Source organism: Nerophis lumbriciformis, linkage group LG08, assembly GCF_033978685.3.
Source record: "Nerophis lumbriciformis linkage group LG08, RoL_Nlum_v2.1, whole genome shotgun sequence".
NCBI lineage: Eukaryota > Metazoa > Chordata > Actinopteri > Syngnathiformes > Syngnathidae > Nerophis > Nerophis lumbriciformis.
In genome coordinates this window covers 53,112,501-53,360,000 of record NC_084555.2, presented here as the reverse complement: position 1 = coordinate 53,360,000, position 247,500 = coordinate 53,112,501, and the positions used below count along the sequence as shown (strand labels likewise).

The 247,500-nt window shown below is 36.6% G+C and overlaps 1 protein-coding gene across 1 annotated transcript; it reads right to left on the bottom strand.

Moving 5' to 3' along the window:
• Positions 1-28,975: 28,975 nt before the first annotated feature.
• On the bottom strand, positions 28,976-147,975 carry crip2 (cysteine-rich protein 2). The gene is made up of 8 exons (XM_061969192.1): positions 147,789-147,975; positions 77,674-77,768; positions 53,060-53,117; positions 52,849-52,983; positions 48,814-48,882; positions 48,634-48,728; positions 29,866-29,923; positions 28,976-29,716 (listed from the first exon to the last, which is right to left on the bottom strand). Exons 1-8 carry the CDS (start codon positions 147,829-147,831, stop codon positions 29,667-29,669), a joined length of 603 nt encoding a protein of 200 aa, XP_061825176.1. The 5' UTR covers positions 147,832-147,975; the 3' UTR covers positions 28,976-29,666.
• Positions 147,976-247,500: the final 99,525 nt, after the last annotated feature.

Sequence of the window (247,500 nt, the reverse complement as noted above, 5' to 3'; positions counted from 1 at the left end):
ATAAACCAATAAAATACACGGAAAAATCCTCAAACTATGCGTTAATTAAAATGATATAAATGTGTAAATTGTTCTTGTTCATATGTTTGTTTGTAAATGTTGAACTTTATAAAAAAAAGTATATGAAAAAAAAAAAAAGGGTTGTGTCGCCATCTAGCGGCCACTTTGGCGAGTAACACGGGACATTTATTTGTACTTTTTGCTAACACCCGCAAATTATATGGCGATATTTGTTCCAAAATACAATATAAACCAATCAACTACACGGAAAAATCCTCAAACTATGCGTTAATTAAAATGATATAAATGTGTAAATTGTCCTTGTTCATATGTTTGTTTGTAAATGTTGAACTTTATAAAAAAAAGTATATGAAAAAAAAAAAAAGTTGTGTCGCCATCTAGCGGCCATCTTGGAGAATAACACGTGACATTTATTTTTACTTTTTACTAACTCGCAAATCATATGGCGTTTTTTGTTCCAAAATAAAATATAAACCAATTAAATCTATTAATAAAATTTGGTTTATTCAACTACATGGAAACATCCTCAAAGTAAGCGTTAATTAAAATTATATATGCGTAAATTGTCCTTGTTCATATGTTTGTTTGTAAATGTTGAACTTTATAAAAAAAAGTATATGAAAAAAAAAAGTTTGTCGCCATCTAGCGGCCACTTTGGCGAGTAACACGGGACATTTATTTGTACTTTTTAATAACACACGCAAATCAGATGGAAAAATTTGTTCCAAAATAAAATATTAACCAATCAACTACACGGAAAAATCTTCAAACTATGCGTTAATTAAAATGATATAAATGTGTAAATTGTCCTTGTTCATATGTTTGTTTGTAAATGTTGAACTTTATAAAAAACATATATGAAAAAAAAAAAAAAAAGTTGTGTCGCCACCTAGCGGCTGTCTTGGGGAATAACACGTGACATTTATTTTGACTTTTTAATAACACGCGCAAATCATATGGAAATATTTGTTCCAAAATAAAAATATGAACCAATTAATAATGTTCATATAATTTCATAATAAGACGTCTAAGATCAAACACATTTTTTTTTTACTGGAAATAGTCTGTTTTTGTACTTGTTTTAATTGTCCTTGTTCATATGTTTGTTTGTAAATGTTGAACTTTATAAAAAAAAGTATATGAAAAAAAAAGTTTGTTTTGCCATCTAGCGGCCACCTTGGCGAATAACACGGGACATTTATTTTTACTTTTTACTAACGCGCAAATCATATGGCGTTTTTTGTTCCAAAATAAAATATAAACCAATTAAATCTATTAATAAAATTTGGTTTATTCAACTACATGGAAACATCCTCAAAGTAAGCGTTAATTAAAATTATATATGCGTAAATTGTCCTTGTTCATGTTTGTTTGTAAATGTTGAACTTTATAAAAAAAGTATATAAAAAAAAAAGGTTGTGCGCCATCTAGCGGCCACCTTGGCGAATAACACGTGTCATTTATTTTTACTTTTTACTAACTCGCAAATTATGTGGCGTTTTTTGTTCCAAAATAAAATATAAACCAATCTATTAATAAATTTTGATTTAATCAACTACATGGAAACATCCTCAAACTAAGTGTTAATTAAAAATATATATGCGTAAATTGTCCTTGTTCATGTTTGTTTGTAAATGTTGAACTTTATAAAAAAAGTATATAAAAAAAAGGTTGTGCGCCATCTAGCGGCTATCTTGGCGAATAACACGTGTCATTTATTTTTACTTTTTACTAACTCGCAAATTATGTGGCGTTTTTTGTTCCAAAATAAAATATGAACCAATAAATCGATTAATAAAATTTGATTTAATCAACTACATGGAAAAATCCTCAAACTATGCGTTAATTGAAATTAAATATGCGTAAATTGTCCTTGTTCATATGTTTGTTTGTAAATGTTGAACTTTATAAAAAAAGTATATGAAAAAGAAAAAAGTTTGTCGCCATCTAGCGGCCACTTTGGTGAATAACACGGGACATTTATTTTTACTTTTTAATAACACACGCAAATCATATGGAAATATTTGTTCCAAAATAAAATATTAACCAATCAACTACACGGAAAAATCTTCAAACTATGCGTTAATTAAAATTACACATGCATTAATTCTCCTTGTTCATATGTTTGTTTGTAAATGTTGAACTTTATAAAAAACATATATGAAAAAAAAAAAAGTTGTGTCGCCATCTAGTGGCCACCTTGGGGAATAACACGGGACATTTATTTTAACTTTTCAATAACACGCGCAAATCATATGGCAATATTTGTTCCAAAATAAAAATATGAACCAATTAATAATATTCATATAAATTCATAATAAGACGTCCAAGATCAAACACAACTTTTTTTTTTTTACTGGAAATAGTCTGTTTTTGTACTTGTTTTAATTGTCCTCGTTCATATGTTTGTTTGTAAATGTTGAACTTTACAAATAAAGGTTTATGAACATTTAAAAAAAAAGAAAAAAATTGCTGCTCCACGCGGGTTGTGTCGCCATCTAGTGGCCACTTTGGCGAGTAACACGGGACGTTTATTTTTACTTTTTACTAACATGCGCAAATTATATGGCGATATTTGTTTCAAAATACAATATAAACTAATCAACTACACGGAAAAATCCTCAAACTATGCGTTAATTAAAATTATATAAATGTGTAAATTGTCCTTGTTCATATGTTTGTTTGTAAATGTTGAACTTTATAAAAAAAAGTATATGAAAAAAAAAAAAAGGTTGTGTCGCCATCTAGCGGCCACTTTGGAGAATAACACGGGACATTTATTTTTACTTTTCAATAACACGAGCAAATCATATGGCGATATTTGTTCCAAAATAAAAATATGAACCAATTAATAATATTCATATACATTCATAATAAGACGTCCAAGATCAAACACAACTTTTTTTTTTTTTTACTGGAAATAGTCTGTTTTTGTACTTTTTTAATTGTCCTCGTTCATATGTTTGTTTGTAAATGTTGAACTTTATAAATAAAGGTTTATGAACATTTAAAAAAAAGAAAGAAATTGCTGCTCCACGCGGGTTGTGTCGCCATCTAGCGGCCACTTTGGCGAGTAACAAGGGACATTTATTTGTACTTTTTACTAACACGCGCAAATTATATCGCGATATTTGTTCCAAAATAAAATATGAACCAATCAACTACACGGAAAAATCCTCAAACCGTGCGTTAATTAAAATTATACATGCATAAATTCTCCTTGTTCATATGTTTGTTTGTAAATGTTGAACTTTATAAAAAACATATATGAAAAAAAAAAAAAAGTTGTGTCGCCATCTAGCGGCCATCTTGGAGAATAACACGTGACATTTATTTTGACTTTTTAATAACGCGCGCAAATCATATGGAAATATTTGTTCCAAAATAAAAATATGAACCAATTAATAATGTTCATATAATTTCATAATAAGACGTCTAAGATCAAACACATTTTTTTTTTTACTGGAAATAGTCTGTTTTTGTACTTGTTTTAATTGTCCTTGTTCATATGTTTGTTTGTAAATGTTGAACTTTATAAAAAAAGTATATGAAAAAAAAAAAGTTTGTCGCCATCTAGCGGCTATCTTGACGAATAACACGTGACATTTATTTTTACTTTTTACTAACTCGCAAATTATGTGGCGTTTTTTGTTCCAAAATAAAATATAAACCAATCTATTAATAAAATTTGATTTAATCAACTACATGGAAACATCCTCAAACTAAGTGTTGATTAAAAATATATATGCGTAAATTGTCCTTGTTCATATGTGTGTTTGTAAATGTTGAACTTTATAAAAAAAGTATATAAAAAAAGGTTGTGCGCCATCTAGCGGCTATCTTGGCGAATAACACGTGTCATTTATTTTTACTTTTTACTAACTCGCAAATTATGTGGCGTTTTTTGTTCCAAAATAAAATATGAACCAATAAATCGATTAATAAAATTTGATTTAATCAACTACATGGAAAAATCCTCAAACTATGCGTTAATTGAAATTATATATGCGTAAATTGTCCTTGTTCATATGTATGTTTGTAAATGTTGAACTTTATAAAAAAAGTATATGAAAAAAAAAGTTTGTTTTGCCATCTAGCGGCCACTTTGGCGAATAACACGGGACATTTATTTTTACTTAACGCGCAAATCATATGGCGTTTTTTGTTCCAAAATAAAATATAAACCAATCTATTAATACAATTTGATTTAATCAACTACATGGAAACATCCTCAAACTAAGTGTTGATTGAAATTATATATGCGTAAATTGTCCTTGTTCATATGTTTGTTTGTAAATGTTGAACTTTATAAAAAAAGTATATGAAGAAAAAAAGGTTGTGTCGCCATCTAGCGGCCACTTTGGCGAGTAACACGGGACATTTATTTTTACTTTTTACTAACGCGCAAATTATCTGGAGTTTTTTGTTCCAAAATAAAATAAAATAAAATATGAACCAATCTATTAATAAAATTTGATTTAATCAACTACACGGAAAAATCCTCAAACTATGCGTTAATTAAAATTATATAAATGCGTACATTGTCCTTGTTCATATGTTTGTTTGTAAATGTTGAACTTTATAAAAAAAGTATATGAAAAAAAAAAAGTTGTGTTGCCATCTAGCGGCCACCTTGGAGAATAACACGGGACATTTATTTTTACTTTTTAATAACACGCAAATCATATGGAAATATTTGTTCCAAAATAAAATATTAACCAATCAACTACACGGAAAAATCTTCAAATTATGCGTTAATTAAAATGATATAAGCGTCAATTGTCCTTGTTCATATGTTTGTTTGTAAATGTTGAACTTTATAAAAAAAGTATATGAAAAAAAAAAGTTGTGTCGCCATCTAGCGGCCATCTTGGAGAATAACACGTGACATTTATTTTTTACTTTTTAATAACGCGCGCAAATCATATGGCAATATTTGTTCCAAAATAAAAATATGAACCAATTAATAATGTTCATATAATTTCATAATAAGACGTCTAAGATCAAACACATTTTTTTTTTTTTTACTGGAAATAGTCTGTTTTTGTATTTGTTTTAATTGTCCTCGTTCATACGTTTGTTTGTAAATGTTGAACTTTATAAAAAAAAGTATATGTAAAAAAAAGTTTGTGTCGCCATCTAGCGGCCACTTTGGCGAATAACACGGGACATTTATTTTTACTTTTTACTAACGCGCAAATCATATGGCGTTTTTTTGTTCCAAAATAAAATATAAACCAATCTATTAATAAAATTAGATTTAATCAACTACATGGAAAAATCCTCAAACTATGTGTTGATTAAAAATATATATGCGTAAATTGTCCTTGTTCATATGTTTGTTTGTAAATGTTGAACTTTATAAAAAAAGTATATGGAAAAAAAAAGTTTGTCGCCATCTAGCGGCCATCTTGGTGAATAACACGTGTCATTTATTTTTACTTTTTACTAACTCGCAAATTATGTGGCGTTTTTTGTTCCAAAATAAAATATAAACCAATCTATTAATAAATTTTGATTTAATCAACTACATGGAAACATCCTCAAACTAAGTGTTGATTAAAAATATATATGCATAAATTGTCCTTGTTCATATGTTTGTTTGTAAATGTTGAACTTTATAAAAAAAGTATATAAAAAAAGGTTGTGCGCCATCCAGCGGCTATCTTGGCAAATAACACGTGTCATTTATTTTTACTTTTTACTAACTCGCAAATTATGTGGCGTTTTTTGTTCCAAAATAAAATATGAACCAATAAATCGATTAATAAAATTTAATTTAATCAACTACATGGAAAAATCCTCAAACTATGCGTTAATTGAAATTATATATGCGTAAATTGTCCTTGTTCATATGTATGTTTGTAAATGTTGAACTTTATAAAAAAACATATATGAAAAAAAAAAGAAGTTGTGTCGCCATCTAGCGGCCATCTTGGAGAATAACACGTGACATTTATTTTTACTTTTTAATAACACGCGCAAATCATATGGCAATATTTGTTCCAAAATAAACATATGAACCAATTAATAATATTCATATAATTTCATAATAAGACGTCTGAGATCAAACACTTTTTTTTTTTTTACTGGAAATAGTCTGTTTTTGTACTTGTTTGAATTGTCATTGTTCATATGTTTGTTTGTAAATGTTGAACTTTATAAATAAAAGTTTATGAACATTTAAAAAAAAGAAAAAAAATTGCTGCTCCACGCGGGTTGTGTCGCCATCTAGCGGCCACTTTGGCGAGTAACACGGGACTTTTATTTGTACTTTTTACTAACATGCGCAAATTATATGGCGATATTTGTTCCAAAATAAAATATAAACCAATCAACTACACGGAAAAATCCTCAAACTATGCGTTAATTAAAATTATATAAATGTGTAAATTGTCCTTGTTCATATGTTTGTTTGTAAATTGAACTTTATAAAAAAAAGTATATGAAAAAAAAAAAAAGGTTGTGTCGCCATCTAGCGGCTACTTTGGCGAGTAACACGGGACATTTATTTTTACTTTTTAATAACATGCGCAAATTATATGGCGATATTTGTTCCAAAATACAATATAAACCAGTCAACTACACGGAAAAATCCTCAAACTATGCGTTAATTAAAATTATATAAATGTGTAAATTGTCCTTGTTCATATGTTTGTTTGTAAATGTTGAACTTTATAAAAAAAAAAGTATATGAAAAAAAAAAAGGGTTGTGTCGCCATCTAGCGGCCACTTTGGCGAGTAACACGGGACATTTATTTTTACTTTTTACTAACGCGCAAATTATCTGGCGTTTTTTGTTCCAAAATAAAATAAAATATGAACCAATCTATTAATAAAATTTTATTTAATCAACTACACGGAAAAATCCTCAAACTGTGCGTTAATTAAAATTACACATGCATAAATTGTCCTTGTTCATATGTTTGTTTGTAAATGTTGAACTTTATAAAAAACATATATGAAAAAAAAAAAAGTTGTGTCGCCATCTAGCGGCCATCTTGGCGAATAACACGTGACATTTATTTTTACTTTTTAATAACACGCGCAAATCATATGGAAATATTTGTTCCAAAATAAAAAATATGAACCAATTAATAATGTTCATATAATTTCATAATAAGACATCTAAGATCAAACACATTTTTTTTTTTTACTGGAAATAGTCTGTTTTTGTATTTGTTTTAATTGTCATTGTTCATATGTTTGTTTGTAAATGTTGAACTTTATAAAAAAAAAAAGTATATGAAAAAAAAAGGTTGTGTCACCATCTAGCGGCCACCTTGGCGAATAACACGGGACATTTATTTTTACTTTTTACTAACGCGCAAATCATATGGCGTTTTTTTGTTCCAAAATAAAATATAAACCAATCTATTAATAACATTTGATTTAATCAACTACATGGAAACATCCTCAAACTAAGTGTTGATTAAAAATATATATGCGTAAATTGTCCTTGTTCATATGTTTGTTTGTAAATGTTGAACTTTATAAAAAAAAGCATATAAAAAAAAGGTTGTGCGCCATCTAGCGGCTATCTTGGCGGATAACACGTGTCATTTATTTTTACTTTTTACTAACTCGCAAATTATGTGGCGTTTTTTGTTCCAAAATAAAATATGAACCAATAAATCTATTAATAAAATTTGATTTAATCAACTACATGGAAACATCCTCAAACTATGTGTTAATTGAAATTATATATGCGTAAATTGTCCTTGTTCATATGTTTGTTTGTAAATGTTGAACTTTATAAAAAAAGTATATGAAAAAAAAAAGTTTGTCGCCATCTAGCGGCCACCTTGGTGAATAACACGTGACATTTATTTTTACTTTTTACTAACGCGCAAATCATATGGCGTTTTTTGTTCCAAAATAAAATATAAACCAATCTATTAATAAAATTTGATTTAATCAACTACATGGAAACATCCTCAAACTAAGTGTTGATTAAAAATATATATGCGTAAATTGTCCTTGTTCATATGTGTGTTTGTAAATGTTGAACTTTATAAAAAAAGTATATAAAAAAAGGTTGTGCGCCATCTAGCGGCTATCTTGGCGAATAACACGTGTCATTTATTTTTACTTTTTACTAACTCGCAAATTATGTGGCGTTTTTTGTTCCAAAATAAAATATGAACCAATAAATCGATTAATAAAATTTGATTTAATCAACTACATGGAAAAATCCTCAAACTATGCGTTAATTGAAATTATATATGCGTAAATTGTCCTTGTTCATATGTATGTTTGTAAATGTTGAACTTTATAAAAAAAGTATATGAAAAAAAAAGTTTGTTTTGCCATCTAGCGGCCACTTTGGCGAATAACACGGGACATTTATTTTTACTTAACGCGCAAATCATATGGCGTTTTTTGTTCCAAAATAAAATATAAACCAATCTATTAATACAATTTGATTTAATCAACTACATGGAAACATCCTCAAACTAAGTGTTGATTGAAATTATATATGCGTAAATTGTCCTTGTTCATATGTTTGTTTGTAAATGTTGAACTTTATAAAAAAAGTATATGAAGAAAAAAAGGTTGTGTCGCCATCTAGCGGCCACTTTGGCGAGTAACACGGGACATTTATTTTTACTTTTTACTAACGCGCAAATTATCTGGAGTTTTTTGTTCCAAAATAAAATAAAATAAAATATGAACCAATCTATTAATAAAATTTGATTTAATCAACTACACGGAAAAATCCTCAAACTATGCGTTAATTAAAATTATATAAATGCGTACATTGTCCTTGTTCATATGTTTGTTTGTAAATGTTGAACTTTATAAAAAAAGTATATGAAAAAAAAAAAGTTGTGTTGCCATCTAGCGGCCACCTTGGAGAATAACACGGGACATTTATTTTTACTTTTTAATAACACGCAAATCATATGGAAATATTTGTTCCAAAATAAAATATTAACCAATCAACTACACGGAAAAATCTTCAAATTATGCGTTAATTAAAATGATATAAGCGTCAATTGTCCTTGTTCATATGTTTGTTTGTAAATGTTGAACTTTATAAAAAAAGTATATGAAAAAAAAAAGTTGTGTCGCCATCTAGCGGCCATCTTGGAGAATAACACGTGACATTTATTTTTTACTTTTTAATAACGCGCGCAAATCATATGGCAATATTTGTTCCAAAATAAAAATATGAACCAATTAATAATGTTCATATAATTTCATAATAAGACGTCTAAGATCAAACACATTTTTTTTTTTTTTACTGGAAATAGTCTGTTTTTGTATTTGTTTTAATTGTCCTCGTTCATACGTTTGTTTGTAAATGTTGAACTTTATAAAAAAAAGTATATGTAAAAAAAAGTTTGTGTCGCCATCTAGCGGCCACTTTGGCGAATAACACGGGACATTTATTTTTACTTTTTACTAACGCGCAAATCATATGGCGTTTTTTTGTTCCAAAATAAAATATAAACCAATCTATTAATAAAATTAGATTTAATCAACTACATGGAAAAATCCTCAAACTATGTGTTGATTAAAAATATATATGCGTAAATTGTCCTTGTTCATATGTTTGTTTGTAAATGTTGAACTTTATAAAAAAAGTATATGGAAAAAAAAAGTTTGTCGCCATCTAGCGGCCATCTTGGTGAATAACACGTGTCATTTATTTTTACTTTTTACTAACTCGCAAATTATGTGGCGTTTTTTGTTCCAAAATAAAATATAAACCAATCTATTAATAAATTTTGATTTAATCAACTACATGGAAACATCCTCAAACTAAGTGTTGATTAAAAATATATATGCATAAATTGTCCTTGTTCATATGTTTGTTTGTAAATGTTGAACTTTATAAAAAAAGTATATAAAAAAAGGTTGTGCGCCATCCAGCGGCTATCTTGGCAAATAACACGTGTCATTTATTTTTACTTTTTACTAACTCGCAAATTATGTGGCGTTTTTTGTTCCAAAATAAAATATGAACCAATAAATCGATTAATAAAATTTAATTTAATCAACTACATGGAAAAATCCTCAAACTATGCGTTAATTGAAATTATATATGCGTAAATTGTCCTTGTTCATATGTATGTTTGTAAATGTTGAACTTTATAAAAAAACATATATGAAAAAAAAAAGAAGTTGTGTCGCCATCTAGCGGCCATCTTGGAGAATAACACGTGACATTTATTTTTACTTTTTAATAACACGCGCAAATCATATGGCAATATTTGTTCCAAAATAAACATATGAACCAATTAATAATATTCATATAATTTCATAATAAGACGTCTGAGATCAAACACTTTTTTTTTTTTTACTGGAAATAGTCTGTTTTTGTACTTGTTTGAATTGTCATTGTTCATATGTTTGTTTGTAAATGTTGAACTTTATAAATAAAAGTTTATGAACATTTAAAAAAAAGAAAAAAAATTGCTGCTCCACGCGGGTTGTGTCGCCATCTAGCGGCCACTTTGGCGAGTAACACGGGACTTTTATTTGTACTTTTTACTAACATGCGCAAATTATATGGCGATATTTGTTCCAAAATAAAATATAAACCAATCAACTACACGGAAAAATCCTCAAACTATGCGTTAATTAAAATTATATAAATGTGTAAATTGTCCTTGTTCATATGTTTGTTTGTAAATTGAACTTTATAAAAAAAAGTATATGAAAAAAAAAAAAAGGTTGTGTCGCCATCTAGCGGCTACTTTGGCGAGTAACACGGGACATTTATTTTTACTTTTTAATAACATGCGCAAATTATATGGCGATATTTGTTCCAAAATACAATATAAACCAGTCAACTACACGGAAAAATCCTCAAACTATGCGTTAATTAAAATTATATAAATGTGTAAATTGTCCTTGTTCATATGTTTGTTTGTAAATGTTGAACTTTATAAAAAAAAAAGTATATGAAAAAAAAAAAGGGTTGTGTCGCCATCTAGCGGCCACTTTGGCGAGTAACACGGGACATTTATTTTTACTTTTTACTAACGCGCAAATTATCTGGCGTTTTTTGTTCCAAAATAAAATAAAATATGAACCAATCTATTAATAAAATTTTATTTAATCAACTACACGGAAAAATCCTCAAACTGTGCGTTAATTAAAATTACACATGCATAAATTGTCCTTGTTCATATGTTTGTTTGTAAATGTTGAACTTTATAAAAAACATATATGAAAAAAAAAAAAGTTGTGTCGCCATCTAGCGGCCATCTTGGCGAATAACACGTGACATTTATTTTTACTTTTTAATAACACGCGCAAATCATATGGAAATATTTGTTCCAAAATAAAAAATATGAACCAATTAATAATGTTCATATAATTTCATAATAAGACATCTAAGATCAAACACATTTTTTTTTTTTACTGGAAATAGTCTGTTTTTGTATTTGTTTTAATTGTCATTGTTCATATGTTTGTTTGTAAATGTTGAACTTTATAAAAAAAAAAAGTATATGAAAAAAAAAGGTTGTGTCACCATCTAGCGGCCACCTTGGCGAATAACACGGGACATTTATTTTTACTTTTTACTAACGCGCAAATCATATGGCGTTTTTTTGTTCCAAAATAAAATATAAACCAATCTATTAATAACATTTGATTTAATCAACTACATGGAAACATCCTCAAACTAAGTGTTGATTAAAAATATATATGCGTAAATTGTCCTTGTTCATATGTTTGTTTGTAAATGTTGAACTTTATAAAAAAAAGCATATAAAAAAAAGGTTGTGCGCCATCTAGCGGCTATCTTGGCGGATAACACGTGTCATTTATTTTTACTTTTTACTAACTCGCAAATTATGTGGCGTTTTTTGTTCCAAAATAAAATATGAACCAATAAATCTATTAATAAAATTTGATTTAATCAACTACATGGAAACATCCTCAAACTATGTGTTAATTGAAATTATATATGCGTAAATTGTCCTTGTTCATATGTTTGTTTGTAAATGTTGAACTTTATAAAAAAAGTATATGAAAAAAAAAAGTTTGTCGCCATCTAGCGGCCACCTTGGTGAATAACACGTGACATTTATTTTTACTTTTTACTAACGCGCAAATCATATGGCGTTTTTTGTTCCAAAATAAAATATAAACCAATCTATTAATAAAATTTGATTTAATCAACTACATGGAAACATCCTCAAACTAAGTGTTGATTAAAAATATATATGCGTAAATTGTCCTTGTTCATATGTGTGTTTGTAAATGTTGAACTTTATAAAAAAAGTATATAAAAAAAGGTTGTGCGCCATCTAGCGGCTATCTTGGCGAATAACACGTGTCATTTATTTTTACTTTTTACTAACTCGCAAATTATGTGGCGTTTTTTGTTCCAAAATAAAATATGAACCAATAAATCGATTAATAAAATTTGATTTAATCAACTACATGGAAAAATCCTCAAACTATGCGTTAATTGAAATTATATATGCGTAAATTGTCCTTGTTCATATGTATGTTTGTAAATGTTGAACTTTATAAAAAAAGTATATGAAAAAAAAAGTTTGTTTTGCCATCTAGCGGCCACTTTGGCGAATAACACGGGACATTTATTTTTACTTAACGCGCAAATCATATGGCGTTTTTTGTTCCAAAATAAAATATAAACCAATCTATTAATACAATTTGATTTAATCAACTACATGGAAACATCCTCAAACTAAGTGTTGATTGAAATTATATATGCGTAAATTGTCCTTGTTCATATGTTTGTTTGTAAATGTTGAACTTTATAAAAAAAGTATATGAAGAAAAAAAGGTTGTGTCGCCATCTAGCGGCCACTTTGGCGAGTAACACGGGACATTTATTTTTACTTTTTACTAACGCGCAAATTATCTGGAGTTTTTTGTTCCAAAATAAAATAAAATAAAATATGAACCAATCTATTAATAAAATTTGATTTAATCAACTACACGGAAAAATCCTCAAACTATGCGTTAATTAAAATTATATAAATGCGTACATTGTCCTTGTTCATATGTTTGTTTGTAAATGTTGAACTTTATAAAAAAAGTATATGAAAAAAAAAAAGTTGTGTTGCCATCTAGCGGCCACCTTGGAGAATAACACGGGACATTTATTTTTACTTTTTAATAACACGCAAATCATATGGAAATATTTGTTCCAAAATAAAATATTAACCAATCAACTACACGGAAAAATCTTCAAATTATGCGTTAATTAAAATGATATAAGCGTCAATTGTCCTTGTTCATATGTTTGTTTGTAAATGTTGAACTTTATAAAAAAAGTATATGAAAAAAAAAAGTTGTGTCGCCATCTAGCGGCCATCTTGGAGAATAACACGTGACATTTATTTTTTACTTTTTAATAACGCGCGCAAATCATATGGCAATATTTGTTCCAAAATAAAAATATGAACCAATTAATAATGTTCATATAATTTCATAATAAGACGTCTAAGATCAAACACATTTTTTTTTTTTTTACTGGAAATAGTCTGTTTTTGTATTTGTTTTAATTGTCCTCGTTCATACGTTTGTTTGTAAATGTTGAACTTTATAAAAAAAAGTATATGTAAAAAAAAGTTTGTGTCGCCATCTAGCGGCCACTTTGGCGAATAACACGGGACATTTATTTTTACTTTTTACTAACGCGCAAATCATATGGCGTTTTTTTGTTCCAAAATAAAATATAAACCAATCTATTAATAAAATTAGATTTAATCAACTACATGGAAAAATCCTCAAACTATGTGTTGATTAAAAATATATATGCGTAAATTGTCCTTGTTCATATGTTTGTTTGTAAATGTTGAACTTTATAAAAAAAGTATATGGAAAAAAAAAGTTTGTCGCCATCTAGCGGCCATCTTGGTGAATAACACGTGTCATTTATTTTTACTTTTTACTAACTCGCAAATTATGTGGCGTTTTTTGTTCCAAAATAAAATATAAACCAATCTATTAATAAATTTTGATTTAATCAACTACATGGAAACATCCTCAAACTAAGTGTTGATTAAAAATATATATGCATAAATTGTCCTTGTTCATATGTTTGTTTGTAAATGTTGAACTTTATAAAAAAAGTATATAAAAAAAGGTTGTGCGCCATCCAGCGGCTATCTTGGCAAATAACACGTGTCATTTATTTTTACTTTTTACTAACTCGCAAATTATGTGGCGTTTTTTGTTCCAAAATAAAATATGAACCAATAAATCGATTAATAAAATTTAATTTAATCAACTACATGGAAAAATCCTCAAACTATGCGTTAATTGAAATTATATATGCGTAAATTGTCCTTGTTCATATGTATGTTTGTAAATGTTGAACTTTATAAAAAAACATATATGAAAAAAAAAAGAAGTTGTGTCGCCATCTAGCGGCCATCTTGGAGAATAACACGTGACATTTATTTTTACTTTTTAATAACACGCGCAAATCATATGGCAATATTTGTTCCAAAATAAACATATGAACCAATTAATAATATTCATATAATTTCATAATAAGACGTCTGAGATCAAACACTTTTTTTTTTTTTACTGGAAATAGTCTGTTTTTGTACTTGTTTGAATTGTCATTGTTCATATGTTTGTTTGTAAATGTTGAACTTTATAAATAAAAGTTTATGAACATTTAAAAAAAAGAAAAAAAATTGCTGCTCCACGCGGGTTGTGTCGCCATCTAGCGGCCACTTTGGCGAGTAACACGGGACTTTTATTTGTACTTTTTACTAACATGCGCAAATTATATGGCGATATTTGTTCCAAAATAAAATATAAACCAATCAACTACACGGAAAAATCCTCAAACTATGCGTTAATTAAAATTATATAAATGTGTAAATTGTCCTTGTTCATATGTTTGTTTGTAAATTGAACTTTATAAAAAAAAGTATATGAAAAAAAAAAAAAGGTTGTGTCGCCATCTAGCGGCTACTTTGGCGAGTAACACGGGACATTTATTTTTACTTTTTAATAACATGCGCAAATTATATGGCGATATTTGTTCCAAAATACAATATAAACCAGTCAACTACACGGAAAAATCCTCAAACTATGCGTTAATTAAAATTATATAAATGTGTAAATTGTCCTTGTTCATATGTTTGTTTGTAAATGTTGAACTTTATAAAAAAAAAAGTATATGAAAAAAAAAAAGGGTTGTGTCGCCATCTAGCGGCCACTTTGGCGAGTAACACGGGACATTTATTTTTACTTTTTACTAACGCGCAAATTATCTGGCGTTTTTTGTTCCAAAATAAAATAAAATATGAACCAATCTATTAATAAAATTTTATTTAATCAACTACACGGAAAAATCCTCAAACTGTGCGTTAATTAAAATTACACATGCATAAATTGTCCTTGTTCATATGTTTGTTTGTAAATGTTGAACTTTATAAAAAACATATATGAAAAAAAAAAAAGTTGTGTCGCCATCTAGCGGCCATCTTGGCGAATAACACGTGACATTTATTTTTACTTTTTAATAACACGCGCAAATCATATGGAAATATTTGTTCCAAAATAAAAAATATGAACCAATTAATAATGTTCATATAATTTCATAATAAGACATCTAAGATCAAACACATTTTTTTTTTTTACTGGAAATAGTCTGTTTTTGTATTTGTTTTAATTGTCATTGTTCATATGTTTGTTTGTAAATGTTGAACTTTATAAAAAAAAAAAGTATATGAAAAAAAAAGGTTGTGTCACCATCTAGCGGCCACCTTGGCGAATAACACGGGACATTTATTTTTACTTTTTACTAACGCGCAAATCATATGGCGTTTTTTTGTTCCAAAATAAAATATAAACCAATCTATTAATAACATTTGATTTAATCAACTACATGGAAACATCCTCAAACTAAGTGTTGATTAAAAATATATATGCGTAAATTGTCCTTGTTCATATGTTTGTTTGTAAATGTTGAACTTTATAAAAAAAAGCATATAAAAAAAAGGTTGTGCGCCATCTAGCGGCTATCTTGGCGGATAACACGTGTCATTTATTTTTACTTTTTACTAACTCGCAAATTATGTGGCGTTTTTTGTTCCAAAATAAAATATGAACCAATAAATCTATTAATAAAATTTGATTTAATCAACTACATGGAAACATCCTCAAACTATGTGTTAATTGAAATTATATATGCGTAAATTGTCCTTGTTCATATGTTTGTTTGTAAATGTTGAACTTTATAAAAAAAGTATATGAAAAAAAAAAGTTTGTCGCCATCTAGCGGCCACTTTGGCGAGTAACACGGGACATTTATTTTTACTTTTTACTAACGCGCAAATTATCTGGCGTTTTTTGTTCCAAAATAAAATAAAATATGAACCAATCTATTAATACAATTTGATTTAATCAACTACACGGAAAAATCCTCAAACTATGCGTTAATTAAAATTATATAAATGTGTAAATTGTCCTTGTTCATATGTTTGTTTGTAAATGTTGAGCTTTATAAAAAAATTATATAAAAAAAAAAAAAGTTGTGTCGCCATCTAGCGGCCATCTTGGCGAATAACACGGGACATTTATTTTTACTTTTTAATAACACACGCAAATCATATGGAAAAATTTGTTCCAAAATAAAATATGAACCAATCAACTACACGGAAAAATCCTCAAACTATGCGTTAATTAAAATTATACATGCATAAATTCTCCTTGTTCATATGTTTGTTTGTAAATGTTGAACTTTATAAAAAAACATATATGAAAAAAAAAAAAAGTTGTGTCGCCATCTACTGGCCATCTTGGAGAATAACACGTGACATTTATTTTTACTTTTTAATAACACGCGCAAATCATATGGAAATATTTGTTCCAAAATAAAAATATGAACCAATTAATAATATTCATATAATTTCATAATAAGACGTCTAAGATCAAACACATTTTTTTTTTTACTGGAAATAGTCTGTTTTTGTACTTGTTTTAATTGTCCTTGTTCATATGTTTGTTTGTAAATGTTGAACTTTATAAATAAAGTATATGACAAAAAAAAGTTTGTTTCGCCATCTAGCGGCCACCTTGGCGAGTAACACGGGACATTTATTTTTACTTTTTAATAACAAACGCAAATTATATGGAAATATTTGTTCCAAAATAAAATATAAACCAATCAACTACACGGAAAAATCCTCAAACTATGCGTTAATTAAAATGATATAAATGTGTAAATTGTCCTTGTTCATATGTTTGTTTGTAAATGTTGAACTTTATAAAAAAAAGTATATGAAAAAAAAAAAAAGGTTGTGTCGCCATCTAGCGGCCACTTTGGCGAGTAACACGGGACTTTTATTTGTACTTTTTACTAACATGCGCAAATTATATGGCGATATTTGTTCCAAAATAAAATATAAACCAATCAACAACACGGAAAAATCCTCAAACTATGCGTTAATTAAAATTATACATGCATAAATTCTCCTTGTTCATATGTTTGTTTGTAAATGTTGAATTTTATAAAAAAAGTATATGAAAAAAAAAAGTTTGTCGCCATCTAGCGGCCACTTTGGCGAGTAACACGGGACATTTATTTTTACTTTTTACTAACGCGCAAATTATCTGGCATTTTTTGTTCCAAAATAAAATAAAATAAAATATGAACCAATCTATTAATAAAATTTGATTTAATCAACTACACGGAAAAATCCTCAAATTATGCGTTAATTGAAATTATATATGCGTAAATTGTCCTTGTTCATATGTTTGTTTGTAAATGTTGAACTTTATAAAAAAAGTATATGAAAAAAAAAAATAAGTTTGTGTCGCCATCTAGCGGCCATCTTGGAGAATAACACGGGACATTTATTTTAACTTTTTAATAACACGCGCAAATCATATGGCGATATTTGTTCCAAAATAAAAATATGAACCAATTAATAATATTCATATAATTTCATAATAAGACGTCTAAGATCAAACACATTTTTTTTACTGGAAATAGTCCGTTTTTGTACTTGTTTTAATTGTCCTTGTTCATATGTTTGTTTGTAAATGTTGAACTTTATAAAAAAAGTATATGAAAAAAAAAGTTTGTTTTGCCATCTAGCGGCCACCTTGGCGAATAACACGTGACATTTATTTTTACTTTTTACCAACTCGCAAATTATGTGGCGTTTTTTGTTTCAATATAAAATATGAACCAATAAATCGATTAATAAAATTTGATTTAATCAACTACATGGAAAAATCTTCAAACTATGCGTTAATTAAAATTATACATGCATAAATTCTCCTTGTTCATATGTTTGTTTGTAAATGTTGAACTTTATAAAAAACATATGAAAAAAAAAAAAAAGTTGTGTCGCCATCTAGCGGCCATCTTGGAGCATAACACGTGACATTTATTTTAACTTTTTAATAACACGCGCAAATCATATGGAAATATTTGTTCCAAAATAAAATATTAACCAATTAATAATATTCATATAATTTCATAATAAGACGTCTAAGATCAAACACATTTTTTTTACTGGAAATAGTCCGTTTTTGTACTTGTTTTAATTGTCCTTGTTCATATGTTTGTTTGTAAATGTTGAACTTTATAAAAAAAGTATATGAAAAAAAAAGTTTGTTTTGCCATCTAGCGGCCACTTTGGCGAATAACACGGGACATTTATTTTTACTTTTTACTAACGCGCAAATCATATGGCGTTTTTTGTTCCAAAATAAAATATAAACCAATCTATTAATAAAATTTGATTTAATCAACTACACGGAAAAATCCTCAAACTATGCGTTAATTAAAATTATATATGCGTATATTGTCCTTGTTCATATGTTTGTTTGTAAATGTTGAACTTTATAAAAAAAGTATATGAAAAAAAAAAGTTTGTCGCCATCTAGCGGCCACCTTGGAGAATAACACGTGACATTTATTTTTACTTTTTAATAACAGACGCAAATCATATGGAAATATTTGTTCCAAAATAAAATATTAACCAATCAACTACACGGAAAAATCTTCAAACTATGCGTTAATTAAAATGATACATGCGTCAATTGTCCTTGTTCATATGTTTGTTTGTAAATGTTGAACTTTATAAAAAAATTATATGAAAAAAAAAAAAAGTTGTGTCGCCATCTAGCGGCCATCTTGGCGAATAACACGGGACATTTATTTTTACTTTTTACTAACGCGCAAATTATCTGGTAATATTTGTTCCAAAATAAAATAAAATAAAATATGAACCAATCTATTAATAAAATTTGATTTAATCAACTACACGAACAAATCCTCAAACTATGCGTTAATTAAAATTAAATATGCGTAAATTGTCCTTGTTCATATGTTTGTTTGTAAATGTTGAGCTTTATAAAAAAATTATATGAAAAAAAAAAAAAGAAGTTGTGTCGCCATCTAGCGGCCACCTTGGAGAGTAACACGGGACATTTATTTTTACTTTTTAATAACACACGCAAATCATATGGCAATATTTGTTCCAAAATAAAAATATGAACCAATTAATAATATTCATATAATTTCATAATAAGACGTCTAAGATCAAACACATTTTTTTTTTTACTGGAAATAGTCTGTTTTTGTACTTGTTTTAATTGTCCTTGTTCATATGTTTGTTTGTAAATGTTGAACTTTATAAAAAAAAAGTATATGAAAAAAAAAGTTTGTTTTGCCATCTAGCGGCCACCTTGGCGAATAACACGGGACATTTATTTTTACTTTTTACTAACGCGCAAATCATATGGCGTTTTTTGTTCCAAAATAAAATATAAACCAATCTATTAATAAAATTTGATTTAATCAACTACACGGAAAAATCCTCAAACTATGCGTTAATTAAAATTATATATGCGTATATTGTCCTTGTTCATATGTTTGTTTGTAAATGTTGAACTTTATAAAAAAAGTATATGAAAAAAAAAAGTTTGTCGCCATCTAGCGGCCACCTTGGAGAATAACACGTGACATTTATTTTTACTTTTTAATAACACACGCAAATCATATGGAAATATTTGTTCCAAAATAAAATATTAACCAATCAACTACACGGAAAAATCTTCAAACTATGCGTTAATTAAAATGATACATGCGTACATTGTCCTTGTTCATATGTTTGTTTGTAAATGTTGAACTTTATAAAAAAATTATATGAAAAAAAAAAAAAGTTGTGTCGCCATCTAGCGGCTACCTTGGAGAGTAACACGGGACATTTATTTTTACTTTTTAATAACACACGCAAATCATATGGCAATATTTGTTCCAAAATAGAAATATGAACCAATTAATAATATTCATATAATTTCATAATAAGACGTCTAAGATCAAACACTTTTTTTTTTACTGGAAATAGTCTGTTTTTGTACTTGTTTTAATTGTCCTTGTTCATATGTTTGTTTGTAAATGTTGAACTTTATAAAAAACAAGTATATGAAAAAAAAGTTTGTTTTGCCATCTAGCGGCCACCTTGGCGAATAACACGTGTCATTTATTTTTACTTTTTACTAACTCGCAAATTATGTGGCGTTTTTTGTTCCAAAATAAAATATGAACCAATAAATCGATTAATAAAATTTGATTTAATCAACTACACGGAAAAATCCTCAAACTATGTGTTAATTGAAATTATATATGCGTAAATTGTCCTTGTTCATATGTTTGTTTGTAAATGTTGAACTTTATAAAAAAAGTATATGACAAAAAAAGTTTGTCGCCATCTAGCGGCCATTTTGGTGAATAACACTGGACATTTATTTTTACTTTTTAATAACACACGCAAATCATATGGAAATATTTGTTCCAAAATAAAATATTAACCAATCAACTACATGGAAACATCCTCAAACTAAGTGTTGATTAAAAATATATATGCGTAAATTGTCCTTGTTCATATGTTTGTTTGTAAATGTTGAACTTTATAAAAAATAAGTATATGAAAAAAAAAGTTTGTTTTGCCATCTAGCGGCCACTTTGGCGAGTAACACGGGACATTTATTTTTTACTTTTTACTAACGCGCAAATCATATGGCGTTTTTTTGTTCCAAAATAAAATATAAACCAATCTATTAATAAAATTTGATTTAATCAACTACATGGAAACATCCTCAAACTAAGTGTTGATTAAAAATATATATGCGTAAATTGTCCTTGTTCATATGTTTGTTTGTAAATGTTGAACTTTATAAAAAAAAAAGTATATGAAAAAAAAAAAGGTTGTGTCGCCATCTAGCGGCCACTTTGGCGAGTAACACGGGACATTTATTTTTACTTTTTTCTAACATGCGCAAATTATATGGCGATATTTGTTCCAAAATAAAATATAAACCAATCAACTACACGGAAAAATCCTCAAACTATGCGTTAATAAAAATTATATAAATGTGTAAATTGTCTTTGTTCATATGTTTGTTTGTAAATGTTAAACTTTATAAAAAAAAGTATATGAAAAAAAAAAGAGGTTGTGTCGCCATCTAGCGGCCACTTTGGCGAGTAACACGGGACATTTATTTTTACTTTTTACTAACGCGCAAATTATCTGGCGTTTTTTGTTCCAAAATAAAATATGAACCAATAAATCGATTAATAAAATTTGATTTATTCAACTACATGGAAAAATCCTCAAACTATGTGTTAATTGAAATTATATATGCGTAAATTGTCCTTGTTCATATGTTTGTTTGTAAATGTTGAACTTTATAAAAAAAGTATATGAAAAAAAAAGTTTGTCGCCATCTAGCGGCCGTTTTGGTGAATAACACCGGACATTTATTTTTACTTTTTAATAACACACGCAAATCATATGGAAATATTTGTTCCAAAATAAAATATTAACCAATCAACTACACGGAAAAATCTTCAAACTATGCGTTAATTAAAATGATATATGCGTCAATTGTCCTTGTTCATATGTTTGTTTGTAAATGTTGAACTTTATAAAAAAAGTATATGAAAAAAAAAAAAAGTTTGTCGCCATCTAGCGGCCACCTTGGTGAATAACACGTGACATTTATTTTTACTTTTTACTAACGCGCAAATCATATGGCGTTTTTTGTTCCAAAATAAAATATAAACCAATCTATTAATAAAATTTGATTTAATCAACTACATGGAAACATCCTCAAACTAAGTGTTGATTAAAAATATATATGCGTAAATTGTCCTTGTTCATATGTTTGTTTGTAAATGTTGAACTTTATAAAAAAAGGATATAAAAAAAGGTTGTGCGCCATCTAGCGGCTATCTTGGTGAATAACACGGGACATTTATTTTTACTTTTTACTAACGCGCAAATCATATGGCGTTTTGTGTTCCAAAATTAAATATGAACCAATGAATCGATTAATAAAATTTGATTTAATCAACTACATGGAAAAATCCTCAAACTATGCGTTAATTGAAATTATATATGCGTAAATTGTCCTTGTTCATATGTTTGTTTGTAAATGTTGAACTTTATAAAAAAAGTATATAAAAAAAAGGTTGTGCGCCATCTAGCGGCTATCTTGGCGAATAATACGTGTCATTTATTTTTACTTTTTACTAACGCGCAAATTATCTGGCGTTTTTTGTTCCAAAATAAAATAAAATAAAATATGAACCAATCTATTAATAAAATTTGATTTAATCAACTACACGGAAAAATCCTCAAACTATGCGTTAATTGAAAATATATATGTGTACATTGTCCTTGTTCATATGTTTGTTTGTAAATGTTGAACTTTATAAAAAAAGTATATGAAAAAAAAAAGGTTGTGTCGCCATCTAGCGGCCATCTTGGAGAATAACACTGGACATGTATTTTTACTTTTTAATAACACACGCAAATCATATGGAAATATTTGTTCCAAAATAAAATATGAACCAATCAACTACACGGAAAAATCCTCAAACTATGCGTTAATTAAAATGATATATGTGTCAATTGTCCTTGTTCATATGTTTGTTTGTAAATGTTGAACTTTATAAAAAACATATATGAAAAAAAAAAAAGTTGTGTCGCCATCTAGCGGCCATCTTGGAGAATAACACGGGACATTTATTTTTACTTTTTAATAACACGCGCAAATCATATGGCAATATTTGTTCCAAAATAAAAATATGAACCAATTAATAATATTCATATAATTTCGTAATAAGACGTCTAAGATCAAACACATTTTTTTTTACTGGAAATAGTCTGTTTTTGTACTTGTTTTAATTGTCCTTGTTCATATGTTTGTTTGTAAATGTTGAACTTTATAAAAAAAAAGTATATGAAAAAAACCAAAAAGGTTGTGTCGCCATCTAGCGGCCACTTTGGCGAATAACACGGGACATTTATTTTTTACTTTTTACTAACGCGCAAATCATATGGCGTTTTTTTGTTCCAAAATAAAATATAAACCAATCTATTAATAAAATTTGATTTAATCAACTACATGGAAACATCCTCAAACTAAGTGTTGATTAAAAATATATATGCGTAAATTGTCCTTGTTCATATGTTTGTTTGTAAATGTTGAACTTTATAAAAAAAGTATATAAAAAATGGTTGTGCGCCATCTAGCGGCTATCTTGGCGAATAACACGTGTCATTTATTTTTACTTTTTACTAACTCGCAAATTATGTGGCGTTTTTTGTTCCAAAATAAAATATGAACCAATAAATCGATTAATAAAATTTAATTTAATCAACTACATGGAAAAATCCTCAAACTATGCGTTAATTGAAATTATATATGCGTAAATTGTCCTTGTTCATATGTTTGTTTGTAAATGTTGAACTTTATAAAAAAAGTATATGAAAAAAAAAGTTTGTCGCCATCTAGCGGCCAACTTGGTGAATAACACTGGACATTTATTTTTACTTTTTAATAACACACGCAAATCATATGGAAATATTTGTTCCAAAATAAAATATTAACCAATCAACTACACGGAAAAATCCTCAAACTATGCGTTAATTAAAATGATATATGCGTCAATTGTCCTTGTTCATATGTTTGTTTGTAAATGTTGAACTTTATAAAAAAAGTATATGAAAAAAAAAAAAGAAGTTTGTGTCGCCATCTAGCGGCCATCTTGGTGAATAACACGGGACATTTATTTTTACTTTTTAATAACACGCGCAAATCATATGGAAATATTTGTTCCAAAATAAAAATATGAACCAATCAACTACACGGAAAAATCTTCAAACTATGCGTTAATTAAAATTATACATGCATAAATTGTCCTTGTTCATATGTTTGTTTGTAAATGTTGAACTTTATAAAAAACATATATGAAAAAAAAAAAAAGTTGTGTCGCCATCTAGCGGCCATCTTGGCGAATAACACGTGACATTTATTTTTACTTTTTAATAACACGCGCAAATCATATGGCAATATTTTTTCCAAAATAAAAATATGAACCAATTGATAATATTCATATAATTTCATAATAAGACGTCTAAGATCAAACACTTTTTTTTTTTACTGGAAATAGTCTGTTTTTGTACTTGTTTTAATTGTCCTTGTTCATATGTTTGTTTGTAAATGTTGAACTTTATAAAAAAGTATATGAAAAAAAAAAGTTTGTCGCCATCTAGCGGCCACTTTGGTGAATAACATATGTCATTTATTTTTACTTTTTACTAACTCGCAAATTATGTGGCGTTTTTGTTCCAAAATAAAATATGAACCAATAAATCTATTGATAAAATTTAATTTAATCAACTACATGGAAAAATCCTCAAACTATGCGTTAATTGAAATTATATATGCGTAAATTGTCCTTGTTCATATGTTTGTTTGTAAATGTTGAACTTTATAAAAAACATAAATGAAAAAAAAAAAAAAAAGGTTGTGTCGCCATCTAGCGGCCATCTTGGCGAACAACACGTGACATTTATTTTTACTTTTTAATAACACACGCAAATTATATGGCGATATTTGTTCCAAAATAAAAATATGAACCAATTAATAATGTTCATATAATTTCATAATAAGACATCTAAGATCAAACACATTTTTTTTTACTGGAAATAGTCTGTTTTTGTACTTGTTTTAATTGTCCTTGTTCATATGTTTGTTTGTAAATGTTGAACTTTATAAAAAAGTATATGAAAAAAAAAGTTTGTCGCCATCTAGCGGCCACCTTGGCGAATAACACGGGACATTTATTTTTACTTTTTACTAACGCGCAAATTATATGGCGTTTTTTGTTCCAAAATAAAATATAAACCAATCTATTAATAAAATTTTATTTAATCAACTACATGGAAACATCCTCAAACTAAGTGTTAATTAAAATTAAATATGCGTAAATTGTCCTTGTTCATATGTTTGTTTGTAAATGTTGAACTTTATAAAAAAAGTATATGAAAAAAAAGTTGTGTCGCCATCTAGCGGCCATCTTGGAGAATAACACGTGACATTTATTTTTACTTTTTAATAACACACGCAAATCATATGGAAATATTTGTTCCAAAATAAAATATTAACCAATCAACTACACGGAAAAATCTTCAAACTGTGCGTTAATTAAAATTATATAAATGTGTAAATTGTCCTTGTTCATATGTTTGTTTGTAAATGTTGAACTTTATAAAAAACATATATGAAAAAAAAAAAAAAGTTGTGTTGCCATCTAGCGGCCATCTTGGAGAATAACACGTGACATTTATTTTTACTTTTTAATAACGCGCGCAAATCATATGGCAATATTCGTTCCAAAATAAAAATATGAACCAATTAATAATGTTCATATAATTTCATAATAAGACGTCTAAGATCAAACACTTTTTTTTTTTTTTACTGGAAATAGTCTGTTTTTGTATTTGTTTTAATTGTCCTCGTTCATATGTTTGTTTGTAAATGTTGAACTTTATAAAAAAAGTATATGAAAAAAAAAAAGTTTGTTTCGCCATCTCGCGGCCACCTTGGCGAATAACACGGGACATTTATTTTTACTTTTTACTAACTCGCAAATTATATGGCGTTTTTTGTTCCAAAATAAAATATAAACCAATCTATTAATAAAATTTGATTTAATCAACTACATGGAAACATCCTCAAACTAAGTGTTGATTAAAAATATATATGCGTAAATTGTCCTTGTTCATATGTTTGTTTGTAAATGTTGAACTTTATAAAAAAAGGATATAAAAAAAGGTTGTGCGCCATCTAGCGGCTATCTTGGCGAATAACACGTGTCATTTATTTTTACTTTTTACTAACGCGCAAATTATCTGGCGTTTTTTGTTCCAAAATAAAATATAAACCAATTAAATCTATTAATAAAATTTGATTTAATCAACTACATGGAAAAATCCTCAAACTATGCGTTAATTGAAATTATACATGCGTAAATTGTCCTTGTTCATATGTTTGTTTGTAAATGTTGAACTTTATAAAAAAAGTATATGACAAAAAAAAGTTTGTCGCCATCTAGCGGCCACCTTGGCGAGTAACACGGGACAATTATTTTTACTTTTTACTAACGCGCAAATCATATGGCGTTTTTTGTTCCAAAATAAAATAAAATAAAATATGAACCAATCTATTAATAAAATTTGATTTAATCAACTACACGGAAAAATCCTCAAACTATGCGTTAATTAAAATTAAATATGCGTTAATTGTCCTTGTTCATATGTTTGTTTGTAAATGTTGAACTTTATAAAAAAAGTATATGAAAAAAAAAAAAGTTGTGTCGCCATCTAGCGGCCACCTTGGAGAGTAACACGTGACATTTATTTTTACTTTTTAATAACACACGCAAATCATATGGAAATATTTGTTCCAAAATAAAATATGAACCAATCAACTACACGGAAAAATCCTCAAACCGTGCGTTAATTAAAATTATACATGCATAAATTGTCCTTGTTCATATGTTTGTTTGTAAATGTTGAACTTTATAAAAAACATATATGAAAAAAAAAAAAAAGTTGTGTCGCCATCTAGCGGTCATCTTGGCGAATAACACGGGACATTTATTTTTACTTTTTAATAACACGCGCAAATCATATGGCAATATTTGTTCCAAAATAAAAATATGAACCAATTAATAATATTCATATAATTTCATAATAAGACGTCTAAGATCAAACACTTTTTTTTTTTTACTGGAAATAGTCTGTTTTTGTACTTGTTTTAATTGTCCTCGTTCATATGTTTGTTTGTAAATGTTGAACTTTATAAAAAACAAGTATATGAAAAAAAAAGTTTGTTTTGCCATCTAGCGGCCACTTTGGCGAATAACACGGGACATTTATTTTTACTTAACGCGCAAATCATATGGCGTTTTTTTGTTCCAAAATAAAATATAAACCAATCTATTAATAAAATTTGATTTAATCAACTACATGGAAACATCCTCAAACTAAGTGTTGATTAAAAATATATATGCGTAAATTGTCCTTGTTCATATGTTTGTTTGTAAATGTTGAACTTTATAAAAAAAGTATATAAAAAAAGGTTGTGCGCCATCTAGCGGCTATCTTGGCGAATAACACGTGTCATTTATTTTTACTTTTTACTAACTCGCAAATTATGTGGCGTTTTTTGTTCCAAAATAAAATATGAACCAATAAATCGATTAATAAAATTTAATTTAATCAACTACATGGAAAAATCCTCAAACTATGCGTTAATTGAAATTATATATGCGTAAATTGTCCTTGTTCATATGTTTGTTTGTAAATGTTGAACTTTATAAAAAAAGTATATGACAAAAAAGTTTGTCGCCATCTAGCGGCCATCTTGGTGAATAACACTGGACATTTATTTTTACTTTTTACTAACTCGCAAATTATGTGGCGTTTTGTGTTCCAAAATAAAATATGAACCAATAAATCTATTAATAAAATTTAATTTAATCAACTACATGGAAAAATCCTCAAACTATGCGTTAATTAAAATTATACATGCGTAAATTGTCCTTGTTCATATGTTTGTTTGTAAATGTTGAACTTTATAAAAAAAGTATATGACAAAAAAAGTTTGTCGCCATCTAGCGGCCATCTTGGAGAATAACACTGGACATTTATTTTTACTTTTTACTAACTCGCAAATTATGTGGCGTTTTGTGTTCCAAAATAAAATATGAACCAATAAATCTATTAATAAAATTTAATTTAATCAACTACATGGAAAAATCCTCAAACTATGCGTTAATTAAAATGATATATGCGTACATTGTCCTTGTTCATATGTTTGTTTGTAAATGTTGAACTTTATAAAAAAAGTATATGAAAAAAAAAAAATTGTCGCCATCTAGCGGAAACTTGGCGAGTAACACGGGACATTTATTTTTACTTTTTACTAACGCGCAAAATATCTGGCGTTTTTTGTTCCAAAATAAAATAAAATATGAACCAATCTATTAATAAAATTTGATTTAATCAACTACACGGAAAAATCCTCAAACCATGCGTTAATTAAAATTATATATATTCGTACATTGTCCTTGTTCATATGTTTGTTTGTAAATGTTGAACTTTATAAAAAAAAGCATATAAAAAAAAGGTTGTGCGCCATCTAGCGGCTATCTTGGCGGATAACACGTGTCATTTATTTTTACTTTTTACTAACTCGCAAATTATGTGGCGTTTTTTGTTCCAAAATAAAATATGAACCAATTAAATCTATTAATAACATTTGATTTAATCAACTACACGGAAAAATCCTCAAACTATGTGTTGATTGAAATTATATATGCGTAATTTGTCCTTGTTCATATGTTTGTTTGTAAATGTTGAACTTTATAAAAAAGTATATGGAAAAAAAACGTTTGTCGCCATCTAGCGGCCACTTTGGAGAATAACACGGGACATTTATTTTTACTTTTTACTAACGCGCAAATTATCTGGCGTTTTTTGTTCCAAAATAAAATATGAACCAATCAACTACTTGCGTTAATTGAAATGATGCGTGTAAATTGTGTAATTGTTCTTCCAGTTTCATACAGCTCTTACTAAGCTTCACAAGAATATGATTTGGAATGTAAAAGACGACACAAGTAGACTGTAATGATGTATTTATTGTTTATACAAGATCAATCTGTTGGGCACAGAAACCTACTAAAATGAATATTATTATGAATAATAACAACAGGTGTTCCAAGATGCAACAACAGATGATATTAATAGCAATAAACAAAAGACAGTAACAGTCGTTAGGCAGTGTGTCGAGCAGCTAAGCTAACGGAACACTTTGTCGGTACAAACAAGGGGATTGTTACGACTAATAATAATAATAATAATAATAATAATGTTACAGCTTATTTTCAAGGTGTTGAAATGACAGGAATCATAAATAAGTTTGCACACCACAGCTAATAATACTCGCCACATTTTGGGACGTAAACAAAGAAAATAAACACTTTCGTCTTTGCACGCTAAAAGCGATCGTTCTTGTGTCATCAAATGTAAATACGGCATTAAAAGGAAACTTTATTGGCAAACATTTTTCGTCCTACTGTAAACATGACAAGAACATTTGTGATAATATGAACTTTGGCCACTAGAGGCGCACGTGAGCGCAGCCAGAAAACTACTGCTCGCTTCTCAACTTTTAATGGACGACGTGCGACTGCAACACGTGAAGTGAGAAGGTGGGGGGGGGAGGAGGGGGGGTCAAAATGGTCACCGAGGAGAAGGTAGCAGGAGGAGGATGAGGATGGGGGGGGGTCAGGGGATGCGGGAGGAGGGCGATCACTGCGCAGGCTCGTAGATGTAGCTGCCCACGCCGCCCGTGTTGACGCCTGCAAGAAGAAGGAAGAAGAAGCAGAGGGAAAGTGTTGAGCAAAAAGAGGCGGGGCAGGTGGGCGGAGCCTAACAGCAGCGACCGTTGGAACAAAACACAGTTTAAAGGTTGCCGTGCGGCTGATATTTGGCGCCCCCTAGCGGTTACCTTTGGGCCCGAAGAGCACGGCGTAGCAGGGCTTGTGGCAGTAGGGCTGGCCGTCGTGCTGCAGGGAAACAAACATCGCAAATGATACTCCTTCTTGTTGGAAACAAACATCTAAATGACAGAAATACTCCTTCTAGTTGGAAACAAACATCGCAAATAATACTCCTTCTTGGAAACAAACATCTAAATGACAGAAATACTCCTAGTTGGAAACAAACATCTCAAATAATACTCCTTGTTGGAAACAAACATCTCAAATAATACTCCTTGTTGGAAACAAACATCTCAAATAATATTCCTTGTTGGAAACAAACATCTAAATGACAGAAATACTCGTTGTTGGAAACAAACATCTAAATGACAGAAATACTCCTTCTTATTGGAAACAAACATCTCAAATAATACTCCTTGTTGGAAACAAACATCTCAAATAATACTCCTTCTTGTTGGAAACAAACATCTAAATGACAGAAATACTCCTTGTTGGAAACAAACATCTAAATGACAGAAATACTCCTTCTTATTGGAAACAAACATCTCAAATAATACTCCTTCTTGTTGGAAACAAACATCTCAAATAATACTCCTTCTTGTTGGAAACAAACATCTAAATGACAGAAATACTCCTTTTGTTGGAAACAAACATCTAAATGACAGAAATACTCCTTGTTGGAAACAAACATCTAAATGACAGAAATACTCCTTCTTATTGGAAACAAACATCTCAAATAATACTCCTTCTTGTTGGAAACAAACATCTAAATGACAGAAATACTCCTAGTTGGAAACAAACATCTCAAATAATACTCCTTGTTGGAAACAAACATCTCAAATAATACTCCGTCTAGTTGGAAACAAACATCTAAATGACAGAAATACTCCTAGTTGGAAACAAACATCTCAAATAATACTCCTTGTTGGAAACAAACATCTCAAATAATACTCCTCCTTGTTGGAAACAAACATCTCAAATAATACTCCTTCTTGTTGGAAACAAACATCTAAATGACAGAAATACTCCTAGTTGGAAACAAACATCTCAAATAATACTCCTTGTTGGAAACAAACATCTCAAATAATACTCCGTCTAGTTGGAAACAAACATCTAAATGACAGAAATACTCCTAGTTGGAAACAAACATCTCAAATAATACTCCTTCTTGTTGGAAACAAACATCTCAAATAATACTCCTCCTTGTTGGAAACAAACATCGCAAATAATACTCCTTCTTGGAAACAAACATCTAAATGACAGAAATACTCCTAGTTGGAAACAAACATCTCAAATAATACTCCTTCTAGTTGGAAACAAACATCTCAAATAATACTCCTTGTTGGAAACAAACATCTAAATGACAGAAATACTCCTTGTTGGAAACAAACATCTAAATGACAGAAATACTCCTTCTTATTGGAAACAAACATCTCAAATAATACTCCTTGTTGGAAACAAACATCTCAAATAATACTCCTTCTTGTTGGAAACAAACATCTAAATGACAGAAATACTCCTTTTGTTGGAAACAAACATCTAAATGACAGAAATACTCCTTGTTGGAAACAAACATCTAAATGACAGAAATACTCCTTCTTATTGGAAACAAACATCTCAAATAATACTCCTTCTTGTTGGAAACAAACATCTAAATGACAGAAATACTCCTTCTAGTTGGAAACAAACATCTCAAATAATACTCCTTCTTGTTGGAAACAAACATCTAAATGACAGAAATACTCCTTCTTATTGGAAACAAACATCTCAAATAATACTCCTTCTTGTTGGAAACAAACATCTAAATGACAGAAATACTCCTTCTAGTTGGAAACAAACATCTCAAATAATACTCCTTCTTGTTGGAAACAAACATCTCAAATAATACTCCTCCTTGTTGGAAACAAACATCGCAAATAATACTCCTTCTTGGAAACAAACATCTAAATGACAGAAATACTCCTAGTTGGAAACAAACATCAAATAATACTCCTTCTAGTTGGAAACAAACATCTCAAATAATACTCCTTGTTGGAAACAAACATCTAAATGACAGAAATACTCCTTGTTGGAAACAAACATCTAAATGACAGAAATACTCCTTCTTATTGGAAACAAACATCTCAAATAATACTCCTTGTTGGAAACAAACATCTCAAATAATACTCCTTCTTGTTGGAAACAAACATCTAAATGACAGAAATACTCCTTGTTGGAAACAAACATCTAAATGACAGAAATACTCCTTCTTATTGGAAACAAACATCTCAAATAATACTCCTTGTTGGAAACAAACATCTCAAATAATACTCCTTCTTGTTGGAAACAAACATCTAAATGACAGAAATACTCCTTTTGTTGGAAACAAACATCTAAATGACAGAAATACTCCTTGTTGGAAACAAACATCTAAATGACAGAAATACTCCTTCTTATTGGAAACAAACATCTCAAATAATACTCCTTCTTGTTGGAAACAAACATCTAAATGACAGAAATACTCCTTCTAGTTGGAAACAAACATCTCAAATAATACTCCTTCTTGTTGGAAACAAACATCTAAATGACAGAAATACTCCTTCTTATTGGAAACAAACATCTCAAATAATACTCCTTGTTGGAAACAAACATCTAAATGACAGAAATACTCCTTCTAGTTGGAAACAAACATCTCAAATAATACTCCTTCTTGTTGGAAACAAACATCTCAAATAATACTCCGTCTAGTTGGAAACAAACATCTAAATGACAGAAATACTCCTAGTTGGAAACAAACATCTCAAATAATACTCCTTCTTGTTGGAAACAAACATCTCAAATAATACTCCTCCTTGTTGGAAACAAACATCTAAATGACAGAAATACTCCTTCTTGTTGGAAACAAACATCTAAATGACAGAAATACTCCTTGTTGGAAACAAACATCTCAAATAATACTCCTTCTTGTTGGAAACAAACATCTAAATGACAGAAATACTCCTTCTAGTTGGAAACAAACATCTCAAATAATACTCCTTCTTGTTGGAAACAAACATCTAAATGACAGAAATACTCCTTGTTGGAAACAAACATCTAAATGACAGAAATACTCCTTCTTGTTGGAAACAAACATCTAAATGACAGAAATACTCCTTGTTGGAAACAAACATCTCAAATAATACTCCTTCTTGTTGGAAACAAACATCTAAATGACAGAAATACTCCTTCTTGTTGGAAACAAACATCTAAATGACAGAAATACTCCTTGTTGGAAACAAACATCTCAAATAATACTCCTTCTTGTTGGAAACAAACATCTAAATGACAGAAATACTCCTTGTTGGAAACAAACATCTAAATGACAGAAATACTCCTTGTTGGAAACAAACATCTCAAATAATACTCCTTGTTGGAAACAAACATCTAAATGACAGAAATACTCCTTGTTGGAAACAAACATCTCAAATAATACTCCTTGTTGGAAACAAACATCTAAATGACAGAAATACTCCTTTTTGTTGGAAACAAACATCTCAAATAATACTCCTTCTGGTTGGAAACAAACATCTAAATGACAGAAATACTCCTTCTTGTTGGAAACAAACATCTAAATGACAGAAATACTCCTTGTTGGAAACAAACATCTCAAATAATACTCCTTCTTGTTGGAAACAAACATCTAAATGACAGAAATACTCCTTGTTGGAAACAAACATCTAAATGACAGAAATACTCCTTGTTGGAAACAAACATCTCAAATAATACTCCTTCTTGTTGGAAACAAACATCTAAATGACAGAAATACTCCTTCTTGTTGGAAACAAACATCTAAATGACAGAAATACTCCTTCTTGTTGGAAACAAACATCTAAATGACAGAAATACTCCTTGTTGGAAACAAACATCTAAATGACAGAAATACTCCTTCTTGTTGGAAACAAACATCTCAAATAATACTCCTTGTTGGAAACAAACATCTAAATGACAGAAATACTCCTTTTTGTTGGAAACAAACATCTCAAATAATACTCCTTCTGGTTGGAAACAAACATCTAAATGACAGAAATACTCCTTCTTGTTGGAAACAAACATCTAAATGACAGAAATACTCCTAGTTGGAAACAAACATCTCAAATAATACTCCTTGTTGGAAACAAACATCTAAATGACAGAAATACTCCTTCTTGTTGGAAACAAACATCTCAAATAATACTCCTTGTTGGAAACAAACATCTAAATGACAGAAATACTCCTTTTTGTTGGAAACAAACATCTCAAATAATACTCCTTCTGGTTGGAAACAAACATCTAAATGACAGAAATACTCCTTCTTGTTGGAAACAAACATCTAAATGACAGAAATACTCCTTCTAGTTGGAAACAAACATCTCAAATAATACTCCTTGTTGGAAACAAACATCTAAATGACAGAAATACTCCTTTTTGTTGGAAACAAACATCTCAAATAATACTCCTTCTGGTTGGAAACAAACATCTAAATGACAGAAATACTCCTTCTTGTTGGAAACAAACATCTAAATGACAGAAATACTCCTTCTAGTTGGAAACAAACATCTCAAATAATACTCCTTGTTGGAAACAAACATCTAAATGACAGAAATACTCCTTTTTGTTGGAAACAAACATCTCAAATAATACTCCTTGTTGGAAACAAACATCTAAATGACAGAAATACTCCTAGTTGGAAACAAACATCTCAAATAATACTCCTTCTGGTTGGAAACAAACATCTAAATGACAGAAATACTCCTAGTTGGAAACAAACATCTCAAATAATACTCCTTCTGGTTGGAAACAAACATCTAAATGACAGAAATACTCCTTCTTGTTGGAAACAAACATCTAAATGACAGAAATACTCCTTCTAATTGGAAACAAACATCTCAAATAATACTCCTTGTTGGAAACAAACATCTAAATGACAGAAATACTCCTTCTTGTTGGAAACAAACATCTAAATGACAGAAATACTCCTTCTAATTGGAAACAAACATCTCAAATAATACTCCTTGTTGGAAACAAACATCTAAATGACAGAAATACTCCTTCTTGTTGGAAACAAACATCTCAAATAATACTCCTTGTTGGAAACAAACATCTAAATGACAGAAATACTCCTAGTTGGAAACAAACATCTCAAATAATACTCCTTCTGGTTGGAAACAAACATCTAAATGACAGAAATACTCCTTGTTGGAAACAAACATCTCAAATAATACTCCTTGTTGGAAACAAACATCTAAATGACAGAAATACTCCTTGTAGTTGGAAACAAACATCTAAATGACAGAAATACTCCTTGTTGGAAACAAACATCTCAAATAATACTCCTTGTTGGAAACAAACATCTAAATGACAGAAATACTCCTAGTTGGAAACAAACATCTCAAATAATACTCCTTCTAGTTGGAAACAAACATCTAAATGACAGAAATACTCCTTGTTGGAAACAAACATCTCAAATAATACTCCTTGTTGGAAACAAACATCTAAATGACAGAAATACTCCTTGTTGGAAACAAACATCTAAATGACAGAAATACTCCTTCTTATTGGAAACAAACATCTCAAATAATACTCCTTCTTGTTGGAAACAAACATCTAAATGACAGAAATACTCCTAGTTGGAAACAAACATCTCAAATAATACTCCTTGTTGGAAACAAACATCTCAAATAATACTCCGTCTAGTTGGAAACAAACATCTAAATGACAGAAATACTCCTAGTTGGAAACAAACATCTCAAATAATACTCCTTGTTGGAAACAAACATCTCAAATAATACTCCTCCTTGTTGGAAACAAACATCTCAAATAATACTCCTTCTTGTTGGAAACAAACATCTAAATGACAGAAATACTCCTAGTTGGAAACAAACATCTCAAATAATACTCCTTGTTGGAAACAAACATCTCAAATAATACTCCGTCTAGTTGGAAACAAACATCTAAATGACAGAAATACTCCTAGTTGGAAACAAACATCTCAAATAATACTCCTTCTTGTTGGAAACAAACATCTCAAATAATACTCCTCCTTGTTGGAAACAAACATCGCAAATAATACTCCTTCTTGGAAACAAACATCTAAATGACAGAAATACTCCTAGTTGGAAACAAACATCTCAAATAATACTCCTTCTAGTTGGAAACAAACATCTCAAATAATACTCCTTGTTGGAAACAAACATCTAAATGACAGAAATACTCCTTGTTGGAAACAAACATCTAAATGACAGAAATACTCCTTCTTATTGGAAACAAACATCTCAAATAATACTCCTTGTTGGAAACAAACATCTCAAATAATACTCCTTCTTGTTGGAAACAAACATCTAAATGACAGAAATACTCCTTTTGTTGGAAACAAACATCTAAATGACAGAAATACTCCTTGTTGGAAACAAACATCTAAATGACAGAAATACTCCTTCTTATTGGAAACAAACATCTCAAATAATACTCCTTCTTGTTGGAAACAAACATCTAAATGACAGAAATACTCCTTCTAGTTGGAAACAAACATCTCAAATAATACTCCTTCTTGTTGGAAACAAACATCTAAATGACAGAAATACTCCTTCTTATTGGAAACAAACATCTCAAATAATACTCCTTCTTGTTGGAAACAAACATCTAAATGACAGAAATACTCCTTCTAGTTGGAAACAAACATCTCAAATAATACTCCTTCTTGTTGGAAACAAACATCTCAAATAATACTCCTCCTTGTTGGAAACAAACATCGCAAATAATACTCCTTCTTGGAAACAAACATCTAAATGACAGAAATACTCCTAGTTGGAAACAAACATCTCAAATAATACTCCTTCTAGTTGGAAACAAACATCTCAAATAATACTCCTTGTTGGAAACAAACATCTAAATGACAGAAATACTCCTTGTTGGAAACAAACATCTAAATGACAGAAATACTCCTTCTTATTGGAAACAAACATCTCAAATAATACTCCTTGTTGGAAACAAACATCTCAAATAATACTCCTTCTTGTTGGAAACAAACATCTAAATGACAGAAATACTCCTTGTTGGAAACAAACATCTAAATGACAGAAATACTCCTTCTTATTGGAAACAAACATCTCAAATAATACTCCTTGTTGGAAACAAACATCTCAAATAATACTCCTTCTTGTTGGAAACAAACATCTAAATGACAGAAATACTCCTTTTGTTGGAAACAAACATCTAAATGACAGAAATACTCCTTGTTGGAAACAAACATCTAAATGACAGAAATACTCCTTCTTATTGGAAACAAACATCTCAAATAATACTCCTTCTTGTTGGAAACAAACATCTAAATGACAGAAATACTCCTTCTAGTTGGAAACAAACATCTCAAATAATACTCCTTCTTGTTGGAAACAAACATCTAAATGACAGAAATACTCCTTCTTATTGGAAACAAACATCTCAAATAATACTCCTTGTTGGAAACAAACATCTAAATGACAGAAATACTCCTTCTAGTTGGAAACAAACATCTCAAATAATACTCCTTCTTGTTGGAAACAAACATCTCAAATAATACTCCGTCTAGTTGGAAACAAACATCTAAATGACAGAAATACTCCTAGTTGGAAACAAACATCTCAAATAATACTCCTTCTTGTTGGAAACAAACATCTCAAATAATACTCCTCCTTGTTGGAAACAAACATCTAAATGACAGAAATACTCCTTCTTGTTGGAAACAAACATCTAAATGACAGAAATACTCCTTGTTGGAAACAAACATCTCAAATAATACTCCTTCTTGTTGGAAACAAACATCTAAATGACAGAAATACTCCTTCTAGTTGGAAACAAACATCTCAAATAATACTCCTTCTTGTTGGAAACAAACATCTAAATGACAGAAATACTCCTTGTTGGAAACAAACATCTAAATGACAGAAATACTCCTTCTTGTTGGAAACAAACATCTAAATGACAGAAATACTCCTTGTTGGAAACAAACATCTCAAATAATACTCCTTCTTGTTGGAAACAAACATCTAAATGACAGAAATACTCCTTCTTGTTGGAAACAAACATCTAAATGACAGAAATACTCCTTGTTGGAAACAAACATCTCAAATAATACTCCTTCTTGTTGGAAACAAACATCTAAATGACAGAAATACTCCTTGTTGGAAACAAACATCTAAATGACAGAAATACTCCTTGTTGGAAACAAACATCTCAAATAATACTCCTTGTTGGAAACAAACATCTAAATGACAGAAATACTCCTTGTTGGAAACAAACATCTCAAATAATACTCCTTGTTGGAAACAAACATCTAAATGACAGAAATACTCCTTTTTGTTGGAAACAAACATCTCAAATAATACTCCTTCTGGTTGGAAACAAACATCTAAATGACAGAAATACTCCTTCTTGTTGGAAACAAACATCTAAATGACAGAAATACTCCTTGTTGGAAACAAACATCTCAAATAATACTCCTTCTTGTTGGAAACAAACATCTAAATGACAGAAATACTCCTTGTTGGAAACAAACATCTAAATGACAGAAATACTCCTTGTTGGAAACAAACATCTCAAATAATACTCCTTCTTGTTGGAAACAAACATCTAAATGACAGAAATACTCCTTCTTGTTGGAAACAAACATCTAAATGACAGAAATACTCCTTCTTGTTGGAAACAAACATCTAAATGACAGAAATACTCCTTGTTGGAAACAAACATCTAAATGACAGAAATACTCCTTCTTGTTGGAAACAAACATCTCAAATAATACTCCTTGTTGGAAACAAACATCTAAATGACAGAAATACTCCTTTTTGTTGGAAACAAACATCTCAAATAATACTCCTTCTGGTTGGAAACAAACATCTAAATGACAGAAATACTCCTTCTTGTTGGAAACAAACATCTAAATGACAGAAATACTCCTAGTTGGAAACAAACATCTCAAATAATACTCCTTGTTGGAAACAAACATCTAAATGACAGAAATACTCCTTCTTGTTGGAAACAAACATCTCAAATAATACTCCTTGTTGGAAACAAACATCTAAATGACAGAAATACTCCTTTTTGTTGGAAACAAACATCTCAAATAATACTCCTTCTGGTTGGAAACAAACATCTAAATGACAGAAATACTCCTTCTTGTTGGAAACAAACATCTAAATGACAGAAATACTCCTTCTAGTTGGAAACAAACATCTCAAATAATACTCCTTGTTGGAAACAAACATCTAAATGACAGAAATACTCCTTTTTGTTGGAAACAAACATCTCAAATAATACTCCTTCTGGTTGGAAACAAACATCTAAATGACAGAAATACTCCTTCTTGTTGGAAACAAACATCTAAATGACAGAAATACTCCTTCTAGTTGGAAACAAACATCTCAAATAATACTCCTTGTTGGAAACAAACATCTAAATGACAGAAATACTCCTTTTTGTTGGAAACAAACATCTCAAATAATACTCCTTGTTGGAAACAAACATCTAAATGACAGAAATACTCCTAGTTGGAAACAAACATCTCAAATAATACTCCTTCTGGTTGGAAACAAACATCTAAATGACAGAAATACTCCTAGTTGGAAACAAACATCTCAAATAATACTCCTTCTGGTTGGAAACAAACATCTAAATGACAGAAATACTCCTTCTTGTTGGAAACAAACATCTAAATGACAGAAATACTCCTTCTAATTGGAAACAAACATCTCAAATAATACTCCTTGTTGGAAACAAACATCTAAATGACAGAAATACTCCTTCTTGTTGGAAACAAACATCTAAATGACAGAAATACTCCTTCTAATTGGAAACAAACATCTCAAATAATACTCCTTGTTGGAAACAAACATCTAAATGACAGAAATACTCCTTCTTGTTGGAAACAAACATCTCAAATAATACTCCTTGTTGGAAACAAACATCTAAATGACAGAAATACTCCTAGTTGGAAACAAACATCTCAAATAATACTCCTTCTGGTTGGAAACAAACATCTAAATGACAGAAATACTCCTTGTTGGAAACAAACATCTCAAATAATACTCCTTGTTGGAAACAAACATCTAAATGACAGAAATACTCCTTGTAGTTGGAAACAAACATCTAAATGACAGAAATACTCCTTGTTGGAAACAAACATCTCAAATAATACTCCTTGTTGGAAACAAACATCTAAATGACAGAAATACTCCTAGTTGGAAACAAACATCTCAAATAATACTCCTTCTAGTTGGAAACAAACATCTAAATGACAGAAATACTCCTTGTTGGAAACAAACATCTCAAATAATACTCCTTGTTGGAAACAAACATCTAAATGACAGAAATACTCCTTGTTGGAAACAAACATCTAAATGACAGAAATACTCCTTCTTATTGGAAACAAACATCTCAAATAATACTCCTTCTTGTTGGAAACAAACATCTAAATGACAGAAATACTCCTAGTTGGAAACAAACATCTCAAATAATACTCCTTGTTGGAAACAAACATCTCAAATAATACTCCGTCTAGTTGGAAACAAACATCTAAATGACAGAAATACTCCTAGTTGGAAACAAACATCTCAAATAATACTCCTTGTTGGAAACAAACATCTCAAATAATACTCCTCCTTGTTGGAAACAAACATCTCAAATAATACTCCTTCTTGTTGGAAACAAACATCTAAATGACAGAAATACTCCTAGTTGGAAACAAACATCTCAAATAATACTCCTTGTTGGAAACAAACATCTCAAATAATACTCCGTCTAGTTGGAAACAAACATCTAAATGACAGAAATACTCCTAGTTGGAAACAAACATCTCAAATAATACTCCTTCTTGTTGGAAACAAACATCTCAAATAATACTCCTCCTTGTTGGAAACAAACATCGCAAATAATACTCCTTCTTGGAAACAAACATCTAAATGACAGAAATACTCCTAGTTGGAAACAAACATCTCAAATAATACTCCTTCTAGTTGGAAACAAACATCTCAAATAATACTCCTTGTTGGAAACAAACATCTAAATGACAGAAATACTCCTTGTTGGAAACAAACATCTAAATGACAGAAATACTCCTTCTTATTGGAAACAAACATCTCAAATAATACTCCTTGTTGGAAACAAACATCTCAAATAATACTCCTTCTTGTTGGAAACAAACATCTAAATGACAGAAATACTCCTTTTGTTGGAAACAAACATCTAAATGACAGAAATACTCCTTGTTGGAAACAAACATCTAAATGACAGAAATACTCCTTCTTATTGGAAACAAACATCTCAAATAATACTCCTTCTTGTTGGAAACAAACATCTAAATGACAGAAATACTCCTTCTAGTTGGAAACAAACATCTCAAATAATACTCCTTCTTGTTGGAAACAAACATCTAAATGACAGAAATACTCCTTCTTATTGGAAACAAACATCTCAAATAATACTCCTTCTTGTTGGAAACAAACATCTAAATGACAGAAATACTCCTTCTAGTTGGAAACAAACATCTCAAATAATACTCCTTCTTGTTGGAAACAAACATCTCAAATAATACTCCTCCTTGTTGGAAACAAACATCGCAAATAATACTCCTTCTTGGAAACAAACATCTAAATGACAGAAATACTCCTAGTTGGAAACAAACATCTCAAATAATACTCCTTCTAGTTGGAAACAAACATCTCAAATAATACTCCTTGTTGGAAACAAACATCTAAATGACAGAAATACTCCTTGTTGGAAACAAACATCTAAATGACAGAAATACTCCTTCTTATTGGAAACAAACATCTCAAATAATACTCCTTGTTGGAAACAAACATCTCAAATAATACTCCTTCTTGTTGGAAACAAACATCTAAATGACAGAAATACTCCTTGTTGGAAACAAACATCTAAATGACAGAAATACTCCTTCTTATTGGAAACAAACATCTCAAATAATACTCCTTGTTGGAAACAAACATCTCAAATAATACTCCTTCTTGTTGGAAACAAACATCTAAATGACAGAAATACTCCTTTTGTTGGAAACAAACATCTAAATGACAGAAATACTCCTTGTTGGAAACAAACATCTAAATGACAGAAATACTCCTTCTTATTGGAAACAAACATCTCAAATAATACTCCTTCTTGTTGGAAACAAACATCTAAATGACAGAAATACTCCTTCTAGTTGGAAACAAACATCTCAAATAATACTCCTTCTTGTTGGAAACAAACATCTAAATGACAGAAATACTCCTTCTTATTGGAAACAAACATCTCAAATAATACTCCTTGTTGGAAACAAACATCTAAATGACAGAAATACTCCTTCTAGTTGGAAACAAACATCTCAAATAATACTCCTTCTTGTTGGAAACAAACATCTCAAATAATACTCCGTCTAGTTGGAAACAAACATCTAAATGACAGAAATACTCCTAGTTGGAAACAAACATCTCAAATAATACTCCTTCTTGTTGGAAACAAACATCTCAAATAATACTCCTCCTTGTTGGAAACAAACATCTAAATGACAGAAATACTCCTTCTTGTTGGAAACAAACATCTAAATGACAGAAATACTCCTTGTTGGAAACAAACATCTCAAATAATACTCCTTCTTGTTGGAAACAAACATCTAAATGACAGAAATACTCCTTCTAGTTGGAAACAAACATCTCAAATAATACTCCTTCTTGTTGGAAACAAACATCTAAATGACAGAAATACTCCTTGTTGGAAACAAACATCTAAATGACAGAAATACTCCTTCTTGTTGGAAACAAACATCTAAATGACAGAAATACTCCTTGTTGGAAACAAACATCTCAAATAATACTCCTTCTTGTTGGAAACAAACATCTAAATGACAGAAATACTCCTTCTTGTTGGAAACAAACATCTAAATGACAGAAATACTCCTTGTTGGAAACAAACATCTCAAATAATACTCCTTCTTGTTGGAAACAAACATCTAAATGACAGAAATACTCCTTGTTGGAAACAAACATCTAAATGACAGAAATACTCCTTGTTGGAAACAAACATCTCAAATAATACTCCTTGTTGGAAACAAACATCTAAATGACAGAAATACTCCTTGTTGGAAACAAACATCTCAAATAATACTCCTTGTTGGAAACAAACATCTAAATGACAGAAATACTCCTTTTTGTTGGAAACAAACATCTCAAATAATACTCCTTCTGGTTGGAAACAAACATCTAAATGACAGAAATACTCCTTCTTGTTGGAAACAAACATCTAAATGACAGAAATACTCCTTGTTGGAAACAAACATCTCAAATAATACTCCTTCTTGTTGGAAACAAACATCTAAATGACAGAAATACTCCTTGTTGGAAACAAACATCTAAATGACAGAAATACTCCTTGTTGGAAACAAACATCTCAAATAATACTCCTTCTTGTTGGAAACAAACATCTAAATGACAGAAATACTCCTTCTTGTTGGAAACAAACATCTAAATGACAGAAATACTCCTTCTTGTTGGAAACAAACATCTAAATGACAGAAATACTCCTTGTTGGAAACAAACATCTAAATGACAGAAATACTCCTTCTTGTTGGAAACAAACATCTCAAATAATACTCCTTGTTGGAAACAAACATCTAAATGACAGAAATACTCCTTTTTGTTGGAAACAAACATCTCAAATAATACTCCTTCTGGTTGGAAACAAACATCTAAATGACAGAAATACTCCTTCTTGTTGGAAACAAACATCTAAATGACAGAAATACTCCTAGTTGGAAACAAACATCTCAAATAATACTCCTTGTTGGAAACAAACATCTAAATGACAGAAATACTCCTTCTTGTTGGAAACAAACATCTCAAATAATACTCCTTGTTGGAAACAAACATCTAAATGACAGAAATACTCCTTTTTGTTGGAAACAAACATCTCAAATAATACTCCTTCTGGTTGGAAACAAACATCTAAATGACAGAAATACTCCTTCTTGTTGGAAACAAACATCTAAATGACAGAAATACTCCTTCTAGTTGGAAACAAACATCTCAAATAATACTCCTTGTTGGAAACAAACATCTAAATGACAGAAATACTCCTTTTTGTTGGAAACAAACATCTCAAATAATACTCCTTCTGGTTGGAAACAAACATCTAAATGACAGAAATACTCCTTCTTGTTGGAAACAAACATCTAAATGACAGAAATACTCCTTCTAGTTGGAAACAAACATCTCAAATAATACTCCTTGTTGGAAACAAACATCTAAATGACAGAAATACTCCTTTTTGTTGGAAACAAACATCTCAAATAATACTCCTTGTTGGAAACAAACATCTAAATGACAGAAATACTCCTAGTTGGAAACAAACATCTCAAATAATACTCCTTCTGGTTGGAAACAAACATCTAAATGACAGAAATACTCCTAGTTGGAAACAAACATCTCAAATAATACTCCTTCTGGTTGGAAACAAACATCTAAATGACAGAAATACTCCTTCTTGTTGGAAACAAACATCTAAATGACAGAAATACTCCTTCTAATTGGAAACAAACATCTCAAATAATACTCCTTGTTGGAAACAAACATCTAAATGACAGAAATACTCCTTCTTGTTGGAAACAAACATCTAAATGACAGAAATACTCCTTCTAATTGGAAACAAACATCTCAAATAATACTCCTTGTTGGAAACAAACATCTAAATGACAGAAATACTCCTTCTTGTTGGAAACAAACATCTCAAATAATACTCCTTGTTGGAAACAAACATCTAAATGACAGAAATACTCCTAGTTGGAAACAAACATCTCAAATAATACTCCTTCTGGTTGGAAACAAACATCTAAATGACAGAAATACTCCTTGTTGGAAACAAACATCTCAAATAATACTCCTTGTTGGAAACAAACATCTAAATGACAGAAATACTCCTTGTAGTTGGAAACAAACATCTAAATGACAGAAATACTCCTTGTTGGAAACAAACATCTCAAATAATACTCCTTGTTGGAAACAAACATCTAAATGACAGAAATACTCCTAGTTGGAAACAAACATCTCAAATAATACTCCTTCTAGTTGGAAACAAACATCTAAATGACAGAAATACTCCTTGTTGGAAACAAACATCTCAAATAATACTCCTTGTTGGAAACAAACATCTAAATGACAGAAATACTCCTTCTAGTTGGAAACAAACATCTAAATGACAGAAATACTCCTAGTTGGAAACAAACATCTCAAATAATACTCCTTGTTGGAAACAAACATCTAAATGACAGAAATACTCCTTCTAGTTGGAAACAAACATCTAAATGACAGAAATACTCCTAGTTGGAAACAAACATCTCAAATAATACTCCTTGTTGGAAACAAACATCTAAATGACAGAAATACTCCTAGTTGGAAACAAACATCTAAATGACAGAAATACTCCTTCTTGTTGGAAACAAACATCTCAAATAATACTCCTTCTAGTTGGAAACAAACATTTAAATGACAGAAATACTCCTTGTTGGAAACAAACATCTCAAATAATACTCCTTGTTGGAAACAAACATCTAAATGACAGAAATACTCCTTCTAGTTGGAAACAAACATCTCAAATAATACTCCTTCTAGTTGGAAACAAACATCTAAATGACAGAAATACTCCTTCTAGTTGGAAACAAACATCTCAAATAATACTCCTTCTAGTTGGAAACAAACATCTCAAATAATACTCCTTGTTGGAAACAAACATCTAAATGACAGAAATACTCCTTCTAGTTGGAAACAAACATCTAAATGACAGAAATACTCCTTGTTGGAAACAAACATCTCAAATAATACTCCTTGTTGGAAACAAACATCTAAATGACAGAAATACTCCTTCTTGTTGGAAACAAACATCTAAATGACAGAAATACTCCTTCTGGTTGGAAACAGGAGTTGAGGAAATCCTAAATGACGTCTAAGATCAAACACAAACATTACTGGAAATAGTCTGTTCCAGGGTCAAGCCGTGGCCTTTCGAGTTACATTTGAAGTGTAAAAAGAAGTTGACCGCAGGTGTAATTAGGGCTGCAGCTGTTGATTATTTTAGTAATCGACTAGTTTGTCCAAATAATCCAATAAAATACTTTATAGCCTCAATTATTTTAGGAAAATTAGTTTTAGAATAAATTTTTTTGTTTGCCATAACCTTTAGTATCTTCTTTTACTTTCTATTTACCTTTTGTGAACCTTCTATTTAGCCTGTTTTTTTTAATCTTCAATTGACCTTTTATTGACCTTTTCTAAACCTTAAAATGTACCTTTTATTTATCTTCTATTAAGCGTGTTTTATCTTCAATGTTCCTTCTATTTAAGATGTTTTACCTTTTAGTTACCTTATTTTACTTTGTATTTACCTTCTATATACTTCATCTTCTATTTAGCATGTATCATGATGATAGTATATATCTGTACTATGAATCAATTTAAGTGGACCCCGACTTAAACAAGTGTAAAAACTTATTGGGGTGTTACCATTTAGTGGTCAATTGTACGGAATATGTATTTCACTGTGCAACCTACTAATAAAAGTCTCAATCAATCAATGTTTATATTTTGAATTTTTATTTACCTTCTTATTTACTCTATTTGACCTTCTATTGAACTTATTTTACTTCTACATATTTACCTTCTATGTACCTTAAATCTACCTTTATTTATCCTCTATTTGACTTGTTTACCTTCTATGTATTTACCTTCTGCCTAGTTACCTTTCACATTAACTTTCTATATAACGTTTACTTTTTATTTACGTTTTTACCTTATTTATCTTTAAATTAAATGTTTTACCCTTCTACTTATTTACCTTCTCCAGTTTTTAACCTTTTTTTTTTACCTTGTTTATATATATATATATATATATATATATATTGTAATATTGTACATGGTCATTGGTATATATTGTATATATGTTATAGACATAATATAATATATCTGTATATATATTATTCTGTACACATATGTATATATTCGTATATATGTTATATTTTTTATCGCTATATTAGTCTATTTTTACCTGCATTGTCCTTTCCATCCTTACACTTTCCATCATTGTAACTGAGCTACTGTGTGGAACAATTTCCCTTGTGGATCATTAAAGTTTGTCTAAGTCTAAGTCTTTCCAAGTATTTACCTTCTACATATTTGTTTACCTTTTATCTTTTTTTACCTTATATACTTTTTTATTATGAGAATCAGCACCTCCAAGTCCGAGTCCATGGTTCTCGCCCGGAAAAGGGTGGAGTGCCATCTCCGGGTTGGGGAGGAGATCTTGCCCCAAGTGGAGGAGTTCAAGTACCTCGGAGTCTTGTTCACGAGTGAGGGAAGAGTGGATCGTGAGATCGACAGGCGGATCGGTGCGGCGTCTTCAGTAATGCGGACGCTGTATCGATCCGTTGTGGTGAAGAAGGAGCTGAGCCGGAAGGCAAAGCTCTCAATTTACCGGTTGATCTACGTTCCCATCCTCACCTATGGTCATGAGCTTTGGGTTATGACCGAAAGGACAAGATCACGGGTACAAGCGGCCCAAATGAGTTTCCTCCGCCGGGTGGCGGGGCTCTCCCTTAGAGATAGGGTGAGAAGCTCTGCCATCCGGGAGGAGCTCAAAGTAAAGCCGCTGCTCCTCCACATGGAGAGGAGCCAGATGAGGTGGTTCGGGCATCTGGTCAGGATGCCACCCGAACGCCTCCCTAGGGAGGTGTTTAGGGCACGTCCGACCGGTAGGAGGCCGCGGGGAAGACCCAGGACACGTTGGGAAGACTATGTCTCCCGGCTGGCCTGGGAACGCCTTGGGGTCCCACAGGAAGAGCTGGACGAAGTGGCTGGGGAGAGGGAAGTCTGGGCTTCCCTGCTTAGGCTGCTGCCCCCGCGACCCGACCTCGGATAAGCGGAAGAAGATGGATGGATGGATGGATGGACCTTTTCTCCATATTTATCTTCTATATAACTTTTATTTACCTTCTATTTAGCGTGTTTTACATTCTATGTATTTTCCTTTTTTTTACCTTTTATTGAATGTCTTACTTTTTAATTTACCTTTTACTTTTAATTTACCATATTTTACCTTCCATTTAATTTGGTTTACCTTCCCTCATGTGTGTATTTAATAGTATTTATTAGTTAGATTATTGAACAATCAATAGAAGTAAGAAAATAAAGAATTCAACTAATGGACGTTGCAGGTATAGGTGTAAAGTAATACAAGTAGCTAGTGTTGCGTTTGAAGACCAGTTGTTCCTCCCAGGGAATTCAAGTCACAATTCGCTCCCAAGCTCTTTACGACACTTAAAGCTGAGTTGAAAAACCACCAGAGACAGAATAGGTATTTTGTTGTATATTTTCAAAGCTTTGCCAATATACATTTTGAGACCAGTCTAACCCTAGAACATTCTATTGCGCCTCCCAAAATGGTCTGTCTTCCCAACGCCAAAAACCCCTCTTTCCTTCCCCCTCCCTAGCCATAATACAAGCACAACGTCTCCCTAGCCATAATACATTCCAAAGTACTCAAGGTTAACACACACAGTATACCTGCTGACAGAGCATCAAGAGAAGAAATGGAAAACACGAGCTGTTTTCAAATATGACTAAGAAATGAAAGAAGTACAACTTAAATTCGGATATATGTAAATATCTGCCTCCGACACTAGTAACAGGTGTGTGGAGTTGACTCCCATCTTCTCCTGCTCAAATATTTGCTGCATTAGTTGATAAAAGAGCAGAAGTATTTATTAGTTGTACCTCTGCATGGCTGCCAGCGGACAAAGTCTTGCTGCACCTCTCACAGCGCAGGCAGGGGCGATGCCAGTCTTTGCCCAGCGATGTTACCTTCTCAGCTGCCAGGCAACACACACACACACACACACACACACACATTAAAAAGTGTGTGACATAAGAGACACAAATTCATGCGGGACTTACCAAAGTAGACTTTCTTGTTACATCTGGGACACAGGTTGGCCTCGCCGGAGAAAGTGGTGATGCTGCCAGCTGCCGACACACACACACACACACACACACACACACACACACACACACACACACACACACACACACACACACACACACACACGTATTTATTTTATTTTATTTTTGTCATAAAAAAATACAATCATGTGTGCTTACGGACTGTATCCCTGCAGACTGTATTGATATACAAACCCCGTTTCCATATGAGTTGGGAAATTGTGTTAGATGTAAATATAAACGGAATACAATGATTTGCAAATCCTTTTCAACCCATATTCAATTGAATGCACTACAAAGACAACATATTTGATGTTCAAACTCATAAACATTTTTTATTTTTTTTTTGCAAATAATCATTAACTTTAGAATTTGATGCCAGCAACACGTGACAAAGAAGTTGGGAAAGGTGGCAATAAATACTGATAAAGTTGAGGAATGCTCATCAAAGACTTATTTGGAACATCCCACAGGTGTGCAGGCTAATTGGGAACAGGTGGGTGCCATGATTGGGTATAAAAGTAGATTCCATGAAATGCTCAGTCATTCACAAACAAGGATGGGGCGAGGGTCACCACTTTGTCAACAAATGCGTGAGCAAATTGTTGAACAGTTTAAGAAAAACCTTTCTCAACAAGGAATTTAGGGATTTCACCATCTACGCTCCGTAATAACATCAAAGGGTTCAGAGAATCTGGAGAAATCACTGCACGTAAGCAGCTAAGCCCGTGACCTTCGATCCCTCAGGCTGTGCTGCATCAACAAGCGACATCAGTGTGTAAAGGATATCACCACATGGGCTCAGGAACACTTCAGAAACCCACTGTCAGTAACTACAGTTGGTCGCTACATCTGTAAGTGCAAGTTAAAACTCTCCTATGCAGGGCGAAAACCGTTTATCAACAACACCCAGAAACGCCGTCGGCTTCGCTGGGCCTGAGCTCATCTAAGATGGACTGATGCAAAGTGGAAAAGTGTTCTGTGGTCTGACGAGTCCACATTTCAAATTGTTTTTCCGAAACTGTGGACGTCGTGTCCTCCGGACCAAAGAGGAAAAGAACCATCCGGATTGTTCTAGGCGCAAAGTTCAAAAGCCAGCATGTGTGATGGTATGGGGGTGTATTAGCGGCCAAGACATGGGTAACTTACACATCTGTGAAGGCGCCATTAATGCTGAAAGGTACATACAGGTTTTGGAGCAACATGTTGCCATCCAAGCAACGTTATCATGGACGCCCCTGCTTATTTTAGCAAGACAATGCCAAGACTGGCCTGCCTGTAGTCCAGACCTGTCTCCCATTGAAAATGTGTGAAGGCTAAAATATGAGAAGGGAGACTGTTGAACAACTTAAGCTGTACATCAAGCAAGAATGGGAAAGAATTCCACTTCAAAAATGTGTCTCCTCAGTTCCCAAACCTTTACTGAGTGTTGTTAAAAGGAAAGGCCATGTAACACACTGGTAAAAATGCCCCTCTGACAACTTTTTTGCAATGTGTTGCTGCCATTAAATTCTAAGTTCATGATTATTTGCAAAAAAATGAAGTTTCTCAGTGTGAACATGAACTATCTTGTCTTTGCAGTCTATTCAATTGAATATAAGTGGACGCCCCTGCTTATTTCAGCCAAGCCACGTGTTACATCAACATGGCTTCATAGTAAAAGAGTGCGGGTACTAGACCGGCCTGCCTGTAGTCCAGACCTGTCTCCCATTGAAAATGTGTGGCGCATTATGAAGCCTAAAATAGCACAACGGAGACCCCCGGACTGTTGAACAACTTAAGCTGTACATCAAGCAAGAATGGGAAAGAATTCCACCTGAGAAGCTTCAAAAATGTGTCTCCTCAGTTCCCAAACCTTTACTGAGTGTTGTTAAAAGGAAAGGCCATGTAACACAGTGGTGAACATGCCCTTTCACAACTACTTTGGCACGTGTTGCAGCCATGAAATTCTAAGTTAATTATTATTTGCAAAAAAAAAAAAAAAAAGTTTATGAGTTTGAACATCAAATATGTTGTCTTTGTAGTGCATTCAACTGAATATGGGTTGAAAAGGATTTGCAAATCATTGTATTCCGTAGTCGAACCTCGGATTCAGGAGGAACAGTGTGGTTTTCGTCCTGGTCGTGGAACTGTGGACCAGCTCTATACTCTCGGCAGGGTCCTTGAGGGTGCATGGGAGTTTGCCCAACCAGTCTACATGTGCTTTGTGGACTTGGAGAAGGCATTCGACCGTGTCCCTCGGGAAGTCCTGTGGGGAGTGCTCAGAGAGTATGGGGTATCGGACTGTCTGAATGTGGCAGTCCGCACCCTGTATGCTCAGTGCCAGAGCTTGGTCCGCATTGCCGGCAGTAAGTCGGACACGTTTCCAGTGAGGGTTGGACTCCGCCAAGGCTGCCCTTTGTCACCCATTCTGTTCTGAACTTTTATGGACAGAATTTCTAGGCGCAGTCAAGGCGTTGAGGGGGTCTGGTTTGGTGGCTGCAGGATTAGGTCTCTGCTATTTGCAGATGATGTGGTCCTGATGGCTTCCTCCGGCCAAGATCTTCAGCTCTCACTGGATCGGTTCGCAGCCGAGTGTGAAGCGACTGGGATGAGAATCAGCAACTCCAAGTCCGAGTCCATGGTTCTCTCCCGGAAAAGGGTGGAGTGCCATCTCCGGGTTGGGGAGGAGATCTTGCCCCAAGTGGAGGAGTTCAAGTACCTCGGAGTCTTGTTCACGAGTGGGGGAAGAGTGGATCGTGAGATCGACAGGCGGATCGGTGCGGCGTCTTCAGTAATGCGGACGCTGTATCGATCCGTTGTGGTGAAGAAGGAGCTGAGCCGGAAGGCAAAGCTCTCGATTTACCGGTCGATCTACGTTCCCATCCTCACCTATGGTCATGAGCTTTGGGTCATGACCGAAAGGACAAGATCACGAGTACAAGCGGCCGAAATGAGTTTCCTCCGCCGAGTGGCGGGGCTCTCCCTTAGAGATAGGGTGAGAAGCTCTGTCATTCGGGGGGAGCTCAAAGTAAAGCCGCTGCTCCTCCACATCGAGAGGAGCCAGATGAGGTGGTTCGGGCATCTGGTCAGGATGCCACCCGAACGCCTCCCTAGGAAGGTGTTTCGGGCACATCCGACCGGTAGGAGGCCACGGGGAAGACCCAGGACACGTTGGGAAGACTATCTCTCCCGGCTGGCCTGGGAACGCCTCGGGATCCCCCGGGAGGAGCTGGACGAAGTGGCTGGGGAGAGGGAAGTCTGGGCTTCCCTGCTTAAGCTGCTGCCCCCGCGACCCGACCTCGGATAAGCGGAAGAAGATGGATGGATGGATGGATGGATGTATTCCGTTTATATTTACATCTAACACAATTTCCCAACTCATATGGAAACGGGGTTTGTACATATCAGAGCTGAAAATACCATCACACCGCATCACAATTTGCTGGTCTTAACGTGGACACTAAAACATATTTTTTCAAAGCAATTTAGTCTTTATGTGCAAACAAAGCCATTATCTATGAATACTTTTAATAATAATAATAACAATCAAGGCCCTGCGATGAGTTGGCGACTTGTCCAGGGTGTACCCCGCCTTCCGCCCGATTGTAGCTGAGATAGGCTCCAGCGCCCCCCGCGACCCCGAAGGGAATAAGCGGTAGAAAATGGATGGATAACAATCAAGGGGTATATTGTGGCGTCAACAAATTGATGCAGAACAGATCCTCAGCGTCTGTGTGCCAAGTTGCATGACACTTTATAGTTACAATTCACATCAATGTGTAGAACACAACATTTTGGTTTTGCCTGCAACCAAAGACATTAAAACGCCATCTTTTGGGAGCTCAAAAACTGTAAAATGACCACATACAGACTTTTGGGCCAAGTGTTTTGTCGTGACCTGCAGGTGGCGCCAAAGGAAATGAAAAGCTGCCGTCTAGCGAGAAACACTGGAGGTTTTCATCTTTGAGTGAGCAGCAGAAGAAGACCTCAGAAGGTTCTTCTTCCTACCTTTGGAGGGCGGCTTGGCTGCAAACGTCTTCTTCTCCTCCGCTCTGGAGGACGAGGAGTCCCCGCCAGTTGCCGGGCAGTTGTTGTTGGCGGGGGCGTCGTACACGTAGGAGCCGGCCCCCCCGATGTTCACGCCTGCAGGGAACATAAACCTCTGGTCATATATTTCTACCGTCTATTTGTGCAGGGTGTAACATGCCATGCAGTGCACCTTTTGGCCCAAAGAGGGCGGCGTAGCACGGCTTGTGGCAGTAAGGCCTTCCGTCATGCTGCAGGAGACAAAAACATGCACCATTAATAACTTCTTCTCAAGTAGTGTAAGGCATACTTGCCAACCCTCCCGGATTTTCCGGGAGACTCCCGAAATTCAGCGCCTCTCCCGAAAACCTCCCGGGACAAATTTTCTCCCGAAAATCTCCCAAAATTCAGGCGGACTCAGGTCCATGAGGACCTGAGTCCGCTAACCCACAATATAACCAGCATACCTGCCCAATCACGTTATAACTGTAGAATGATGGAGGGCGAGTTCTTGGTTTCTTATGTGGGTTTATTGTTAGGCAGTTTCATTAACGTCCTCCCAGCGCGGTAACAACACACAACAACAGCAGTCACGTTTTTATATACCGTAAAGCAGTTCGTCTGCCGTAAACAGCAATGTTGTGACATTCTTAAACAGGACAATACTGCCATCTAGTGCATTTGATGAAAGCACTTTTGTGCATGCCACACAGCAATGCATCATCAGAGTTCAGCATGGTTAGAAAAATAGTGACAGAGAATAGAACAAGGATGGACAATTCAACCCTTAACTCAACAATGAGTAGATGAGTGGTATGTGTGTGTATATGTGTAAATAAATGAACACTGAAATTCAAGTATTTATTTTATATATATATATATATATATATATATATATATATATATATATATATATATATATATATATATATTTATTTTATTATATATATATATATATATTATTTTTATTTTTATTATATGTATTAGAGATGCGCGGTTTGCGGGCACAACCGCGGAGTCCGCGGATTATCCGCGGATTATCCGCGGATCGGGCGGATGAAATTAAAAAAAATTACAACAACAGCAGTCATGTTTCTGTCTACCGTAAAGCAGTTCGTCTGCCGTAAACAGCAATGTTGTGACACTCTTAAACAGGACGATACTGCCATCTAGTGCATTTGATGAAAGCACTTTTGTGCGTGCCACACAGCAATGCATCTTCAGAGAGGGTGTTCAGCATGGTTCGAAAAATAGTGACAGAGAATAGAACAAGGATGGACAATTCAACCCTTAACTCAACAATGAGTAGATGAGTGGTATGTGTGTGTATATGTGTAAATAAATGAACACTGAAATTCAAGTATTTATTTTTTATATATATATATATATATATATATATATATATATATATATATATATATATATATATAATAAAATTAATATATATATATACATATAATAAAATAAATATATATATATATATATATATATATATATATATATAGCTAGAATTCACTGAACGTCAAGTATTTGTTATATATATATATATATATTATATATATGAAATACTTGACTTGGTGAATTCTAGCTGTAAATATACTCCTCCCCTTTTAGCCACGCCCCCTCCCACACCGACCACGCCCACCCCCTCCCCCTCCCCCCACCTCCCGAAATCGGAGGTCTCAGAGTTGGCAAGTATGGTGTAAGGAATGCAGTTTTCATATTTAGTTATGTTTACACCCAGGGATGGGTACTGTTCACATTTTAACCTTAGACTTGGGAATCGATACCGGTACTGAACAGTACCGATTTTATCGTTAGATGGTACCATTTTATTTTTTATTGTAACATTTTAAACTGAGCTGATTATCATAACTGTGCTGCCCAGTTGTTGTATTGTCATATAGGAAGTAGCTTTTTTCCATGAAGCCGAATGTGTTATGTTGCGCCCTACAAAGTGTTTACACTGTACATAATGTGCCAGCTGTTTTGATTGTAACATTCATCTCAGAAAAAGTCTGCGGGCTATAGAGCGTTTTCTATTGGGGCTCCAGTACTATGGAATGCCCTCCCGGTAACAATTAGAGATGCTACCTCAGTAGAAGCATTTAAGTCCCATCTTAAAACTCATTTGTATACTCTAGCCTTTAAATAGCCCCCCTGTTAGACCAGTTGATCTGCCGTTTCTTTTCTTTTCTCCTCTGCTCCCCTTTTCATTGTGGGGGTGGGGGGGTGGGGGGGGGGGGGGCACAGGTCCGGTGGCCATGGATGAAGTGCTGGCTGTCCAGAGTCGGGACCCGGGGTGGACCGCTCGCCTGTGCATCGGCTGGGAACATCTCTGCCCTGCTGACCCGTCTCCGCTCGGGATGGTGTCCTGCTGGCCCCACTGTGGACTGGACTCTTACTATTATGTTGGATCCACTATGGACTGGACTCTCACAATATTATGTTAGACCCACTTGACATCCATTGCTTTCGGCCTCCCCTAGAGGGGGGGGGGGGTTACCCACATATGCGGTCCTCTCCAAGGTTTCTCATAGTCATTCACATCGACGTCCCACTGGGGTGAGTTTTTCCTTGCCCTTATGTGGGCTTTGTACCGAGGATGTCGTTGTGGCTTGTGCAGCCCTTTGAGACACTTGTGATTTAGGGCTATATAAATAAACATTGATTGATTGAGTTGTCATTTTTTTCCCCACCATATAATATTGCTAATGGTAATAGTAGCCTGCTTTAGGAGCACTTGCATTCAGAAGAGAGGAGCTACACCTCCACGTTGAGGTAGCAGTTTCACGCATTAGTAACACAAAATGTGGATTGTTCCGATCAAAGATGCTCTGTGATATTTTTTTCTACCAGAATAAATGTTTCTGATATTCTTTACAAGTTATCAATATACATATCTCTGCATGACAATGTTATAACCTTCTCTACCTACTTATTAATAAAATGTAATATTCAGCCTGTTAAACAATCTGTAATTGCAGACTATTCGTCAGAACAGGTTATAAAATAATATGCCATAGCGATGGTAATAATGTGTAGTGAACTGTAATCACCCGATGTGGGCTGCAGAGGGTAGTGGCAGGCATGCCTGCAGTATTACACCCAGTCTCAGTGGTACCGAATAAGAAGACGAGATTGTTCAAAGTCAATCTTCCTCCTTCAGCTCGCCGCTGCCATTACAATACAATCCATTTCAATCTGTGAAAACATTTATTTAGGTAGAAATGTCACAAAATAGAGTAAAAGAACAGCATGATCACGTTGTAAGACGATTTTTCGTTGTTTTGTTAGATCGGATGTGAAGCGTAGCGCTACTATTGTGAAGCCACCAACCGGACGTGTGTGATTGCTTTGAGAAAAGACTTTATAAAAAGGTGTAGGAGTGTAACGGTACGTGTATTTGTATCGAACCGTTTTGGGTCGGTTCGGAGGTGTACCGAACGAGTTTCCACACGGACATATTAAGTAGCGTAACGCATTTTGTTTAAATAATACACACCGAGGCACAACACCCGCATGCTAGCAGCTAACGGACTACGATAGACTGACCATACGTCCTCTTTTCACCGGACATGTCCTCTTTTGCGGAGCTGTCAGGGCGGAATTTCTTAAATGCCTCAAATGTCCGGCATTTTGAGTTAGGGTTGCGTGTATTTTCAATGTACGTTCAGGGTTAAGAAGGGGTTAAAAACAAAACAAACAGCAGCATTGGTGAGCGAGGGGCAGAGACAGAGAGAGAGAGAGAGAGAGAGTTTAGATAAACGCGCATGCGTCGCCAGGCTCTGCTTTTTATCCATAGATTTATCACATTTAATTTTTTATTATCTATAGCAGGGGTGTCAAAAGTGTGCCCCGGAGGCCATTTGCGGCCCACAGCTAATGTTTTAAAGGCCCACGGCACATTTGAAAGAGAAAAAAAACAGCTTTGTTTTATTAGTCAACATTGCAACTTTTTCTAAATGACATTTAAGCTTTTTTATTTCACTTTTGTTATGTTTTTGTTTATTTGAATAGTGTTTTTAGAATGTGCCTCAGACTACGACTCAATCACAGGCAACGAAAGAAACATCATCATCCACGCAAAAAACTCCATTCTCATCCACCTCAGTACACCATGGCAAAAAAAGAACAATGCAACATTTGACGTCACTATGGGAAGTTTTGACGGAGCAGAAACGTGTGAACTCGTTGGGAGTTTCCTCCTCTCCCAGCTCGCTAGCCTCAATCTGAACCTTGGTATTTACCGTGATGACGGACTGGCAGTGTGTCGCGCCTCGCCAAGGAGCAGCGAGAATACCAAGAAGCGCATATGCCAAATTTTCAAAGAGAACAGCCTACGGATCACGATTGAAGCCAACAAGCAAACCGTCAACTTCCTTGACGTCACTTTCAACCTGAGAAATAACAGCTACCAACCATTCACGAAACCCAACACAACACTCCAATACGTGCACCATGACAGCAACCACCCACCCACCACCACGAAAAGAATACCTACCGGAATTAATAAAAGGCTATCGATGCTGTCATCTAGCAAAGCTGAATTTGACCAAGCAACCCCCCCGTACCAAAAAGCCCTTGATGAAAGCGGATACAATTTCACCCTCACCTATGAACCCACGCCAGGAAACCAGCCAAAAAAGAACAGAAAACGAAACGACATCATCTGGTACAACCCCCCATACAGCAAAAACGTCTCAACTAACATTGGACACAAATTCCTCAATCTGATTGACAAACACTTTCCCAAAGACAACATCCTAAGAAAAGTATTCAACAAGAACAACATTAAATTGAGCTACAGCTGTATGAACAATATACGACAAATCATCTCAAACCACAACAAAACAATTGCAAATGAGCCGTCGGCCCCCGGACAGAGCGACTCCAAAACCAACAAAGGCTGTAACTGTCGAAAGAAACCTGATTGCCCTCTCAACGGGGGGTGCTTACAAACATCAGTTGTCTACCAATCTAAGGTAATACGCAAGGACATTAACACATCCGACACATATGTAGGATTAACCGAGGGAGAATTCAAAACCAGATGGAACAATCACAAGGCTTCTTTCAGGAACCAAAACCTGCGGAATACCACAGAACTCAGCAAACACATTTGGGACCTCAAAGACAATAATGTTGAATATTCAATAACATGGCAAATTCTTGCATCCAGCACACCTTACAATAGTGGTAATAAAAGATGCAACCTATGCTTGAAAGAAAAACTGTTTATTATTTACCGTCCAGACCTGTCATCCCTCAACAAGCGCAGCGAAATTGTAACAGCATGCCGCCACAGACGGAAACACCTCCTAGGTAACACATGAGCCAATCACCACGCCCCTACGCCAGCCTGTACCCACCCACTCTGTGCCCTATATAAACCATGGTATGTGAATGCTCCCATTAAAATCTCCTGATGATTGAGGGAACCCCCCCTCATGAAACAGGCCTGTAGAGATGAAATAGTCTTGTGATTTTTTTCCCACACATACATATATATATACATATATATATATATATATATATATATATATATATATATATATATATATATATATATATATATATATATATATATATATATATATATATATATATGTCTTAATAAGGTTATCCAAAAAATAGTGCTCGATACCGTAGTAGAGCGCAATATATGTATGTGTGGGAAAAAAATCACAAGACTATTTCATCTCTACAGGCCTGTTTCATGAGGGGGGGTTCCCTCAATCATCAGGAGATTTTAATGGGAGCATTCACATACCATGGTTTATATAGGGCACAGAGTGGGTGGGTACAGGCTGGCGTAGGGGCGTGGTGATTGGCTCATGATGCAACCTATGCTTGAAAGAGAAACTGTTTATTATTTACCGTCCAGACCTGTCATTCCTCAACAAGCGCAGCGAAATTGTAACAGCATGCCGCCACAGACGGAAACACCTCCTAGGTAACACATGAGCCAATCACCACGCCCCTACGCCAGCCTGTACCCACCCACTCTGTGCCCTATATAAACCATGGTATGTGAATGCTCCCATTAAAATCTCCTGATGATTGAGGGAACCCCCCCTCATGAAACAGGCCTGTAGAGATGAAATAGTCTTGTGATTTTTTTCCCACACATACATACATATATATATATATATATATATATATATATATATATATATATATATATATGTATATGTGTGTGTGTATATATATATATATATATATATATGATACGTGTGTGTGTGTTACTCATCAGTTACTCGGTATTTGAGTAGTTTTTTCACAACATACTTTTTACTTTTACTCAAGTAAATATTTGGGTGACTACTCCTTACTTTTACTTGAGTAATAAATCTCTTATGTAACAGTACTCTTACTTGAGTACCATTTCTGGCTACTCTACCCACCTCTGGTAGTACTGGTTCGGAACTAACAGCTTTCGGATTGTAATCATCCAAATAGGATTAGCAGCAAAGTGGACGGCCAGCAACGTCGTTTCGGGGAGCGAACGGAGGCGTCAACAAGTAAGCTATTTAGCTTGCTATATGGTTCACTTCCTGTATTCAATTCACTGCAATATATGAATGATGTACTTATTTAAACACCAAAAAAATATTTTTTCGGAATGTGTAGAATTTATGTTAGTTGTAAAAGGTACCCTCTAATTGGGGTCCCAATCCTAGTGGTCAAGTATGGTATCATAGTGGTAGAGCGGAGCTAAAGACAATATTTTGTGCTGATTGGTCCTTAAGAACTGTCACTTTAGTAGATTACGACTTAATTGTGAGCGTCTTTCTGACTCTTTCCAAAAAAGGGACACTCGGCAGCCAGACGATGCCATCACCACAGCTTTATGAGACACATAACAGCAACGGCCGCTGTATCCTCGCAACCGTAGTCACACTTCCAGGGGCGCCAGGTGACTACTTTGTGTTTCCACTTGAACCATGGGATGGCCCATTGCATGCTGGGAATGTGGCGGTCACAGGGAGCATGACCACTGGTCCACAGCACAATGACCATAGATGAGGAGGACAGGAGCACTCCTGGCATTTAGGGGCCAAACAAGGCTTGAGACTAAAATACTGTTGCATGAGAAAAAAATAGGACGGACATGTGACTCAATTATGGAAATAGCAAGTAAATGTACACAACAATATTATTTTGATAATGGTTTTAGATTAAAAAAAATAACGAGGAAAGCATTATGTTAAGCGGCTATGAATACACAGTGCCCCTGCTGGTAGGCATGTGACACAATATTGGAAACTGAGGGCAAATATAATATTAACATCCATCCATTGTTATTATTTAGTACTATTTTTATATAGGAAAAAAATTGTAGCAAAAATAATATTTTATTAATAGTTTTCAATGACAAATAATAATGAGGAATGCGTTTCCCCCCCCCCAACATCTGTTTTTCTCCCCAAGAAAAAACATTACGTTAAGCAGCTTGAGTACACAGCGCCCCTTCTGGTGGCATCCAAGTATGACACTTAGTTTCGCCTCAATAGGTTTAAATGTTTATCGTAGGTCTTTTTATTTTTTTTAAATTAGCATGTGACAAAATCATGCAAACTATGAGCAAACATGCGATACATTAACAAAGTGGTTCTCAACCTTTTTTCAGTGATGTACCCCCTGTGAATTTCTTTTAAATTCAAGTACCCCCTAATCAGAGCAAAGCATTTTTGGTTGAAAAAAAGAGATAAAGAAGTAAAATACAGCAATGTGTAATCAGTTTCTGATTTATTAAATTGTATAACAGTGCAAAATATTGCTCATTTGTAGTGGTCTTTCTTGAACTATTTGGAAAAAAAGATAGATTTATATTTATAAAGGATTTTTGAATTGTTGCTATTTTTTAGAATATTTAAAAAAAATCTCACGTACCCCTTGGCATACCTTCAAGTACCCCCATTTGAGAACCACTGCATTAATAGATTCATTTATATTTCTTAAATATTATTCAAGACTATTTGCAGAAGGGAAAATAGGTAGAAAACTATGTATTTTATAAGAATAGGATCAACAGCGCCCCTGCTGGTGGCACCCAAGTATGGCACTCAGTTTTGCCTCAATACATTTTAATTGTTTTATTTTTTCTTTCGGGATGGGCATTTAACAAAATTATGCAAACTATGACCAAAAATACGATAAATTAATACATTCATTTACATTTCTTAAATATTATTTTTTTCTCTATTTGTAGAAAGGAAATTATATGGAAAACTATGTATTTTATAAGAATAGAATAAACAGCGTCCCTGCTGGTGGCACCCAAGTAAGGCACTCAGTTTTGCCTCAATAAATGTTAATTGTTTTATTTTTTCTTTCGGGATGGGCATTTAACAAAATTATGGAAACTATGACCAAAAATACGATAAATTAACACATTCATTTACATTTCTTAAATATTATTTTTTCTCTATTTGTAGAAAGGAAAATATATGGAAAACTATGTATTTTATAAGAATAGAATAAACAGCGTCCCTGCTGGTGGCACACAAGTATGGCAGTCAGATTTGCCTCAATAAGTTTAAACGGTTTTAATTTTTATTTAGGGATGGGCATTTAACAAAATTATGGAAACTATGACCAAAAATAGGATACATTGATCCATCCATTTTCTACCGCTTATTCCCTTCGGGGTCGCTGGAGCCTATCTCAGCTACAATCGGTCCATTCCTTTAAATTGGTTAAATACGATGAGGTGGCGACTTGTCCAAGGTGTACCCCGCCTACCGCCCAAATGCAGCCGAGATAGGCTCCAGCACCCCCCGTGACCTCAAAAGGGACAAGCGGTAGAAAATGGATGGATGGATTATTTAATACTATTGGTAGAATGGAAAATAGATAGAAAACTATGTTTTTTATAAGAATGGAATCAACAGCGCCCCTGCTGGTGTAACCCAAGTATGGCACTCAGTTTTGCCTCAATAAGTTTAAATTGTTTTATTTTTTCTTTAGGGATGGGCATGTGACAAAACTGGAAAAAAACAACTGAAGGCAAAACTTTATTATATTAATATTGACATTTTTAAAATACATTTAGCACTACTTTTGGATGGAAAAAAAAATGGTAAACTATGTATTTTCCCTTTTTGAAAATCTCAAAATAACAGCTCCCCTGCTGGTGGCAGCCAGGTGTTGCACTAAGATTTCAACAATCCGTTGATTATAAATCGAAAACATAATTAATTAAGTAAGTATTTAAATGTGCATTACACTGGCATTATTAAGTGTTCTTTACAGGTGACATCGCCAACTAGTGGCCTGGAATGCATACTTACAGAAATGTTATTGCTGGTTAGGTGAAACATTTAAAAAAATGTTGTTTTTTTTGTTTTTAACTAGAGTATTGCCACAATCCATTCTTTATATAAGACTTCAACTTTCAACTCGTCAATCTTGTCTTTTCTGTGATGAGGGGCACTCTGGACGGCCATTTCACAACCTGATGACTTTCTCAGGATACACACACACACACACACACACACACACACACACACACACACACACACACACACACATGTCTTGCCTACTTTGTGTGGACCCACGTTTGGTTAGTACAGAGGTCGGCAACCCGCGTTTAGCGCCGCCCTAGCGGCTCTCTGGAGCTTTTTCAGAAATGTATGAAAAATGGAAAAAGATGAGGGGAAAACAGTCTATTTTTTGTTTTAATATGGTTTCTGTAGGAGGACAAACATGACACAAACCTCCCTAATTGTTATAAAGCACACTGTTTATATTAAACATGCTTCACTGATTCGAGTATTTGGCGAGCACCGTTTTGTCCTACTAATTTTGGCGGTCCTTGAACTCACCGTAGTTTGTTTACATTTATAACTTTCTAGGACGTGTTTTATGCCACTTCTTTTTCTGTCTCATTTTCTCCACCAAACTTTTAAGGTTGTGCATGAAAGGTGAGTTTTGTTGATGTTATTGACTTGTGTGGAGTGCTAATCAGACATATTTGGTCACTGCATGACTGCAAGCTAATCGATGCTAACATGCTATTTAGGCTACCTATATGTACATATTGCATCATAATGCGCCCTGTGATGAGATGGCGACTTGTCCAGGGTGTACCCCGCCTTCCGCCCGATTGTAGCTAAGATAGGCTCCAGTACCCCCGCAACCCCGAAGGGAATAAGCGGTAGAAAATGGATGGATGGATGGGCATCATAATGCCTCATTTGTAGCTATATTTGAGCTCATTTAGTTTCCTTTAAGTCCTCTTAATTCAATGTATATCTCATGACACACTATCTGTATGTAATATGACTTTTAATTTTTTGCGGCTCCAGACAGATTTTTTTTTTAAATTTTGGTCCACTATGGCTCATTCAACATTTTGGGTTGCCGACCCCTGGGTTAGTAGGTTGTGAGGGCCCCCCTTTCCACTATAGCTAGAATGATGAAAAAAAAAATAAAAAATCTAGCACTAGATGGGAGTAGAGAGTTGCAACCTCACTTCAGAATGCAAAACACACAAAGTAAAACAAATATTTTACTTCTGTAGTTGTGAGGACCAGGCAAAGGTCCTTACAAGTCAAAAGGTTCTCCCAGAAAGGGTGGTTTGTCAAGTGTATGTCCACACAAGGATGGTGAGACAAGTACACACACACACACACACACACACACACACACACACACACACACACACACACACACACACACACACACACACACACACACACACACATACACACACACACGGCTTCTTTGTCGAGGGAGTCTGCTGGCGCTGGCTATATAGATCAAAACACAGCCCACTCGCTTCCCACAGGGTGAAAAATAAATCTTCTCCATCGACGACGCTTCACTTTCTATCAACACGGTGACTCACACAACAGAGCAGAAAGTGGACTACTGCAGGAGCTCTTGAACGCACCCCTAATGGGACAAGCAGTTCAGCAGATGATTGTTGTTGATGAGGTGACCTTTAATGAGGAATGTAAGGGCCTGAGGAGGGTTCAAGTATTCAAGCAGCTGGACCACATCATCCAGTCCTACAAAATAGGGCTGGGCAATGAAACGATGTCAATATACTGTACATCGCAATAGACGCGTAATCGATATCGTTAAAAAATGTGTTTGATAAAACGTTAGATCATTTCATTGGAAGAAAGCGGAAGTTGCCAAGCAAGTTTGGTTGCATGAACGAAGGCAATCTTTCTCTGGTAAAAAAGCAACGCAGGAAGTGATCACTGACACGCTAGCAGCCAATCAGGTAACAGTATCAACTATCTTTTTGGTTGCGCTCTTGTGTCGCGGTTGGTTCTTTGCATGGCGTGAGAAGACCAAGTAAAAATTAAAGCTGCAAGCAGCATTGGTCGGGCCCGCATATTTGGCAGGTGCTAGTCCTAAGTGTCCAAATACTTTTGTCAAGTTTTAGTCCCAAGTGTCCCAATACTTTTGTCTAGTGTACCCACCTTGTCTGCATAGTGTGGGCACGCTGGTGCTTCCTGCTTTTAAGCAGCCATCTTAAAAAAACAGCAGCATCAGCGCAGCGGTTCTTTGAAGGCTCATAAAATCAAAACCGGAGCAGTTATAAAAACGCGCTTCTGTAGTTTTAATCACAAGGGTTCAATCTCTCTCCTGTGTTAGTTTGAAGCCGAAACGACAAACGCGCTCAGAGGAGATAGTTTTTGAAGGAAGGTGACCGGTTTTTACAAAAATGTTGTGTTGAAGGGGGAATAGCAAACTTCCTGTAGATTTTTGCTGGGGGTTGTCAATTTAAGAAATGTAGGTCTAAGTGAGACCTACGGAAAGGTTTTAGTTTCATGTCTCTCCGACCTTCCCAGTGGGAGTTACAGGCAGTTTTGTCATTTTTTTCTTCCGAGGAGCAGTTTTTTCTCGGTTTTATTCAAAAATTGCTCTAGAGCTCAATTTTGAGATTTGGGGTTCGTTTTTTTTTTTTAGATCGCAATGTTTGCCAGTCCTGATGTGTGCGTTCAGTTTGGTGAGTTTTGAAGCATGTTAAGGGGGTCAAATTAAAGCTCAAAAAGGCAAAAGTGACTGATTTTACTAAAATGTAGTGTTGAAGGGGGAATAGCAAAACTTCCTGTAGATTTTTGGCCAAGGAAATAAATTAATAAAATTTAAGTCTAAGTTAGACCTACATAGAGGTTTTTGTTTCATGTCTCTACGACATTCGTACTGGGAGTTATAAAAAGTTTACTTTGTAGGGGGCGCTAGAGCGCAATTTTGAGTTTTGGGGTTTGGTTTTTTTTACCAAAGAGTTTTGTTCGAGTTCATTTATGTGTGCGTCAAATTTGGTGAGTTTTGAAGCATGTTAAGGGGGTCAAAGTACCGCGCAAAGCTGCGGAATAAGAAAGAATAATAATAAAACCTTACAAATTCAATAGGTCCTTATGTCCCATTGCATAAGGACTCCCTGTGGGAGTCCTTATGCAATGGGCCATGCGGGCCCTAATTAAGAAATTGTGAAAAAAAAGAGAGGAAAAGTCACCTCGACGGTATGGCAGTATTTTTTTTCCCCCCAAAAGGGACCATAGTCAGACCAATGTGGTCTGTAAATGATGCAAGGCGCTCGTCCCGACCAAGACAGGTAATACCACACCACTTAGTGGCCTAGTGGTTAGGGTGTCTGCCCTGAGATGGGTAGGTTGTGAGTTCAAATGCCGGCCGAGTCATAGCAAAGACTATAAAAATGGGAGCCATTACCTCCCTGCTTGACACTCAGCATCAAGGGTTGGAATTGGGGGTTAAATCACCAAAAATGATTCCTGGGCGAGGCCACTGCTGCTGCTCACTGCTCCCCTCCCCTCCCCTCACCTCCTAGGGGGTGATCAAGGGTGATGGGCATACTTGCCAACCCCTCCCGGATTTTCCGGGAGACTCCCGAAATTCAGCGCCGCTCCCGAAAACCTCCCGGGACAAATTTTCTCCCGAAAATCTCCCGGAATTCAGGCGGACCTGAGTCCGCTAACCCACAATGTAAACAGCATACCTGCCCAATCACGTTATAACTGTAGAATGATGGAGGGCGAGTTCTTGGTTTCTTATGTGGGTTTATTGTTAGGCAGTTTCATTAACGTCCTCCCAGCGTGGCAACAACACACAACAACAGCAGTCATGTTTCTGTCTACCGTAAAGCAGTTCGTCTGCCGTAAACAGCAATGTTGTGACACTCTTAAACAGGACAATACTGCCATCTAGTGCATTTGATGAAAGCACTTCTGTGCGTGCCACACAGCAATGCATCTTCAGAGAGGGTGTTCAGCATGGTTCGAAAAATAGTGACAGAGAATAGAACAAGGATGGACAATTCAACCCTTAACTCAACAATGAGTAGATGAGTGTTATGTGTGTGTATATGTGTAAATAAATGAACACTGAAATTCAAGTATTTATTTTATATATGTATATATATATATATATATATATATATATATATATATATATATATATATATATAAAATAAAATATATATATGTACCGTATTTTCCGCACTATAGGGCGCACCTAAAAACCACAAATTTTCTCAAAAGCTGACAGTGCGCCTTATAACCCGGTGCGCTTTATATATGGATAAATATTACGATTCATTTTCATAAAGTTTCGGTCTCGCAACTTCGGTAAACAGCCGCCATCTTTTTTCCCGGTAGAACAGGAAGCGCTTCTTCTTCTACGCAAGCAACCGCCAAGGTAAGCACCCGCCCCCATAGAACAGGAAGCGCTTCTTCTTCTACTGTAAGCAACCACCCGCCCGCGTAGAAGAAGAAAAAGCGCGCGGATATACCGTATGTTTCATTTCCTTTGTGTGTTTACATCTGTAAAGACCACAAAATGGCTCCTACCAAGTGACAGGGATCCGGTTCATGAAAAGACGCAATCTCTCCATCCGCACACGGATTACTATTTCACAGCAACTGATATTCCTGTGAACCGCACTGTGGATACAACGGGAGCACGTACGGTGAATATTCGCACCACAGGGAATGAGAAGTCATCCTTCACTGTGGTTCTAGCTTGCCATGCTAATGGCCAGAAACTTCCACCCATGGTGATATTCAAAAGGAAGACCTTGCCAAAAGAGACCTTTCCAGCCGGCGTCATCATAAAAGCTAACTCGAAGGGATGGATGAAGAAAAGATGAGCGAGTGGTTAAGGTAAGTTTAAGTTTACGCGAAGAGGCCGGGTGGCTTTTTTCAGCAGCTCCGTCCATGTTGATATACGATTCCATGACTGTTTTTTTGACATTCCTTTAGCGCAGTTAGATGCGGCTTACAACACGGGGCGGCTTATGGGTGGACAAAGTTTTGAAATATGCCGTTCATTGAAGGCGCGGCTTATAACCCAGGGCGCCTTATGGTGCGGAAAATACGGTATATATATATATATATATATATATATATATATATATATAATAAAATATATATATGTATACATATATATGAAATACTTGACTTGGTGAATTCTAGCTGTAAATATACTCCTCCCCTTTTAGCCACGACCCCCCTCCCACCCCCACCCCCACCCCCCTCCCGAAATCGGAGGTCTCAAGGTTGGCAAGTATGGTGATGGGTCAAATGCAGAGAATAATTTCACCACACCTAGTGTGTGTGTGTGTGACAATCATTGGTACTTTAACTTTAACCTTAGCCGCGCTCACCCTTTAGAGCACAGCTGTAACTTCCTGGTTTTTCTTCATTTACATGTTCACACTTTGCACTATTTTGTTACATTTTATTAAGCATTTCTTACATATTCATTCTTTTTGCACCTTTATTTGAAGAGGTTATTAAGTGTTGTTTACATTCATTGATTGTTTTCCATGCTTCTGTTGACACTTCCTTCAGGCCTTGATAGCTGAGGAGAATATAACCAGAGGAAGGTTAGATTTGAAGTAAAAATGTTTACATTTAACATATTTTTCTCCTGCTCCTTATACTCCATTGGTCTTAAAAAACATCAATAATCATCAATATCGACCGATCTATCGTGATAGCTTTCAGCCCTATTGCGGAGTCTTTTTAAAGATGTATGGATAAGGTCTGACTGCGTTTCTATGACGATGGAGATTGCCCTTATCGTCCTTCAATATCAGTATTAAAATAACTAGAGGATGTTCTGTAATCATGCGGAGATTAAACAGCAGCTTCCTTTTCAAGGTCCGTCGGGGGGGGAAATAGCTTTTAAAGCGGAGATCACAAGAGAGGGAAGTTGTTTAAAGTGATGCACCGAGTGCGATAGATGTATTGTTGTCACGGTTACGGACGCTCGGCATAAAACGGGCCGATGTCTTGTAGTGCTGAGGTCATGCAACCTTATCCACAACATGGCCCAACCTTTGCCATTTGGTGATCAAATTCTAACCAAAACATAGCCTTTATGTCCCTTTTAGGAGGGGGAAGTCCACCCAGACCCTTTAGTTCTAAGGCCGTCTGAAATGATGAGAGGTGACTACAGTACAAGTTTAACAATGTATTCTACAAAACAGGAGTAAGTACAAACAATACAAAACTACCAGCGCTGTGAGAGAGAGCCAAGCTATCTAAAGGTCGGAGCAATCTCTAAAATGGTTGCCCGTCTCTCATGATTTTGTCCACCTAGTTTGCAACTCCTTGGGAGGGCTCGAAACTGAAAGTTAACTTGATGTGCACACATTGTCCTCCACTTCATGACGCTATTAAACTAGAGAACATAATGAGTGTGTGAGAGAGTGCATCGATAACTGATTATGTGTGTATCTCTCTAAGGCTGAAGCTAGTGATTTCTAAGGTGTTCTTATTCTGCCAAAAGGAGGGAAACTATTCCCCCAACAGTAACATCAATAGATACGGTACGTTTTTAGCACTGACCGAATCCCGCTGGTCCTACCAGGCACCGATTCGCATAAAATCATACTTGCCAACCCTCCCGGATTCTCCGGGAGACTCCCGAAATTCAGCGCCTCTCCCGAAAACCTCCCGGGACAAATTTTCTCCCGAAAATCTCCCGAAATTCAGGCGGAGCTGGAGGCCACGCCCCCTCCAGCCCCATGCGGACCTGAGTGACGTGTTGACAGCCTGTTCACAACATTGCCGTAAACAGCAATGTTGTGACACTTTTAAACAGGACAATACTGCCATCTACTGTACATGCATATGTGACCCACCCATAATGTGTCACATTTTTGTGTTGATTTATTTATTTTATTTTGTGGTTTGAATTCGTTTTTGGAGCTGTCATTACACATTTATCAGTATTCACATTGGTCAGTAGGGCGTTTCTTCCCAATTGAATGCTATCACCTGCAGACCGGAAGAGTCTTGTCATTCTGATGAGCGCGACCAGTCTGTGAACAATTGAAACGCTTTTTCCTCCTGTATAACAGGTTAGTTTTGGTGAATCAAATCACTGAATAATATCCATGTGAGCTTTATAAGTTTAAGTACACATTCTGATGGTGGAGCCTAATTCTAAAGTGTTTGTGAGTTGTAGTTTGTATTTGTGAATGAATCCAGTGCACAGCTGCAGTAATCAATACAAAATGGCGACGTGAGTGCGCAATGTTTATATAGGAACTTCTGATCCGAATTCAGACTCCCAAATTAGAGCTCCCGTTTTCTTATTGATTTTATAATGTATATTTGTATAATGTGTGTGTTCTGAAATAGTGACAGAGAATAGAACAAGGATGGACAATTCAACCCTTAACTCAACAATGAGTAGATGAGTGTTATGTGTGTGTATATGTGTAAATAAATGAACACTGAAATTCAAGTACTTCTTTTATTTATATATGTATATGTATATATTATATATATGTAATAAAATATATATATATAGCTAGAATTCAGAATTCACTGAAAGTCAAGTATTTCTTTTATATATATCTTAACCACGCCCCCCCCCCCCCCCCCCACCCCCACCCCCAACCACGCCCCCCACCTCCCGAAATCGGAGGTCTCAAGGTTGGCAAGTATGCATAAAATCCAACGATACCGTGTTGCGGCGCCTGAGTCGTGCGTGACGTCACGCTTGGTTGCCGACTCGGCCAGCCCTTCGAGCTTCGACACTTTCACTCAGTCAAACCACCTCTCGGTAACGTTGCAATTTTCAATGCCAAGAAAGTAATTGACTCAAAAACATTCCAACGCAAGTAAAGCAGGGCTCCACTTTTCAAAAAAAAAAAAAAAATGCTAGCTTGATGCTAACATACATTGGCATACCTGCCAACTTTTGAAATCAGAAAAACCTAGTAGCCAGGGTCCAGGGGCCGTAGGCCCCGGTAGGTCCAGGACAAAGTCCTGTTGGGGGGTTCAGGCTTCGCCCCCCGACGCAAAATGATTGATTGCATTCAGACAGGTTAAAATGTTGCTAAAACCATCACTTTTCTATCAGTCACAGTGACTTTTCAAAACAAAAATATTACAGCAAAAATCATATGGGTTGATTGACATGTTTATTCTGTAAGCTACCTTCAATAGTTTGATATTATTTTGACAGTTAATGCCAGTTATCCTGTCAACCTTTCACAAGACTTCAATTTGTTAATTGAAAGTATAAACAGTATAAACACTTTTTACAGTAAACAAATGGTAAAACAGTACTAAACAATTCCATTAAAAAAAAAATTGGTGTCATTATTAACTTTCTGTCCAAGCTTGTATAATCTACTGCCTTGTTCAATTGTAAAAAATATTCTGTGCCTAAAATTCACATTTCTATCACAATTATCATACTGTAAACATGGTAAGCTAACTTCATTAAAATTAATAGTCCTGTCAATAGCATGGAATTACAATTCAAATGTAGTTTTTTTGTAAGCCTTTCAAAAGAATTCAAAATATGAAAAATGAATGAAAATTAATTTAAGCCATCAGACACTTGAAAAGTGGCACATCACATCTCTAATGTAATCATTTGAACTTTTCAACAGAAATAGCACTGCAAAAATATTAAGGACATACTTCTGTATTTTGGTAGTTATGCTGTCAACATTTAACAAGATTTCTTTAACTTGGACTTGAAAGCATAAATAGTATAAACACTTTTAACAGTATAACAGTACTAAACAATTCCAATAGATAACATTGGTGTCATTACCTTTTTGTGGCTAAAATCCGAAAAACGTTGAAAGTTTTCCACTTGTATCGCTAGCAACGGCATTAGACTTGTGTTTTTTTGTCCCAACGTGGTCTTTTACATCGCTATTTCCTCCGTGTCCGATCGAAAAATCTTGTCTGCACAAGGTGCAATTCGTGTAGTTTTCACCCTTTTTGGAACGGATAATTATTCCCGGATAGGCTTTTGAATATTCTTCACGGAATGACTGCAGTTTTCTTTTCGGTTTAAGACTCGTTTGCGATTTTTCTCCGGCTGATTCCATGATCGTTCGCTCGTTTGGAAACAATGCCTCGTGCTTGGCAGCGATGCTATAAATAGCCTCGCGCATTTAAAAAAAACATTTTTTTCAATTAATGAAAAACCATATTTTTTATCACTGCAACCGTAACCCGGAATAGGTTGATGAAAACCGTACTAATTACGGGAAAACCGGAGTAGTTGGCAGGTATGCATTGGGTATGCCATATACATGCTACTGGTTAGCATTAGCGATTTTACATGGCTGCTTCAACACCACAGCACATTACAATCAAACAGCTGGTGCGTAATAAGTACAATACTTATAGTATTAACTAGGGTTGCAAAATTCCGGGAATATTCAAAGTTGGAATCTTTCCATGGGAATTAATGGGAATAAACATTGAATGCAACATGCTAGATCTTGCAGCATGATTATTAGCTAAAACAACCTGATTTCATGCAAATTCAGTTGAATTTCAACCCTTCACTGTGCATTCCTCCATCACAGGTGCAGTGCATTCTTCCATCACATGCACAGATCATTCCCAGCATGCTACACACTACAGCAGGGCTATTGAGGCCACACTAGTATTTGAGCCCAAGGACTTCATCCAGTCAGGTACCGTATTTTTCGGAGTATAAGTCGCTCCGGAGTATAAGTCACACCGGCCGAAAATGCATAATAAAGAAGGAAAAAAATATATATAAATCGCACTGGAGTATAAGTCGCATTTTTTGGGGAAATGTATTTGATAAAAGCCAACACCAAGAATAGACATTTGAAAGGCAATTTAAAATAAATAAAGAATAGTGAACAACAGGCTGAATAAGTGTACGTTATATGAGGCATAAATAACCAACTGGTATGTTAACGTAACATATTATGGTAAGAGTCATTCAAATAACTATAACATATAGAACATGCTATACGTTTACCAAACAATCTGTCACTCCTAATCGCTAAATCCCATGAAATCTTATACGTCTAGTCTCTTATGTGAATGAGAGCAATAATATTATTTGATATTTTACGCTAATGTGTTAATCATTTCACACATAAGTCGCTCCTGAGTATAAGTCGCACCCCCGGCCAAACTATGAAAAAAACTGCGACTTATAGTCCGAAAAATACGGTAAGTGTTGATGATATTACTGGGGTAAATATATTTGATGTATGGTATTTAAGTGTAATTGCTTGTTACTGTATGACTGTAGACTACTCCAGCAGACTTACACTCAAGCTAGCTAGCTGTTCCTGTACTTGTTCCATGATTTTGGGGCCAATATCTCTAGCTAGCTAGGTTTATGTACCACCACAGTCTCATAATGAACCCAAAATATTTCTCCGTTAGCCGTGATGCTAATTTTCTCAATGTTAAATCCCATTCATTTATGCTAACAACGTTAGCGATCCGAATTTACCTTTTTGTGATGTGTAAAGTTCAAGTAGCAAATAGTAAATCAAAAGGTGTAGTTTCCTCTGCCTTCTGTTCTGCTAGCCATTCTGTTGTCATACAAGAATGTAGCTTATAGTTTGATTTAGCATGCTGATTGACTGTTCATTTATTCATCTAGCCTATTTCTATTCATTTGTCCATCAGTCATCAGCCTTCCCGGTAAGGTCTATTCAGGTGTACTGGAGAGGAGGCTACGCCGGATAGTCGAACCTCGGATTCAGGAGGAACAGTGTGGTTTTCGTCCTGGTCGTGGAACTGTGGACCAGCTCTATACTCTCGGCAGGGTCCTTGAGGGTGCATGGGAGTTTGCCCAACCAGTCTACATGTGCTTTGTGGACTTGGAGAAGGCATTCGACCGTGTACCCCGGCAAGTCCTGTGGGGAGTGCTCAGAGAGTATGGGGAAACGGACTGTCTTATTGTGGCGGTCCGCTCCCTGTATGATCAGTGTCAGAGCTTGGTCCGCATTGCCGGCATTAAGTCGGACCCGTTTCCAGTGAGGGTTGGACTCCGCCAGGGCTGCCCTTTGTCAACGATTCTGTTCAAAACCTTTATGGACAGAATTTCTAGAAGCAGTCATGGCGTTGAGGGTATCTGGTTTGGTGGCTGCAGGATTAGGTCTCTGCTTTTTGCAGATGATGTGGTCCTGATGGCTTCATCTGGCCAAGATCTTCAGCTCTCACTGGATCGGTTCGCAGCCGAGTGTGAAGCGACTGGGATGGGAATCAGCACTTCCAAATCCGAGTCCATGGTTCTGGTCCGGAAAAGGGTGGAGTGCCATCTCCGGGTTGGGGAGGAGATCTTGCCCCAAGTGGAGGAGTTCAAGTACCTCGGAGTCTTATTCACGAGTGAGGGAAGAGTGGATGGTGAGATCGACAGGCGGATCGGTGCGGCGTCTTCAGTAATGCGGACGCTGTATCGATCCATTGTGGTGAAGAAGGAGCTGAGCCAGAAGGCAAAGCTCTCGATTTACCGGTCGATCTACGTTCCCATCCTCACCTATGGTCATGAGCTTTGGGTCATGACCGAAAGGACAAGATCAAGGGTACAAGCGGCCGAAATGAGTTTCCTCCACCGGGTTGCGGGGCTCTCCCTTAGAGATAGGGTGAGAAGCTCTGCCATCCGGGGGGAGCTCAAAGTAAAGCCGCTGCTCCTCCACATCGAGAGGAGCCAGATGAGGTGGTTCGGGCATCTGGTCAGGATGCCACCCGAACGCCTCCCTCGGGAGGTGTTTCGGGCACGTCCGACCGGGAGGAGGCCACGGGGAAGACCCAGGACACGTTGGGAAGACTATGTCTCCCGGCTGGCCTGGGAACGCCTCGGGATCCCCCGGGAGGAGCTGGACGAAGTGGCTGGGGAGAGGGAAGTCTGGGCTTCCCTGCTTAGGCTGCTGCCCCCGCGACCCAACCTCGGATAAGCGGAAGAAGATGGATGGATGGATGGATTGATGGATGTCCATCAGTCAAATATTTTTAAATACTACTCCAATTGTTTAGCTGACAAATAAAGCAAAACATGTTCTAGACCAAAAATCACTTCATATTCTCTACTGCTCGCTAGTGTTACATATCTGAGTTATTGTGTAGAAATATGGGAAACAACTACAAAAGTACACTTCATTCACTAACGGTGTTACAAAAAAGACCAGTTATAATAATACATCATTATGGATATAGAGAACATACAAATCCTTTATTTATTGAATCAAAAATACTGAAATTCCACCACATAGTGCATTTGCAAACAGCTAAAATGATACACAAAGCAAACTATAACCTGCTACCCAAGAATATACAACAATTCTTCTCAACAAAAGAGGAGAAATATTATCTTAGAGAAAAATTTAATTTAAAACATTTGTATGCACGTACAACACTTAAGACTTTCAGTATATCAGTATGTGGAATTAAATTATGGAATGGATTAAAAGCAAAGCAATCAAACAATGTACTAATATGATCCACTTCAAGAAACTCTTCAAACTTAAAGTGTTTACAAAGTACAAAGAAGAAGAACCATGATAAACATTCTGAATTTATTTCATTCATCCATTCATTTTCAAAATAATCTTACTCATCTCACCATATTGAAATATAACTTACTTCACCAATTATTATTTATTTATTTATTTTTATTGACATTACTTACGGAGTATATTGTGAATAAATTGAGAACAGGAAGTGAACAAAAGTTTTAGCAACTGTTATGTAAAAGAAAAGGGGTAGGATTAAAAAAAACTCTGCTTCTTCCTACTCCTTTTCGAACATGTTGAAAAGACAAACTGGAAATTGTGATGTATCATGTTGTATGCATGCATGTTCGAAATAAACTCAAACTAAACTCAACTATTTATATCTGTGTGTGGCATTGCATTCGTGTTTTACAAGCTTCTCATCTTATTATACAGAATAAGATGGACGGTGTTCAACTTTGAATAATCAAAAACTACATTTTTGTTTAGTACAGTAGCATCGCTAACCCAACAAGGGACTCCTTCCAATAGCTCCACCCACTCGGCAGATGACTTTATGAATTTCTTTAATAAGAAAATTGAACTCATTAGAAAGGAGATTAAAGACAACGCATCCCAGCTACAACTGGGTTCTATTAACACAGATACAACTGTATCTACGACGGATACTGCAATACAAAATAGTCTCTCTCTTTTTGATGAAATAACATTAGAGGAACTATTACGGCGTGTAAGTGGGATAAAACAAACATGTTTACTTGACCCACTTCCTGGGAAACTTATCAAGGAGCTTTTTGTATTATTAGGTCCATCAGTGCTAAATATTATAAACTTATCACTTTCCTCTGGCACTGTTCCCCTAGCATTCAAGAAAGCGGTTATTCATCCTCTGCTCAAAAGACCTAACCTTGATCCTGACCTCATGGTAAACTACCGACCGGTGTCCCACCTTCCCTTTATTTCGAAAATCCTCGAAAAAATTGTCGCACAGCAGCTAAATGAACACTTAGTGTCTAACAATCTCTGTGAACCTTTTCAATCCGGTTTCAGGGCAAATCACTCTACGGAGACAGCCCTCGCAAAAATGACTAATGATCTACTGCTAACGATGGATTCTGATGCGTCATCTATGTTGCTGCTTCTTGATCTTAGCGCTGCTTTCGATACCGTCGATCATAATATTTTATTAGAGCGTATCAAAACACGTATTGGTATGTCAGACTTAGCTTTGTCGTGGTTTAACTCTTATCTTACTGACAGGATGCAATGCGTCTCCCATAATAATGTGACCTCGGACTATGTTAAGGTAACGTGCGGAGTTCCTCAGGGTTCAGTTCTTGGCCCTGCACCCAACTCTACATGCCCCTAAAGCTGACCAACACGCCGGATTGTAGTCAGCTGGAGGCGTGTCTTAATGAAATTAAACAATGGATGTCCGCTAACTTCTTGCAACTCAACGCCAAGAAAACGGAAATGCTGATTATCGGTCCTGCTAAACACCGACATTTATTTAATAATACCACCTTAACATTTGACAACCAAACAATTACACAAGGCGAATCAGTAAAGAATCTGGGTATTATCTTCCACCCAACTCTCTCCTTTGAATCACACATTAAGAGTATTACTAAAACGGCCTTCTTTCATCTCCGTAATATCGCTAAAATTTGTTCTATTTTATCCACTAGCGACGCTGAGATCATTATTCATGCATTCGTTACGTCTCGTCTCAACTACTGTAACGTATTATTTTCGGGTCTCCCTATGTCTAGCATTAAAAGACTACAATTGGTACAAAATGCGGCTGCTAGACTTTTGACAAGAACAAGAAAGTTTGATCATATTACGCCTATACTGGCTCACCTGCACTGACTTCCTGTGCACTTAAGATGTGACTTTGAGGTTTTACTACTTACGTATAAAATACTACACGGTCTAGCTCCGTCCTATCTTGTCGATTGCATTGTACCATATGTCCCGGCAAGAAATCTGCGTTCAAAGAACTCCGGCTTATTAGTGATTCCCAGAGCCCAAAAAAAGTCTGCGGGCTATAGAGCGTTTTCTATTGGGGCTCCAGTACTATGGAATGCCCTCCCGGTAACAATTAGAGATGCTACCTCAGTAGAAGCATTTAAGTCCCATCTTAAAACTCATTTGTATACTCTAGCCTTTAAATAGCCCCCCTGTTAGACCAGTTGATCTGCCGTTTCTTTTCTTTTCTCCTCTGCTCCCCTTTTCCTTGTGGAGGGGGGGGGCACAGGTCCGGTGGCCATGGATGAAGTGCTGGCTGTCCAGAGTCGGGACCCGGGGTGGACCGCTCGCCTGTGCATCGGCTGGGAACATCTCTGCGCTGCTGACCCGTCTCCGCTCGGGATGGTGTTCTGCTGGCCCCACTATGGACTGGACTCTTACTATTATGTTGGATCCACTATGGACTGGACTCTCACAATATTATGTCAGACCCACTCGACATCCATTGCTTTCGGTCTCCCCTAGAGGGGGGGGGGGTTACCCACATATACGGTCCTCTCCAAGGTTTCTCATAGTCATTCACATCGACGTCCCACTGGGGTGAGTTTTTCCTTGCCCTTATGTGGGCTTTGTACCGAGGATGTCGTTGTGGCTTGTGCAGCCCTTTGAGACACTTGTGATTTAGGGCTATATAAATAAACATTGATTGATTGATTGATTGAATCAAAAAATGGTCAAAATTTCCAAACTTCCCGAGCTTAACTTCCCGTGGTAAATTTCCGGAAATTTACCGGAAACTTTCCACCCCTTTGCAACCCTAGTATTAACACTTTTAAGGGCGTAACAAAAACCAAAACACACCATAATTATTATAGATTAATTTATGGTTTATCTTTGTAATTGTACCTAACATACAGCACTTAGGAGCAGCTTTTAAATGTGCTTTATAAGTAAACCTGGAGTTTTTTTTTTAAATTGTGTTTACCACTCATGGTTTTAGAGTGATTAGCACTAACTGTCGTGAGTTTTACCGTGGTTTAATGGCGGTGATGAGGACCACTTCGAGGTGGCGTGATACTGACCTCAGCGTGTCCGCCGGCGTTGAGAAGCTTGTTGCAGCGGTCGCACTTGAGACACAACTTGTGCCAGTCCTTGCCCAGCGATGACACTTTCTCAGCTGCACAGGAACGAGACACAAAGGGTTGTCGCGTTAGGACCACAAATGCATCAACACAACAAGGGGCTTTATTCCGAGAGAAGGGGGGGGGTGTCATGTGACGGCCTTTATGGCTTCACAGTGCAAAAGAATGATGTGGTAAAAAAATCCTGTCATTACTGCGAGTACTGGGAATGCTTGTGTACGAGACAGGATGCTGCGATGATGTCATCATGGGACACTCGGACAGTGATGAGAGCCCCAGCCAGTCCAGCTGGAAAAGTAGTGGGGGTTGTGGGGGAGTCCCCAGTCCATGTCTAACCCAGATCCTTTGTGTAACCCCCCCCCCCATCCCCCATGACCCGTCCTGCCCTCCCAGACATGCCAAGGGCCCTATTATTAATACTCTTTCCAATAATAAGCCTATAGCACACAATGGGCTCCAAGGAAGTGTCTGGACCACGGAGGAAAGGACTTCTCTTATCGCGGTGGGACACAAATAACCGGATACCGGCTTCCTATACACCCCCACCCCATTCAAAAATCTCACCAGCAACTTGCTAACAGCGCTGGCCTAAGAATATCCTGTCAGATTGTTCTGGGCAAACCATATGAGGAAGACGACGACAAAGTCCCGATAAGACACCGGACTGCTGACATTAGCGGTGAGTGTCATGACTTGGTCCGGGGTGTGTGCTTTTTCAGGATGCAACGGAAAGTTGGCTCGTGCGAGACGGGAATGAAGGTACATGATTTATTATTATCAAAAAAAGGAATAAATGAAAGCGCGCACAGTGGCGGAGAATAAACTATAAAACCAAAAGACTATAGCAAAAAAGTACAAACAAAAAACACGCACAATGGCGGAGAACAAACTATGAAACCAAAAAGACTATAAATATGGAACAAAAACTTACTTGGCTTGGACAAAAGTAGTTGCTTGAGGAATTGACATGAAAAGAAGTATCAGGCATGAACAGAGCATAAATGTGTTGTGAGGTCGTCAGGACGAACAACAGAAAATGAATGAACTTAAATACTATGGACATGATTAGTGAAAGCAGGTGCGTGACTCAAAACGTGAAACAGGTGCGTGACGTGACAGGTGAAAACTAATGGTTGCTATGGTGACAAACAAGAGTGCACAATGAGTCCAAACGTGGAACAGGTGAAACTAATGGGGTAATCATGGAAACAAGACAAGGGAGTGAAAAGACAGAAACTAAAGAGTCCTATAACTAAACAAAAACATGACTTAACACAAAACATGATTACACAGACATGACAGAGAGCATTCGTTAAGCAATTTAATCGCATTCTGCCAATTTGTTTGGAATTGATTTTTACTCGTCGCTGAATTTTTATATTTTTATTGTGCACCTAAAATAAAGAGTTGACCAAAGTGCTGTACAGAAAGCAGCACGCATATTAGTACAAATAAAAAGGAAAACAAGCACAAATATTATTAAATAATTATTATTATTAATTTTTTTCATAGTAACATACAGAGGTGGGTAGAGTAGCCAGAAATTGTACTCAAGTAAGAGTACTGTTACTTTAGAGATTTATTACTCAAGTAAAAGTCAGGAGTAGTCACCCAAATATTTACTTGAGTAAAAGTAAAAAGTATGTTGTGAAAAAACTACTCAAGTACTGAGTAACCAGAGGTGGGTAGTAACGCGCTACATTTACTCCGTTACATCTACTTGAGTAACTTTTGGGATAAATTGTACTTCTAAGAGTAGTTTTAATGCAACATACTTTTACTTTTACTTGAGTATATTTATAGAGAAGAAACGCTACTTTTACTCCGCTACTTTTATCTACATTCAGCTCGCTACTCGCTACTAATTTTAATCGATCTGTTAATGCACGCTTTGTTTGTTTTGGTCTGTCAGACAGACCTTCATAGTGCCTGCGTTTCAACAAATACAGTCACTGGTGACGTTCACTCCGTTCCACCAATCAGATGCAGTCACTGGTGACGTTGGACCAATCAAACAGAGCCAGGTGGTCACATGACCTGACTTAAACAAGTTGAAAAACTTATTGGGGTGTTACCATTTAGTGGTCAATTGTACGGAATATGTACTGTACTGTGCAATCTACTAATAAAAGTTTCAATCAATCGATCAAAAGTGTGAAGGAAAAAAGACCCTTTTTTATTTCAACCGTACATCCCGTCAAAAGCCTAAAGACTGACTGCACAGTTCCTGTCTTCACAATAAAAGTGCCGCTCCATCGCGCCTGCGCTTTCAAAACAAGAGTCTCCGAAAGCCAGCGCAAACAAGCTAGCAAGCTACGGAGTTTGCCGCCAATGTATTTCTTGTAAAGTGTATAAAAACGAATATGGAAGCTGGACAAATAAGATGCCAAAAACCCACCACTTTCATGTGGTATTAGACAGAAAGGAGGAACTTTTCTTCTCCTCCATTTGAAAACGTGGACGTTATCATCACTACTGTCTGATTCCAATCAATGCAAGTCATCAGAATCAGGTAATACACCAACTTATATTCTTGTCTTCATGAAAGAAAGGAATCTATATGTGTTAAACATGCATGTATGTTCATTAAAACACCTTTAACATGTAAACAAAAACGGCAAAATAAATAAATATAAATGATATACAGTATATATCAATGTATGTGTATATATGTATATATGTATATATATATATATATATATATATATATATATATGATATGTGTGTGTGTATGTTACTCATCAGTTACTCAGTACTTGAGTAGTTTTTTCACAACATACTTTTTACTTTTACTCAAGTAAATATTTGGGTGACTACTCATTACTTTTACTTGAGTAATAAATCTCTAAAGTAACAGTACTCTTACTTGAGTACAATTTCTGGCTACTCTACCCACCTCTGCTTACTACTAAAAGACAAGTACTCTAGTATGATCACTATTTTATTTAAGGACTTAACTGCAATAAGACATATGTTTAATACATATAAATGATATACTGTATATATCAATGTATATGTATGTATATATATATATATATATATATATATGTATTTATATTGCTGTTTTTGTTTACATGTTAAAGGTGTTTTAATGAATAAACATGCATGTTTAACATATAGATTCCTTTCTTTCATGAAGACAAGAATATAAGTTGGTGTATTAGCTGATTCTGATGACTTGCGTTGATTGTAATCAGACAGTTGTGATGATAACATCCACATTTTCAAATGGAGGAGAAGAAAAGTTCCTCCTTTGTGGTGGGTTTTTGGCATCTTATTTGTCCAGCTTCCATATTCGTTTTTATACACTTTACAAGAAATATATTGGCGGCAAATTCCGTAGCTTGCTAGCTTGTTTGCGCTGGCTTTCGGAGACTCTTATTTTGAAAGCACAGGCGCGATGGAGGGGCACTTTTATTGTGAAGACAGGAACGTCCTCATGTGCGGTCAGTCTTTAGGCTTTTGACGGGATGTACGGTTGATTGATTGATTGGAACTTTTATTAGTAGATTGCAAAGTACAGTACACATTCCGTACAATTGACCACTAAATGGTAACACCCGAACACGTTTTTCAACTTGTTTAAGTCAGGTCATGTGACCACCTGGCTCTGTTTGATTGGTCCAACGTCACCAGTGACTGCATCTGATTGGTGGAATGAAGTGAAACGTCACCAGTAAGGCAGGCACTTTGAAGGTCTGTCTGACAGACCAAAACAAACAAAGCGTGCATTAACAGATCGATAAAAATTAGTAGCGAGTAGCGAGCTGAATGTAGATAAAAGTAGCGGAGTAAAAGTAGCGTTCCTTCTCTATAAATATACTTAAGTAAAAGTAAAAGTATGTTGCATTAAAACTACTCTTAGAAGTACAATTTATCCCAAAAGTTACTCAAGTAAATGTAGCGCGTTACTACCCACCTCTGGTAGCATAACACTAAGAGTGTGGATGGATACCGAATTCAGTACAAATTTACTTTACAAAAGAGAAGTGTGGGATACTTAAATATCGTCTTTACCGAATACAGTACGACACGTTTTTGTCTTTGAAATTTTTTGACACTTTCTTATTTAAGAGTTTTAAAATTGGGGATTAATCACCAAAAATGATTCCCGGGCGCGGCCACCGCTGCTGCTCACTGCTCCCCTTCACCTCCCAGGGGGTGATCAAGGGTGATGGGTCACATGCAGAGAATAATTTCGCCACACCTAGTGTGTGTGTGTGACAATCATTGGTACTTTAACTTTAAAAATGCTCTCATTGGCATTTTAAATGAGAAGATCAAATTAATAATATCAAAATCAAATGACAGGATGTTAATGTAATTTACTAATTTTCCTCAACTGACGCACCAACATGTGATTTATTCTGTATTATGTAGCATCATCTACAACAAAACTTGTGTGTGTGTACTTGCGTTTTCATTTGGTAATACATGTAAATTAAAGCTGCAAGCAGCATTGGTCGGGCCCGCGTATTTGGCAGGTGCTAGTCCTAACTGTCCCAATACTTTTGTCCAGTGATAGTCATAAGTGTTCCAATACTTTTGTCTACTTTTAGTCTGAAGTGTCCCAAGACTTTTGTCTAGTGTACCTACCTTGTCTGCATTGTGTGGGCACGTTGGTGCTTCCTGCTTTTAAGCAGCCATCTTAAAAAAACAGCAGCGCAGCAGCATCAGCGCAGCGGGTCTTTGAAGGGTCATAAAATCAAAACCGGAGCAGTTAGAAAAAAAGCGCTTCTGACATTGTAATCAAAATCACAATCTCTCTCCTGTGTTAGTTTGAAGGCGAAACGACAAACACGCTCAGAGGAGTTCGTTTTTGAAGGAAGGTGACCGGTTTTTACAAAAAATTTGTTTTGAAGGGGGAATAGCAAACTTCCTGTTTATTTTTGCTGGGGGTTGTCAATTTATGAAATGTAAGTCTAAGTGAGACCTACATAGAGGTTTTAGTTTCATGTCTCTCCGACCTTCCCAGTGGGAGTTACAGGCAGTTTTGTCAGTTTTTTCATCCGAGGAGCAGTTTTTTTCTCCGTTTTATTCAAAAATTGCTCTAGAGCGCAATTTTTAAATTTGGGGTTAGGTTTTTTTTATTAGATCACAATTTTTGCCAGTCCTGATGTGTGCGCTCAGTTTGGTGAGTTTTGAAGCGTGTTAAGGGGGTCAAATTACAGCTCAAAGAGGCAAAAGTTACTGTTTTTAGTACTTTTTTGTCTTGAAGGGGGAATAGCCAACTTCCTGTTGATTTTAGCCCAAGAATATACTATTATGAAATCTAGGTCTAAGTCAGACCTACATAAAGGTTTTTGTTTCATGTCTCTCCAATCTTCCTAGTGGGAGTTACAGGCAGTCTAGTTTTTTTTTTCCTAGGGGGCGCTAGAGCGCAATTTTGAGTTTTGGGGTTTGGTTTTTTGATAACATTTTTTGCCGTTTATTACTAATGTGTGTGTAAAATTTGGTGAGTTTTGAAGCATGCTAAGGGGGTCAAATTACAGCGCAAAGTTGCGTAAGAATAATAATAATAAAACCTTAGAAAAACAATAGGTCCTTATGTCCCATTGCATAAGGACTCGGAGTCCTTTTGCAATGGGCCATGCGGGCCCTAATTACTTTAATAATACAATGCTAAAGAAACGTTTACGTACAATTTGACAATGAGCTAATAATAAATGTGCTGCTTTTTTTACACTTCTGAGTATCCTTATGCATTATGTATCAAGTGTGCATTCATTTCAGTTCGTCCTAGGTGCGTTGCTGTAGCCGGGAAGTAGTCTTTGCCATTACGTTGAATGTCTTGTCGAGTCCTACAAGGTGTTTATACTGTAAGTATTGTACTTAATACAGACCAGCTGTTTGGTTGTAACCTGCATCTTAGTTGTACTTTTCATTGACAAATTTGAAGGTGTTGAAATCGCCATGTAAAATCGCTAATGCTAACCAGTAGCACGTATATGGCATATCCAATGTAAATGATCACTGAGCTAGCACATTTTCAAAAGCGGAATGCTTGCTTTGTTGGCATGGAAAATGTAAACATTAGCTAAAGCAGTCCGCTACAAATACGCCTGTTTACCCATCAAGTGCTTGAGCCAGTGCTGGGTCTGGGCGATATGGCCTTTTTTAATATCTCGATATTTTTAGGCCATATCGCGATACATGATATATATGTGGATATTTTGCCTTAGCCTTGAATGAACACTTGATGCATATAATCACAGCAGTATGATGATTCTATGTGTCTACATTAAAACATTCTTCTTCATACTGCATTAATATATGCTACTTTTAAACTTTCATCACAAGTAAAAGTGTATTTATTAAAGAGTTATTAAGCAGTGGCACAAACATTCATGTCATTTCCAAAACAGAAAGTGCAAGATTGTCAGAGACATTTTAAAACAAGCTATGAGTGCACTTTTGTGCATGATGTCACTAAGATTACATATCAAAACAACACCAAATTAAAGTGCATTTTTTGTACAGAACGCCACTACAATAGTTTAAAACAAATAAAGTGCACTTTTGTGCATGATGTCACACAAGATATTTCAATAAGTGTCAAATAAAAATGAGCTGCATAATGGGAAATCAAAATTGTGTACGTCCTTCGCTATGTGGTAGGTTCCTGCGGACGTTATCTCCTTATGTCGTGGACTATTTTTTTCCATACGGTGTTGATGTGGAAATGGTTGCCTCGGCATTTTGTTGGTGTGGCACCGAACGGAGATGTTGACATGCGGAGTAAGCACTCTTCATTCTCTAGCAGGTGACTTTTCAAATGATGCTACATATTAGCTGTAATGCTACTTTTTGTACGCTTTTGCCCCACACTTGACAAATTACGGTTGTCTGTTCGACATATTCCCACTTGAAGCCAAACCACCGCCGGACGATGGACCCCCGTGCTGGTTTTCTTGGGAATTAATTCTTCCTTCATTTGTTACCAGATTCGCACCTTCTTTCTCTCGTATTACCACTCGCACCACAGCTAACGTCACCCATGCTGCTACCTCTCTGCTCCGCCAGGGCGTATACGTATGTGACGTATGTAAGAAGGTGCGCTTGTTTAAGTCTCTGTGAGAAGGAGAGACAAGAAAGAGTGAGAAGAGCCTGTAGTGTAATGCCCGCAGCTAAAAGCGACTGCGTGAGAACGTATACTCCAATATCACCATACAGTCATTTTCTATATCGCACAGAGACAAACCCATGATATATCCAGTGTATCGATATATCGCCCAGCCCTACAACAAGGTATCGGAATATATTTACATGAATTGGTAGTACTGACAGATTTTTTCTTACTATTCATAAAAGTCCTGAATCCAGTATCCATCCCTAATTAGGGCCCGTATGGCCCATTGCAAAAGGACTCCCGAAGGGAGTCCTTATGCAATGGGACATAAGGACCTATTGAATTTCTAAGGTTTTATTATTAGGGCCCGCATGGCCCATTGCAAAAGGACTCCCGATGGGACATAAGGACCTATTGAATTTCTAAGGTTTTATTATTATTATTATTCTTCCGCAACTTTGCGCTGTAATTTGACCCCCTTAACATACTTCAAAACTCACCAAATTTTACACACACATCAGTAATATACGGCAAAACTTGTTATCAAAAAAACCAAACCTCAAAACTCAAAATTGTGCTCTAGCGCCCCCTACGAAAAAAAAAAAACTAGACTGCCTGTAACTCCCACTAGGAAGGTCGGAAAGACATGAAACAAAATTCTCTATGTAGGTCTGACTTAGACCTAGATTTCATAATAGTATATTCTCGGGCAAAAATCAACAGGAAGTTGGTAATTCCCCCTTCAAGACAAAAAAGTACTAAAAACAGTAACTTTTGCCTCTTTGAGCTGTATTTTCACCCTCTTAACATGCTTCAAAACTCACCAAACTGAACACACACATCAGGACTGGCAAAAATTGCGATCTAATAAAAAAACCTAACCCCAAATCTCAAAATTGCGCTCTTAAAACGCAGAAAAAACTGCTCCTCGGAAGAAAAAAATGACAAAACTGCCTGTAACTCCCACTGGGAAGGTCGGAGAGACATGAAACAAAAACCTCTATGTAGGTCTCACTTAGACCTACATTTAATATATTGACAACCCCCAGCAAAAATCAACAGGAAGTTTGCAATTTCCCCTTCAAAACATTTTTTTTTAATAAACCGGTCACTTCTCTTCAAACATTATCTCCTCTGAGCGCGTTTGGCGTATCAGCTTCAAAATAACACAGTAGAGAGATTGAACCCTTCCAAATAAAAGTTATCGAAATAATTTTTCTAACTGCTCCGGTTTTGATTTTATGAGCCTTCAAAGAACCGCTGCGCTGATGCTGCTGCGCTGCTGTTTTTTTAAGATGGCTGCTTAAAAGTAGGAAGCACCAACGTGCCCACACAATGCAGACAAGGTAGGTACACTAGACAAAAGTCTTGGGACAATTCGGACTAAAAGTAGACAAAAGTATTGGGACACTTTGGACTACCACTGCACAAAAGTATTGGGACACTTACTACTACCACTGAACAAAAGCATTGGGCAACTGGACAAAAGTATTGGGACACTTACACTGGACAAAAGTATTGGGACACTTGGGACTACAACTTGACAAAAGTATTGGGACACTTAGTACTAGTACCTGCCAAATACGCGGGCCCGACCAACGCTGCTTGCAGCTTTAATTCTTTATTATTATTATACCGACCGCCTCTTTGAGCTGTAATTTGACCCACTTAACATGCTTCAAAACTCACCATATTTGACCCACACATCAGGACCTGCGAAAATTGCCTTTTAATAAAAAAAACGAACCCCAAAACTTAAAATTACGCTCTAGCGCCCCCTAGGAAAAAAAAAAAAAATAGACTGCCTGTAACTCCCACTAGGAAGGTCGGAGAGACATGAAACAAAAACCTCTATGTAGGTCTGACTCAGACCTATATTTCATAATAGTACATCCTCGGGCTAAAATCAACAGGAAGTTGGCAATTCCCCCTTCAAGACAAAAAAGTACTAAAAACAGTAACTTTTGCCTCTTTGAGCTGTATTTTCACCCTCTTAACATGCTTCAAAACTCACCAAACTGAACACACACATCAGGACTGGCAAAAATTGCGATCTAATAAAAAAACCTAACCCCAAATCTCAAAATTGCGCTCTTAAAACGCAGAAAAAAACTGCTCCTCGGAAGACAAAAATGACAAAACTGCCTGTAACTCCCACTGGGAAAGTTGGAGAAACATGAAACAAAAACCTCTATGTAGGTCTCACTTAGACCTACATTTCATAGATTGACAACCCTCAGCAAAAATCAACAGGAAGTTTGCAATTTCCCCTTCAAAACAAAATTATTTTATAAACCGGTCACTTCTCTTCAAACATTATCTCCTCTGAGCGCGTTTGTCGTTTCAGCTTCAAACTAACACAGGAGAGAGATTGAACCCTTCCAAATAAAAGTTATCGAAATAATTTTTCTAACTGCTCCGGTTTTGATTTTATGAGCCTTCAAAGAACCGCTGCGCTGATGCTGCTGCGCTGCTGTTTTTTTAAGATGGCTGCTTAAAAGCAGGAAGCACCAACGTGCCCACACAATGCAGACAAGGTAGGTACACTAGACAAAAGTATTGGGACAATTCGGACTAAAAGTAGACAAAAGTATTGGGACACTTTGGACTACCACTGCACAAAAGTATTGGGACACTTACTACTACAACTGAACAAAAGCATTGGGCAACTGGACAAAAGTATTGGGACACTTACACTGGACAAAAGTATTGGGACACTTGGGACTACAACTTGACAAAAGTATTGGGACACTTAGTACTAGCACCTGCCAAATACGCGGGCCCGTCCAACGCTGCTTGCAGCTTTAATTCTTTATTATTATTATACCGACCGCCTCTTTGAGCTGTAATTTGACCCACTTAACATGCTTCAAAACTCACCATATTTGACCCACACATCAGGACCTGCGAAAATTGCCTTTTAATAAAAAAACCGAACCCCAAAACTCAAAATTACGCTCTAGCGCCCCCTAGGAAAAAAAACAACTAGACTGCCTGTAACTCCCACTAGGAAGGTCAGAGAGACATGAAACAAAAACCTCTATGTAGGTCTGACTCAGACCTATATTTCATAATAGTACATCCTCGGGCTAAAATCAACAGGAAGTTGGCAATTCCCCCTTCAAGACAAAAAAGTACTAAAAATTTGACCCCCTTAACATGCTTCAAAACTCACCAAACTGAACACACACATCAGAACTGGCTAAAATTGCAATCTAATGAAAAAACCTAACCCCAAATCTAAAAATTGTGCTCTAGCGCAATTTTTTAATAAAACGCAGAAAAAATGACAAAACTGCCTGTAACTCCCACTGGGAAAGTTGGAGAGACATGAAACAAAAACCTCTATGTAGGTCTCACTTAGACCTACATTTCATAGATTGACAACCCTCAGCAAAAATCAACAGGAAGTTTGCAATTTCCCCTTCAAAACAAAATTATTTTATAAACCGGTCACTTCTCTTCAAACATTATCTCCTCTGAGCGCGTTTGTCGTTTCAGCTTCAAACTAACACAGGAGAGAGATTGAACCCTTCCAAATAAAAGTTATCGAAATAATTTTTCTAACTGCTCCGGTTTTGATTTTATGAGCCTTCAAAGAACCGCTGCGCTGATGCTGACACTTATAACTACCACTGGACAAAAGTATTGGGACACTTGGGACTACAACTTGACAAAAGTATTGGGACACTTGGGACTACAACTTGACAAAAGTATTGGGACACTTGGGACTAAAACTGGACAAAAGTATTGGGACACTTAGGACTAGCACCTGCCAAATACGCGGGCCCGACCAACGCTGCTTGCAGCTTTAATTTTGAATTATTTCTTCTGGGAAGATTTTATTTGAAAATTGCATAAATCATCAATCAACAGATAACACAGTTGGGGGAAATTCCCACTTTCTGTACATTTTCAGGCGCATCAAGGCTGCTAAATTGACGCTGCTGCCTATCTTGAGAAAAAACAGCTTCATGTGTTGGCTCATGTTGGTCAGTTCACAGAGAGCTTCCTAAAATCTCACATCACTGCAACATTTGCTTCAGTCATCAATGCTACCTTCCCAAGGCGCTTGCAGAAAAAACAAAAAAAAAGCACTGAGGCAATGTAAAAAGTAAAGATACTTGCACTTTGCTTGTTTACTAAACAATCAACACCTCATGGAGGGACTTGTATGCTAACAGTCTGTAAGCCTGACATTCCAGCTGTCCACTTTAACACTGACCCGTGAGACCAAACATAATCTCTATTTGTAAAATGTCATTCAACAGGTTTAGGGACCATCCAAGCTCGTACTCAGGATCGGTATCAGTCCGATACTGGCCAAATGTACTCTATTTATTCAAGTTATGGTTGTTTTTTTTTTTTCTTGTGTCATTGAGGTAAAAGCTAAACTGAGTGTGAAGCATTTCATTGTACACTGGAATTATTATTTTATTTTTCCTTTGTTTCAAGACTCCGATTGAAACCTTGGCGAACAGTTTCACATTATTAGGGCCCGCATGGCCCATTGTATAAGGACTCCCTTATGCAATGGGACATAAGGACCTATTGAATTTGTAAGGTTTTATTATTATTATTATACCGGCCGCCTCTTTGAGCACTAATTTGACCCACTTAACATGCTTCAAAACTCACCATATTTGACCCACACATCAGGACCTGCGAAAATTGTCTTTTAATAAAAAAACCGAACCCCAAAACTCAAAATTGTGCTCGAGCGCCCCCTAGAAAAAAAAAAACTAGACTGCCTGTAACTCCCACTAGGAAGATCGGAAATACATGAAACAAAATTCTCTATGTAGGTCTGACTCAGACCTATATTTCATAATTGTACATCCTCGGGCTAAAATCAACAGGAAGTTGGCAATTCCCCCTTCAAGACAAAAAAGTACTAAAAACAGTAACTTTTGCCTCTTTGAGCTGTATTTTCACCCTCTTAACATGCTTCAAAACTCACCAAACTGAACACACACATCAGGACTGGCAAAAATTGCGATCTAATAAAAAAACCTAACCCCAAATCTCAAAATTGCGCTCTTAAAACGCAGAAAAAAACTGCTCCTCGGAAGAAAAAAATGACAAAACCGCCTGTAACTCCCACTGGGAAGGTCGGAGAGACATGAAACAAAAACCTCTATGTAGGTCTCACTTAGACCTACATTTCATAGATTGACAACCCTCAGCAAAAATCAACAGGAAGTTTGCAATTTCCCCTTCAAAACATTTTTTTTTAATAAACCGGTCACTTCTCTTCAAACATTATCTCCTCTGAGCGCGTTTGGCGTATCAGCTTCAAAATAACACAGTAGAGAGATTGAACCCTTCCAAATAAAAGTTATCGAAATAAATTTTCTAACTGCTCCGGTTTTGATTTTATGAGCCTTCAAAGAACCGCTGCGCTGATGCTGCTGCGCTGCTGTTTTTTTAAGATGGCTGCTTAAAAGCAGGAAGCACCAACGTGCCCACACAATGCAGACAAGGTAGGTACACTAGACAAAAGTCTTGGGACACTTCAGACTAAAAGTAGACAAAAGTATTGGGACACTTATAACTACCACTGGACAAAAGTATTGGGACACTTAGGCCGAAAACTGGACAAAAGTATTGGGACACTTGGGACTACAACTTGACAAAAGTATTGGGACACTTGGGACTACAACTTGCCAAAAGTATTGGGACACTTGGGACTAAAACTGGACAAAAGTATTGGGACACTTAGGACTAGCACCTGCCAAATACGCGGGCCCGACCAACGCTGCTTGCAGCTTTAATTTTGAATTATTTCTTCTGGGAAGATTTTGTTTGAAAACTGCATAAATCATCAATCAACAGATAACACAGTTGGGGAAAATTCCCACTTTCTGTACATTTTCAGGCGCATCAAGGCTGCTAAATTGACGCTGCTGCCTATCTTGAGAAAAACCAGCTTCATGTGTTGGCTCATGTTGGTTCACAGAGAGCTTCCTAAAATCTCACATCACTGCAACATTTGCTTCAATCATCAATGCTACCTTCCCAAGGCGCTTGCAGAAAAAACAAAAAAAAAGCACTGAGGCAGTGTAAAAAGTAAGGACACTTTGCTTGTTTACTCAACAATCAACACCTCATGGAGGGACTTGTATGCTAACAGTCTGTAAGCCTGACATTCCAGCTGTCCACTTTAACACTGACCCGTGAGCCCAAACATAATCTCTATTTGTAAAATGTCATTCAACAGGTTTAGGGACCATCCAAGCTCGTACTCAGGATCGGTATCAGTCCGATACTGGCCAAATGTACTCTATTTATTCAAGTTATGGTTGTTTTTTTTTATTTCCTATGTCATTGAGGTAAAAGCTAAACTGAGTGTGAAGCATTTCATTGTACACTGGAATTATTATTTTATTTTTCCTTTGTTTCAAGACTCCGATTGAAACCTTGGCGAACAGTTTCACATTATTAGGGCCCGCATGGCCCATTGTATAAGGACTCCCTTATGCAATGGGACATAAGGACCTATTGAATTTGTAAGGTTTTATTATTATTATTATACCGGCCGCCTCTTTGAGCACTAATTTGACCCACTTAACATGCTTCAAAACTCACCATATTTGACCCACACATCAGGACCTGCGAAAATTGTCTTTTAATAAAAAAACCGAACCCCAAAACTCAAAATTGCGCTCTAGCGCCCCCTAGAAAAAAAAAAAAACTAGACTGCCTGTAACTCCCACTAGGAAGATCGGAAAGACATGAAACAAAATTCTCTATGTAGGTCTGACTTAGACCTAGATTTCATAATTGTACATCCTTGGGCAGAAATCAACAGGAAGTTGGCAATTCTCCCTTCAAGACAAAAAAGTACTAAAAAAAGTCACTTTTGCCTCTTTGAGCTGTAATTTGACCCCCTTAACATGCTTCAAAACTCACCGAACTGAACACACACATCAGGACTGGCAAAAATTGCGATCTAATAAAAAAAACTAACCCCAAATCTCAAAATTGCGCTCTAGCGCAATTTTTGAATAAAACGCTGAAAAAACTGCTCCTCGGAAGAAAAAAATGACAAAACTGCCTGTAACTCCCACTGGGAAGGTCGGAGAGACAAAATTATTTTATAAACCGGTCACTTCTCTTCAAACATTATCTCCTCTGAACGCGTTTGTCGTTTCAGCTTCAAACTAACACAGGAGAGAGATTGAACCCTTCCAAATAAAAGTTATCGAAATAATTGTTCTAACTGCTCCGGTTTTGATTTTATGAGCCTTCAAAGAACCGCTGCGCTGATGCTGACACTTATAACTACCACTGGACAAAAGTATTGGGACACTTGGGACTACAACTTGACAAAAGTATTGGGACACTTAGGACTACAACTTGCCAAAAGTATTGGGACACTTGGGACTAAAACTGGACAAAAGTATTGGGACACTTAGGACTAGCACCTGCCAAATACGCGGGCCCGACCAACGCTGCTTGCAGCTTTAATTTTGAATTATTTCTTCTGGGAAGATTTTATTTGAAAACTGCATAAATCATCAATCAACAGATAACACAGTTGGGGAAAATTCCCACTTTCTGTACATTTTCAGGCGCATCAAGGCTGCTAAATTGACGCTGCTGCCTATCTTGAGAAAAACCAGCTTCATGTGTTGGCTCATGTTGGTCAGTTCACAGAGAGCTTCCTAAAATCTCACATCACTGCAACATTTGCTTCAATCATCAATGCTACCTTCCCAAGGCGCTTGCAGAAAAAACAAAAAAAAAGCACTGAGGCAATGTAAAAAGTAAGGACACTTTGCTTGTTTACTAAACAATCAACACCTCATGGAGGGACTTGTATGCTGACAGTCTGTAAGCCTGACATTCCAGCTGTCCACTTTAACACTGACCCGTGAGCCCAAACATAATCTCTATTTGTAAAATGTCATTCAACAGATTTAGGGACCATCCAAGCTCGTACTCCGGATCGGTATCAGTCCGATACTGGCCAAATGTACTCTATTTATTCAAGTTATGGTTGGTTTTTTATTTCCTGTGTCATTGAGGTAAAAGCTAAACTGAGTGTGAAGCATTTCATTGTACACTGGAATTATTATTTTATTTTTCCTTTGTTTCAAGACTCCGATTGAAACCTTGGCGAACAGTTTCACATTATTAGGGCCCGCATGGCCCATTGTATAAGGACTCCCTTATGCAATGGGACATAAGGACCTATTGAATTTGTAAGGTTTTATTATTATTATTATACCGGCCGCCTCTTTGAGCACTAATTTGACCCACTTAACATGCTTCAAAACTCACCATATTTGACCCACACATCAGGACCTGCGAAAATTGTCTTTTAATAAAAAAACCGAACCCCAAAACTCAAAATTGCGCTCGAGCGCCCCCTAGGAAAAAAAAAAAACAGACTGCCTGTAACTCCCACTAGGAAGGTCGGAGAGACATGAAACAAAAACCTCTATGTAGGTCTGACTTAGACCTAGTTCTCATAATTGTATGTCTTCGGGCTAAAATCAACAGGAAGTTGGCAATTCCCCCTTCAAGACAAAAAAGTACTAAAAACAGTCACTTTTGCCTCTTTGAGCTGGGACATGAAACAAAAACCTCTATGTAGGTCTCACTTAGACCTACATTTCATAAATTGACAACCCCCAGCAAAAATCAACAGGAAGTTTGCTATTCCCCCTTCAACACAACATTTTTGTAAAAAGCGGTCACCTTTCTTCAAAATCTATCTCCTCTGAGAGCGTTTGTCGTTTCGCCTTCAAACTAACACAGGTGAGAGATAAAACCCTTGTGATTAAAAGTATAGATGGGATTTTTAATACCTGCTCCGGTTTTGATTTTATGACCCTTCAAAGACCCGCTGCGCTGATGCTGCTGCACTGCTGTTTTTTTAAGATGGCTGCTTAAAAGCAGGAAGCACCAACGTGCCCACACAATGCAGACAAGGTAGGTACACTAGACTAAAGTCTTGGGACACTTCAGACTACAAGTAGACAAAAGTATTGGGACACTTAGGACTAGCACCTGCCAAATACGCGGGCCCGAACAACGCTGCTTGCAGCTTTAATTATTATTATTATACCGGCCGCCTCTTTGAGCACTAATTTGAACCACTTAACATGCTTCAAAACTCACCATTTTTGACCCACACATCAGGACCTGCGAAAATGGTCTTTTAATAAAAAACAACAACCCCAAAACTCAAAATTGCGCTCTAGCGCCCCCTAGAAAAAAAAAAAACTAGACTGCCTGTAACTCCCACTAGGAAGGTCGGAAAGACATGAAACAAAATTCTCTATGTAGGTCTGACTTAGACCTAGATTTCATAATTGTACATCCTTGGGCAGAAATCAACAGGAAGTTGGCAATTCTCCCTTCAAGACAAAAAAGTACTAAAAACAGTCACTTTTGCCTCTTTGAGCTGTAATTTGACCCCCTTAACATGCTTCGAAACTCACCGAACTGAACACACACATCAGGACTGGCAAAAATTGCGATCTAATAAAAAAACCTAACCCCAAATCTCAAAATTGCGCTCTAGCGCAATTTTTGAATAAAACGCTGAAAAAACTGCTCCTCGGAAGAAAAAAATGACAAAACTGCCTGTAACTCCCACTGGGAAGGTCGGAGAGACACGAAAAAAAAAAACCTCTACGTAGGTCTCACTTAGACCTACATTTCATAGATTGACAACCCCCAGCAAAAATCAACAGGAAGTTTGCTATTCCCCCTTCAAAACAAAATTTTTTGGAAAAACCGGTCACCTTCCTTCAAAAACTATCTCCTCTGAGCGCGTTTGTCGTTTCGGCTTCAAACTAACACAGGAGAGAGATTGAACCCTTGTGTATAAAAGTACAGAACAGCGTTTTTCTAACTGCTCCGGTTTTGATTTTATGACCCTTCAAAGAACCGCTGCGCTGATGCTGCTGCGCTGCTGTTTTTTTAAGATGGCTGCTTAAAAGCAGGAAGCACCAGCGTGCCCACACAATGCAGACAAGGTAGGTACATTAGACAAAAGTATTGGGACACTTATGACTACCACCAGACAAAAGTATTGGGACACTTAGGACTACCACTGGAAAAAAGTATTGGGACACCTACACTGGACAAATGTATTGGGACACTTAGGACTACAACTTGACAAAAGTATTAGGACACGTACTACTAAAACTGGACAAAAGTATTGGGACACTTAGGACTAGCACCTGCCAAATACGCGGGCCCGACCAACGCTGCTTGCAGCTTTAATTTAATTTAGTTTTTTAATCTTTGAAAGGCACTAGGTTTGGTGACCAATCAAAGATGTTATTAGAAGCTAAGGCTGAGCGATCAAACAGGATCACTATCTATTGCAAGATGCACATAATCAATATTGATAAAAAATGCGTTCGATAAAACATTAGATATTTACATTTTGTCGGAAGAAAGCGGAAGTTGTGAAGCAAAATTGGTTGCATGAACAAAGGCACTCGCTCTCTGGTTAGGAGTGACACGCTTAACAGCCAATCAGGTAACAGTATCAACTGTCGAGTTTGGTTGTGCCATTTTTTTGATTCTTTGCATGGAGTGAGAAGAGAAAGTAAAAATGAAGAAATTGTGGATAAAAGAGGAAAAGTCACCTCGACAGTATGGCAGTTTTTTTGGATTTTTCAAAAAGGGACCATAGTTAAACCAATGTGGTCTGTAAATGATGCAAGGCGCTCGTCCTCACCAAGACCGGTAATACCACGCTCACCCTTTAGAGCACAGCTGTAACTTCCTGGCAATAAACCTGCAAAAAAATAGTTATTTTCAAGTTTCTCTATGTTTACTATTTTGTTACACTTTAAAATGATTATTAGCATTCAGACAGGTTAAAATGTTGCTAAAACCATCACTGTTTGGGCGACGACAAACGTTGAAAGTTTTCCACTTGTATCGCTAGCAACGGCATTAGACTTGTGTTTTTTTTGTCCCAACGTGGTCTTTTATATCGCTAATTCCTCCGTGTCCGATCGAAAAATCTTGTCTGCACAAGGTGCAATTCGCGTCGTTTTCACCCTTTTTGGAACGGATAATTATTCCCGGATAGGCTTTTGAATATTCTTCACGGAATGACTGCAGTTTTCTTTTCGGTTTAAGACTCGTTTGCGATTTTTCTCCGGCTGATTCCATGATCGTTCGCTCGTTTGGAAACAATGGCAACTGTATGGCGTCACATTAGTGTCAAAAATCCGAGCGCATAAAAACTGTTATCGCGCGCTGATTCTCCACTTCGTGCGCGCGCGCGACACCATTTTGCGCGCGCGTGGTGCCTTTCTGCGCGTGCGCGGTGCCTTTCTGCGCGCGCGCGCGACGCCTTTCTGCGCGCTCTCTGTGTACTCCTGGCATCTCTCCTCGCGCGGTCATGTTTCTTTTTGGCACTTTGGGGGCGGGTATGCTTAGACGGCCCCTCCTTTCTGATTGGCTGTGAGCATTTTTCATATGACCAATCATTCTCCAGTGTAGCAACGTTGTAGCCATCTTACCTGGGACATCTAGCCTCAATCATTACATTGATGTCAATGGTACATGTACTAATTAAATTACCATAACTTGCTCGATTTTCGACCAATTTACAAACGGTTTGCCTTGTTACAAATCTTATTACATGTAGATATGACATAGGATGCTGTACCTGTTGAAATGACCTCTTTCGCTTTAAAAAAAAAAAGACTTAATTGTGCCACATAGTTGTGTAGGGTCAGTGTTAGTCAGTTCTCTGATTATTTTAAACTGTTTCAGAATACATTATTAAAAGCTATTTTTAACATTTTAAAAACAAAATTCAAAGATTATTTCATTAATTTTATGGCTGAATCAAAAGAAATTCCATAAATTAGAAAACAAATGTTCAAGAAGAAGTGAAAATATAAAATAATGTTATTGCTGGTGGACCAGTTCTGGCTGAAAGATGTGATTATGGTGTTTGTTGTCTTATTATTTATTTGGCTCACATTTTGTATTACCCTGTATTGTGTTTATGTGGTATGAAATAACCTTCATCAGCACGCGACATTTTTTTATCCACTTCTTCCTCCGTAAATCTTGATACATATTGACGATGACCCGCCCTGCTATACTTCTGATTGGCTCTGAGCATTTTTCAGCGTTTTTCGCCTGACCAATCAGAAAGAAGGGGCCGTCTAAGCATACCCGCCCCCAAAGTGCCAAAAAGAAACATGACAGCGCGAGGAGAGATGCCAGGAGTACACAGAGAGCGCGCAGAAAGGCACCACGCGCACGCAAAATGGTGTCGCGCGCGCGCACGAAGTGGAGAATCAGCGCGCGATAACAGTTTTTATGCGCTCGGATTTTTGGCACTAATGTGACACCATACAACTGGTGCCTCGTGCTTGGCAGCGGTGCTATAAATAGCCTCGCGCATGGCATTCGGAATGGCTCGATAGGAAGTTACGGGAAGCAGTGTCGATTGTCATTGTTGTTACGCGATTTCGTGAATAAAACTTTTTTTTAAATATATATTTTTAATTAATGAAAAACCGTACTTTTTAATCACTGCAACCGTAACCCGGAATAGGTTGATGAAAACCGTACTAATTACGGGAAAACCGGAGTAGTTGGCAGGTATGCACCTTCATTTTAAGAGCCTACTAAGTGTTGAATGTGATTTTACAATATTATTTACATTGATTGAGTGTTTTACATGTTTGTGTTGACCTTTCCTTTCCTTTCTGCCTTAATAGCTGAGGGGATTATAATCAGAGGAAAGTTACGTTTAAAATATATATTTTTGTCTACTGCTCCTTATTTTCCATAAGTCATAAAACTTATCAATGTCAGTATAAAACACTTATATCATGATACAATTTTCAGCATTATCGGCGCAGCAGTATTGCATAATGTGAGTCACATTGTGGGCAATTTAATGTTGTCCTTCAAAGGAGCGGAATATTTACAGGGATTCTTAGGTCTATATTAAGGCTGCAGCTAACGATTATTTTTCTATCGATTAATCTATAGATTATTTTTTTCGATTAATCGGTTAATCTATAGATTATTTTTTTGATTAATCTATAGATTATTTTTCCTTTTACCGATTATTTTTTTTATTTAAAATGAAGATGAAAAAATAAATGTTGGCCAGTTTTTTCAAAAGGCATGACTTATTTACAAAAAAAAAGTATGGCCACTCAGTCAACATTGACAACAACATGACAAAATATTCTGTAACAATGTAAACATTTAAAACTTTTAACATTTAACAAAATTAAAAGTAGCTTATTTGCTTTTTAATGTGAAAATATAAAAGTAAACATCCAGTGCAAATCATAATATTCTGCAATAGTATAAGCATTTCTAAAGTAAAAGTATTGCTTATTTTGCTTTAAAATGTGCAAAAATAAAGATAAGCATCCAATACAAAAAAGTGCAAAACAAAATATTCTGTAACAGTGTAAACATTTCAACAAGAGTAAAAGTATTGCTTATTTTGCTTAATAACACAACAATGATAGTATGATTAAAGCGAAAGTTAATTGTTCGTTTGTACATAGTATATGTAACTGTTAATGTTGTAAAAGGTATTTGCACGACTAATTAACGTTAGCGTTAAAGAGGAGCGCGTCTTTGTAAACACTGAACAGGCACGCCAAACGCGCCTCTCAGAGCGAAACAGTGTTTTAGTTTATGAATTTACAACGCAGATACAAATGACACATTCATGTTTTTGTGTAATGATGACAACGTATACTCACGCGGACGATTGACTAGTTGATGGTGATGGCAAGAACGCTGTCGGGTGTTTTCTTTTCAAATGTTCCTTCATAGCCGTTGTGCTGCTATGATAGGCCATTTCCGCTCGACACAGTGTGCATACAACAACTGTCAAGTGTTTTGCTTTTTTCCCTGTGCTTATCCCACACTTGAAGGGATGTACCAATGCTGAATGTGGCTTCTGGATTTCACTCAAAAGACCAGACCGTAGTTACTTTTTCCTTTTATTTTCCTTTAGTTTGCAACAGTTTTTCCAACGAAGAAACAGCTTCTTTTTTCTTCTTTAGTCTTTTTAGCAGTCTTTAGCAGTGTTAGTAGACTTTAGTTTCTTTAGCTGTCATTAGCTGTCTTTAGTAGCCTTTAGTAGCCTTTAGCTTCTTTAGTAGGTGAAAAACCTTTAAGGACAAAACACCACAAGATTAACATGCTGTAAAAAATCAATCAATTATCAATCCCATAATTTACAACTATTAATTAGGCTATCAAACTCTTAACCATTAAACAAGTGCAAGAAAATGGACACATCTTTTCCCTTTAAGTTAAAACAGATTTTAAATAAATTGTCTCAACATAAATGCACCAAGATACATATAAAATACATTTAAACCCAGAAACACAATAGATAAATGCAACAGAAAACCCAATATGCAAATACATAAATACCTAACCAATTAACCACCTATTTAGATACATATTTAAAATCCATATTCAATATAAATATATTATTAATTTATCAGTGAAACACTCAATCTTAAACGCTGTCTACTGGTAGAAAAATGCCCCTTTTTCTGTGCCCTCACCAGCAGCCAATGATCCAACACAGTTAAATCCAACACTTTAAATTGAGCGACTTCACCCTCCTGATGAAGCAAACTGCTCCAACATTTATCAAACCAAGCAAAGAATATCAACACTAAACAACAGTTACATAACACACTGTGTGTATTTAGCCTCCAGACTAAGCACGCTACATGCACACAACCCCCCCAATCTCACCAGCGCAACAGGTGCGCCACACCCACGAAGAGAAATATTAAATCTTACATACTTTTGGCACAACTCTGGGTTACCTGTAATGAACTAAACCTTTTTCCACTCTGCGCTGGCGTCTTTTGTACTCCTTGATTTGACAAAGCTGTCTAATTACCGGGCTCGCGCACCAGCAGATGAGACAGGAGCGCGCCGCGTTATACCTGCGCGTGAACGTAAACTGATCGGCTCTGATTTTATAAGCCGACTGGCCGAAATAATGCCGAATTATATACTATACATTTCCTGGGGTTGCCTAGGTGAATAGGGATGCGGATGTGCTCTAAGATAAAATATAATTGTATTAAGTGGGGTTTGGCTGGTTGCTAAGCAGCCACGGTTGCGAGCTCGCGCGTCAGCTGTTCACCGCTACAACATTATTAGGCCGTTTATTGAAATACTCCCACACTTTTGACGACTTTTGGCGTGCTTTTTTTCCCTCGCTCGCACCGCTCGCATCATCTGCTTTGCGCTCCGCCATGACGGCAGTGTGACGAAAATATGTGACGCGTCGAAGCATAAAAACGGCGTCGACGTATTTACGTAACCGATGACGTCGACTATGTCGACGCGTCGTTTCAGCCTTAGTCTATATTAAGCAAGGCACGTGCATACATATCTATTACTATGACAATAACAAAGAAAAGAAGGTAGACATCCATATCAGATTGGTTTCATTTGATACACAACATTGTGTTATCGGTACCAAACATGAAAAAGTGGTTTTCGGGACCAACACTATCAATAAGCCTGCCTGAAACCAACTAGAGGACTGTCTGGGATGCTAAAAGTGTTTGATATATTCCCTCGTGAATCTGAAAACACCTATCAACATCCTGACACCTCTGGGTTTAAAAATAGACCCACAGCGAGACCCAGTGTGCACTTCAGTGAATGAAAAAAAGAGAGCATGATGAATAGAAAGCGGGGGATCGTAAAAGCTGTCCACTTTAACAGCTTGCTGTTGTTATTGTGTGTGTGTGTGTGTGTGTGTGTTGTTGTGGGGGAAGGTGGATGAGCGTCTGGTCCAGATGATGATGATGTTTATAACCCCAGTGAAGCCGGCTTCCATCCTCATTATCCCTCATGTAAGGGCGAGCCACGGAAAATGAGAAGTCAAGGCTTCATCTGTGCGGTTACCGTAACAACGCCTCGCTTCATATTCAGATCTATTTCTTCAATTAGGTCATTGCATATACATTTAGGTCAATACGATGACGTGTTATTAGGTAAGAGGAGCTGCAGACTACACAACGCAGAGAGATCATTCACAGGTTTAGAGGTCATCATGGCACCAATTATGATATACCGTATTTTCCGCACTATTAGCCGCACCTAAAAACCACAAATTTACTCAAAAGCTGACAGTGCGGCTTATAACCCGGTGCACTTTATATATGGATTAATATTAAGATTCATTTTCATAAAGTTTAGGTCTCGCAACTACGGTAAACAGCCGCCATCTTTTTTCCCCGTAGAAGAGGAAGCGCGTCTTCTTCTACGGCAAGCAACCGCCAAGGTAAGCACCCGCCCCCATAGAAGAGGAAGCGCTTCTTCTTCTACTGTAAGCAACCACCCGCCCCCGTAGAAGAAGAAGAAGGGCGCGGATATTACGTTTCATTTCCTTTGTGTGTTTACATCTGTAAAGACCACAAAATGGCTCCTACTAAGCGACAGGTTTCCGGTTCATGAAAAGACGCAATCTCTCCATCCGCACACGGACTACTATTTCACAGCAACTGCCTAAAGACTTTCAAGAAAAGCTGGCTACTTTCCGTGCATATTGTAAAAACAAGATAGCTGAAAAAAAGATCCGGCCAGAGAACATTATCAACATGGACGAGGTTCCACTGACTTTTGATATTCCTGTGAACCGCACTGTGGATACAACGGGAGCACGTACGGTGAATATTCGCACCACAGGGAATGAGAAGTCATCCTTCACTGTGGTTCTAGCTTGCCATGCTAATGGCCAGAAACTTCCACCCATGGTGATATTCAAAAGGAAGACCTTGCCAAAAGAGACCTTTCCAGCCGGCGTCATCATAAAAGCTAACTCGAAGGGATGGATGAAGAAAAGATGAGCGAGTGGTTAAGGGAAGTTTACGCGAAGAGGCCGGGTGGCTTTTTTCACGCAGCTCCGTCCATGTTGATATACGACTCCATGCGCGCCCACATCACGCTGGTTTTTAATATATTATTAAAGTTTGACTGACCTATCTGACTGTTTTTTTGACATTCCCTTTAGCGCAGTTAGATGCGGCTTACAACACGGGGCGTCTTATAGGTGGACAAAGTTTTGAAATATGCCGTTCATTGAAGGCGCGGCTTATAACCCAGGGCGCCTTATGGTGCGGAAAATACGGTAGTACCTCCATGACTCTAAGCCGCTTAGGTTGAAGTTCTTCACTTATGTCATGCTGACATTTCATACGCATTTTGGGTCCATTCGTGGTTATGGTTTGCCATGTCCAACATTCTTCACACATCATTCATAAGGGTGTAACGGTACACAAACATTTCGGTTCGGTACGTACCTCGGTTTAGAGGTCACGATTCGGTTCATTTTCGGTACAGTAAGAAAACAACAAAATGTACATTTTCTGGTTATTTATTTACCAAATTTGCAAAATCTTCCACCAAAAATATTTTTCTTAGTGGAATATTTGATGTGAAGTAATGGGAACCTTGGATAGGTCAATAATTCATAATAACATTGATTTTGATTCAATATTATGTTTTGAGCAAAGACAGTTTGAAAGAAAAAAACAAAAACAGCTTTGTTTTATTAGTCAACATTGCAACATTTTCTAAATTACATTTAACCTTTTTTATTTCACTTTTGTTATGTTTTTGTTGATTTTAATAGTATTTTTAGAATGTGCCGTGGGCCTTTAAAACATTAGCTGTGGGCCGCAAATGGCCTCCGGGGCACACTTTTGACACCCCTGCTATAGATAATAAAAAATTAAATGTGATAAATCTATGGATAAAAAGCAGAGCCTGGCGACGCATGCGCGTTTATCATAACTCTCTCTCTCTCTCTCTGTCTCTGCCCCTCCCTCACCAATGCTGCTGTTTGTTTTGTTTTTAACCCCTTCTTAATCCTGAACGTACATTGAAAATACACGCAACCCTAACTCAAAATGCCGGACATTTGAGGCATTTAAGAAACTCCGCCCTGACAGCTCCGCAAAAGAGGACATGTCCGGTGAAAAGAGGACGTATGGTCAGTCTATCCTAGCCCGTTAGCTGCTAGCATGCCGTGTGTTGTGCCTCGGTGTGCATTGTTTACACAACGTGCGTTACGCTACTTAATATGTCCGTGTGGAAACTTGTTCGGTACACCTCCAAACCAAACCGAACCGGAACCCCCGTACCAAAACGGTTCAATTCAAATACACCACGTACCGTTACACCCCTAATATACTCTGATGATTAACTTGTGTGATGACTGTATTATGCTGATAGTATATATTTGTACCATGAATTGATTAACGTGGACCCCGACTTAAACAAGTGTAAAAACTTATTGGGGTGTTACCATTTAGTGGTCAATTGTACGGAATATGTACTGTACTGTGCAATCTACTAGGAATGTCCCGATCCAGGTTTTTGCACTTCCGATCCGATACCGATATTGTTTTTGCATTTCCGATCCGATACTGATACTGACCGATACCGATACTGACCGATACTGGCCTATCCGAGCATGTATTAAAGTTTAAAGTTATTTAGCCTACTTAGTTGTCAGAATCATGTTGAAAAGGGTTTTAGTACTCTTGATAACAACTAGCCAGCTGAATTAGGGGAGTTTGAATAATACACAATGGTTGGTAACAAGAAACTGACCTGTTTATTGAAGGATAAACACAAAATAGACAAAATTATACATGACAAACAAAAATGGCATCATTGAACTAGGGCTGGGCGATATGGCCTTTTTTTAATATTGCGATATTTTAAGGCCATATTGCGATACACAATATATATCTCGATATTTTGCCTTAGCCTTGAATGAACACTTGATGCATATAATCACAGCAGTATGATGATTCTATGTGTTTTGATTGATTGATTGAGACTTTTATTAGTAGGTTGCACAGTGAAGTACATATTCCGTACAATTGACCACTAAATGGTAACACCCCAATAAGTTTTTACACTTGTTTAAGACGGGGTCCACTTAAATTGATTCAGGATACAGATATATACTATTTTGATGGTGTGGACGTGTGGCACCGAATGGAGATAAGTGTCTCGACAGACGTCACAATATTTGAACAATGATGACGAAAACTGTTGTCTCTGTCGTGTCCGTGTGTCGAAAATTGTTATGCGCTTATTTTTTTATTTGATTTTGTGCGTGGCATAGATTTGCCGTGCGCAGAGGACGTTTGAGCAGGCGCGCACCTTAGCAGCTGCGCTAGCATCACAGCTAACGTTAGCCATGCCGCTACCTCGCTCTCTGCTGGGAGAGGACCTATACGTATGTGACGTATGACGTGACAATATGTGACGTATGTAAGAAGGTGCGCTCGCTGTCTGTGAGAGGGAGACGCAGGAAAGAGTGAGAAGAGCCTGTCGTGTAATGCCAGCAGCTAAAAGCAACTGCGTGAGAATTGTGGATGTGTTGAAGGTGTGCTGGAAAATGCGGAACGGAAATTACGGAGCAGCAGAAAAGTGGAATGTATTATTTAAATAGGTGCGTTGGAAAACACGGACCGGGTTTTTTTAAAAAACTGGATCTGGATCGGCATTTTCCCATGCCTTGCCGATACGCAATTTTTGGCAAATATCGGGACATCCCTACTGTACTGTGCAATCTACTAATACAAATTTCAATCAATCAATCAAATCAGCTACAGTTTCCTTCTTAAAGATCTGAAAAAATTATTTGGGAATGTCCGTCGGGCCAGATTAAAAATCTTAATTTGCCGAGGTCTGCTGTGAAGTGTACACCTGTGAAAATGGCTGAAAAGTTAGCAACTATATGTATGAATGATTTGGAACATCCAAAGCAACCCCGGGGGTTGTGGATTATACAGAATCCTAGGGTGCAGTGGGGCAGGGATGTCGGCCAGTCAGCGGCTGGACTAACGGTTGCTTCTCTTTTTCCTTCAATAAATCGACCCCAGCGCTTCGGGCAGGGGCGGATGCGATGGCTTTGACAGACGCAGGAAGTCCACACAGGAGCTACTTTTCATTTAGAGAGCCAGATCGCTCCAAAGAATCATCTCTGTGCTGTTTATGATGTAACCATTGTGTCCACATCATCTCCATTGTGTCCATTGTGTCCACATCATCTCTGTGCTGTTTATGATCATCTCTTATGTGCTGTTTATGATGTAACCATTGTGTCCACACAGGAGCTACTTTTCATTTAGAGAGCCAGATCGCTCCAAAGAATCATCTCTGTGCTGTTTATGATGTAACCATACCTGCCAACTTTTGAAATCAGAAAAACCTAGTAGCCAGGGTCCAGGGGCCGCAGGCCCCGGTAGGTCCAGGACAAAGTCCTGGTGGGGGGTTCAGGCTTCGCCCCCCGACGCAAAATGATTATTAGCATTCAGACAGGTTAAAATGTTGCTAAAACCATCACTTTTCTATCAGTCACAGTGACTTTTCAAAACAAAAATATTACAGCAAAAATCATATGGGTTGATTGACATGTTTATTCTGTAAGCTAACTTCAATAGTTTGAAATTATTTTGACAGTTAATGCCAGTTATCCTGTCAACCTTTCACAAGACTTCAATTTGTTAATTGAAAGTATAAACAGTATAAACACTTTTTACAGTAACCAAATGGTAAAACAGTACTAAACAATTCCATAAAAAAAAAAATTGGTGTCATTATTAACTTTCTGTCCAAGCTTGTATAATCTACTGCCTTGTTCAATTGTAAAAAATACTCTGTGCCTAAAATTCACATTTCTATCACAATTATCATACTGTAAACATGGTAAGCTAACTTCATTAAAATTAATAGTCCTGTCAATAGCATGGAATTACAATTCAAATGTAGTTTTTTTTGTAAGCCTTTCAAAAGAATTCAAAATATGAAAAATGAATGAAAATTAATTGAAGCCATCAGACACTTGAAAAGTGGCACATCACATCTCTAATGTAATCATTTGAACTTTTCAACAGAAATAGCACCGCAAAAATATTAAGGACATACTTCTGTATTTTGGTAGTTATGCTGTCAACATTTAACAAGATTTCTTCAACTTGGACTTGAAAGCATAAATAGTACAAACACTTTTAACAGTATAACAGTACTAAACAATTCCAATAGATAACATTGGTGTCATTACCTTTTTGTTTGCTCAATTATTGCCTCCGTAAATAAAACTTCGGCATTTATCACATCCAAAGAATCTGTTTGGGCGACGAAAAACGTTGAAAGTTTTCCACTTGTATCGCTAGCAACGGCATTAGACTTGTGTTCTTTTGTCCCAACGTGGTCTTTTACATCGCTAATTCCTCCGTGTCCGATCGAAAAATCTTGTCTGCACAAGGTGCAATTCGCGTAGTTTTCACCCTTTTTGGAACGGATAATTATTCCCGGATAGGCTTTTGAATATTCTTCACGGAATGACTGCAGTTTTCTTTTCGGTTTAAAACTCGTTTGCGATTTTTCTCCGGCTGATTCCATGATCGTTTGCTCGTTTGGAAACAATGGCAACTGGTGCCTCGTGCTTGGCAGCGGTGCTATAAATAGCCTCGCGCATTTTAAAAAAATATTTTTTTTTAATTAATGAAAAACCGTATTTTTTATCACTGCAACCGTAACCCGGAATAGGTTGATGAAAACCGTACTAATTACGGGAAAACCGGAGTAGTTGGCAGGTATGTATATGTATGAATGATTTGGATCATCCAAAGCAACCCCAGGGGTTGTGGATTATACAGAATCCTAGGGTGCAGTGGGGCAGGGATGTCGGCCAGTCAGCGGTTGGACTAACGGTTGCTTCTCTTTTTCCTTCAATAAATCGACCCCAGCGCTTCGGGCAGGGGCGGATGCGATGGCTTTGACAGACGCAGGAAGTCCACACAGGAGCTACTTTTCATTTCGAGAGCCAGATCGCTCCAAAGAATCATCTCTGTGCTGTTTATGATGTAACCATTGTGTTTGTTGTTAGACAGCATGCTTGAGTGCTTTCTGTTCACCCTCTGGTACCGTGGACCCATCTGCTCGCCGCTTGAAAGACAACACGGCCAAACCACGCCTTCGCCAAAGGCGGCAGCTGAGTCCTGGCGTGGCGACAAGACATGTCCAGAATGTGGACGACGCAGATGTCCTGATCAATGCCAGGAAGAAGGACAAACAAAGTAGCATTCTGGAGTTCAACCTGAAGACAATGGACTTTCAGTAAGACAATCAATGTCAATTCAAACTAACATTGCTTCCTTTGTCCACCTAAGTCTGCAGAATGATTCATGGAGCTCCTCTGAGCCTTCATGGCTCTTCTTTCAGGCCATTCTAAGGAGTTTGACATTCCTGGTGTGCGTTGAAGCCTGCCAAATCAAACTGACATATTTTTTTTTGCTAGGTTAAGCAAATCTGCCTTCAAATTGAATGTTTCTGTAGCTCAGAATCCATTTCATTCGGGGTCGGTGTGTGCGGCCGGCGCAGGCCCGATGCCACGGTTTGTGTTTTTTTTTTTTTTTTAACTGGGCCCCTCCCCGCGGGTGATGAAACCTCGCGGCAAAACCCAGCTATGGAGGTCGTTTGTCGCCTCAGCCGAGGCGAGGTTCCCTCCGCGGGTGAACACCCCCACCCATTCCCTCAGTCATCTCCCCCTGTGGATAAAAGAGGCCAACCTCATGAATCCGGGAGTCTGACGTAAATGGGCTGTAGTTAACTCGCATCCTGTCTGTTTTGGTCAGAAAAAGCCGCGGGGCGAGGCAGCTTTGCCTTGGTGGCTCCTTTCTCAGCGTCCCTACCCAGCCGTGTTTCACAGCACAGACTTCAGAGTTGCTGTCAGGTTTAAGCACCGAACTATCTATTAAACAGAACGTTTCAACTTCGATGGCTTTAATTTAAATTACAGAAGAAATTACCAATGCTATAGATAATAAAAAATGTGCGGCAGCAGTTTTTATGGATCTAACTAAAGCATTTGACACAATTAATCACAATATTTTAATCAAAAAACTAGAACGATATGGCATCAGAGGGTTAGTCTTAAACTGGATAAGAAGTTATCTAATGAACAGGAAACAATACGTGAAGCTAGGCGAACACACCTCTACAACGCTAAATATATCCTGTGGTGTACCTCAGGGATCAATACTAGGACCTCAATTATTCAATCTATATATAAATGACATTTGTAAAGTTACAAAAGATTCAAAGTTAGTATTATTTGCGGATGATACAACAGCGTTTTGTTCAGGAGAGAACACACAGAAGATACTACAAATAATAACAGAAGAAATTAACAAATTAAAAAGATGGTTTGACAAAAACAGACTATCGTTGAATCTCAGTAAAACTAAAATAATGCTATTTGGTAACAGTAGAAGAGAAAGTCAAACACAAATACAAATAGACGGAATAGAAATTGAAAGAGTAAATGAAACCAAATTTCTAGGTATAATGATTGATGATAAGTTGAACTGGAAATCTCACGTAAAAAATATACAACATAAAGTAGCAAGAAACACGTCAATAATGAATAAAGCAAAACATGATCTAGACAAAAAAATCACTTCATATTCTCTACTGCTCACTAGTGTTACCATATCTGAGTTATTGTGCAGAAATATGGGGAAATAATTACAAAAGTACACTTCATTCATTAACGGTGTTACAAAAAAGATCAGTTATAATAATACATAATGTTGGATATAGAGAACACACAAATCCTTTATTTATTGAATCAAAGATACTGAAATTCTACGACATAGTGAATTTGCAAACAGCTAAAATTATACACAAAGCAAACTATAACCTGCTACCCAAGAATATACAACAATTCTTCTCAAAAAAAGAGGAGAAATATAATCTTAGGGAGAAATGTAATTTAAAACATTTGTATGCACGTACAACGCTTAAGACCTTCAGTATATCAGTATGTGGAATTAAATTATGGAATGGATTAAGCAAAGCAATCAAACAATGTACTAATATGATCCACTTCAAGAAACTCTTCAAACTTAAAGTGTTTACAAAGTACAAAGAAGAAGAACCATGATAAACATTCTCAATTTATTTAACTCATCCATTCTTTCATTCTTTCACTCACAAAATAATCTTACTTATCTCAACATATGAAATGTAACTTACTTCACCAATTATTATTTATTTACTTATTTTATTGTGAATACTTATGGAGTATATTGTGAATAAATTGAGAACAGGAAGTGAACAAAAGTTTTAGCAACTGTTATGTAAAAGAAAAGGGGTAGGATTAAATAAGCTCTGCTTCTTCCTACTCCTTTTCGAACATGTTGAAAAGAGAAACTGGAGATTGTGATGTATCATGTTGTATACTTGCATGTTCGAAATAAACTCAAACACGAAGCAAGGAATCAGGCAGAGACAGTGTTCAATTTTGCTCATGAGGAGAACACATGGAGCTGCACACTCAGTTACAGTCTCGCCCGACGCTGTGAGGAACAGCCTTTGAGTTGGTGAAAGTTAATTCTGGAAGATAAATCATGCCTCTCACCTGGATAGTAGAAGGTTGTGGCCATAAACCGAGAATTTGGTCAACTTTGACATCCTACTTACAGTCCTGGTCAAAAGTTTACATACACTTGTAAAGAACATCATGTCATGGCTGTTTTGAGTTTCCAATCATTTCTACAACTCTTATTTTGTTGTGATAGAGTGATTGGAGCACATACTTGTTGGTCACAAAAAACATTCATGAAGTTTGCTTCTTTTATGAATTTATCTGACATCACATGGACAAAGATAAGACCTTCTGGAGGAAAGTTCTGTGGTCAGATGAAACAAAAAATGGAGCTGTTTGGCCACAATACCGTACCTGCCAACTTTTGAAATCAGAAAAACCTAGTAGCCAGGGTCCAGTGGCCGCAGGGCCCAGTAGGTCCAGGACAAAGTCCTGGTGGGGGGTTCCTGCGCCCCCCGACGCAAAATGATTATTAGCATTCATCACTTTTCTATCAGTCACAGTGACTTTTCAAAACAAAAAATATTACAGCAAAAATCATATGGGTTGATTGACATGTTTATTCTGTAAGCTAACTTCAATAGTTTGAAATTATTTTGACAGTTAATGCCAGTTATCCTGTCAACCTTTCACAAGACTTCAATTTGTTCATTGAAAGTATAAACACTTTTTACAGTAAACAAATGGTAAAACAGTACTAAACAATTCCATAAAAAAAAAAATTGGTGTCATTATTAACTTTCTGTCCAAGCTTGTATAATCTACTGCCTTGTTCAATTGTAAAAAATATTCTGTGCCTAAAATTCACATTTCTATCACAATTATCATACTGTAAACATGGTAAGCTAACTTCATTAAAATTAATAGTCCTGTCAATAGCATGGAATTACAATTCAAATGTAGTTTTTTTGTAAGCCTTTCAAAAGAATTCAAAATATGACAAATGAATGCAAATTAATTTAAGCCATCAGACACTTGAAAAGTGGCACATCACATCTCTAATGTAATCATTTGAACTTTTCAACAGAAATAGCACTGCAAAAATATTAAGGACATACTTCTGTATTTTGGTAGTTATGCTGTCAACATTTAACAAGATTTCTTCAACTTGGACTTAAAAGCATAAATAGTATAAACACTTTTAACAGTATAACAGTACTCAACAATTCCAATAGATAACATTGGTGTCATTACCTTTTTGTTTGCTCAATTATTGCCTCCGTAAATAAAACTTCGGCATTTATCACATCCAAAGAATCTGTTTGGGCGACGAAAAACGTTGAAAGTTTTCCACTTGTACCGAAATCTGCTACCCATCGGAATTTGTAACTCCAGGGGGCGATGTTCCCATGGCGTTTGTTTGATGGTTAAACGGCAAGCCCAAAGAGGAGGAGAAGAAGAACGCTTGCGTAAATGGCGTAAACTATCCTTAATGCTGAGACGTCAGTTGTCAGAATTTCAGCATTAATAAATGACACATATTCTGGAAATCAATGACTTGCTTTCATTATAGTATGAGTCCATTGTATCAGCTGTTGATTCTCTCTCACACACATACATTTTCCGGATTAAAAGCTATCATGGAATGAAACGTCAGTTGTCAGAATTAATAAATTACACATATTCTGGAAATCAATGACTTACTTTCATTATAGTATGAGTCCATTGTTATTATTAATGCTGAAATTCTGACAACTGACGTTTCAGCATTAAGGATAGTTTACGCCATTTACGCAAGCGTTCTTCTTCTCCTCTTTGGGCTTGCCGTTTAACCATCAAACGTCATGGGAACATCGCCCCCTGGAGTTACAAATTCCGATGGGTAACAGATTTCGGTACAACAACGGCATTAGACTTGTGTTTTTTTGTCCCAACGTGGTCTTTTACATCGCTAATTCCTCCGTGTCCGATCGAAAAATCTTGTCTGCACAAGGTGCAATTCGCGTAGTTTTCACCCTTTTTGGAACGGATAATTATTCCCGGATAGGCTTTTGAATATTCTTCACGGAATGACTGCAGTTTTCTTTTCGGTTTAAGACTCGTATGCGATTTTTCTCCGGCTGATTCCATGATCGTTCGCTCGTTTGGAAACAATGGCCTCGTGCTTGGCAGCGGTGCTATAAATAGCCTCGCGCATGGCATTCGGAATGGCTTGATAGGAAGTTACGGGAAGCAGTGTCGATTGTCATTGTTGTTACGTGCTTTCGTGAATAAAACTTTAAAAAAAAAAATTTTTTTAATTAATGAAAAACCGTATTTTTTATCACTGCAACCGTAACCCGGAATAGGTTGATGAAAACCGTACTAATTACGGGAAAACCGGAGTAGTTGGCAGGTATGCAATACCCAGCAATATGTTTGGAGGAAAAAAGGTGAGGCCTTTAATCCCATGAACACCATCCCTACCGTCAAGCATGGTGGTGGTAGTATTATGCTCTGGGCCTTTTTTGCTGTCAATGGAACTGCTGCTTTACAGAGAGTAAATGGGACAATGAAAAAGGGGGATTAGCTCCAAATTCTTCAGGACAAGCTAAAATCATCAGCACGGAGGTTGGGTCTTGGGCGCAGTTGGGTGTTCCAACTGGACAATGACCCCAAACACACCTCAAAAGTGGTAAAGGAATGGCTAAATCAGGCTAGAATTAAGGTTTTAGAATGGCCTCCCCAAAGTCCGGACTTAAGCGTGCGGACAATGCTGAAGAAACAAGTCCATGTCAGAAAACCAACAAATTTAGCTGAACTGCACCAATTTTGTCAAGAGGAGTGGTCAAAAATTCTAGCAGAAGCTTGTAGATGGCTACCAAAAGCACCTTATTGCAGTGAAACTAGCCAAGGGACATGTAAGCAAATATTAACATTGCTGTACAGCTCGGTTGGTAGAGTGGCCGTGCCAGCAACTTGAGGGTTCCAGGTTCGATCCCCGCTTCCGCCATCCTAGTCACTGTCGTTGTGTCCTTGGGCAAGACACTTTACCCACCTGTTCCCAGTGCCACCCACACTGGTTTAAATGTAACTTAGATATTGGGTTTCACTATGTAAAGCGCTTTGAGTCACTAGAGAAAAGCACTATATAAAATATAGTTCACTAATTCATTGTATGTATACTTTTGACCCAGCAGATTTGCTCACATTTTCAGTAGAGCCATAATAAATTCATAAAAGAAGCAAACTTCATGAATGTTTTTTGTGACCAACAAGTATGTGCTACAATCACTACATCACAAAAAACTAAGAGTTGTAGAAATGATTGTAAACTCAAGACAGCCATGACATGATGTTCTTTACAAGTGTATGTCCACTTTTGACCACGACTGTATACATGGAACTTGCAAAAAATAAAGTTTTTTTAACACTTGGTATGGATTAAAATGTATTCTTCATCTAAACAGGAAGATATAAACATCCCATCAGTCAGCGTCCTACACTCTTAGAAATAAGGGTTCTAAAAGGGTTCTTCTACAAGGGCTGAGGTTCTAACTGGAACCATTTGCTTCTGAAAAACCCTTTCTTCGGGAAAGGGTTCTTGGTAATGCTAATGGTTCCAGTAAGAACCATTTTGATCCAGAGAACCCTTTAAAACCCCTTTTCTGAATAATTGGTTTTAAAAGGGTTCTCACTAACACTAAGGGTTCCAGTAAGAACTATTTTGATCCAGAGAACCGTTTTTGGAAGAAAGAGTTCTTCAGGGATTGTTGAAAGCATGGGTAAGATCCTGTGTCACCAGGGACATTCTTCCTGATAACATTTGCCAATAATGGTGCCTATCTTTAAATAAATGTTTTTCTCATTAAAATGTTTTGAATGTTTGTTCAATGTCAACATGATAAGTGACCACAATATAATATGAACTAAACTGATCTGTAGAATACAATATGGTTCTTTATAGAACCCTCAGAAGACAAGACGGTTATCGGTGAAAACCTTTGAAAAGGGATGTTTTTAGAACCCCCTGTGTCAGGTCTAGATGAAACCCTTGAAACATGAAAGAGTTCTTTGTGGAACTCCCTGTGTGGGTTCTAGATGAAACCCTTGAAACCTGAAAGGGTTCTTAGTGGAACTCCCTGCATGGGTTCTAGATGAAACCCTTGACAAACGAAAGGGTTCTTAGTGGAACTCCCTGTGTGGGTTCTAGATGAAACCCTTGAAATACGAAAGGGTTCTTAGTGGAACTCCCTGCGTGGGTTCTAGATGAAAGTCTTGAAATACAAAAGGGTTCTTAGTGGAACTCCCTGTGTGGGTTCTAGTTGAAACCCTTGAAATACGAAAGGGTTCTTAGTGGAACTCCCTGTGTGGGTTCTAGATGAAACCCTTGAAACATGAAAGGGTTCTTAGTGGAACTCCCTGCGTGGGTTCTTTGTAGAACCTCTCATGGGGGGTTCTGGGTGGAACCTTACACACACAGTTCTAGGTAGAACCCTCCAAAAAGGTTCCAGGTGGAACCTTTATAAAAAGGTTCTACCTGGAGCCAAAAAGGGTTCTCCTATGAGGACGAGCCGAAGAACCTTATATGGTTCTACTTAGCACTTTTATTTCTAAGAGTGTAGTGAGAGTAGACATTGTGCAGTAAGTGATTGTTTTAATGTGTCGGTGGTTTGTATTTCTTGTTTAACACTTAGCAATACTGCTACATGACGCTTCCGTTTAGCACACAGCTTCTAAAACTTGTAGGTCATCCTCCTTTTATTCAGGATCAAAAATATACGTTTCTGGATAATCATTTGTTCCAAAGTAGTCTTTGTTTTCTCCAACGAAGTCTGCATGATTAGCAGTGTTGTTGTCGAAGGGAAAAGCGAACGTTATGATGCGTCTGTGAGACGAATATGAAAATGAGCAAAATACGTAAATATTCTATGTTATGTTATTAATACTACATTACATCTATACTTACAGTGTGTATATAAAATGTTGATGGAAGTGTTTGAATGTTTTTAAGAGTGCTTTATAAGCAGAATAGAGCAACTCCTATCGATGAAATTGTTAGCGGACTTTTGCTAAGGTTAATTTAAGATTTAGAATGCATGAAAAAAGAAAAACGTGTTCTTGTCTTACATAAAATTGTGAATGATAGGCAAATACAAAATAGTGTGCAGTTCCCCTTTAAGAAAAGTTCAAACGTCCCTTGTTTGACATAATTCAAGTATTGTCAAATGCGCTTTTATTAGGTTTAATGCTGGCAAGCTGATTTAAAACCTAATTAGTTGTGCTGAAAGGCCATCAATTGAATACTCTTGACTTAAATTAATCCAAAACCGGATTGTGGCAGACGGGTGAGGTCAGCCAGTATTAAACCACCATGTCAGAACAGCTCTTTGGTTTATCTCAAACATTTTAGACCAGTTTAATCAAATTCCAGTCTGTTTTGGTCAGGTAAAAAACACGGTAGGCAAACTCTAGCATGCCAACAACGTCCATGCGATCTTTCTGGCAAATGAACGAACCAGGTAGTATCCTAAAAGGCATTACGGTGGAGTAAGTACAGGCTGTAGACAAACCTAACCATTGACCTACCAAACATATCTTTGGTTTAGAGGAGGGGTGTCAAATTTTGGCACAGGACCCACATGGAGGAAAATCCATTCTCACGTGGGCCGGATTGGTAAAATCATGGCATAATAACTTTAAAAAAAAACTAAGACAATTTTAGATTTTTTTTTGTTTGTTTTACTTCGGCCCAAAATAGAACAAGCACATTTTAAAAATGTACACATTACAAATAATCTTCTTGACAAAACACTTCGAGTTGGTTGAAAATTCAGAGGAAAAAATTGGTGCGGCTTCAAAAAAAACATGAATAACACAATGAACTTCGATTTAATCTCAGTGTATCTACAAAGTAGTTGAACTTTAAGTCACAGACCATCTTGGGTTGTGACTTAAAGAAACTAAATAAAGCATAAATAAAAGCCCTTCTATGTATCAACTACCTCATTTGTCATTTCCACTGTTCACTTTCTTTACATTTTCACAGAACGATATCAACGTGCAATGTCTCATGCAGCATTTTAAGTGGGGTTGCCAATTTTTGCCATTTTTCAGCATTTTTCGCCTGACCAATCAGAAAGAAGGGGCCGTCTAAGCATACCCGCCCCCAAAGTGCCAAAAAGAAACATGACAGCGCGAGGAGAGATGCCAGGAGTACACAGAGAGCGCGCAGAAAGGCGCCGCGCGCGCGAAGTGGAGAATCAGCGCGCGATAACAGTTTTTATGCGCTCGGATTTTTGGCACTAATGTGACGCCATAGCCAGCGCCTTAGTTCATGCAACCAACCTTGCTTTGCAACTTTCCGTTTCTTCCGACGGAGAAAAAAATACAAACATCGAACGTTTTATCGGACACATTTTTTATTGATATCGATTACGTGTGTATTGCGATATATATTGATACGGTTTGATTGCCCGTCCCGATGCATCTCTATGAATAAGATATCTGTAGAGTACAAGTTTCAGCGAATGGACACACGATGTCTGATTGTGGCAGTCCGCTCCCTGTATGATCAGTGTCAGAGCTTGGTCCGCATTGCCGGCAGTAAGTCGGACACGTTTCCAGTGAGGGTTGGACTCCGCCAAGGCTGCCCTTTGTCACCGATTCTGTTCATAACCTTTATGGACAGAATTTCTAGACGCAGTCAGGGCGTTGAGGGGATCTGGTTTGGTGGCTGCAGGATTAGGTCTCTGCTATTTGCAGATGATGTGGTCCTGATGGCTTCCTCTGGCCAAGATCTTCAGCTCTCGCTGGATCGGTTCACAGCCGAGTGTGAAGCGACTGGGATGGTAATCAGCACCTCCAAGTCCGAGTCCATGGTTCTCTCCCGGAAAAGGGTGGAGTGCCATCTCCGGGTTGGGGAGGAGATCTTGCCCCAAGTAGAGGAGTTCAAGTACCTCGGAGTCTTGTTCACGAGTGGGGGAAGAGTGGATCGTGAGATCGACAGGGGGATCGGTGCGGCATCTTCAGTAATGCGGACGCTGTATCGATCCGTTGTGGTGAAGAAGGAGCTGAGCCGGAAGGCAAAGCTCTCGATTTACCGGTCGATCTACGTTCCCATCCTCACCTATGGTCATGAGCTTTGGGTCATGACCGAAAGGACAAGATCACGGGTACAAGCGGCCGAAATGAGTTTCCTCCGCCGAGTGGCGGGGCTCTCCCTTAGAGATAGGGTGAGAAGCTCTGTCATTCGGGGGGAGCTCAAAGTAAAGCCGCTGCTCCTCCACATGGAGAGGAGCCAGATGAGGTGGTTCGGGCATCTGGTCAGGATGCCACCCGAACGCCTCCCTAGGAAGGTGTTTCGGGCACGTCCAACCGGTAGGAGGCCACGGGGAAGACCCAGGACACACTGGGAAGACTATCTCTCCCGGCTGGCCTGGGAACGCCTCGGGATCCCCCGGGAGGAGCTGGACGAAGTGGCTGGGGAGAGGGAAGTCTGGGCTTCCCTGCTTAAGCTGCTGCCCCCGCGACCCGACCTCGGATAAGCGTAAGAAGATGGATGGATGGATGGATGGACACACGATGTTGAGCCGATTCATCAGCAAAAGGCACAAATCCCGTAATATTTTCAATCATGTAACGTGACATAAACCAACAGTTAGCAGGTCTTTTTTTTAAGGAAACCAAATCAGGTGGGAAACAGACCAAGCATATGAAGCCTTTTACGGATCCGGAAAATTTGATACTGGTGAAAGCACCCTCAGAGAGCACCTCTTCGGTTACACAAGAGGTGACAATGACAGGTAAAATGGTTTCAACTGAGTCAAATCCTTATCCACGACCAAATGGCACCTTCATTAAGGGATCGCATTTGTTCCTCCCAAAAACCAGAGGACAGGGACCGTCACTGAGTGGCCGTTGGCAGGGTTATGCAACGGCACTGCGCAGGAGGCAGCAAGTGAAGAAACGACCTTACGTAACAGGCGAGGAGCATTCATGCAGCCACCACTGGGCAGCCAAGTGGAAAAGAGGGTACTCCAACGTTGACAGAGGATGAAAAGGGATATTGTGTGGTGGCCTGATGCGAAAGTGGCATTTTAAAGAAAAGACGGGGTGGGAAAGAGCACGGTCGGGCAGAGAGAGGATGAAGGTATTCTCGGCTGAAAGGTGCGGACAGAAAAAGCCTTGTGTGAAGGGAAATGTCGTCTGTGATTATAATGCATGAGGCGCTTTGGGAGACGCTTGTTAAAATAAAGGCCAGTCGTCTCAGCCCGTTTGCCTCAGGAGACCAGGAATGAGGAATTCAGGGCCCGAGGCGACACTGAACCACCGCGCACAAAATGAAAAGAGAAGAAGAACGTCCAAGCAGAGCTGCATTAACGCCTCGTTTACTCACTTAGCTGGACACAGCAGCTTAGTTCGATGGTGCCAGATTGCCAATCTCCAAAATGAATCCTGATTAATCGTTATATTCCCCAGGTTGGCAAAGTTAGCGCACCGATCTCCACAACTTTGATAGCCTTAAAGCAAGATATTTTCGTCGACGGGACTGACTGCCACGAGGCTGATTTAGGAATTGAGTGAGTTTTCCCAGGTTTAGAATAATTATGTATAAGTTATCACACAACTCTTATGCTTAAAGGCCGTTGCTATAGTTATTATTATACTTTTCTATCTGTGCAAAGGCACAACTTGTAATCTTGCTTTGCGAGTTGTCTTCGTATCAGCAGTTTGTTTCCAGACCCTGCCTGCTGACAGCCAAGGACGGACATAGAGTACCTCAACGCAGACAAAACAGGGACAGGGCGAAATCACGAGTGTCAGCACATTTCCATTCTGAATAATCATGTATTGTGTCTACTGGGGCTGCTTGCATTACCCCTCCCTTCAGAAGCAGCCTCAGTGATGTTAACTAGGGACCTCCCGAATAAATAGAGGAGCACGCGGGACTGTACCTTAGAGCGTAGGGTAAAACTGTAACTGAGTGTACAGCCCAATAAGTCTCTCCTCATGAGCAAAATTAAACTCTGTCTCTGCCTGATTCCTTCTTCTTGTCTTGTGTAATAGATAGTTCGGTGTTTGAACCTGACACAAAGTTAACACACTAATATCTTTAGATCAAAGATCTTCTTAACTTCGATTTCGTTAATATGGAGGTTTTCAGCTACTCAACACAACAACAACAACAACAGGGGCTACTTTGTCATTAATTGATGTACCGTATTTTCCGCACTATTAGCCGCACCTAAAAACCACAAATTTACTCAAAAGCTGACAGTGCGGCTTTTAACCCGGTGCGCTTTATATATGGATTAATATTACGATTCATTTTCATAAAGTTTCGATCTCGCAACTTCGGTAAACAGCCGCCATCTTTTTTCCCGGTAGAACAGGAAGCGCTTCTTCTTCTACGCAAGCAACCGCCAAGGTAAGCACCCGCCCCCATAGAACAGGAAGCGCTTCTTCTTCTACTGTAAGCAACCACCCGCCCGCGTAGAAGAAGAAAAAGCGCGCGGATATACCGTACGTTTCATTTCCTTTGTGTGTTTACATCTGTAAAGACCACAAAATGGCTCCTACTAAGCGTCAGGGATCCGGTTCATGAAAAGACGCAATCTCTCCATCCGCACACGGATTACTATTTCACAGCAACTGATATTCCTGTGAACCGCACTGTGGATACAACGGGAGCACGTACGGTGAATATTCGCACCACAGGGAATGAGAAGTCATCCTTCACTGTGGTTCTAGCTTGCCATGCTAATGGCCAGAAACTTCCACCCATGGTGATATTGAAAAGGAAGACCTTGCCAAAAGAGACCTTTCCAGCCGGCGTCATCATAAAAGCTAACTCGAAGGGATGGATGAAGAAAAGATGAGCGAGTGGTTAAGGTAAGTTTAAGTTTACGCGAAGAGGCCGGGTGGCTTTTTTCACGCAGCTCCGTCCATGTTGATATACGTATGTTTGTGATTGCACATTTGCGTACATTTTGGGAGTGAACAGAGTTGTTAGAACGCTGGTTTTTAATATATTATTAAAGTTTGACTGACCTATCTGACTGTTTTTTTGACATTCCTTTAGCGCAGTTAGATGCGGCTTACAACACCGGGCGGCTTATAGGTGGACAAAGTTTTGAAATATGCCGTTCATTGAAGGCGCGGCTTTTAACCCAGGGCGCCTTATGGTGCGGAAAATACGGTACTGAAAATGGAGTGAGATTCCAGAGATCGGTAAAGTTAGCAACTGTAATGCATTTGGAATTTGACTTTATTGTGACAGTTTTTTTGCTACATGACTGACAGTTATTGGGCTGCTTTGGCATTGAGTGACATAATGAATTTGATTGATTGATTTGAACTTTTATTATTAGATTGCACAGTACAGTACATATTCCGTACAATTGACCACTAAATGGTAACACCCCAATAAGTTTTTCAACTTGTTTAAGTCGGGTCCACGTTAATCAATTCATGGTAAAATGGAGTGCAGTTTCTAAGGTAGTCAAAGTTAGCAACTTTAAAATGTTGGGAGCAGGAATGGGTACACATTTGAACCGATACGGTACCAATTCCCGGTACCTCGGAATCGATACCAGTACTTTTTTTGGATAATTTTGTGTGTTTAAATAAATATTGTTTTTGATGATAAAATCCCATTTTTTTACAGCAACATTAAAAAATGAGCTAATAATGATAACTTCTGTCAAGTTGTTATAGCTTGTTTTATTGTTCATTTACTATCTCGTTTAAAAGTATGACATTAAGTTGCAATTACAGTTGCAAGTCCAAGGCGGCAGTACTGTATAGTTTATGGCGTTTTTTGTTGTGCCCTAAAAAGCGTTAATACCATAAGTATTGTTCGTTTTATTTTACCGTGCATCTTAGTTGTAGTTTTCATGACCAAATTTGGAGGTGTTGAAATCGCCATGTACAATTGCTAATGCTAATCAGTAGCACGCATATGGCATATTCAATGTAAATTGGCATCAAGCTAGCGCAGTCTTGGAAAAGTGGAGCCTTACTTACATTTTTTGAGTCAATTTCCACATAGGACTGCAAAGTTAAGACTTTTAAAAGGTGGAGCAGACACGTTCCATCAAAGCAACACCCTAATGCAGATAAATAATCAGAGTTTATTTAGACTTAGACTTCCTTTTTATTGTCATTCAAATGTGAACTTTACAGCACAGATAAGAACGAAATTTCGTTACATAAGCTCATGGTAGTGCAGGATAAAAAAGCAATAAGGTGCATATATAAATAAATAAATATATATAAATAATATATATAATATATATATATATAATAAATAAATATATATAAATATATATAAATAAATAAATTGATTACTGTACAGATAAATATAGTGCACTTTTTCACATGCGTCCACGTTTATGGATGTATGTTATATTGTCTTTTTTATTCAAGCGAGTTAATCCATTTGGGGGGGGGGGGGGTTGAGGGCAGAGGTGGGACCAAGTCATTGTTTTGCAAGTCACAAGTAAGTCTCAAGTCTTTGCCCTCAAGTCCGAGTCAAGTCCCGAGTCAAGACAGGCAAGCCCCGAGTCAAGTCCAAAGTCAAGACTGGAAAGTCTCAAGTCAAGTCCTAAGTCCTGCATTTTGAGTTTCGAGTCCTTTCAAGTCCTTTTAACCACAGACTAATATATTAACAAAGATTGTGTATGCTTTTCAAACGCTGTATTTATTTATTAAAACAAGTGCATTTTAAATTGCAGGAAAGAAAATTGTGCTGACATTGCACTTTATAATAGCACTATTAACCAGTCATTTTAAACATTAACTCATTCCTTTACAGAACAAACACATTGAAAAATAAAGTGCAAATGTACTTATTTGTACAAAAGTGTTAACATTGAAAAAACATGACATATACGTGAACATAACAAAAAAGTTGTACTTTTTATATGTCAGGGCCCTATGCTGCATTGCATCTGCAAAAGACCAAATTAGCCAAGAGTCTGTCAGTCATTTGTGCACGATGGGGGCGTAGTATGATGCCACCATGGCTGAAAACTCGCTCCACTGGAGCACTGGAGGCAGGCACTGCCAAGACTCTCATGGCCACTCGGAACAGTGAAGGAAGAGTCTTCATGTTCAATGCCCAGAACAAAAGGGGGGAGAGAGTTGTTTTGGGTTGGTGCACTACTTGTAAGTGTATCTTGTGTTTTTTATGTTGATTTAATTAAAAAAAGAAAAAAAAAAAAAATTATTTCTTGTGTGGCCCGATACCAATCGATCCACGGACCAGTACCGGGACGCGGCCCGGTGGTTGGGGACCACTGAGGTAAACAACCAACAGTATGTCAGAAAGCTAGCTAAAACGGTACACATATTCATAATATAGTATACATTTTAACTGACCTTTATTTTACTATTTTTGTCTTTTTTTAGGTGGCTAAAATACGCAGTGCTGCTGACCGCCGTCTAACATTACGTGTGATATATTGACTAACGTAACCCTGCTTGAAAAAAATCACTGAACAAAAAGTATGAATAAGGTAGTGAACTGCAACAGATTCCCGTGTTTGCAATAACGTTATAACGTTAGCAGTGAGTTTACAGCCTCACTGATTTAACTACACAGCAAATAAAAGTCACGTTACTTAGCCAATAAACGTTATCTTACATTCAAAACTTACCGTTCTTTGTGCAACTTCAAATGCCGGACGAAGTTGGAAGTTGTTGCCTCTCCATCAGTAATTTTGGAACCGCATGTGTTGCATACTGCAAACCGTTTTGTGTTGACCACCTCGTAATTTTTATACCCAAACAAAATTATTTTAGGTATCATTTTTTGTTCACTGGCGTGTGGTTTGGACATGTCTTCTTCGTTGGTTGTCCTGCAATTTGATTGGATGAATGCTGTGTGATGAAAACAAAGTAGATCTAATTTGATTGGCTGTTGTACTGAGACCACACCAGCTGACACACGCAACGCTGATAGACAAGTACACAATGAAAAATACGGAGCGCTCCCGAATAACTTTTTCATCTTTGGGTTTTGGGGAAAGTAGCAAGTCATGTCAAGTCATGTCAATTCAAAAGGCTCAAGTCCAAGTGAAGTCACAAGTCATTGATGTTAAAGTCTAAGTCGAGTTGCAAGTCTTTTTACATTTTGTCAAGTCGAGTCTAAAGTCATCAAATTCATGACTCGAGTCTGACTCGAGTCCAAGTCATGTGACTCAAGTCCACACCTCTGGTTGAGGGGATAATTTAATTTAATTATGATGCGTTCAGGAGTCTTACGGCCTGAGGGAAGAAGCTGTTACAGAACCTGGAGGTTCTGCTTCGGAAGCTGCGGAACCATTTGGTCTCTTAGAGAAAAATCAGCAGCACTCCTAACCCGCACGTTTGTAAAAAGTTCAAAAAAGTAAAAATAGCAGTATTTAGCGGGAATGAAATAAAAACCAGTCTGCTTTCAAAAGAGCTGCATGTCGATGGAAAGTTATACAAACATGTCAGACTGTGGCGCACCGCCGCCGTGAATTGGAACGCTGTCAAGTTCTTTGACTTTTTGCCTGCCGCGATCCAATAAATGGCAGCGGGATGTGGCCGATCTCTGCTACGAGCCACGAAACAGCCATGGAATTAGAGCTCTCATACTTTTAATTTCCCAGCCATTTTGAATGTCAGAAGTTTCGCAATGGTGTATTAGCATTGATGCTGGCATTAAGACGCTTAAAAATGCTTTTAATAAGCCAAGGTGTGTTTAATGCTAATGCATACTTGCCAACCCTCCCGGATTTTCCGGGAGACTCCCGAAATTCAGCGCCTCTCCCGAAAACCTCCCGGGACAAATTTTCTCCCGAAAATCTCCCGAAATTCAGGCGGAGCTGGAAGCCACGCCCCCTCCAGCTCCATGCGGACCTGAGTGACGTCAGGTGCGCAACACCACGTAAATCGTTGGCCAACCAAAAAGTAACCCCAGTACGCGATAGCCAACATTCACCAGGAGATGGCAACAGACAAACATAGATCACTCTATTACATTATTCCCCTTTTAGAAATGTATAGAAGTTACTCAAAATAAATAAACAACCCAACCAAAAAAATGCAGCAGCTCAATTAAAAAACTGTACTTAAGCCACATTCTTTTTTTTTTTTTTAGTACTAAACTCTTAACCCTCATTTGTAATAAAAAATAACATGCTTATTATACAAACAGTATTTGTACACCTTTAACACAGATTTTTATACTGTCTTCAGAGATTCAGTTTTTTTGGTGGTACTCGAAACATTTCTGGGTACCTGCGAAAGGGTGTTCAGCATGGTTAGAAAAATAGTGACAGAGAATAGAACAAGGATGGACAATTCAACCCTTAACTCAACAATGAGTAGATGAGTTATGTGTGTGTATACGTGTAAATAAATGAACACTCAAATTCAAGTATTTATTTTATTTAAAAAAAAAAAAAAAAATATATATATATATATATATATATATATATATATATAATTTAGAACAGAAATACCATGGTCCGTAAACCAGGCACGGGTAGATTTTGCGCTGTGTGCAGGCGCCAAGTCCTGTTGGAACTTGAAATCTCCATCTCCATAGAGCAGGTCAGCAGCAGGAAGCATGAAGTGCTCTAAAACTTGCTGGTAGACGGCTGCGTTGACCCTGGATCTCAGGAAACAGAGTGGACCGACACCAGCAGATGACATGGTACCCCAAACCATCACCCAACCATGCAAATTTTGCATTTCCTTTGGAAATCGAGGTCCCAGAGTCTGGAGGAAGACAGGAGAGGCACAGGATCCACGTTGCCTGAAGTCTAGTGTAAAGTTTCCACCATCAGTGATGGTTTGGGGTGCCATGTCATCTGCTGGTGTCGGTCCACTCTGTTTCCTGAGATCCAGGGTCAACGCAGCCGTCTACCAGCAAGTTTTAGAGCACTTCATGCTTCCTGCTGCTGACCTGCTCTATGGAGATGGAGATTTCAAGTTCCAACAGGACTTGGCGCCTGCACACAGCGCAAAATCTACCCGTGCCTGGTTTACGGACCATGGTATTTCTGTTCTAAATTGGCCCGCCAACTCCCCTGACCATAGCCCCATAGAAAATCTGTGGGGTATTGTGAAAAGGAAGATGCAGAATGCCAGACCCAAAAACGCAGAAGAGTTGAAGGCCACTATCAGAGCAACCTGGGCTCTCATAACACCTGAGCAGTGCCAGAAACTCATCGACTCCATGCCACGCCGCATTAACGCAGTAATTGAGGCAAAAGGAGCTCCAACCAAGTATTGAGTATTGTACATGCTCATATTTTTCATTTTCATACTTTTCAGTTGGCCAACATTTCTAAAAATCCCTTTTTTGTATTAGCCTTAAGTAATATTCTAATTTTGTGACACACGGAATTTTGGATTTTCATTTGTTGCCACTTCAAATCATCAAAATTAAATGAAATAAACATTTGAATGCATCAGTCTGTGTGCAATGAATAAATATAATGTACAAGTTACACCTTTTGAATGCAATTACTGAAATAAATCAAGTTTTTCAAAATATTCTAATTTACTGGCTTTTACCTGTATATATAATAAAATAAATATATATATAGCTAGAATTCACTGAAAGTCAAGTATTTCTTATATATATATATATATATATATATATATATATATATATATATATATATATATATATATATATATATATATATATATATATATGAAATACTTGACTTGGTGAATTCTAGCTGTAAATATACTCCTCCCCTCTTAGCCCCGCCCCCAACCACGCCCCCGCCCCCACCCCCCATCCCCCCACCTCCCGAAATCGGAGGTCTCAAGGTTGGCAAGTATGTGCTAATGAGCTGTGTTTGCCTCCAAAAAACGCTATTGTGTACTTTGACATATACACTGTAACTGTGCACTTGCCCAACATAATGGATGTCATATAAAATACAACAGCGTAATATGAAGGAGTCTGTGCCGAGTACCGTTCACATTTGAACCGACGCTGTATTAATTTCCGGTACTCAAAGGCACCAATTTTCAGTACTTTAGTGTGCTTTATTAAATAATAATAGTTCCTGATCATAAAATCTCATTTTTTATTGCAACATTTAAAAATGATCTCAATCAATCAGTCTTTTGTTGCGCCCTAAAAAGTGTTAATAATGTAAGTATTGCACTTGTTACACACCAGTTTGATTGTAACATGCATCTTAGTAGTAGTTTTAACAAACTGGGAGGTGTTGAAATCGCCATGTAAAATCACTAATCGGTAGCATGACAATAGCAAAGCCAATGTATATTAGCATCAAGCTAGCGCATTTTTGGAAAAGTGGAGCCTTACTTTACTTACGTATTTTGAGTCACTTTCTTTGCAGCATCGAACATTTCAACAATACCTATTGGTAGTATGACAAAGTCCGCTCTCAGTGCTGCTGGAGTGATTGCAAAGTGCCGAAGTGTGAAGAGCAACGGGGCACGACGGCAAGCGCAACCCAGGTACTGCAACATGGCACCGTTGGATTTGAACCAATGCCCGGTAGGACCGGCGGGATTTGGTCAGTGCTAAAAAGTAGCGGATTCAATACCCATCCCTAGTTGTGATACCACAATGCTAACATTGCATTTAAACAACCCGCTAGGTTAGCATATTTACTGGAGAAAAACCAAAATGATCAAACTTAAAGCTCCAACATTTGGAACGGACTGATAGATAGCTTTACTTTAAGGTGTGTAGTGAAGCCTGTGCTGGGTGTATAGACGAGGTTGTCTCATCTAGCTTGGGGTGTTTTCATGATGTCATGAAACGCTGCAAACAAGCGAGGAAGAGAATATTTTTTTCCTCATATTTAGTGGTTTAACTTTTTTCACTTCCGAAACTAATATCAGAGCCTTGAGTATTGGCCGGTACCGATATTACCGTATTTTCCGCACTATTAGCCGCACCTAAAAACCACAAATTTACTCAAAAGCTGACAGTGCGGCTTATAACCCGGTGCGCTTTATATATGGATTAATATTAAGATTCATTTTCATAAAGTTTCGGTCTCGCAACTACGGTAAACAGCCGCCATCTTTTTTCCCCGTAGAAGAGGAAGTGCTTCTTCTTCTACGCAAGCAACCGCCAAGGTAAGCACCCGCCCCCATAGAACAGGAAGCGCTTCTTCTTCTACTGTAAGCAACCACCCGCCCCGGTAGAAGAAGAAGAAGCGCGCGGATATTACGTTTCATTTCCTTTGTGTGTTTACATCTGTAAAGACCACAAAATGGCTCCTACTAAGCGACAGGTTTCCGGTTCATGAAAAGACGCAATCTCTCCATCCGCACACGGACTACTATTTCACAGCAACTGCCTAAAGACTTTCAAGAAAAGCTGGCTACTTTCCGTGCATATTGTAAAAACAAGATAGCTGAAAAAAAGATCCGGCCAGAGAACATTATCAACATGGACGAGGTTCCACTGACTTTTGATATTCCTGTGAACCGCACTGTGGATACAACGGGAGCACGTACGGTGAATATTCGCACCACAGGGAATGAGAAGTCATCCTTCACTGTGGTTCTAGCTTGCCATGCTAATGGCCAGAAACTTCCACCCATGGTGATATTCAAAAGGAAGACCTTGCCAAAAGAGACCTTTCCAGCCGGCGTCATCATAAAAGCTAACTCGAAGGGATGGATGGATGAAGAAAAGATGAGCGAGTGGTTAAGGTAAGTTTACGCGAAGAGGCCGGGTGGCTTTTTTCACGCAGCTCCGTCCATGTTGATATACGACTCCATGCGCGCCCACATCACGCTGGTTTTTAATATATTATTAAAGTTTGACTGACCTATCCGACTGTTTTTTTGACATTCCTTTAGCGCAGTTAGATGCGGCTTATAACACGGGGCGGCTTATAGGTGGACAAAGTTTTGAAATATGCCGTTCATTGAAGGCGCGGCTTTTAACCCAGGGCGGCTTATGGTGCGGAAAATACGGTAATCCAATACGATATCATCAGCAGGAATCAGTCGTACTTTGATTGCTTGGTAGTGTGGAATGTTAGAAAATGTTTGATCAAGTCAAACAGAACAATGGTAGGTATGAAAAACACGAATCTATTTATTATTAACCACCTGGAATGGACTTATGCTGTCTTTAAGTTGAACCGGAGTGGTAAATATAGTTTTGTCGACATCTTGTGGTCACAATGCCTTGGAGACTTAGTATGTGTAAGCAACTATAATATTTGATGCCTGTTTATTCGGGGTGTGAATCTTTCTGTCGATGAAATTTAAGTGCAAATGAAAATACTTTAGTCATAATTTTTGCGCTTAAGAAACTTCTTTATGACTTTAACTCCAGACTTCTTGTGTTTGATATTGTCATTACTGCCACAAGTGGCGGAAAAGTGAGTTACAACGCTAAGGCCCACACTGACCGCAGCTGAAAATCATATTCTTGGGTGGCCCCCTAGGAGGCGCTCGCGGCCCGACAATAGGCCCCTATGGTTAAGAAACACATTTGCCTAGCGTGTTTACCTTTTGTGAATGACTTGACTAAAATACAGTACAGAATAGAAAGTACTTTATTGATCCCTGGGGGAAATTCAGCACCACAGTTCGCTCACAATAGACAATAATAATAATAAATAATATAATATATATATTATACATATAACATATAAATAATATAAATATATTCTACATATACTCTACATTTAAGTGCAGTCAAGGAACATATGCATTATACAGTCTGATGGCTGTCGGTATGAAGGACCTCCTGACCACCTACAGGCCAAAAGTTTGGACAAACCTTCTCATTTCAATGCGTTTTCTTTATTTTCATGACTATTTACATTGTAGATTGTCACTGAAGGCATCAAAACTATGACACCCGTGAAGTGAAAACCATTTCAGGTGACTACCTCTTGAAGCTCATGGAGAGAATGCCAAGAGTGTGCAAAGCAGTAATCAGAGCAAAGGGTGGCTATTTTGAAGAAACTAGAATATAAAACATGTTTTCAGTTATTTCACCTTTTTCTTGTTAAAGGGGAACATTATCACAACTTCAGAATGGTTAAAACCATTAAAAATCAGTTCCCAGTGGCTTATTATATTTTTCGAAGTTTTTTTCAAAATTTTACCCATCACGCAATATCCCTAAAAAAAGCTTCAAAGTGCCTAAATTGTAAACATCGTTATATACACACCCGTCCATTGTCCTGTGACGTCACATAGTGAAGCCAACACAAACAAACATGGCGGAAAGAACAGCAAGCTATAGCGACATTAGCTCGGATTCAGACTCGGATTTCAGCGGTTTAAGCGATTCAACAGATTACGCATGTATTGAAACGGATGGTTGTAGTGTGGAGGCAGGTAGCGAAAACCAAATTGAAGAAGAAACTGAAGCTATTGAGCCATATCGGTTTGAACCGTATGCAAGCGAAAGCGACGAAAACGACGCGACAGCCAGCGACACGGGAGAAAGCGAGGACGAATTCGGCGATCGCCTTCTAACCAACGATTGGTATGTGTTTGTTTGGCATTAAAGGAAACTAACAACTATGAACTAGGTTTACAGCATATGAAATACATTTGGCAACAACATGCACTTTGAGAGTGCAGACAGCTCAATTTTCATCAATTAATATATTCTGTAGACATACCCTCATCCGCGCTCTTTTCCTGAAAGCTGATCTGTCCAGTTTTGGAGTTGATGTCAGCAGGCCAGGGAAGCTAGGGTCGATAGGGGGTTTAGCTCGCTCGTCTGCGGGAACAAACTGCCGCCATTGCTTGCCGTGCTACCGAGGTCCTTTGTCCCTGAATTGCTCACACACTCCGGCAGATTCAATGGGGGTCTGGCGGCAGATTTCTTTGACTTTATCGTTGGAAATGCATCTGCTTTGAGTGTCGCAGGATATCCACACATTCTTGCCATCTCTGTCGTAGCATAGCTTTCGTCGGTAAAGTGTGCGGAACAAACGTCCAATTTCTTGCCACTTTGGCATCTTTGGGCCACTGGTTCAACTTGAATCCGTCCCTGTTCGTGTTGTTACACCCTCCGACAACACACCGACGAGGCATGATGTCTCCAAGGTACGGAAAACAGTCGAAAAAAACGGAAAATAACAGAGCTGATTTGACTCGGTGTTTGAGAAAATGGCGGATTGCTTCCCGATGTGACGCCACGTTGTGACGTCATCGCTCCGAGAGCGAATAATAGAAAGGTGTTTAATTTGCCAAAATTCACCCATTTAGAGTTCGGAAATCGGTTAAAAAAACATATGGTCTTTTTTCTGCAACATCAAGGTATATATTGACGCTTACATAGGTCTGGTGATAATGTTCCCCTTTAATGCTGGACACGGGCGTCACTAGGTTTTAAGAACAGGTGGGGCTTAGCCCCCAGGGGATCGACAGGATGCGAGCGGCGAAACAAGTCAGCAAAATCATTTTGCATCGCAAGCGATGTTCCTTCTACTTTTTCATGTGTGTGAGCAAACGCAAACACTCCCTGAGCATGTGCACATTGTGCACATTGTGGCCACACCAGAAGCACACCTGTCCCAAATGTGACATCATAACAATTTAAATGTGTTATTATTATAATCAAACGACAGCAGTCATTTCCATGAGCTTATTTCCCAATACAAGTGATTATATCTTGTTTGCTGTGTACTAGCATTGTATATATGGATGGTATCCTACTTTGGAAATAATGTGCACCCCTTTCAGAAAACACATTTAGTTTCATTTAAAACATTCACCTGTTGCACAATGAGATGTGAGCATGGTATATAAAGTGTACATTCCTGTAACTTTGTCTGTAAAAATACATCTTGTTATGGGCATTTATGTAATCTAGTCACAACATTTCATGAATAATAACCATAAATTAACAAAAGGGAATAAGCGGTAGAAAATGGATGGATGGAACATTCTTAATAAATGACAGTAGAATAAGCACACATCTGATTGGAGAGTCATACTGTAATGACCCGACATTTACTGTTTATGTATGGTGTGCGAGAGAGAGAGCGGCTGCTGTTGATATGACAGATGACAAAGAGTTGGTTTTGGCCTGGTTTTTACAACAGACAATGGCCAGTTTTTCTAGACATACAGGTAAAAGCCAGTAAATTAGAATATTTTGAAAAACTTGATTTATTTCAGTAATTGCATTCAAAAGGTGTAACTTGTACATTATATTTATTCATTGCACACAGACTGATGCATTCAAATGTTTATTTCATTTAATTTTGATGATTTGAAGTGGCAACAAATGAAAATCCAAAATTCCGTGTGTCACAAAATTAGAATATTACTTAAGGCTAATACAAAAAAGGGATTTTTAGAAATGTTGGCCAACTGAAAAGTATGAAAATGAAAAATATGAGCATGTACAATACTCAATACTTGGTTGGAGCTCCTTTTGCCTCAATTACTGCGTTAATGCGGCGTGGCATGGAGTCGATGAGTTTCTGGCACTGCTCAGGTGTTATGAGAGCCCAGGTTGCTCTGATAGTGGCCTTCAACTCTTCTGCGTTTTTGGGTCTGGCATTCTGCATCTTCCTTTTCACAATACCCCACAGATTTTCTATGGGGCTAAGGTCAGGGGAGTTGGCGGGCCAATTTAGAACAGAAATACCATGGTCCGTAAACCAGGCACGGGTAGATTTTGCGCTGTGTGCAGGCGCCAAGTCCTGTTGGAACTTGAAATCTCCATCTCCATAGAGCAGGTCAGCAGCAGGAAGCATGAAGTGCTCTAAAACTTGCTGGTAGACGGCTGCGTTGACCCTGGATCTCAGGAAACAGAGTGGACCGACACCAGCAGATGACATGGCACCCCAAACCATCACCCAACCATGCAAATTTTGCCTTTCCTTTGGAAATCGAGGTCCCAGAGTCTGGAGGAAGACAGGAGAGGCACAGGATCCACGTTGCCTGAAGTCTAGTGTAAAGTTTCCACCATCAGTGATGGTTTGGGGTGCCATGTCATCTGCTGGTGTAGGTCCACTCGGTTTCCTGAGATCCAGGGTCAACGCAGCCGTCTACCAGCAAGTTTTAGAGCACTTCATGCTTCCTGCTGCTGACCTGCTCTACGGAGATGGAGATTTCAAGTTCCAACAGGACTTGGCGCCTGCACACAGCGCAAAATCTACCCGTGCCTGGTTTACGGACCATGGTATTTCTGTTCTAAATTGGCCCGCCAACTCCCCTGACCTTAGCCCCATAGAAAATCTGTGGGGTATTGTGAAAAGGAAGATGCAGAATGCCAGACCCAAAAACGCAGAAGAGTTGAAGGCCACTATCAGAGCAACCTGGGCTCTCATAACACCTGAGCAGTGCCAGAAACTCATCGACTCCATGCCACGCCGCATTAACGCAGTAATTGAGGCAAAAGGAGCTCCAACCAAGTATTGAGTATTGTACATGCTCATATTTTTCATTTTCATACTTTTCAGTTGGCCAACATTTCTAAAAATCCCTTTTTTGTATTAGCCTTAAGTAATATTCTAATTTTGTGACACACGGAATTTTGGATTTTCATTTGTTGCCACTTCAAATCATCAAAATTAAATGAAATAAACATTTGAATGCATCAGTCTGTGTGCAATGAATAAATATAATGTACAAGTTACACCTTTTGAATGCAATTACTGAAATAAATCAAGTTTTTCAAAATATTCTAATTTACTGGCTTTTACCTGTAAATGTTTTAATATTATGTTTTTGGTGTTAGAGTTCGGAAATCGGTTTAAAAAAAAAAGGTATTTTTTCTGCAACATCAAGGTATATATTGACGCTTACATAGGTCTGGTGATAATGTTCCCCTTTAAGTACACAACTCCACATGTGTTCATTCATAGTTTTGATGTGACAATCGACAATGTAAATAGTCATGAAAATAAAGAAAACACATTGAATGAGGAGAAGGTGTGTCCAAACTTTTGGCCTGTACTGTATATAAAAAGGCCTTTTAAATGAGTTATGTGCCTTGGAAAGCTACACTTTGGGACTAGGAGGAGTGTTGTTGCGGCTGCTGAGCTTGGAACCATCAAACATGAGCTTGCCACGTTCCTCCTTCTTCTTCCCACTCGTCCCGTGTGCCTTGTCATGTGTTTATTTTGCAACCTCCAGCGTGATGACCTCAATAATGCAACGAGCGCCTCCCCGCACGTCCTTGTGGCGCATGTTCATGGTTCCTCATAGCTGCTCGTTATCCTCCTCATCTTTACGTCACAACACCGCGAGGCACGCCCCGACCTAAAATAACTCCCCAGTACGCGGTTACATAAAAATAAAAACATAGGAGGAGCAGTCAAGTCTTTTATGGCTTTATCTGCATCTTGATGCGATTTCCCCCGCCGGTGACTTTTCGGGAGCCGCGGGATGAGCAGCAGCTGTGCGGCGTTTGCTGTCACGCCGCTTACGTAAGCGTCCATCCGCTCGCAAAATTGATTGGGAGCGCGAGTGATGTGGCGTGCTGTGACGTGTGCAGCAAAAAAAACTAACACCAGATTACAGAGCCAGTCCAACACAATTAAACGCAGCGGCACAGACGCCCAAAGCTGCATGATTGAATCTCTCGCTAATCTGCTTTTCTCAGCTGTAAAACAGACCTTTTTAGTCGGTGATTTTTGCTCAGGTGTGTGCATGTAAAAGATGCACGATGTTTACATGCAGTCTTCCCACACTTGGCATACGGTGGTGGGTTTTTTTTTTGCACTCTTGGCAAGAGTGGGACTATCGCAGAGCGGCTGCCAACCTTCAGTGTTTACCAAAACAACAAATTAAAAATGGCAGCAATCACAGTCAAAGTAGAATAAATCAGCACTAAGTAGGAGTCAAGTGTGCATTTTTGCTGCCTTTTAACCCAATAAAGCGTCATTAGTTGGTTGGGTTTTGGCAGAGGTGGGTAGTAACGCGCTACATTTACTCCGTTACATCTACTTAAGTAACTTTTGGGATAAATTGTACTTCTAAGAGTAGTTTTAATGCAACATACTTTTACTTTTACTTGAGTATATTTATAGAGAAGAAACGCTACTTTTACTCCGCTACTTTTACTCCGCTACTTTTATCTACATTCAGCTCGCTACTCGCTACTAATTTTTATCGATCTGTTAATGCACGCTTTGTTTGTTTTGGTCTGTCAGACAGACCTTCATAGTGCCTGCGTTTCAACAAATACAGTCACTGGTGACGTTCACTCCGTTCCACCAATCAGATGCAGTCACTGGTGACGTTGGACCAATCAAACAGAGCCAGGTGGTCACATGACCTGACTTAAACAAGTTGAAAAACTTATTGGGGTGTTACCATTTAATGGTCAATTGTACGGAATGTGTACTGTACTGTGCAATCTACTAATAAAAGTTCCAATCAATCAATCAAAAGTGGGAAGGAAAAAATACCCTTTTTTATTTCAACCGTACATCCCGTCAAAAGCCTAAAGACTGACTGCACAGTTCCTGTCTTCACAATAAAAGTGCCGCTCCATCGCGCCTGCGCTTTCAAAATAAGAGTCTCCGAAAGCCAGCGCCAACAAGCTAGCAAGCTACGGAGTTTGCCGCCAATGTATTTCTTGTAAAGTGTATAAAAACGAATATGGAAGCTGGACAAATAAGATGCCAAAAACCAACCACTTTCATGTGGTATTAGACAGAAAGGAGGAACTTTTTTTCTCCTCCATTTGAAAACGTGGACGTTATCATCACTACTGTCTGATTCCAATCAATGCAAGTCATCAGAATCAGGTAATACACCAACTTATATTCTTGTTTTCATGAAAGAAAGGAATCTATATGTGTTAAACATGCATGTATATTCATTAAAACACCTTTAACATGTAAACAAAAACGGCAAAATAAATAAATATAAATGATATACTGTATATATCAATGTATGTATATATATATGTGTATATATATATATATGTGTATATATATATATGTGTGTGTGTATATATATATATATATATATATATATATATATATATATATATATATATATATATATATATATATATATATATATATATATATATGTGTGTGTATATGTTACTCATCAGTTACTCAGTACTTGAGTAGTTTTTTCACAACATACTTTTTACTTTTACTCAAGTAAATATTTGAGTGACTACTCCTTACTTTTACTTGAGTAATAAATCTCTAAAGTAACAGTACTCTTACTTGAGTACAATTTCTGGCTACTCTACCCACCTCTGGGTTTTGGCTTGCATTGACCTTTCGGCTTTTTACTAAAGTTTGTCTCTGTGAATCATTCACCCTGTTGGAACCTTTTCTTCCAAAAAGAAAGAACACAGGAATGCTGTAAACCTTAAAAAGGGAACTGTGCCTATCATTGATTTAAGACAAGAACACGCAGGTTTTTTTATTTTGTTTATGCATTCTGAGTCGTAAAATACGGCAAGTTAGGGGTGTAACGGTACACAACAATTCCGGTTCGGTACATACCTCGGTTTAGAGATCACGGTTCAGTTCATTTTTGGTACAGTAAGAAAACAACAAAATATACATTTCATACCTGCCAACTTTTGAAATCAGAAAAGCCTAGTAGCCAGGGTCCAGGGGCCACAGGCCCCGGTAGGTCCAGGACAAAGTCCTGGTGGGGGGTTCAGGCCCCCCGACGCAAAATGATTATTAGCATTCAGACAGGTTAAAATGTTGCTAAAACCATCACTTTTCTATCAGTCACAGTGACTTTTCAAAACAAAAATATTACAGCAAAAATCAAATGGGTTGATTGACATGTTTATTCTGTAAGATAACTTCAATAGTTTGACATTATTTTGACAGCTAATGCCAGTTATCCTGATTTTCGAGTCGGGAAACATTTTCCGAAATAACTGTCCCATGTGATCAGCCAGTGCGATTGGAAGTCCATGCTCAATTATTGCCTCCGTAAATAAAACTTCGGCATTCATCACATCCAAAGAATCTGTTTGGGCGACGAAAAACGTTGAAAGTTTTCCACTTGTATCGCTAGCAACGGCATTAGACTTGTGTTTTTTTGTCCCAACGTGGTCTTTTACATCGCTAATTCCTCCGTGTCCGATCGAAAAATCTTGTCTGCGCAAGGTGCAATTCGCGTAGTTTTCACCCTTTTTGGAACGGATAATTATTCCCGGATAGGCTTTTGAATATTCTTCACGGAATGACTGCAGTTTTCTTTTCGGTTTAAGACTCGTTTGCGATTTTTCTCCGGCTGATTCCATGATCGTTCGCTCGTTTGGAAACAATGGCAACTGGTGCCTCGTGCTTGGCAGCGGTGCTATAAATAGCCTCGCGCATGGCATTCGGAATGGCTAGATAGGAAGTTACGGGAAGCAGTGTCGATTGTCATTGTTGTTACGCGATTTCGTAAATAAAACTTTATTTTTTTTATTTTTTTTTAATTAATGAAAAACCGTATTTTTTATCACTGCAACCGTAACCCGGAATAGGTTGATGAAAACCGTACTAATTACGGGAAAACCGGAGTAGTTGGCAGGTATGACATTTTTTGGTTGTTTATTTACCAAATTTGTAAACAATGGCATAATATACATATACACACAGGGTCCATTGCCAGGGTTCATGTGGTCAACATATATAAAATAAAAAATAAATAAGATAAGGCTCGGAATGGTTTCTTAACAAAACTTTTCTACATATTAGGGATGTCCCGATCCGATATTTGGATCGGATCGGCTGCCGATATTTGCCAAAAATTGCGTATCGGCAAGGCATGGGAAAATTCCGATCCAGATCCAGTTTAAAAAAAACTCCGGTCCGTGTTTTCCAAAGCACCTATTTAAATAATACATTCCACTTTTCTGCTGATCCCTAATTTCCGTTCCGCATTTTCCAGCACACCTTCAACACATCCACAGGTCTGTGAATTCTCACGCAGTTGCTTTTAGCTGCTGGCATTACACGACAGGCTCTTCTCACTCTTTCTTGTGTCTCCCTCTCACAGACAGCAAGCGCACCTTCTTACACACGTCACATACTGTCACGTCATACGTCACATACGTATACGTCCTCCCCGAGCAGAGAGGTAGCAGCATGGCTAACGTTAGCTGTGATGCTAGCGCAGCCGTGTGACCAACGTTCTCTCTAAGGTAAGCGCTTGTGCAATTGCGCACTGTTTAAACGTCCTCTGCGCATAGCAATTATATGCCACGCACAAAATCAAATAAAAAAATAAGCGCATTAACAATTTTCGGCACACGGACACGACAGAGAAAACTGTTTTCGTCATCGTTGTTCAAATATTATAACGTCTGTCAAGACGCTTATCTCCGTTCGGTGCCACACGTCCACACCATCAAAATGCAGAGGCAAAAATGTCCACATCAACACCGTATGAAAAAATGTGTGAGTTTTTTAGTTGTGATTTCCTTCTCTGCATGAAAGTTTAAAAGTAGCATATATTAATGCAGTATGAAGAAGAATGTTTTAATGTAGACATGCAAGCCTTGAAAGAAAATGTTGAAAATCAAGACTACATTTCCTGCAAATGGGTGCATTTCTACCCTATATTTTAACTTTAGATTTATTCTCATATCAAACTCTTTTAGTTGTCTTTTTGACACTTACATCCGACGCCCCCCTCCACACCCTGGATTATAAATAATGTAAATAATTCAATGTGATTATCTTGTGTGATGACTGTATTATGATGATAGTATATATCTGATAGTATATATCTGTATCATGAATCAATTTAAGTGGACCCCGACTTAAACAAGTGTAAAAACTTATTGGGGTGTTACCATTTAGTGGTCAATTGTACGGAATATGTACTTCACTGTGCAACCTACTAATAAAAGTCTCAATCAATCAATCAAAACACATAGAATCATCATACTGCTGTGATTATATGCATCAAGTGTTCATTCAAGGCTAAGGCAAAATATCGAGATGTATATCGTGTATCGCAATATGGCCTTAAAATATCGCAATATTAAAAAAAGGTCATATCGCCCAGCCCTAGTTTCAATGATGCCATTTCTGTTTGTCATGTATAATTTTGTCTATTTTGTGTTTATCCTTGAATAAACAGGTCAGTTTCTTGTTACCAACCATTGTGTATTATTCAAATTCCCCTAATTCAGCTGGCTAGTTGTTATCAAGAGTACTAAAACCCTTTTCAACATGATTCTGACAACTAAGTAGGCTAAATAACTTCAAACTTTAATACATGCTCGGATAGGCCAGTATCGGTATCGGTCAGTATCGGTATCGGATCGGAAATGCAAAAACAATATCGGTATCGGATCGGAAGTGCAAAAACCTGGATCGGGACATCCCTACTACATATAAAGTGCTTTTTTGATTGATTGAGACTTGTATTAGTAGGTTGCACAGTACAGTACATATTCCGTACAATTGACCACTAAATGGTAACACCCCAATAAGTTTTTCAACTTGTTTAAGTCGGGGTCCACGTTAATCAACATTAAACTGCCTCAAGTTGTTGCTCAGATTAAATAAAATGACAAAACTTTTCTTCTACATATAAAAAGTGCAACATTAAACAGTTTCAAGTTAACTCAGTCTCAGATTAACTTTTCTGGCTAACTTGGCAGTAAGAGGATATATTTGGGCTTATTGTTCTTCCACCATAGAAGTGGGTCAAAATCTAGTTTCTAATGCAATATGGTCTTAAATCTGCTGCTATAAAAACATTTGTTATTGCTTTAGCCCTGCCTGACTCACTGAGGAGAGGCTGCTTGAATGCGGTGGTGAAGCTTCAAATGGGTTACCATGTTTCACGTGTTGTGTGTTGTGCCTCGGTGTGCATTGTTTACACAACGTGCGCTACGCTACTTAATATGTCCGTGTGGAAACTCGTTCGGTACACCTCCGAACCGAACCGAAACCCCTGTACCGAAACGGTTCAATACAAATACATGTATCGTTACACCCCTACGGCAAGTACGAAGTGGCTAACAATGCAGCTAATGGGAGCAGTGTTAATTTAGTTTTAGTCATAGTCTTTTGACGAACATATGTTTTAGTCATATTTTAGTCATCTAAATTGATTAACTTTTAGTCTAGTTTTTGTCGACTAAATTCCTCCACAGTTTTGTCTCATAAAATATAAAGTATAAAAGGATAAGGCATCGTTGAAGTTGTCTTTACACCACTTTTACTAAGGTTGTCACAATTATACTGTACAACGTAATAAATCATCACTGCATAACTTAGCACAGGGGTCTGCAACCTAAAACGTTGAAGGAGCCATATTGGACCAAAAAATACAAAAAACAAAATCTGTCTGGAGCCGCAAAAAATGAAAAGCCGTATTTAAGTCTTATAATGAAGGCAACACGTGACGTAAGTGTCTACATTAGCTATAATAGCCTACTATCAAAAGGACTTTAAAAATCTTAAATAAGTGTTATACTGAAGGCAACACATGACGTAAGTGTCTATATTAGCTATAATAGCGTATCAAAATGACTTTAAAAATCTTATATATCGTATTTTTCGGAGTATAAGTCGCACCTGCCGAAAATGCATAATAAAGAAGGAAAAAAACATATAAATCGCACTGGAGCCCGGCCAAACTATGAAAAAAACTGCGACTTATAGTCCGAAAAATACGGTAAGTGTTATACTGAAGGCAACACATGACCAAAGTGTCTATATTAGCTATAATAGCCTATTATCAAAATGACTTTAAAAATCTTAAATAAGTGTTATACTGAAGGCAACACATGACGTAAGTGTCTATATTAGCTATAATAGCGTATCAAAATGACTTTAAAAATCTTATATACCGTATTTTTCGGAGTATAAGTCGCACCTGCCGAAAATGCATAATAAAGAAGGAAAAAAACATATAAATCGCACTGGAGCCCGGCCAAACTATGAAAAAAACTAGGACTTATAGTCCGAAAAATACGGTAAGTGTTATACACATGACCAAAGTGTCTATATTAGCTATAATAGCCTACTATCAAAATGACTATGTGTCACAGGCTGAAGCAAATCTTCGTTGACAGAAAAGTTGAAATGTTATATTTATTCTACACATTAGAAACCATTAGTACATCAGAGGCTACTTAGAAGGTAAGATAACTCCTGGAAATTACTGGATTTTAACGGCCAAAGGTAAGATGTGTGTGTCCAAGTTAAAGGAAACGGCAGGCTGTCTTCTTTTAGTAGATTTATTACAATCTTTGGCAAGCTAGGTAATGTTTGCTGTGGTCTGGAACAACATGGCACACAAACAACTATCTGAAATGCAGCCAATATTACATACAGATAATGTGTCATGAGACATGCAAAACTAAATTAAATGAGCTCAAATATAGCTACAAACGAGGCATAATGATGCAATATGTACATACAGCTAGCCTTAATAGCATGTTAGCATCAATTAGCTTGCAGTCATGCACTGACCAAATATGGTCCAACAAGTCAATGACATCAACAAAGCGCACCTTTGTGCATTCTCACAGCATAAAACTTTTGGTGGACAAAATGAGACAAAGGAGTGGAAGATTTTACATGTAAACAAACTGTTGCATCACAGTCCACACTATGGTGAGTTCAAGAACCACCGAAATTTAATAAATCTGAACATGGTGCATCACATTATTTCAGATTAAATTTGTACCTTGTGCTTTTCCACCCACCCCTCGACCACATGCCACTGTTATTGGATAACCCTGTTAAAGACGAAATTAAATATGATTGGATTTTGTGTTCCTCAACATTTTCATCTCATTTTAATTCCTTGACTCAATTAAATTGTCAATTTCGTCATTGTTTCAGTCAACGTGCTTTTGTTTCCATTCGTTGTCGTCCTAATTTCGTCAAGGGAAAATAGGTTGTTGACGATAACTACTCAGTGGCCGTGTGGTTAGAGTGTCCGCCCGGAGATGGGTAGGTTGTGAGTTCAAACCCCGGCCGAGTCATACCAAAGACTATAAAAATGGGAGCCATTACCTCCCTGCTTGGCACTCAGCATCAAGGGTTGGAATTGGGGGTTAAATCACAAAAATGATTCTCGGGCGCGGCCACTGCTGCTACCCACTGCTCCCCTCACCTCCCAGGGGGTGGAACAAGGGGATGGGTCAAATGCAGAGGACACATTTCACCACACCTAGTGTGTGTGTGACAATCATTGCTACTTTAACTTAATGAAGACGAAAACTTTGTCGAGAAAATGAACACTGAATGGGAGTACGCTATTTCGCCCATCCAACCCTCTAAAAACATCCAAAAAGCGCCAACAATACATGTCGTGTAATGAATATGGACCAAGTATTAGTGATATTGTTATTATAAGCGCTAACGCAGACAAACTATTTTTAAAAATTCAAAAAAATATATGACAAATGTTTTTTTAACTTCATCAAACTGAGATACCTTGGATTGGCAGACCGGGGTGGTGGTTCCTCTCTTTAAGAAGGGGAACCGGAGGGTGTGTTCTAACTATCGTGGGATCAGACTCCTCAGCCTTCCCGGTAAGGTCTATTCAGGTGTACTGGAGAGGAGGCTACGCCGGATAGTCGAACCTCGGATTCAGGAGGAACAGTGTGGTTTTCGTCCTGGTCGTGGAACTGTGGACCAGCTCTATACTCTCGGCAGGGTCCTTGAGGGTGCATGGGAGTTTGCCCAACCAGTCTACATGTGTTTTGTGGACTTGGAGAAGGCATTCGACCGTGTCCCTCGGGAAGTCCTGTGGTGAGTGCTCAGAGAGTATAGGTTATCGGACTGTCTGATTGTGGCAGTCCACTCCCTGTATGATCAGTGCCAGAGCTTGGTCCGCGTTGCCGGTAGTAAGTCGGACACGTTTCCAGTGAGGGTTGGACTCCGCCAAGGCTGCCCTTTGTCACCGATTCTGTTCATAACCTTTATGGACAGAATTTCTAGGCGCAGTCAAGGCGTTGAGGGGATCTGGTTTGGTGGCTGCAGGATTAGGTCTCTGCTTTTTGCAGATGATGTGGTCCTGATGGCTTCATCTGGCCAGGATCTTCAGCTCTCGCTGGATCGGTTCGCAGCCGAGTGTGAAGCGACTGGGATGAGAATCAGCACCTCCAAGTCCGAGTCTATGGTTCTCGCCCGGAAAAGGGTGGAGTGCCATCTCCGGGTTGGGGAGGAGATCTTGCCCCAAGTGGAGGAGTTCAAGTACCTCGGAGTCTTGTTCACGAGTGAGGGAAGAGTGGATCGTGAGATCGACAGGCGGATCGGTGCGGCGTCTTCAGTAATGCGGACGCTGTATCGGTCCGTTGTGGTGAAGAAGGAGCTGAGCCGGAAGGCAAAGCTCTCGATTTACCGGTCGATCTACGTTCCCATCCTCACCTATGGTCATGAGCTTTGGGTTATGACCGAAAGGACAAGATCACGGGTACAAGCGGCCGAAATGAGTTGGCTCTCCCTTAGAGATAGGGTGAGAAGCTCCGCCATCCGGGAGGAGCTCAAAGTAAAGCCGCTGCTCCTCCACATGGAGAGGAGCCAGATGAGGTGGTTCGGGCATCTGGTCAGGATGCCACCCGAACGCCTCCCTAGGGAGGTGTTTAGGGCACGTCCGACCGGTAGGAGGCCGCGAGGAAGACCCAGGACACGTTGGGAAGACTATGTCTCCCGGCTGGCCTGGGAACGCCTCGGGGTCCCACAGGAAGAGCTGGACAAAGTGGCTGGGGAGAGGAAAGTCTGGGCTTCCCTGTTTAGGCTGCTGCCCCCGCGACCCGACCTCGGATAAGCGGAAGAAGATGGATGGATGGATGGATGGATGGATGGAAACTGAGATACCATTTTTGGTCCATGTTACGATCTTAAGAACTGTTACAAACACACAAAATACAAACCTGATCCCAGTAAAAGTACCGTCTGTGTTCAGGTCACAAAAAAATGTCGGATTCAAATGAGAAAACAAAAAGAAGTATTACGAAAAATGTCATAACGCCATCAAGATGTACGAAGGGATACTATTTTTGGTCCATGTTGGGATCTTAAGTACTGATACGAATGAATGTTAAGTACTGATACGAATGAATGTTCCAACTTCAAACTGTTCACAAATTGACAAATTCCAAAAAAATCCCAGATTTCCCAGAATTCCAGGTTTTCCGGGACATTTTTCCCATTCAAAATGAATTGGCCATTTTTCAAACTTGCACCATTTCCATAATTTTTCAAACTATTCAAAACATTCCACCTTCAATACATTCCACCATCCTGGAAATTTAAACGACTTTTTTTTCCAAATTCAAAAAAATTCCAGGATTTTCCAGAATTCCTGGTTTTCCAAAGCCCTATTTTCACCCTTTTTTCTGGCGACTACTCCTTCCACATTTTTCAACCCACTTCAACCGTTCCACCGTCAAATCATTCTTCTTAATCAGGACAAAAAAACAAAGTTGTTTTTTGAACTGGAAAAATTCCAGATTTTCCCGAAATTCCAGGACTCCCATAATACCATTTCTCAATTAAAAAGGTTACTACTTCAACATTTCTCGACCGATTTGAAAAATTCCAACACCAAATCAATTTTTAACATTTTCCCAAAAATTCCCTAATACCATTTACTACTTCAACATTTCTTGCCCGATCTAAACAATTCCAAAACCAACCAATTCAGCTCATTCAGGACCATCATGCTCATAATCATTTTTCAAAAAATCCCGCTTTTCCCAAATTTCCCAAATTTCCAGGAAGTTCCCATTAAAATTAATTCCAAGTCGCACAGTTCCCACATTTTTCAACCTATTCAAACCATTCCAACATCAACACATTCCACTCATCCTGGACATTCAAACTAACACTTTCCAAGTTCCAAACAAAATTCAGTTTTTCCTGAAAATTCAAACTCTTCAACATTCAAACCATTTTAGCGTTTAAACGATTTCAACATTCACCCTACATTCCATTAGCATTTCCGTTCAGCGTCAGCTCTTCAACATTCAAACCATTCCAACATTCAAACTATTCTTATATTCATACTACATTCTGTCAGCATTTCACTTCACACAATTCCTTCAGGAATTGCCTCTTCTAGTTAAACTTCTTCTCCAGATTTTGGCGCACTCTACCTTCCACATTTTTCATCCGATTCAAACCGTTCCAACTTCAAACTGTTCAGCCTATAGGGAAATCGCAGGCTCTCCCTTGACAAATTACAAAAATTCCCAGATTTCCGGGTATTTTTTCCCATTCAAAATGAATTGGCCATTTTTCAAACTTGCACCATTTCCATAATTTTTCAAACTATTCAAACCATTCCACCTTCAATACATTCCACCATCCTGGAAATTTAAACAACTTTTTTTTCCAAATTCAAAAAAATTCCAGGATTTTCCAGAATTCCTGGTTTTCCAAAGCCCTATTTCCACCCTTTTTTACTGGCGACTACTCCTTCCACATTTTTTAACCCACTTCAAACGTTCCACCTTCAAATCATTCTTCTTAATCAGGACAAAAAAACAAATTTGTTCTTTGAACTGGAAAAATTCCAGATTTTCCCGAAATTCCAGGACTCCCGTAATATTTCTCAATTAAAAATGTTACTACTTCAACATTTCTCGACTGATTTGAAAAATTCCAACACCAACACCAAATCATTCACAATTTTTAGCATTTTCCCAAAAATTCCCTAATACCATTTACTACTTCAACATTTCTTGCCCGATCTAAACAATTCCAAAACCAACCAATTCAGCTCATTCAGGACCATCATGCTCATAATCATTTTTCAAAAAATCCCGCTTTTCCCAAATTTCCCAAATTTCCAGGAAGTTCCCATTAAAATTAATTCCAAGTCGCACAGTTCCCACATTTTTCAACCTATTCAAACCATTCCAACATCAACACATTCCACTCATCCTGGACATTCAAACTAACACTTTTCCAAGTTCCAAACAAAATTCAGTTTTTCCTGAAAATTCAAACTCTTCAACATTCAAACCATTTTAGCGTTTAAACGATTTCAACATTCACCCTACATTCCATTAGCATTTCCGTTCAGCGTCAGCTCTTCAACATTCAAACCATTCCAACATTCAAACTATTCTTAGATTCATACTACATTCTGTCAGCATTTCACTTCAACTTCAGCATTGGAGCATTCACACACAATTCCTTCAGGAATTGCCTCTTCTAGTTAAACTTTTTCTTCTCCAGATTTTGGCGCACTCTACCTTCCACATTTTTCATCCGATTCAAACCGTTCCAACTTCAAACTGTTCAGCTTATAGGGAAATCGCAGACTCTTCCTTGACAAATTACAAAAATTCCCAGATTTCCCAGAATTCCGGGTATTTTTTCCCATTCAAAATGAATTCGCCATTTTTCAAACTTCCACCATTCCCACATTTTTCAAACTATTCAAATCATTCCACCTTCAACACATTCCACCATCCTGGAAATTCAAACTCATTTTTTGTCCAAGTTAAAAAAAAAATCCAGGATTTTCCAGAATTCCTAGTTTTCCAAAGCCCTATTTCCACCCTTTTTTACTGGCGACTACTCCTTCCACATTTTTCAACCCACTTCAAACGTTCCACCCTCAACTCATTCTTCTTAATCAGGACAAAAAAACAAAGTTGTTTTTTGAACTGGAAAAATTCCAGATTTTCCCAAAATTCCAGGACTCCCGTAATACCATTTCTCAATTAAAAAGGTTACTACTTCAACATTTCTTGTCCGATTTGAAAAATTCCAACACCAACACCAAATCATTCACAATTTTTTAGCATTTTCCCAAAAATTCCCTAATACCATTTACTACTTCAACATTTCTTTCCCGATCTAAACAATTCCAAAACCAACCAATTCAGCTCATTCAGGACCATCATGCTCATAATCATTTTTCAAAAAATCCCGCTTTTCCCAAAATTCCCAAATTTCCAGGAAGTTCCCATTAAAATTAATTCCAAGTCGCACAGTTCCCACATTTTTCAACCTATTCAAACCATTCCAACATCTGGTTAGGGTTAGGGCTAGTGGTTGGGGTGGAGCGATAGAAAAGAGCTCGCACTTACGCCTCGTTGAAGCCCCCCAGATAGGGTTAGGGTTATGGGTTGGGGTAGGGTTAGGTTTAGCGTTAGGTCTAGGGTTAGGGGTTTAGGTTTAGGGTTGGAGTTGGGGTTAGGCATAAAGAAAAATAGTTGGTTTCTTCCACTTCAACCGTTCCACCGTCAAATCATTCTTCTTAATCAGGACAAAAAAACAAAGTTGTTTTTTGAACTGGAAAAATTCCAGATTTTCCCGAAATTCCAGGACTCCCGTAATACCATTTCTCAATTAAAAAGGTTACTACTTCAACATTTCTTGTCCGATTTGAAAAATTCCAACACCAACACCAAATCATTCACAATTTTTTAGCATTTTCCCAAAAATTCCCTAATACCATTTACTACTTCAACATTTCTTTCCCGATCTAAACAATTCCAAAACCAACCAATTCAGCTCATTCAGGACCATCATGCTCATAATCATTTTTCAAAAAATCCCGCTTTTCCCAAAATTCCCAAATTTCCAGGAAGTTCCCATTAAAATTAATTCCAAGTCGCACAGTTCCCACATTTTTCAACCTATTCAAACCATTCCAACATCTGGTTAGGGTTAGGGCTAGTGGTTGGGGTGGAGCGATAGAAAAGAGCTCGCACTTACGCCTCGTTGAAGCCCCCCAGATAGGGTTAGGGTTATGGGTTGGGGTAGGGTTAGGTTTAGCGTTAGGTCTAGGGTTAGGGGTTTAGGTTTAGGGTTGGAGTTGGGGTTAGGCATAAAGAAAAATAGTTGGTTTCTTCCACTTCAACCGTTCCACCGTCAAATCATTCTTCTTAATCAGGACAAAAAAAACAAAGTTGTTTTTTGAACTGGAAAAATTCCAGATTTTCCCGAAATTCCAGGACTCCCGTAATATTTCTCAAATAAAAATGTTACTACTTCAACATTTCTCGACCGATTTGAAAAATTCCAACACCAACACCAACTCATTTACAATTTTTAGCATTTTCCCAAAAATTCCAGAAATTCCCTAATACCATTTACTACTTCAACATTTCTTGCCCGATCTAAACAATTCCAAAACCAACCAATTCAGCTCATTCAGGACCATCATGCTCATAATCATTTTTCAAAAAATCCCGCTTTTCCCAAAATTCCCAAATTTCCAGGAAGTTCCCATTAAAATTAATTCCAAGTCGCACAGTTCCCACATTTTTCAACCTATTCAAACCATTCCAACATCTGGTTAGGGTTAGGGCTAGTGGTTGGGGTGGAGCGATAGAAAAGAGCTCGCACTTACGCCTCGTTGAGGCCCCCCAGATAGGGTTAGGGTTATGGGTTGGGGTAGGTTTAGGGTTAGGTCTAGGGTTAGGGGTTTAGGTTTAGGGTTGGAGTTGGGGTTAGGGTTAGGCATAAAGAAAAATAGTTGGTTTCTTCCACTTCAACCGTTCCACCGTCAAATCATTCTTCTTAATCAGGACAAAAAAACAAAGTTGTTTTTTGAACTGGAAAAATTCCAGATTTTCCCGAAATTCCAGGACTCCTGTAATATTTCTCAAATAAAAATGTTACTACTTCAACATTTCTCGACCGATTTGAAAAATTCCAACACCAACTCATTTACAATTTTTAGCATTTTCACAAAAATTCCAGTAATTCCCTAATACCATTTACTACTTCAACATTTCTTGCCCGATCTAAACAATTCCAAAACCAACCAATTCAGCTCATTCAGGACCATCATGCTCATAATCCTTTTTCAAAAAATCCCGCTTTTCCCAAAATTTCCAGGAAGTTCCCATTAAAATTAATTCCAAGTCGCACAGTTCCCACATTTTTCAACCTATTCAAACCATTCCAACATCTGGTTAGGGTTAGGGCTAGTGGTTGGGGTGGAGCGATAGAAAAGAGCTCGCACTTACGCCTCGTTGAGGCCCCCCAGATAGGGTTAGGGTTATGGGTTGGGGTGGGTTTAGCGTTAGGTCTAGGGTTAGGGGTTTAGGTTTAGGGTTGGAGTTAGGGTTAAGGTTAGGGTTAGGCATAAAGAAAAATAGTTGGTTTCTTCCACTTCAACCGTTCCACCGTCAAATCATTCTTCTTAATCAGGACAAAAAAAACAAAGTTGTTTTTTGAACTGGAAAAATTCCAGATTTTCCCGAAATTCCAGGACCCCCGTAATATTTCTCAATTAAAAACGTTACTACTTCAACATTTCTCGACCGATTTGAAAAAATTCCAACACCAACTCATTTACAATTTTTAGCATTTTCTCACAAAAATTCCCTAATACCATTTACTGCGTTTCCGCCTGAAAGGCAGGGCAAGGGTAAGCCAAGGACTAAAAGGCATTGTGGGAAATGTAGAAAAATCCTAACCCCTCTAAAAACCCAAAACAATTTTTTGTAGTAGTATTTTTAGAATGTGCGGCGGGCCCTAAAAGACATGCTGCGGGCCACAAATGGCCCCTGGGCTGCACTTTGGAAACCCTCTAGCTGATGAATTAATACATCCAACCATTCATTTTCTACCTCTAGTCACTCAATACAATGCCATTCGAACCTAGCAAATGTTGTTTATGAGCTATTTTGCGTTAGTTTCAAGTAAGAATATAAGGCACTACAGCATGTTTAGCTAACATCATGTCACAATAGTCATTCATTTTCACAGCCGTGGATTCAACAAAGCCTCAATTACTCACCAAAGTAGACCGTCTTGTCACACTTGGGGCATTTCGAAGACATGTTCGGCGCAGTTTGACGGCGCTAAAAGTGGCTGTTTGGTGGGCTTTCGGAGCGTCAAAGACGTGCACCTTGTGTGAGTGTGTGTGTGTGTGTGTGTGTGTGTGCTGTGGTGTCCACTACACGAGCAATGTCCCGCGCGGCTCAGCCACGCGCATCTATTCGCTCAACCGCTGCTCATTTGCATAACCGCGCCCCCCACCATGCCCGCGCTGGCGATGCCTTCAGGTGCATCGGGAAATATCACGACCGGGAGATACGCAGTTAGATGTTATGTACTCTTTGTGGATTAACAATGCCACGATCGATTCCAAAATATCAACATGTGAAACATGTTGGAGGGAAAAAGTAGATGCCTCAAAAACAATTAAATATTTTGAAAAAAAGGAAAATTATGAAACATTTTCTCAATCTTCTGTAAATCATATTATTAGTATGTTATGTTGGATATTTATATGTATTATCAGTAATATACAGGTAAAAGCCAGTAAATTAGAATATTTAGAAAAACTTGATTTATTTCAGTAATTGCATTCAAAAGGTGTAACTTGTACATTATATTTATTCATTGCACACAGACTGATGCATTCAAATGTTTATTTCATTTAATTTTGATGATTTGAAGTGGCAACAAATGAAAATGCAAAATTCCGTGTGTCACAAAATTAGAATATTACTTAAGGCTAATACAAAAAAGGGATTTTTAGAAATGTTGGCCAACTGAAAAGTATGAAAATGAAAAATATGAGCATGTACAATACTCAATACTTGGTTGGAGCTCCTTTTGCCTCAATTACTGCGTTAATGCGGCGTGGCATGGAGTCGATGAGTTTCTGGCACTGCTCAGGTGTTATGAGAGCCCAGGTTGCTCTGATAGTGGCCTTCAACTCTTCTGCGTTTTTGGGTCTGGCATTCTGCATCTTCCTTTTCACAATACCCCACAGATTTTCTATGGGGCTAAGGTCAGGGGAGTTGGCGGGCCAATTTAGAACAGAAATACCGACACCAGCAGATGACATGGCACCCCAAACCATCACCCAACCATGCAAATTTTGCATTTCCTTTGGAAATCGAGGTCCCAGAGTCTGGAGGAAGACAGGAGAGGCACAGGATCCACGTTGCCTGAAGTCTAGTGTAAAGTTTCCACCATCAGTGATGGTTTGGGGTGCCATGTCATCTGCTGGTGTCGGTCCACTCGGTTTCCTGAGATCCAGGGTCAACGCAGCCGTCTACCAGCAAGTTTTAGAGCACTTCATGCTTCCTGCTGCTGACCTGCTCTATGGAGATGGAGATTTCAAGTTCCAACAGGACTTGGCGCCTGCACACAGCGCAAAATCTACCCGTGCCTGGTCTACGGACCATGGCATTTCTGTTCTAAATTGGCCCGCCAACTCCCCTGACCTTAGCCCCATAGAAAATCTGTGGGGTATTGTGAAAAGGAAGATGCAGAATGCCAGACCCAAAAACGCAGAAGAGTTGAAGGCCACTATCAGAGCAACCTGGGCTCTCATAACACCTGAGCAGTGCCAGAAACTCATCGACTCCATGCCACGCCGCATTAACGCAGTAATTGAGGCAAAAGGAGCTCCAACCAAGTATTGAGTATTGTACATGCTCATATTTTTCATTTTCATACTTTTCAGTTGGCCAACATTTCTAAAAATCCTTTTTTTGTATTAGCCTTAAGTAATATTCTAATTTTGTGACACACGGAATTTTGTATTTTCATTTGTTGCCACTTCAAATCATCAAAATTAAATGAAATAAACATTTGAATGCATCAGTCTGTGTGCAATGAATAAATATAATGTACAAGTTACACCTTTTGAATGCAATTACTGAAATAAATCAAGTTTTTCAAAATATTCTAATTTACTGGCTTTTACCTGTATTGTTTTACTTGTAAACGTTCTGCTGCATATGGTAAATGGGTTATACGGTACTTGTATAGCGCTTGGGCAGCACGGTGGTTCAGGGGTTAGTGCATGTGCATCACAATACGAAGATCCTGAGTTGAATCCCGGGCTCGGGATCTTTCTGTGTGGAGTTTGCATGTTCTCCCCGTGACTGCGTGGCATACTTGCCAACCTTGAGACCTCATAATTAGGGAGATATTCAAAAGGCCCGCTGAGGGGTGTATATATATATATAAATATATATATATAAAATAAATACTTGAATTCCAGTGAATATATAGCTGCAATTCACTGCAATTCAAGTATTTCCTATATATATATATATATATATATATATATATATATATATATATATATATATATATATATATATATATATATATAATTATATATATATATATATATATATATATATATATATATATATATATATATATATTTATATATATATATATATATATATATATATATATATATATATATATATATATATATATAGGGCGTCACGGTGGCAGAGGGGTTAGTGCATCTGCCTCACAATACGAAGGTCCTGAGTAGTCTTGGGTTCAATCCCGGGCTCGGGATCTTTCTGTGTGGAGTTTGCATGTTCTCCCCGTGACTGCGTGGCATACTTGCCAACCTTGAGACCTCATAATTAGGGAGATATTCAAAAGGCCCGCTGAGGGGTGTATATATATATATAAATATATATATATAAAATAAATACTTGAATTCCAGTGAATATATAGCTGCAATTCACTGCAATTCAAGTATTTCCTATATATATATATATATATATATATATATATATATATATATATATATATATATACTGAGATTCATGTCTAAAAAAAAAAAAAAAAAAAAAAAAATATATATATATATATATTTTTTTTTTTTAATTTTTTTTAAACTTTATAAAAAGTTTCCCATGCGCACGAGAAACTTTCTCTCTCTCTCTCTATATATATATATATATATATATATATATATATATATATATATATAATAAAATAAAATTATAAAAGAAATAATTTCCCCCATGTGCCTTTAGGGGCTCCGTAACATTCTGATGAATTCTTCAAAATGACAAAAACATTTTTTTTTTTTAATTTTGGTCGGGGGCCGGGCTGTAAATATATATATATATATATATATATATATATATATATATATATATATATATATATATATACTGAGATTCATGTCTAAAAAAAAAAAATAAAAAAAAAAATAAAAATATATATATATATTTTTTTATTTTTTTTAAACTTTATAAAAAGTTTTCCGTGCGCACGAGAAACTTTCTCTCTCTCTCTCTCTCTCTCTATATATATATATATATATAATAAAATAAAATTATAAAATAAATAATTTCCCCCATGTCCCTTTAGGGGCTCCGTAACATTCAGATGAATTCTTCAAAATGACAATAACATTTTTTTTTTTAATTTTATATATATATATAACTGTAATTCACTGAAATTGAAGTACAAACCCCGTTTCCATATGAGTTGGGAAATTGTGTTAGATGTAAATATAAACGGAATACAATGATTTGCAAATCCTTTTCAACCCATATTCAATTGAATACACTACAAAGACAACATATTTGATGTTCAAACTCATAAACTTTATTTTTTTTTGCAAATAATAATTAACTTAGAATTTCATGGCTGCAACACGTGCCAAAGTAGTTGGGAAAGGGCATGTTCACCACTGTGTTACATGGCCTTTCCTTCTAACAACACTCAGTAAACATTTGGGAACTGAGGAGACACATTTTTGAAGCTTCTCAGGTGGAATTCTTTCCCATTCTTGCTTGATGTACAGCTTAAGTTGTTCAACAGTCCGGGGGTCTCCGTTGTGCTATTTTAGGCTTCATAATGCACCACACATTTTCAATGGGAGACAGGTCTGGACTACAGGCAGGCCAGTCTAGTACCCGCACGTTTTTTACTATGAAGCCACGCTGTTGTAACACGTGGCTTGGCATTGTCTTTCTGAAATAAGCAGGGGCGTCCATGGTAACGTTACTTGGATGGCAACATATGTTGCTCCAAAACCTGTATGTACCTTTCAGCATTAATGGTGCCTTCACAGATGTGTAAGTTACCCATGTCTTGGGCACTAATACACCCCCATACCATCACACATGCTGCCTTTTACACTTTGCGCCGAGAACAATCCGGATGGTTCTTTTCCTCTTTGGTCCGGAGGACACGACGTCCACAGTTTCCAAAAACAATTTGAAATGTGGACTCGTCAGACCACAGAACACTTTTCCACTTTGCATCAGTCCATCTTAGATGAGCTCGGGCCCAGCGAAGCCGGCGACGTTTCTGGGTGTTGTTGATAAATTGCTTTGGCTTTGCATAGTAGAGTTTTAACTTGCACTTACAGATGTAGCGACCAACTGTGGTTACTGACTGTTTTTTTGAAGTGTTCCTGAGCCCATGTGGTGATATCCTTTACACACGGATGTGGCTTTTTGTTGCAGTACCACCTGAGGGATTGAAGGTCCGTAATATCATGGCTTACGTGCAGTGATTTCTCCAGATTCTCTGAACCTTTTGATGATATTACGGAGCGTAGATGGTGAAATCCCTAAATTCCTTGCTTGAGAAATGTTGTTCTTAAACAATTTGCTCAGGCATTTGTTGACAAAGTGGTGACCCTCGCCCCCGTCCTCGTTTGTGAACGACTGAGCATTTCACGGAAGCTGCTTTTATACCCAATCATGGCACCCACCTGTTCCCAATTAGCCTGTTCACCTGTGGGATGTTCCAAATAAGTCTTTGATGAGCATTCCTCAACTTTTTCACTCTTTTTTTTACCACTCGTGCCAGCTTTTTTGAAACATGTTGCAGGCATCAAATTCCAAATGAGCTAATACTTGCAAAAAATAACAAAAGTTTACCAGTTGGAACGTTAAATATCTTGTCTTTGCAGTCTATTCAATTGAATATAAGTTGAAAAGGATTTGTTGTATTCTCTTTTTATTTACCATTTACACAACGTGACAACTTCACTGCTTTTGGGGATTGTATAAAGAAAAGCAGACATTTGTAGCTTTGTACCCTCAGACAATGGTAGCAAAAAGCAGTATGATACCTCCTCCTTTGGCCATAAATCGTAGAAAACAAACCTGTCAGCAGTTTTTGTTGTATTTCTGCTCATGTGTGATGTGTTTTTTTTTTTTAAACAGTAAGAAGGAAACGGAGGCGTGCTAATCAGCCGGTTCACACGTGCGCCAATTCCGTCTGTGTTTTGTCATCAGGCAGACAGCGCAGACACCTATGTGTGAAGCACATGACCTCAGTCCCACTGCTGATAACCAACTGTGTTTTTTTTTAATTAGCCATCCTCCCTGAACATTTTGTGGCGGTTTCTTTTTTCTGTTGTTGTTTTATGTCGGCGGTGATGTCAAGCCACTTGTCAGCGTCTTCTTCCATTGCCTAACAAATTCCAAGCGGTCAGCGACTCTCAAAGGGAGCATTGTGATTCCAGACTCTGCCCACTTTGACTGTGGGAAGAAGGAAAGAGCCAGTAGACTTTTTTTTCCTGCTTTACTTAAATGATTTCCTGCCTGGAGAGAATCTGCCTTTCATTGCTGCTCGTAAAAATGAAGTTTGCAAGTTGCACTCAGCGATTACACCTGCAATATTCTCTCAGTAATTTCATTTATTGGGTGAATGCTTTACACCAAAATTCATCTATTTATTCAACTTCTTCTTCTTCTCCACATTTTGGCGCGCTCTACCTTCCACATTTTTCATCCGATTCCAACCGTTCCAACTTCAAACTGTTCACAAATTGACAAGTTCCAAAAATTCCCAGATTTTCCAGAATTCCAGGTTTTCAGGGACATTTTTTCCCATTCAAAATGAATTGGCCATTTTTCAAACTTCCACTATTTCCACATTTTTCAACCGATTCAAACCATTCCACCTTTACCACATTCCACCATCCTGGAAATTTAAACGACTTTTTTTTCCAAATCCAAAAAAATTCCAGGATTTTCCAGAATTCCAGGTTTTCCGGGACATTTTTTCCCATTCAAAATGAATTGGCCATTTTTCAAACTTCCACCATTTCCACATTTTTCAACCGATCCAAACCATTCCACCTTCAACACATTCCACCATCCTGGAAATTTAAACGACTTTTTTTTTTCCCAAATGAAAAAAAATTCCAGGATTTTCCAGAATTCCAGGTTTTCAGGGGCATTTTTTCCCATTCAAAATGAATTGGCCATTTTTCAAACTTTCACCATTTCCACATTTTTCAACCGATTCAAACCATTCCACCTTTACCACATTACACCATCCTGGAAATTTAAACGACTTTTTTTTCCAAATCCAAAAAAATTCCAGGATTTTCCAGAATTCCAGGTTTTCCGGGACATTTTTTCCCATTCAAAATGAATTGGACATTTTTCAAACTTCCACCATTTCCACATTTTTCAACCGATCCAAACCATTCCACCTTCACCACATTCCACCATCCTGGAAATTTAAACGACTTTTTTTTCCCAAATGAAAACAAATTCCAGGATTTTCCAGAATTCCAGGTTTTCAGGGACATTTTTTCCCATTCAAAATGAATTGGCCATTTTTCAAACTTCCACCATTTCCACATTTTTCAACCGATCCAAACCATTCCACCTTCACCACATTCCACCATCCTGGAAATTTAAACTACTTTTTTTTTTCCCAAATGAAAAAAAATTCCAGGATTTTCCAGAATTCCAGGTTTTCCGGGACATTTTTTCCCATTCAAAATGAATTGGCCATTTTTCAAACTTCCACCATTTCCACATTTTCCAACCGATCCAAACCATTCCACCTTCACCACATTCCACCATCCTGGAAATTTAAACTACTTTTTTTTCCCAAATGAAAAAAAATTCCAGGATTTTCCAGAATTCCAGGTTTTCAGGGACATTTTTTCCCATTCAAAATGAATTGGCCATTTTTCAAACTTTCACCATTTCCACATTTTTCAACCGATCCAAACCATTCCACCTTCAACACATTCCACCATCCTGGAAATTTAAACTACTTTTTTTTTCCAAATCCAAAAAAATTCCAGGATTTTCCAGAATTCCAGGTTTTCCGGGACATTTTTCCCATTCAAAATGAATTGGCCATTTTTCAAACTTCCACCATTTCCACATTTTTTAACCGATTCAAACCATTCCACCTTTACCACATTCCACCATCCTGGAAATTTAAACGACTTTTTTTTCCAAATCCAAAAAAATTCCAGGATTTTCCAGAATTCCAGGTTTTCCGGGACATTTTTCCCATTCAAAATGAACTGGCCATTTTTCAAACTTCCACCATTTCCACATTTTTCAACCGATTCAAACCATTCCACCTTTACCACATTCCACCATCCTGGAAATTTAAACAACTTTTTTTTCCAAATCCAAAAAAATTCCAGGATTTTCCAGAATTCCAGGTTTTCAGGGACATTTTTTCCCATTCAAAATGAATTGGCCATTTTTCAAACTTCCACCATTTCCACATTTTTCAACCGATACAAACCATTCCACCTTCAACACATTCCACCATCCTGGAAATTTAAACGACTTTTTTTTCCAAATCCCCAAAAATTCCAGGATTTTCCTGAATTCCAGGTTTTCCGGGACATTTTTTCCCATTCAAAATGAACTGGCCATTTTTCAAACTTCCACCATTTCCACATTTTTCAACCGATCCAAACCATTCCACCTTCACCACATTCCACCATCCTGGAAATTTAAACGACTTTTTTTTCCCCAAATGAAAAAAAATTCCAGGATTTTCCAGAATTCCAGGTTTTCCGGGACATTTTTTCCCATTCAAAATGAACTGGCCATTTTTCAAACTTCCACCATTTCCACATTTTTCAACCGATTCAAACCATTCCACCTTTACCACATTCCACCATCCTGGAAATTTAAACGACTTTTTTTTCCAAATCCAAAAAAATTCCAGGATTTTCCAGAATTCCAGGTTTTCCGGGACATTTCTCCCATTCAAAATGAATTGGCCATTTTTCAAACTTCCACCATTTCCACATTTTTCAACCGATCCAAACCATTCCACCTTCACCACATTCCACCATCCTGGAAATTTAAACTACTTTTTTTTTCCCAAATGAAAAAAAATTCCAGGATTTTCCAGAATTCCAGGTTTTCCGGGACATTTTTCCCATTCAAAATGAACTGGCCATTTTTCAAACTTTCACCATTTCCACATTTTTCAACCGATTCAAACCATTCCACCTTCACCACATTCCACCATCCTGGAAATTTAAACGACTTTTTTTTTCCAAATCCCAAAAAATTCCAGGATTTTCCAGAATTCCAGGTTTTCAGGGACATTTTTTCCCATTCAAAATGAATTGGCCATTTTTCAAACTTCCACCATTTCCACATTTTTCAACCGATCCAAACCATTCCACCTTCACCACATTCCACCATCCTGGAAATTTAAACTACTTTTTTTTTCCCAAATGAAAAAAAATTCCAGGATTTTCCAGAATTCCAGGTTTTCCGGGACATTTTTCCCATTCAAAATGAACTGGCCATTTTTCAAACTTTCACCATTTCCACATTTTCCAACCGATCCAAACCATTCCACCTTTACCACATGACACCATCCTGGAAATTTAAACTACTTTTTTTTTCCCAAATGAAAAAAAATTCCAGGATTTTACAGAATTCCAGGTTTTCCGGGACATTTTTCCCATTCAAAATGAACTGGCCATTTTTCAAACTTTCACCATTTCCACATTTTTCAACCGATTCAAACCATTCCACCTTTACCACATTCCACCATCCTGGAAATTTAAACGACTTTTTTTTCCAAATCCAAAAAAATTCCAGGATTTTCCAGAATTCCAGGTTTTCAGGGACATTTTTTCCCATTCAAAATGAATTGGCCATTTTTCAAACTTCCACCATTTCCACATTTTTCAACCGATCCAAACCATTCCACCTTCAACACATTCCACCATCCTGGAAATTTAAACAACTTTTTTTCCCCCAAATCCAAAAAAATTCCAGGATTTTCCAGAATTCCAGGTTTTCCGGGACATTTTTCCCATTCAAAATGAATTGGCCATTTTTCAAACTTTCACCATTTCCACATTTTTCAACCGATTCAAACCATTCCACCTTTACCACATTCCACCATCCTGGAAATTTAAACGACTTTTTTTTCCAAATCCAAAAAAATTCCAGGATTTTCCAGAATTCCAGGTTTTCCGGGACATTTTTTCCCATTCAAAATGAATTGGCCATTTTTCAAACTTTCACCATTTCCACATTTTTCAACCGATCCAAACCATTCCACCTTCACCACATTCCACCATCCTGGAAATTTAAACGACTTTTTTTTCCCAAATGAAAACAAATTCCAGGATTTTCCAGAATTCCAGGTTTTCAGGGACATTTTTTCCCATTCAAAATGAATTGGCCATTTTTCAAACTTCCGCCATTTCCACATTTTTCAACCGATCCAAACCATTCCACCTTCACCACATTCCACCATCCTGGAAATTTAAACTACTTTTTTTTTCCCAAATGAAAAAAAATTCCAGGATTTTCCAGAATTCCAGGTTTTCAGGGACATTTTTTCCCATTCAAAATGAATTGGCCATTTTTCAAACTTCCACCATTTCCACATTTTTCAACCGATACAAACCATTCCACCTTCAACACATTCCACCATCCTGGAAATTTAAACGACTTTTTTTTCCAAATCCCCAAAAATTCCAGGATTTTCCAGAATTCCAGGTTTTCCGGGACATTTTTCCCATTCAAAATGAATTGGCCATTTTTCAAACTTCCACCATTTCCACATTTTTCAACCGATCCAAACCATTCCACCTTCACCACATTCCACCATCCTGGAAATTTAAACGACTTTTTTTTCCCAAATGAAAAAAAATTCCAGGATTTTCCAGAATTCCAGGTTTTCAGGGACATTTTTTCCCATTCAAAATGAATTGGCCATTTTTCAAACTTCCACCATTTCCACATTTTTCAACCGATCCAAACCATTCCACCTTCACCACATTCCACCATCCTGGAAATTTAAACTACTTTTTTTTTTCCCAAATGAAAAAAAATTCCAGGATTTTCCAGAATTCCAGGTTTTCCGGGACATTTTTTCCCATTCAAAATGAATTGGCCATTTTTCAAACTTCCACCATTTCCACATTTTCCAACCGATCCAAACCATTCCACCTTCACCACATTCCACCATCCTGGAAATTTAAACGACTTTTTTTTTCCCAAATGAAAAAAAATTCCAGGATTTTCCAGAATTCCAGGTTTTCAGGGACATTTTTTCCCATTCAAAATGATTTGGCCATTTTTCAAACTTTCACCATTTCCACATTTTTCAACCGATTCAAACCATTCCACCTTTACCACATTCCACCATCCTGGAAATTTAAACGACTTTTTTTTCCAAATCCAAAAAAATTCCAGGATTTTCCAGAATTCCATGTTTTCCGGGACATTTTCGAAGACTTCTATGGAAATGCAAGAACCGAGACTCAGATTTCCCTCGCCCGGACGCGGGTCACCGGGGCCCCCCTCCGGAGCCAGGCCCGGAGTTGGGGCACGATGGCGAGCGCCTGGTGGCCGGGCCTGTCCCCATGGGGCCCGGCCGGGCACAGCCCGAAGAGGCAACGTGGGTCCCCCCTCCAATGGGCTCACCACCCATAGCAGGGGCCATAGAGGTCGGGTGCAATGTGAGCTGGGCGGTAGCCGAAGGCAGGGCACTTGGCGGTCCGATCCTCGGCTACAGAAGCTAGCTCTTGGGACGTGGAACGTCACCTCGCTGGGGGGGAAGGAGCCTGAGCTAGTGCGCGAGGTAGAGAAGTTCCGGTTGGATATAGTCGGACGCACCTCGACGCACAGCAAGGGCTCTGGAACCAGTTCTCTCGAGAGGGGCTGGACTCTCTTCCACTCTGGCGTTGCCAGCAGTAAGAGGCGACGGGCTGGGGTGGCAATTCTTGTTTCCCCCCGGCTCAGAGCCTGCATGTTGGAGTTCAACCCGGTGGACGAGAGGGTAGCTTCCCTCCGCCTTCGGGTGGGGGGACGGGTCCTGACTGTTGTTTGCGCTTACGCGCCAAACAGCAGCTCAGAGTACCCACCCTTTTTGGATTCACTCGAGGGAGTACTTGAGAGTGCTCCCCCGGGTGATTCCCTCGTTCTACTGGGGGACTTCAACGCTCATATTGGCAACGACAGTGAAACCTGGAGAGGCGTGATTGGGAAGAATGGCCGCCCGGATCTGAACCCAAGTGGTGTTTTGTTATTGGACTTTTGTGCCCGTCACGGATTGTCCATAACGAACACCATGTTCAAGCATAAGGGTGTCCATATGTGCACTTGGCACCAGGACACCCTAGGCCGCAGTTCTATGATCGACTTTGTAGTTGTGTCATCGGATTTGCGGCCTCATGTTTTGGACACTCGGGTGAAGAGAGGGGCGGAGCTTTCTACCGATCACCACCTGGTGGTGAGTTGGCTGCGATGGTGGGGGAGGATGCCGGACAGACCTGGCAGGCCCAAACGCATTGTGAGGGTTTGCTGGGAACGTCTGGCAGAGTCTCCTGTCAGAGAGAGTTTCAATTCCCACCTCCGGAAGAACTTTGAACATGTCACGAGGGAGGTGCTGGACATTGAGTCCGAGTGGACCATGTTCCGCACCTCTATTGTCGAGGCGGCTGATTGGAGCTGTGGCCGCAAGGTAGTTGGTGCCTGTCGTGGCGGTAATCCTAGAACCCGTTGGTGGACACCGGCGGTGAGGGATGCCGTCAAGCTGAAGAAGGAGTCCTATCGGGTTCTTTTGGCTCATGGGACTCCTGAGGCAGCGGACAGGTACCGACAGGCCAAGCGGTGTGCGGCTTCAGCGGTCGCGGAGGCAAAAACTCGGACATGGGAGGAGTTCGGGGAAGCCATGGAAAACGACTTCCGGACGGCTTCGAAGCGATTCTGGACCACCATCCACCGCCTCAGGAAGGGGAAGCAGTGCACTACCAACACCGTGTATGGTGCGGATGGTGTTCTGCTGACCTCGACTGCGGAAGTTGTGGATCGGTGGAGGGAATACTTCGAAGACCTCCTCAATCCCACCAACACGTCTTCCTATGAGGAAGCAGTGCCTGAGGAATCTGTGGTGGGCTCTCCTATTTCTGGGGCTGAGGTTGCTGAGGTAGTTAAAAAGCTCCTCGGTGGCAAGGCCCCGGGGGTGGATGAGATCCGCCCGGAGTTCCTTAAGGCTCTGGATGCTGTAGGGCTGTCTTGGTTGACAAGACTCTGCAGCATCGCGTGGACATCGGGGGCAGTGCCTCTGGATTGGCAGACCGGGGTGGTGGTTCCTCTCTTTAAAAAGGGGAACCGGAGGGTGTGTTCTAACTATCGTGGGATCACACTCCTCAGCCTTCCCGGTAAGGTCTATTCAGGTGTACTGGAGAAGAGGCTACGCCGGATAGTCGAACCTCGGATTCAGGAGGAACAGTGTGGTTTTCGTCCTGGTCGTGGAACTGTGGACCAGCTCTATACTCTCGGCAGGGTCCTTGAGGGTGCATGGGAGTTTGCCCAACCAGTCTACATGTGCTTTGTGGACTTGGAGAAGGCATTCGACCGTGTCCCTCGGGAAGTCCTGTGGGGAGTGCTCAGAGAGTATGGGGTTTCGGACTGTCTGATTGTGGCGGTCCGCTCCCTGTATGATCAGTGTCAGAGCTTGGTTCGCATTGCCGGCAGTAAGTCGGACACGTTTCCGGTGAGGGTTGGACTCCGCCAAGGCTGCCCTTTGTCACCGATTCTGTTCATAACTTTTATGGACAGAATTTCTAGGCGCAGTCAAGGCGTTGAGGGGATCCGGTTTGGTGGCTGCAGGATTAGGTCTCTGCTTTTTGCAGATGATTTGGTCCTGATGGCTTCATCTGGCCAGGATCTTCAGCTCTCACAGGATCGGTTCGCAGCTGAGTGTGAAGCGACTGGGATGAGAATCAGCACCTCCAAGTCCGAGTCCATGGTTCTCGCCCGGAAAAGGGTGGAGTGCCATCTACGGGTTGGGGAGGAGATCTTGCCCCAAGTGGAGGAGTTCAAGTACCTCGGAGTCTTGTTCACGAGTGAGGGAAGAGTGGATCGTGAGATCGACAGGCGGATCGGTGCGGCGTCATCAGTAATGCGGACGCTGTATCGATCCGTTGTGGTGAAGAAGGAGCTGAGCCGGAAGGCAAAGCTCTCAATTTACCGGTCGATCTACGTTCCCATCCTCACCTATGGTCATGAGCTTTGGGTTATGACCGAAAGGACAAGATCACGGGTACAAGCGGCCGAAATGAGTTTCCTCCGCCGGGTGGCGGGGCTCTCCCTTAGAGATAGGGTGAGAAGCTCTGTCATCCGGGGGGAGCTCAAAGTAAAGCCGCTGCTCCTCCGCATCGAGAGGAGCCAGATGAGGTGGTTCGGGCATCTGGTCAGGATGCCACCCGAGCGCCTCCCTAAGGAGGTGTTTAGGGCATGTCCGACCGGTAGGAGGCCACGAGGAAGACCCAGGACACGTTGGGAAGACTATGTCTCCCGGCTGGCCTGGGAACACCTCGGGATCCCCCGGGAGGAGCTGGACGAAGTGGCTGGGGAGAGGGAAGTCTGGGCTTCCCTGCTTAGGCTGCTGCCCCCGCGACCCGACCTCGGATAAGCGGAAGAAGATGGATGGATGGATGGATTTTTCCCATTCAAAATGAACTGGCCATTTTTCAAACTTCCACCATTTCCACATTTTTCAACCGATCCAAACCATTCCACCTTCAACACATTCCACCATCCTGGAAATTTAAACTACTTTTTTTTTCCCAAATGAAAAAAAATTCCAGGATTTTCCAGAATTCCAGGTTTTCAGGGACATTTTTTCCCATTCAAAATAAATTGGCCATTTTTCAAACTTTCACCATTTCCACATTTTTCAACCGATTCAAACCATTCCACCTTTACCACATTCCACCATCCTGGAAATTTAAACGACTTTTTTTTCCAAATCCCAAAAAATTCCAGGATTTTCCAGAATTCCAGGTTTTCCGGGACATTTTTCCCATTCAAAATGAACTGGCCATTTTTCAAACTTTCACCATTTCCACATTTTTCAACCGATTCAAACCATTCCACCTTTACCACATTCCACCATCCTGGAAATTTAAACGACTTTTTTTTCCAAATCCAAAAAAATTCCAGGATTTTCCAGAATTCCAGGTTTTCCGGGACATTTTTCCCATTCAAAATGAATTGGCCATTGTTCAAACTTCCACCATTTCCACATTTTTCAACCGATCCAAACCATTCCACCTTCACCACATTCCACCATCCTGGAAATTTAAACTACTTTTTTTTTCCCAAATGAAAAAAAATTCCAGGATTTTCCAGAATTCCAGGTTTTCAGGGACATTTTTTCCCATTCAAAATGAATTGGCCATTTTTCAAAGTTTCACCATTTCCACATTTTTCAACCGATTCAAACCATTCCACCTTTACCACATTCCACCATCCTGGAAATTTAAACGACTTTTTTTTCCAAATCCCAAAAAATTCCAGGATTTTCCAGAATTCCAGGTTTTCCGGGACATTTTTCCCATTCAAAATGAACTGGCCATTTTTCAAACTTTCACCATTTCCACATTTTTCAACCGATTCAAACCATTCCACCTTTACCACATTCCACCATCCTGGAAATTTAAACGACTTTTTTTTCCAAATCCAAAAAAATTCCAGGATTTTCCAGAATTCCAGGTTTTCCGGGACATTTTTCCCATTCAAAATGAACTGGCCATTTTTCAAACTTTCACCATTTCCACATTTTTCAACCGATTCAAACCATTCCACCTTTACCACATTCCACCATCCTGGAAATTTAAACGACTTTTTTTTCCAAATCCAAAAAAATTCCAGGATTTTCCAGAATTCCAGGTTTTCCGGGACATTTTTCCCATTCAAAATGAACTGGCCATTTTTCAAACTTTCACCATTTCCACATTTTTCAACCGATCCAAACCATTCCACCTTCACCACATTCCACCATCCTGGAAATTTAAACTACTTTTTTTTCCCCAAATGAAAAAAAATTCCAGGATTTTCCAGAATTCCAGGTTTTCAGGGACATTTTTTCCCATTCAAAATGAATTGGCCATTTTTCAAACTTCCACCATTTCCACATTTTTCAACCGATCCAAACCATTCCACCTTCAACACGTTCCACCATCCTGGAAATTTAAACTACTTTTTTTTTCCCAAATGAAAAAAAATTCCAGATTTTCCAGAATTCCAGGTTTTCAGGGACATTTTTTCCCATTCAAAATGAATTGGCCATTTTTCAAACTTCCACCATTTCCACATTTTTCAACCGATCCAAACCATTCCACCTTCACCACATTCCACCATCCTGGAAATTTAAACGACTTTTTTTTTCCCAAATGAAAAAAAATTCCAGGATTTTCCAGAATTCCAGGTTTTCCGGGACATTTTTCCCATTCAAAATGAACTGGCCATTTTTCAAACTTTCACCATTTCCACATTTTTCAACCGATCCAAACCATTCCACCTTCACCACATTCCACCATCCTGGAAATTTAAACTACTTTTTTTTCCAAATCCAAAAAAATTCCAGGATTTTCCAGAATTCCAGGTTTTCCGGGACATTTTTCCCATTCAAAATGAACTGGCCATTTTTCAAACTTTCACCATTTCCACATTTTTCAACCGATTCAAACCATTCCACCTTTACTACATTCCACCATCCTGGAAATTTAAACGACTTTTTTTCCAAATCCAAAAAAATTCCAGGATTTTCCAGAATTCCAGGTTTTCCGGGACATTTTTCCCATTCAAAATGAACTGGCCATTTTTCAAACTTTCACCATTTCCACATTTTTCAACCGATCCAAACCATTCCACCTTCACCACATTCCACCATCCTGGAAATTTAAACTACTTTTTTTTTCCCAAATGAAAAAAAATTCCAGGATTTTCCAGAATTCCAGGTTTTCAGGGACATTTTTTCCCATTCAAAATGAATTGGCCATTTTTCAAACTTCCACCATTTCCACATTTTTCAACCGATCCAAACCATTCCACCTTCAACACGTTCCACCATCCTGGAAATTTAAACTACTTTTTTTTTCCCAAATGAAAAAAAATTCCAGATTTTCCAGAATTCCAGGTTTTCCGGGACATTTTTTCCCATTCAAAATGAATTGGCCATTTTTCAAACTTCCACCATTTCCACATTTTTCAACCGATCCAAACCATTCCACCTTCACCACATTCCACCATCCTGGAAATTTAAACGACTTTTTTTTTCCCAAATGAAAAAAAATTCCAGGATTTTCCAGAATTCCAGGTTTTCCGGGACATTTTTCCCATTCAAAATGAACTGGCCATTTTTCAAACTTTCACCATTTCCACATTTTTCAACCGATCCAAACCATTCCACCTTCACCACATTCCACCATCCTGGAAATTTAAACTACTTTTTTTTCCCAAATGAAAAAAAAATTCCAGGATTTTCCAGAATTCCAGGTTTTCCGGGACATTTTTTCCCATTCAAAATGAATTGGCCATTTTTCAAACTTCCACCATTTCCACATTTTTCAACCGATTCAAACCATTCCACCTTTACCACATTCCACCATCCTGGAAATTTAAACGACTTTTTTTTCCAAATTCAAAAAAATTCCAGGATTTTCCAGAATTCCAGGTTTTCAGGGACATTTTTTCCCATTCAAAATGAACTGGCCATTTTTCAAACTTCCACCATTTCCACATTTTTCAACCGATTCAAACCATTCCACCTTCACCACATTCCACCATCCTGGAAATTTAAACGCCTTTTTTTCCAAATCCCAAAAAATTCCAGGATTTTCCAGAATTCCAAGTTTTCCGGGACATTTTTCCCATTCAAAATGAATTGGCCATTTTTCAAACTTCCACCATTTCCACATTTTTCAACCGATCCAAACCATTCCACCTTCACCACATTCCACCATCCTGGAAATTTAAACTACTTTTTTTTTCCCAAATGAAAAAAATTTCCAGGATTTTCCAGAATTCCAGGTTTTCAGGGACATTTTTTCCCATTCAAAATGAATTGGCCATTTTTCAAAGTTTCACCATTTCCACATTTTTCAACCGATTCAAACCATTCCACCTTTACCACATTCCACCATCCTGGAAATTTAAACGACTTTTTTTTCCAAATCCCAAATAATTCCAGGATTTTCCAGAATTCCAGGTTTTCCGGGACATTTTTCCCATTCAAAATGAACTGGCCATTTTTCAAACTTTCACCATTTCCACATTTTTCAACCGATTCAAACCATTCCACCTTTACCACATTCCACCATCCTGGAAATTTAAATGACTTTTTTTTCCAAATCCCAAAAAATTCCAGGATTTTCCAGAATTCCAGGTTTTCCGGGACATTTTTCCCATTCAAAATGAACTGGCCATTTTTCAAACTTTCACCATTTCCACATTTTTCAACCGATTCAAACCATTCCACCTTTACCACATTCCACCATCCTGGAAATTTAAACGACATTTTTTTCCAAATCCAAAAAAATTCCAGGATTTTCCAGAATTCCAGGTTTTCCGGGACATTTTTCCCATTCAAAATGAACTGGCCATTTTTCAAACTTTCACCATTTCCACATTTTTCAACCGATTCAAACCATTCCACCTTTACCACATTCCACCATCCTGGAAATTTAAACAACATTTTTTTCCAAATCCAAAAAAATTCCAGGATTTTCCAGAATTCCAGGTTTTCCGGGACATTTTTCCCATTCAAAATGAACTGGCCATTTTTCAAACTTTCACCATTTCCACATTTTTCAACCGATCCAAACCATTCCACCTTCACCACATTCCACCATCCTGGAAATTTAAACTACTTTTTTTTTCCCAAATGAAAAAAATTTCCAGGATTTTCCAGAATTCCAGGTTTTCCGGGACATTTTTTCCCATTCAAACTGAATTGGCCATTTTTCAAACTTCCACCATTTCCACATTTTTCAACCGATCCAAACCATTCCACCTTCAACACGTTCCACCATCCTGGAAATTTAAACTACTTTTTTTTTCCCAAATGAAAAAAAATTCCAGATTTTCCAGAATTCCAGGTTTTCAGGGACATTTTTTCCCATTCAAAATGAATTGGCCATTTTTCAAACTTCCACCATTTCCACATTTTTCAACCGATCCAAACCATTCCACCTTCACCACATTCCACCATCCTGGAAATTTAAACGACTTTTTTCTTCCCAAATGAAAAAAAATTCCAGGATTTTCCACAATTCCAGGTTTTCCGGGACATTTTTCCCATTCAAAATGAACTGGCCATTTTTCAAACTTTCACCATTTCCACATTTTTCAACCGATCCAAACCATTCCACCTTTACCACATTCCACCATCCTGGAAATTTAAACGACTTTTTTTTCCAAATCCAAAAAAATTCCAGGATTTTCCAGAATTCCAGGTTTTCCGGGACATTTTTTCCCATTCAAAATGAACTGGCCATTTTTCAAACTTCCACCATTTCCACATTTTTCAACCGATTCAAACCATTCCACCTTTACCACATTCCACCATCCTGGAAATTTAAACGACTTTTTTTTTCCCAAATGAAAAAAAATTCCAGGATTTTCCAGAATTCCAGGTTTTCCGGGACATTTTTTCCCATTCAAAATGAACTGGCCATTTTTCAAACTTCCACCATTTCCACATTTTTCAACCGATCCAAACCATTCCACCTTTACCACATTCCACCATCCTGGAAATTTAAACGACTTTTTTTTCCAAATCCAAAAAAATTCCAGGATTTTCCAGAATTCCAGGTTTTCCGGGACATTTTTTCCCATTCAAAATGAACTGGCCATTTTTCAAACTTCCACCATTTCCACATTTTTCAACCGATCCAAACCATTCCACCTTCACCACATTCCACCATCCTGGAAATTTAAACGACTTTTTTTTTCCCAAATGAAAAAAAATTCCAGGATTTTCCAGAATTCCAGGTTTTCCGGGACATTTTTTCCCATTCAAAATGAATTGGCCATTTTTCAAACTTCCACCATTTCCACATTTTTCAACCGATCCAAACCATTCCACCTTCACCACATTCCACCATCCTGGAAATTTAAACTACTTTTTTTTTCCCAAATGAAAAAAAATTCCAGGATTTTCCAGAATTCCAGGTTTTCAGGGACATTTTTTCCCATTCAAAATGAGTTGGCCATTTTTCAAACTTCCACCATTTCCACATTTTTCAACCGATTCAAACCATTCCACCTTCACCACATTCCACCATCCTGGAAATTTAAACGCCTTTTTTTCCAAATCCCAAAAAATTCCAGGATTTTCCAGAATTCCAAGTTTTCCGGGACATTTTTTCCCATTCAAAATGAATTGGCCATTTTTCAAACTTCCACCATTTCCACATTTTTCAACCGATCCAAACCATTCCACCTTCACCTCATTCCACCATCCTGGAAATTTAAACTACTTTTTTTTTCCCAAATGAAAAAAAATTCCAGGATTTTCCAGAATTCCAGGTTTTCCGGGACATTTTTTCCCATTCAAAATGAACTGGCCATTTTTCAAACTTCCACCATTTCCACATTTTTCAACCGATCCAAACCATTCCACCTTCACCACATTCCACCATCCTGGAAATTTAAACAACTTTTTTTTCCAAATCCCAAAAATTCCAGGATTTTCCAGAATTCCAGGTTTTCCGGGACATTTTTTCCCATTCAAAATGAACTGGCCATTTTTCAAACTTCCACCATTTCCACATTTTTCAACCGATTCACACCATTCCACCTTCACCACATTCCACCATCCTGGAAATTTAAACGACTTTTTTTTCCAAATCCAAAAAAATTCCAGGATTTTCCAGAATTCCAGGTTTTCAGGGACATTTTTTCCCATTCAAAATGAATTGGCCATTTTTCAAACTTCCACCATTTCCACATTTTTCAACCGATCCAAACCATTCCACCTTCACCTCATTCCACCATCCTGGAAATTTAAACTACTTTTTTTTTCCCCAAATGAAAAAAAATTCCAGGATTTTCCAGAATTCCAGGTTTTCCGGGACATTTTTTCCCATTCAAAATGAACTGGCCATTTTTCAAACTTCCACCATTTCCACATTTTTCAACCGATCCAAACCATTCCACCTTCACCACATTCCACCATCCTGGAAATTTAAACAACTTTTTTTTCCAAATCCCAAAAATTCCAGGATTTTCCAGAATTCCAGGTTTTCCGGGACATTTTTTCCCATTCAAAATGAACTGGCCATTTTTCAAACTTCCACCATTTCCACATTTTTCAACCGATTCACACCATTCCACCTTTACCACATTCCACCATCCTGGAAATTTAAACGACTTTTTTTTCCAAATCCAAAAAAATTCCAGGATTTTCCAGAATTCCAGGTTTTCAGGGACATTTTTTCCCATTCAAAATGAATTGGCCATTTTTCAAACTTCCACCATTTCCACATTTTTCAACCGATCCAAACCATTCCACCTTCAACACATTCCACCATCCTGGATATTTAAAATACTTTTTTTTTCCCAAATGAAAAAAAATTCCAGGATTTTCCAGAATTCCAGGTTTTCCGGGACATTTTTTCCCATTCAAAATGAATTGGCCATTTTTCAAACTTTCACCATTTCCACATTTTTCAACCGATCCGAACCATTCCACCTTCACCACATTCCACCATCCTGGAAATTTAAACTACTTTTTTTTTCCCAAATGAAAAAAAATTCCAGGATTTTCCAGAATTCCAGGTTTTCCGGGACATTTTTCCCATTCAAAATGAATTGGCCATTTTTCAAACTTTCACCATTTCCACATTTTTCAACCGATTCAAACCATTCCACCTTTACCACATTCCACCATCCTGGAAATTTAAACTACTTTTTTTTTTCCAAATGAAAAAAAATTCCAGGATTTTCCAGAATTCCAGGTTTTCCGGGACATTTTTTCCCATTCAAAATGAATTGGCCATTTTTCAAACTTCCACCATTTCCACATTTTTCAACCGATCCAAACCATTCCACCTTCAACACATTCCACCATCCTGGAAATTTAAACTACTTTTTTTTTCCAAATTCAAAAATATTCCAGGATTCAATCGTGGCATTGTTAATCCACAAAGAGCCATTTACTCATACTTGCCAACCCTCCCGATTTTCCCGGTAGAGTCCCGAATTTCAATGCCCCTCCCGAAAATCTCCTGGGGCAACCATTCTCATGAATTTCTCCCGATTATATATATACTGTATATAAATAATAAAATAAATACAAACCCCGTTTCCATATGAGTTGGGAAATTGTGTAAGATGTAAATATAAACAATGATTTGCAAATCATTTTCAAGCCATATTCAGTTGAATATGCTACAAAGACAACATATTTGATGTTCAAACTGATAAACTTCTTTTTTTTTGCAAATAATCATTAACTTTAGAATTTGATGCCAGCAACACGTGACAAAGAAGTTGGGAAAGGTGGCAAAAAATACTGAGAAAGTTGAGGAATGCTCATCAAAGACTTATTTGGAACATCCCACAGGTGAACAGGCAAATTGGGAACAGGTGGGTGCCATGATTGGGTATAAAAGTAGATTCCATGAAATGCTCAGTCATTCACAAACAAGGATGGGGCGAGGGTCACCACTTTGTCAACAAATGCCTGAGCAAATTGTTGAACAGTTTAAGAAAAACCTTTCTCAACCAGCTATTGCAAGGAATTTAGGGATTTCACCATCTACCCTCTGTAATATCATCAAAGGGTTCAGAGAATCTGGAGAAATCACTGCACGTAAGCAGCTAAGCCCGTGACCTTCCATCCCTCAGGCTGTACTGCATCAACAAGCGACATCAGTGTGTAAAGGATATCACCACACGGGCTCAGGAACACTTCAGAAACCCACTGTCAGTAACTACAGTTGGTCGCTACATCTGTAAGTGCAAGTTAAAACTCTCCTATGCAAGGCGAAAACAGTTTATCAACAACACCCAGAAACACCGGGCCTGAGCTCATCTAAAATGGACTGATACAAAGTGGAAAAGGGGTGGTGTGGTGTCCTGCGGTGTCCTGCGTTGCGGTCACAGAGATCAGGAGTTTGCTGCAGGAGCACTTTTTGTTGCCGCTTCAGCTGTGGCACACCGTCAGAGGACGAGGGAAGGTGGAGTACACGGAGGAGGAGGAGGAGGACACGGCAATGTTCTCTCTCTGTGCTTCAGTGGACACCTGCACTGTGGATCACTAATCAACACTCTATCACACTGGTTTATCATTGAGGGCCACGTCGCAGTTATGGTTGCCCTCAGAGGGCCACTTTTAACAATGAGTAATATATCAATTTACATGTATATACTGTATATAATTTTTTTTTACATAAGCTGCAAAAATAATATTACAATTTTACTTTAAAAACTGGCAGCTCAGTCACCAGAATTTTACAGTAAAAGCAGTGTTTTTTTTTTTTACAGCATACAAACAAATGGAATAAATGGAATGGAATGGAGAAACAATACCACTGTTTTAGTGGTAGAATTTAAGCAACAGAGCTGCCAGTTTTTGTTTCTTTTTACCGTAAAATCGTATTGTTTTTTTTTGGTTTGTTTTATAATGTTTTATTGTCCAAAGTTGATTTTACGGTAAAATACTCCAGTCGGCGGAATTTTACAGTAAAAGCAGTGTTTGTTTTTTACAACATATAAAAAAATGGAATAAATGGAATGGAATGGAGAAACAATACCACTGTTTTAGTGGTAGAATTCAAGCAACAGAGCTGCTAGTTTTTGTTTCTTTTTACCGTAAAATTGTATTGTTTTAATGTTGTTGTTTTTTTTTTTCATAAAGTTTTAGTGTCCAAAATTGATTTTACGGTAAAATACTCCAGTCGGCGGAATTTTACAGTAAAAGCAGTGGGTTTTTTACAGCATATAAAAAAATGGAATAAATGGAATGGAATGGAGAAACAATACCACTGTTTTAGTGGTAGAATTCAAGCAACAGAGCTGCCAGTTTTTGTTTCTTTTTACCCTAAAATCTTATTGTTTTTTTTTGTTTGTTTGTTTTATAATGTTTTAGTGCCCAAAGTTGATTTTGCGGTAACATACTCCAGTCGGCGGAATTTTACAGTAAAAGCAGTGTTTTTTTTTACAGCATATAAAAAAATGGAATAAATGGAATGGAATGGAGAAACAATACCACTGTTTTAGTGGTAGAATTCAAGCAACAGAGCTGCCAGTTTTTGTTTCTTTTTACCGTAAAATCTTTTTTTTTGTTTTTGTTTGTTTTATAATGTTTTAGTGCCCAAAGTTGATTTTACGGTAAAATACTACAGTCGGCGGAATTTTACAGTAAAAGCAGTGTTGTTGTTTTTTACAGCATATAAACAAATGGAATAAATGGAATGGAATGGAGAAACAATACCACTGTTTTAGTGGTAGAATTCAAGCAACAGAACTGCCAGTTGTTGTTTTTTTTGTTATTTTTTTTTACAGTAAAATCTTATTGTTTTAATGTTTTTTTGTTTGTTTTATGATGTTTTAGTGTCCAAAGTTAATTTTACGATAAAATACTCCAGTCGGCGGAATTTTACAGTAAGAGCAGTGGGTTTTTTACAGCATATAAAAAAATGGAATAAATGGAATGGAATGGAGAAACAATACCACTGTTTTAGTGGTAGAATTCAAGCAACAGAACTGCCAGTTTTTGTTTCTTTTTACCGTAAAATCTTATTTTTTTCTATTTTAATTTTTTATAATGTTTTAGTGTCCAAAGTTAATTTTACGATAAAATACTCCAGTCGGCGGAATTTTACAGTAAAAGCAGTGGGTTTTTTACAGCATATAAAAAAATGGAATAAATGGAATGGAATGGAGAAACAATACCACTGTTTTAGTGGTAGAATTCAAGCAACAGAGCTTCCAGTTTTTGTTTCTTTTTACCCTAAAATCTTATTGTTTTTTTTTGTTTGTGTGTTTTATAATGTTTTAGTGTCCAAAGTGGATTTTACGGTAAAATACTCCAGTCGGCGGAATTTATCCGTAAAATCTATTGTCAATTTTACGGTCTACAATTTGACTGATAATTTGTTTTGAAATCAAGAGTCGAGCAGATATTTAAGTACAGTATTTAACTATTTTTGGAATACATGATAATGTAATATTTAGATTTTGATAATATTGAATTTTAAAAGATAAGCAGTTGCATGCAGTACATGATTTTTATTGTCAAGAGGGAAAGAAAAAATATATTTAGTAAGAAAAGATGAAGCATTTTATTAACACATAAAATAATCCAGATTTGGAGCGTATTATATATTTTTTTTTAAATGTAAAAAAATGAAAAAAGATTTTGTGATGCTAAAAAAATATTGATGTAATCATTGTATAATCGACTTGATACACTCCTGTACTTGGTATCATTACAGTGGATGCCAGGTGTAGATCCACCCATGACCTACGGTGTGTAGTGAAGCATGTTTAGCTATTCCTCGTCCTGCAGTGATAATAATACTTGTAAGAAACGTACTTAATTTGTCGCCATGGAGGCGATGATTAGTGATTTAGAAGTAGCTAAAACACTGTGGATGGACATTAGCCACTAGCTAGCAATCCATGTCTTAAAGCATCTCTTCCTGAGGGTGTTCCAGTGTTATAACTTCACCTTTATCTTTACTTTTTAAGCCAAAATGCGTCCGTTCTCCCTTTTCTGTCTACACACTGTGTCTGCTTGTAAGTACTCTGTGTGTATGCGCTGCCGAACATGCTCCTCGTGATGACGACGTGCCGTCATGCCCATTGAAAAAAAAGGGGGGTAGGGGGGGACTGGTACTTTTTAGAGGCGGTATAGTACCAAATACGATTCATTAGTATCGTGGTACTATACTAGTACCGGTATACCGTACAACCCTAGTGCTTGAATTGTTAATCTTTGAATTCAAGGATCTTATAATAAAAGATCTCCCCCCTAAAGGGAGGGTCTTAATAATTGAAAATAAAATGTGTCAACGTCATTTAATCCGACAGCCCAGTTCAAGGCCGTGACCCTGCGAGCAGCGGTCGGGTGTTGACGACTACCAGGACACCTGTTCGGAACATTTACCATTCCAAAGGCCCCAGTCGGAGGTGTGCCTCAAGGCCAAACAGGTGCCTTGATGGAGCCCAGACGGTAACAATCCAGATTTGCTTCCTTCCCTTTTTCCTTCCTGTCTAGTGTCGCCCCCCCCCTCCCCCCCTCTTCAAACACAGTCAGCTTTTACAAACGCTGCCATAATCCACATGAGCCACGTGACGCTGTGTGAAGCCCACAGAGCAAACAAGTCCAACCCGACCACGGGCGACTGCTACTGGGCATTTTGAGGCGAATCAAGTACACTGCAAAAAGTCAGTGTTCAAAAACAAGAAAACAAAACAAAAATTAGGGGCATTTTACTTGAACTAAGCAACATGATCTGCCAATAGAACAAGAAAATGTGGCTTGTCAAGACTTCCCAAAACAAGTAAAATTAGCTAACCTCAATGAACCGTCCGACTGGTTTTAACTAGCTTTTTTTTATCTTATGTTGTATTTTTCCATTATATAATGTTTGGTAATGCACGTATTCTTTGTATTTAAATTTTGTATGCTCCTATATGCAGGGCCGGCCCGTGGCATAGGCCGTATAGGCAAATGCTAAGGGCGCCGTCCATCAGGGGGCGCCACGCCAGTGCCACAAATGTTGGAGAAAAAAAAGAAAAAAAAAAGTTGGTACTATTATTTCTAAATACAAAAAATAATCCCACGTTAATTAAAATGCAAAGTAAAGCCTATTTAATAGAAATATTATTTGTTACAACATTACGCCCCCCCTTCCCCCGCACGGTGCGCCCCCTCCCTTCCCGTATCATGACTCTTTTTGGACGTCACCACATCAAAAAATCAACACAAGATGTCAAAACGGCCAAAACTGTCAGGTGCCCAGGAAAGAAAAAAGAGAAAAGAAGAGGAGGAGAAACGAGAAAAGACAAGAGTTAGCAGGTAGGTAACGTTAGCCTACATGAAATTATTTGTCTGTTACAGAATGTGATAGTAACCTGGCTTTTTAGCATTAAGCTAATGTTACATGATTCGGCAATTGCTAATCTGTTTTAAAGTCGGGTTAATATTGTGGAGGGGGCTAAATTGTTATGGAAAATAATAATGTAACGTTAGGTAATTACAGTACTCCCACCTTACATTCCTCAGGGACATTTGTATTAGATCTTTTAAGCAGGTGTTTTTTGTTTACATTATTGCCTTCTGGTTAGCTAATGTTTGCCCTGCAGGTAATAGTCACTTTTCCACCCCTTTATATATTAGGTATAGTTGTAAGTTAAAAAAAAAAGGTCAAAGACAAAGCTATTCGGTTTCTTGTGAGTATATACACTTCACTGCCGATGTGGGGGGGCGCCACCTAAAATCTTGCCTAGGGCGCCAGATTGGTTATTGCCTATATGGACCCCAGGAAGACTAGCAGTCACTTTGGCGTCAGCTAATGGGGATCCATTCAATAAACAATAAACAACCCCAAAATACCTTAAAATAAGTACTGTATATTCCCACTAATAACAAGTGCACTTTTCTTGATGGAAAAAACAAATATGAGGCCTTTTTTCCTCAATATGTTGAAAAATATTCTGAAATGAAGTAAATGTTAGTGCCATTATCTTGACATAATGATATGCGCTCGCCATTACATTTCTTGCATTTTTCCATCGATAACATGACATCATCATGCCAAGTGCGTGTTCTTTCATTCAATTAGTGCGCAAGGAATAAATATATATGTATGTATATATATATATATATATATATATATATATATATATATATATATATATATATATATATATATATATATATATATTTACAGCCCGGCCCCTGACCAAAATTTTAAAAAAAAATTTTATTGTCATTTTGAAGAATTCATCTGAATGTTACGGAGCCCCTTAAGGGACATGGGGTGAAATTATTTATTTTATAATTTTATTTTATTATATATATATATATATATATATATATATATATATATATATATATATATATATATATATATATATATATAGAAAGTTTCTCATGCGCACGGGAAACTTTTTATAAAGTTGTAAAAAAAAAAAAATATATATATATTTTTTAAATTATTTTTTATTTTTTATTTTTTTTAGACATGTATCTCGCACAAGATAGTTTCTCTTGCGCACCAAATACTAAAAAAACTAAAAAAAATTATAACATTTTTAAAAACATTTTTTTTATAACTTTATAAAAAAATAAAAATATTTTTTTCTTTTAATTGTCATGTCTGTGTAATCATGTTTTGTTAAGTTAAATAAATAAATGATAAATGGGTTGTACTTGTATAGCGCTTTTCTACCTTCAAGGTACTCAAAGCGCTTTGACACTACTTCCACATTTACCCATTCACACACACATTCACACACTGATGGAGGGAGCTGCCATGCAAGGCGCTAACCAGCAGCCATCAGGAGCAAGGGTGAAGTGTCTTGCTCAGGACACAACGGACATGACGAGGTTGGTACTAGGTGGGGATTGAACCAGGGACCCTCGGGTCGCGCACGGCCATATTCCCACTGCGCCACAGACTCTTTAGTTTCTGGCTTTTCACTCCCTTGTCTTGTTTCCATGGTTACCCATTAGTTTCACCTGTTCCACGTTTGGACTCATTGTGCACTCTTGTTTGTCACCATAGCAACCCATTAGTTTTCACCTGCCCTCACGACTCACGCACCTGTCTTTAATCATGTCACTATTATTTAAACCCATTGTTGCCAGGAAGTCTCCCTGGCGACATCATACCCCTGACTTCCCACATTTATGCTCTGTCCATGCCTGACACTTCTTCCCATGCCCATTTTTCATGCAACTATTTTTGTCCAAGCCAAGTAAGTTTTTGTTCCATGTTTATAGTCTTTTTGTTTTTTCATAGTTTGTTCTCCGCCATTGTGCGCGCCTTTTGTTTGATCCTTTTTTTGTAGTTCTAGTGTTTCAATAAAAAAATGTACTCACATTCCCGTCTCGCCCGAGCCAACTTTCCGTTGCATCCCGGAAAAGCTAATTCCCAAGATCAAGTCTTGACATTAATAATTTTTTATTTTTCATTTTGAAGAATTCATCTGAATGTTACGGAGCCCCTAAAGGGACATGGGGTGAAATTATTTCTTTTATAATTTTATTTTATTATATATATATATATATATATATATATATATATATATATATATATATATATATATATATATATATCCATCCATCCATTTTCTACCGCTTATTCCCTTTGGGGTCGCGGGGGGCGCTGGAGCCTATCTCAGCTACAATCGGGCGGAAGGCGGGGTACACCCTGGACAAGTCGCCACCTCATCGCAGGGCCAACACAGATAGACAGACAACATTCACACTCACATCCACACACTAGGGCCAATTTAGTGTTGCCAATCAACTTATCCCCAGGTGTATATATATATAGAAAGCTTCTCTTTCATAAAGTTGTAAAAAAATATATATATATATATATTTTTTAAACTATTTTTTATTTTTTATTTTTTTTAGACATGTATCTCGTGCGCACAAGAAAGTTTCTCTTGCGGACGAGATACACGTCTAAAAAAAACAACTAAAAACAATTATAACATTTAAAAAAATTTTTTTACAACTATATAAAAAGTTTCTCAAGATACATGTCTAAAAAAAAAAAAAAAAAAAAAAAAAAAAATTATTAAAAAAATTATTTCCTCCATGTCCCTTCAGGGGCTCCGTAGAATGTGCATGAACTATTTTTGTTCAAAATTGTTAGAAATGTTTAAAGTTTAAATATTAACTGACAGTTTACTGTACTGTGCCAACTGTACTACTATATGAGTACCTATTTTCTATTGTTTCATTGAAAATAAAACAGCAAAATCCTGTTTTAATTATGAGACACAATTGTGTCAAAGTCATGATTTTTTATTTCATGCTTGAAATAAGAAATGATTACTTTAAAAAAGTAGTTTTCTACTTGTGAGTGTTGATGACACAGCTTTGCAACACTTGATATTCTAGTTTCAAGCATGTTTTACTCAATATACCGTATTTTCCGCACCATAAGGCGCCCTGGGTTATAAGCCGCGCCTTCAATGAACGGCATATTTCAAAACTTTGTCCACAAATAAGCCGCCCCGTGTTGTAAGCCGCATCTAACTGCGCTAAAGGAATGTCAAAAAAACAGTCAGATAGGTCAGTCAAACTTTAATAATATATTAAAAACCAGCGTTCTAACAACTCTGTCCCAAAATGTACGCAAATGTGCAATCACAAACATACGTATATCAACATGGACAGAGCTGCGTGAAAAAAGCCACCCGGCTTCTTCGCGTAAACTTAAACTTACCTTAACCACTCGCTCATCTTTTCTTCATCCATCCCTTCGAGTTAGCTTTTATGATGACGCCGGCTGGAAAGGTCTCTTTTGGCAAGGTCTTCCTTTTCAATATCACCATGGGTGGAAGTTTCTGGCCATTAGCATGGCAAGCTAGAACCACAGTGAAGGATGACTTCTCATTCCCTGTGGTGCGAATATTCACCGTACGTGCTCCCGTTGTATCCACAGTGCGGTTCACAGGAATATCAGTTGCTGTGAAATAGTAATCCGTGTGCGGATGGAGAGATTGCGTCTTTTCATGAACCGGATACCTGTCGCTTAGTAGGAGCCATTTTGTGGTCTTTACAGATGTAAACACACAAAGGAAATGAAACGTACGGTGATATCCGCGCGCTTTTTCTTCTTCTACGCGGGCGGGTGGTTGCTTACAGTAGAAGAAGAAGCGCTTCCTGTTCTATGGGGGCGGGTGCTTACCTTGGCGGTTGCTTGCGTAGAAGAAGAAGCGCTTCCTGTTCTACCGGGAAAAAAGATGGCGGCTGTTTACCGAAGTTGCGAGACCGAAACTTTATGAAAATGAATCTTAATATTAATCCATATATAAAGCGCACCGGGTTATAAGGCGCACTGTCAGCTTTTGAGAAAATGTGTGGTTTTTAGGTGCGCCTTATAGTGCGGAAAATACGGTAGATTGAATAATTTAGGTCCTAGTATTGATCCCTGAGGTACACCACAGGATATATTTAGCGTTGTAGAGGTGTGTTCGCCTAGTTTCACGTAATGTTTCCTGTTCATTAGATAACTTCTTATCCAGTTTAAGACTAACCCTCTGATGCCATATCGTTCTAGTTTTTTAATTAAAATATTGTGATTAATTGTGTCAAATGCTTTAGTTAGATCCATAAAAACTGCATGGAAAGTGCAATAACCTGCACTGCCATACTACTCCAAAAATTCACTTATCTACCGTATTTTCCGCACCATAAGCCGCCCTGGGTTATAAGCCGCGCCTTCAATGAACGGCATATTTCAAAACTTTGTCCACCTATAAGCCGCCCCGTGTTGTAAGCCGCATCTAACTGCGCTAAAGGAATGTCAAAAAAACAGTCAGATAGGTCAGTCAAACTTTAATAATATATTAAAAACCAGCGTTCTAACAACTCTGTTCACTCCCAAAATGTACGCAAATGTGCAATCACAAACATACGTATATCAACATGGACGGAGCTGCGTGAAAAAAGCCACCCGGCCTCTTCGCGTAAACTTAAACTTACCTTAACCACTCGCTCATCTTTTCTTCATCCATCCATCCCTTCGAGTTAGCTTTTATGATGACGCCGGCTGGAAAGGTCTCTTTTGGCAAGGTCTTCCTTTTGAATATCACCATGGGTGGAAGTTTCTGGCCATTAGCATGGCAAGCTAGAACCACAGTGAAGGATGACTTCTCATTCCCTGTGGTGCGAATATTCACCGTACGTGCTCCCGTTGTATCCACAGTGCGGTTCACAGGAATATCAGTTGCTGTGAAATAGTAATCCGTGTGCGGATGGAGAGATTGCGTCTTTTCATGAACCGGATCCCTGTCGCTTAGTAGGAGCCATTTTGTGGTCTTTACAGATGTAAACACACAAAGGAAATGAAACGTACGGTGATATCCGCGCGCTTTTTCTTCTTCTACGCGGGCGGGTGGTTGCTTACAGTAGAAGAAGAAGCGCTTCCTGTTCTATGGGGGCGGGTGCTTACCTTGGCGGTTGCTTGCGTAGAAGAAGAAGCGCTTCCTGTTCTACCGGGAAAAAAGATGGCGGCTGTTTACCGAAGTTGCGAGACCGAAACTTTATGAAAATGAATCTTAATATTAATCCATATATAAAGCGCACCGGGTTATAAGGCGCACTGTCAGCTTTTGAGTAAATTTGTGGTTTTTAGGTGCGCCTTATAGTGCGGAAAATACGGTAGGTCATCAAATCTCAGCAACAAGCTGTAATATCTTACTGAGATCATTTTGGACCAAAACACTTAAAACAAGTAAAAGACTAACATAAAATCTGCTTAGTGAGAATAATGATCTTATCAGACAGAAAATAAGCAAATATCACCCTTATTTGAGATATTTCATCTTACTTAGTTTTTGCGGTGAGGTTTTTGCCATTTCTTTTGAAACTGATCTAAATTGGGCATTGCTGAAGGCACGTTGTGTGATCACGTGCACGTCTGAGCATCCATTATTGAAACGTTCCCACAACACCTCTTCATGGGTGGGGGATTATTTTAGAGAGAGCTATGTTTAGGAGCAGAAGAAGCTTTCTCAGACAATGATAAGATGCAGAAGGACAGGCTGAAAGTGTTCACTGAGATTAAAATGGACTGATACATTATCTGCTGGATAAGACTAAAGTGGTTTGTTTCATGTTCCCCGAGCCTTTTTATGGGTCTCATCGCGTGACGAATGCAGATCCTAGACTAGATTTCTGCGCACAGAACACGCAGGTGGCGTTCCAGCCCAACAACTTTCTGTATCTTCTTCCTACATGAGTCAGACCACTTTTAGGACTTGAGTCATTGTGCCATTTTTGGCGAGATGACAAAGTACGTACTGTGGTGAGGTACATTCCCGGGAACAAAGTACATCCTTGCATCCTCAGTAGACTCTGAACACGGGAGTATCATGTGGTACCCAGAGGTGGGTAGTAACGCGCTACATTTACTCCGTTACATCTACTTGAGTAACTTTTGGGATAAATTGTACTTCTAAGAGTAGTTTTAATGCAACATACTTTTACTTTTACTTAAGTATATTTATAGAGAAGGAACGCTACTTTTACTCCGCTACTTTTATCTACATTCAGCTCGCTACTCGCTACTAATTTTTATCGATCTGTTAATGCACGCTTTGTTTGTTTTGGTCCGTCAGACAGACCTTCAAAGTGCCTGCCTTACTGGTGACGTTTCACTTCGTTCCACCAATCAGATGCAGTCACTGGTGACGTTGGACCAATCAAACAGAGCCAGGTGGTCACATGACCTGACTTAAACAAGTTGAAAAACTTATTGGGGTGTTACCATTTAGTGGTCAATTGTACGGAATATGTACTGTACTGTGCAATCTACTAATAAAAGTTTCAATCGATCAATCAAAAGTGTGAAGGAAAAAAGACCATTTTTTATTTCAACCGTACATCCCGTCAAAAGCTCCTGTCTTCACAATAAAAGTGCCGCTCCATCGCGCCTGCGCTTTCAAAACAAGAGTCTCCGAAAGCCAGCGCAAACAAGCTAGCAAGCTACGGAGTTTGCCGCCAATGTATTTCTTGTAAAGTGTATAAAAACGAATATGGAAGCTGGACAAATAAGATGGCAAAAACCAACCACTTTCATGTGGTATTAGACAGAAAGGAGTAACTTTTTTTCTCCTCCATTTGAAAATGTGGATGTTATCAGCACTACTGTCTGATTACAATCAATGCAAGTCATCAGAATCAGGTAATACACCAACTTATATTCTTGTCTTCATGAAAGAAAGGAATCTATATGTGTTAAACATGCATGTATATTCATTAAAACACCTTTAACATGTAAACAAAAGCGGCAAAATAAATAAATATAAATTATATACTGTATATATCAATGTATGTATATATATATATATATATATATATATATATATATGCATGTGTGGGAAAAAAATCACAAGACTATTTCATCTCTACAGGCCTGTTTCATGAGGGTGGGGGGTACCCTCAATCATCAGGAGATTTTAATGGGAGCATTCGCATACCATGGTTTATATAGGGCACAGAGTGGGTGGGTACAGGCTGGCGTAGGGGCGTGGTGATTGGCTCATGTGTTACCTAGGAGGTGTTTCCGTCTGTGGCGGCATGCTGTTACAATTTCGCTGCGCTTGTTGAGGGATGACAGGTCTGGACGGTAAATAATAAACAGTTTCTCTTTCAAGCATAGGTTGCATCTACTGGTAATAAAAGATGCAACCTATGCTTGAAAGAGAAACTACGAAAATATTAATCGTCTTCGCCCATCCCTTACCCCTCATACTGCTGCCATTCTAGTCCATAGCCTGGTCCATCCCTTACCCCTCATACTGCTGCCAGACTAGTCCATAGCCTGGTCACCTCTCGCCTCGACTAGTGCCCCCCCCCCCCCCCTCTAGGGGTGACCGAATGCAATGGATGTCGAGTGGGTCTGACATAATATTGTGAGAGTCCAGTCCATAGTGGATCCAACATAATAGTAAGAGTCCAGTCCATAGTGGATCTAACATAATAGTGAGAGTCCAGTCCATAGTGGATCTAACATAATATTGTGAGAGTCCAGTCCATAGTGGATCTAACATAATAGTGAGAGTCCAGACCATAGTGGATCTAACATAATAGTGAGAGTCCAGTCCATAGTGGATCTAACATAATAGTGTGAGAGTCCAGTCCATAGTGGATCTAACATAATAGTGTGAGAGTCCAGTCCATAGTGGATCTAGCATAATAGTGTGAGAGTCCAGTCCATAGTGGATCTAGCATAATATTGTGAGAATCCAGTCCATAGTGGATCTAACATAATAGTGAGAGTCCAGTCTATAGTGGATCTAACATAATAGTGAGAGTCCAGTCTATAGTGGATCTAACATAATAGTGTGAGAGTCCAGTCCATAGTGGATCTAACATAATATTATGAGAGTCCAGTCCATAGTGGATCTAACATAATAGTGTGAGAGTCCAGTCCATAGTGGATCTAGCATAATATTGTGAGAGTCCAGTCCGTAGTGGATCTAACATAATAGTGAGAGTCCAGTCCATAGTGGATCTAACATAATATTATGAGAGTCCAGTCCATAGTGGATCTAACATAATAGTGTGAGAGTCCAGTCCATAGTGGATCTAACATAATATTGTGAGAGTCCAGTCCATAGTGGATCTAACATAATAGTAAGAGTCCAGTCCATAGTGGATCTAACATAATAGTGTGAGAGTCCAGTCCATAGTGGATCTAACATAATAGTGAGAGTCCAGTCCATAGTGGATCTAACATAATAGTGAGAGTCCAGTCCATAGTGGATCTAACATAATAGTAAGAGTCCAGTCCATAGTGGATCTAACATAATGGTGTGAGAGTCCAGTCCATAGTGGATCTAACATAATAGTGAGAGTCCAGTCCATAGTGGATCTAACATAATATTATGAGAGTCCAGTCCGTAGTGGATCTAGCATAATAATAGTGAGAGTCCAGTCCATAGTGGATCTAACATAATAGTAAGAGTCCAGTCTATAGTGGATCTAACATAATAGTGAGAGTCCAGTCCATAGTGGATCTAACATAATAGTGTGAGAGTCCAGTCCATAGTGGATCTAACATAATAGTAAGAGTCCAGTCCATAGTGGTACTAACATAATAGTGTGAGAGTCCAGTCCATAGTGGATCTAACATAATAGTGAGAGTCCAGCCCATAGTGGATCTAACATAATATTATGAGAGTCCAGTCCATAGTGGATCTAGCATAATATTGTGAGAGTCCAGTCCATAGTGGATCTAACATAATAGTGTGAGAGTCCAGTCCATAGTGGATCTAGCATAATATTGTGAGAGTCCAGTCCATAGTGGATCTAACATAATAGTGTGAGAGTCCAGTCCATAGTGGATCTAGCATAATATTGTGAGAGTCCAGTCCATAGTGGATCTAACATAATAGTAAGAGTCCAGTCCATAGTGGATCTAACATAATAGTGTGAGAGTCCAGTCCATAGTGGATCTAACATAATAGTGAGAGTCCAGTCCATAGTGGATCTAACATAATAGTGAGAGTCCAGTCCATAGTGGATCTAACATAATAGTAAGAGTCCAGTCCATAGTGGTACTAACATAATAGTGTGAGAGTCCAGTCCATAGTGGATCTAACATAATAGTGAGAGTCCAGCCCATAGTGGATCTAACATAATATTATGAGAGTCCAGTCCATAGTGGATCTAGCATAATATTGTGAGAGTCCAGTCCATAGTGGATCTAACATAATAGTGTGAGAGTCCAGTCCATAGTGGATCTAGCATAATATTGTGAGAGTCCAGTCCATAGTGGATCTAACATAATAGTAAGAGTCCAGTCCATAGTGGATCTAACATAATAGTGTGAGAGTCCAGTCCATAGTGGATCTAACATAATAGTGAGAGTCCAGTCCATAGTGGATCTAACATAATAGTGAGAGTCCAGTCCATAGTGGATCTAACATAATATTATGAGAGTCCAGTCCATAGTTGATCTAGCATAATATTGTGAGAGTCCAGTCCATAGTGGATCTAACATAATAGTAAGAGTCCAGTCCATAGTGGGGCCAGCAGGACACCATCCCGAGCGGAGACGGGTCAGCAGCACAGAGATGTTCCCAGCCGATGCACAGGAGAGCGGTCCACCCCGGGTCCTGACTCTGGACAGCCAGCACTTCATCCATGGCCACCGGACCTCTGCCCCCCCCTCCACAGGAAGAGGGGAGCAGAGGAGAAAAGAAAAGAAACGGCAGATCAACTGGTCTAAAAGGGGGGTCTATTTAAAGGCTAGAGTATACAAATGAGTTTTAAGATGGGACTTAAATGCTTCTACTGAGGTAGCATCTCTAACTGTTACCGGGAGGGCATTCCATAGTACTGGAGCCGCCATAGAAAACGCTCTATAGCCCGCAGACTTTTTTTGGGCTCTGGGAATCACTAATAAGCCGGAGTTCTTTGAACGCAGATTTCTTGCCGGGACATATGGTACAATACAATCGACAAGATAGGACGGAGCTAGACCGTGTACTATTTTATACGTAAGTAGTAAAACCTTAAAGTCACATCTTAAGTGCACAGGAAGCCAGTGCAGGTGAGCCAGTATAGGTATATATATATGTATATATGTATATAAAGGTATATACAGTATAGGCGTAATATGATCAAACTTTCTTGTTCTTGTCAAAAGTCTAGCAGACGCATTTTGTACCAATTGTAATCTTTTAATGCTAGACATAGGGAGACTCGAAAATAATACGTTACAGTAGTCGAGACGAGACGTAACGAACGCATGAATAATGATCTCAGCGTCGCTAGTGGATAAAATAGAACGAATTTTAGCGATATTACGGAGATGAAAGAAGGCCGTTTTAGTAACACTCTTAATGTGTGACTCAAAGGAGAGAGTTGGGTGGAAGATAATACCCAGATTCTTTACTGATTGGCCTTGTGTAATTGTTTGGTTGTCAAATGTTAAGGTGGTATTATTAAATAAATGTCGGTGTTTAGCAGGACCGATAATCAGCATTTCCGTTTTCTTGGCGTTGAGTTGCAAGAAGTTAGCGGACATCCATTGTTTAATTTCATTAAGACACGCCTCCAGCTGACTACAATCCGGCGTGTTGGTCAGCTTTAGGGGCATGTAGAGTTGGCTGTCATCAGCATAACAATGAAAGCTAACACCGTATTTGCGTATGATGTCGCCTAGCGGCAGCATGTAAATACTAAAGAGTGCAGGGCCAAGAACCGAACCCTGAGGAACTGCGCACGTTACCTTAACATAGTCCGAGGTCACATTATTATGGGAGACGCACTGCATCCTGTCAGTAAGATAAGAGTTAAACCACGACAAAGCTAAGTCTGACATACCAATACGTGTTTTGATGCGCTCTAATAAAATATTATGAAGTCACTTCACAAACTTCAGCTTCTCCAGAACTCTGCAGCCCGGATAACCAGCAGAACCCCTTCAATCCAGCACATCACCCCTGTTCTGCAGCAACTCCACTGGCTACCCATCAAACATCGTATCCACTTTAAAATAATTCTCCTCACTTTCAAAGCCATCCCTAACCTCTCTCCATCATATCTCTCTGACCTGATCCATGTCGCCACGCCCTCACGTTCCCTAAGATCCTCTTCATCCATCCATCTCACTGTCCCTTTATTTCAAGTGTCCACCATTGGTGCCCGAGCTTTCAGCCGCTCTGCCCCACATCTTTGGAACTCTTTACCACCAGACCTTCGTAACTTAGATTGAATATCCCTCTTCAAATCATGACCCAAAACACACCTGTTCCTGACTGCTTATTCATTGTAATCTTCTTATCTTCTCTATCTTTGTTGTTGTTGTTGTTGTTGTTTTTTATCCAATGTGATTTTATTGTTTTGATTTTGTACGGTGTCCTTGAGTGCCCAGAAAGGCGCCTTATAAATGATATGTATTATTATTATTATTATTTTTATGCGTAAGTAGTAAAACCTTCCCGGTAAGGTCTATTCAGGTGTACTGGAGAGGAGGCTACGCCGGATAGTCGAACCTCGGATTCAGGAGGAACAGTGTGGTGTTCGTCCTGGTCGTGGAACTGTGGACCAGCTCTATACTCTCGGCAGGGTCCTTGAGGGTGCATGGGAGTTTGCCCAACCAGTCTACATGTGTTTTGTGGACTTGGAGAAGGCATTCGACCGTGTCCCTCGGGAAGTCCTGTGGGGAGTGCTCAGAGAGTATGGGGTATCGGACTGTCTGATTTTGGCGGTCCGCTCCCTGTATGATCAGTGTCAGAGCTTGGTCCGCATTGCCCGCAGTAAGTCGGACACGTTTCCAGTGAGGGTTGGACTCCGCCAAGGCTGCCCTTTGTCACCCATTCTGTTCATAACTTTAATGGACAGAATTTCTAGGCGCAGTCAAGGCGTTGAGGGGATCTGGTTTGGTGGCTGCAGGATTAGGTCTCTGCTTTTTGCAGATGATGTGGTCCTGATGGCTTCATCTGGCCAGGATCTTCAGCTCTCGCTGGATCGGTTCGCAGCCGAGTGTGAAGCGACTGGGATGAGAATCAGCACCTCCAAGTCCGAGTCCATGGTTCTCGCCCGGAAAAGGGTGGAATGCCATCTTCGGGTTGGGGAGGAGACCCTGCCCCAAGTGGAGGAGTTCAAGTACCTCGGAGTCTTGTTCACGAGTGAGGGAAGAGTGGATCGTGAGATCGACAGGCGGATCGGTGCGGCATCTTCAGTAATGCGGACGCTGTATCGATCCGTTGTGGTGAAGAAGGAGCTGAGCCGGAAGGCAAAGCTCTCAATTTACCGGTCGATCTACGTTCCCATCCTCACCTATGGTCATGAGCTTTGGGTTATGACCGAAAGGACAAGATCACGGGTACAAGCGGCCGAAATGAGTTTCCTCCGCCGGGTGGCAGGGCTCTCCCTTAGAGATAGGGTGAGAAGCTCTGTCATCCGGGGGGAGCTCAAAGTAAAGCCGCTGCTCCTCCACATGGAGAGGAGCCAGATGAGGTAGTTCGGGCATCTGGTCAGGATCCCACCCGATCGCCTCCCTCGGGAGGTGTTTAGGGCACGTCCGACTGGTAGGAGGCCACGGGGAAGACCCAGGACACGTTGGGAAGACTATGTCTCCCGGCTGGCCTGGGAACGCCTCGGGATCCCCCGGGAGGAGCTGGATGAAGTGGCTGGGGAGAGGGAAGTCTGGGCTTCCCTGCTTAGGCTGCTGCCCCCGCGACCCGACCTCGGATAAGCGGAAGAAGATGGATGGATGGATGGATGGATAAAACCTTGTTAGTTCCCCTTACAAACCAGTCTAAAGGATCCCTGAGCGAGCAGGACAAGGAACCTCAATCGACTCACAAGAGTACAAGTAGTCTTTTCAGAAGCGCTGAATGAATGAACGCCCTCCAGGTTGTGTTGCAGTTAGATTTGTGTTAGCTATGAACAACTCTTGTGTGGGAGCTTCTTTCATGACCGTCCACTATCGACTACACGGAGGCCCTTGTTTGTTTTAGTTGGAAAACCTCAGCTCACGTCTTCGTCATGGACTCGTTGACCCGCTGTATTACGTGTGCGGTGGCACGGGAGAACATTTTTCCGGCAGAATGCAGTGATGGGATATTTTCTCTGGGGTTTTATGTCCCAGTGGGAGTGTGACAGAGGTTGAGATTCCAGATTTAGGGATGTGGGTGCTTCTCTTCTTGTCACCGTGGGCTTGTACTGCTTGACTCACCCAAAAGCCGGTGTGTTCGTTTCACCGCTTCGTTTTCTGTGGAGAGAACGGCGTGTGATGGGGGATGGGTGAAGTGCTACCTCGAGGAGCTATAATGATATAGAACACGTGATAATAAGAGCTATAATGATATAGAACACGTGATAATAAGAGCTATAATGATATAGAACACGTGATAATAAGAGGGTGGCCAATCTCAGCCGAGGAAAGTCTTGGTTGAAAAAGCAGTTGGGAGGACTTTGGTCGCCCGATTACCGACTTCTTTGATCCGTCTTCACACACACACACACAGATCTTTTCCCAGGGGAATCTCTTCATTTAAATATCAGCCCTGCTTCGGGCTTTTGCTCTCCACCAAACTACAAAAGGACCTACTCTGTTTTTAGCATAACGGAAGTTAGGGCTTCCAAGTTCCGATTTACAAAACCCCAAACCAGTGAAGTTGTCAAATCCTTTTCAACTTATATTCAATTGAATAGACTGCAAAGACAAGATATTTCATGTTCACACTGAGAAACTTCAATTTTATTTGCAAATAATCATGAACTTAGAATTTAATGGAAGCATCCATCCATCCATCCATCTTCTTCCGCTTATCCGAGGTCGGGTCACGGGGGCAGCAGCCTAAGCAGGGAAGCCCAGACTTCCCTCTCCCCAGCCACTTCGTCCAGCTCCTCCTGGGGGATCCTGAGGCTTTCCCAGGCCAGCCAGGAGAGATAGTCTTCCCAGCGTGTCCTGGGTCTTCCCCATGGCCTCCTACCGGTCGGACGTGCCCGAAACACCTTCCTAGGGAGGCGTTCGGGTGGCATCCTGACCAGATGCCCGAACCACCTCATCTGGCTCCTCTCGATGTGGAGGAGCAGCGGCTTTACTTTGAGCTCCCCCCGGATGACAGAGCTTCTCACCCTATCTCTAAGGGAGAGCCCCGCCACTCGGCGGAGGAAACTCATTTCGGCCGCTTGTACCCGTGATCTTGTCCTTTCGGTCATGACCCAAAGCTCATGACCATAGGTGAGGATGGGAACGTAGATCGACCGGTAAATCGAGATCTTTGCCTTCCGGCTCAGCTCCTTCTTCACCACAACGGATTGATACAGCGTCCGCATTACTGAAGACGCCGCACCGATCCGCCTGTCGATCTCACGATCCACTCTTCCCTCACTCGTGAACAAGACTCCGAGGTACTTGAACTCCTCCACTTGGGGCAAGATCTCCTCCCCAACCCGGAGATGGCACTCCACCCTTTTCCGGGAGAGAACCATGGACTCGGACTTGGAGGTGCTGATTCCCATCCCAGTCGCTTCACACTCGGCTGCAAACCGATCCAGCGAGAGCTGAAGATCTTGGCCGGAGGAAGCCATCAGGACCACATCATCTGCAAAAAGCAGAGACCTAATCCTGCAGCCACCAAACCGAATCCCCTCAACGCCCTGACTGCGCCTAGAAATTCTGTCCATAAAGGTTATGAACAGAATTGTTGACAAAGGGCAGCCTTGGCGGAGTCCAACCCTCACTGGAATCGTGTCCGACTTACTGCCGGCAATGCGGACCAAGCTCTGACACTGATCATACAGGGAGCAAACTGCCACAATAAGAAAGTCCGTTACCCCATACTCTCTGAGCACTCCCCACAGGACTTCCCGAGGGACACGGTCGAATGCCTTCTCCAAGTCCACAAAACACATGTAGACTGGTTGGGCAAACTCCCATGCACCCTCAAGGACCCTGCCGAGAGTATAGAGCTGGTCCACAGTTCCACGATCAGGACGAAAACCACACTGTTCCTCCTGAATCCGAGGTTGGACTATCCGGCGTAGCCTCCTCTCCAGTACACCTGAATAGACCTTACCGGGAAGGCTGAGGAGTGTGATCCCACGATAGTTAGAACACACCCTCCGGTTCCCCTTCTTAAAGAGAGGAACCACCACCCCGGTCTGCCAATCCAGAGGTACCGCCCCCGATAATGGAAGCAACACATTGCAAAACACAGGGGCATTTTTACCACTGTGTTACATGGCCTTTCCTTTTAACAACACTCAGTAAAGGTTTGGGAACTGAAGAGACCATTTTTTTGAAGCTTTTCAGGTGGAATTCTTTCCCATTCTTGCTTGATGTACAGCTTAAGTTGTTCAACAGTCCGGGGGTCTCCGTTGTCATACTTGCCAACCTTGAGACCTCCGATTTCGGGAGGTGGGGGGTGGGGGCATGGTCGGGGGTGGGGCGGGGCGTGGTTAAGAGGGGAGGAGTATATTGACAGCTAGAATTCCCCAAGTCAAGTATATCATACATATTATATATATATATATATATATATATATATATATGACTCCTTATTACATCCAGGCATTAGAATTATACATTAAAATAAACATATTTGAAATAATTGATTTTAAATTATCATAATAATTCATTTAAAATGACCATATTTAATTATTAAAATAATTGCTTGTTTATCAACAACTTTAGCATTTTATTCATTACATTTTGAAGCTCTCAGAAGCCAAGTTATGTTATATTCCTTAATATTTATTTATGCAAGTTTGAAGTATCAATTATCTAAACACAGTTTTGTTTGCATATTTTCAGGATGTAGATATCTCTTTATATATATATATATATATATATATATATATATATATATATATATATATATATATATATACACATATATATATATATCTTTATATCTCTCTCTCTCTCTCTCTCTCTCTTTCTCTCTCTCTATATATATATATATATATATATACATATATATAGATATCTCTTTATATCTCTCTCTCTCTCTCTCTCTCTCTCTCTCTCTCTCTATATATATATATATATATATATATAGATATCTCTTTATATATATATATATATATATATATATATATATATATATATATATATATATATACATATATATATATATATATAAAGAGATATCTACATCCTGAAAATATGCAAACAAAACTGTGTTTAGATAATTGATACTTCAAACTTGCATAAATAAATCTTAAGGAATATAACATAACTTGGCTTCTGAGAGTTTCAAAATGTAATCAATAAAACGCTAAAGTTGTTGATAAACAAGCAATTATTTTAATAATTAAATATGGTCATTTTAAATGAATTATTATGATAATTTAAAATCAATTATTTCAAATATGTTTATTTCAATGTATAATTCTAATGCCTGGATGTAATAAAGAGTCACGAAAAAATACAAATAAAAATACGATTAATTTTGATGTTTTTAGCAAAATATAGTAAAAATTTATTTTTTTATTTTTTTATTAATAAATATATTTATTTTTAGGTAAAATAAACATAATAATACAATTTATCTCTAGTCTGGATGATTTAGTTCTTGTCACCCGGTTGTCCTCCCGTCATGAAAAAAGGCTGTCCTCACTCAGGTCCGCATGGAGCTGGAGGGGGCGTGGCTTCCAGCTCCGGCTGAAAATCGGGAGATTTTCGGGAGAATATTTGTCCCGGGAGGTTGTCGGGAGAGGTGCTGAATTTCGGGAGTCTCCCGGAAAATTCGGGAGGGTTGGCAAGTATGCGTTGTGGTATTTTAGGCTTCATAATGCGCCACACATTTTTAAATGGGAGACAGGTCTGGACTACAGGCAGGCCAGTCTAGTACCCGCACTCTTTTACTATGAAGCCATGTTGATGTAACACGTGGCTTGGCTGAAATAAGCAGGGGCGTCCATGGTAACGTTGCTTGGATGGCAACATATGTTGCTCCAAAACCTGTATGTACCTTTCAGCATTAATGGTGCCTTCACAGATGTGTATGTTACCCATGTCTTGGCCACTAATACACCCCCATACCATCACACATGCTGCCTTTTACACTTTGCGTCGATAACAGTCTGGATGGTTCGCTTCCCCTTTGGTCCGGATGACACGATGTTGAATATTTCCAAATACAATTTGAAATGTGGACTCGTCAGACCACAGAACAGTTTTCCACTTTCTGGGTGTTGTTGATAAATGACCTATGCTTAGCATAGTAGAGTTTTAACTTGCACTTACAGATGTAGCGACAAACTGAGTTTACTGAGTGTTGTTAAAAGGAAAGGCCATGTAACACAGTGGTAAAAATGCCCCTGTGCCAACTTTTTTTTGCAATGTGTTGCTGTCATTAAATTCTAAGTTAATGATTAATTGCAAAAAAAAAAAGAAGTTTCTCAGTGTGAACATGAAATATCTTGTCTTTGCAGTCTATTCAATTGAATATAAGTTGAAAAGGATTTGTTGTATTCTCTTTTTATTTACCATTTACACAACGTGACAACTTCACTGCTTTTGGGGTTTGTAAATGGAGGTTTTTAAGAAAAATAATATCAAGCCTCAGCACCTCCCCCTGAAGTCCTCCTCAGAGACATTATTATCAATTATTATCAACATATATTATTATTATTAACAATTATTATTATTATAATAATAATAATTGTAATAATATTATTAATTATTATTAATTATTATTAATTATTATTAATTATTATTAATTATTATTAATTATTATTAATTATTAATAATTTTAATATTAAAATAATATTATAATATAATTATATTATAATATAATATAATTATATATTATAATAATTAATAATTATTAATTATTAATAATATTATTAATCATTAATTATTATTAATTATTATTAATTATTATTAATTATTATTAATTATTAATAGTTTTAATATTAAAATAATATTATAATATAATTATTAACAATTATATTATTATCAATTATTATCGCAATAAAAAAACACAAGTGCTAAATATAGACTTTTTGAAGAGAAGTCTTGTATTGGATCTGCAGTCAGATGAGTGTAAACAGTAGAACTGTACGGACCATCGGGAATACAGTATGATTATGTTGCCATTGAAGAATTCTCCTGATCAATACAGAATGTCTGGTGATCCATTACTGTTGACACAGTCAATGTGTTGAGGGAACTTCATAAAATGTTTTTGTTCACTGTAGAGTGGGAGCAAAGTCCATGAAGTAAGAATAAACAGCTGGAGATAACGGATAATCAATAGTAGAAAGTATGAAAGTTAGGGACACCCTATACCACGTACGGCCTGCGAGTCGTATCAGGCCTGCAAACTGTTAGAATAATTATGTATAAGTTATCACACAACTCTTATGCTTAAAGGCCGTTGCTATAGTTATTATCAATTGTGCTGAAGTTGTACTTTTCTATCTGTGCAAAGGCACAAAACAGGTACTCTTGCTTTGCGAGTGACATGTCCTGGTCCTGGGGTTTAGTTTTTCTCGAAGGCAACGGAAAGTTGGCTCGGGCGAGACGGGAATGAAGGTACATTTTTATTTAAACACTATAAATACAAAACAAGGAAGTAAACAAAAGGCGCGCACAATGGCGGAGAACAAACTATGAAACCAAAATACTTGCACAAAGGCAAAAACTATGAACAACAAAAAACACAAACTGTGGCAATAATAAACAAAACTTACTTGGCATGGACAAAAGGGAGCAGCGTGAACGATAGACATGAAAAAAAAGAGTCAGAACTGTGCAGAGCATAAATGTGGGGATGTCACCAGAAAGACAAACTGAAAAACAATGAACTTAAATACTACAGACATGATTAACGAAAACAGGTGCGTGACTCAAAACGTGAAACAGGTGCGTGACGTGACAGGTGAAAACTAATGGGTTGCTATGGTGACAAACAAGAGTGCACAATGAGTCCAAACGTGGAACAGGTGAAACTAATGGGGTAATCATGGAAACAAGACAAGGGAGTGAAAAGCCAGAAACTAAAGAGTCCAATAACTAAACTAAACATGACTAAGACAAAACATGATTACACAGACATGACAGCGAGTTGTCTCGTGTCAGCAGTTTGTTTCCAGACCCTGCCTGCTGACAGCCAAGGACGGACATCGAGTACCTCAACGCGGACAGGACAGAGACAGATACTGTAACTGATACGTCTCTCCTCATGAGTAAAATTCAACTCTGTCTCCGCCTGATTCCTTCTTCTTGTCTTGTGTAATAGATAGTTCGGTGTTTGAACCTGACACAAACTGGTCTAATCTGGTCTAAGTGTGACCGGCAGATGGCAGTCACACATAAGAGATACGTGTAGACTGCAATATGACAACACCAACATTTTATATGTTCCATTGAGAATATAGAACATGACATTTTCAGAATGTACTTCTTCTATTTTTGGCCTAAGTAAGACAAAGAAAACAATTTTGAAGTTGTCTTTATTTTTTTTAATTATTACGCCATGATTTTATCAGTCCGGCCCATGTGGGAATAGATTTTCCTCCATGCGGCCCCTAAGCTAAAATGAGGTTGACACCCCTGCAGTTATGTTTGGCCCCAGAGGGCCGCTTCTAACAGTGAATAATATTATCACACAATTTTTTAATGCATTTTATTAAAAAACTAAAATGTAAAAAAAAATATGGTACGTTGCAATAATTTCGCCTCAAAATGTAGTGTATATTACTGTCAATGGAAAAACAGTACTGTGGTTTTTATGGTAAAAAAAAAAAGCAGCTCAGTTGGCAGAATTTTACTGTAAAATTTACATTATTTTTTTTACTGTAAGTTAAAAAAAACTAAAATTTTACAGTAACATTTCTGGAGTTTTTTTTTAAGTTTTTTTTTTTTTTTTGGACCGCAAATAAACAAGTGTAGATTTGTGGGTGTATTACTGTAAATGCCAAAACGACACCACATTTTTTAATGCATTTTATTAGTATATAGTATATATATATAGTATGGTAAGTTGCAATAATTTCACCTCAAAATGTAGTGTATATTACTGTCAATGGAAAAACAGTACTGTGGTTTTTATGGTTAAAAGAAAGCAGCTCAGTTGGCAGAATTTTACTGTAAAATTCACATAATTTTTTTTACTGTAAATTTTAAAAAAACTACAATTTTACAGTAAAATTTCTGTTTTTTATTTATTTTTATTTAAATTGTTTTAATTTTTTCAACCGCAAATCAACAAGTGTAGATTTGTGGGTGTATTACTCTACATGCCAAAACGACACCACAGTTTATTACAGTAAAAAAGTTGTTTTCATTTAAAATAAAAATGCTGTAAAAACCACAGTAAATTTCACAATTTGACCATGAAATCTATTGCTACTTTTACATTGCACAATTTGAATGATAGCTTGCTTTGAAATCATTATTATTAGTATTTATTTCTATTTAAAACATGGCCCCTAAGCTAAAATGAGTTTGACAGCCCTGCAGTTGTGTTTGGCCCCAAAGGGCCGCTTCTAACAGTGAATAATATTATCACACAATTTTTTAATGCATTTTTTTAGTAGATTTTTTTTTCAACTAAAATGTAAAAAAAATATGGTAAGTTGCAATAATTTCACCTCAAAATGTAGTGTATATTACTGTCAATGGAAAAACAGTACTGTGGTTTTTATGGTAAAAAAAAGAAGCTCAGTTGGCAGAATTTTACTGTAAAATTTACATTATTTTTTTTACTGTAAATTAAAAAAACTACCGGTACAATTTTACAGTAAAATGTCTGGTTTTTTTTTGTTTTTTTTAAATTTTTTAACGCAAATCAACAAATGTAGATTTGTGGGTGTATTACTCTACATGCCAAAACGACACCACAGTTTATTACAGTAAAAAAAGTTGTTTTCATTTAAAATAAAAATGCAGTAAAAAGCACAGTAAATTTCACAATTTGACCATGAAATCTATTGCTACTTTTACATTGCACAATTTGATTGATAGCTTGCTTTGAAATCATTATTATTAGTATTTATTTCTATTTAAAACATGGCCCCTAAGCTAAAATGAGTTTGACACCCCTGCAGTTATGTTTGGCCCCAGAGGGCCGATTCTAACAGTGAATAATATTATTACACCATTTTTTAATGCATTTTTTTAGTATACATTTTTTTCAACTAAAATGTAAAAAAAATATGGTAAGTTGCAATAATTTCGCCTCATAATGTAGTGTATATTACTGTCAATGGAAAAACAGTACTGTGGTTTTTAAGGTTAAAAAAGCAGCTCAGTTGGCAGAATTTTACTGTAAAATTTACATTATTTTTTTTACTGTAAATTAAAAAAAACTAAAATTTTACAGTAACATTTCTGGAGTTTTTTTTTAGTTTTTTTTTTTTGTACCGCAAATAAACAAGTGTAGATTTGTGGGTGTATTACTGTAAATGCCAAAACGACACCACATTGTTTAATGCATTTTATTAGTAGATTTTTTTTCAAACTAAAATGTAAAAAAAATATGGTACGTTGCAATAATTTCACCTCAAAATGTAGTGTATATTACTGTCAATGGAAAAACAGTACTGTGGTTTTTATGGTTAAAAGAAAGCAGCTCAGTTGACAGAATTTTACTGTAAAATGTACATTCTTTTTTTTTACTGTAAATTAAAAAAACTACAATTTTACAGTAAAATGTCTGTTTTTTTTAATGTTTTTTTTTTTTTTAAACGCAAATCAACAAGTGTAGATTTGTGGGTGTATTACTCTACATGCCAAAACGACACCACAGTTTATTACAGTAAAAAAAAGTTGTTTTCATTTAAAATAAAAATGCTGTAAAAACCACAGTAAATTTCACAATTTGACCATGAAATCTATTGCTACTTTTACATTGCACAATTTGATTGATAGCTTGCTTTGAAATCATTATTATTAGTATTTATTTCTATTTAAAACATGGCCCCTAAGCTAAAATGAGTTTGACACCCCTGCAGTTATGTTTGGCCCCAGAGGGCCGCTTCTAACAGTGAATAATATTATCACACAATTTTTTAATGCATTTTTTTAGTAGATTTTTTTTTCAACTAAAATGTAAAAAAAAAAATGGTACGTTGCAATAATTTCACCTCAAAATGTAGTGTATATTACTGTCAATGGAAAAACAGTACTGTGGTTTTTAAGGTAAAAAAAAAGCAGCTCAGTTGGCAGAATTTTACTGTAAAATTCACATAATTTTTTTACTGTAAATTAAAAAAACTACAATTTTACAGTAAAATGTCTGGGTTTTTTTTATGTTTTTTTTTTTTTTTTAAACGCAAATCAACAAGTGTAGATTTGTGGGTGTATTACTGTAAATGCCAAAACGACACCACAGTTTATTACAGTAAAAAAAAGTTGTTTTCATTTAGAATAAAAATGCTGTAAAAACCACAGTAAATTTCACAATTTGACCATGAAATCTATTGCTACTTTTACATTGCACAATTTGATTGATAGCTTGCTTTGAAATCATTATTATTAGTATTTATTTCTATTTAAAACATGGCCCCTAAGCTAAAATGAGTTTGACACCCCTGCAGTTATGTTTGGCCCCAGAGGGCCGCTTCTAACAGTGAATAATATTATTACACCATTTTTTAATGCATTTTTTTTAGTAGATTTTTTTTTCAACTAAAATGTAAACAAAATATGGTACGTTGCAATAATTTCACCTCAAAATGTAGTGTATATTACTGTCAATGGAAAAACAGTACTGTGGTTTTTATGGTAAAAAAAAAAAATCAGCTCAGTTGGCAGAATTTTATTGTAAAATTTACATGAATTTTATTTTTACTGTAAATTTAAAAAAAAACTAAAATTTTACAGTAAAATGTCTGTTTTTTTTTATTTTTTATTTTTTTTTTATTTTTTTTTTAACGCAAATCAACAAGTGTAGATTTGTGGGTGTATTACTGTAAATGCCAAAACGACACCACAGTTTATTACAGTAAAAAAAAAGTTGTTTTCATTTAAAATAAAAATGCTGTAAAAAGCACAGTAAATTTCACAATTTGACCATGAAATCTATTGCTACTTTTACATTGCACAATTTGATTGATAGCTTGCTTTGAAATCATTATTATTAGTATTTATTTCTATTTAAAACATGGCCCCTAAGCTAAAATGAGTTTGACACCCCTGCAGTTATATTTGGCCCCAGAGGGCCGCTTCTAACAGTGAATAATATTATTACACCATTTTTTAATGCATTTTTTTAGTATATATTTTTTTCAAATATAATGTAAAAAAAATATGGTAAATTGCAATAATTTCGCCTCAAAATGTAGTGTATATTACTGTCAATGGAAAAACAGTACTGTGGTTTTTAAGGTAAAAAAAAAAAATCAGCTCAGTTGCCAGAATTTTACTGTAAAATTTACATTATTATTTTTTTTTACTGTAAATTTAAAAAACTACAATTTTACAGTAAAATGTCTGGTTTTTTTTATGTTTTCTTTTTTTTTTTTACGCAAATCAACAAGTGTAGATTTGTGGGTGTATTACTGTAAATGCCAAAACGACATCACAGTTTATTACAGTAAAAAAAAAGTTGTTTTCATTTAAAATAAAAATGCAGTAAAAACCACAGTAATTTTCACAATTTGACCATGAAATCTATTGCTACTTTTACATTGCACAATTTGATTGATAGCTTGCTTTGAAATCATTACTATTAGTATTTATTTCTATTTAAAACATGGCCCCTAAGCTAAAATGAGTTTGACACCCCTGCAGTTATGTTTGGCCCCAGAGGGCCGCTTCTAACAGTGAATAATATTATTACACCATTTTTTAATGCATTTTTTTTAGTATATATTTTTTTCAACTAAAATGTAAAAAAAATATGTTAAATTGCAATAATTTCGCCTCAAAATGTAGTGTATATTACTGTCAATGGAAAAACAGTACTGTGGTTTTTAAGGTAAAAAAAAAATCAGCTCAGTTGCCAGAATTTTACTGTAAAATTTACATTATTATTTTTTTTTACTGTAAATTTAAAAAACTACAATTTTACAGTAAAATGTCTGGTTTTTTTTTATGTTTTCTTTTTTTTTTTTACGCAAATCAACAAGTGTAGATTTGTGGGTGTATTACTGTAAATGCCAAAACGACACCACAGTTTATTACAGTAAAAAAAAATTGTTTTAATTTAAAATAAAAATGCTGTAAAAACCACGGTAAATTTCACAATTTGACCATGAAATCTATTGCTACTTTTACATTGCACAATTTGATTGATAGCTTGCTTTGAAATCATTATTATTAGTATTTATTTCTATTTAAAACATGGCCCCTAAGCTAAAATGAGTTTGACACCCCTGCCGTTATGTTTGGCCCCAGAGGGCCGCTTCTAACAGTGAATAATATTATTACACCATTTTTTAATGCATTTTTTTAGTAGATTTTTTTTTTCAACTAAAATGTAAAAAAAATATGGTACGTTGCAATAATTTTGCCTCAAAATGTAGTGTATATTACTGTCAATGGAAAAACAGTACTGTGGTTTTTATGGTAAAAAAAAAAAGCAGCTCAGTTGGCAGAATTTTACTGTAAAATTTACATTATTTATTTTACTGTAAATTTAAAAAAAAATACAATTTTACAGTAAAATGTCTGTTTTTTTTATTTTTTATTTATTTATTTATTTTTTACGCAAATCAACAAGTGTAGATTTGTGGGTGTATTACTGTAAATGCCAAAATGACACCACAGTTTATTACAGTAAAAAAAGTTGTTTTCATTTAAAATAAAAATGCTGTAAAAACCACAGTAAATTTCACAATTTGACCATGAAATCTATTGCTACTTTTACATTGCACAATTTGATTGATAACTTGCTTTGAAATCATTATTATTAATATTTATTTCTATTTAAAACATGGCCCCTAAGCTAAAATGAGTTTGACACCCCTGCAGTTTTGTTTGGCCCCAGAGGGCCACTTCTAACAGTGAATAAAATTATTACACAATTTTTAATGCATTTTTTTAGTAGATTTTTTTTCAACTAAAATGTAAAAAAAATATGGTACGTTGCAAAAATGTCGCCTCAAAATGTAGTGTATATTACTGTCAATGGAAAAACAGTACTGTGGTTTTTATGGTAAAAAAAAAAAAATCAGCTCAGTTGGCAGAATTTTATTGTAAAATTTACATGAATTTTATTTTTACTGTAAATTAAAAAAAACAACTAAAATTTTACAATAAAATTTCTAGGGGTTTTTTGTGTTTTTTGTGTGTGTTTTTTTATTTTTTTTACTGCAAATCAACAAGTGTAGATTTGTGGGTGTATTACTCTACATGCCAAAACGACACCACAGTTTATTACAGTAAAAAAAGTTGTTTTCATTTAAAATAAAAATGCAGTAAAAACCACAGTAAATTTCACAATTTGACCATGAAATCTATTGCTACTTTTACATTGCACAATTTGATTGATAGCTTGCTTTGAAATCATTATTATTAGTATTTATTTCTATTTAAAACATAGCCCCTAAGCTAAAATGAGTTTGACACCCCTGCAGTTATGTTTGGCCCCAGAGGGCCGCTTCTAACAGTGAATAATATTATTACACCATTTTTTAATGCATTTTTTTTAGTAGATTTTTTTTTCAACTAAAATGTAAAAAAAATATGGTACGTTGCAATAATTTCGCCTCAAAATGTAGTGTATATTACTGTCAATGGAAAAACAGTACTGTGGTTTTTAAGGTAAAAAAAAAAGCAGCTCAGTTGGCAGAATTTTACTGTAAAATTTACATTATTTTTTTTACTGTAAATTTAAAAAACTACAATTTTACAGTAAAATGTCTGGTTTTTTTTTAATGTTTTTTTTTAATTTTTTTTTTAACGCAAATCAACAAGTGTAGATTTGTGGGTGTATTACTCTACATGCCAAAACGACACCACAGTTTATTACAGTAAAAAAAGTTGTTTTCATTTAAAATAAAAATGCAGTAAAAACCACAGTAAATTTCACAATTTGACCATGAAATCTATTGCTACTTTTACATTGCACAATTTGATTGATAGCTTGCTTTGAAATCATTATTATTAGTATTTATTTCTATTTAAAACATGGCCCCTAAGCTAAAATGAGTTTGACACCCCTGCAGTTGTGTTTGGCCCCAGAGGGCCGCTTCTAACAGTGAATAATATTATCACACAATTTTTTAATGCATTTTTTTAGTAGATTTTTTTTTCAACTAAAATGTAAAAAAAAAAATGGTACGTTGCAATAATTTCACCTCAAAATGTAGTGTATATTACTGTCAATGGAAAAACAGTACTGTGGTTTTTAAGGTAAAAAAAAAGCAGCTCAGCTGGCAGAATTTTACTGTAAAATTTACATTCTTTTTTTTACTGTAAATTAAAAAAACTACAATTTTACAGTAAAATGTCTGGGTTTTTTTTATGTTTTTTTTTTTTTTTTAAACGCAAATCAACAAGTGTAGATTTGTGGGTGTATTACTGTAAATGCCAAAACGACACCACAGTTTATTACAGTAAAAAAAAGTTGTTTTCATTTAGAATAAAAATGCTGTAAAAACCACAGTAAATTTCACAATTTGACCATGAAATCTATTGCTACTTTTACATTGCACAATTTGATTGATAGCTTGCTTTGAAATCATTATTATTAGTATTTATTTCTATTTAAAACATGGCCCCTAAGCTAAAATGAGTTTGACACCCCTGCAGTTATGTTTGGCCCCAGAGGGCCGCTTCTAACAGTGAATAATATTATTACACCATTTTTTAATGCATTTTTTTTAGTAGATTTTTTTTTCAACTAAAATGTAAACAAAATATGGTACGTTGCAATAATTTCACCTCAAAATGTAGTGTATATTACTGTCAATGGAAAAACAGTACTGTGGTTTTTATGGTAAAAAAAAAAAATCAGCTCAGTTGGCAGAATTTTATTGTAAAATTTACATGAATTTTATTTTTACTGTAAATTTAAAAAAAAACTAAAATTTTACAGTAAAATGTCTGTTTTTTTTTATTTTTTATTTTTTTTTTATTTTTTTTTTAACGCAAATCAACAAGTGTAGATTTGTGGGTGTATTACTGTAAATGCCAAAACGACACCACAGTTTATTACAGTAAAAAAAAAGTTGTTTTCATTTAAAATAAAAATGCTGTAAAAAGCACAGTAAATTTCACAATTTGACCATGAAATCTATTGCTACTTTTACATTGCACAATTTGATTGATAGCTTGCTTTGAAATCATTATTATTAGTATTTATTTCTATTTAAAACATGGCCCCTAAGCTAAAATGAGTTTGACACCCCTGCAGTTATATTTGGCCCCAGAGGGCCGCTTCTAACAGTGAATAATATTATTACACCATTTTTTAATGCATTTTTTTAGTATATATTTTTTTCAAATATAATGTAAAAAAAATATGGTAAATTGCAATAATTTCGCCTCAAAATGTAGTGTATATTACTGTCAATGGAAAAACAGTACTGTGGTTTTTAAGGTAAAAAAAAAAAATCAGCTCAGTTGCCAGAATTTTACTGTAAAATTTACATTATTATTTTTTTTTACTGTAAATTTAAAAAACTACAATTTTACAGTAAAATGTCTGGTTTTTTTTATGTTTTCTTTTTTTTTTTTACGCAAATCAACAAGTGTAGATTTGTGGGTGTATTACTGTAAATGCCAAAACGACATCACAGTTTATTACAGTAAAAAAAAAGTTGTTTTCATTTAAAATAAAAATGCAGTAAAAACCACAGTAATTTTCACAATTTGACCATGAAATCTATTGCTACTTTTACATTGCACAATTTGATTGATAGCTTGCTTTGAAATCATTACTATTAGTATTTATTTCTATTTAAAACATGGCCCCTAAGCTAAAATGAGTTTGACACCCCTGCAGTTATGTTTGGCCCCAGAGGGCCGCTTCTAACAGTGAATAATATTATTACACCATTTTTTAATGCATTTTTTTTAGTATATATTTTTTTCAACTAAAATGTAAAAAAAATATGTTAAATTGCAATAATTTCGCCTCAAAATGTAGTGTATATTACTGTCAATGGAAAAACAGTACTGTGGTTTTTAAGGTAAAAAAAAAATCAGCTCAGTTGCCAGAATTTTACTGTAAAATTTACATTATTATTTTTTTTTACTGTAAATTTAAAAAACTACAATTTTACAGTAAAATGTCTGGTTTTTTTTTATGTTTTCTTTTTTTTTTTTACGCAAATCAACAAGTGTAGATTTGTGGGTGTATTACTGTAAATGCCAAAACGACACCACAGTTTATTACAGTAAAAAAAAATTGTTTTAATTTAAAATAAAAATGCTGTAAAAACCACGGTAAATTTCACAATTTGACCATGAAATCTATTGCTACTTTTACATTGCACAATTTGATTGATAGCTTGCTTTGAAATCATTATTATTAGTATTTATTTCTATTTAAAACATGGCCCCTAAGCTAAAATGAGTTTGACACCCCTGCCGTTATGTTTGGCCCCAGAGGGCCGCTTCTAACAGTGAATAATATTATTACACCATTTTTTAATGCATTTTTTTAGTAGATTTTTTTTTTCAACTAAAATGTAAAAAAAATATGGTACGTTGCAATAATTTTGCCTCAAAATGTAGTGTATATTACTGTCAATGGAAAAACAGTACTGTGGTTTTTATGGTAAAAAAAAAAAGCAGCTCAGTTGGCAGAATTTTACTGTAAAATTTACATTATTTATTTTACTGTAAATTTAAAAAAAAATACAATTTTACAGTAAAATGTCTGTTTTTTTTATTTTTTATTTATTTATTTATTTTTTACGCAAATCAACAAGTGTAGATTTGTGGGTGTATTACTGTAAATGCCAAAATGACACCACAGTTTATTACAGTAAAAAAAGTTGTTTTCATTTAAAATAAAAATGCTGTAAAAACCACAGTAAATTTCACAATTTGACCATGAAATCTATTGCTACTTTTACATTGCACAATTTGATTGATAACTTGCTTTGAAATCATTATTATTAATATTTATTTCTATTTAAAACATGGCCCCTAAGCTAAAATGAGTTTGACACCCCTGCAGTTTTGTTTGGCCCCAGAGGGCCACTTCTAACAGTGAATAAAATTATTACACAATTTTTAATGCATTTTTTTAGTAGATTTTTTTTCAACTAAAATGTAAAAAAAATATGGTACGTTGCAAAAATGTCGCCTCAAAATGTAGTGTATATTACTGTCAATGGAAAAACAGTACTGTGGTTTTTATGGTAAAAAAAAAAAAATCAGCTCAGTTGGCAGAATTTTATTGTAAAATTTACATGAATTTTATTTTTACTGTAAATTAAAAAAAACAACTAAAATTTTACAATAAAATTTCTAGGGGTTTTTTGTGTTTTTTGTGTGTGTTTTTTTATTTTTTTTACTGCAAATCAACAAGTGTAGATTTGTGGGTGTATTACTCTACATGCCGAAACGACACCACAGTTTATTACAGTAAAAAAAAGTTGTTTTCATTTAAAATAAAAATGCTGTAAAAACCACAGTAAATTTCACAATTTGACCATGAAATCTATTGCTACTTTTACATTGCACAATTTGATTGATAGCTTGCTTTGAAATCATTATTATTAGTATTTATTTCTATTTAAAACATAGCCCCTAAGCTAAAATGAGTTTGACACCCCTGCAGTTATGTTTGGCCCCAGAGGGCCGCTTCTAACAGTGAATAATATTATTACACCATTTTTTAATGCATTTTTTTTAGTAGATTTTTTTTTCAACTAAAATGTAAAAAAAATATGGTACGTTGCAATAATTTCGCCTCAAAATGTAGTGTATATTACTGTCAATGGAAAAACAGTACTGTGGTTTTTAAGGTAAAAAAAAAGCAGCTCAGTTGGCAGAATTTTACTGTAAAATTTACATTATTTTTTTTACTGTAAATTTAAAAAACTACAATTTTACAGTAAAATGTCTGGGTTTTTTTTAATGTTTTTTTTTAATTTTTTTTTTAACGCAAATCAACAAGTGTAGATTTGTGGGTGTATTACTCTACATGCCAAAACGACACCACAGTTTATTACAGTAAAAAAAGTTGTTTTCATTTAAAATAAAAATGCAGTAAAAACCACAGTAAATTTCACAATTTGACCATGAAATCTATTGCTACTTTTACATTGCACAATTTGATTGATAGCTTGCTTTGAAATCATTATTATTAGTATTTATTTCTATTTAAAACATGGCCCCTAAGCTAAAATGAGTTTGACACCCCTGCAGTTGTGTTTGGCCCCAGAGGGCCGCTTCTAACAGTGAATAATATTATTACACCATTTTTTAATGCATTTTTTTAGTAGATTTTTTTTTCAACTAAAATGTTAAAAAAAAAATGGTACGTTGCAATAATTTTGCCTCAAAATGTAGTGTATATTACTGTCAATGGAAAAACAGTACTGTGGTTTTTATGGTTAAAAGAAATCAGCTCAGCTGGCAGAATTTTACTGTAAAATCTACATTCTTTTTTTTACTGTAAATTTAAAAAACTACAATTTTACAGTAAAATGTCTTTTTTTTTTTTTTTTTTTTTAACGCAAATCAACAAGTGTAGATTTGTGGGTGTATTACTCTACATGCCAAAACGACACCACAGTTTATTACAGTAAAAAAAAGTTGTTTTCATTTAAAATAAAAATGCTGTAAAAAGCACAGTAAATTTCACAATTTGACCATGAAATCTATTGCTACTTTTACATTGCACAATTTGATTGATAGCTTGCTTTGAAATCATTATTATTAGTATTTATTTCTATTTAAAACATGGCCCCTAAGCTAAAATGAGTTTGACACCCCTGCAGTTATGTTTGGCCCCAGAGGGCCGCTTCTAACAGTGAATAATATTATTACACCATTTTTTTAATGCATTTTTTTAGTAGATTTTTTTTTCAACTAAAATGTAAAAAAAATATGGTAAGTTGCAATAATTTCACCTCAAAATGTAGTGTATATTACTGTCAATGGAAAAACAGTACTGTGGTTTTTATGGTAAAAAAAAATCAGCTCAGTTGGCAGAATTTTACTGTAAAATTTACATTTTATTTTTTTACTGTAAATTAAAAAAACTAAAATTTTACAGTAAAATGTCTGGGTTTTTTTTTATGTTTTTTTTTTTATGTTTTTTTTTTTTTTAAACGCAAATCAACAAGTGTAGATTTGTGGGTGTATTACTCTACATGCCAAAACGACACCACAGTTTATTACAGTAAAAAAAAGTTGTTTTCATTTAAAATAAAAATGCAGTAAAAAGCACAGTAAATTTCACAATTTGACCATGAAATCTATTGCTACTTTTACATTGCACAATTTGATTGATAGCTTGCTTTGAAATCATTATTATTAGTATTTATTTATATTTAAAACATGGCCCCTAAGCTAAAAGGAATGAGTTTGACACCCCTGCAGTTATGTTTGGCCCCAAAGGGCCGCTTCTAACAGTGAATTATATTATTACACCATTTTTTTAATGCATTTTTTTAGTAGATTTTTTTTTCAACTAAAATGTAAAAAAAATATGGTAAGTTGCAATAATTTCACCTCAAAATGTAGTGTATATTACTGTCAATGGAAAAACAGTACTGTGGTTTTTATGGTAAAAAAAATCAGCTCAGTTGGCAGAATTTTACTGTAAAATTTACATTTTATTTTTTTACTGTAAATTAAAAAAACTAAAATTTTACAGTAAAATGTCTGGTTTTTTTTTAATGTTTTTTTTTTAATGTTTTTTTTTTTTTTAAACGCAAATCAACAAGTGTAGATTTGTGGGTGTATTACTCTACATGCCAAAACGACACCACAGTTTATTACAGTAAAAAAAAGTTGTTTTCATTTAAAATAAAAATGCAGTAAAAACCACAGTAAATTTCACAATTTGACCATGAAATCTATTGCTACTTTTACATTGCACAATTTGAATGATAGCTTGCTTTGAAATCATTATTATTAGTATTTATTTCTATTTAAAACATGGCCCCTAAGCTAAAATGAGTTTGACACCCCTGCAGTTATGTTTGGCCCCAGAGGGCCGCATCTAACAGTGAATAATATTATTACACCATTTTTTAATGCATTTTTTTAGTAGATTTTTTTTTCAACTAAAATGTAAAAAAAATATGGTACGTTGCAATAATTTCGCCTCAAAATGTAGTGTATATTACTGTCAATGGAAAAACAGTACTGTGGTTTTTAAGGTAAAAAAATCAGCTCAGTTGGCAGAATTTTACTGTAAAATTCACATAATTTTTTTTACTGTAAGTTTTAAAAAAACTACAATTTTACAGTAAAATGTCTGTTGTTTTTTTTAATTTTATTTTATTTTTTAACGCAAATCAACAAGTGTAGATTTGTGGGTGTATTACTTTACATGCCAAAACGACAACACAGTTTATTACAGTAAAAAAAAGGTGTTTTCATTTAAAATAAAAATGCAGTAAAAACCACAGTAAATTTCACAATTTGACCATGAAATCTATTGCTACTTTTACATTGCACAATTTGATTGATAGCTTGCTTTGAAATCATTATTATTAGTATTTATTTCTATTTAAAACATGGCCCCTAAGCTAAAATGAGGTTGACACCCCTGCAGTTATGTTTGGCCCCAGAGGGCCGCTTCTAACAGTGAATAATATTATCACACAATTTTTTAATGCATTTTTTTAGTAGATTTTTTTTTCAACTAAAATGTAAAAAAAATATGTTAAGTTGCAATAATTTCGCCTCAAAATGTAGTGTATATTACTGTCAATGGAAAAACAGTACTGTGGTTTTTATGGTTAAAAAAAAAGCAGCTCAGTTGGCAGAATTTTACTGTAAAATTTACATTATTTTTTTTACTGTAAATTAAAAAAATTACAATTTTACAGTAAAATGTCTGGGGTTTTTTATGTTTTTTTGTTTTGTTTTGTTTTTTTAACGCAAATCAACAAGTGTAGATTTGTGGGTGTATTACTCTAAATGCCAAAACGACACCACAGTTTATTACAGTAAAAAAAAGTTGTTTTCATTTAAAATAAAAATGCAGTAAAAACCACAGTAAATTTCACAATTTGACCATGAAATCTATTGCTACTTTTACATTGCACAATTTGATTGATAGCTTGCTTTGAAATCATTATTATTAGTATTTGTTTCTATTTAAAACATGGCCCCTAAGCTAAAAGGAGTTTGACACACCTGCAGTTATGTTTGGCCCCAGAGGGCCACTTCTAACAGTGAATAATATTATTACACAATTTTTTAATGCATTTTTTTAGTAGATTTTTTTTTCAACTAAAATGTAAACAAAATATGGTAAGTTGCAATAATTTCGCCTCAAAATGTAGTGTATATTACTGTCAATGGAAAAACAGTACTGTGGTTTTTATGGTAAAAAAAAAAAAATCAGCTCAGTTGGCAGAATTTTATTGTAAAATTTACATGAATTTTATTTTTACTGTAAATTTAAAAAAAACACTAAAATTTTACAATAAAATTTCTGGGGTTTTTTGTGTGTTTTTTTGTGTTTTTTATTTATTTTATTTTTTTTACTGCAAATCAACAAGTGTAGATTTGTGGGTGTATTACTCTACATGCCAAAACGACACCACAGTTTATTACAGTAAAAAAAAGTTGTTTTCATTTAAAATAAAAATGCTGTAAAAAGCACAGTAAATTTCACAATTTGACCATGAAATCTATTGCTACTTTTACATTGCACAATTTGATTGATAGCTTGCTTTGAAATCATTATTATTAGTATTTATTTCTATTTAAAACATGGCCCCTAAGCTAAAATGAGTTTGACACCCCTGCAGTTATGTTTGGCCCCAGAGGGCCGCTTCTAACAGTGAATAATATTATCACACAATTTTTTTAATGCATTTTTTTAGTATATATTTTTTTCAACTAAAATGTAAAAAAAATATGTTAAATTGCAATAATTTCGCCTCAAAATGTAGTGTATATTACTGTCAATGGAAAAACAGTACTGTGGTTTTTAAGGTAAAAAAATCAGCTCAGTTGGCAGAATTTTACTGTAAAATTTACATTATTTTTTTTTACTGTAAATTAAAAAAACTACAATTTTACAGTAAAATGTCTGTTTTTTTTTAATGTTTTTTTTTTTTTTTAACGCAAATCAACAAGTGTAGATTTGTGGGTGTATTACTGTAAATGCCAAATCGACACCACAGTTTATTACAGTAAAAAAAAAGTTGTTTTCATTTAAAATAAAAATGCTGTAAAAAGCACAGTAAATTTCACAATTTGACCATGAAATTTATTGCTACTTTTACATTGCACAATTTGATTGATAGCTTGCTTTGAAATCATTATTATTAGTATTTATTTCTATTTAAAACATGGCCTTTAAGCTAAAATGAGTTTGACACCCCTGCAGTTATGTTTGGCCCCAGAGGGCCACTTCTAACAGTGAATAATATTATTACACCATTTTTTAATGCATTTTCCTTGTAGATTTTTTTTTCAACTAAAATGTTAAAAAAAAATACGGTAAGTTGCAATAATTTCACCTCAAAATGTAGTGTATATTACTGTCAATGGAAAAACAGTACTGTGGTTTTTATGGTAAAAAAAAATCAGCTCAGTTGCCAGAATTTTACTGTAAAATTTACATTATTATTTTTTTTTTACTGTAAATTAAAAAAACTAAAATTTTACAGTAAAATGTCTGTTTTTTTTAAATGTTTTTTTTATTTTTATTTTTATTTTTTTACGCAAATCAACAAGTGTAGATTTGTGGGTGTATTACTCTACATGCCAAAACGACACCACAGTTTATTACAGTAAAAAAAAGTTGTTTTAATTTAAAATAAAAATGCAGTAAAAACCACAGTAAATTTCACAATTTGACCATGAAATCTATTGCTACTTTTACATTGCACAATTTGATTGATAGCTTGCTTTGAAATCATTATTATTAGTATTTATTTCTATTTAAAACATGGCCCCTAAGCTAAAATGAGTTTGACACCCTTGCAGTTGTGTTTGGCCCCAAAGGGCCGCTTCTAACAGTGAATAATATTATTACACCATTTTTTAATGCATTTTTTTGGTAGATTTTTTTTTCAACTAAAATGTAAAAAAAATATGGTACGTTGCAATAATTTCGCCTCAAAATGTAGTGTATATTACTGTCAATGGATAAACAGTACTGTGGTTTTTATGGTAAAAAAAGCAGCTCAGTTGGCAGAATTTTACTGTAAAATTTACATTCTTTTTTTTACTGTAAATTTAAAAAACTACAATTTTACAGTAAAATGTCTGGGTTTTTTTAATGTTTTTTTTTTTTTTTTTTTTACGCAAATCAACAAGTGTAGATTTGTGGGTGTATTACTCTACATGCCAAAACGACACCACAGTTTATTACAGTAAAAAAAGTTGTTTTCATTTAGAATAAAAATGCTGTAAAAACTACAGTAAATTTCACAATTTGACCATGAAATCTATTGCTACTTTTACATTGCACAATTTGAATGATAGCTTGCTTTGAAATCATTATTATTAGTATTTATTTCTATTTAAAACATGGCCCCTAAGCTAAAAGGAGTTTGACACCCCTGCAGTTGTGTTTGGCCCCAGAGGGCCGCTTCTAACAGTGAATAATATTATCACACAATTTTTTAATGCATTTTTTTAGTATATATTTTTTTCAACTAAAATGTAAACAAAATATGGTACGCTGCAATAATTTCGCCTCAAAATGTAGTGTATATTACTGTCAATGGAAAAACAGTACTGTGGTTTTTATGGTAAAAAAAAAAAAGCAGCTCAGTTGGCAAAATTTTACTGTAAAATTTACATTCTTTTTTTTTACTGTAAATTAAAAAAACTACAATTTTACAGTAAAATGTCTGGGGTTTTTTTAATGTTTTTTTATTTTATTTTTTTTAACGCAAATCAACAAGTGTAGATTTGTGGGTGTATTACTCTACATGCCAAAACGACACCACAGTTTATTACAGTAAAAAAAAGTTGTTTTCATTTAAAATAAAAATGCAGTAAAAACCACAGTAAATTTCACAATTTGACCATGAAATCTATTGCTACTTTTACATTGCACAATTTGAATGATAGTTTGCTTTGAAATCATTATTATTAGTATTTATTTCTATTTAAAACATGGCCCCTAAGCTAAAATGAGTTTGACACCCCTGCAGTATATGTTTGGCCCCAAAGGGCCGCTTCTAACAGTGAATAATATTATTACACCATTTTTTAATGCATTTTTTTAGTAGATTTTTTTTTCAACTAAAATGTAAAATAAATATGGTAAATTGCAATAATTTCACCTCAAAATGTAGTGTATATTACTGTCAATGGAAAAACAGTACTGTGGTTTTTAAGGTAAAAAACTCAGCTCAGTTGGCAGAATTTTACTGTAAAATTCACTTCTTTTTTTTTACTGTAAATTAAAAAAAAAAATTTTTACAGTAAAATGTCTGGGTTTTTTTAATGTTTTTTTAAAAAAATTTTACGCAAATCAACAAGTGTAGATTTGTGGGTGTATTACTGTAAATGCCAAAACGACACCACAGTTTATTACAGTAAAAAAAAGTTGTTTTCATTTAAAATAAAAATGCAGTAAAAACCACAGTAAATTTCACAATTTGACCATGAAATCTATTGCTACTTTTACATTGCACAATTTGATTGATAGCTTGCTTTGAAATCATTATTATTAGTATTTATTTCTATTTAAAACATGGCCCCTAAGCTAAAATGAGTTTGACACCCCTGCAGTTATGTTTGGCCCCAGAGGGCCACTTCTAACAGTGAATAATATTATTACACAATTTTTTAATGCATTTTTTTAGTAGATTTTTATTTCAACTAAAATGTAAAAAAAATATGGTAAGTTGCAATAAGTTCACCTCAAAATGTAGTGTATATTACTGTCAATGGAAAAACAGTACTGTGGTTTTTATGGTAAAAAAATCAGCTCAGTTGGCAGAATTTTACTGTAAAATTTACATTATTTTTTTTACTGTAAATTAAAAAAAACTAAAAATTTACAGTAACATTTCTGGGGTTTTTATTTTAGTTTTTTTTTTTTTTTGTACAGCAAATCAACAAGTGTAGATTTGTGGGTGTATTACTGTAAATGCCAAAACGACACCACAGTTAAAAAAGTAAAAAAAGTTGTTTTCATTTTTTTTTTAAATGCAGTAAAAAGCACAGTAAATTTCACAATTTGACCATGAAATCTATTGCTACTTTTACATTGCACAATTTGATTGATAGCTTGCTTTGAAATCATTATTATTAGTATTTACTTCTATTTAAAACATGGCCCCTAAGCTAAAATGAGTTTGACACCCCTGCAGTTATGTTTGGCCCCAGAGGGCCGCTTCTAACAGTGAATAATATTATTACACCATTTTTTACTGCATTTTTTTAGTAGATTTTTTTTTCAACTAAAATGTAAAAAAAATATGGTAAGTTGCAATAATTTCGCCTCAAAATGTAGTGTATATTACTGTCAATGGAAAAACAGTACTGTGGTTTTTAAGGTAAAAAAAATCAGCTCAGTTGGCAGAATTTTACTCTAAAATTTACATTATTTTTTTTACTGTAAATTAAAAAAAACTACAATTTTACAGTAAAATGTCTGTTTTTTTTGTTTTTTTTAATTTACACAAATCAACAAGTGTAGATTTGTGGGTGTATTACTCTACATGCCAAAACGACATCACAGTTTATTACAGTAAAAAAAGTTGTTTTCATTTAGAATAAAAATGCTGTAAAAAGCACAGTAAATTTCACAATTTGACCATGAAATCTATTGCTACTTTTACATTGCACAATTTGATTGATAGCTTGCTTTGAAATCATTATTATTAGTATTTATTTCTATTTAAAACATGGCCCCTAAGCTAAAATGAGTTTGACACCCCTGCAGTTATGTTTGGCCCCAGAGGGCCGCTTCTAACAGTGAATAATATTATCACACAATTTTTTAATGCATTTTTTTGGTAGATTTTTTTTTCAACTAAAATGTAAAAAAAATATGTTAAATTGCAATAATTTTGCCTCAAAATGTAGTGTATATTACTGTCAATGGAAAAACAGTACTGTGGTTTTTATGGTAAAAAAAAAAGCAGCTCAGTTGGCAGAATTTTACTGTAAAATTTACATTATTTTTTTTACTGTAAATTAAAAAAAAATACAATTTTACAGTAAAATGTCTGTTTTTTTTTAATTTATTTATTTATTTTTTACGCAAATCAACAAGTGTAGATTTGTGGGTGTATTACTCTACATGCCAAAACGACACCACAGTTTATTACAGTAAAAAAAAGTTGTTTTCATTTAAAATAAAAATGCTGTAAAAACCACAGTAAATTTCACAATTTGACCATGAAATCTATTGCTATTTTTACATTGCACAATTTGAATGATAGCTTGCTTTGAAATCATTATTATTAGTATTTATTTCTATTTAAAACATGGCCCCTAAGCTAAAAGGAGTTTGACACCCCTGCAGTTATGTTTGGCCCCAGAGGGCCGCTTCTAACAGTGAATAATATTATTACAGAATTTTTTAATGCATTTTTTTAGTATTTTTTTTTTTCAACTAAAATGTAAAAAAAATATGGTACGTTGCAATAATTTCGCCTCAAAATGTAGTGTATATTACTGTCAATGGAAAAACAGTACTGTGGTTTTTATGGTTAAAAGAAAGCAGCTCAGTTGGCAGAATTTTACTGTAAAATTCACATAATTTTTTTTACTGTAAATTTAAAAAAACTACAATTTTACAGTAAAATTTCTGTTTTTTTTTTAAAAATTTGTATTTTTTTTTTTATTTTTTTAACCGCAAATCAACAAGTGTAGATTTGTGGGTGTATTACTGTAAATGCCAAAACGACACCACAGTTTATTACAGTAAAAAAAGTTGTTTTCGTTTAAATTAAAAATGCAGTAAAAACCACAGTAAATTTCACAATTTGACCATGAAATCTATTGCTACTTTTACATTGCACAATTTGAATGATAGCTTGCTTTGAAATCATTATTATTAGTATTTATTTCTATTTAAAACATGGCCCCTAAGCTAAAATGAGTTTGACACCCCTGCAGTTATGTTTGGCCCCAAAGGGCCGCATCTAACAGTAAATAATATTATTACACCATTTTTTTAATGAATTTTTTTAGTATATATTTTTTTTCAACTAAAATGTAAAAAAAATATGTTAATTTGCAATAATTTCGCCTCAAAATGTAGTGTATATTACTGTCAATGGAAAAACAGTACTGTGGTTTTTATGGTAAAAACAAAAAATCAGCTCAGTTGGCAGAATTTTATTGTAAAATTTACATGAATTTTTTTTTACTGTAAATTAAAAAAAACTACAATTTTACAGTAAAATGTCTGGTTTTTTTAAATGGTTTTTTTTTTTTTTTTTTTTTTTTTACGCAAATCAACAAGTGTAGATTTGTGGGTGTATTACTGTAAATGCCAAAACGACACCACAGTTTATTACAGTAAAAAAAAGTTGTTTTCATTTAAAATAAAAATGCAGTAAAAACCACAGTAAATTTCACAATTTGACCATGAAATCTATTGCTACTTTTACATTGCACAATTTGATTGATAGCTTGCTTTGAAATCATTATTATTAGTATTTATTTCTATTTAAAACATGGCCCCTAAGCTAAAATGAGTTTGACACCCCTGCAGTTATGTTTGGCCCCAGAGGGCCGCTTCTAACAGTGAATGATATTATTACACCATTTTTTAATGCATTTTTTTAGTATATATTTTTTTCAACTAAAATGTAAAAAAAATATGGTAAATTGCAATAATTTCACCTCAAAGTGTAGTGTATATTACTGTCAATGGAAAAACAGTACTGTGGTTTTTATGGTAAAAAAAAAAAGCAGCTCAGTTGGCAGAATTTTACTGTAAAATTTACATTATTTTTTTTACTGTAAATTTAAAAAACTACAATTTTACAGTAAAATGTCTGGGTTTTTTAATGGTTTTTTTTGTTTTTTTGTTGTTGTTTTTTTACGCAAATCAACAAGTGTAGATTTGTGGGTGTATTACTGTAAATGCCAAAACGACACCACAGTTTATTACAGTAAAAAAAAGTTGTTTTCATTTAAAATAAAAATGCAGTAAAAACCACAGTAAATTTCACAATTTGACCATGAAATCTATTGCTACTTTTACATTGCACAATTTGATTGATAGCTTGCTTTGAAATCATTATTATTAGTATTTATTTCTATTTAAAACATGGCCCCTAAGCTAAAATGAGTTTGACACCCCTGCAGTTATGTTTGGCCCCAGAGGGCCGCTTCTAACAGTGAATAATATTATTACACCATTTTTTTAATGCATTTTTTTAGTAGATTTTTTTTTCAACTAAAATGTAAAAAAAATATGGTAAGTTGCAATAATTTCACCTCAAAATGTAGTGTATATTACTGTCAATGGAAAAACAGTACTGTGGTTTTTAAGGTAAAAAAACCAGTTCAGTTGGCAGAATTTTACTGTAAAATTTACATTATTTTTTTTTTACTGTAAATTAAAAAAACTACAATTTTACAGTAAAATGTCTGTTTTTTTTTTTAATGTTTTTATTTTTTTTATTTTTTATTTTTTTAACGCAAATCAACAAGTGTAGATTTGTGGGTGTATTACTCTACATGCCAAAACGACACCACAGTTTATTACAGTAAAAAAAAGTTGTTTTCATTTAAAATAAAAATGCAGTAAAAAGCACAGTAAATTTCACAATTTGACCATGAAATCTATTGCTACTTTTACATTGCACAATTTGATTGATAGCTTGCTTTGAAATCATTATTATTAGTATTTATTTCTATTTAAAACATGGCCCCTAAGCTAAAATGAGTTTGACACCCCTGCAGTTATGTTTGGCCCCAAAGGGCCGCTTCTAACAGTGAATGATATTATTACACCATTTTTTAATGCATTTTTTTAGTAGATTTTTTTTTCAACTAAAATGTAAAAAAAATATGGTACGTTGCAATAATTTCGCCTCAAAATGTAGTGTATATTACTGTCAATGGAAAAACACTACTGTGGTTTTTAAGGTAAAAAAAGCAGCTCAGTTGGCAGAATTTTACTGTAAAATTTACATTCTTTTTTTTACTGTAAATTAAAAAAACTACAATTTTACAGTAAAATGTCTGTTTTTTTTAATGTTTTTTTTTTTTTTTTTAACGCAAATCAACAAGTGTAGATTTGTGGGTGTATTACTCTAAATGCCAAAACGACACCACAGTTTATTACAGTAAAAAAAGTTGTTTTCATTTAAAATAAAAATGCAGTAAAAAGCACAGTAAATTTCACAATTTGACCATGAAATCTATTGCTACTTTTACATTGCACAATTTGATTGATAGCTTGCTTTGAAATCATTATTATTAGTATTTATTTCTATTTAAAACATGGCCCCTAAGCTAAAATGAGTCTGACACCCCTGCAGTTATGTTTGGCCCCAGAGGGCCGCTTCTAACAGTGAATAATATTATCACACAATTTTTTAATGCATTTTTTTAGTATATATTTTTTTCAACTAAAATGTAAAAAAAATATGGTAAATTGCAATAATTTCGCCTCAAAATGTAGTGTATATTACTGTCAATGGAAAAACAGTACTGTGGTTTTTATGGTTAAAAGAAAGCAGCTCAGTTGGTAGAAATTTACTGTAAAATTCACATTTTTTTTTAACTGTAAATTAAAAAAAACTACAATTTTACAGTAAAATTTCTGGGTTTTTTTTGTTTTTTTTAATTTATTTTTTTTAACCGCAAATCAACAAGTGTAGATTTGTGGGTGTATTACTCTACATGCCAAAACGACACCACAGTTTATTACAGTAAAAAAAAGTTGTTTTCATTTAAAATAAAAATGCTGTAAAAACCACAGTAAATTTCAAAATTTGACCATGAAATCTATTGCTACTTTTACATTGCACAATTTGAATGATAGCTTGCTTTGAAATCATTATTATTAGTATTTATTTCTATTTAAAACATGGCCCCTAAGCTAAAATGAGTTTGACACCCCTGCAGTTATGTTTGGCCCCAGAGGGCCGCTTCTAACAGTGAATAATATTATCACACAATTTTTTAATGCATTTTTTTAGTATATATTTTTTTCAACTAAAATGTAAAAAAAAATATGTTAAATTGCAATAATTTCGCCTCAAAATGTAGTGTATATTACTGTCAATGGAAAAACAGTACTGTGGTTTTTATGGTAAAAAAAAAAGCAGCTCAGTTGGCAGAATTTTACTGTAAAATTTACATTATTTTTTTTACTGTAAATTAAAAAAAAATACAATTTTACAGTAAAATGTCTGTTTTTTTTAAATTTATTTATTTATTTTTTACGCAAATCAACAAGTGTAGATTTGTGGGTGTATTACTCTACATGCCAAAACGACAACACGGTTTATTACAGTAAAAAAAGTTGTTTTCATTTAAAATAAAAATGCAGTAAAAACCACAGTAAATTTCACAATTTGACCATGAAATCTATTGCTACTTTTACATTGCACAATTTGATTGATAGCTTGCTTTGAAATCATTATTATTAGTATTTATTTCTATTTAAAACATGGCCCCTAAGCTAAAATGAGTTTGACACCCCTGCAGTTATGTTTGGCCCCAGAGGGCCACTTCTAACAGTGAATAATATTATTACACAATTTTTTAATGCATTTTTTTAGTAGATTTTTTTTCAACTAAAATGTAAACAAAATATGGTACGGTGCAATAATTTCGCCTCAAAATGTAGTGTATATTACTGTCAATGGAAAAACAGTACTGTGGTTTTTAAGGTAAAAAAATCAGCTCAGTTGGCAGAATTTTACTGTAAAATGTACATTCTTTTTTTACTGTAAATTAAAAAAACTACAATTTTACAGTAAAATGTCTGTTTTTTATTTTTATTTTTATTTTTATTTATTTATTTATTTATTTTTAACGCAAATCAACAAGTGTAGATTTGTGGGTGTATTACTGTAAATGCCAAAACGACACCACAGTTTATTACAGTAAAAAAAAGTTGTTTTCATTTAAAATAAAAATGCAGTAAAAACCACAGTAAATTTCACAATTTGACCATGAAATCTATTGCTACTTTTACATTGCACAATTTGAATGATAGCTTGCTTTGAAATCATTATTATTAGTATTTATTTCTATTTAAAACATGGCCCCTAAGCTAAAATGAGTTTGACACCCCTGCAGTTGTGTTTGGCCCCAAAGGGCCGCTTCTAACAGTGAATAATATTATTACACCATTTTTTAATGCATTTTTTTAGTATATATTTTTTTCAACTAAAATGTAAAAAAAATATGGTAAGTTGCAATAATTTCGCCTCAAAATGTAGTGTATATTACTGTCAATTGAAAAACAGTACTGTGGTTTTTAAGGTAAAAAAAACAGCTCAGTTGGCAGAATTTTACTGTAAAATTTACATTATTTTTTTTACTGTAAATTAAAAAAACTACAGTTTTACAGTAAAATGTCTGTTTTTTTATTTATTTATTTATTTTTATTATTTTTTTTTTTTTTAACGCAAATCAACAAGTGTAGATTTGTGGGTGTATTACTCTACATGCCAAAACGACACCACAGTTTATTACTGTAAAAAAAGTTGTTTTCATTTAGAATAAAAATGCAGTAAAAAGCACAGTAAATTTCACAATTTGACCATGAAATCTATTGCTACTTTTACATTGCACAATTTGATTGATAGCTTGCTTTGAAATCATTATTATTAGTATTTATTTCTATTTAAAACATGGCCCCTAAGCTAAAATGAGTTTGACACCCCTGCAGTTATGTTTGGCCCCAGAGGGCCGCTTCTAACAGTGAATAATATTATCACACAATTTTTTAATGCATTTTTTTAGTAGATTTCTTTTTCAACTAAAATGTAAAAAAAATATGCTACGTTGCAATAATTTCGCCTCAAAATGTAGTGTATATTACTGTCAATGGAAAAACAGTACTGTGGTTTTTATGGTAAAAAAAAAAGCAGCTCAGTTGGCAGAATTTTACTGTAAAATTTACATTATTTTTTTTACTGTAAATTAAAAAAAAATACAATTTTACAGTAAAATGTCTGTTTTTTTTAAATTTATTTATTTATTTTTTACGCAAATCAACAAGTGTAGATTTGTGGGTGTATTACTGTACATGCCAAAACGACAACACGGTTTATTACAGTAAAAAAAGTTGTTTTCATTTAAAATAAAAATGCAGTAAAAACCACAGTAAATTTCACAATTTGACCATGAAATCTATTGCTACTTTTACATTGCACAATTTGATTGATAGCTTGCTTTGAAATCATTATTATTAGTATTTATTTCTATTTAAAACATGGCCCCTAAGCTAAAATGAGGTTGACACCCCTGCAGTTATGTTTGGCCCCAGAGGGCCGCTTCTAACAGTGAATAATATTATCACACAATTTTTTAATGCATTTTTTTAGTATATATTTTTTTCAACTAAAATGTAAAAAAAAATATGTTAAATTGCAATAATTTCGCCTCAAAATGTAGTGTATATTACTGTCAATGGAAAAACAGTACTGTGGTTTTTATGGTAAAAAAAAAAAGCAGCTCAGTTGGCAGAATTTTACTGTAAAATTTACATTATTTTTTTTACTGTAAATTAAAAAAAAATACAATTTTACAGTAAAATGTCTGTTTTTTTTAAATTTATTTATTTATTTTTTACGCAAATCAACAAGTGTAGATTTGTGGGTGTATTACTCTACATGCCAAAACGACAACACGGTTTATTACAGTAAAAAAAGTTGTTTTCATTTAAAATAAAAATGCAGTAAAAACCACAGTAAATTTCACAATTTGACCATGAAATCTATTGCTACTTTTACATTGCACAATTTGATTGATAGCTTGCTTTGAAATCATTATTATTAGTATTTATTTCTATTTAAAACATGGCCCCTAAGCTAAAATGAGTTTGACACCCCTGCAGTTATGTTTGGCCCCAGAGGGCCACTTCTAACAGTGAATAATATTATTACACAATTTTTTAATGCATTTTTTTAGTAGATTTTTTTTCAACTAAAATGTAAACAAAATATGGTACGGTGCAATAATTTCGCCTCAAAATGTAGTGTATATTACTGTCAATGGAAAAACACTACTGTGGTTTTTAAGGTAAAAAAATCAGCTCAGTTGGCAGAATTTTACTGTAAAATGTACATTCTTTTTTTACTGTAAATTAAAAAAACTACAATTTTACAGTAAAATGTCTGTTTTTTATTTTTATTTTTATTTTTATTTATTTATTTATTTATTTTTAACGCAAATCAACAAGTGTAGATTTGTGGGTGTATTACTGTAAATGCCAAAACGACACCACAGTTTATTACAGTAAAAAAAAGTTGTTTTCATTTAAAATAAAAATGCAGTAAAAACCACAGTAAATTTCACAATTTGACCATGAAATCTATTGCTACTTTTACATTGCACAATTTGAATGATAGCTTGCTTTGAAATCATTATTATTAGTATTTATTTCTATTTAAAACATGGCCCCTAAGCTAAAATGAGTTTGACACCCCTGCAGTTGTGTTTGGCCCCAAAGGGCCGCTTCTAACAGTGAATAATATTATTACACCATTTTTTAATGCATTTTTTTAGTATATATTTTTTTCAACTAAAATGTAAAAAAAATATGGTAAGTTGCAATAATTTCGCCTCAAAATGTAGTGTATATTACTGTCAATTGAAAAACAGTACTGTGGTTTTTAAGGTAAAAAAAACAGCTCAGTTGGCAGAATTTTACTGTAAAATTTACATTATTTTTTTTACTGTAAATTAAAAAAACTACAGTTTTACAGTAAAATGTCTGTTTTTTTATTTATTTATTTATTTTTATTATTATTTTTTTTTTTAACGCAAATCAACAAGTGTAGATTTGTGGGTGTATTACTCTACATGCCAAAACGACACCACAGTTTATTACTGTAAAAAAAGTTGTTTTCATTTAGAATAAAAATGCAGTAAAAAGCACAGTAAATTTCACAATTTGACCATGAAATCTATTGCTACTTTTACATTGCACAATTTGATTGATAGCTTGCTTTGAAATCATTATTATTAGTATTTATTTCTATTTAAAACATGGCCCCTAAGCTAAAATGAGTTTGACACCCCTGCAGTTATGTTTGGCCCCAGAGGGCCGCTTCTAACAGTGAATAATATTATCACACAATTTTTTAATGCATTTTTTTAGTAGATTTCTTTTTCAACTAAAATGTAAAAAAAATATGCTACGTTGCAATAATTTCGCCTCAAAATGTAGTGTATATTACTGTCAATGGAAAAACAGTACTGTGGTTTTTATGGTAAAAAAAAAAAGCAGCTCAGTTGGCAGAATTTTACTGTAAAATTTACATTCTTTTTTTTTTTACTGTAAATTAAAAAAAAAATACAATTTTACAGTAAAATGTCTGTTTTTTTTTTTTTAAATTTATTTATTTATTTTTTACGCAAATCAACAAGTGTAGATTTGTGGGTGTATTACTCTACATGCCAAAACGACACCACAGTTTATTACAGTAAAAAAAGTTGTTTTCATTTAAAAAAAAAAAATGCAGTAAAAACCACAGTAAATTTCACAATTTGACCATGAAATCTATTGCTACTTTTACATTGCACAATTTGATTGATAACTTGCTTTGAAATCATTATTATTAGTATTTATTTCTATTTAAAACATGGCCCCTAAGCTAAAATGAGTTTGACACCCCTGCAGTTATGTTTGGCCCCAGAGGGCCGATTCTAACAGTGAATAATATTATTACACCATTTTTTAATGCATTTTTTTAGTATACATTTTTTTCAACTAAAATGTAAAAAAAATATGGTAAATTGCAATAATTTCACCTCAAAATGTAGTGTATATTACTGTCAATGGAAAAACAGTACTGTGGTTTTTAAGGTAAAAAAAACAGTTCAGTTGGCAGAATTTTACTGTAAAATTTACATTATTTTTTTTTACTGTAAATTAAAAAAACTACAATTTTACAGTAAAATGTCTGGTTTTTTTTAATGTTTTTTTTTTATTTTTTTTATTTTTTTTAACGCAAATCAACAAGTGTAGATTTGTGGGTGTATTACTCTACATGCCAAAACGACACCACAGTTTATTACAGTAAAAAAAAGTTGTTTTCATTTAGAATAAAAATGCTGTAAAAACCACAGTAAATTTCACAATTTGACCATGAAATCTATTGCTACTTTTACATTGCACAATTTGAATGATAGCTTGCTTTGAAATCATTATTATTAGTATTTATTTCTATTTAAAACATGGCCCCTAAGCTAAAATGAGTTTGACACCCCTGCAGTTATGTTTGGCCCCAGAGGGCCGCTTCTAACAGTGAATAATATTATTACACCATTTTTTAATGCATTTTTTTTAGTAGATTTTTTTTTCAACTAAAATGTAAAAAAAATATGGTACGTTGCAATAATTTCGCCTCAAAATGTAGTGTATATTACTGTCAATGGAAAAACAGTACTGTGGTTTTTATGGTAAAAAAAAAAAATCAGCTCAGTTGGCAGAATTTTATTGTAAAATCTACATTCTTTTTTTTACTGTAAATTTAAAAAACTACAATTTTACAGTAAAATGTCTTTTTTTTTTTTTTTTTTTTTAACGCAAATCAACAAGTGTAGATTTGTGGGTGTATTACTCTACATGCCAAAACGACACCACAGTTTATTACAGTAAAAAACGTTTTTTTCATTTAAAATAAAAATGCTGTAAAAAGCACAGTAAATTTCACAATTTGACCATGAAATCTATTGCTACTTTTACATTACACAATTTGAATGATAGCTTGCTTTGAAATCATTATTATTAGTATTTATTTATATTTAAAACATGGCCCCTAAGCTAAAATGAGTTTGACACCCCTGCAGTTGTGTTTGGCCCCAAAGGGCCGCTTCTAACAGTGAATAATATTAGCACACAATTTTTTAATGCATTTTTTTAGTAGATTTTTTTTTCAACTAAAATGTAAAAAAAATATGGTACGTTGCAATAATTTCGCCTCAAAATGTAGTGTATATTACTGTCAATGGAAAAACAGTACTGTGGTTTTTAAGATAAAAAAATCAGCTCAGTTGGCAGAATTTTACTGTAAAATTTACATTATTTTTTTTACTGTAAATTTAAAAAACTACAATTTTACAGTAAAATGTCTGGGGTTTTTAATTTTTTTTAATTTTTATTTTTTTTACGCAAATCAACAAGTGTAGATTTGTGGGTGTATTACTCTACATGCCAAAACGACACCACAGTTTATTACAGTAAAAAAAAGTTGTTTTCATTTAAAATAAAAATGCTGTAAAAACCACAGTAAATTTCACAATTTGACCATGAAATCTATTGCTACTTTTACATTGCACAATTTGATTGATAGCTTGCTTTGAAATCATTATTATTAGTATTTATTTCTATTTAAAACATGGCCCCTAAGCTAAAATGAGTTTGACACCCCTGCAGTTATGTTTGGCCCCAGAGGGCCGCTTCTAACAGTGAATAATATTATTACACAATTTTTTAATGCATTTTTTTAGTAGATTTTTTTTTCAACTAAAATGTAAACAAAATATGGTACGTTGCAATAATTTCGCCTCAAAATGTAGTGTATATTACTGTCAATGGAAAAACAGTACTGTGGTTTTTATGGTTAAAAGAAAGCAGCTCAGTTGGCAGAATTTTACTGTACAATTCACATACATTTTTTTACTGTAAATAAAAAAAAACTACAATTTTACAGTAAAATTTCTGTTTTTTATTTATTTATTTATTTATTTTTTATTTTTTATTTTTAACCGCAAATCAACAACTGTAGATTTGTGGGTGTTTTACTGTACATTGCACAATTTGATTGATAGCTTGCTTTGAAATCATTATTATTAGTATTTATTTCTATTTAAAACATGGCCCCTAAGCTAAAATGAGTCTGACACCCGGTAGATACTGTACGATCCGTACAGTATCTTACCGCAGGGTAATACTATGATTGGGAAGTCTGACACAGGAGAACGGGGGGGAAAAACAGGATTAAATTCTCTCTTGCCAGGCGTTGGCGATAACAACAGGAAAAAGGAAAGTAGGTCGGAGGTCGGATGGCCTATTGTTTTGTTTGAGTCCGATAGTTCAGGTGCCAGAAGCCCATTTGGTGCAAATCCTTCTGAGAGCTGTTCAGGGAAAATGCGACAAAGGACTAGAAAGTTAGCAAACTCTTGCTGGAAACTCAATATGTGACATATTCTCCTACCATTTGCCATTCCTTCTTAGGTGTGTTGCAGTTTGGACAGCAGCTGGCAGCTGAAGACGGAGACACATTTGGTCATTTCCCCCGGCTGTTCTGGGAGGAAATAAAGAAGTGTTGCTGTCATCTGGGGGCTCGCTATGCGATACTCCTTGATGGTGGGATTCCCCAGCGAGGTGTGGTCGGTGGAAATGAAACACTGTGGTGGTATGGTCTACTCCGTCTGCTTCATTTTATTCTGTTCTTGCTCCTTTACCATGAATTGATTGACGCGGACCCCGATTTAAACAAGTTGAAAAACTTATTGGGGTGTTACCATTTAGTAGTCAACTGTACAGAATATGTACTGTACTGTGCAATCTACTAATAAAAGCATCAATCAATCAATCAATCAATCAATCCGTGCATCTATACTCACCTGCACTGGCTTCCTTGGGTATAAAATAGTACACGGTCTAGCGCCGTCCTATCTTGCTGATTGTATTGTACCATATGTCCCGGACAGAAATCTGCCTTCAAAGAACTCCGGCTTATTAGTGATTCCCAGAGCCCAAAAAAAGTCTGCGGGCTATAAAGCGTTTTCTATTGGGGCTCCAGTACTCTAGCAGTAACAGTTAGAGATGCTACCTCAGTAGAAGTAGAAGGGGGGCGCACAGATTCGGTGACCACAGATGTCCAAAGATGCTAGCTGTCCGAAGTCGGGACTCAGGGTGGACCACTCATCTATGCATCGGTTGGAGATGTCTCTGCGCTGCTGACCTGTCTCCACTCAAGATGATCTCCTGCTGGCCCCACTATGGACTGGACTCTCACTATTATGTTAGATCCACTATGGACTGGACTCTCACAATATTATGCTAGATCCACTATGGACTAGACTCTCACACTATTATGTTAGATCCACTATGGACTGGACTCTCACTATTAGGTTGGATCCACTATGGACTGGACTCTCACTATTATGTTAGATCCACTATGGACTGGACTCTCACTATTATGTTAGATCCACTATGGACTGGACTCTTACTATTATGTTGGATCCACTATGAACTGGACTCTCACACTATTATGTTAGATCCACTATGGACTGGACTCTCACACTACTATGTTAGATCCACTGTGGACTGGACTCTCACACTATTATGTTAGATCCACTATGGACTGGACTCTCACTATTATGTTAGATCCACTATGGACTGGACTCTCACACTATTATGTTAGATCCACTATGGACTGGACTCTCACTGTTATGTTAGATCCACTATGGACTGGACTCTCACACTATTATGTTAGATCCACTATGGACTGGACTCTCACACTACTATGTTAGATCCACTGTGGACTGGACTCTCACACTATTATGTTAGATCCACTATGGACTGGACTCTCACTATTATGTTAGATCCACTATGGACTGGACTCTCACACTATTATGTTAGATCCACTATGGACTGGACTCTCACTGTTATGTTAGATCCACTATGGACTGGACTCTCACACTATTATGTTAGATCCACTATGGACTGGACTCTCACTATTATGTTAGATCCACTATGGACTGGACTCTCACTATTATGTTAGATCCACTATGGACTGGACTCTCACACTATTATGTTAGATCCACTATGGACTGGACTCTCACTGTTATGTTAGATCCACTATGGACTGGACTCTCACACTATTATGTTAGATCCACTATGGACTGGACTCTCACTATTATGTTAGATCCACTTTGGACTGGACTCTCACTATTATGTTAGATCCACTATGGACTGGACTCTCACACTATTATGTTAGATCCACTATGGACTGGACTCTCACTATTATGTTACATCCACTATGGACTGGACTCTCACACTATTATGTTAGATCCACTATGGACTGGACTCTCACTATTATGTTAGATCCACTATGGACTGGACTCTCACTATTATGTTAGATCCACTATGGACTGGACTCTCACACTATTATGTAAGATCCACTATGGACTGGACTCTCACAATATTATGTTAGATCCACTATGGACTGGACTCTCACACTACTATGTTAGATCCACTGTGGACTGGACTCTCACACTATTATGTTAGATCCACTATGGACTGGACTCTCACACTACTATGTTAGATCCACTGTGGACTGGACTCTCACACTATTATGTTAGATCCACTATGGACTGGACTCTCATGCTATTATGTTAGATCCACTATGGACTGGACTTTCACTATTATGTTAGATCCACTATGGACTGGACTCTCACACTATTATGTTAGATCCACTATGGACTGGACTCTCACTATTATGTTACTATGGACTGGACTCTCACACTATTATGTTAGATCCACTATGGACTGGACTCTCACACTATTATGTTAGATCCACTATGGACTGGACTTTCACTATTATGTTAGATCCACTATGGACTGGACTCTCACAATATTATGTTAGATCCACTATGGACTGGACTCTCATGCTATTATGTTAGATCCACTATGGACTGGACTCTCACACTATTATGTTAGATCCACTATGGACTGGACTCTCACTATTATGTTAGATCCACTATGGACTGGACTCTCACAATATTATGTTAGATCCACTATGGACTGGACTCTCACACTATTATGTTAGATCCACTATGGACTGGACTCTCACACTATTATGCTAGATCCACTCGACATCCATTGCACCGGTCACCCGGGGTATTTTTAGAATGTGCCGTGGGCAGTTCATAAATTACTACATTTTAGACATCTCTGTTTATATTACCGAAGCGTCGTCTTTCCCACGAGACTAGCCTGTGAGGGAAGGAGGACCTCTGCTGGTAGATTGTGGGCACTACACTTTTCTTTGTATAAGAAGCCAGAAAAGCTAGACAACACTCCCCTCTGCAGTCCAACTTGTGTAAGTGCAGGCCCATAAGAAAAAGTCCAAAATATTGAATATATATATGTAAGACTTTTAAAGTCATTTTAATTGTAGGCTAATATAGCTAATATAGACACTTACATCATGTGTTGCCTTCATTATAGCACTTATATAAGACTTTTAAAGTCATTTTGATAGTAGGCTATTATAGACACTTACATCGTGTGTTGTCTTCATTATAACACTTATATAAGACTTTTAAAGTCATTTTGATAGTAGGCTATTATAGACACTTACATCGTGTGTTGTCTTCATTATAACACTTATATAAGACTTTTAAAGTCATTTTGATAGTAGGCTATTATAGACACTTACATCTTGTGTTGCCTTCATTATAACACTTATATAAGACTTTTAAAGTCATTTTGATAGTAGGCTACATGAGCTAATATAGACACTTACATCATGTGTTGCCTTCGTTATAACACTTATATAAGACTTTTAAAGTCATTTTGATAGTAGGCTAATATAGCTAATATAGACACTTACATCATGTGTTGCCTTCATTATAACACTTATATAAGACTTTTAAAGTCATTTTGATAGTAGGCTATTATAGACACTTACATCTTGTGTTGTCTTCATTATAACACTTATATAAGACTTTTAAAGTAATTTTAATAGTAGGCTAATATAGCTAATATAGACACTTACATCATGTGTTGTCTTCATTATAACACTTATATAAGACTTTTAAAGTCATTTTGATAGTAGGCTACATGAGCTAATATAGACACTTACATCATGTGTTGCCTTCATTATAACACTTATATAAGACTTTTAAAGTCATTTTGATAGTAGGCTAATATAGCTAATATAGACACTTACATCATGTGCTGTCTTCATTATAACACTTATATAAGACTTTTAAAGTCATTTTAATAGTAGGCTAATATAGCTAATATAGACACTTACATCATGTTTTGCCTTCATTATAACACTTATATAATACTTTTAAAGTCATTTTGATAGTAGGCTACATGAGCTAATATAAACACTTACATCATGTGTTGCCTTCGTTATAACACTTATATAAGACTTTTAAAGTCATTTTGATAGTAGGCTAATATAGCTGATATAGACACTTACATCATGTGTTGTCTTCATTATAACACTTATATAAGACTTTTAAAGTCATTTTAATAGTAGGCTGATATAGCTAATATAGACACTTACATCACGTGTTGCCTTCATTATAACACTTATATAAGACTTTTCAAGTCATTTTGATAGTAGGCTATTATAGCTAATATAGACACTTACATCATGTGTTGTCTTCATTATAACACTTATATAAGACTTTTAAAGTCATTTTGATAGTAGGCTATTGTAGCTAATATAGACACTTACATCATGTGTTGCCTTCATTATAACACTTATATAAGACTTTTAAAGTCATTTTGATAGTAGGCTAATATAGCTAATATAGACACTTACATCATGTGTTGCCTTCATTATAGCACTTATATAAGACTTTTAAAGTCATTTTGATAGTAGGCTATTATAGACACTTACATCGTGTGTTGTCTTCATTATAACACTTATATAAGACTTTTAAAGTCATTTTGATAGTAGGCTATTATAGACACTTACATCTTGTGTTGCCTTCATTATAACACTTATATAAGACTTTTAAAGTCATTTTGATAGTAGGCTACATGAGCTAATATAGACACTTACATCATGTGTTGCCTTCGTTATAACACTTATATAAGACTTTTAAAGTCATTTTGATAGTAGGCTAATATAGCTAATATAGACACTTACATCATGTGTTGCCTTCATTATAACACTTATATAAGACTTTTAAAGTCATTTTGATAGTAGGCTATTATAGACACTTACATCTTGTGTTGTCTTCATTATAACACTTATATAAGACTTTTAAAGTAATTTTGATAGTAGGCTATTATAGCTAATATAGACACTTACATCATGTGTTGTCTTCATTATAACACTTATACAAGACTTTTAAAGTCATTTTAATAGTAGGCTAATACAGCTAATATAGACACTTACATCATGTGTTGTCTTCATTACAACACTTATATAAGACTTTTAAAGTCATTTTGATAGTAGGCTAATATAGACACTTACATCATGTGTTGTCTTCATTATAACACTTAAACAAGACTTTTAAAGTCATTTTAATAGTAGGCTAATATAGCTAATATAGACACTTACATCATGTGTTGTCTTCATTATAACACTTATATAAGACTTTTAAAGTCATTTTGATAGTAGGCTATTATAGCTAATATAGACACTTACATCATGTGTTGTCTTCATTATAACACTTATACAAGACTTTTAAAGTCATTTTAATAGTAGGCTAATACAGCTAATATAGACACTTACATCATGTGTTGTCTTCATTACAACACTTATATAAGACTTTTAAAGTCATTTTGATAGTAGGCTAATATAGCTAATATAGACACTTACATCATGTGTTGTCTTCATTATAACACTTATACAAGACTTTTAATGTCATTTTGATAGTAGGCTATTATAGCTAATATAGACACTTGCATCATGTGTTGCCTTCATTATAACACTTATATAAGACTTTTAAAGTCATTTTGATAGTAGGCTAATATAGCTAATATAGACACTTACATCATGTGTTGTCTTCATTATAACACTTATATAAGACTTTTAAAGTCATTTTGATAGTAGGCTATTGTAGCTAATATAGACACTTACATCATGTGTTGTCTTCATTATAACACTTATAAAAGACTTTTAAAGTCATTTTGATAGTAGGCTAATATAGCTAATATAGACACTTACATCATGTGTTGTCTTCATTATAACACTTATATAAGACTTTTAAAGTAATTTTGATAGTAGGCTAATATAGCTAATATGGAAACTTACATCATGTGTCGCCTTCATTATAACACTTATATAAGACTTTTAAAGTCATTTTGATAGTAGGCTACATGAGCTAATATAGACACTTACATCATGTGTTGTCTTCATTATAACACTTATATAAGACTTTTAAAGTCATTTTAATAGTAGGCTAATATAGCTAATATAGACACTTACATCATGTGTTGTCTTCATTATAACACTTATATAAGACTTTTAAAGTCATTTTGATAGTAGGCTAATATAGCTAATATAGACACTTACATCACGTGTTGCCTTCATTATAACACTTATATAAGACTTTTAAAGTCATTTTAATAGTAGGCTAATATAGCTAATATAGACACTTACATCACGTTTTGCCTTCATTATAACACTTATATAAGACTTTTAAAGTAATTTTGATAGTAGGCTATTATAGCTAATATAGACACTTACATCATGTGTTGTCTTCATTATAACACTTATAGAAGACTTTTAAAGTCATTTTGATAGTAGGCTAATATAGCTAATATAGACACTTACATCATGTGTTGCCTTCATTATAACACTTATATAAGACTTTTAAAGTCATTTTGATAGTAGGCTAATATAACTAATATAGACACTTACATCATATGTTGTCTTAATTATAACACTTATATAAGACTTTTAAAGTCATTTTGATAGTAGGCTAATATAGCTAATATAGACACTTACATCACGTGTTGCCTTCGTTATAACACTTATATAAGACTTTTAAAGTCATTTTAATAGTAGGCTAATATAGCTAATATAGACACTTACATCATGTGTTGCCTTCGTTATAACACTTATACAAGACTTTTAAAGTCATTGTAATAGTAGGCTAATATAGCTAATATAGACACTTACATCATGTGTTGTCTTCATTATAACACTTATACATTACTTTTAAAGTCATTTTGATAGTAGGGTACATGAGCTAAAAAAACACTTACGTCATGTGTTGCCTTCATTATAACACTTATATAATACTTTTAAAGTCATTTTGATAGTAGGCTACATGAGCTAATATAGACACTTACATCATGTGTTGCCTTCATTATAACACTTATATAATACTTTTAAAGTCATTTTGATAGTAGGCTACATGAGCTAATATAGACACTTACATCATGTGTTGCCTTCATTATAACACTTATATAAGACTTTTAAAGTCATTTTGATAGTAGGCTATTGTAGCTAATATAGACATTTACATCATGTGTTGTCTTCATTATAACACTTATACAAGACTTTTAAAGTCATTTTAATAGTAGGCTAATACAGCTAATATAGACACTTACATCATGTGTTGTCTTCATTATAACACTTATATAAGGCTTTAAAGTCATTTTGATAGTAGGTTATTATAGACACTTAAATCATGTGTTGTCTTCATTATAACACTTATATAAGACTTTTAAAGTCATTTTGATAGTAGGCTATTATAGCTAATATAGACACTTACATCATGTGTTGTCTTCATTATAACACTTATATAAGACTTTTAAAGTCATTTTGATTGTAGGCTACATGAGCTAATATAGACACTTACATCATGTGTTGCCTTCGTTATAACACTTATATAAGACTTTTAAAGTCATTTTGATAGTAGGCTAATATAGCTAATATAGACACTTACATCATGTGTTGTCTTCATTATAACACTTATACAAGACTTTTAAAGTCATTTTGATAGTAGGCTATTGTAGCTAATATAGACATTTACGTCATGTGTTGCCTTCATTATAACACTTATATAAGCCTTTTAAAGTCATTTTGATAGTAGGCTACATGAGCTAATATAGACACTTACATCATATGTTGCCTTCATTATAACACTTATATAAGACTTTTAAAGTCATTTTAATAGTAGGCTAATATAGCTAATATAGACACTTACATCATGTGTTGCCTTCATTATAACACTTATATAAGACTTTTAAAGTCATTTTGATAGTAGGCTACATGAGCTAATATAGACACTTACATCAAGTGTTGCCTTCGTTATAACACTTATATAAGACTTTTAAAGTCATTTTGATAGTAGGCTAATATAGCTAATATAGACACTTACATCATGTGTTGTCTTCATTATAACACTTATATAAGACTTTTAAAGTAATTTTGATAGTAGGCTAATATAGCTAATATAGACACTTACATCACGTGTTGCCTTCATTATAACACTTATATAAGACTTTTAAAGTCATTTTAATAGTAGGCTAATATAGCTAATATAGACACTTACATCACGTTTTGCCTTCATTATAACACTTATATAAGACTTTTAAAGTCATTTTGATAGTAGGCTAATATAGCTAATATAGACACTTACATCATGTGTTGTCTTCATTATAACACTTATATAAGACTTTTAAAGTCATTTTAATAGTAGGCTAATATAGCTAATATAGACACTTACATCACGTGTTGCCTTCATTATAACACTTATATAAGACTTTTAAAGTCATTTTAATAGTAGGCTAATATAGCTAATATAGACACTTACATCATGTGTTGTCTTCATTATAACACTTATATAAGACTTTTAAAGTCATTTTAATAGTAGGCTAATATAGCTAATATAGACACTTACATCATGTGTTGTCTTCATTATAACACTTATATAAGACTTTTAAAGTCATTTTGATAGTAGGCTACATGAGCTAATATAGACACTTACATCACGTGTTGCCTTCGTTATAACACTTATATAAGACTTTTAAAGTCATTTTGATAGTAGGCTATTGTAGCTAATATAGACACTTACATCATGTGTTGTCTTCATTATAACACTTATAAAAGACTTTTAAAGTCATTTTAATAGTAGGCTTATATAGCTAATATAGACACATCATGTGTTGCCTTCATTATAACACTTATATAAGACTTTTAAAGTCATTTTAATAGTAGGCTAATATAGCTAATATAGACACTTACATCATGTGTTGCCTTCATTATAACACTTACATAATACTTATAAAGTCATTTTAATAGTAGGCTAATATAGCTAACATAGACACTTACATCATGTGTTGTTTTCATTATAACACTTATATAAGACTTTTAAAGTAATTTTGATAGTAGGCTATTGTAGCTAATATAGACACTTACATCATGTGTTGCCTTCATTATAACACTTATATAAGACTTTTAAAGTCATTTTAATAGTAGGCTAATATAGCTAATATAGACACTTACATCATGTGTTGCCTTCATTATAACACTTACATAATACTTATAAAGTAATTTTAATAGTAGGCTAATATAGCTAACATAGACACTTACATCATGTGTTGTTTTCATTATAACACTTATATAAGACTTTTAAAGTCATTTTGATAGTAGGCTATTGTAGCTAATATAGACACTTACATCATGTGTTGCCTTCATTATAACACTTATATAAGACTTTTAAAGTCATTTTAATAGTAGGCTAATATAGCTAATATAGACACTTACATCACGTTTTGCCTTCATTATAACACTTATATAATACTTTTAAAGTCATTTTGATAGTAGGCTACATGAGCTAATATAGACACTTACATCATGTGTTGTCTTCATTATAACACTTATATAAGACTTTTAAAGTCATTTTAATAGTAAGCTAATATAGCTAATATAGACACTTACATCACGTGTTGCCTTCACTTATATAAGACTTTTAAAGTCATTTTAATAGTAGGCTAATATAGCTAATATAGACACTTACATCATGTGTTGTCTTCATTATAACACTTATATAAGACTTTTAAAGTAATTTTGATAGTAGGCTACATGAGCTATTATAGACACTTACATCATGTGTTGTCTTCATTATAACACGTATATAAGACTTTTAAAGTCATTTTGATAGTAGGCTATTATAGCTAATATAGACACTTACATCATGTGTTGTCTTCATTATAACACTTATACAAGACTTTTAAAGTAATTTTAATAGTAGGCTAATATAGCTAACAAAGACACTTACATCATGTGTTGTCTTCATTATAACACTTATATAAGACTTTTAAAGTCATTTTGATAGTAGGCTAATATAGCTAATATAGACACTTACATCACGTGTTGCCTTCATTATAACACTTATATAAGACTTTTAAAGTCATTTTAATAGTAGGCTAATATAGCTAATATAGACACTTACATCATGTGTTGTCTTCATTATAACACTTATATAAGGCTTTTAAAGTCATTTTGATAGTAGGCTACATGAGCTAATATAGACACTTACATCAAGTGTTGCCTTCGTTATAACACTTATATAAGACTTTTAAAGTCATTTTGATAGTAGGCTAATATAGCTAATATAGACACTTACATCATGTGTTGTCTTCATTATAACACTTATATAAGACTTTTAAAGTCATTTTGATAGTAGGCTACATGAGCTAATATAGACACTTACATCATGTGTTGCCTTCATTATAACACTTATATAAGACTTTTAAAGTCATTTTGATAGTAGGCTAATATAGCTAATATAGACACTTACATCATGTGTTGTCTTCATTATAACACTTATATAAGACTTTTAAAGTCATTTTGATAGTAGGCTAATATAGCTAATATAGACACTTACATCATGTGTTGTCTTCATTATAACACTTATATAAGACTTTTAAAGTCATTTTGATAGTAGGCTACATGAGCTAATATAGACACTTACATCATGTGTTGCCTTCATTATAACACTTATATAAGACTTTTAAAGTCATTTTGATAGTAGGCTAATATAGCTAATATAGACACTTACATCATGTGTTGTCTTCATTATAACACTTATATAAGACTTTTAAAGTCATTTTGATAGTAGGCTACATGAGCTAATATAGACACTTACATCATGTGTTGCCTTCGTTATAACACTTATATAAGACTTTTAAAGTCATTTTGATAGTAGGCTACATGAGCTAATATAGACACTTACATCATGTGTTGCCTTCGTTATAACACTTATATAAGACTTTTAAAGTCATTTTGATAGTAGGCTATTGTAGCTAATATAGACACTTGCATCATGTGTTGTCTTCATTATAGCACTTATATAAGACTTTTAAAGTCATTTTAATAGTAGGCTAATATAGCTAATATAGACACTTACATCACGTTTTGCCTTCATTATAACACTTATATAATACTTTTAAAGTCATTTTGATAGTAGGCTACATGAGCTAATATAGACACTTACATCATGTGTTGTCTTCATTATAACACTTATATAAGACTTTTAAAGTCATTTTGATAGTAGGCTATTGTAGCTAATATAGACACTTATGTCATGTGTTGCCTTCAGTATAACACTTATATAAGACTTTTAAAGTCATTTTGATAGTAGGCTATTATAACTAATATAGACACATCATGTGCTGCCTTCATTGTAACACTTATATAAAGCTTTTCTTTTTTTGCGGCCATATATTGCCAAAGATATTTGGTCACCCTTCCAAATGATCCGAATCAGGTGTCCTAATCACTTGGCCCGGCCACAGGTGTATAAAATCAAGACTGTTTCTACAAACATAGGATCATTCTATGCTCCCAACCTTGTTTGAACAGTTTGGAGCGGGCCACTTCCTCTTCCAACATGTCTGTGCACCAGTGCACAAAGCAAGGTCCATAAAAAACATGAATGACAGAGTCTGGTGTGGATGAACTTGACTGGCCTGCACAGAGTCCTGACCTGAACCCGATAGAACATCTTTGGGATGAATTTGAACGGAGACTGAGAGCCAGTGTGTCATCAGTATGTGGTATATGGAAGAATGGTGGAATATTCCTATAAACACACTCTGCAACCTTGTGGACAGCCCTCCCAGAAGAGTTGAAGCTGTAATAGCTGCAAAAGGTCATATTGAAGCCTATGGGTTAGGAATGGGATGGCACTTCAAGTTCATATGTGAGTCAAGGCAGGTGGCCAAATACTTTTGGCAATACAGTGTATTTTGGAATTACTGAAAAAAAAAGCCACAACACAAACAAATGGCAGTGTTATTTTAATGTTTGGGGCCCCCCAAAGGCCAAGAGTGGGCCCCCCGTGGTACTTTTACGTAACACACACTGTAAATAAAGAATGAGTTTAGGAGTTGAGGACCTGAGAGTGCAATCAGAGAGGTCCACCAGCACCTCTGGAACATCTGCGCAGGCTGAGAGGACCTGCAGTGGCGAGGTGCGGAGCTCCGCCCACACGCCCGCTTGGCTGGCGGATCAACATCTGGCAGAGCAGAAGAACATCTGTACACCAGCACAAGCAAAGAAAAACTCCTAACAAAGGTAGCCACGAGGTGACGCAATCTTTTTCTTCTAAAGTGAAATAAAGTGCAACATTTCAGGCTTAAAAAGATGGCACGTAGCAGGGGTGTCCAAAGTGGGGCCTGGGGGCCATTTGCGGCCCGCAGCACATTTTTTCCACATTCCACACATTCTATTAAAAAAACTACGTAAAAAATTGTAATAAAAGAGCCAACAGGTGAAATGTAATGAGAAAATGTTGACTGGAAAAACACAAAGCTGACATGCAGGCTGGTTTCTTCTTTATAACTGCCATTGCTCAACAAATAATAATGAAACCAAAATCAGTGTTATTATAACTTATTGTAACTCACGGCTACGATTACTTCACATCAAATATTCCACATCAAAACATTTTGGGGGGGATTATTGCGTAGTCCGTGTGGTCGTATTAAAAAACAGGATTGTCTTTGACAAAAAGGGCAGAAAACAAATTAACGACCCCCCCAAAAAAAAGAAATTTATAATAATAGAAACTTATGATCAATGGATAGATTTGAAATGGATCTAGAGACTTGCGGTAAGCATTGAAATATATATATATATATATATATATATATATATGTATATATATATATATATATATATATATATATATATATATATATATATATATATATATATATATATATTAGAGATGCGCGGATAGGCAATTATTTAATCCGCAACCGCATCAGAAAGTCGTCAACCATCCGCCATCCACCCGATGTAACATTTGATCAGAACCGCACCCGCCCGCCATCCGCCCGCACCCGCCCGTTGTTATATATCTAATATAGACGATGCAAGGCATTAGTGAGGTTATAAAGCTTTTGCCTGTTAAAGAAAGGAGACTGATCCAATGCAGCACAGACATTCGCGTGCCACGCTGTCACGACCCAGACGCACACCAGTGCGCAATCATATGGGAGCCGCGCTGAGCGCACCTCCAAGCGCGTCTCGCTGCCGGCGACGGCCGGGTATGGGCCCGACGCTCCAGCGCCATCCATTTTCAGGGCTAGTTGATTCGGCAGGTGGGTTGTTACACACTCCTTAGCGGGTTCCGACTTCCATGGCCACCGTCCTGCTGTCTATATCAACCAGGGTGAGCCCCACCCCTTTCGTGAGCGCACTGCGCGCGGAGTGACCCCTGTTACGCGCCCCCGGCAACAGGGGTGGCGGGCAGGTAAGCTGCGCGGGCGGAGCGCGCGGAGTGACCCCTGTTACGAGGCCCCGGCCACGGGGGTGGCGGGCAGGTAAGCTGCTTACCTGCTGCGCGTGACGCCGGCCGCGGCGAAGGCGGACGAGGTGGGGTGTCGGTGCGGTGGGTGCGGTGGTGACCCTGGACGTGCGTCGGGCCCTTCTCGCGGATCACCTCAGCTACGGCTCCCGGTGGGGCCCTCTCGGGGGAAGGGGCCTCGGCCCCGGACCCCGGCGAGGCGTCGGGGGCCTTCTCCGCTCCGTAAAAGTGTCCATCTCTTTTTTTTTTTTTCTTCTGTTGTGGCATATGCTGCAGGTGCCTGCTCGTTTTTCGTATGTGGGTAACAACATTTAACTATGTATATATATTTCCCAATTGGTTTAACTGCCACCCGCCTGAATCTATTTAAAATCTAATTTTTTTTTTTATTTCAACCGCCCGACCCGACCCGACCCGACCCGCGGATAAAATCTAATTTTTTTTAATTTCATCCGCCCGATCCGTGGATAATCCGCGGACTCCGCGGTTGTGCCCGCAAACCGCGCATCTCTAATATATATATATATATATATATATATATATATATATATATATATATATATATATATATATATATCAATATATTTATATAAATACTATATGTAGATATATATATAAAATATATTTATATCTATATATATGTATGTGTATAAATATTAATTCTATAATTAATTCAGAATGATATATATATATATATATAAACACACACATATACATATATATATGCTAGGATCCTGATGAGAGTGCGGAAATATGACCACATCACCCCTATTCTCAAATCCCTTCACTGGCTTCCTGTTCCACTCAGGATTGAATTCAAGGCATCCCTGCTAACCCACCAGTGCCTCCATGGAAATGCCCCCCTCTACCTCAAAGAACTACTCACCCTCAAATCCTCCACACGACACCTCCGCTCCGGACAGGCTAACCTCCTCCAACCTCCGAGGACAAAGCTACGAACAATGGGACACCGGGCTTTCTGCTCCGCCGCTCCCAGTCTGTGGAACGCTCTCCCTGACCACCTGAGGGCACCACAGACTGTGGATGCTTTTAAAAAAGGCTTAAAAGCCCTTCTTTTTAAAAAAGCCTTTTTTTTAGATGTGCATACTAGCTGTAGCTATTTGGCTGTTCTAGTTTTTTTGTTTTTTTTTAATTTCTTTATTATCTTTTTTATTTTATTTTATTTTTTAATACACTGTAGCACTTTGAGATTGTTTACTCAATATAAAGTGCTTTTTTTACAAATAAAATCTATTATTATTATTATTATATATACATATAAACAAATATATACATATATATGTACGTATATATAAATATATATATATATATATATATATATATATATATATATATATATATATATATATATATATGCAGCTGAGACAGGCTCCAGCAACCCCCCGCAACCCCAAAAGGGACAAGCGGCAAAAAATGGATGGATGGATGGATATATATATATATACATATACATATATATATATATATATATATATATATATATATATATATATATATATATATATATATATATATATATATATATGTATGTGTAGCAGAGAGAGATAGGCTCCAGCCAACTCTACGACCCCAGGAGGGGCGATAGAAAATGGATAATTAATACAGTATATATATATATATATATATATATATATATATATATATATATATATATATATATATATATATTTATATATATACTGTATATATATATATATATATATATATATATATATATATATATATATATATATATATATATATATATATATATATATATATATATATACACAGTATATATATATATATATATATATATATATATATATATATATGTCTTAATAAGGTTATCCAAAAAATAGTGCTCGATACCGTAGTAGAGCGCAATATATTTATGTGTGGGAAAAAAAAATCACAAGACTACTTCATCTCTACAGGCCTGTTTCATGAGGGGTTCCCTCAATCATCAGGAGAAATCTCCTGATGATTGAGGGAACCCCTCATGAAACAGGCCTGTAGAGATGAAGTAGTCTTGTGATTTTTTTTCCCACACATAAATATATATATATATATATATATATATATATATACAGTATATATATAAAAAAAAAAAAAAATATATATATATATATATATATATATATATATATATATATATATATATATAATTTTTATTTTATTTTATTTATTTTTTTCCTCTTTTACATTTTTACGACTGAGACCCTTTTGAAACCTGAGCTCTCTAAAGGTTAAAAATAAATATGTCAATATATATTTCGTTAGTTTTCAAAATGCCTCCTGAATGCTATAATTTTGCAGTTCTCGGCCCTCAGTGGAAAAAGTTTGAACACCCAAAAAACTTGTAAAGAGGGATGCTGTGACACCGTGCGGTGAGGCTAAAATACTAGCACCGTGTCTGCTTTTCTTGCCATACTTCATGTCTGATGAATGGTGGATCGCTCCACCTCGTCAGCAGATGAGGAGCATGTTAGGTCGTAAAAAAACACATTTTTTCAGTGAGCAAACCACTAAAGACACAATTGCAAGAACAAGGGATAAGGGAAGATCCCCTCAGGGCTGCAGGCACAGCTCCAGTAGGCTGATACTGCTGCACACTTGACCGGGGAGAGCATGCAGGGAGCTCACGTGATTGGTCCACGTGGTCACATGACGACCAGACCCCAAGTCCCTGGTGTTGCGGCTCCAGTAATTGAGGCTTACATATGGTATAGATCAGATTTGACCGCAGCATTCCGAGGACGTACACTTTTATCCCGCCAGGAATGCGGGCGAATCAAACATATCAGGAAGTGTTGTATTGTGCGCCTCATGCAGGAACGCATTGGTCACGTTTTGTACCACAGTGAGGATAAACCCACACGCATGAAAGGAAATTGTAAGTGTCAAGGCTTTACGCCACTGCCAGCAACCACATCGGCAGCTTCTGACTCCCTGTTGTCGCGTTACAGCTACCATAGTCAGACGTACAGTGCTTCAACATACGAGTATTAGTATGTAGTGTGTATAGGACTTCAAAATTGCATCCATTGGGAGACATTATCTAGCGTTTTCTTTTGACCTATCATGCAAAACCAACTTTTCTTACTTTTTGGTACCTGCTGTTGCGTATTTGGGATCTGCATAAGTCCTGTAAATTTCATGTCCTGTTTTTCAACCAGCTCCTTCTTTTTCTGCATTGTTCTGTTATGGGACATTCAGCCTCCGATGTTGCCATTTCTAAACCAAAGTAGTTCCTAAAGCGCTGACAAGTTCAGAGTAAACGCCAACTTAAAGTCTTTGTACTGTATTTTTCGGACCATATTGGGGCGCACCAAATTATAAGGCGCACTGTCTGTTCCGGTCTATTTTCACATAGAGGATGCACCGGAGTCATGTTATGATTAGTATGTTCTACATTTAAAAAACTTCCTTGTGGTCTACATAACATGTAATGCTGGTTCCTTGATTTATTACAGACCATCTTCAAGTCGCTTTCTGACCATCTTTGTTATACCGGTAGTTTTTAGCACTTCCATAGCGAGTCTACTGACAGATATAAGTTAGAACTGTGCGCTACTTTGTATTAGAAATGGCAACATCGGAGGATGAATGTCCCATAACAAAACAATGGAGAAAAAGAAGGAGCTTGTTGACAATGGGACAAGAAATTTACGGGGACTTATGCAGATCCCGATACGCAACAGCAGGTACCGATAAGTAAGAAAAGTTGGTTTTGCACAATAGGTCAAAAGAAATGCTAGATAATGTCTCCTAATGGATGCCATTTTGAAGTCCTTATACACACACCATAATAATACTGGTATGTTGAAGCACTGTACGTCTGACTATGGTAGCTGTAAAGCGACAACAATCCATCAAGCACTGTGGCTTTGTAGTTTACCAAAGCCGTACTAAAACATTTTGACCGATTTTTGAGCGTTGTGTGTAATGTACTATATTTTCAACAGAACATGCTAACCTATACTTGCTGGCGTCATTTATTGAACAGGGGGCGTCAACCTGCAGTCCAAATGTATCTCTTATGTGTGACTGCCATCTACCGGTCACACTTATCATTACACGGTGTACCAAATAAAATTGCTTCAAGGTGGTAAGCACAAACAGAATGAATCTGTACATTAGGAGCACCGGGTTATAAGTCAATTTTTGAGAAAATGCAAGTATTTTAAGTGCGCCTTATAGTCCGAAAAATAGTGTCTAAGCTTTTCACACAAAAGTGAGGCCTCCTATTTGAATAATCCTAAATGTCATTTAGTCAACAGTGAAGGTTAAGAAATACTATGAGCTACCAAGTAACCTAGCATACATGGTTTGTAAAACTCCTTCAACAAACCTAACATACACGTTTTTTTGTTTAACATTTTGACCTTAATGTACGTATTTTGTGAACTTTGAAGACTGGAATCTACAACAAGTATAACGTTTTTGTCAACACAGTTGCAATACACAATTTAAAGTTTTTAGCAAGTACGTTTTCGTAACTACAGGGCTGGGCGATGTAATGATATTGATGCATATCGCGATAGACACGTAATCGATATCAATAAAAAATGCGTTTAATAAAACGTTTCATGTTCTTTTCCTTTTCCATCCATCCATCCATCTTCTTCCGCTTATCCGAGGTCGGGTCGCGGGGGCAGCAGCCTAAGCAGGGAAGCCCAGACTTCCCTCTCCCCAGCCACTTTGTCCAGCTCCTCCCGGGGGATCCCGAGGCGTTCCCAGGCCAGCCGGGAGACATAGTCTTCCCAACGTGTCCTGGGTCTTCCTCGTGGCCTCCTACCGGTCGGACATGCCCTAAACACCTCCCTAGGGAGGCGCTCGGGTGGCATCCTGACCAGATGCCCGAACCACCTCATCTGGCTCCTCTCCATGTGGAGGAGCAGCGGCTTTACTTTGAGCTCCTCCCGGATGGCAGAGCTTCTCACCCTATCTCTAAGGGAGAGACCCGCCACCCAGCGGAGGAAACTCATTTGGGACGCTTGTACCCGTGATCTTGTCCTTTCGGTCATAACCCAAAGCTCATGACCATAGGTGAGGATGGGAACGTAGATCGACCGGTAAATCGAGAGCTTTGCCTTCCGGCTCAGCTCCTTCTTCACCACAACGGATCGATACAGCGTCCGCATTACTGAAGACGCCGCACCGATCCGCCTGTCGATCTCACGATCCACTCTTCCCTCACTCGTGAACAAGACTCCGAGGTATTTGAACTCCTCCACTTGGGGCAAGATCTCCTCCCCAACCCGGAGATGGCACTCCACCCTTTTCCGGGCGAGAACCATGGACTCGGACTTGGAGGTGCTGATTCTCATCCCAGTCACTTCACACTCAGCTGCGAACCGATCCAGTGAGAGCTGAAGATCCTGGCCAGATGAAGCCATCAGGACCACATCATCTGCAAAAAGCAGAGACCTAATCCTGCAGCCACCAAACCGGATCCCCTCAACGCCTTGACTGCGCCTAGAAATTCTGTCCATAAAAGTTATGAACAGAATGGGTGACAAAGGGCAGCCTTGGCGGAGTCCAACCCTCACCGGAAACGTGTCCGACTTACTGCCGGCAATGCGAACCAAGCTCTGACACTGATCATACAGGGAGCGGACTGCCACAATCAGACAGTCCGAAACCCCATACTCTCTGAGCACTCCCCACAGGACTTCTCGAGGGACACGGTCAAATGCCTTCTCCAAGTCTACAAAACACATGTAGACTGGTTGGGCAAACTCCCATGCACCCTCAAGGACCCTGCCGAGAGTATAGAGCTGGTCCACAGTTCCACGACCAGGACGAAAACCACACTGTTCCTCCTGAATCCGAGGTTCGACTATCCGGCGTAGCCTCCTCTCCAGTACACCTGAATAGACCTTACCGGGAAGGCTGAGGAGTGTGATCCCACGATAGTTAGAACACACCCTCCGGTTCCCCTTCTTAAAGAGAGGAACCACCACCCCGGTCTGCCAATCCAGAGGTACCGCCCCCGATGTCCACGCAATGCTGCAGAGTCTTGTCAACCAAGACAGCCCTACAGCATCCAGAGCCTTAAGGAACTCCGGGCGGATCTCATCCACCCCCGGGGCCTTGCCACCGAGGAGCTTTTTAACTACCTCAGCAACCTCAGCCCCAGAAATAGGAGAGCCCACCACAGATTCTCCAGGCACTGCTTCCTCATAGGAAGACGTGTTGGTGGGATTGAGGAGGTCTTCGAAGTATTCCCTCCACCGATCCACAACTTCCGCAGTCGAGGTCAGCAGAACACCTTTTCCTTTTCGTCTGATGAAAGCGGAAGTTGCAAAGCAAGGTTGGTTGCATGTACAAAGGCACTCAGGGCGTGATCACTGATTAGTGGGAGTGACACGCTAACAGCCAATCAGGCAACAGTATCAACTATCAAGTCGGGTTGCGCCATAATGTTGTCTGGCGGTTGATTATTTGCATGGAGTGAGACGAGAAAGTAAAACTGAGCGGAGAAAATGTGGATTAAACGGGAAAAGTCACTTTTTTTGGATTTTTTCAAAGGGATCGTAGTCAGACCATTTGTAAATTTGAAGACTCGAATCTTTAACAAATACAACAAATTTTGTTAACACGGAACCTAATTTGGTGTTTTCAGCAAACCTTCTGTATATACTGCATACAAAGTATATGGTACTCTACGTGTTTTTGTAAACGTCACAACATACTTGCCAACCTTGAGACCTCCGATTTCGGGAGGTGGGGGGTGGGGGTGGTGGGTGTGGTCGGGGGTGGGGCGGGGGCGTGGTTAAGATATATGAATATAAGAAATACTTGACTTTCAGTGAATTCTAGCTATATATATATATATATACATATATATATATATAAATAAATAAAAGAAATACTTGAATTTCAGTGTTCATTTATTTACACATATACACGCACATAACACTCATCTACTCATTGAGTTAAGGGTTGAATTGTCCATCCTTGTTCTATTCTCTGTCACTATTTCAGAACGCACGCATTATACAAATATACATTATAAAATCAATAAGAAAACGGGAGCTCTAATTTGGGAGTCTGAATTAGGATCAGAAGTTCCTATATAAACATTGCGCACTCACGTCGCTTTTTCGTATTGATTACTGCAGCTGTGCACTGGATTCATTCACAAATACAAACTACAACTCACAAACACTTTAGAGTTAGGCTCCACCATCAGAATGTGTACTTAAACTTATAAAGATCACATGGATATTATTCAGTGAGTTGATTCACCAAAACTAACCTGTTATACAGGAGGAAAAAGCACACAGGACGTTTCAATTGTTCACAGACTGGTCGCGCTCATCAGAATGACAAGACACTTCCGGTCTGCAGGTGATAGCATTCAATTGGGAAGGAACGCCTTACTGCCCCCTACTGACCAATGTGAATACTGCTCCAAAAACGAATTCAAACCACAAAATAAAATAAATAAATCAACACAAAAATGTGACACATTATGGGTGGGTCACATATGCATGTACAGTAGATGGCAGTATTGTCCTATTTAAAAGTGTCACAACATTGCTGTTTACGGCAGACGAACTGCTTTACGTAGACAAAAACTTGACTGCTGTTGTTGTGTGTTGTTGCCGCGCTGGGAGGACGTTAATGAAACTGCCTAACAATAAACCCACACAAGAAACCAAGAACTCGCCCTCGATCATTAGCTGTTTATATTGTGGGAAAGCGGACGTATGAACAGGCTGTCAACACGTCACTCAGGTCCGCATGGAGCTGGAGGGGGCGTGGCCTCCAGCTCCGCCTGAATTTCGGGAGATTTTCGGGAGAGGCGCTGAATTTCGGGAGTCTCCCGGAAAATCCGGGAGGGTTGGCAAGTATACGTCACAACAGTTTTGAGTGTTAAAGGAGCCTAGCATACGAGTTATTGGAAACTTACTTAATTGCGTCGCTTTCTTGTAAAAAATTGGCAACTAATGGCCAAAGGTATAGACGTGTGTGTCCAAGTTAAAGGAAACGGCAGGCTGTCTTCTTTTAGTAGATTTATTACAATCTTTGGCAAGCTAGGTAATGTTTGCTGTGGTCTGGAACAACATGGCACACAAACAACTATCTGAAATGCAGCTAATATTACATACAGATAATGTGTCAGGAGACATGCAAATATAAATTAAATACACAGAGGACATAAGTAAAGGAAATTAAATAAGCTCAAATATAGCTACAAATGAGGCATAATTATGCAATATGTACATACAGCTAGCCTAAATAGCATGTTAGCATCGATTGGCTAGCAGTCATGCACTGACCAAATATGCCTGATTAGCACTCCACACAAGTCAATGACATCAACAAAGCTCAATATTGGGCATTCACGCACAGTATAAAATGTTTGGTGGACAAAATGAGACAAAGAAGGAGTGGAAGATTTTACATGTAAACAAACTGTTGCGTCACAGTCCACACTATGGTGAGTTGAAGAACCGCCGAAATTAGTAGGACACAACGAGGGAGGCACTAGACATTGAGTCCGAGTGGACGATGTTCCGTGCCTCTATTGTCGAGGCGGCCGATTGGAGCTGTGGCCGCAAGGTGGTTGGTGCCTGTCGTGGCGGTAATCCTAGAACCCCACCAGCGGTAAGGGATGCCGTCAAGCTGAAGAAAGAGTCCTATCGGGCTCTTTTGGCTCATAGGACTCTGGAGGCAGCAGACAGGTACCGACAGGCCAAGCGATGTGCGGCTTCAGCGGTCGCAGAGGCAAAAACTCGGACATGGGAGGAGTTCGGGGAAGCCATGGAAAACGACTTCCGGACGGCTTCGAAGCGATTCTGGACCACCATCCGCCGCCTCAGGAAGGGGAAGCAGTGCAATGTCAACACCGTGTATGGTGAGGATGGTGTTCTGCTGACCTCGACTGCGGATGTTGTGGATCGGTGGAGGGAATACTTCGAAGACCTCCTCAATCCTACCAGCACGTCTTCCTATGAGGAAGCAGGGCCTGGGGAATCTGTGGTGGACTCTCCTATTTCTGGGGCTGAGGTTGCCGAGGTAGTTAAAAAGCTCCTCGGTGGCAAGGCCCCGGGGGTGGATGAGATCCGTCCGGAGTTCCTTAAGGCTCTGGATGTTGTGGGGCTGTCTTGGTTGACAAGACTCTGCAACATCGCGTGGACATCGGGGGCGGTACCTCTGGATTGGCAGACCGGGGTGGTGGTTCCTCTCTTTAAGAAGGGGAACCGGAGGGTGTGTTCTAACTATCGTGGGATCACACTCCTCAGCCTTCCCGGTAAGGTCTATTCAGGTGTACTGGAGAGGAGGCTACGCCGGATAGTCGAACCTCGGATTCAGGAGGAACAGTGTGGTTTTCGTCCTGGTCGTGGAACTGTGGACCAGCTCTATACTCTCGGCAGGGTCCTTGAGGGTGCATGGGAGTTTGCTCAACCAGTCTACATGTGCTTTGTGGACTTGGAGAAGGCATTCGACCGTGTACCCCGGGAAGTCCTGTGGGGAGTGCTCAGAGAGTATGGGGTAACGGACTGTCTTATTGTGGCGGTTCGCTCCCTGTATAATCAGTGTCAGAGCTTGGTCCGCATTGCCGGCAGTAAGTCGGACCCGTTTCCAGTGAGGGTTGGACTCCGCCAGGGCTGCCCTTTGTCACCGATTCTGTTCATAACCTTTATGGACATAATTTCTAGGCGCAGTCAAGGCGTTGAGGGTATCTGGTTTGGTGGCTGCAGGATTAGGTCTCTGCTTTTTGCAGATGATGTGGTCCTGATGGCTTCATCTGGCCAAGATCTTCAGCTCTCACTGGATCGGTTCGCAGCCGAGTGTGAAGCGACTGGGATGGGAATCAGCACCTCCAAATCTGAGTCTATGGTTCTCGCCCGGAAAAGGGTGGAGTGCCATCTCCGGGTAGGGGAGGAGATCTTGCCCCAAGTGGAGGAGTTCAAGTACCTCGGAGTCTTGTTCACGAGTGAGGGAAGAGTGGATCGTGAGATCGACAGGCGGATCGGTGCGGCGTCTTCAGTAATGCGGACACTGTATCGATCCGTTGTGGTGAAGAAGGAGCTGAGCCGGAAGGCAAAGCTCTCGATTTACCGGTCGATCTACGTTCCCATCCTCACCTATGGTCATGAGCTTTGGGTCATGACCGAAAGGACAAGATCACAGGTACAAGCGGCCGAAATGAGTTTCCTCCGCCGGGTGGCGGGACTCTCCCTTAGAGATAGGGTGAGAAGCTCTGTCATCCGGGGGGAGCTCAAAGTAAAGCCGCTGCTCCTCCACATCGAGAGGAGCCAGATGAGGTGGTTCGGGCATCTGGTCAGGATGCCACCCGAACGCCTCCCTTGGGAGGTGTTTCGGGCACGTCTGACCGGTAGGAGGCCACGGGGAAGACCCAGGACACGTTGGGAAGATTATGTCTCCCGGCTGGCCTGGGAACGCCTCGGGATCCCCCGGGAGGAGCTGGACGAAGTGGCTGGGGAGAGGGAAGTCTGGGCTTCCCTGCTTAGGCTGCTGCCCCCGCGACCCGACCTCGGATAAGCGGAAGAAGATGGATGGATGGATGGATGGACAACGATGGTCACCAAATACTCTCGTCAGTGAAGCATACACACAAACATATTAAACAGTGGGCTTTCTAAAAATTGGGAAGGTGTGTGTCATGTGTGTCCTCAAACAGAAAACATACTAAAACAAACAAAAAAATGTTTCCCCCCATCTTTTTCCATTTTCAATCCTTTTTTAAAAAATGCTCCAGGGAGCCACAAGGGCGGCACTAAAGAGTCGCATGCGGCTCGAGAGTCACGGGTTGCTGACCCCCGAT

Bases quoted from the DNA above. Each gene is read 5' to 3' on its own strand.
- crip2 (XM_061969192.1), bottom strand. From the start codon at position 147,831: ATGTCTTCGAAATGCCCCAAGTGTGACAAGACGGTCTACTTTG. The intron at 48,729-48,813 runs GTAAGTCCCGCA...GTTGCCTGGCAG, and splicing joins TAACAAGAAAGTCTACTTTG to CTGAGAAGGTAACATCGCTG. The intron at 29,924-48,633 runs GTACAACTAATA...GTTTCCCTGCAG, and splicing joins CCGCTGGCAGCCATGCAGAG to CACGACGGCCAGCCCTACTG.